Source organism: Bemisia tabaci, chromosome 6, assembly GCF_918797505.1.
Source record: "Bemisia tabaci chromosome 6, PGI_BMITA_v3".
In the NCBI taxonomy this organism is placed as follows: Eukaryota; Metazoa; Arthropoda; class Insecta; order Hemiptera; family Aleyrodidae; genus Bemisia; species Bemisia tabaci.
This window is the reverse complement of record NC_092798.1, coordinates 8,306,007-8,579,792: the sequence shown is the minus strand read 5'-3', so window position 1 is coordinate 8,579,792 and position 273,786 is coordinate 8,306,007. Positions and strand designations below refer to the sequence as shown.

Here is a 273,786-nt window from a genome sequence, read left to right as displayed (position 1 = left end):
AATGAAACGCCGGTATGAAGACATTACGTCCCGCCGGAGAGAGACGTTAAGTTGGAGACGTTAAGTTCCATCTGGGAGCGACGCTAAGTTCCACTCGGGGTTTTTTACGGTCGCCCCGGTAATCGAATAGACTTTACGGCGCGGCGGTGGCGCGCTAAACGCCCGCTAAATTATTGCCCGCGTCTAATCTCTAATCGCGCGACCGGATTTAAAGCGCTCTAATCATGACGCGTTTTATTAAGTTTCGTGGCGATTGAGTGGAATGATGATTGACTTTGGGTCCAGTGGCAAGGCGTGAATGATCGATTTTTCCCCATTTGAAGCTATGGTAAATAATCGATTATTGAGATGTTCACTGAGAACACCCTGTTTATCGATCCTTTTCCATAAGTTCAAATGGTAGATCAATCGATATATCGCAAAGCACGCCACGCCACTGTTTGCGTCGGGTTGAATGAGTCGCGTCTTCCGCACGGAGGGACGTTGGAGGCTAATTCAACGCGAGACGGACTACTGGACAAAATTACAGGGTGTCCATAGTTCAATAGCGTTTTCCGTATGCAGAATTTGTCGTTACTCTCACGAAGAAGCGTAACCGCATTTCAATGTTGCCTAATTTCTTCTCCCAAATTGTATTTTTACCAGGAGAATCTCGGGTACACACCACTGACACTCACAGTCAGTGAACATTTCACTGACTTTTTCTTTGGTCTCATTCTGGAATCAGGAAAATTTTTGACGAAAATTGCACAGGTGTAGTCTCTCGAAAATTTTTTTTAATACATTTTGCAACTTTAGAATGGAGTTACATTTCTTCGTCGGGGAAAAGACGAATTTTTCAGGGCCCTACGGCACTGAAGCGCAAGAGAATTTTTTTGTGTCAAAGAAGGCATTTTTCCTCTATAGGTTTTTTTTTCTTTTTTCCCTTTTTTTTTTTTTCTTATTTCTTCAAAAAGAGCCTCCAGTTACTGAGCTGAGTTATCGACATTGCTGAAAGAAACATCGTTTATTTCTGAATTTTGACGTCGATTCCGGACTAAAGCTCATGGAAAACTTGTTTTCCGTAACGAATAACGCTTAATTTACCAATGGCCGTAAAAGTATTGAGATCTTACAGAGTATCTGAAAGAAAAGATGGCTCTTAAAATGCTATCCAGCACAGTACGAGAGGCGAAGATCCAAAATATCCTACACCGTGTGCGCTCAGCAGAGGCCTTCGAACGGCAACCGACATCGGGTGTCATTACCCGGAGAAATAATATCGTTGTAGCGTTGTAAGAGCGGGCGCTACAACCGTACAACTCGAAGCGGGCTAATAATGTTGTCCGGGGATGTACGGATCGATCCCCCGACGATAACGTAATTTCGTCGCTCCTCTGGCGTAAGAGCGTATCTCCATCCCCCCATGAGCCCCAGAAAGCATGTATTTTTATGTAAAACAGGGCTCACGTGGTATTGAGATACGCCCTTACGGCGAGGGGCCACGGTTTGTGTGCGTCGCTCGGCCCGAGTTCAGGGGCTGCTTATTGTTTACATTTTAATTACAGGTTTAACCGCTAGGAGCGTTTTCGAACGAGACGCGTTCCCGTTAATAACGAGAGCCCCTCCGGTCAGGACGCGGGGGGCGGCGGGGGATATTGGTCCAGCTCAGCGTTGGTCCTGGTGAGAGGCAGAGGATCCTGGACCACTCGGGAGGGGGTTGGTTGGTCCGTTGCCAGATATCGGTATAAAAATGGACCACTAGACCGCCATGCTGTGGAAAAACATCGTCAATTTCTAAGGAAATAAGGTCAATCACTGCCGTACACAGGAAAAATGCCGCAGCTCCAATCAGGAATTTATACTGTTTTACCTCAAATACAGTTTTATTACGAGGAAACCTGATCACTATGATACTTCATTTTGTAAATTTTAATTTTCAATGGTACGCCACAGTTACTTTAGAACTATAAAGGATAAACGGTCATCGGTTTCTCGGTGGTAAAAAAGTTTGTCAGAAAACAGCTGAAAAAATCCAGAATGGAGTTACGGCGTTTTTACCGAAGACGTCAGATTAGAGCTCATTTTTCAGGTGGAGAATTAATCTAAAGAGCCTCGAAAACCGCAATTTGCTAGCTTGTTAGCTGGCCCATAAGATATGGCAATGCGTACAATTTTTGGCACGCTGTATAGTAATGATATCAATGAATTATTGTCATGAGAGTGAATAATGTGTAACGCTTTTTGATCTGCTACTCTGTCTGGTGAGAAACCTCCCGCTCAATATGCCGGCATAGTAATAATCTGATACAAAATGTAATAAAAGTACTTCCTCAGAAGAAGAGATTTAGTCTAAATTGGGTTGAAAGATGTCCAGTTCAGGCAAAGCCAATAGAATGTGATTAATCGGTAAAACTTTATCAGTTGATGATAAGAAAATGTGTCTACTCATGGTGTGATTATTATGATTTATAAGTATAAAGTTTTATTGTGAAAGGGTCGCAGGAAAGGTTAATCGCGTGCTCAACTGATAACACGACTAAGTACCGGGAAAAACGCACAGATAAGTAATATGGGTCGATTTTTATGTGTGTGTATAGCCCGAGCAAAGTTATATAATTTTAAACCTGACAAAAGTCGACAAGTATCAATAGACGCTCTCATGGTCTTACGCCACACAGATATTAAATGCATTTGAAAAATTTAAGAAAATTTTGAGGGTAGATTGATTATCTTTTGGTTCATCTACGCTCTACACCCATGCCAAAAATTCCCTCTTTTCACAGGTTCGCTCCTTTCCTTTCCCCTAATTTCCGGGAGAGAGAATTTTTACACACTGGCAAACTCGATACTCTGTTGCAGCTCAACCTTAGACAGATTTTCCTTTTACATCAATGAACATTATGTAAGCAACAATTTCGACTCCTTTTACGTTTTGTTCTCCATCTTTTCACCCTTTTTTATGCGAGAAATGACATGATATTCCTGCAGATTCGACTGGCAAGGCTTGTGCTCTACCAAACTACGAAAAAACACCGTATAAACATCCCGACGTTGCCAAGTTTCTTCTGATGAAGTAAATACTTTCTGGAAGACTCATGAATTTCATTGTGTTTTTTTTTCTCATTGAATTATTTGGGGGATTTTATTCAAATTTTCTTTCTATTACACCTTTTATCAGTCTGATGAGACCTGAATTTTAAAACTAATTTTCGTAAAACTTGAAACTTGTTAGCTTGGAACTTCAGGACTTAAATTTCTATAAATTTTGGAGAATTTAGGGTCAAATTTCGCTAAAATATGCAGATTTTCTTTCTCCGTGAATTCCAAAAAAAGTTTAGGAAAATACTCCTCCGGAAGATACGGTCCCTTTCCACAGATCTGGTCTCGTTTTGTCTAAAAAAATTTGGCAATCTTCGAATGCTCATACGCGGTTTTAGAATTTGACGGGAATGCTCAGGTGGCCGCTAACGTTTGGATCGGGAGCCGGCTCGCTCGCGCGGAATGGGACTGGGAGCTATCGGTATTTAAATCGGCTCGGAATTCATTTTCGTGCGTATTAAACGGGCGAGTTATGGGCGGCGACATCCCGGCCCGGGATATTTGACGACAGCCGCGACAGGTGTCACATAATTCGGGCATAGTCCGCATTTGCCCGGCTCCGTATCTCCTGGTAGCCGGGCTCATTAGTTCGCGTTTCTACCCACCGGACCGCTCGTGTGTGGCATACGCCTCGCTCTGGTCGACGGAACGGCTGCCGTAGCCATTTTTAAGCATTTGAAATGAGACATACAGATTCATTTTGTCATTTCCCTCAGGAAATAACCTAACTACATTTCAATGTAGCCAAATAGTATAAACTAGGGGGCTACGCCCCCTGGCCGCTACGCAGCCCAACCCCCTGAAGGCGCTCCGCGCCATCAATGGGCCGCTTCGCGGCCCTATTCTTACCCTCCTATCAGTGTTAGTTTTATTTTTCCCCTAAACAATTACGATATGAGGTATACTTTAATTTTAAACTTTACTTAAAATTACTTTAAAATTAAAAGGACGCGTTTTGGAATGACTGCTTGATGAAATATTGCAGTAAAACAATGAACAATGATAGTCAGGTAATAATTAAGATATCATGAGTCGGGGATCGAACCTACACCGAGTTTAAAGTGGACGCATTCGACGTCTTAGACGACTCGGTCACCGCTCGACGTAAGGGTTTTGGTGCGAATCTTGTGTATATAAGTGTAGAGCTGATGCGCAGGCTACACAGCTACTGCGCAACCTCCTCGACCACTGCGCATCCTCCCGCGCATAGCGGTAGCAGTACCGGAGCATTCTATAAACTCACTCACTTTTATAATGTGATTTTAAAAAAACCTGGGTCCTTTTTCCAAAATCTGAATACAGCGGGCTCATCTAGGGCCTATTACCTGTCGATTTACGCAAAAATCCTGGAAATCGGCCCGGTAGAACGCTCAAACGAACTATGACAAAAAGTATAAATTTACATTGTTTAAATGGGAGAATTCGCAACTTTACCACGTAATATAAAAATACCGGGGCCATATTTTGAAATTCTGAAAAGAGTTGGCTTATCTAGAGACAATTGCCCGTCGATAACCGCAAAAATTATGAAAGTCGGCCCGGTAGAACGCTGGAACTAAGCGTCACCAGTTTCGCAAAATTAGGAGGTCTTGGAGCTTATAGTATAGATATCAAGAGAATCTTGGAGTCTCTAAAACTACACTAAAACTACTCTAAAACTATACGCTAAAACAGGGCCGGATTCACCTACTTGCCGCCCATGGGCCGTCTGTATTTTGCCGCCCCCTTCTCATTCCTTTTGAAACATCAATAAAAACCATCAAGTGAACGTGCCAGCGGGGAGGGGTGCATAAGACGCGTTTACTCGTGTTGGACACATTTTTTGCGAAGCCGTGTTAACATTACCAGCAAAAGTTCACGAAACTTTGCGCGAAAGTTAAGTTCCGTGAACCTCTCTCTGTGTGAACAAGGCCTTCCATTTCTAAGGAGAGAACGAAAAAATTATGCAAGAACATACTGACCACACTGTGTTTGACGCAGTGTTTGGCGCAGTGCGTTTCACATCGACCGCTTCTGCACGCACTGTGTTTGACGCAATGCTTGAAGTATTCATGCAGTCTTGTAGGCGCTATGCGCTTCACGCCGCGCCGACCGCTGCTGAGTTTGACGCAATGCGTGAAGTATTCATGCAGTCTTGTAGGCGCTATGCGTTTCATGCCGACCGCCGCGCCGCTCCGTTCCAGGTTAAATTGCGTGTTTGGTTTCTCTCTTAACTCGACTATTTAAAGGTGGTGTCTCTTGTATCGCCGTAAGACTACAAAATAGAAATTACTGTACTTTTTACCTTCAGGAAACGAGAAATGTTGTCGCCTTTTCTCGTTTGTAATTTATTTTCTGAATCCGATTTTTTTTTCTATCTTTTTTTGATACCTACATTAAAAAAATTGCAAAATTTGCCGCCCCCTAAATTTGCCGCTATGGGCCGCGACCCATGTGGCCATCCCCTTAATCCGACACTGCGCTAAAAACTACACTGAACTACACTTTCTTCTGATCTCGAATGATTAAAACAAATCTGAATACACAGAATATGAAATCGGAGGATCCTGATGGTCTGAAAGGAAACCCCCTTTGATTTTGAAAATTTTCGAACAATGAACCGAAATTGGACAAAAATAACTCACTTAATGGTCACCATTGAGAATGTTATAATACGCCTACTTCCGCATGAACTGGTTTTTGAAAAATTTTCCTTCGCATGGTAAAAACAAAAAAGCAAAAATCAAAATGAGATGTTGAATAGTGAAAACTTAGAACGAAAACAGCACAAACCCATAATTTTTTCGAGGAAATCCACAACTCACGAAGAGCAATGTTGACTTGGCTCGGAGGCTGTAGCGCTTTGAAGCACTGGCTTTTTTCGTCGGCAAGGCAGTTTGCTCACTATGGGTGATGACTTTGATAATCCGAAGAATATCCGCATATTTCTTTCTTGTCAAACTCGATTTATATAAGCCTGAATTCGTTTCGATAGAGCTAAAATTGATGAGATTTTCCCGTTCCAGCTGATGTGCAAACCAGATCGATATCCGGCCGATCGCAATGGGCGCCAGCTCTGGAGGTTCGCATCAGTGAATTATCGATTATCTGTATCTTCCCATTTGAAGCTGTGGCAAAGAATCGACTGTTAAGGTGTTTGTTGCGAACATTCTGTTTATCGATCCTTTTCCTTGCGTTTAAATGGCAGATCAATCGATCTATCGCAAAAGGCACACCCCGCCACTGATCGAGGGAACGGTTCTCGCTGATGGACATCATAAAAATATAGAAAGAACGGGCGTATCGAACCGAGCTGACTCCTCTCCTCGACCGCTACAGGTGCAAGGAAAGCGTTTCCGAAAATAAAACGCTACCGTCTCCGAATTAAGAATTTATTTGTTCCTCGGCTCTGGTGCATGTTTACGAGACCCGCGATCCATATCTGATGGTGCGAAACGATCATTCCAAGAACGGCGATCGTAAACTTGTCGCTCCTGTGATGAGAGGGCGTAACTGGTTTTTGAGATGGGACTCTTCGTCGGTTTAACGCCATTATTTTTGAGACTCACGTGGGGAAACAGGTGTGCTCTTAAGTCGGAGCAGCGACAAAATGCGCGAATTATCGTATGATCTTTTCTGCCGTGCCGTGGGGGAACGACGTATGATTATTCGAATACTGTCCACTCTCCTCCCGATAACATGTTTATTTTTGCGGAAATTTATGAATATTTTTCCTTAAGCTTTCCAGGCACTTGACCTACTTACATGGCTAGAAATTTTTAATTTGGATTTTTGAAATTTTGGAGCGTATACCACTTCAGGTCCAATTTTGCCCCCTCCTCCCTCCCCCTCCCCCAAAAGAAAAGTATAGTGATATGAAGGAATGGAACCGACTTCACCGAATGAGTTGCTTTCGCTCTCACTCTGAAACAAGAGCAGATTGCACTCTATTAGTGTCACAAGCAGTCAGCGATTATTAAAAATTTGCGTGGGTGCTAACTCGTCAACTTCAATAATTTGCACCAACGGAGTAAGGGTTTCATCAGTAAAGAACCTCTAAAGCTCGACCTCGGCTTGGAGCGCCTTCAAATCCCGTGACACGCTCCGCTTTACCGAGGAGTTAGTTTAGTTGCTCAACCAAAGCAAACCTAACTTGGGTTATGGGTTACGGTCATTTCGCACACGCACCATCGAGCGCCTTCAAATCCCGTGATACGCTCCGCTTTACCGAGGAGTTAGTTTAGTTGCTTAACCAAAGCAAACCCAACTTGGGTTATGGGTTACGGTCATTTCGCACACTCACCATCGAGCGCCTTCAAATCCCGTGATACGCTCCGCTTTGCCGGGGAGTTAGTTTAGTTGCTTAACCAAAGCAAACCCAACTTGGGTTATGGGTTACGGTCATTTCGCACACGCGCCATCAAGCGCCTTCAAATCCCGTGATACGCTCCGCTTTGCCGGGGAGTTATTTTAGTTGCTTAACCAAACCAACTCAAGTTGGGTAATGGGTTACGGTTTTCATTTCGCACTCTCACCATGGTGATACCTGATACCATGCGCACTCAAAAAGAAACGTACTTCTGTCTTGTTTCTTTACATTTCTTGTTTATTTTTTAAAAGAAATAAATTCTAATTTGCCGTCAATTGCCCATAAAGTTCTTGAGATATTTATATTATTCGGGTTTTCCTGTGTTCGGATAGTCTCCGGAGTGAAATTAACTTATAGATGACTCCAGTATATGTTGTGCATGAGTCGTCAAATTGACCCATCGGAAAGCTCTGTTATGAAATTCCCCAAGACGAGCTCTAATTTTTCCTAGTTTTTCTGTAGTAAGCAATCGTCGTTCAGTCAAACATGTCGGTAACTGAATTTTGTTCGCTGCTGCGTAAGTCATCTAGTCTCAATCTTGCACGTACATTTTTACACAGTCTCATTTTTACAGATCTCACTGAAAAGGAGAGTCCGCAGGAGAGATCTAGACAAGAAACTAACGAATCTGTCAGGAATTTTGACATTTTGAATGGTAAAACAGAGGAATGTATCAAAAATTCCTCTAAATTATGCCGCAGATCCATAAAATCGAAAATGATTTTGATCTGCGGGAACACCTTTTAGCTGATTCTGATAATTCTGAATAAGTCTGAAAAAATATGTGTGAAAATTTAGTGAGAGGGCGGGTTTTGTTGTATTCAATAGAATTATTTGAATCACCTTATTTGCACGTCTCCTCATCAAATTTCCGTGCTATGAACAATGCGCTGGACAATAGCTGCAGTCTAAACATTCAATTGATGCGTTCTCGACATTGCAATGTAGAGCAGATGAACGTGTCTGTCTCAAGTTGCAATGATGTCAATGCGAACACTGCCGTGCTAAGGAAGAACGCCGTACGAGCCATCAAATGTCGCCAAATTGTCATTGATAAAATTCGAATGTTCGCAGGGAAATCCGTAAAATTTTCCTCTAATCCTCTAATTTTTTGGCGAATTTTATTCGCTATTATATCTAAATTATCTGGAAATTTTAAGAGAAAATATTCAGTGCTCTCTTCAAAAATGAACATTTCACCGGAGAAAATTTTGCATTTCTCGAATGTTCTCGAAGCAATCATCCAAAGTATCGAAATTACCTCCCCCCCCCCCCGCTCCCCACTCAAAAAAAATATCCGGCCGTGAAAGCCGTACTTACGGGCTGTATGGACAATACGGACATACCGTCCACGTTCGGGGCTCTAGAGGCCGAAAGTTCCGAGCGCACCACCCGCAACAGTCGAAGTTACGGCTCCAGCACCCGGAACTTTCGGCCTCTGAGCCCGGAAACGGACAGTATGTCTACATAGCCCGTAACTATTTTTCAGTGCTTGAATTTTCACCGACAATCCAACAGTGGAACTCCCAAGTTTCAAGACGAAATCATGCAAATTTTGGATAAATCCCCGTGTTATTGCGCATACCCGCCGATCACGCGATGCAAGCTCGCCGGCCCCGAACTGCCCATCAAAAACGGCCCGTCTCGACGAAACATCAAAGCGAAAGGTCAGAGGTCATGCCCCAGCGCCCCGCCCACTCGTCTCCGCCTATCAGAACCGTCCCTGTGGCTAATAGCTTAATAATCGGTATCGCGGGTATCACGCTGCAGAGCATGTCAAAGGCGTCAAGCGCCTACTCAATTAACTCCTCGCTCCTCCCGCGTAAGGGCGTATCTCGATCCCCACATGAGCCCTGGAGAGCATTGATTTATATGTAAAGCAGGGCTCACGTGAAAATTGAGGTACGCGCTTTCGTCCGAGGGGCGACGAACTCGGCTGCCGGACGAAAACAACTTCATCATTGTTTCACCGCCGATCCCGCGCAAGTGGGATTGCGTTCGTGCGCCACGTTGCCATTTTTGCAGGGGAAAGCTTTGAAAAATAATCGAAAGTAAGGGGATTTAGTGGGGAAATGGCAACGTTGCGCCCCTCAAATTTAAAACAGTGACAGGCGTTTCCGCAAAGTCACCGGTGTCGCGGTTGCGCCGCGCGGAAAAAGTAACTGCTTTTCGGGTGACGTCACACTGCATTTTGAAATGCTCACCGCGCCTCGACGAAACAATAACCGGCGCATTCATGATGCGGTTTGTGTCGTTTTATAGTGGAACCAATGCACGGGATCATCTATATGTTTCTCAACAACATTGTGAGGGTTAAAATATTATTACGCTGCTATATATTCAGGGGGTCTATAAGTCCGGAAACGGTCACTGGTAAAAAAAACCTCTTGGTTCAAGAGTGCAGTTTCTTGTCGCCGGATTTAAGAGTCTGGACTCTTGTTTCAATGCAAAATCCGCTTGAATCAATGCAAAATCAGCTTGAAACAAGAGTTCAAGACTCTTAAATCCGGCGACAAGAAACTGCACTCTTAAGTCAATGCAATGCGGCATTGGTCCAAGAGGTTTTTTTTACCAGTGACTGATTCTCTAAGGGTGGTCCAGAAATACTGAAAAAGTGCGGAAATTTCGCATGAAGATCCGAATTTTTCCCTCTAACCTCGCGTGTTTTTTAATGAAGCCTGGTAATTATGTAATATCCTCCGCACAATGAAAAAAACGGATTGCGATTTTTACCAGAAGTACGGTAAATTATGATATTAGTCTTCTTGATTTTTGACACAGAGTATGCTGTAGGGTAAAGTTCGTCAGACATCTGGTAGCATTTACCACACTTTTGGAGAGTACGATTAGAGTTACGGTCTTGGTGACGATAGAGTCTATTGGTGGTTATCAATTCATATCACCGTCGCTCAAACCGTACTTTTGTATTCTCAGTGCATTGATTATTTGAGTACATAGTATTTACCTGCAAGATCGCGATTCTGCGCAGTCAATCAATCTTCAATTCACAAATAAAAGTGTATGTCTACAGTCTACGTCATTTCTGTCGCAATTTGATCAAGAATTACGAATTTTCGAAATTTTTCGAATTTTGTCCAATGGAGGTGCTGAAAAATACTGAATTTTTCTGTTGAGGAGATACTGAATTTTTAGGGAATGAACTGAAAAGTATTGTAAAAGTACTGATTTTTGGCCAGCCTGTTTTAGTAGACGCCCTGATATTTTTCGACTGAGAACTTCCGTTGGAAAAAACATCACAATGCGCAAGTGGACCACATTATGCAATAATTTTATTTTGAATTTCTAGGTGTTGAATCAAATGCAATGCGGAATTAATTTTTTAAAACTGTCGCGTACTACCTTACTTTTGCCCACCGTAAGACCAAACTTGCTTGACAAACTTTACTTAATTTGAAACAACTGTGTTATATAACAAAATACGTTCCGTGCATCTAAAAATACTGACCTAAAAATTCTTTACGCCTACCGGTAAAATACCTGTTCCCATCTTTCAAGAGCGAGAATTCCAGAAATGCTAAGAATTATTATTATTGCTACTTCAAAAACAAGCATTTTTATGGCCTTTTTATGATGAGATTCTGTAGGATTCCTCCATACATCACGGGGCCTCAATATGGTCGATTCGGCGAGTTTTCCTCGTGCCCTTTAGCGCCCGAAAAGAAACAAAAGTCCGTCGAATGTACCGACGCCATGTTGCGAAGGAGCATCCGATAAATAAATCCGCTACACCAAAACTTGATTCTAATCAATAATAAATTATCGTGCCCCCCTCTCATAACTTACGTTTGAGTCGGCTCTTTATCCAAGTTTAAAACTGTTGGATGAGATAAAGGAACGGATCGAGAGCCTTTCATATTGTCGTCGAAATTATCGTCGGAGGAATTATCGTTGAACATGCGTCACTCTCGTCGAATACTCTCATCACTCTCCTGCGAAATTGTGCGAAATTGCGGGACGGAAAATGAGGACATGAAGTTAAAAAGTTGTCAGTCGTTCACTCGGAAAGAGGCCTCCTCCACGAAATATTCACTGGCAGCGCAGTGAGCGTGAAATTCCGTACAGCGATTAAATCAGCACTCAAAAAAATGGGAAGAAAAAAATACACGCTCCCGCTCGAAAGAACTGAATCGCGGTAATTAAATCCTGCAGTTTTGTCTGTCGAACCGTTAACATTCAGAATTGCATGAAAGCCGTGGAGAAAAGGAAATTGAAATTTTATGTACTGGTCATTGACATTATAGTGATTTTGATGATCGTGGTTTTTTGTGGGTTTGGGTTTTTTTTGTAATTAATGGTGAATGAACCATTTTTAGTGCGTAAGTTATTGTTGCAAAACGAATCGCAAAATGAAAATGAGTAGCATTCATCTGCCTCGCAAAGTGGGGTTCCAGTTAATCTGCCGGATCAGCTATAAACTACCTAATGCATTGATAGTGAACTTTAAATGACACAGTGAAGTCAAGAGACTGCGGTGAAAATTTAACAATAAAAGAACGATAGCTCGGATCGGAATTCTTTTCAAATGACCTCACTCGACGTATCCTGTCTCGGACTGTTATTAATTTGTCGATTAAAGCCGTTTAGAAGCTATCGATCTAATTTCTATAATCGTTCTGGAGGTGAAGAAGGCACACTGAGATAACTATTCGTGCTTTGCGGTGATGTTTAGGCCTATCCTCTGATCTGAAGGGGCGCTGGGGCAGTTTTCCAAAAACGATATACTCTTTTATCGACTGACCTATCCTACATTATTCCATTAGTGTAAAGTCCTTTTGGCTGACCTAATCGGAAAAAATGCAATTTAAAGTCACCCAAAATAACCACGAGCACGGAAATTGTAACTGTGTGCGTCTAAGAGGCAACGCTCTGTCACTTCTTATCGATTGGAATAAACATCGAACATCGACATCCCTTAGCATACGTCGATTTGAAAATCGTATCACATTCGATCGCAAAAATTCTGCTTATGTCTATGTGGGGGCAAACTTCGATCAATGGCGTGTCGTGCTTTGCGATAAATCGATTGATCTGCCATTTAAACCTATCGGGAGGGTCGATAAACAGGGTGTTCGCAACGAGCACCTTTATGATCGATTCTTCACCATAGCTTCAAATGCGGAAATATCGATAATCGGACCACACCGAGTCTCGGGCCACACGGGCCGCGTCTCCCGGCGTCAGTCGCGTCCAGCTCCACCGTGCCGAAGAAAAACACCATATGACCCTCCAAACGTTGCCAAATTTAGCTTGACAAAAAGCGACTTTTCACGGAAAGTTGCACTGAAAAAAATTCTCGGCGTTTTTACCACGGTCCGTTGGTACCTTTACCATCTCACATTTTTTACCAATTATTGGTAATTTTACCAAGACAGACTGGTAAGCTTACCTAAAAACCGGTATTTTTACTGTTTTTTTCAGGTAAGAATACCACTTGTATTGGTAATCAATTCCCGGTAACTTTGCCATTTTATCTCGGTAATTCTACCACAGTCGATAAAAAATATCGGCGTTTTTACCGGGGTCCGGTAAAATTACCGAAAAAGTTCAATAATTTTACCGAGATTTCTCGGTAAAATTACCAATTCCATAAATGGTAATTTTACCAAGAAAAAACTGGGATCAAATAGAACCCTGAATTCTTGGTAATTTTACCCTTTTCTTAGTAAATACACCGATATTTTTTTTTCAGTGTTGTGACTATTTTTCTTCAAAATTTTCAGACGATTCTGTTCTCAACGTAATCTAAAAAATCTGAAAATTTTGATGAAAAATATGCATAACGTTATTCAGAAATAAAAATTTTATCGAGAAAGAGTTGGCAACGTCTGAAGGCTCTTACGTCGTTTTTACTTAGGACGGCAGAGCTCCGGACCGGGTCCCTCGCGTCGAGCGGGCGTCATGTCAGCTCCGTGGGAGAGCTCCAATCTCCGGCAAAAATCTCGCGTCCAGCGGACCCCGGTCATTCTCGCCAGGTGGGAGGGGGGAGGAAAAAGGCGGGGGGAGGGGGGGCTGCGAAAAAATTCTGCGCCACGCGATGCTCGTGGCGAGATAAACGCGTGATCGAAAGCTGGCAAAGTGGCAACAGGTCGACGATCCTCGCTTCGCCCTCACCCGGAAATCGCGAGGGGTTGTGATGTTGACGGAATTTCAGGTGTCGTCAGGTTGGTTTCTACCAGCGAGTCGATTATTGGAAATGATCGACGAAGCGATAGATAGAGAAGGCGTGGAGAAAATTGAGTGGTTCCTTTGATGGAAGCGGATGGTTAAAATGGACAAATGAGGTATAACTATAACTAACAAACGGAATCATCTCTCAAAGGACTCTACATTTAGTTCATCGTTTTCCCCCTTAGTCAAAAACAACCACCGTCACCGTTTAAACAAATGAGATTGCTCCACTTTCTATATGTTTTCTTTATCTGTTAATTTCAATAATCGGATCGCAGAGGCTTTTCTGACTCTTTTGAGGCAGATGTTCATGAGGATCTTTTTTGATCCAACAATCAACATGGTACCAGACTTGTCCAATTGCCCAACAGTAATCAACAAATGGCACCCAAATGGAACAATGTTGAGGCCAAGTTGTGTTGTGACCAAACTGCAGATACCATTTTGGCATCGACACGATACCTTGTCACACTCATGAACATGATGCCAACATGGAACACTGTTGAGACCAAGTTGATATCATGTCAGCGCCATATTAATACCGTTTTGATACAAAGGTGGAGTCAACATAGTACCATGTTCCACCAGGGACGATTTATATAGGACCTTGGACTCTCGTGAGAGCCAATGTGAAAATCCGTGAGCAGTTACTAGTGCTGCAACCTCGCGAAGGATCCTCGCAACTAACTGCTATTATCAGATGTCAGACTTCACAAAAGCTCTGCAGAATCACGTATAGTATCTGCCATACACAAGTTTTTTCACCTTATCTTACTAGGCGCCGGATCTTTCCTAGTCGGAGAGGGTCGAAAAACGTCAAAAATGTATACTTATTTTTCAATGGAGATTTTGCATGTGTGAGAAATTTGCGATTTGGCCATTGATTCATTAGTAAAAGTTCGCGAGATTCACGGTGGTCCCACTGGTTTTCTCTGAAATCAACTCCCAAGCTCAAAAAAAGCTCTCAAGTTGAGGCCAAAATGGAGGGGATATCCCACGCTATCCTGAGAGTCCACCTCTACATCAAGACAAACTCTCCATGCAAAGATAGGGAGCAAATACATCAGCAGGGTTGCCGTGTTTTCAGTTTTGGAGTCCCCAAATAAAGTGGCAGCCCTGTCAATGTATTTGCTCCCTGTCTTTGCATGTAGAGTTTGTCTTGATGTAGACGTGGACTCTCGGAATAGCGTGGGATATCTCCTCCATTTTGCCTCAACTTGAGAGCTTTTTTGAGCTTGGGAGTTGATTTCAGAGAAAACCAGTGGCACCATCGTGTTTCTCGCGAACTTTTACATAAGAATCAATTGTCAAATCGCAAATTCCTCACACATGCAACATCTCCATTATCGGCCTAACCTCACCTTTAGAGCGGGCAACGGATGGGTTAAGGTTCGCGGTAAAGATCCTTTGAGTTTACGAGGATCCTACCCAAGGTCGCGCTGCGATCGCCTGCTCACAGCAGCACGGCGTCTTATAGAACTCATCCCTGGTTCCACTCATCAGTCATCAACATTAGAGTACCTATATTGAGAGAGTATGGCCACTGGGGTTACCACCTCTGATTGGCTCAGCCATCTTAGGCTGAATGGAGCCCTTAGGACCAGAGACAAGAGACCCTCCACTAGTATCTTGGTCATGGTGGAAGCTTTTACTTTCGGGACTTCAGCATTTTACTGTTGACTTACCTACATGGTTAATGTTTAACAACGTGTTGGCAGTTTCGTTTCGCAAACAAGCCGAAAATGGCCGAAGTTTAGGAAACTTGTTTGGCTCATGACGTCACCCGAAGCTCATCATCGACCATGTAGGTAAGTCAACAGCCGAAAATAGGGTGATGACTGTTGCTCCCTAATAATTGTCCATAAGGAATTGTTGAAACCCCGAAAGTAAAAGCTTCCACCTGTCGCTAGGAGGCCAGTGGAGGGTCTCTTGTCTCTGCTTAGGACCCAAAAATGGCGGACGCCATAAATTAATGTATTGCAAAATGACTCAAAATGTAGTTTTCTTTGCTTATCGTAACGAGAAATTTACCCAAATGCACTATTGCGACTTCTTTACATATTTTTAAGGCTAATCGTGTGCAATTTTTGAGAAAAATTATCTTGGATGCAGTAAGGTTGGCAGCAAGTGCGGTTGGTGAAAACCGTCAAAAGTTGGCAATGATCCCCCTCCCTTCCACAAAAACCAAAACAACGCACCGCCATTTTTGGGTCCTAAGCCTCTCCATCGGGCCCAGTGGCCATACTCTCTCAATATAGGTACTCTAATCAACATGGCACCAACATGATCGTTTATAGAAGGTATAGACGAAGACCCGGCAACAGGTGCTCGGCGAGCGGTGAAGGATCGGGCGTGCGCAATCGATGATCAGTGGCTCGGGGAATCGGAGGAAGACGCCGTGTCTGGGAAGGAATGGAGCTGTTAATGGAAGTAGGTGTAGTGACACACGGATTTAAAAAGCCGCTGCGCGAGACAAATTGAAAGCTGAGTATCGCGCCTTGTTATCTTAATTAGATTAGGCCTCGTCGGGGACTAAGATGAAGCATGCGCCTCCCAGTGCCAGAGAGATGCTCCGCTTTGTTTGCGCACGGCGCGGCGCGATCCTGTCCGCGATTGCGTCTTGCGTCTGCGTCTGCGTCTGTGATTGCGTTCGCGTCTGTGATTGCGTTTGAGTTGGAGCTCGAGCTTGCGTGCTCTTGGCTCGATATCGGAATCGTCGCACCAGGCTGCGGTGGGAGTGATTTGGACACTGTGCCCGCAGTGGTTCCTAAATCTTTGGTCTTATGGCATAAAGTACATATAGTCGTAATGTAAGTGGGTGAGCTGGCGCCACTTTTAAGCATTTTCCAGGTCCCGAATTCCGAGACTCCTGTGTGACGCCGGGTCTCTTTTTCGATACATAATCGATTGTTTGCGATACACGGGTACGCGGCCATCTATTGTAAACGAAGAAGATAGGAATCACCACGTATTCCATACCGCCATTTTGGATCGAACATGTATCGAAAAAGTGACCCGAACTCGGCGCACACCGGGCTCGGAACTCGTCGAGTCGAGCAGAACATGGCGCCAGCTCTCCCATTTACATTACGACTCTATGTACTCTATGTCTTATGGACTCCCAGCGATCTGATGACCGAAATTGATGGACAAAGCTCCAACAAGAAGGGCGAATGGAAAATGGAGCATTCTTCCCGGTGTAAAGGTCTCTATACACGATCAAAGTCGAAACCAATGCCGATCAATGTAGACCATTTAATGACTGTTGGTTACCATGCAGGCTGTATGCATTTTCCGCACAAAATATTGGATTTTGACATTTTCGCACATAGATCGTGATTGACGTTTCCACGTCAAAGAATTCCCATACAAGTTACATCTGACAACGTCGCCTGTAAAAAGTATCCTGGCCTGAGCTGTATCGTGTTTGTGCCCACTCTGGATGCCCAGATTGGAGCAGGACGGGTAATATTTACCCTTAAAGTGTAAGAAATAGTGGGGGTTTCCTTCTTTCTTCTTTGTCTATAGCTTTGTCTATCAATCTCAAGAATCAGTCCGCAGTTACCTGAACCAAAATTAGGTTCCTAGATCTTAGCACTAAAAACTTCGGTTGCATACCTAGACGGAAATCGCATGTTGTTAGTGTTCCATACGAACAGGAGACTATAGTCCTTGTAACCAAAGTTCTTTCTCCGTGTAAAAAAAGTATGAATGGTAGTAGGATTTTAGAAAGAAAAAAGCGTGCTCTCATGCTCATGATGGATGAAAATGTGCTTTAATATTATGTTTTCTTCCTCAGCTCCATAACCATTAAAACTAATTCATTATTATTTTTCTGTTTCAGGTGAGCGATCTGTTGTATTTATTCCTGAATTTTTGCAATTAAGCCAAATGTAAGTAAATCTATCTAGCCGCTCACATGTCACAACGGAAAGAGAGACATTTCCCAATACTTTTGGATCTCTTACCACCCGCAAACGTTATCAGGTGTCGTGATGTTTTTTTTCTCTTTCTACCGTGCTAAACTTGAAAAGTTGGTCAAGAAAAGTCTTTTGCCATGGCAATCAAGAAAAGCTGAGCGAAAAGGAAGTTGTCACGTCATGGCATGGTTTACTTTTCTACCTTGCGCTTGAGTCTCCTAAGCTCTCCTGTGTGTTCCTAGACTCTTTAAAGTTGTTGGACAGGAAAGTCTTTAACCATGGCCAGTTGGACTGGACAAATAGGAATTCGTCTCATTGTGAAATGGTTTACTTTTCTACATCTGCGTTTAAGTCTCTGAACCTTCCCATCTTTTTCACGACTCATTGAATAGGGATCGAAGTTTGAATGAACTTCATTAAGTAGTATGGACGCAGTTAATTGACGTACAGACACATCTTATTATTTTTGTTACTTTATAATCGGCGACTATCAAATAAAACTTTTCTTAAATCGACTTTGAAAAGACCCATCTATCGATCACAGTAGTTTCCTGGTAATTCATTGTACGAGATTCCGGTGATTTTACCATCTTGTAATAATTGTATTTTGCTCTTAGGAACCACGTCAGTTTTTTCACGGTTTTCTAGTGGTTCGGTCTCACGGTAATTTTCTCAAATAATTTGACCCTCTCATAATAATTTCACCTCGTATACGAAGAAAATGACAGCTCCGCGGGAACTGTACAGCTTTTCTTTGTAGTTTACCAGTAATTTTACCGTCTGGGTAGGAGCAGGGCTCAGCTCTCAAGTTGGTGCAGACTTTTTTTTACCGTCTCCATGTAAGTTTACCATCTTAGCAATTCGGGAAAAATACCGGAAACACGGTAAACTTGCCGTAAAAAATTCTCGAAAACTCTTGGTGATCCATATCTCGCCGTGAAAACTGTTACTTTCATTAGTTTTTTCCTTAACAGTGCGATCAAATTTCTGTATTTTCCCACCGATATGACAACACCGGGTCGAGCTTGTGGTCATCAGCGTCAACTTGAAGCGAGTTAACACCCCCCCCCCCCCAGCCGCCACCCCTCCCCAAAACCCGAAAATGGCCGCGAGCCACGGTCACCTGCGCTTGAGCTTTGTGCAGTCTCATCTGCTCATTACCGTCGACGATTTATTCCTCTGATCGCGTCAAATTTGTTGATCCGCCGGCCGCTCCCTGCTCGCACCGACGTGTCGATTAATCCGAAACAGGCGCATTTAATCCGAAACCTCGTAAGTCGAACGTAGATCGCGTGCGGATACGCGGTTTTGTATTTGGTGGCGCGAATGGGAGAGCTGTCAGAGAGCAGTTAGGAGCCAACGAACGACATCGACAAGCGATGCCCCTAATTTAGGGACATCGCCGGCTACATCTCATTCGAGTGCAGTTTACAGCTTACTCGTCCAGATCTGTGTTGACGTTGTTGTTGGTTTTTTTCTTTCCTCGGCTCCTGATGCATTAGTTCGATTGAGATTATGTTCGGAGGATGTCGTTTCCTTGCTCCCAATTTTTCACTGAATTTTACGATATCAGCGGAGGGAATTGACGAGTTTGAATTCCCGGCGAACTCTGATTCCTATCAAGGGCCACAGTGGCGAAGCGCGAGTAATCGATTATCGATATTTCCCGTTTCGAAGCTAAGGCAAGGAATCGATTATTAAAGTGTTCGTCGTGAACGCCCTGTCTATCGATCCTTCTCCATATGTTTAAATGGCAGATCAATAGAGAATTTTCCTTGTCAATGATTTCAAGAGTCTGGACTCTAGATCCAATGTGTTTTTTTTTTCCCCCAGTGTGGTGGGTCTCTTGTCTCTGGTCCGTACTCGCTGTATACACTTAGTTAGTCTATGATCGACTATGAGCCACGTTGTGCACAGGTGATATAATAGGGGTTATTCATGAATAGGACCTGTCGCTTGTCGGCGTTTCGACTTAGCGGGGATTTTTTCCCCCTGGACGGCATGGAGAGCGCGGTTGGAGTCTCAATTAGCATAATTTCGCAAGGGCTGCGAGTTGGGTGCACCCGCGAAAACAAGGATTCCGGGGCGAGTTGCGCGAGGGAAATATGCAAAGGAGGGCTGGAGCAAACAAGAGCCGCTCTTGTTCTACACGACTCCCCGAGCGGAGCGGGGCTCCGCGCTCCACGGCGCTCGGCCGTGTGGTCTACTTTCGCCCTCGTGGATGCTCCGGTCAAATGTTGCAAAATCGGATTCAGGAGAAGTTGTCTACCGGGAAAAAATAGAGCCGATCAAGAGAGAGAGAGAAAATTGTGCACTGAAAAAAATGTTTCCTAAATACAAGGCGAAGCCGTCTTAGACCAAGTAAACTGGATACTTAAAAAGTATCGACAAGAAACGGAGGTTTGAACTAAGACAACGGAGTTACCTTGGATCAAGAAATAGCGTTTTCTCAATCCAACGCTCCACGTCCCCTTAAAAGAAGAAAGCGTTTACTTAAAAAAAGGAAACATTCCATGCCGTGAAAATATTTCCTAAATTTAAGAAATTATCGTTGGTTTGAAGTGAGTATCCGTCGTATTGATCTAGGTAAACTGTTTACTTAGAAATAGGAAACAGTTGCGTAACTCCCACGTGCATTTACTGGCTTCAAGTTAATGGTTTGTTTAAAATTAGTAAACGGCGTGTTGGACGGGAATGCGCGTTTATTGTATTGAAACCAACTGTTGTCTTAGAATTAGTAAACGGGGACGCCCGGCATGAATGGATGTTGCCTAACTCCCAGGCGTGTTTACTTATTTCTAGCCAATTGTTGTTTTAAATTTAGTAAATAGTCACTGCAGGTATGCACACTGCACCCATATCATATGTATTATTATTGATCAATAATAGCAAAAAATGGTTTAATTTATCGAATTTTTGATGAAAAAAATTTTCAATTGTATATCTGCAAGTATCGAAGACTCGACATGGCAAGTACCGACTTGCAAATTTTGGCCTACCTATCGGGATTTGAACTTGAGACCTACAGTTTACGAACCTAACACCCTACCTACTTAGCCATCGGGGCTTATGTCTACGTCGGCCGAATTTACACTATATAAGTCATTGACTTAGGCTCTCACCATTATTGTGATAGTGAATATGCGTGAGACCTGATGGGTTAAGATTTTTTGAACCCGAAAAGATGAATTTGGAGCAAAAAAGAAATACGCGTGTTACTGTTGTCACTTTTTTTACGTTTATTTTTGTTTCTTTCCCATCTTATATTAATTTTTAATCTCTTTAAAAAGAATTTTAAGCAATGCGCCTTTTTTAAAATTTTCTCTCTTCATTTTTTCTTGAAGAATCGCTGACTTTAAAAAAATAAGAATAAAGAATGAAACTCTTCGAAAATGTTTGTAACACAATAACTTTTTATTTTTGATGACTGAGATTGTTACATTTTTTAAATATTACTAGTTCTATTCAATTCGATTATAATATCCAAGACTATTCTGGACCATTTATTAGACTTTTCTATTTCAATTAGAATATTAATAGTTCTATTCAATCGTTCTAATTAATTCACATCGGGCGGAAAAGGAAGAAGGTGAGCACTATAAAAGAAACATTAATAGTTCTAATTCCTTACTTTAAAAAATAATATTTGAAAAATAAGCTTTGAGATTTTCTGGATTAAGGCATCTTTTTCCGTGGACAGTCACAATTTATTCATAAAAAAGTTCAATCTTCGATTACTCTTATATTTTACTCAGTTTACATAATCACACGCGTGACGTTCTAATATTTTATTGTATAGCTGCACTTCATTTTCGTTACACTCTCTAAAGTTGATAGGAAGGTGGTAAAGAAGTGCTGGATCCACCCTATTTTGCAGGGAAACAAGGTAAAAAGGGTCAAATGCTTCAATTACGGTAACAAATGTTGAGCTCTTATGAGTATCCGTACAAGACTGTGGAGGGAGGGGGGGCGGAAAGATCGGTCCCGACAGGCCCTTCGACCCAAAATTTCCCCGGACACAAATGAATCAAAGTTTTAAATATCAACAATTTTGCACTCGCAAATTCCTTTCAAAAATACAGAAAAAACTGTATTTTGTTTTCGATCCACTCCATCGTTGCGTTCATAAATCAAAGGGACCCGGAAAATCGATATTGAACAGTGTAAACACTACGTAGCAGCAGAGTTATTCGATTATCTTCATCTGTCAACTTGGTGGGTGACATGCTGAAAAGTATGATTCTCTCCACATTTTTTAATTTCTTCCTCGGCCCTTAGCATAAGCATGCATTTTATTTGACCCTTTTTAATTCTATCTGCGAGGGATCTTTCATTCATCAGGACAGGAAAAGTAAGGAAGAAAATAAGTAAAAAAAATTGCGATTTTTTAGTGTGAGGAAATACATTGTCCGATGAAACTGAACTGAGGCAATGCAAAAAACTCCCGGCTTCAATCTACTTAAGTATTTAAGTCCTCTTTATGAGGCCCCCTTCATTTAAAAATAAAAATTAAAACTTCAAATGCACAGTGCCGATCTATTTAAAACAACGCAAATATTTCCTCTTCCTCTCCTTCTTTACTTCTTTATTTATTTAATTTTTTGTCGACGCCGAGCATATGAGTGATTTCTCAAAGGACACATTAAATGAATTTCTCCCTAAAGAACAATTATTTTGTAGACAAATATAATGGGCATCTTGATTTTTTAACTTCCGTCTCCTTTTATTCCGTCATAAATGGTGTTGGTTTAAGCAGATGCTAACGGCATCTGGTAGCAATTGCATGTATCATTCTCATAGGAGGCGTCACCATCCGGTTTACTAATTTTAAGGAAACTGGTTTCTTCTTCGAAGCAAAATGTTATATTGAAAGTAGGCAACCGCACATGTCCCATGCCGCATCCGTTCCCCGCGGAAGGGACTCACTCCGTTTACTACTTTTAAGGTAACTGGTTTCTTCTTCTGACGTACCTTGTTTTCTTTCATCAAACAAGCTGTTGGGTTATTAAAAGGCAACAGCGTCCGGCTTATTGCATCTTCCCCCGCTGAGGGCGTTCGCCCCGTTTACTAATTCTAAGGAAACCGTTTTCTTCTTTCGACACAACGTGTTTTCTTCTACCAAGCAAGCTGTTGGGTTAAAAGAAGGCAACAGCGTCTGGCTTATTGCATCCTCCCCCGCTGAGGGCGTTCGCCCCGTTTACTAATTCTGAGGAAACCGTTTTCTTCTTTCGACACAACGTGTTTTCTTCTACCAAGCAAGCTGTTGGGTTAAAAGAAGGCAACAGCGTCTGGCTTATTGCATCCTCCCCCGCTGAGGGCGTTCGCCCCGTTTACTAATTTTGAGGAAACCGGTTTCTTCTTTAAACGCAACGTGTTTCACTGTACCAAGCAAACTGTTGAATTGTAAAAAATCAACGGGCGTATTGCTAATTGCATCCGGTCGCCTCGAAAGGAGTTAGCCCCGTTTACTAATTTTGAGGAAACCGGTTTCTTCTTTCGACACAACGTATTTTCTTCTACCAAGCATGCTGTTGACTTAAAAAGAGGCAACGGCCGGACTCAGAAGGCGTTCACCCCGTTTACTAATTTTAAAGAAACTGGTTTCTTCATTCAAGCAAAAGTTGGCTTATTTTAAAACAACGTTTATTTTACTTAAGAAAACACGATTCGCTTGTTTCAAGCGAATCATGTTGTCTTACATTAAGAAAACCGTTAGTTTCTTCCAAGTCAAACCCGTTTTGAAATAAGTAAAAAATCCAAGTAGACGCGTTTACTTAAATTCAGGAAATCTTTTTTTTCCGTGTGACTAATAATGAGTAAAATTCAAAATTAAACTTAGTCCGACCGACCTGCACTGGGAAAATAAACATATTGGATCTAGAGTCCAGACTCTTGAAAACATTGATAAGAAAAAATACTCTTCATTCAATCAGATTTTTGCTTAAATGGACGTATTTCTGTCAAACGGAACTATGTGCATTTAGACATGAGTCCTGAGACCCATAAGAATACATGTATAACAGGGCTCACGTCATAATGCACATAGTTCCGTTTGATAGAAATACGTCCAAATCAAAAGGAAATCCGCTCAAATTAAGAGGCTCAAATAAAAGTACCCGTATCCGAATAGGGAACATTTTGTTGACTTTATATCAAATTTTCTTTTATACCCATGCGTTAAAGTCTCCAAAACTATCAATGAGACTACATAGTATATGTTGCATTGGGCATTGGGCATTTCCTGAAACTATAATTTCTGGCTCATTCATAAAAGTACCTCCCTGAATAGGGAATATTTTATTGCCTTTATTACGTTTTCTTTTATACCCATGCATTAAAGTCTCCAAGCCATCAATGGGATCTTCGAATAATAACTTCAAACTTCCCGCTACGACCCACTAGAAAAAAAACAAATTGGATCTAGAGTCCAGACTCTTGAAAACATTGACAAGAAAATATACTCTTTATTCAATCGGATTTTTGCTTGAATCAAAAGGAAATCCGCTTAAATTAAGAGGCTTGGTTCTTGATTTAAGCTAGATTCTGATTGAATCAAGAGTACTTTTTCTTGTCGATGTTTTTAAGAGTCTGGACTCTAGATCCGATGTGTTTTTTTTCCAGTGTAAAGGCTGCTGCATTGAATGAAATCACTGAGCGAAAAAGTTCGTATATCGATGGCCAAAGTGTGGAACGTATCTCCGATTTCAACATTGTAGACTTTCTGTCGTACTTTATTTTTCCTTTGGAAAACTCGGTAACGTAATTACTTGAAAACTTCCTTGATTTTTTTTTTTATTCCACTCTGAAACAAGTCTCCTGGATCCAGAGTCCAGACTCTTAAGTACATTGAAAGTGAAAAATACTCTTGATTCAATCGAATTTTTGCTTGAGTCAAAACGAATCCGCTGAAATTAAAAGGCTTGGTTCTTGATTGGCTCTTAGTTCGTGATTGTTTTGTTCTGTGATTCTGATTGAATCAAGAGTACTTTTTGGTCCAAAGAACCTTTTTTTTTCCAGTGAGCAGAATATTCTGTATAAATTTAAAACTATAGAGTCAGCGTGTCTCGCCGTAAAAAGATAAAATAGGATTGGAATTTTTGAAACACCGCAATGGAGGTAAATGGTTTTGCAATTTCAGTGCGTCAGGTTTTGTTATACCATGTCACAGTTCCGCTGGATGAAGATACTGATCAAAAAGGCAAGGAGAAAATTGATCAAAACTTGACATCGATGTTCGTCGAAAGAAAAGAGAGGGTTCTTTCGCGGTTCATAGAACTATTGGTATGTTCGAATAAAATGCTCATTCACCTGGTGAAAAAAATTGCTTCACTGCACTTTTTGCAATGGTGTTGCCGGCATGATTTCACGATTGCGTGAAAAATGCCAGCGTTTTTCAACGATTGAATGGAAAAAGCGGCGATAAATTACCACCGATAGGCACCAATGTTCAGGGCACTGTTTGTTAATGAATGCGTGTCGATCGCATATGCAAAAACCCTTACACCTGTGTTGACCAACCGAGCTTTTCCTTCCATTCTCTACAGGTTAATTTTATTCGCAATTAAGTGTTTTAGCACAGTTTTGCAACAGCCCCGCGCTCATAACCATACATTGCTTAAGCCGTGTTTGTTCCAATTCCATGATCCTCCCTATTTACAAAGACCTTTTCATGCGTGTTTTTCTTTAGCTCGCACTCACGACAAAAACGCATTTTGAAACTGGCTTTTGGTTTATGGCTGATGTATTTACCGTGGTCTTGTATGAACTGTTCGTGGAGCCTACTGTTGTCAGTGGCGATTCTATTACTCAAAAACTGATCCAATCACATCGATAATTCACTTAGAAACCAAAAACCAAAATTAAAAATCATATCCTTCTGTTATATCTCTCTACCTACCTTCCCTCTCGAAAATATGTAGCTACATATGAATTTGCTGAATTTTCCCTAGCAAAAATTTTTACTGTTTGAATCTTGGGAGATCGTAACTGAAATACGTTGATTTTACCTTTGATATTATGCGAATATCAGAAAATTTTCAAAGGAAGTTGCGGAGGCACATTCTTGTAAGAAATTTAACTGCTTGAGTATATTTCTCAACCTTGAAGTATACGTTCCCTCGTACGGGGAACGACGTATTTAAGCTTTGCATTCTCTAAAAATAATAGCAATATTATAAATTACAATGGACCACTAGACAAGGCACGGATTTAAGCATTCTGATACATGTTTCCTAACCAGAATTTCACGTAGAGCACGATTTGCGCAACGAAAACTAATGAAACAAACTCCGAACGAAAATATTAACGTTTTTATTTCACATTGGTTACGAGGAAGTTGAACTGCCCGCTGACGAGAAACTCAAAGCTCCACGTGAATCAAATCGGGCACCACAACTGTTTCAACAAGCTTCTCAATCGAGTAATGCTCATTTCCCACCATGTGTTGTTCACACCATAAACAATTTGCTACAGCTGAGCCAAAGCGTCAAGATTGAGGTTGCCAGATGTTTATATCGCAGAGACTGTCATGATAACGTTTAGCGCACGATGTGAATCACGCAGAGTATTGAGTTTTCATGAGCGGGTGTTTCGAATATCACGCATCAAGAATCATCAAATATCTTTGGAAGGAGTTGATTTAGGTAATTTTCGTTGTGCGCGTCGTATTCTACGTGAAATTTTAGTTAAGTAACATGTAACAGAATGCTGAAATTCGTACCTTGTCTAGTGATCCATCGCACACATTATTCATCAATATATAATAATGGCCGCACACACTACTTTTTTAAATTCATCGCATGTTCGACTTCTTAAACAACCTTGTCTCGACGACCGTCCATTCACCCTAAAAGCTCTCATACACAACGCATTTTCATTGACATGGAAGGGTCTTTAGGTGCAGAATCGAGTCATGCTATGAATCAACTGCAGACTCTGAACCTAGGTTAGGCGGGCGGTAGTTTTGCTCTGCGTGGGAGCCGCGCTTTACGTTAGGATTTTAACGAGAATTTTTCTATCATAATTTGGCTGGAAGGATCTACGAGCCCAGTGCTTAATCGGCTTTGTACGTCTGGGAGGCAGACGAGCCAATGCTGGAGTCCGGTAATCATTACATTATTCATTCTACGTTTGACTGTCGTTGCAGCATTGCGAAATTTGCCGATTATTCCCGAATGCATGAGAATCCGTGCAGCTAACCTCTGCAAACGTCATGAGCAACAATTTGTTGTGTCCTAGGCGAAAGAACGTAACTGCATTCCAAGGTTACAAAATTAAATCTAACAATCCAATTTTTTGCCGACACCCGAGCAATTTTCCCCCCAAAATTCTTATGAGTTTTGATTGCGATCGGAAAAAAAGCAGTATAATTGGACGTATTTCTACCAAACAGACCTATGTGAAAGTGAGAAATATGGGGTGTGCTCGTTCGTTCTCTCGCCGTAAGAGTGGATGAGAATAATAAAGCGCCAGTGACGTCAACGGAGGAGGACGCCGGCGTCACGTTCCTCGTGGTTGCGGTAGTCGTGGTCATTAACTCATGAGCCCTGTCCACAACGCTCTCGTGCCATGCCCGCGGCTCATGAGTTCCGCATTCAGTTGGCACATAGGTCTATTTGATAGAATGTAAAATCCCGCTTTCTTAATTCTTCAAAAGGAATCACGCCCACTTTAACATTGCTTCTTATTGCAGCTTCGACAAGCACACCCCATATTTCTCACCTCCACGTAGGTCTGTTTGGTAGAAATACGTCCAATTTTCAGTTGAAAATTGGTAGAAATGCAATTTGCGAGGGAAAACTTAGTATCATAAAAACTTAGTTACGTTTTTCGTGAGACGGGGGAACGACAAATTTAGGGGCTTGGAGGACAAGGCGCATAAGTGCAGTTTTTTAAAAAATTAAGATATTAATGATTTAAGTAAAAACTTGTCATAATGAATACTATGTGGAAAACTTGCTCCTAAGTTCCAATTTTTAAGCATCAAAAAGTCAGTTTGAACTTCCTTCCTGTCGTAAGGATCCATGTAATTTCGAAACTCCATACACGCATTCTATAGAAATAGCAAAAACTGCACTTATGCGCCCCGTCCTTCAAGCCTTTCAATCGATAATTTTGGTTTTTTTTTCCTCGGACACAAAAACTCAGTTGAATCACCTGGTTTCAGGAAAAATACTGTTACCTTAAATTCACTCGTGTTTTCGAAATGGGCAGTATGTTTATTATGTCATTTTTGACACTTCGACGAGAAAACATGTTTTCAGAATTTCCGACTCTGACCCTACTTTGTCATTGGTGAAGAGGACTTTGATTTCCTCTCGATACAAGACATTTTTTGTATCTTGAAACTGATGGCAACGTTCAATAAGAATGCGGTAGGCTGCAGTTGTTCTCAGCTTTATCAATAAGTAATTTAATCAGCAGTGGATCCACCAAAAGAATAACAATGATACCGCTTCGTCGTCATAGATCAAACAATGAGATGTATTCCTCTGAATTGGATTCATCGAGCACTTGTTTTGATCAAGAAGGAAAAGCCCCCGAGGCCTTGCCAAGAAAAGAGACATAACGATTTTTAAAAAAAAATTACTTCCTCAAACTTCCAAAATTGAATCATTTACCTTGCACTTTCCTTTTTTCTTATTTTTGGGGGAAAATCCAATTTGTAAAGATTTTATAAAAGTCATTCAATTCATCACTTATCCAATTTTGTTCGATTATTTTCTCTATATTCCTCATTGAGAAGACGATGGAAGAATGATTGGACGTATTTCTGCCGAACGGAACTATGTGCATTATGACGTGAGCCCTGTTATGCAACAATTCTTATGGGTCCCAGGTCTCATGTCTTAATGCACATAGTTCCGTCTGGTAGAAATACGTCCAATTATACTAGACACTTCACTGGAAAAAAAAACACATTGGATCTAGAGTCCAGACTCTTGGAAAACATTTACAAGAAAAAAGACTCTTGATTCGAATCAGATTCTTGCTTAAATCAAAAGGAAATCCGCTCAAATTAAGAGGCATGGTTCTTGATTTAAGCTTAAATCTGATTGAATCAAGAGTATTTGTTCTTGTCGATGTTTTTAAGAGTCTGGACTCTAGATCCAATGTGTTTTTTTTCCAGTGTTCAGAGATTCTAGCTCATAATAAAATAAGATACACGCAGCACGGAATCACTTAATTCATATTGTTTTCCATCTCTGTAGGTTGCTATAATAAATCCTTCCTATGAATGCTGTTAATTCGGCAACTTGGTTCTTCGCAGGGTTTGAGAATCCCAATCACTTACTACGCTGCCGTGTCAGGGAAGAACGCCCTAGGAGCCCCTGAACAGTGCCTAATTTTCATGGATAAAACACGAATTTTCAGAAAAAATTGTGGCTATTTTTCTTCCGATTTTGTAGAGAATTTAAATCGGATTTTGATCTAAAGTATCTGCAAATGTCTAAAAAAATTTCATAACTTTCTTCGAAAATAAAAGTTTTATCAGAGCTAATTTGGCAACATTCGAATTTTCTTAAGTCGTTCTCCCTCAGCACAGCCGTGCGGTATAACGAGTCACAGCGAGATGAAAGCAATAAATCCCCGAAGAATATCCTCGCACAGTGCGACGCGGGATTTACCGATGCCCACCATGGTTTGAGGTTGAGGGTGTTGATATATTACTCACGTATTAATAATTTCCCCTCTTCAGAAAATGAACTGCAGTCGTCTCCTCCTGGCGGATATTATTTATTCAATTTGTTCGATTTTACAGGTTTTTGATTGTATACTTATACTTTTAGAAAGAGAAAGGAAGAAGATGAAGAAAAAACTCAAAAGCTGCTTCCGTTCTTACAAACTTCAGTGACTCGAACGCATGAGTAAGAAAGTGAAGATGCCTCTTGTTAGTGTTTGTCTATCGATCCATAAATTATCTGTTTCTCTGATAATTAGTGCCGACCCTCTTGAAGTCTTTAACGCCAGATAGGAAAGTGTAGCTATGCACGTTTCATGTCCAATGCCTTTTTCCGACCTAATTCGTTTACTATTAAGCCTAGTATGCGAATCGTACTTGTATTTCATTTTCGCACTAAAACACGATGTGGCCCATCATTGCGGTATTTTTCATTTTTTTTTTTTTTTTAAGTTTACACTGTCACAGCTAGCGACCCAAAGAAGGAAAAATTAAGGTTAAATAACGCCATGATCAATTTCAAATTCCAAATTCTGCGGTATATTCGGCGTTCAATGGCCATGAGCTGCCCTCAATGTTCTCTCGTCACGTATTATTAGTCACAAATCTATGGAACCGATATTTCTGCAGTAGCAAGTAACTGTAGTCCTCATTAATTCAGGGCGTTATCCTATGGCATATTTATTTCATAACCCATGTTTTATGATCAAACCTAAGATTCTCTCATTCCACCGCTCCTCCAATAAGCAGCTTGGTGACTTTAATCGGGCACCCTATCAAAAGTGTGCCCATAGCTGATTTGTTACCAACGTATAATTACTGACGATCAAGATATCAGTGGAGCCATAATTGCCGCGACTTTATGTTAAGACCCGACAATAATCAAGGAATATCAAAACTCTATTTTCCCGAGTAATTTCGCCTCGGTGAGGTGTGAAGGCGGTGCACTACGGCGGCATTTAAGCAGCCTTTAAAGCGTCGTTGCCATGTGTGACGGTAAAATCACAATCAAACATGTATGTCCCGAAACTTTAGACCGTATGACAACGAAAGTTTCTTCATTATACAGCGAAAATTTGCTGGTCTTCACGACTAACTTGTTAGTCATATCAATTTCTTGAAGTATAACAAGGTTATTTCTCAACACAGCGGAAAATTGTCTATGAAACCATTTTTTTCTACCGCCAAGGCTCCAATTTTTCTCGGTCAATTTTGGAAGAAGCTTTCATACAAAACTACGAAGCACCACTAAAACCACTATAAAATAGGGAGGATTGCATTCGCGATCCTTCAATCACTTACACTGGAAAAATTTGAATTGATTTCAGCAGATATATATTTAATTTTCTGTCAAGAGGATTCCATCTTGAATTTACGATTAAAATCGTCGATATCGAATCAATTGAGGGTCTTGGAGGACAAGGCGCATAACTTCAGTTTTTGACAAAATTGAGGTATTAATTATTTCAAGTTACAAAACTAGTCTTAATGCATATTCTGTGAAAATTCACTCCCAAATTCCGATTTTTCAAGCATCAGGAAGTCAGTTTGCACTTTCTTACCGCCATTAGGATCCATATAATTTCGAAAGTTCAGACACGTATTTCTTGAAATAGCAAAAACTGCACTTGTGCGCCTCGTCCTCCAAGCCCCTCAATACATCTTTTTCGCTCAGCGTACCGTTCCTGGATCATTTTTATAGGCATGATTTGGACTACATTCTGCAATTGAGAAAAGCACTGTATCTTGCTCATCCATAAAAGCACTTATCCGCATCGGAAAAACAAAAGCACGTATGTCGTTTCTTAAAGAATCAAATATATTATCTCCCTACAGCAGAATATTGTTCATTTTGACTAAAAAACGGCAACTGCTATACGACGATCGGGCCGTACCAGCGCAGTTAGGGGACAGGCCGGCGCAATATCGTATTACTCTCGTTACCGGGGAATGATGTCTTAATCGGCCGCTAGGTTGTAATTACCTCCCGCGCGGGAGGGGGAGGGGCGTTGCGGTTACGCAAAGCCTACTACTCGGTGAACATTTAATTTTTGCGGGTTTACCGGAGAACACAGCACCGCGTCGGGGACCCTTCGAATAATCAGGGGAGACGTCAGTTCCCTAGTTACGAAACGAGTCGCGGCGACCCGATAGGAGCTTGTTGGCCGAGTTATCCTGACGTTTTTTGCAGAAGCCGCGTATCAAAACAGCGCCTCAGATGTTAGTAAGCTGTTTTTACCCAGGAGGGCAGTATTGTCAGACCGGTCCCGTTTCCATCGTCGAGTACCATTCATCTTACAAGTCAGATTTCATTCACTGACTCATCGCAGCGACTTGGAGTTAGTCGTTACGCAATGAAAAAAAAAAGAAAAAACAAACCAGAAACCTTGCTCTCACGTGTTACTGAAGACAGCAGTGAGTTCAAAAACACTGGAAAAAAATGTGCTTGCTGAAAAATGATGACTCTTGAATTTGCCGCCAATAATTTTTTTTATCTTGATTCGAGCTGAATTTGTCTTGATATAAGAAAAAAAAGTATTGAGTCAAGCAAAAATGTATTTTATATTAAGCAGCAAATTCTTGATTCAAGAAAACTTACTTCTTGGCGGCAAATTTAAGAACCTTTTTTTGATGGAATAGGGTCTCGAGAAAAGGGCCCAGTATCCTTTGAGCACAAAATTTTATGGGGCGAAGTCCTTCCTTTTCGTTTTTCTTGAAAGCATAAGTAATTGCGTAACGCAAAACGCCTGAGGCGTGAAGCACTTTGAGGGATTGGACTGCGAAGCAGTCAGGGGCCGTAATCGCACGGAGAACAAAACTTCGTTTGTGGGACCCGAAGTTGAGGTCATATGGATCTCTGAAGTTTTCGGATCACGTGTCTAAAAACTTGAGGTCCAGCTGCCGAAGTTCGGGTCAGACATCTGAAGTACTGCGAAGGGTTCGGGTCACACATCTGAAGTAATCCGGTACATACCCAAGTGTCTCGATGTCTGATCCGAACTTCGGCAGCTGGACCTCAAGTCTTTAGATACGTGATCCAAAAACTTCAGAGATCCATATGACCTCAACTTCGGGTCCCACGCACGAAGTTTTTTTTTCTCCGTGTTATCCACACCGTATTTAGCCAAAGGACTCTTAATGATGCACATGTGGTGTAGAGTATATATGGACTTCCAGTTTAAGCTGAGAAGGGGTCGAATAATAATTTATTATGAAAGGCTTGGAGGGCAAATTGCTAACACGTAACATCAAAACAGTAAAGTTTCAAACTTGCACAATCGTGATTGTTTCTGATTTGCTATACGTATTTTGGTGGAAGTTCCAAAATACGTATCAAGGTTGCGGTGTTTCAAACTGCATATTGTTATTACCCTCTTAAATTTTTAATGCAGAGTTTCAAGGAGAAATATACCTTCTCTTGGAAAATGTGTTGGGAAAGGATGTGTTGCCATCAATATCCTAATTTTTTTATTTTTATCTATAACCACCCGCTTCAGTTAGCCTCGCGAGTGCACGGAAAACTTTCATGAGGAGATATTGAAAGTATTAGATTTTTGGTATCACCTGGACATCAACAGCTTTCGTTTGCAACAAAAATCAACTAAATCGGCCCAGCGGCTTCTCAGAAATGAGGCCCACTAGGTTTTGACCGTTACAGTTTTATTTATATAGATTAAATCCTGAAATATTGCAACGCGGATCGGAGATTCGCTTTGCATGAGTAAGCCGTCTCAGTGCCGTTGGAACTTGTAAAGCTCTTGGCTCCAGCAAAGATTTTTGCAATTGAGGCAAAATAAGCCTGTTACACCGCAACTTTTTCCCATCTTTGGGCCCGCGGTGTCGGTGTCAAGTATCCATCCTGACACTTTCATCTGTCCGACATCGTATTACTCGGTTTTATACCGATTACTTAAGCGACCGTGACATGCAAAACCATTTACCAACATTCAGCGGACCTGTTCGGTACTGTATAACAAGCGCGCGGGAATATTAATATAACTCAAACGTAAGTTGTCGGTAAATGACGCAATCAGCGTCAAAACAATTTTTTATGATATTGGCCGACCGTTCGCTTTATGCAAACTTTCTTGCGGCTTGAAGATGGAAATGCTGGAAGAAGAGCTTTACGCTAAGCTTTCCAACTTTGCAAATTTTCATTAATTGTCATTTTTCTGCCCAGCAAATGACCGAGTCAAATACCATATGCTTCGGTCACCGATCTTCAAATTTTTGAGGTATGACTGTGGTCCTAAAATTGAGTCATTTTCTGTAGAAACGACTTATGAGCTTTGCAGTGCTGCTTAGATTGTGCCACGGTTTTCAAAATTTGTAGCAAACCATTCAAACATGCACTTAGCTCTTATTTTTAGAGAAAAATTAGTATACAAATAAGGAAGATTTTTGGGGTAAAATGCTATTCTGCGGTTTCTAAATTGGTTATCCACAAAATGATGCACTCAGTTGCACAATTTTAAAAGCATTGCGAAGCTTATTCGTTGTTTCTATATAGAATAGCTTGGTTGCCATAAAACTGTTTTTTGAAAGCGCTTTTTCGCTTTGATTGAGATTTCACTTACCTACAGAGGCCGAGTATAGTTTCTTTTATGAAACACCAATATTTTCAGTATGGTTATAACCGAAGCTTCCATGTTTAAGGAACCGAACTTTGGCTCCGATGAAAGCTTTTTCTGATATTAAATCTAAGTCGGTGCAATAATTGGAGAGTAAACTTTTTTGGTTTGGGTGACCGAATATTTTGGTTCAAAATTTAAACCGAACTCTGGCTCAAATTACTTAATTGTATATTCATGTAAGTCGTATAATCATATGTGTATGTTCGTACAATCGTATATCTGCATAATTCTTATCGTATTCGAGGTTAATCTTTTTTTTCTCCCTTTTTTTCAGATGATGATCAAGTATCTTGTCGGTCAAGATGTGAACAGACTGACTTTGAACATCGGAAAGAATGTAAGTGATCTTTTACTGTCATTCCTATTAGGGTCTTCGCATTTTGTATTTTACAGGCTAATACAATGGATATTGCCCCCATACCCCCATATCAAAGGACTAACAAGCAAGAGAGGAAGATTTGCAGAATGGCCTGATTCCTCAAATCAAGGACCAATGGTGTCTTTCAGATCGAGATAAACAGGTCCTCGGCGGAGAATACGATTTTAGCTCGGGTAACGGAAACTTTGTTTGTTTAAAACAGTTCCTGCACTAAAGAAAATATTTGTGTCACTGCGTTACTTTCGATTAATATAGGAAGTGAAACACAAACCATCCCAAATTTTGTGTTGATTTGGGTGCGGTTTACGTTGAATTCAGCCTTAAAATCAATCGCAAAAACCGGGAAACTCCAGAAGTAACAGAAAACTTAGATTAATAATACTGAATTTTGCAATGAGGAACTTTTAATTCCTGGCTCACACCTAAAAGTAGCTATCTGGATAGGGAAACGAATGACACATTTGTCGTTTTCCAAAATAAGCCAGAAATTGTAGTTTCTAATTGGACCGAAGCGAAAACCACTAATGTCCATTTTTCCAGTCCTAAGTTTTTTTGAGTTCATCATACTTTTAAAGAGTTGATACAACCATGAAAGTGAAGAAAGGACTCGTTTTTGGAATACGGAAACCCGAAAACAAGATTTAACGCCTCTTTTGTGGTTGCAGCCAACTCCGAAAAGTATTGTGAACTCCAAAAAAACCTAAGACTGGAAAAATGGACACTTCGCACGTCCCGATTTAATTGCAAAATCTAATCGAATTCAGGTTCCACCTCCCACAATAACCGAACTTTTGTTTGATTTCTTCTCTCGGTGTGCGTCCAAAACTGGTCACCCGAACGATAAACTTTGGTGTTCCGCACGAATCAAAGCTCTTCCTCTTCGTGCAACACCCGGAGATAATTCCTTTCCCAGCCGTTGACAGGGGATTTAAAAACCCGGGCTAATTGGGGGGCCCGGCTCGGCCTGATCCGCGGGGAGCGTCAGTTTACGAGCCAAGAATTTTCAGCCGACCAATTAAGTCATCGGGGCGTTCGTCGGATTAGACACCGCGAGTGCGATCGACCCACCGTTGCCATCTCTCCGTCAAATCCCCCTTATTCCCATCGCTTTTTCGCAAAATTATCCAGAAAATGGCAACGCTGGATGAGCACGATGCTCCGGGGCCCGCGGCGTGATGGAAGGGAGGGGCGAGGGGGATGGGGCAGTAACTTATGTATTTTACTGCAGTTTTGCCCACCTGTTCCACCTGTCAAGGTCGCTGAAAAAACGGCTCCCCAAGCCCTCCCTGGCTATCGTCGCCCCTCCGACGTAAGGGCGTATCTCTATTTACACGTGAGCCCTGATTTACGTATAAATGCATGCTTTTGGGGGCTCAAGTGGAGCTAGTGATGCGCCCTTATGTCAGAGGACCGACGGTATCTCGGATCTGCCTCCGGCCCCCATCGCGATCGGCCGGACGGAACAAGAGGGCATCGTCGCCATGTTGATGACGTTGCTGCGTTGGACACGTCGCCTTCGGACCGCGTCAGAAGACCGTTGATTGGTGCTCTTCGGGGTTGACGCCTCGATGGGCGGAACTGCACACGTTGAAAGCATTGGACTACATTTTGCAGTGAGGAGATACAATTTCTGGCTTATTTCAGAAAAAACATATGTGCCGTTTTATTCTTATGCAGAAAAGTGTGTTTTTATATAAGCCATGAATTTTAATTCCTTCCTGCAAAATGCAGTCCCACTGGATGGATTCAACCAGAATCAGCCTAACTACATTTGGACTGCATTTTGCAATTTGGAAATCAGCTCAGTTTAAAAACAACGTATATACCATCAGTTTCCTTGTGCACATTCGTGTTTTTACAGATGAACCAGAGATTATAGTTCCAAATTGCAAAGTGAAGTCCATTTGGAGTTTATTTCGCAATTCGGAACTACAAGTTTTGACTCCTTCTGTGTGAACATGTATGTGCGTTGGGAAACGAATGGTACATAAGCCGTTTCTGAACTGAGCCAGATATTGTAGTTCCAAATTGCAAAATTCAGTCCGTGTTAAGTTGCCCGAGTTCCTCGCACTTTTTAATTTATTCACAGAGATCCAAACAGGATAACGCCCTGAAGCATTACTTAAATTTTTGCTGGATTCCTAAGATATCAGTCCAAGACTACAAATTAGAGTGTTGCAAACACGCGTTGCAAACGTGTGTGTGTTTAGTGTTATACAAAATGAAAAAAATAGGGCAACGCCTGCTGTAGCCAGTCTGATTTGTCTAAAGGACCACGAGACAAGGTTCGAATTTAAGTATGCTGATGGATGTTTCCTCCTCAAAATTGCACGTGAAATACGATTCACGCAACGAAAATTACTGAAAGTAACTCCCAACCAAGATATCAATGTTTTCATTTAGCGCTGATCACGACAATTTTGAAATTCCCACCCACATGAAAAACAAGAATCATCTACTTCGATCATATCGCGCACTAAACAGCTCTTAGTAGGCAGTACTCCTTCCCCATCTTGTGTTGTTCAAGTTGTACCTAAACAACGTGTCAATCGTTGAGCTGAGGCGTCCATAGTTAGGTTGTCATATTAATTTCATACTGTGAAGACTCTCGCGGTAACATTTTAACTTCAAGTTGATTACAGTTTTTTTCTTTCTGAGCGAGAATTTCGAAATAATTCACAAAAAACTTTAATTTCTCGGTTAGAAATTATTTTCAATCATTTTTGTCGGGTATTAGTTGTGTTTTATGTTCATTTTTGATAAAAAAAAATGTATCCTTATCCTTAAATCCGTGCCTTTTCCGGTGGTCCATTATATGCACTAATTAAACCGCATCAAAAAATAGGAATTAAAACCAGCCGTCGAATTATATCATCTCAATTTCCTCGCCCATAAACTCAGCTCCGTGAACCGCCAATACGGACACAAGTGCACCACCACTAGGGCACAAACATGAAAATGTCGTTATGCGACAATGAAATGAACTGCGCCGCGAGGACATAAAGAACCAGTAATTGAACGGTGACATCCGAATACAAGACAATCATTCTGAGTGCTGGTCAGACGGAATTGATCTTCCTCTTCACACCTCAAAATGACCACTCCTGTGGGCATAAAAATGACCCCAACCTCGCGAGCGCGTGCTATACGACCGCGACAGCGTTGCCAAAACACCCGAACATATACCTTTTTTCGTAAGAGCACGGCCAAAATTATGCACGAAATGGTAACGCCATCCGCGAATGCTTTTAATCGCCCCGTGTATTTATCGACACCGTTTGTTTAATGACGCCGATAAAAACTTTACGGCCGGAAAAATTGACGGTGCTAGTCCTTATCTGTGAGAGGTTAAATACTTTTAATTTAAGCACCGCCCATGTCACCGAAAACATCCGTGTTTACGACCGCGGTTTACTCTGCCGTGCTAAGGAAAAACGCCGTATGAGCCTTTAGGTGTTGCCAAATTTCCCCTGACAAATCACTAATTTTCAGGAAAATTCTTGATTATTTGTCTACTCATTTCCCAGATAATGTTTTTTTGTAATTTGATCTAAAACTTCTGAAAATTTCAATGAAAAATATTCATAATTTTCCTCAAAAATAAACATTTTATCGAGGGAAATTTGGCAACTCTCGAATGTTCATACGGCGTTCTTCCTTAGCACGGCAGTACTGTCGGGCCATTTAATTTGCGAGTAACCAGAGTTCCAGAGTGCAGAGATAGATTCATCGAGCTCTCATTCATTTCGCGATTTAGTGCGCGATATGCCGGAAGAAATAAAAAGAGCATTTGATTGCCTTGTTATAAATATGGGTCGGTGTTGGGAGGAAAGTAATGCAAATTAGTCCATCTTTGATGCAATTTTTTTTCTATACATGTCTCTCTCATCTCTTTTCTCACTTAAACAGAGGCAATTTATTTCAGAGACGCGGCATTAACAGTCAAAGCAATTTAATCGAGTCGAGTCGAGTCGAGTGAGGGAAAAGTCATGTTTGGAGGTCAACGCCATCTTTCGTCTAGTTATGCTTGACGAGCAATTATTTGTTGGACAGAAAATTTGTCGAAGAGGGCACTTTCCCAAGCAAGTTTTTACGAATTATGTTGATTTGCCAAACAAATTTCACAACACCTCCGGTGATTCTGAGCATCGATTAGTAGTATGATCTATGCGCGCGGGACCTTAACATTTACTCTAGCAGTGCTGCTTCTTAGGATCAGACTATAGAGCCGTCTGTAATAAAATAAATTTAACAAATTAAGAGTCACAAAGTTATAATATACCTCCAAAAAGAGCGAGTTTTGATGCTTACAATACAGTAGAAGTGGTAGTGGGTTTTGAAGGAAGTATGTTTACTTTTCTACCCTTGCGTTAAAGTCTCTGAGCCATTAAAGAAAGTTTCCTGCATTTTGCAGTAAAGAACTATACTATTTCTGGCTCGTTTTAGAAACAGCGTGTGCACTATGTACCATTGCTGGTGCCATTGTTACCATTGCTTTACAACCTAATTCTTAATCTAAATAATCCAGCGAATGTCAACTTATAGAAGAATAACCTATCATTTCCTGTATCACTTAATTATATCGGCGTATCAAAACTGTTGCTGCAAATGCTGTGATAACACTTAGATACAATATAATTCTGTGTTGATTTTAGTACACACAAAGCTTAGGTTGGTTTGTGTTCCACTTTCTATATTAACCAAAAGTAACACAGAACACATATTTTTCGTGCACTGAAAAAAAAACCCTTGGATCTCGAGTCCAGACTCCTGAAAACAATGACAAGAAAAAATACTCTTGATTCAATCAGATTTTAGCTTAAATCAAGAACCAATCAACTTCCAAGTGTTGATGTTTTTTTTGTCTTTTTTCCACTGCAGTGTGTGAAATACAATGATAATTTAATTAAAATTTAAGTATTTCCTAGACAATTCATAATGTTTCTAAAGGCAAAGGCTCATAATCTTTCCGAAAAAGTCACTGTGAGCTCTGATAATTTGAAGGTGAGGCTTCTGGGTGAGTGCTGAGTTGCTCACTGCTCCCGGGTTGGTTGCAATTAGGGGGTTAATCGGAACAAACGGTTCGATTGAATTTACATTGGAGATCCCGAGGACCTCGCACGTCCGAAGCCGGTATTTCATCCTCAAGTTATTCCCATCCGGAATGAGTATAGATTTCCCGGGGCCAGAGGTAAATGAGCTTGATGCGAGGCCGCATTTAAAACACTCATAAATACACGAGGGGAGGACACTCCGCTCATAAACCCACGTTGCCGCTTCCACCGAAAATAACGGCCGAACAACCTTTAACTGAGTTTTACCAAGAAAAAAAAATACTAGCAAACACTGGAAAAAACACATTGTTTCTAGAGTCCAGACTCTTAAAAACATCGACAAGAAAAAAGACTCTTGATTCAATCGGATTTTTGCTTAAATCAAGAACCAAGCCTCTTAATTTGAGCGGATTTCCTTTTTGATTTAAGCTTAAATCTGATTGAATCAAGAGTATTTTTACTTGTCAATGTTTTCAAGAGTCTGGACTCTAGATCGAAAGTGTTTTTTTTTCCCCAGTGAAGTGGCCCGAACTGACGAACTCTATGTAACAAGGTGCGGAAACAGTGTTGGAACCATACTATTTTGTGGAAAGCAAGCGAAAGCAGGCAAAAATTCCAAAAGTTTCATTTAGAGTCAAATTATGGCTCAATATTACAGCCAGTCAGCTTGATATTCCAATGCGTCTACCTGAGCTAAACTTTCTTCCCTTAGTTTTGTACTGATGCTCATTAAAGCTCAATTTTTTTACGCTGATAGAAATTTTTGGAATCTTTGGCATTGTTTTCCCCGCAAAATAGTGTGGATCCAGCACTGCATTACTACCCTCTTACTTTAATCTACTTACCCTCTAACACCTTAACTTTTTGCCATGTTACCGAAGGCCGAGATGAAATTTAGAGACAATGAACCAACCGGAAAATTTTATCGAATGAATCCTTGGCACATCATAAAACCTTTTTTAACCCAAAAAATTGTTTAGACGATCAAAAGTCGACAAATTTTTCGCCCTTTATAAGCGGATCGTGGTTATTTTAAGCGCGGCAAGATTACACTTTGTTTGAGTCTTGGACGTAAACGGTGAAAAATACTATAAATTGGCCATGTTTTAAAATGAAGCAAAAAAGTTTATGACCTGAAATTTTTCGTGTGAGCGACCAAAGAATACCCGGAGAAAGTTCCAAAAAAAATGTAGCGTCACTCCTTCCTTTTTTGTTGTAATGACACATTGACAATAATTCATCGTGATAAAGAGTATTTCTTTGTTGCGGTTAAAATCAAGAAGCATCTTCTTCAGGGCGACAAAAAACTTCTGAAACACTTTTCCCGTCATTATGAACTTGATTTCCTGTAACACAGTCGCGCGAGAATAAAAAAATAAAATGCAATCACGAATTGGCTGCCTTCCAAAAAGTTCGAATTTCCCGCCGAGGCGGCAACGACGTCATAAACCAGATAACGAATCAGAGCCCGGGAAACCGTTTCCAGCGCTTAAGAGCAAGGCAGGAGGAAATGAAGACATCCGACGCAGCGAAGTATCGCCGAGGTTGCCAGATCGGTCGGAATCGCCGATACAAATCGCATTAATTCAGAGAAGTATGGCAACGCTGGCCGCGGATCGGGCATTGGGGGAGTGAATAAGAAGCACACGAATATGACATTACAGTAATACCGAGCTCTCCACACATAATACCACGGTGCGGTGTAAGTGTCGTTGAATTATTGTTAATGGAATCAATATCTAACGATTCGAATCGAGGCGTGATCGGATCTCTGTTGCCGTTCGCTCGGCGGTGTCGCCGTTACCCGCGCAGGGAAACGGTGTGTAAACGTGAGGAGGAGAATTTTATCCCTTTGGATCCATGTTCTCGGTATTAATTGAGCACAACTTCCTTTGCTTGGTCCGGAGAAGAGCTCGATGGATTGTTCTTCCTCTTTTTTTCATTCTCCATTACTTTAGTCTACACTCATTTTCCTTTTCTCTCTTCCTCTCTATGTTTTTTTTTCTTCTTTTTTTTGCATTCTCCATTTCTTTGGTCCACACTTAATTTCCTTCTCTCTCTACCTCCCTATGTTTTTTTCTTCCTCCTTTTTTGCATTCTCCATTTCTTTGGTCTACACTCATTTTCCTTCTCTCTCTTCCTCTCCATGTTTTTTTTCTTCATCTTTTTTCACTCTCCATTTCTTTGGTCTACACTCATTTTCCTTCTTTCTCTTCCTCTCTATCCTTTCTTATTCTTCCTCATTTTCTTTTTCCTGTTCTTCTACTGTCTATATGCTGTTTCCATCATTATTTTCTTTTTCTCCTTTTTCCCCTTTTTGCTTAGAACGAACTGTTCTATCTATGAAGTGGCAAAACTGACTCTTATAAGTTCTTGAAAAGTTTGAAAAATGTTTAGCAAACTTAGGAAGTTCGACTCAACTGCGAAATTTTAGGGATTAATTTGTAAATTGTGCCTGTAACCATTAAAACCCTCTTTAGTGGTTGTATTTTCCCAACACCATTCACGCACTGACTTTGTATTTGCCAAAGTTTTAATTGGAGAAACTTTCGGACCGAACTTCTTAAAGGAGAAAATCTCATTTAGATCGATGAAAAGCCTCTGTAACCCGGTGGTTTAACCATAGGAAACCCTGTATAGAGAGTCTGCAGCTGATTCTGGACATTGACAACAAAGCGATGGACAAAGAAGAAGACGGGAAATGGAGCGGTTCTATTGGTTGATGCGGGTGGTTGTCATAGACTTAGGGGAAAAATAATAGACTAAGAAGAAGGTTCCTCATGGGTTGCCGTGAGTTAGTCTATGACCTATCTCCTTTGTCCATTACAACCAAACGCTTCCACCAATAGAATCGCTCCATTCTTCATTGTGCCCTCTTTGTCTGACGTTTCGTCTATCACTTTCAATAATCAGCCCGCCGTTACTCATGATTTTTTTTTCTGCAAGACTGCTCAACTACGTGAAAAGTGCGGTGATCAGATAAAGTGTGCGAATCCCGCTCATCCCGGAAGGGTGTTCCCGTTGGTTCCCGGAAAGGTCCGTGGAAAAAACGGCAACATGGTGGTTACCGCTCGGTACACATGATTGGCCTTAAGGTGCGGAGGTAATGATAATAATAAGACTAGTTTGATTCGTATTTCCAGATAAAACCTATCATCATTTCGTGTTGCCTTTTGTTGTACTTTTCCTCTTCGTTCCCCTCCCGCCCCCAACCATCCATGCGCTTATCTCGCTCTTTCTCTCAATAAAGACATTAAAGGTAGATCGTGATATTTACAAGTATTACCGGCGACTTAGGAAGCTCGCTCGGGCGCGCACAGGGAAAACACCGTTCGAACAGCCGAATGTTGCCAAATTTAACCCGATGAAATATTTAATTTCGAGGGATGCTTTGAACATTATTTCTCGAAACTTTCAGAGGATTTAAATCAAATTTCACGTTAAATTCTGTGAATAATTCAAAGAAAAAATTTCGCAATTTTCTCAATAAATGTGTGATTATCGGGAGGGATTTGGCAACGTTGGAGTGCTCATACGGCGTTCTTCCGTAGCTGGGCTGAGCACGCCTTTACGAGTTAAGAAGATAGCGCGCTTGAGAGTCTGCAAGATGGTATTATTACGAAAATAAAGAGATTAGAACTGCAGAAAGGTTCGCGGGGAAATCTTGACCGCTCCACCAAAAGGGCGTATCTACACTCCGGGATGAACTCCGTTGTCCGGTTTATTCCAAGTTCCCTGGGGTTGCCCCGAAATTGAGATACGTCCTTACCAGCGTGGCTACAAAATACGTATTTTGTCTGCCAGGAGCCGTTGTTCACAGCGCACTTTTCTCCTTGTTCTTGTTCTCCCATATCTTCCCTCTCTCACTCAATTTTACCTTTCTTTCTCGTTATTCCGTCGTTCCATGCAGAGGTATGAGCATAAAACTTCTGGACCTGATTTCATACTTCGATTGTCTTTGCTCAATCGATGGATCTTGTGTTGTGTTTTTTCATCAAGAAGTTCATCTGGCTTTAATTTTGTGTCCAATTTTCAAAGGAATCACATCTTGGAAGTCCAGTATTTGGAGAATATTGCGAATCCAACCGATGTTTTCATAGCCTCGGAGGATGCACTTCGTGGGAAGATATTCAAATCAGTTTCGAGGCATGAATGATAGATATTTTCTCATTTAAAACCGCAGTAAAGAATCGATTCTCAAGGTGTTCGTTGCGAACACCCTGTTTATCGATCCTTTTCAATAGGTTCATGATATACACAATCCAAAGATACACGATATGTGATTCTGTTGGTAGGTATCATCGACTTGAATTTTTCCTTCAATGTCAGTGCTTAAGCAACGAACATACCGAGGAGGGCATATAGCTATCACAACACAGCAAGCAAAATAAATTCAATTTTAGGAATATGGGAGTGAACATTATTTTAAAATTGATCCAATGCGGCCACTGAAATGTAAGAATGTAAGATGAGTCACGGCTGCGGTACAAGATAACTTCTACATTTTTTTCTTAAATTTTTGATTTTAGGTAATTTTAGTAAACAAAGGGACGGAAAGCACTGATTTTACTTGAAACCTTTCCTTCTGCAGGTGCTATAATCCATCTCGCACCAGTTAAACAATGAATTGATCTGTCACTGAGAAAGGTAATAACTTTCCCAGTGCAGATTAAAAACAGCATAAGTGAAATTGATTCCACTCTAAAACTGGATGCCTTCATAGATAATCCAGATAAATTAGCGGTTATTTTCGTGATGCAGTCTTCTTGAGAAACAGCAAGGCCGCAGTTCAGCGATTGGAGTGGTTGTTTTTCTTATCTCAGCGTTTAAGTCTCCTTGACTTTTTATATGCTGCACCGCGGTTGGGTTTATTTCAATAGCCCATGCAACTTATTCATAGCAACTAGTCGTTGAGGCTTGCCGAGTTATTGGAGGGATTTTTGTAACATTCATGTAACCTTTTTCAATTATCTAAATCAATATTTCTGCACAGAGAAATAAACTTCAGTTCAAAGGGCACGCCAACGTTTTCGGACTTTTTGATCTAAGTTTTCGGTGATGAAAATTAAAATCCGCTTTCGTTAGCTAAAGTATTATTACGAGTAAATTACGAGTAAAAAAATTTTACGAAGAAGTTACAAGAATAACACCATCATGTATAACCGTAGCCGTAGAAATTATAGAAAGGTAACTTTCTTTGGGACTCACCAATACTTTATACAGTCCTGATTTTTTCTTAAGACATTACAATGGGCCATTTTTGCTTCTAATTATTCTCTCAGTACTTGACAATTGGAACGATTCTCAAAATGGTCACTGTAAAGTTTTAGAAGGAAAATTCCGACTGAATCAAGTGTTGGCGAGTCGCAAAGAAAGTATTCTTTTAAACCACTGAAGTCGCAAGCTGTTTTGTCTCTGTGAGAGATGATTACGACCATCTTGAGACTGCATCGACACCACGCTTTAACCATTGTATGAAATGCACCAACTGTTGCCAATATGTTTACTTAACCATTATCTTTCCGAGATAAAATATGCGGAAACGATCGATGCCGTCTCTGAACGACTGGAACGGGGAATCATCGCTTCGAATGCGAGTGCCGCTTGAACTCTTGACTCTTGTTTTGGGAGAGAAATTGTCGACAGTTATGTTGAAAGCAAAATCCATCGTCGGGATCATGACTGCCAGTCGCCGCCGTGTTCAAACATGAGCTACAACCAACCAGAGTTTAAACTGATGAGGTACTTGTATCTTCCTCTATGATGCCACATACACCGAGAAATATAGATTTTCGCAGAGTTTGTTCCGGAGAGTTTAGATGAGACTCTTAGAGCTGTACTCATATAGTCGTTCCTTAAAAAGCTCCTTTCCTTTGAAGGATTTATATGGTCAACTTTGTGCTGCAGTGCAAAGGAAGAGCGCCGTATGAACATTCGAGAATTGCCAAATTTCCTTTGATGAAACATGTATAAATCTGCATTCATGCATATTTTTCCTTGGTATGTTCAGATATTTTAAATTAAACTGCGGCTACCACTCTTCAGATTCCAATACCAAATCAAGGTTGCTCATGAATAGTAGCTCCTCCGGTGCAAGGACGTATCTTGCTTTCCGCACGAGATGGGTTTCTAAGTAAAAAAGGGCTCATGTAAAAATCGATATACGCCCTCCCGTCAGAGGGGTGACGAAGTGAGCGTTCATCTGCAAAAATCAGTGGATGTGTGCCAAAACTACGTGCTTAACAGAGGAATTTTCTTTAAGTAAACAACTCAAATTTGCCTATTAGTTAGAGGATTAAGGTTCTCCCGTTGAGAATTTTGGCCGTATCGTAAAGAATCCAAAAGAAGGAAATATTCATTGGACGTTCCGATTGCTCAAAACAGGGATTCTTCGTGTGCAATTGTGGAGGTTTGAAGACTTGAGCAACTATTCCTACCTGCTATTTACGTGGTTCACGAGGGTTTCACGTTGGTTTCACGTGGGATTCACGTGGGTTTCAAGTGGGTTTCACGTGGGTTTCACGCGGGTATCACGTGGGTTTCGCGGGAGTTTCGCAGGGGTTTCGCAGGGTTTTCGCGGGGGTTACGCGGGGGTTTCACGTGGGATTCACGTGGGTTTCACGTGGGTTTCACGGGGGTTTCACGGGGTTTCACGGGGTTTCACGGGGTTTCACGAGGGTTTCGCGAGGGTTTCGCGGGGGATTCACGTTGGTTTCACGTGGGTTTCACGTGGGTTTCACGTGGGTTTCACGTGGGGTTTCACGTGGGTTTCACGTGGGTTTTACGTGGGTTTCACGTGGGTTTCACGTGGGAAACCCCGCGAAACCCCGCGAACCAACGCGAACCCTGTGAACCACGCGAAACCCCGCGAAACCCCGCGAACCCCGCGAAACCCCCGCGAAACCCCGCGAACCCCGCGAAACCCCGCGAAACCCCGCGAAACCCCGCGAAACCCCGCGAAACCCCTGTGAAACCCACGTGAAACGAACGTGCCCCCGTGAAACCCCCGCGAAACCCCTGCAAAATTCCCGCGAAACGTCGGAACGTCCAAAGGATATTTCCTTCTGTTGGATTCTCCACGATACGGCCAAAATTCTCAACGGGAGAACCTTAATCCTCTAACTAACAGGAAAATTTGAGTTGTTTACTGAAAGAAAATTCCTCTGTAAAGCACGTAGTTTTGGCACACATCTACTGATTTTTGCAGATGAACGCTCACTTCGTCACCCCTCTGACGGAAGGGCGTATATCGATTTTCACATGAGCCCTGTTTTACTTAGAAACCCATACTTTCTGAGGCTCGTGCGGAAAGCAAGATATGCCCTTGCGCCAGAAAAAGCTACTATTCATGAGCAACCTTGGTTTGGTATTGGAATCTGAAGAGTTGTAGCCGCAGTTTACCATTAGAAGGTTGGCTGCCTATTTGAGCCTTAAAAGCTCCATATTCCGATGTGTCCATACTCTCCCCATCTAGGTTCTCACTAAGCGAATTGTATTTAAAGTTCCGAGCCTTTTTGGGTAGTTCCGTCCCGGTTTGTCTCATCAATCACCAACACCAGTGGACACCGTTGTTACCAGATTCGACCAATCAGATCCGTAGGTTTTCGATAAGTCAAACCTTTCTCAGAACCACCTCGCGAGGTGGCACCAAAATCATGCACCAACCTTGCGATTCGTTAGTCACCGAATCGGAAGTTCCGAACTCAAATATAGAATGACAGCTCGGAGGTTCGGGCGCAATAGTAATCTAAATAAAATTCGCTTAGTCTAACGACGATATGAGCACTCCAGTTTATTCCGCTCATTCCGGCACCGGAGCTCGGCGTTCCGATCTATTACGGCGGGGTCCGGCGTTGAGGGAAGATCGCCGTTGCCAACCTCGGCGAAAACCCACCGGGCGGTTTCGGCGAGAAATCCGCAAAGTTGGCAGTGGCGGAGTGACCCGACGATACCGACGGCGTGTGGCCCCGTGCTCCCGGGCTAATATAAATCTACCTTGGCGTCGGTTGTAATTATTAAGCACAACCACTTCTCCCCTCCGTCTCAAAACGCTCCGTGCGCATTTCCACTCCGTTTACGACCCTCGGAGTCCGTAAGAGCTCTGAAATAACAAGTCTCACGAGATAAACAAACGCGCGGGCTTTTCTTTTCTCTCTTGCGTCTCCTCTTCATCCTTCCACTCTTCGCCGGCCGTTTCCTTTTTTCCTACCTCCTCGTTTTTTTTCTGCCCCCTCGGTCTCTCTCCCTGAGTTATCATTATCGTTATTTACGTGCGCCCGACCCGTACTTTACGTTCGTTCCCTCGGAACGCTTTAACGTCTCCCTTTTGATAACTTTCGCGGACGCGGACTTCTCTAAAAGCCGATCCGTCTCCTCTACCCCTCGCGGACTCACCCCCGCACACGCGAGTCCTGACACGCGTGTGGACGTGAAACAAACAGCTCGCGCACATACACACCCTCACCCACTCCTTGCATCGACCCTCCCTCGTTGCCAAGCCCCCAAAATGGGTCTTTTTCAAAAACTCAACTGAAAATAATGAAAACTTAACTGCGAGTTAATTGTTGAAATTGATAGATAAATCGATAGACAAAGAAGACATAAGGAGTATGGGGCGATCCTATCGGTTGAATTCGTGGTTCTAATAGGCTAAGCGGGTAAATGATGGACTAACTATAGGGTCTCTCGTGGTTTGCCGTTAGGTAGTCTATTACCTACTTTCTTTGTCCATTGCAACCATCCGCTTTTAGCAATAGGATCCCTCCATACCATTTTTGTCTTCTTTTTCAAAAATTCTTGTCTTCTATTTCAAAAATTGAACTGAAAATAATGAAGACTTAACTGCGGGTTGATTATTGAAATTTATAGACAAAGCGACAGAGTAAGAAGACATAAGGAGTATGGAGCGATCCTATTGGTTGAAATTCGTAGTTCTCACAGAGTAAGGGGGTAAATGATGGACCAACTACTTATAGGGTCTCTCGTAGGTTGCCGTTAGTTCTCTTACCTACTTCCTTTGTCCATTGCAATCACCCGCTTCCACCAATAGGATCCCTCTATACCACTTTTGTCTTCTTTGTCTATAGCTATGTCTATCAATTTCAACAATCAGCTCGTTGGAGTAGCTATACGGGGAGAGACGGACGGGCATCGCCTAATATGGAACTCTTATGGGTCCAAATGGGCCCAAAGGGCAGAAATCTCCTAACACGAAAGACACTAAAAAAATGTCGCTGCCATTCTCCATACCTTAATATCAAACTAAGATGGCCCAGACTGCTAAAAAATGAGCGTCCTCTCGCCAAACTGACTAAATTTATGCAGGAACTAAGTCAAATATACGAGCTATATAAACGAGGGTTTGTAACAATCGTAATAAATCATTTGAGACAGATTAAGTTCATAGTTCGGCTTCCCTTTTTGGGGAAATCCCAGTCATTTGTTCAATTTCATTAAAAATTGGCAAGGACCCCTCTATGGACCCCTTATGCACGTCAAGTGATTTTTGTTTTTCTCTTAGAGGGTTTTGAAGTAACTTAAATAATGACTCATCTTTGAAAGGCTAGAAGAAGTTCTTTATTCCTTACTGCCTAAATCAATCATTAGCAATGCATTTTTGGAGTTGATCTGGCAACCGCTACGAACGGTCCCTCAAGAGCTACGACTGTGCACCGCTCAAAAAAACCGCGTCCAGGCCATATGAATAGAATAGCCTGCAAATAGGACACACCACTCCTCATATGGCACCCGGTCAAGAGGGCTCCGCGGTGCAAGTTTTTGCGCTGAAAGAAAAGAGGAAAAAGTGTTGAAACCGTTAGTTATTAATAAGCTCCGTCGGGCTCGGGCGAACTGGCCAAACTAGCAGTTCTTCCCGCCTTTGCTGGCGTGCCAATGCTCTCGTCCTATAAGGGAAAAACGTCGTATCTGCCTTCAAACTTTGCCAAATTTCCTTTGACAAATCATGAATTGTCGGGAAAATTTTCGAATGTTTTCATTTCGATTTTTCAAAGAATTTTGCTCGTAATTTTATCTCAAGTATCCGAAAATCTCAAGGGAAAATATTCTTAAGTCTCTTAAAAAAATAAATATATCCTGAGGGGAAATTTGGCAACATTCGAATTCTCATACGGTGTTTTTCCTCACCACGGCAGAATGCACGCGAGGACACCAAACGCCGAGCTGGGAGGTTCCAGTCGCCCGCTGCGAAAATTAATTGTTCGTCGTTATTCGCAGTTAATTTGTCTAATTGACGGAAATCATCAATTTTTTCGCGCGCTTTCTTCAGCCTCGCCCGTCTTGTAGTTCCTGGGTCGAGTTTTAGCTTGTAAATCTGTCGTGCAGCATAGGCGGATCCAGACACTTGGAACAAGAGGGGGGCAGAGGGGAGGTCCGGGGGGCTTCCTCCAGAAAATTTTCGAAATTTAAAGCGTTTAACATTTAGTTTGAGTCAATTTCGTCATGAATAATTACTATATATGAGCATCCTTCCTACTTCTTTCATCCGTTACTTCCCTCTCTCTTTCTTCCCTTTTTCTTCCTCCTTTTCCGTGCGACCCCTACGCCCCCTAATCTAGATCCGCTCATGTAGCGTGGAGCCAATTTTCTCCTATCCTCTTGCGAATCGATCCTAGAAGTATTCTAGAATTTTTGAGGAAACTTTGTGCAGGGCCGGATTAAGGGGGTGGCCACATGGGCCGCGGCCCATGGCGGCAAAATTAGGGGGTGGCAAATTTTGCGATTTTTTAAATGCAGGTACACAAAAATTGGATTCAGGAAAAAATTACAAACAAGGAAAGGTGACAAAATCTCTCATTTCCTGAGAGTTCATTAATTTCTAATTTTGTCGTATTTCGGTGATATAAAAGACTGCGCACCTTTAATTAGTTGAGTTTAAGAGAGAAACCAAACACGTAATTTGGCCTGGAACGGCGCGGCGCAAAGAGAAACGATGACGAGGACTTGAGATGAAAAGGAGAAGCCCTCGACGCGGCGGTCGGCATGTAACGCATATTAGCGCCTACGAAACTGCATGAATACTTCACGCATTGCGTCAAACACAGTACGGTCAGCGCAGCACGGCAGCGGAAGTCAAGATTATTAAACCACATTTATGTTTGTTCTTTCTTAATTTTTTAGTTCATTTCTTACAAATGAAAGGCCTTGTCCCCACAGAGATGGGTTTACGGAATTGAACTTTCGCTCGAAGTTCCGTGAACTTTTGCTCGTAGTGTTGATAGGGCTTACGCAAAAAATGTGTCCAACACGAGTGAACGCGCCTTATGCACCCTTCCCCCAGTGGCACGTTCACTTGATGGTTTTTATTGATGTTTCAAAATGAATGAGAAGAGGGCGGCAAAATACAGGCGGCCCATGGGCAGCAAGTAGGTAAATCCGGCCATGACTTTGTGAAAATTTTTCCTCCGATTTCATAGAGGATTTAGCCTGTTCTTTGATCTAAAATATTTGAAAATTTCAAGAAAAAAATGTACAACTTTCTTGAGGTGAATAATTCATCGGAAGGAAATGGACAACGTCGAAATGCTCTTACGGCGCGCGGCGTTCTGCCTTAGCACGGTAGAGTTGGGAAAAATGGAAAAAGCGGCACAAGTTAAGCACCAGTGACGATCCATAAAACTTGGAAATACTGCGATGAGCTTTGTCTTTAAATGTATATAAAAATATCGTTTTGTTTTTTATTTTTTTTTCAATTTTTTTTTAAAAAAAAAAAACACTACAGAGGAGTAGGCAACATCTGATGCAGCTCGGCTACTTTTAGTGAAAAAATCCGATTCATAGAAGTGTCATGATTTCAGATTCAACTTATCTGCCGCTTCTTTCCCTATTCACATCGGATGTTTCCATTCCCGCGGATTCCTCCTACTAAACTCGGTCGATTTTATTTTCGCCAGCAATAAAGAACCTCCAAAACAGGGAGAACAGAACCCGCGAGGCGAGCCCCCCCCCCTCCCCCCTGGTCCCCCTGTCCCCTGGGGTCAGCGCAAATTGCTTTATTAAGGACTGGCCGAAAAATCAAGAGCCGAGTCGGCGGAAACTGGTAGTTGCGCAGCGTTATTATCGTGCAATTAAAATTCCGAATCTCGGGAGGAAATCCACTGTCTTCACCGCGGACGCCGCGCCGCGCCTCGCCGAGTGGAGGGCGTTAGTGGACTCGGATAATCCGCCTCCCTCGCCTCGTTCTCCCCCTCCAGTGTTGCCGTTTTTCACGTGAAATTTGCGTGATATCTATCAATTCTTATGTGAGTATCGAGAAATTGAAGCAGTCACTCTCAAAAAGACTATAAGCCCCGAAATTTAAAGTACCAAAAAAACGCACAAAAAACGTTTAAGTCGACCCGCTTTTAATCTCAGATGTTCAAAAGTTTCAATCATTCAGTTGATTCATCACATGATTACCTAATCTAAAATTTTAGTACGGTTTCGATGTTTTATTTTGCACTTTCATTTTCGGCGCTTGATTTTTTTTCCCCTTTGAGAGTGATCGATTCTATTATTCAAAGTTTCTGACCTGTCAGATTCGCCAATTTTAAATCGTTTCTTTAATATATATGTGTCGACTCTTTACCCAGAGATCGTAAGTTAGCTAAAAACACGTCATTCACAAATTGTGTTTTCACTTGCCTACTTTAAGAGCTCCTTTCGGGTATTTCCTATATGATTACTCGCAAAAATTAGTAAAATGTTGAATAGATATATCTGCACAATCATGTTCTTGCAAAAAATTAAAATTGTTTGAGGTGAGTTTGCAACTTTGGAATGACGTTACGCTCTTGCGTTAGGAGAACATGCCAGTTTGACGTGAGTTCTCATGAAAAAATCGGAAAATTGACATTTTTCAAGTGGTAAAATTTGCCTACTTCTATTTCTTTATTCCCTCTATTGCTGAATCATGCCACGTGAGTTTGCCTGATAGGCGCACCCTTTATTCAGGAAAAAATGCAAGGATTTTTCGCAAAAATGGCAGCATTGCTTCTTTCTCTCCTCGCGCGTCCGCCTTTCGTCTATCTATTTCGCCAACAGGGATTTTTGTCCATCATGTTTCTGCCATGTATGTTCCGACATCCACACTCCTCATGGGATCAGCGGAATAGTTGCAACATCAGTCTGGAATCTAGTTCTTGAAAATAAGAGTTTACGGTCAGGAGTGAGGCTTCGATAGTGAGGTCATTAATCGCAAATCATCTACAAAGAAGTCAATGCATCTACTGTCAATGAATCTATAATCATCGTCGTACTAATATCTAACATGCGAAATCGATTCCCGCCAATTCGCACTAACTACTACTATACAGTGCTAAGGAGAAACGCCGTATGAGCCATCAGGTGTTGCCAAATTTACCTCGATAAAAATCGAATATACTTGAAAAATTTTGAATATTTTTTTTCAACTTTTTCGGACAATTTTGTACGCGACATGGTTTAAAACATCTGAAAATTTCAAGAAGAAACATGAATAACTTTCCTCAAAAATACACGTTTTATGGCGGAAAGTTGGCAATTCTAGAATGTTTATACGGCGTTTTTGCTAAGCACGGCAGTACGTGATTCCACCTATGCCGATCTCTTTCGCAAAATTGCAAACACATGACAACCCTGGTGAGCGGTCAGCCAGCATTTCTGCGGGGCGATTAGCTTTAGACGTTTTTAACAGCTTAATCAAAGAACAAAATTACCGCTGGAAGTGCCAGATTTCGGTGGGAATACGCCGTGTTTTCCCGGTTTTTTAAAATGAGTAAACCCGATTTTATGCAACATTTTATCGGACTCGTTGACCGGTCGAGTGGTTAACCCGTTCGTTCGGAGAGAGACGATTCCGCGAAAAGGAAGGGATTTGTAATTAAGTTTCCTTTTTTAGCGGCCGAGTCGGGTAATCTCACCGATCGAAAGGCCGATTGATTGGGACGATGCGGTCATGGGTTCTGCTGGTGCGATGGACTAAAAGGTGTTATTTTTCCTTCTTATCGACGAAATTGATTTTTGAATCGTCAGATCTTTTCCGCTGTGAGGGTGAAAGGAATAACTGCATATTTTGGACTACAGTGGTGTGGTGTGGTTGGATTTATGTCGATTAATATATCGTTTAAACGTATGAAAAAGGATCGATAAACAGGGTGTTTGCAACGAAAATCTTTAAAATCGATTCTTTACCATAGCCTTAATTGGGGAAATATCGATAATCGATCATTCACGCCTCGCTACTATTGGAGAGGAACTTGCAGCCATTTCGTGTCCGCTGCAGAACTGCAGACTTTTTATTGAGTAAATTCCGTTTATTCGGGGAAAATCATGAAGATTTCAGGAAAATTACGGGTGAAAATCATGAAAATGTGAGTACTGTAGGTTATAGGTACGTTTAAGAAATGAAAAGGGAAAAATTCAAATTTTTGACTGTTTCAACGTTTTCAGTGCTGAATTCTGCCTTTTTCAGCACTCTTGCTAACCCAGGAAGAATTCAGAAAAAAAAAGGGGGGGGGGAATTTGGAACTCTGATAGTAACGTAAAACCTGTAAGTCCCGCAGGAACTTGCCTTCAGAGTATTTTCTTATGGTTTTAAATGTAATGTTTACATCCACACGAAATGCTAACGGACACAAGATATATAAGCTAAAATTTTTTGAATCATTTTATAGATGACTCGCAACGCGGTCACTAAAATTACAGTTCAACGCTGCCAGGTAATGGTGCACCAAATGATCGAGTTGTGCATCCGAATCAAAATATTACGTTGTTTGCTTGCTGTGCACAGCCGTACGCATCTCCCTTTCTTCCCTCCGGCCAAAATATATATCTGCATGACAGATCGAAAGATATGGAGCATTCAGCTAACGGTTTTTTTCACGTTTCATTTCCGAAACAATAAAATTTACATTTTATGATGTTTCGCTGACGGCACAGCTGCCGCGAGTATACCCGTCTCTATTTAAAGAAAGCATTCCCATATTTTTACGCATCAGTTCATCGGACTACTCCTCTCCTGCATTAAAATGCGAAAAAATTCCGAATGACCGTGACCAATAGTCTGAGCACTTCATCGGGTGATTTGCAAACATGCCCAATAGGTGCCGCCCACCTTCCTTTTCGTGCGTCGAAGTCGCCGCATAAAAAGTCAGTTCCCGCGTAGTTTGACGAACTTAAAGTCCGCAATTCTAACCATAAAAGTTTGCTCTGGCAAAAGTTTGCAACATGCCAGCGGGCTGATCATTGAAACTGATAGACAAAGTGATAGATAAAGAAGACGTAGGGAGTGTGGAGCGAACCTATTGGTTGAAATGGGGTGGTTTCTACAGACTAAGGGAGAAAATGATGGACTACTATCAGGTCTCTCGGGGGTTGCCGTTAGTTAGTCTATTATCTTCCTCTTTCGTCCATTGCAACCACCCGCTTTCACCAATAAGATCTCTCCATATCTCTTTTGTCTTCTTTGTCTATAGCTTTGTCCACCAATGTCAATAATCGGCCCGCAGGGGTGGCCAGGGGACATGGGGAGGGGAACGGAGGAAAGGGGGGTTATGGACCAGTGGATAAAGTACAAATTTAAGCATTCTAATATATGTTTCAAAATCAGAATTTCACGTAGATCACGATTCGCTCAATAAAAAACACTATAATCAATACCTATCTAAGATATCACCATTTTTAGTTTACGTTAGTCGCACATGAAATTTAAAGTCCCCGCTCACAAGAAACATAATAGTGCACTTAAATAAATTCAAGTACTACAACGATTTGCACTGCGGCCCCTTTTTCCATGGAAATCATATTCGGAGCTAATATCCCTGTCTGCGGGCTGATTATGGAAAATCGACAAAGCGATAGATAAAGAAGACATAGGGGGTATTGAGCTATCATTTTGGTCGAAACGGGTGATCCCTATAGACTAAGGGAGGAAATGATGAACGCACTGAAAGGTCCCCTGTCGGTTGCCGTTAGTTAGTCCATTGCTTACCTCCTTTGTCCATAGCAACCACCCACCTCAACCAATAGGCTCCCTCTATATCCATTTTGTCTTCTTTGTCTGTAGCTTAGTCTATGAATTTCCATAATCGCTCCGTAGTGGCCCATTCAAAATAATCCGAGGGCACTTTAAGTGCGCGATCCTGATTATTTTGGATCCGTAATAAGATCTCTAGTAGAATCTCACTATCCCTTTTGCCTTCTTTATCTATTGCTTTGTCAATCAATTTCAGTCATCGACCCGCAGATAGGCAATTAAAATCCGTTTTTCACTCCAAATAGCTCTTTTCAACCGAGGCCCATTCCACCCAGTAAACAATCGTTTAACAAATCAACAAGCCACTCGGTACAACTTAATTCGAACACAATCGCCCCGATCCGAGTGCAGGAAGCTAGTTCCCCCTCGTCAGGAAAAATAATAACAGAACCTAACCTAGCGTCACAACTGCCGCGCCGTGCAACTATCGCACAATGTTCGAGGTGCCCGCCCATCGGCCATCAAACCGCCCTTTGCGGTGGCCCCCGCACCCCTCCCCCCGGGTCCCTACGCGGCCCCACCCGGTAAATTAAGCCATAAAACCCAACGAACGGTGAATCGTTTCGAATCTAATCTCACACACTCCGATGCCCGCACGCGCTTCCACGCTGACCGCACAGACACTGCGATGAGACATCGGCGGCTATCAGGTTTATTAGAGCATGCATACGAACACGCGGGGGTAAAATAACGTATGCGTGATGCAATTAAAATTTGGTGTGTGTCGTTTTTCACGCGCTGACGTTGCGAGCGGGAAGGTGAGATATTTTTACTGCAACGGAAGGCTTGGTCCCAAGCAGTAATGGATTTAATTTTTATTTCATTTCTTCCGTACAATAAAGCTTGGGAATGATGCGTGTCAGCTAGATAATCAGTGTTGCCGTTTCGCCGGGGTTTCCTCGGGAAAGCCGTGCGAACTAGGAGGATTTTACACTGAAAATGGCAACCCTGTGAATGAGACCGAAATTATACGTGTTTCAAACAGTTGTGGCTCCCTTAGTTAGAGCATATGTGTGAAAGTCCAGAGAGAAGCGAGGCGTGAATTAGTCTAATTTCATATTAACCAAGTCAGAGCGCACTCAACACATAACTCTTGTCCTAGATAAAATGAAGTATAATGGAAATTCCTGCATGAGAATATTCTTTCCATGTTTTCCCCCCTCTCTTCCTTAATTCCAAGCATAATGTTCGTGCGGAAATCCGTACACTCTGTAATTTTTTTGTCTGTCTTTCGTGTGCGGTAAACACTTCGAGACAAAACCCAATCTGAAAATTATTTGATTTCTATCTTTTACGATTTTTCTAACGTAATGGTTGTCGGGTTGAACTGTAACTTCCATACGTTCCGTAACTTCAACGTCACCAAATTTTTATCTCTTGCGGTTTTCCCTAACCTACTGGTGGTTTGTTAAGTCTCGCAAACCGTAACTTCCTTAAGTTCTGTTCCTTTATACGTCACTAGAAGGAGTTGCACTGTTAAAAATCCGTGTGCCAGAGTCTTTATAGCCCCCAAAAACCCCGAGTGATAATAAAGCCGAGTGAATTTACCACCATAAACGCGCACACGTGACATTCCGCAAAAAGAGTGGATTTCACTCTGTAATGGTGTAAGTCATTCCGTAAGGAGAAGAGATTCCGCTCCGCATTCGTATCACTCGGGGTTTTTCGGCGCTGTATAGACTCTGGTACGGATTTTCATTCAAAAAATTTTAACAGTGTGAGATAATTTTCGTGTAAGCAACGGCTGGCAATAAAATCACATAAATTGAAGCGGAAAGAGCCTTCTCTATGATTTTATCAGATTTGATGTTTCGCTGAACCGGCATTATGTGAATGAAAAAGAGACTATCCCAAGAGTCGAAGTATGGTTGCGCATTTCTTGACCATGCTGGAAATTCAAATGTTAATTTAAGGGCTTTAATATCTCTGCACAACATAACTTAAGTACTGCACAGTGATTCGCCTTCAATTCAGCGGGTAGGCAAGAAAGCATCCCAAGAGTTAAAATAGTTGCATGCTCCTTGACTGTGCTAACAATGTTCATTTTAAAGACTTGCAATCCCTTCACGTTAAATTTGAAGCAGCGCACGGAGACTCGCCTTCAATTCAGCGGGTAGGCAAGAAAGTATCCTAAGAGTTAAAATAGTTGCATGCTCCTTGACTGTGCTAACAATGTTCATTTTAAAGACTTGCAATCCCTTCACGTTAAATTTGAAGCAGCGCACAGAGACTCGCCTTCAATTCAGCGGGTAGGCAAGAAAGCATCCTAAGAGTTAAAATAGTTGCATGTTCCTTGACTATGCTAACAACGTTCATTTTAAAGACTTGAGTATCCCGTCACGTTAAAATTGATGAAGCGCACAGAGACTCGCCTTCAATGCAGCGGGTAGGCAAGAAAGCATCTCAAGAGTTAAAATAGTTGCATGCTCTTTGACTGTACTAATAATTTTGATTTTAAGGACTAGAAGTTCCCTAACCATTAGGTTAGGTTTTACCTAACCTAATGGTGGATTTATATACATATGTCACCTATATAAGCTTAATATAACATTAAGCCTCGCAAACTCTAACTCCAAGTTCCGTGACCTACACGTTACTACAAGTAGTTGCGGACGGATACTACCGATAAACAGGTTGCAAGAGTGAGAGCCGAAGCAACGACGTCGGCTGAAATCGGCGATGCACTTTTCTGCCATGTCACGAACGAGAGCAGTAAGTGCATTTCTGTGAGAACCATGTTTGGCATATACTTTTATACGTCTCGAGACTCATCCCCGCCCGTACTTACGGCTCTTTTCCGTAACACGGCAGTTTTTCGCCGTAATCTGGAAAAGAGCAGTAACTCCATGATCCTCGGTTAGCACGTGCTCTCACGTGTCTCGCGGCTCATCCCGGCCTGCACTTACGGCTCTTTTCCGTAGCACGGCAGCTTTTTGCCGTAATCTGGAAGAAAGCAGTAACTCCATTTCCGCATGATCCTCGGTTAGCACGTGCTCTTATGTGTCTCACGGCTCATCCTGAACTGGACTTACGGCTCTTTTCCGTAGGACGGGAGTGTGGATGCGGCAGGGCGCGGACCGGGAGCATGCTCAAGCTCCGTATCACGTCCACGGTTATTGTGCTCCGCCGATGACTCCTCGACTCCGCCCGCGTGCTCCGTTCTTTAGCCGAGCAGAAACTCTTAAAAATAAGAATTAAGAGTTAATTCCGGGCAGCGCAAGCTCGCGTTGCCGCCTCGTGCCCTCAAGACAAAGTTGTGAGGGTAAAATGGGTCCCTTATATAATTTTTTGAATACGATAGAATGAGCTTGTTGCGCTTGAGCTCGCTTTTCCGGCGTAAAAGTGCAAATCGAGTTCCTCAAAAGCCCCACACAGTGAAAAAAAATAACCGACATTTAGTGTTAATATGGGAAGTAAAACTTTAAGTAACAATAGCGCGCGGTTTAAATTTTTGGGTTCTTACATCAGCCAAATTTTTGGGTTGACAATTTGCAACTTCCTTTAAAATCGGGCACAAGCTGCCAAATCGAACATGGATCGCGTTCCGCGGATGTCTTAGAGTGACCTTCATTTTTTGTCGATTAAACGAAAATTGTCACCAAGTCCTTTATGTTGATCTCACCGAAAAAACCTCGGAATCACTGCTGACCTAGTAGAAAACAAGAGAACTTGTAATTATTTTACAAAAAGAAGACAGATGTACAAGTACAAAAGTTGGACAGAAAGTAGTGAAAATAGTTAAAATCTCCCCATAGGGAGGTGCTTTGATCAATCTTGTACCAGTTAAAAAAATTCATAAGTTTGTCACTGAGAAAGACTGATGTATCCGGTGCGAATTAAAAACAGCGTTAATGCCATTAATTCCACCATAAAGATAGGTCATATCTTCATATAAGCCAGATAAATTGACAGCTTGTTGTTTGATGCAGTTCATTTGTGAAAGGAGCAGAGCCAGCTAAGCGATCAGAGTGTTTATTTTTTCTTATCTCAGCGTTTAAGTCTCCTTGATTTTTCATTTGCTGCATCGGCTAGCTTAAATTTCAATGATATCTTCAGATTACGCTATTCAATCCCTATCCACTGAGTAAGTACAGGAATGACAGGATGTCGAAAGTGAGTAAACAAATTTTAAACATTTTAATTACTTCACCTTTGATTTCATGTAAAAATCAGAAAAGTTATGGACGTAAATTGCATCCAAACATTTTTGCAAAAAATTGAATAGTTTGTGTCAATTTTGCAACCTTGGAATGGAGTTACGTTCCTTCGTCCTAGAGTCCCTTTATACTGAGAGTCAAGACAATTTGAATCCATTTCTGATTGGTTCCCGTATTTTAGGCCTCCACAGTGTCACAAACGGGAATAAAGATTACATTTTCACCAATTGCAAAGATTATAATCTGGAATGGACCAGGGAATTACGGGTTCGGCAAGGAACAAACGGAATGAGAGGAGGAACGGAGAAAGGCATTTGAGAATGGGCCGATCAAAGATTACGAAAAACGTTCAATTTCTGTAATCTTTATTCCCGTTTGTGACATCGATGAGCCGAATTGTCTTGACTCTCAGTATAAAGGGACTCTACTTCGTCCGGGAAACGACTTATTGAGATAGCAATGCATTTCATTTCGAAAGGCGCTCTAAGAAACTCGCTCATTCCCGGTAAAGAAACTGGGTTTATGCAAAATTTCGCAACTGTAGCTTAAACGGGCGTCCAGGGGTCACTCAATTATCAATATTAACTCCAACTTGTCCAACACTCTTCGCGTTTATCCGGGCGTAATCTTTGAACCGCGCTGAAAGCTCGCCGCTCCAACGCCGCGGCCAGTGTGCGGCCGGCCGGGGCAGCTTTGACGGAAATCGAACGCGTTTAAATTAAAAAAGAACCATCTCCACCGTAACATTGACCCTGAATCCCATAAGAATCCATGCATAACAGGGCCCACGTTACGAAAACATAGTTCAATCCGTTCAATTGGTCCGGATTCCCGATCCGATCCCGATCTCCCGATCCCGGACTAACGGGAGCGAAGCTTCCCGCAGCGCTGCCAAATCTCACTCCGAAATCACCGTCCTCCACGTTTCGGGGTTGGGGTTTTACGCGGCTTGGCAACGGTGGGTTCGTGTCGGGGGCGCCGGGGCGCGACTGTGCTGCCCTCTGCCGCCGACATGCCGCAACAATGATCGAGGGCTTAATAACAGCTTAATAGGTTTCCTCTCCGCGGCTCCGCCCCCGGGCCGCTTCGATAGCGGGTGAAATTGGGTCTTAAAGCGGGTAGCCTCGAGACGCCTCTGATGCGGTGCGGCAATTGCAGCGTCTGTAGAATCGATATCGATCGATCGATTGATTACAGTGCTAAGGTAGAGATCTATCGATTGAGATACTTCGATACAATCCATCCGTAGATAGGTTTAGCGAGAGGATAGCTGGATCGTGTCCGGGGGAAAGATATCGAAATTTTGAAAAATTGAGGATCAAGTAAATTCACAATGGGTCTGTTTCAAACTTTGGATGGAGCGAAAAAAAGGTTTTTCCCGGAGAGAACTTGAGGGGCTTGGAAAGCATGTGGCGCATAATTGAAGTTTTCACTATTTCATTAAATGTGCATGTTGAAAGTTTCAAAGTTACGTGGAGTCTTATGGCGGAAAGAAACTTCAAACTCACATTTTAATGCTTAAAAATCGGACTTTAACAGCGAATTTTCTACAGAATATATACTTTACGGGTGTTCCAGACCGTCCGTTCACCATATTTTTCTCAGAAACGGCCGAACATTGAGCTTCAGGATAAAAACTTTTATGATAGGTAAATCAACCACACGGAATTCGACAAAAATATTTTCAGCCCCCCCTAAACCCCAGTTTGGTTATCGGTATTTTAGTTACCCCATCTTTGAGTTACATTGACCAAATTTTTAGGTTACATTGACCAAACCGTCGGGTTGAAAATTTACAACCTCGTTCAAAATTATGCGTGGGTTGCATCGGTGATAGAATAATGCGCTAGAGACACGCAAGTCGCAACAGCGAGAGAAAATAAATTACATTACTTCGCACGACCCTTCTGGCCAAAAATTTGATCAATCCATCGAATCCTTTCAGTTGATCTGACCGTAAAAAGAGAACTAAAATAAAGCCGAAAGTTACCATAAACATAGACCTTCTTAACCACTAAGGGTGATGGATCTGTTTTTTTTTTTTTTTTTTTTTTTTTTTTTTTTTTTTTTTTTTTTAACCAAAAATTCAAAATAAAATCAATAATATTTGTTCAATATCTAAATTATGTTTCTCAGTACAACCTAGATTCACCTTCAATTCCGTTCAAAGTTCCACATAGGCCGTGATCGATTAATTATTTATGAGTGGGTAGTTAACGGGACCGCCGCAGCCCCCACGCAGCGCCACCGTCGCGATGTCTTTGCCGTGGCTGTCATCCGCGTTCTGCGTCTTGCGGTCGGGGTTGGATGAAGGATGTCCCGCGAAATTGATGTCTTCTGCGGAATGCTAGCTGCACTCCGGCCGGCTAGGCGTGAAGCCCAGCACCCGAGCCAGCAGCAGGGTGTGGACTTGCTTTTGCCCGGCCTCTCTCCAAAGCTCAGAGGTGCCAACTTTCGTGAAATTTGTTGAATCTCTATTGATTGACTCAAACCCTCCATGGCATGAATTTTGGATCTCACATTCTAAGGGACACTAATCTATTTTGTAGCTTGCATGAAAAAAATAGAGTACCAAATTATTTTCAAAATTTTAAAGTTAAGGGAATCAATTTTTCAAAAAAACTAACGAAATTTTGGAAAATCATGGCACAGGGGAAAGATTCAATTTTTAAAAACCCCGAAAATACATTGTTACGAATCCGTAACGCTATGTCATAGAGGAGGGTTTAGAGCCCCCATGAAATACTTTCAAATGCCTACCCTGGTAAAATTGAAGTGTCCTCGGGTGACGATTTCGTCCTCGGCGGAGCATAATTGGACTACTTTTTGCGGTTTGGAACTAAAATTTCTGGCACATCCGTAAAAACACTCATGAGCACTCGGAAACCAAAGGTACATACGCGTTGTCTCTAAACTGAGCCAGAAATTGTAGTGCCTTATGGGCCTCTAGAAAATGTATGAATTAAAGCGCAACGCTAAATGTTTCTCTTCAAAATTCGACCAGGAAAACGAATCACACAATGGGAAGTCTAGAAATCAGCTCCTGAAGAATATGAGTGTTTTCTATTGACATCGGATTATTGGTAAAAATACTAATGATTTCATTTGTATAATCGAACTTCCATTTGATCTGCGTATGACTTGTTAGTATCTCGTTCAGGAGTTGAATTCAAAGCTTCCCTTTGTGTGAAATGGTTTTCTGCGGAAGAGTTTAATGCGCTGTATCATAAATGATCACCCTTTCCGCAAAAAAATAAAAACAAACAAAGTGCATCACAACGACACGGATGCGGAACTCACTTTCATACTCTCTTCCTCAAGGAGAGACGTATATAATCCGCATTGTTGCTTGACACATCCATCGCCGACAATGAAATGGAATTAGACACCTCACCTCAACTTCGAGAGATTCCGGGATCTCGAGAAAAGTATGCAGATGCAATGAGTGACAAAATTTTGACTTATGGGACATTTTACATTCGCCCCGGTAGTTCATGAATCATAGGGCCTTGCAGAGACTCCGCTCCAGCAAAGGACAAATTCCTATGCGCGAGGAGACCCGCATGAGTGTAAATGTGAGAAACTTTTGAACTTTTCGTGGAGAAGGGGGAAACAGCATATTGCATCGGCTCTCTCGGTGAAAGTCACCACTTCATCTTGTTTCGTGGACTTAAATACTGGAAATGAGGTCGCTTCTTTGGCGCAAGGGTGGATCTCCATTTGCTGCACAAATCTTGCGCTAAAGAAAGATTGAACTTTAGACGCACAATAATTAAGAAAGTTCATGTTTATGGTTACTTCGAGTCACTTTTTCCAGACCAACTTGACGCAAGGACGCAAGGTCAGATCAGCCCAAAGGCGACTTTTTTGACCAAAGTGGTTAAATCGATCAAAATCATAGGTTACTCTGAGACATTTGGGAATGAGAGAAATGTCCTGTTGAACCAAATATGTAATCTTGTAAATCTAGATTTTGCTCAGAAATTGCGACTTGAGAGTGACTTTCACCATCGCGGTCCAAATTCGATCCTGGCGGCTTGCGTCTGACTTTCAACGAGGGTGCACATTTTCGACACAAAGATTCGGTCAATGTAACCCAAAGCAGAAGCAACCAAATAATATCTATCGCACGTTTACAATGACGTATGTAGTGATGTTAGTTACCTCTCATATTAACATTACATGTTGGTTACTTTTCTCATTGAGCCTTTTTGATGTACTCAACGTGGTTTTTGCACAATTTCACCGGTGAAAAACTTTTCACGATCACTTGACTGCATTTCTCGACTGTACAGTATATCGACTGTACCTCCTGATATGTTTGCTCCGTCACCATATGTATTGTATATGGATTGCATTTTGGAAAAAGGAACCAGGAGCATTGCAATGTTGCTGAAATCGTGCGTCTTCTTTTGTTTTGGAAGAAAAACCTGATTATCCATTAACAATTCCTATTTTACCCGCTAAAAACTATAAATTTAAGAAAAAATTATCATGTAAATTTAATGTTTTTTCATGGTTTCAGTATAATTTTATGCAAGGATACAGTTGCACAATCTCAGCACCATTGCAATGCTTCTGGTTCCTTTTTGCTAAATGCAATCCACATTATACTCACTGCCCTCCTCCGTTTCAGGGCAAACAATTCGCGCATTCTCATATGAACCATATGTCGCCAAAGAGAACATCCCCATTTCTAGATGAGCCCGCGAACATTAGCACTAACATGCAGCCTAAAGCCAACACGAACGAGTTGCTTCTAAAAAAGGATCTGTCCTTTTTTAGAAACATTTCGTTCGTGAGAGATCCGTCAACCCCGAGTCTGGCCGCGTCCCGCGGTTTCATTTTCGCCGGGGTCAGAGCACCGGGCCGCGGGGTCGCGGAGGGCCCCGAGCCGCCAGCGAACAACGAAAGTGATGAGAAGCGGGCGAAAAGGTAAATAAAATATGTGAAAGGTCAAACGAAGAGATAACGTGTGCGTAGGATGTCAAGTGCGATTTAATAAATCTGAGCCTTTATTACTAGCGCACTCCCCCCCCCCTGCCCCCCACTCGGCACCCCATTCATAGCCTCCCTCACCCCCGCCCACCGCGCGCTGACCAAACACTAAAATTATTATTCATAACCTAGACGGGCTCCACGTTGTGTTGTCTTGTCGTGCTGCGTTATCTGCTATTTCCTTATCGATCATTCACTCCTAGCATTCCTAGAGACCCCTGACCGCTATGCAAACGCACCCCTGGCCGTTGTGTGGATGCACCCTTGAGTAGCGTTTCGCGCCTTAAGACAAGGAAAATAGTGTTAGGGGTAAAACATAGGGGCAAAAACCCCTTAAATTTTGGCACTATCCCATTTTGTTGGCTGATATGAGCATTTCCGATACATTATGGTAGTACCGCAACTTAAGTTGGGGTAGTACCACAACAATTGGCTTTTTAAACTAATTTATCGGGGCACTACCACAATTAATCGGAAATGCCCAAGTCGGGTCTTAACCCTACCTCTTTTTTTCGTGGAGGGCTGATTCGTACCGATGTGATCTGGGTCATAATTCGAAAATTCGAAGATAACAGTTCTTTTGAAATAATCACCGTGTATCCCCTTTAAAGTATGTAAAAGGAGGGAGACGTAACTACATATCGAGAAGAATGAGGTTAAAAAATGCTTGATGTCATATACGGACGGTCTCATAACTTTGCTTTCTCTATTCCATCACTTGTATTCGGCAGTATATAACACTCAATATTCTGCAGTTGGTTCGCTGGCGGAAGACCCATGCTACTCTAACCGAGCCCTATGTCGAAATTACAGAGCTTTCGGAGATGAGGCTCATTAAAGGTGGTTTAGTAGTATGTTTATGTCCTCAAACGCGCTGTAGATTTTCCAGTCCAGTCACCGATCGCTCGGATGAACAAGCACACCATAAGCGAATTATCGAGTTTGATCGGACGTTGGTCGTTGGTAAAACCTCTCGGAACCAATGCCACGCTGTTGATTGGTCCATTCAGATTCGCTCTGGTCCATCACACCGATGGGAACAATTGTATCAGATTCAGAAGATCTATCCAATAGAAATCACAGAAATTCGCCTCCTCTAAGTACACAACGGTTACACCACGGGATTCCGTCTTGGTATCATCGCGACACTGGAAAAAAAAACACATTGGATAACGAGTCCGGACTCTTAAAAACATTGACAAGAAAAAATACTCTTGATTCAATCGGATTTTAGCCTAAATCAAGAACCAAGCCTCTTATTTGAGCGGATTTCCTTTTGATTTAAGCAAAAATCTGATTGAATCAAGAGTATTTTTTCTTGTCAATGTTTTCAAGAGTCTGGACTCATTATCCAATGTGGTTTTTTTCCCGTGTAGTCTGTGAGGAACTCCCCACGGTCGGAGGGGAGACGCGAGTAACCATGGCAACGCGGGTGGAAATAGCTGTTAGGTTGTGACTTGTGAATTGTGAGAGAAGCTGGGCCGTGGCGCGTTTTATTTATTTATTATTTTATTATTTCATCCTCACCCATGAGTAGACATACTTGAGTCTGGCGCATAATGCAGCTCAGCGCCTAGCCTAGAGCCGGGCGAACCTTCTCTAACGACCTGTTGAATGTGCTCCTTGTTCCACGGCCCCGTCTCGCCTCGCCACCATTAATGATTCAGTGGCGTGGCGTGAATTGCGATGTATCGATTGTTATGCCATTTAAACCTATGGTAAAGAATCGATTATTAAGGTGTTCGCTGCGAACACCCTGTTTATCGATCCTTTTCCATTGGTTTAAATGGCATCACGATCGATATATCGCAATTCACGCCACGCCACTGTAATGATTTCAACCAACGAGACCTGTTGTAAAAATTCAAAATTCACTTCATTTTCTCGACCCCTCCCCCTCTTTCCTCTCTTAACCCCCCCTCCCCCCGGCTCTTTGGAGGTTGATTCATTCTCCGGTTGGGGTTTGGTTTTTCATCTTCCGAGGCAATAATTAGTAGGTTGAGAGCGAAAAATAAACCCGAGAGAAAATATAAAAAGAAGTGCGAGTTTTGTCAAGTCGGGTCGAGAAATTAGAATTTAAGGCTCCGGTGTAAAACAGGCTCCATCACATGGATGAAAAATAAAAGTGGTGGCTGAGATTGTGTACTTCATGTCGTCGCTCTGTTGCCGTGAGGGCGAGGGCGTATTTTAATTTTCACATGAGCCGTGGAAAGCATGTAGTTAAATGCACAATATGGATCATTCCAAAAGGGAGTTATGCCCTTACGTCAAAAAAGCGACGGCTCGTACGATTAAACTCGGAAAATGTGTGTATTGATCGCAATCTTGCTGGCATCCACCCGTGTCTTATCATTTAGAATAAAAGCATAAGTAATTTTTCCATACATTTTTTATGTATTTTCTTTACTGAGCTATTTATTGCCATACATGTAATATTATAAGTACATAATGACTAGAGAAGTAAGAACCTGGATTTTTCTTCCCCACTATGCACATTTACCAGACCAGACCATGAAGATAAGTACCGTCGGAAATGTAGTGCTGGGTCCTCGATTCTCGATTCTGGGAATCATGTGTTATCATGCGGGCTGATTCTTTTGAATTTTGAATTTCATAGACAAGGCGGTAGACAAAAGAAAATGGAACAATCGTATTGGTGGAAGCGGTTGGTTGTAATGGACAATCAAGATAAATAATGAACTAACTAAAGGCGCCTCACGAAGAACCGCTTAGTTACGTATTCAATAATTTTTTATTTTAATCTATCAGAACCACCCATTTCAACCAAAAGGATCGCTCTATTTTCCCTTTGTCTTCTTTGTCTATCGTTTTGTGCATCAATTTCAATTAACAGTCTGCTGAATCGTAAAAGTTTGGTGTTCATAATGAACCGAAGTTGTCATTCCCTGCAACCAAACTTTTTAGAGGTATTCCTTAAATTACTTAACGCACTTTTTGACCCCCTCCCCCTTTAGACCTTCTCCCCCCTTTTAACGCTGTTGTGACGTAGGTCCTTATCCTTTAACACATAACAAAGAAATTCCGTAACACTCTCCTCGTCCCCCCTAGAACGTTACGTAATTAAGGGGCGGCCCCTTATCTCAATGTGGCCTCCAACAATTCTACCCGTGCGTTAAAGTCTCTTAGTTATTATTGAAACTTTAGTAAACTCACAGAAAATTTTCAGCATATTAACTCACGCCTTGGCCTTGACTCCTTCGTCTATCACTCTGTCCCTCAATTTCAACGATCAGCCTCCAGAAGCAAGACCTTATCCGGTGAATGAAAACACACCCCGGTCGGCGGAGCAGTGGCTCAGGTGTAAACAAACCGATACCGGCTCTTTTAATGAGAGTGACGGGGTACATTCCGCCCGCGGGCTCGGTAGTAAAGCTGTAAAGAAGTAATTGCCCCGTCAGCGTACACTGTAACGACTATTTTGATTCTCGTCCGTCATTTCGCCTCCGACTCCAATCAACTTGCCCCAATATTTATTGCCCGCTATTTTATTGTTAATCATTTTAACGCGTCTAATTTTCGTTTTTTTTCTCTCTCTCTTCTCTCTCTTCCTCCACACACCGTTTATTATCCTCGTTTCTCCGATAAATTAGGGTGACTGGTGTGTGTGCCTTACACTCAAAACGCCGTATGTGCATACAGATGTTGCCAAATTTCTGCAGATAAAAACGGGTTTTCTCATTTTAAAAATGCATATTTAGCCGTGAATTTTTCATGGGATTTAATTCGCAATTCAAATCAAAAAGTCTGAAAATTTCATAGAAAATATTCATGATTTTTTTTCGAAAATTAATATCACATCGAAGGAAATTTGGCAACAATGGGATGCTCTTACGGCGTTTTTCCTCAACGGGGTCGAATACATCGTCTGGCCGGAAATGGCTCGTATTTTTTTCTCTACGGTTTATTTACGCCGTTTTGACAGGTGAAATTATAGAGGAAAGAAATTTTAATTGAGGAGTGAGGTGCAAGAAAGGCCTCAGGCGCATGTATGAGAGTCTTTTTGCAGAAAACTACTTTTCTGATTCATTGACTGCTAAAAAGGATATGTTCAATATTTTATAGCTTCTTGTAAGAAATTCAGCAACGTATTTGGATGCAGAGGAGGCAACTGAGCCAGTTTTAGAATCTTACGACTGATTTTACTTTTTTTTATAAGAGTCCCGACTTTTTTTTCTTAAACCTGCACTTTTCATGATGCATTTTAAGTAGACAAGTGTTAATTAGTCTTCCAATTGATACTGCATCATGATAAAACATGTTTCGAAAGTTGAATGCGGGATTTTATCTTCCTGGAAGTCTTAAAATCAGCACTATCAAAATAAGTTTCATGCAGTTAGTGCAAATAGACGTTTATTACATTTTCCTTCTTTCGAAGTAGGGATACCGATAAGGGCCGTTTTTGGGCCCACCCTAAATTTCTTAAACCTTGTGATTTTTTGCTCATTGCTCAAAATTTGATCATTTTCTGTCACTTTTTGAGTCTAATGCTGCCGGTTGATTGTTGAATAGTTATCGAATGAGTTGAATAGATAACTCACTCCTTATCTTCACTATGCTACGTATCGATCAAAGTCATTCGATAACGATTCAACAATCAACATGAGCCTGAAGGCCGACTTAAGGCTGAATACACGATTTGCGGATTCGTGGTTGAATGCCAAAAAATCCGCATTTTTCGCCAAAATTGGCCTCCAAACCTAAAATTAGACCAGTTTCGGAACTGAAAAGAGACCGAAAATTGTCTAATCATGATGCATTCGGTAAAAATAAAAGCCCTCCGATGAGCAAGAAATATAGAATAACTCTCATTTTTATACATATCCTCATTTTTAGAAAATCCTCTTGCAGAAACATCTACTTAATGCTTGAATTTTAATCGTGGTCAATACGAATGGCAAATTTTCGACAAAATTTTCTCAAAAGGAAACCTTCAAAAATGAGTTTCTTGCGTGTACCTTTTACTACAATTTTCTCGAAGAAATTTCCCCGAGTATCCTCATGAATTTCTTGTTAACATCTCTTCTCCGAGGGCAGTTGGAATTTCTGATGCTCCGAAAGGGCTACAGCCACGACATCGTTTTGTCATCCCATCGGGAAAACGGGAATGTTGGTTGTCTTGAAAAGAAATCCAACGAGGAAAATATTAACAGGTCGCTAAGGAGCGCTGCTCATGAATCACAGGGAGCGGGTGTCAGTTGTGTTTATCGTTGAAACATTGGAATGCTCTTAGTTCCTCTCTGCAAAATGCAGCAGCCTCTTTACAAGTAGGATACTTAACTGCTCGAACATTCTGAAGCTGCTAGTTTTAATAATAAAACACGATATGTGCGTTCCTAAATTCAGGATCGTGGAGGATTTTCAATGCAGAACTTCCCGTTGCGGCAACTTTGCGTGTGTCCGGAAATCGGAAATTAATTAAAACACGCCGTCGAATGGCGCGAATGAAGCGATAAAAGAAACAGTAAAGGAACGTACAGTTGACGCTTCTAAAGTGAAACGTCGCGTCCCCCAGGGCCCCGATGGCATGAAATCGCTAGTGCACAGCCAGGATGGGGCACGGATTATCTGGTCAGTATTCATATTCAGGTGCAGCAGGAGTGCCAAGTCTTTGAATATTACTCATACTGAATGTTTCCCTTCGAATTACACCGGGTGTCTTCTGTACGGAAAGAGTATGGATACATACCGAAAAAGCACGGATTTCGGAAGTTTGGTGCGGAAGTAAGGAAAAGGTACGGAAATCCGAGATTTTCGTGATAAACTCTAAAGAGTAGGCTTGGGGATGTGCGATTGGTAAACTACAGGAGGAATCTCTGGGAAATGAGTAATTTAAAGAGCTATTTACGGCTGTCACAATGTCGACTTGTCAGTGATTATCCGGTGCATTTGTATTAAAAAATGTTGCAAAGCTTGTTTGTAAAGGTGGAGAAATGGTGCTGGGTCCACACCATTTCGCGGGGAAAATTTAATTTTTACCCTAAGTTCAATTTTTGGTATTTCTTGGTTTTGTTTCCCCGCGAAATGGTGTGGACCCAGCACCATTTCTCCACCTTGTTACATACAGTTCGGGCCACTTCTTAGTGTTTAATTTTTTTACTTGTTTGTAAAGCTGCACAATATGAAGTATATTTTACGCATTTTCTTACATTCCGTCTTTTCTTTCTGTTTTAGGTAAGTTGAAGGATCCGTTTGCTACCTCCAGTCACTGAATGGTAAAGTAGAATCCAAAAACCCGATAAATGGAAATTAATTAAGTATTAAAAGAATATCGAAAGCAAAAATATATGGATATAAATTAGGTGTGTGAGATAAGACGCTGCTTAATATCTGAGTTTAGCAGGAGCGAGGCGACTCGCTTACGCTTGCTCACACGGACAGAGATGGAAAGTAAATTTCAAAAAGCTCGAATAAATCTCACAAAATTTGAAATTTATTAATTTTTTTTCGCTATAATTAACTGCACCTTTGGAGATCCAGAAGCGTTTCGAATGGTCCTCTTTCCGATGGGGAATTTTGCTAACTTACTGAGGCACTACACACGAAAGGGGGGCACAAAGGGGAGTTTAGAGAGAAAAGCCCCAACCTAACCTCTATACCAGACGAAAACATTAGCAACGTATGAATGGTTTAGGCTTGGGGTGAAAATTCTGATACCTAGAATCACTCTTTCGGGCGTTTTTTTGGTCTCCTGAATGCATCCTCAAAAATTTCAAAAAATCTCGTAAAATTTTACGCGAGTAAATTTCATGAAATTTTCGTCAGTTACAAAAGGGCTCAACCACCAAAAATGAGAATTTGAGGAAAATGGCAATAACCATTTTAATTGACCGTTTTAAATCTCAGAGCTCTAAAATTAAATGCGATGAGTTAATTATTCACATTTTGAGGGAATCTGCAATTTAAACAGGGGTGATTCATACAGTTTCTACTGGTTTTTTTCGTATTTTTATATCTGGTGCTTGAGCCCTTTTGTAACTGACCGACTCAATTGGACATGAACCATTCAAAGTCAAAAGCTCCCCGGAAATCATAAATTCCGGGAACATTTCGCAACGTCGACTAACGCTGCGTTGGGTCCAGGCTGAAGCTTGAAATGAGGTAAATGCCATAATGGCCGCGGTTCGGTCCTGCCGCGGCAGCGTAACGTTGCTGTAATGTTGCAAATAGCAGATCCAGCCGACGTCGAGGTGTTAATATTGCATTCCGCGGCTCTGAAAATGACCACAAGGTGCCCAACCCGCCTTTGACCGGTTCGATTTCGTTCAGCGTTGCCATTTTCAGGCGGAAACATTATATTTTCCCATGTAAAGCCACACAAAATAAACCTGAAAAGTGACAGAATTGCAATCGTGCCTATACATCGACTTGCGTGTAGAGGGAACGGGTATATTTCTGAAAAGGAGCCGGTTCATTTCCTGGATGAGTTTCAAGCTACACAAGAATACTAGCGTTGTATGGCTCATCTGAAGAATGGACCTGTTCCCCGCTAGAAAGAAGCCCCGCGAGTAATCTGTAAACATCGAGGAGGATTTTAAAGTTCTAGAAGTTATATCAACCACAGGTATTGAGCACTGGACGCGGGCGTCCAGAGGTAAACTCGAATTCCTTTGCAAATTCGGTAATTACAATTCCGGAGATCATGTCGCTATGTTTGCATACATATTTGGACGTATTTACGCTGAAAGGAACTATGTTCGCACGCAAACGTCATGCATATAGTTCTTTTTAGCATGAATGTGTCCATTTCAAAGTGAGAGGAGAGGAGAGTGAGTTAACCAGCATTTTTGACTTCAGTATATTAGCCCCTTTTTTACCGTATGGGGGACTATACTGTCACAGGTTTAGCAATCCTGCGGACCCCAGCTGGTAGCCCCTGCCTCAAAGGGGGTGGGTAGACAGGGCTCTTAGCTGTGGTGGAAGCAACCTGTCTAGGAGAGGAAACTCCGAAATCAAACCCTGGTCCTCCAGGTTGGGGGTTGGGGCATCGGGCTGACTCCCCGATCCTTGGAAAAAATGTACAATGTCAAAAAACCCAATAACATATGCCTCGGTAATCATGGAAACAAACGGACTCTTCGACTTAGATTACGGAAAACGACACTCGCTTTTGGTACTTGGAATGTGCAAGGCATTTCCAAGAAACTGACGGAAGTGGTATCGGAGATAAAGAACAACGGGATCGACGTGGCGGTAATAACGGAAACAAAGAAAAAAGGCCACGGATCAGAGAGCCTTGGGGACTACGATTTATTCTACAGTGGAGTGCCGAAACATCAGCGTGCACAACAGGGTGTCGCAATTCTCATCCGCAAAAAATTTCGAAAAAATATTAAGAACTGGGAGGCCATCAACGCTCGCATGATTAAGATGAACCTAACATTGCACGGTCACAGAGTCACTGTTTTGGGAGTATACGGGGTCAATGATGATGCTACCATTGCACTTAAGGATCAGTTTTTTGAAGAACTAGACGAGGAGGTAGTGAAGGTAGGACCTGGGAGGGAAGTCCTTGTGTTGGGAGATCTAAACGGTAGAACGGGATCCCGGGTGAACAGTAAAGTCGTCGGCCCGTTCGGTGAAGTTACGGTGAACGACAACGGAAGCCGCATTATCGACGTTTGCGAGCAGAGGGAACTAAAAGTGTTGAACGGGTTCTACCAACACAAGGATATTCACAAATATACTTGGGTCCAACCTACTCGCGGCTTAAGATCCATCATTGACTACGTGCTCGTTAAACAGGTAACAAACCTTAAGATCCAGCAGGTGAGAGTATGTAGAGGACTCTCCTGCGGTAGTGACCACTATTTCCTCAGAGCGGATGTAGCCTTTCCCGCTCGTGTGTCGCAGAACGATCAAGGCGACAATCAACAACCGGAGCGACAACGCGTACATCAAGTTCAGTATAACATCGATAGCCTAAAGCACCCGAGTGTCAAGGCTCTGTACGCAAAGCGCCTGGATGAAAAGTTAGGAGATGCGTGCGATGGCAGTACGGAAGAGCGGTATGAGTTTATCAAGAATTGCGTTCACTCGGCAGCAGCGGAGGCCCTGGGGGTTTCTGATCCAAAAAATGATAATCAAAAACCGTACTGGTGGGATGCGGAGGTAGAGGAGGAAATAAATGTGAAAAGGAATAGGTATCATCAGTTTCTCTCTTCTCAAAAGTTGGATGATAAAATCATGTACAAACAGGCTCAAGCAAGGGTCCGTCGGGTCATCACTCGGAAGAAGAATGAGGCTTGGGAAGAAAGCTGTATGAAGATAAATACCTACCTTGGAGGCCGGAAAAGTACGGAAGGCTGGAAAGTGATCAAAGGGTTGCGACGAAATAAAATGCGCGACATTATATCTCCGATACCAATTGACAAGATGGAGGACTATTTTAAAGATTTATTAACGGAGAGGCGACCCGAGTTTCAAGGCGGAGTCATAAGCACTAAAGAAGATTCCAACGTGGAGATCCAGCTCCAAGATGTAGTGAAGGCTGTGAGGGAGCTGAAAACTCGCAGAGCTCCTGGACCTGGGGGTATACCGGCGGAGTTGATAAAATGTGGCACTGGTAAACTATTTGAACATCTGAGGAAACTCATGCAAGACTGTTTGCATGGTTCCGAAATACCAAAGGATTGGAAGGAATCTTGGATTACTCCCAGTCATAAGAAAGGTAGTAAACAAGATTGCGATAATTACAGAGGTATATCGGTCACAGGAACCTTGAGCAAGGTCTATGGTAAAATTCTCAAGGCAAAGGTCGAAGAGTTTTGGAGCGGCCAGGAAGCCGAAGAACAGGCTGGTTTTAGAGCCGGTAGGTCTACCGTCGACCATCTGTTCACCATTACCCAGGTCATCGAGAAGAAAAGGGCGGTCAGCCAGGAGCTGCACTTGGTGTTTGTGGATCTTCAGAAAGCTTATGACAGCGTGCCGTTAGTGAAGCTTTGGGAAGCCTTGGAAAAAAGGGGTTTTAGCAAAGGACTTGTGGGGGCAATTAAATCATTTTATAACGGGACGATAGCAAGAATTAAATGTCGTGGAGAGTTGTCCGGAGGTTTTTTCGTCACAAAAGGGCTAAAACAAGGCTGCTGTTTGTCACCAACACTATTTAAGGTATACCTAGAGCACGTTTTAAAGGAATGGAAAAATAAGGTTGCGGGAATGGGCGTTCCACTCGTTGATGGGCAGACCCTTTATACTCTATGCTTTGCCGATGACCAGATCGTTGTAGCTCAAGATGAGGAAGATGCAGATTACATGACGCGGAAGTTGGTCGAAGAATATCGGAAATGGGGCATGGACGTTAGTGTGTCCAAGACAGAGAAGCTGGTCATGGGAGCAGCGCATCAACGGCAAAGCATAGAGCTTGAGGATGGACGGCGCATCGAAGAGTGTGACGAGTATAAGTATCTCGGTGTTTGGCTCGATCAGGATGGAAGGATGGATAGAGCAATTAAGGACAGGATCATCCAGGGCAGGAGAGCCATCGCGATGCTGAACGGGGTGCTCTGGGATCAAAGCATCTCAAAGGCAAACAAGCACCGGATATATGATGCCATCGTTAAAAGTATCTTGCTCTATGGTAGTGAAGTGTGGCCTTTGACGAAAAGAACGCAAGAAATGTTGAGGGCAACTGAAATGGATTTTTGGCGGCGATCTGCCGGCATTTCGAGACGGGACCGTGTCCGTAATGAGAGAATTCGCCAGGTGATGAAGGTTGAGAAAGATATCGTGCACGACGTCATGTCCAGGCAGTTATGCTGGTATGGACATGTGCAAAGAATGTCGGAGGAGAGGTTGCCCAAACAAGTTTTGGATTGGGTACCACCTGGGAAGAGGCGACGGGGACGTCCCGTAAAGGGTTGGCGGCAGGGCGTTGACGAAGAGATGTTGCGGTGTCAGTTGCCCGATAACCTCTGGGAAGACAGGCATATGTGGCGTTTGGGTGTCGTAGAACGCCAGAGTGCGTTATAAAGCGACTCTATATATATATATATATTAGCCCTTTCACTATTTCTCTCAGAATGTGAGTCGTAGGCAGGGTTTATATACGAATGAAATACGAGTCAAGTCTACTCACCTGAGAGAAATAAATGCATCTCTTTTACAAGATTGCAAAACCTTGGCACTGCCGGGAAAAGGTCATTCGAGACAATAGCGTGACGACCGTAAGAAGTGGTCGATTTTCTGCCTATTTTCGATTTTGGGTTTTTTTCGGGGGGGGGGGGGGTCCCATGATTTGTAAGAGGGCAAATTTTGATCATCTCCTAGGGTCCGCCATAGGTGAGAAATCCGGTAAGAAAAAAAAAGCTCCGCCCTTAAAACCGTATTAAAACACCAAAAGACTCGACTAAATGTCTGTCACGGTTCGCATCTTTCGGAAAATCAAAATGCGACAGAAAATGTGCAATGTCTCAAATGAGTTACGTGGTTTTGCGGTTTTGCCGTAGTTATGATCGGACATCGAGGGTAGTTGTTTCGTTTTAATAGGAAAAAGCCATCCGTAAGCGCAGCACAAAGTCGGAGTCAAGATCAAGTGTCTCATTTCACCTTCAATTTTGATGATACTTCCAGCACATCCATAAAGACACGAATAGTGGTATCAAAGATTCGGATGAGTTCGGAGAGCCTTAATCTGCTGTCATCTCTTAATTTTATTTCACATCTCAACGGTATATTTTTATCGCAAGTTTCCCAGTTTGATGATGTCGTGAAATTGAGAAGAACCGAGTTGAAGTTTCCCCAAATGCCAGGGTTAGTCTCTCGTTTATGATTGAAAGAAATCGCTTCCTTCACGAAGTCGAAGTCTAGATCAAGTGTCTTATTTCGCCTTCAATTTTGATGATACTTCAAGCATATTCATAAAGCACGAATAGTGGTATCAAAGATCTGGGTGAGTTCGAGAGCCTTATTCTGTTGTCATTGCTTGATTTTTCAAATCTCAACGGTATTTCTAAGTGCCTTGGTTGAATAATGTCGTAAAATTGAATAACTGAAAATAACTGAAATAAAATTTGCTCAGTTATCGGGGATGAATATTGTGCTTGGGTACAGAAATGCCCCCAAGCGTGGCACAAAATTGGAGTCAAAGCCAGATTTTTCATTTTGCCTTCAATTTTGATGATACTTCGAGCACATCCATAAGGCACGAATAGTGGTATCAAACATCCGTGTGAGTTCAGAAGCCTGTTCTGTTGTCATCTCTTGATTTTTCAAACTGCAAAGCTATCTTTACCGTAAGTGTACGTTCAATGCTTTCGTAAAAAACACATATCTAACCTTTCTTTTTCTTCTCTTTTTTTAAAAAATACTGTATGCTTAACTATTCAGTTCGTACGATTCTCTGTTGCCACATCGAGTACGTCATGAATATTGACCTCACATTTTACACCGACCAAGTTAATGTTGTAAACTTCTCGGTTTCTACACTAAAAAAAAATATTGTTAAAATTTACCATTCCTTCACGCTGCATTTCACACAGCGTGAATTCAAAGTCGATTCTGCCAGAGGGATGGTTTACCTTTACCAGTCTTCCTGTACCTTTCTTCTGGCAGAATTGACTCTGAATTGCCGCTACATGAAATACAGCGTGAAGAAATGGTAAATTCGTCGTTTCCCGCATGAAGGAACGTAACCGCATTTCAATGTTGCCAAATTTCCTTGCGCAGATCGCATTTTTACCAGGAGAATTTTGGGTATTTTCTGACTGAAAAATTCACTGATTTTTTCTTCTGATTTCATGCGAAAATCATACCAATTTTCGACAAAAATAGCACAGGTCTATTCTTGTTAAATATTGAATTGTCTGAGTCAATTTAGCAACCTTGGAATGGAGTTACGTTCTTTCGTCCGAGAGACGACGAATTCTACCAATCTTTTTTTCAGTGCACAGCTGAGAAGTTTTTTCTTACGTTGTTTATCGAAGTGTTTGGATTAGTTTTTGAGTAATAGACTCGTCTGGGGCAAGAATAGCGCCTCTCCGAGCGAACGCGCATGCGCATCCCGGCGGACCCGGCGCGGACGGGAGAAGAAGGAAACATAAATTCACATTACCCCTAATCATAGTCTTATTTTTGAGCGCGCCGTAAGTTATCACACGCGAGGTGCATAGGTGCCCGATACGGACATAACTCTGCCGCCCGGTGCCGTACCCTCACTTTTCTCGTTAATTATATCGGGATCGCCGCTCGTGTTATTGTTCGCGCCGGACGGACGGCATCGGCACTGTATCGCTGGGATAATATTGTGATCTGTCCGACGCCGTCCACTGTTGCGACTTTCCGGTGGAAATGGTGAACTGCATCGAAACTGAGAGGATATGTTGCAAGGGAACCATGAACACGACACAATGAGTCAATGGGCTAAAAATTGACTCAAACTATCACCTAAAAAAGTTAGATCTTACGATCTTAACGATGGGTATTCCAGCTTATCCCAACGATTCGGTTTGTCAAACCGAACTCCCGGTTCTTGTACACAGAAAAAAATAGATGGTGCTGACGACAGAACCTTCTCCCTTCTGTTCACAGGGCTCCTGCAGTTTTTTTGTTGCACTTACAGAATGTTTCTGTTGTGAGAACAGAACTTCGGTCGTGGGAACAGAGTACTCTGTCCTCATAAAAGGAAGCTTCTGTGACTGTTACGAAAGAATGTAGGAGCCCTGTGAACAGAACCATTTTTTTCGGTGTAACGGGCCTCTAGACAAAGTATGAATTAAAGCATAATGTTACACAAGCAAATCCTCCTAATGTCAGAAGCAAAACGAATCACACAACAGGAAGCCCGACAGTCAACTCCTTAACAAGATGGAAGTGTTTATAATTAACATTGGTTAAATGGCAAAGATACATATGACGTCATTGTATAATTGAACTTCCTTTTGATCTGTGTTAAAAACTTATTAATATCTCGTTCAAGAGTTGATTTTCGAACTTCCGTGAATACACGAATTGAAAGTTTGGCTTGACAAACCGAATAGTATGGAACATCGAAAGTTCAGTTCATTTAACCGAACTTTTTTTTCAGCAACCTGCAAGTATTTTACAGAACATTTTTCATGAAAAACAGTCCGGTAAAACCAAACTATTCCGGTGATATGGAGCCTACTTTTCGTTCAGTCACCCAACGCATTGTATCGTTTCCTCATCCAAACCATGTGGGAGAGATGACTGAATTCCTAAAATTCTGTTTAGAGGACTGAACAGACTATTTACGCAGACTGATTAGATCGGTTTAGCAGATTGAAAAGGTCGTCTCTTCAGTAAACGAAATAATTCGGTTGTGTGTACCAAATTTAATCAGGTCCAATATTACCAAAACAGTTTTGTTTTAATGGACCGGGTTCCATTTTGCAATACCTTTTTATAGACCAGTGAAAGGTTAATCTATCTCTGGGTATTAATATCATGAAGGTAGAGCGATGAATCATGCAAAAATACATTTTATGATTAGAATTGAAATTCAGGGTTCCTCCTATTTATCTCAGACAGAGTCATGTTGAATGACTTAATTAACATGATAATTCGTCTGAAACATTGTCACGGTTGATTTATCGCACAAATAAACAAAGAATGCTAACCAAATCCAATTGTGTAAACTTTAAGCGTCACTCTTCAGCTTTCAGGCATATCTAGGTGAGGTATATTTTCACAGAACCTTCCACGCGTCCTCCAATATACGCGTTTTAATATAATTTCTTTGGCAGATAGTCATTCACAATCTGACTTTGGATAGTTTTTGAAAGAAGAATAAAAATGTAAAACTAAGCGAAGGCAGTCGCCAGATGACACAAGACGCTCAATATGACATCTTAGCTCTCTTAGGCCCTGATTTTTAAGTGGCAAACAGTTTCTTTGTCTTGTGGTCCTTGTTTTGCGACCTACCATCAGGACCGACTTCGGCAGAAAGAAACCGACTGACATTATTTACTGTAAAAACAACATATCTCTCCTGTTTTCCGTACCCAAGTAAGAGTTTTTACAAACGAGCACATGCATTTGCTCTCTTTTCTGCGTTTATCGGCCCAATTCCACTCGTGGCGCGTTCTTTGTTTGCGCAGCAAACACGAGACCGACGCAGCTTCGGCGGTGAACAGAATCAACACAGCTGATTTAACGCGCTTAATAGGAAAACACACGGATTTGTGTTTGTGTTTTATAGACTGTCATCACACGATAAGTCGAGTGTTAAATAAGCTTCGGGGCCGGTCTATTGCCGTGCTAGGGAAGAACGCCGTATGAACATTCGAGAGTTGCCGAATTGCGTTCGATATAAATGTTTATTTTTAAGGAAAGTTATGAATATTTTCCCGATGCATTTTCAAGATCTTTAGAGAAAATTGCAAAAAAAATCATCTGAAATATGGGAAGAGAATTATTTATAGATTTTCCGAAAATTCGCGATTTAACAAAGGAAATTTGGCAACGCCTAAAGGTTCATAAGGCGTTCTTCCTCAGCACGGCAGTCTAACGCTGGAGCACAAAAGCCGCGGAGCAGACGGGTCAAAGGATTTCCCAGTGTTTGCTCAACGAGGAGAGTTCAAATATCCCCGCCGTGAACCACCCCCTCATTTCGACTCGACTCCACGAATCGGGGCACCGCGTATGTCCCTCGGGAGCTGCCCTGCAACATGCGCGGTTTTCGCTTAGCACGACCCCCGTCCCCTGAGGAGTCAGGTGTGTAAATCAAGGTCGGCGCGCATCCTGGCCGGAGTTGCCAAGTTGTGACGTCGGTTGGGTGCGATTCGTGGGGGAGCGCGGAGGGAGGGGCCGATGTGGCAACGGCGCTCGTGGATGCTGTCCGAAACCAAAATGAGATATCAAGCATAAACCTGTGAAGCCCGATAATTTTTAAACCCTGCCCCTGCTCGTCGCGCAGTGAGCTCAAAGGAATTTTTTTCAGCGATGATGGGAGAGAGCGTGTAAAGAAAGGGGTGATCGATTTAATCGGATTCTTAGCTAATTTCAAGTATACTGAAAAATATGGTGGATTTACTGCATTCCTTACAAGAACACAAAAATAAACCAAAAGGCTTGCAACTTAGTACTCTTTTTAGTATATTAGAGAAACTTACAAACGTAAACAGTAATCTTCCGCGACAAGAACCGATCACTAGGTCACTTGCTTTCGTAGACTAAGATCATGAACATGTCCACAAGGTTTTTGCAAGAAAATTTAATGAGAGAACATACCTCATATTGGAGTATACCCCCTCAACACCAATGTAATCCCACTAACATTCTAGAAGACTTATATTACAAGCCTAAATATGCTACGCAAAAATCAATGAAATCTCGAAAAAAATTCTTCAAAATGGGCCAGTTGCGGTGGTAACAATATTGTGATCTGATGCTTGATTCTTGTAGATTAGCTAAAAATAAGAAGATCTGTCCAAACAACAACTTTTTACGTTGAATATTAACCGAGATATCGTCCTTTGAAAAGTCGAGTTTTTGACGTCATCCATACCGCGGTAGTGCAGCTGGTATGTACTACCGCGATGGATGACATCATAAATCGAGTTTTTCAAGGCGCGATATCTCGGATAATATTCAACGTAAAGAGTTGTTTGGACTGATCTCATTACTTTTTAGTTGATCTGCAAGAATCAAGTATCAAAACACGATTCTTTGGCCAGCGCAACTAACCCATCATCGGAAAATCAGACTGGCACACTTGCCACTCGACAGCATCGACCGTTTAAAACCATGCACTTGTAAAAAACCTCTTGGACCAATTGCCGCGGTGCACTGACTTAAGAATGCAGTTTCTTGTCCCGGATTTAGAGTCTTGAACTCTTGTTTCAAGCGGATTTTGCATTGATTCATTCAAACGTGAATTGAATCAATGCAAAATCCGCTTGAAACAGAGTTTCAAGACTCTTAAATCCGGCGACAAGAAACTGCACTCTTGAACCAAGAGGTTTTTTTTACCAGTGTTTTTTTTGGACGATGAGAACGAGCGGATAGAATATTTCCGGCTGCACGAGTACTCACGTTTGTTATAGATTAATCTACTTAAATATAGAGTATGACCTCTGTGCGGCGCATCGAGCCTCTCCCCGCTGACCTCATCTGTTCTCCCGTAGGGTCCACATTAGTTCAACAACTTTGTACCGCGCCGCTCCCAATGGACGCTGCCCTGCGAGGTTAACACCCCTTACAGCTTCATCTCCCGAGATTGTATTCGTTCTTGTTTGTCAGAAAATTACCTCAGTGCAAGGTGTTTCTTATTCAACCGCGGAACCCATTGAATGTATCAACTAACTTCTGGTCTTTCTATACCCTCGGCCTACCCATCCTAATTATACCGTGAGGTTCTTTCCTTGTGTCGGAGCCGCAACTAGGTGTGAGCGTATCTGGCCGTTTGATTACCGAGGGTAGAAAACACTTCAACTTTCCTGAAAACAAATTAGTCTTGTTTCCGTCGAAGATATATTTCTACCGGACGCAAGAACCTTGCTTCACGTATTGTGCACTTTTTTATTTATCGCAGTAGGTGCAACTAAAAATATAGGGGTTTTCCCTTTTTAGATAAATTGACGTGATCTCAACGGTAAATTCACTTTTATATACTTCTTTTTTTCTTTAATTCTTTTCTTAATTTTTATCTTTTCATTCTTTAAGTCATCAAACTGAGTATTTCTTCCCGTATGGTCTATAGGGTCAAAATTATTAGAAATGTTCGAAAGACAATGAAAAGGTATTCTTATTCTAAGCTACTCACCCGAGCATAAATTGTGAGATGAGATCAAAGTCTCGTGAATGTTAGAGAAAATTGAAAATTTAGTGGGCAACTATCACCATGTAATTCCCGTAAGTCAGTTTCCTGTCTTATCCATGCGTTTAAGTCTCCAACGCTATCAATGGGAGTACATGGAATGAGACTTACTTGAATAAGAAAAGTAATGAAACATGTGTTGTTTCTGTGAGGAATGAGAATTAGTCTTAGTTTCCTCTCACATGACGTAGTCCAATTAATAGCTGAGAGACTTAAACGCCAGGGTAGAAAAGGCAACTGACCTTTACATCGAAAGCACACAATCTCTTTTACCTTATTCTGATCGGCAGAACTCTTTTTCTGAAAAATTTAACATACATTTGTCTCCTAGTTCAATAAATCGTATTTTACCAGAGATTCCACCCCTTGGCCGCCCCACGGTCTGGCTCCAGAAAGCAGCATTACCACGGTCAGAGTAAAAGAATCCACACTATCATCTTTCAACTTTTGCGCCCTTCTTGATCTGATTGCTAAGATACTCGGTACAGGGTCTCCAAAGTAGATTGTCTCTGGGCACTCCGCACCAGTTATATTTTTTATATTTCTTTATTTTATTTATTTTTATTTTATTCGAATGAGCCAATTTAACATTAAAGAAGAATACGAATGTTAATAATCTCGAAGAAAATGCTCTGTTATCTCGATTTTCAGCATATTTCATCTAAACGAAGGAACCCGCAGATGAGGCAAAAAAGGAAAAATAAAACAGTGAACAGACGATTCTATGACGTGCACTAAAGTAACCCATTCTCTCGCCATTCACTTAAGCTGTTCGCAAGTGTCCTCTGCATTGTCCCAAGATCTTCCACTTTTCTCCTCGCTCATTAAACTTCAAGCGCAAATGGTAAAAACCAGTGGCGTGGCGTGCTTTGCGATATATCGATCGATCTGCCATTTGAACCTACATAAAAGGGTCGATAAACAGGGCACGCGCAACGAACACCTTAACAATCGATTCTTTCTCATAGCTTCAAATGCGGGAAAATATCGATAATCGTGACCATTCACACCTGTACAACCGCAGCTCGTTTAAGCGCGGGGGGCGAGTAAGAAGACAGTTTCTCCCGCGAGATAAAGGAGGTTTTATTATAATCGCGTAATTTAACTTAATGAAAGTTGAGAGCATAAATAAAGGGAATCTTTACGGCCGTGATCGCGGTGATAATACTGTCGTTCCGGGGGAAAACCTCGTATGGAAAATTGGACGTTGCCAAATTTCTGTGGATAAAACGGTAAAATCCTGGAATGCTTTCGGATTTTTTTGAGTTAAGTTCTAAAATTGCTATCGTAGTTATTTGAAGTTGTACCGAAGACAAATCATCGTTCTGTAAGCGAGCCCATCGCACTTTTCGCGCAGAAATGAGGTTATGAATAAACATTAACGAAGTTGTCGAAATGGGACGCTGAAAATTACCACCTGATACAATTTTTTCTCAAATTCGTAAGACACTCTCGGATCAACCCTTATAATCTTTAAAATTGTTACTGGAAGTAAAATCTTGCGTCAGATCTGAATTTCAAGTGTCATAGTGGATTCAAATTTTGAATTTTTGTCTTCTTCTCCTTCTTTTTTTTTTGATCCTGAATACGAGGTATGACCATTTTCAAGCTTAGGATCGCTCTGCAATCCCACAAAAACTGAATCTATGTAAATTTTGAACTAAAGTTTTGATTCAGCACTGAGAATAACTTCCGACCGATGAAACTCAGAACGCTCAACACAAAATTGTCCCAAGAAGGTAGAAAAATCAGAAATTTCCTTTAATTCGAAGGGGACGTACCCTGATGGATTATACTTCAGGGCCCATGACGGTATCACTGAAAAAAAATTCTCGGCGTTTTTACCAAGGTCCGTTGGTATTTTTACCATCTCACTTTTTTTTACCAATTATTGGTAATTTTACCAAGACAGACTGATAAGCTTACCTAAAAACCGGTATTTTTACGGTTTTTTTCAGGTAAGAATACCACTTTTATTGGTAATCAATTTCCGGTAACTTTGCCATTTTATCTCGGTAATTCTACCGCAGTCGATAAAAAATATCGGCGTTTTTACCGGGGTCCAGTAAAATTACCGAGAAAGTCAATGATTTTACCGAGATTTCTCGGTAAAATTACCAATTTCATAAATGGTAATTTTACCAAGAAAAAACTGGGATCAAATAGAACCCTGAATTCTTGGTAATTTTACCCTTTTCTTAGTAAATACGCCGAGATTTTTTTTTCAGTGCGTAAAATCCGGCAGCACTCAATGACGCATACGCCGTTCTCGCCGAAGCAATCCCGGACGGCGATGGTGGAAACAAAACTTGGCGATTCCATCTCGTAAAGAGGAGATTAAATAATGCTCCGGTACGGGCTCCGGGCTCCGGGCTCCGGGCCGGCTGAAATGAAGACATAAAATTAAAGCGACGACGCGGAGACGCGAGCCTCGCTCCCGCTCGGGGCGCGGGCTCTCCGCGGGCCGCGGGTCCAGGAATTTGATTTTAAGCCAAATGAAAATACACGGAGCCTAATCCGCCATAAATTACCGGGAAATATGCCCAGTCTCCGCGATGTCTCAATTAGCCCGGGAGACAACCTCTCCGAGGCGTCGTTGCCGAGTCGTGCACCGGGAGATCGGGGTCGCGTTCCCTGTGTGTTGGGAAAGCTTCAAGTTGGCGGGGATGGGACACTACAATCGTATTGTCATCGTAGAGATTGTTTCTTACATTGTAGCCGTCGCATATAATTAAGCAAATCAAGGATTTGGTCGAATGCCGAGGCAAATGGTCAATTGGACTACATTTTGTAATGGACCACTAGACAAACTACGAATTGGACGGAGTTAAACAAAAAGGAACCAAGCCACATCGGGATCGAACCGAGAAAAAGAGGTTTAAAGTTTGGCTCCTGCATAAGACTCAATGTAAACGATAAACTTCAAGTTCAATTTCTGCAAAATTGCTCCAACAAAAACTTTGAATTTTTGGCGATAGATAGTAGAGCAGTGGTTAAGTTCAAAACCACTCATAATTCAATTTTTTCCAAAATGTGGGTTGGTTCCTTTCTGCTTAACTCAGTCCAATTTAAGCTTCCTCTACATGTTTCTCAACCAGATTTTACGCAAACGATTTTTGCATCGAAAATTACCGAAATCAACTCCTAATTAAGATACTTAACGTTTTTATTTTACATTGGTGACAGGAAATTTGAATTCTCCGATCCAAAGAAGCACAGTACACTAAGTGAGTCTAATCGCGCCTTACATCAGTCTTGGCAGGCTTCTCAATGGATCATCATTGTTCCTTTCCCACCTTTTATCGCTCAAAGTGTGAACAACTTTCTACAACTACACCGAAAAAAAGTGAAGTTAATTTAACATTTTGGATATAAAACAAGTGTGCGAGAACTTATAAAATGCTGAAGTGACATCAGCCACTACAGTTAGTTTTACATCTTGACATTGCTAAAGCAACTGCTGTGTAATTCAGCATTTCATACGTCTCGCGCACTTTTTTACATCCAGAATGTTGAATCAACTTCCTTTTTTTTTCGGTGCAAACCAAAGTGTCAAGATTGTGGTTGCCGGTATTTCCGTATCGCAGAGACTGCCACAGTAACGTTCCGTGTGCGATTTGACTAACGCAGATCATTTGCGTTTTCATGAGCGGGAAGTTTGAATCCACGCGTCAAGAAACACGGACATCATCCTGGACATGGAAACATCCATCTTTAGGAGTCAATTTCAATAATTCCCGTTGCGCGAATGGTGTTCAACGTGAAATTTCAGTTCAGAAACATGTATCAAAATGCTGAATTTCGTGCCTTGTCTAGTGGTCCATGCTCGACATCGAACTTTTGACAGGAGAAAATTCACGACTAGTCGGATTCAAAAATACTCCAAACTCAATCTGTTCCATAATGCGATTTGATGCGTTTTTATTCAACTCGATGCGTCTGTTGTTTGCGATTCCCAACATTTTTTTTCCTATGGCGTGCGACAGGATGCGGGATGCCTCAAGTTTGGGGATGACAGGACTACTCGTGGGCTGGTGCAGTCATAACTTCATCTTAGAATTGTTTATTAGCCGCTCCAGACTACGCGGCATTCGCCGAGTGCCGAGCCGAGTAACGAATATTCGGGGTTCGGAAAGCGACGGGCAGATTCGAGTGTTTCCACGAGTGTACAGCGCCACACTACTCGTGAAAGTCGTACTTGGCTCGTCATTTGGCAAATAACGAATGTTCGCCAAGTGAAGAAAAAATACTGGAAAACGCTGCACCCCTTCGCCCCCTTCCTACAAAACTATAGCGAACATTCGGCGAGTGAGGACGAGTAGTCTGGATGACACCCCGATGTCGCGATGGACGCTCGGCTTCGCGCTCGCGATCCCTTTGACTCGTGTCACAAAAACCGACTTTTAGCGGGTTGGGGCGAATACCGAGCCGAGTGACTCGCCTCGTGTCAACACGAGCCAAGTCGACGCGAATGTTCCATCCAGACTACGCGGGACTTGCCAAATATTCGGTATTCGGCGAGTAATATTCGGCGAATGCCGCGTAGTCTGGAGCCGGCTTTACAGTAGGCCTGTCGTGAGCGATCCCCGGTAGATCAGAGATCCTGTCAAATGCCAAGTCAATGATTCACTTTTCATAATTATGTTGGTTGAAATTCTCAATACTTCGTTGTCTCCCGCGCACGTCTGAAAGCTTCAAGTTTGTGATGGGGCGCGTGGGCTGGTACAATCATACTGTCATCGCAGATATTGTTTATTACATTGTGCCTGTCGCGAGCAATCCGAGGTAGATCAAGGATTTGGTCAAATGCCGAGATAAATAGTAAATGATTCATTTTTCATAAGCGAGCAATGTTGGTTGGAATTCCCAATTCTTCGTCATCTTCCACGCGCGTCGGGAAAGCTGCAAGTTGGTTGGTGATGAGACTAATGCAATCAAAACTTCATATTATTTTTAGAGATTTTGTATGACATTTTGTCAGTCGTGGCTTATCCCAAGTAGATCAGGGATTTGGTAAAATGTCGAGGCGAAAGTCAGTTTTTCACTTTTCACAACCCAGGACATCTTCGATAAAAGGGCCTTTGAGGCCTACAACTTGGCTAAAGTCGTTCAATTTTACGTACAATTTGCAAAAAAATGAATTATTTTTCGGCCGTAGTATTTTAACAGGCGAATGAGCAAGAATTCAGAGCTTATTTTAGAAAAATGCATTTCAGAGTTTATGGATAGACCACAAGTATATAAAGCGTCATTATATTGATGATTTCTGATGCTGGAATGAACATTGACCAAAAGTTTTCCATACTCTCAAGAAATTGTATGTAAAGTATTCACTTTTTTGACGATCGAATTAGAGAGAAACATATTTCTCAGTGAAATTTTAGGAGATCTTGTAGGTCAGACAATGCTTGCATGCAAAATAATGAAAAATCTGAAATTCTTTGTGAAGAACTATTTATCGTCTGTACGTAGTACCAGAAAATCTGCAAAATTCGGCCACTTTTCCAGGCGTCTGATAAAATACCCATTTGTTTATTACTTTACTGACGCTGTCTTTGGTGAGCTGCAAGGTCAACCGTATTTCTGAATTTAACAAAGATATTTGAATTCAAAAATTCGCAAGGTATCCAACCGTATCTTGTGGTCCATGTTTAAAAATTCCAGTTTTTGTCTTAATGCTCCAACGGAGTTTCACCTTCGTGCACGGACCAGAAAGACGGCTAAAAGATCCAAAAACATTAAAATAAATCAAATCATAATTTCTCTCGGGTGTGCACTGGTAAAAAAAAACCTCTTGGTTCAAGAGTGCAGCTTCTTGTCGCCGGATTTAAGAGTCTGGACTCTTGTTTCAATGCAAAATCCGCTTGAAAAAAAGAGTTCAAGACTCTTAAATCCGGCGACAAGAAACTGCACTCTTAAGTCAATGCAATGCGGCATTGGTCCAAGAGGTTTTTTTTACCAGTGTGTATCTGACATTTCAAAATACATCTACACCTAGAGCATACTTTTGGCAACTCCGGGGACAGGTAGGAACTAAATTCCCGGTTTAATTCTGATCAGCCCGGCCTCTCACCGTGCTGTCTTTTTACAAGCAGCCGGAATACTCACGGCGGCTCCCAGTAATTGGTAATTACACAACTGCGAATTTTATTCACCGACGGGACAAATTGAAGTCTCATCTCGGCCAGGAGCCCCCCACGAGTGCCCCGGTGCCAATTTGCCAAATCGCCCAACACTTAAAAAACACCAGACCTGAAAAAGCTGAAAAAAAATTGAATTCGAGGGTCATCCTGACAACTCTTTCTGACTATCTCGGTGACATTTTCTCGGGGGGTTTTTAATACCTCTCACTTGCCCACCAGCATCGCCGCGTTAACAATTTACTGGTTTTTACGCCCTTGTTGTGAAATAATCGACCAGTAACGTAGCCAGGAGTCCATTTGCGTCTTCCTGTCTGCGTTCAAACCCCGGTTCTGGAAACGGCACTAAAGTCTTACCCATCTTGTTCTCACCCGTGCGTTGACGTGAGTCGTGGACAGTGGCTTGGTTTGCATTGCGATATATCGATTCATCTGCCGTTTAAATCTATTGGAAAGGATCGATGAACAGGGTGCTTGCAACGAACGACTGAATAATCGATATAATCCCGTAGTTTCAAATGGGGAACTATCGATAGATCGATCGCGGCGCGACGTGATGCACCGGAAGCCTCTAGAGTTCCATTTTAAGTTGCCTGTAACTCCAATAAAGTCATCTGCGTGTACGTGGTTGGGTTGGCAGTTGACAGAGATTCGAAGGAAACGTTCCTGTAGTTCAACTAGACTGCGGCTCCCTGAAACGAGAATGCTAATTAGCTTAAGGACCTGGCTTTCAGCTAGAGTGAAACATGCAACATGTCCCCTTCTTTTTTTCTTTTTTTCCCATTTACTTTGGAATAATTTGAAATACTGGTAACTTTAAAAGCACATCCCGGGTGAGTATATCCAATCATTTAATGACTCGATTTGTGAAGTTTACGTAGGCCTGAAAATGTTGAACTGTTTTTTACTCAAATGAGTGCATTGTTCAAAAACGACATTTAAGTTCGTAAGGATTAAAAAACATCGGATTTAAATTCGAAGGAAAATAGCTTTTAGGGTCCGATGGAACACCTAATAAAAAATAATTAAGATAAGAAAAGGTTATGATGATATGGGGCCGTCCTTAAATTACGTAACCCTCTAGGGGGAATTGGTTCGAGGAGAGCGTTACGCCATTTCGTGTTTACGTGTTAAAGGACAGGGATGTACGTTACAAAAGTGTTACAAGGGAGGAGGGGGGTCAAAACTGCCGAACAAGTGCGTCACGTATTTTCGGGACGGTCCCTAAGTATTGTGTTTAAAATCGTCAGTTTTCATCAATCACAAGTTGCGGAAAGTTGTGGTTGCTTGTTTCTGGACACGGTGACCGGAAACTGCCTAATAGAAAGAGTGAAATTTGAAAAATGTGTTTCAAATTGCGTAAATTGTACCTTTACAAGTAGATTACAGACTTTGATTTGATTTACTTACTTACTTATTTATTTTTTTATTCATCTCTATTTTAATAAATTTTATTTTATCTATCAATTTTAATAAATTTTATTTGATTTATCTATTTTAAAACATTTTATTTTATTTATTCAATTTAATGAGATTTATTTTACATAAAACATCGCGGAAGGTCTGCTGGTTCCCGATGGATCAATCGCTCAGGAAGGAGACAAATTATATAAAACAAATTTTATTTTTTTTATTTATTTCAATAAATTTTATTTTACACTGAAAAAAAATCCTCGGCGTTTTTACCAAGGTCCGTTGGTACCTTTACCATCTCACTTTTTCTACCAGTTATTGGTAATTTTACTAAGACAGACTAGTAAGCTTACCTAAAAACCGGTATTTTTACTGTTTTTTTTAGGTAAGAATACCACTTTTATCGGTATTCAATTCCCGGTAACTTTGCCATTTTATCTCGGTAATTCTACCACAGTCGATAAAAAATATTGGCGTTTTTTACCGGGGTCCAGTAAAATTACCGAGAAATTTCAATAATTTTACTTAAACTTCTGGGTAAAATTACCAATTCTATAAACGGTAATTTTACCAAGAAAAAACTGGGATCAAATAGAACCCTGAATTCTTGGTAATTTTACCCTTTTCTTAGTAAATACACCGATATTTTTTTTCAGTGTATTTATTTATATACCTACTTATTCATTTATTTATTTAGTTAGGTAAGAAACGCTATTTTAAACGCTAATTTATTTTTTATTTTTGTAATGTTATCATCGTGATTTTTGTGCCATTTTACCGCTGAGAAGTCCAATCTCACGGCTTTATCTCTCGCGTGCACCAGACCCATTATATTTCGCCCTTCGCCTTTCTCTAGTTATGCCGAAGTATAATCAAACAGTCCTCCCATCCGAGGGAAAAAATAAATAAATTAAAAAGTCGATAACAAGCTGCCGCCGCTGACAGCTGTTTTACGCGAGAGAGGTGCCACGGAGAATAAAGGGAGATAAAACCTGGATCACTGGGTAAGTATGATATCAGGTGGAGCATCTCCCGGCTCAGGTAAAGAGCAACCTGTGCCTGATGCACCATGATTAATTGCGAGAAAAATAGACGCTCCGTTGCCGCGAACCCTCGAAAACCCCTCGTTTTTTTATACGTTTCAACCACGAGCCGGGTGGGTCGGCGCACGGAGCCAGCAACAGGGGTTGAGAGTAATTAAGCTGTGAGGGTGAGCGTGAAGGTGTGATGACGCCACTAGACTCATCAAGGTGGCCCATAGTTGCCGGCTAGTGTGAGTATTCGGAATTTTTTAGGGCTAAAAGAGTCACCCAAAAAAGTACCTCTTTTTGCCTCTGTTTGGGAAACCTACACTGAAAAAAAAGTAGCTTGGATCAAACATGATAATTCTTTTGAATTTGCCGCCAAGAATTTTCTTTATCTTGCTTTAAGCTGACTTTTTCTTGATTCGAGAAAAATAATGCTTGGGTAAAGCAAAAAAGTAGCTTATATTAACCAGCAAAATTCTTATTTAAGAAGAAATACCTCTTGGCGGCAAATTTAAGATTTTTTTTTTCCAGTGTAGAGACTTTATTAAAATCTAGTTTATTTTTCTACCCTCGTATTAAAGTCTCCGAAGCTTTCATTGGGACTAAAGTTTTTCAGTATGGAACTATAATTTATAGCTCCCATCTCCAAATACTTATCTAAATTAGGGGTATTCTGCTGAACTTATCGAGTTTTCTTTTCTATCCTTGCGTTGAAGTCTCCAAAGCTATCAATGAGAGTGCATATTGCAGTATGGATCTATAATTTTTGGCTCATTCATAAAATATACCCACCTAAACAGGGGATATTTTGTTGACTTTATCAAGTTTTCTTTCATACCCTTGCGTTTAAGTCTCCAAAAATATCCATGAGACTACATATATGTTGCATTGGGCATTGAGCATTTCTTGGAACTATAATTTTTGGCGCGGATATATGGGCGTTTAAAGTTTCCGAATTTTGTCCGACCTCTCCTATTCACTTCATCCACTATGTGCGCCGCAACTAAAAAATGCCCTTTCTGCACTTAGCGTTCACTTTTGTCTATTATATTAGTATTTTTATCCCTCACTGGAAAAAAAACACACTGGATCTAAAGTCCAGACTCTTGAAAACATCGACATGAAAAAATACTCTTGATTCAATCGGATTTTTGCTTGAATCAAAACGAAATCCGCTTAAATAAGAGGCTTTGTTCTTGATTTAAGCTAGATTCTGATTGAATCAAGAGTACTTTTTCATATCGATATTTTTAAGAGTCTGGACTCTAGATCCAATGTTTTTTTTGTGTGTGCCTGCTCAGAACATTTCCCAGCGTTTATGGGGCTTCTGCGAGGCGTTGGCTGTCCAAACTTCTAACGAGACGATTAAGGGAGGGTTGTTGAACAATGAGTGGCGCTCATCGGAAGCTTTCAAGAGTTAATGAATACCTACACTGGAAAGAGAAAACACATTGGATCTAGAGTCCAGACTCTTGAAAACATTGAAAAGAAAAAGGACTCTTGATTCAATTAAATTTAAGCTTAGATCAAAAGGAAATCCGCTCAAATTAAGAGGCTTGATTCTTGATTTTATAGCTGAAATCTGATTGAATCAAGTGTACTTTTTCTTGTCAATGTTTTCAGGAGTCTGGACTCTAGATCCAATGTATTTTTTTTCCAGTGTAGTATTTTTATCCTTCCTTAAATTTCTTCATCATTACTTCTGGACACCCTATACATACCACCAATGGATCTCTGGTTTAAAATGGCGTCATTTCAGTGCCGCGCGCCGGCGGGCTCACAAGGGCGAAGGTTGCCGATCAGAATCGAACTTCTCGGAGGCCGCCACGACGGATAAAAGTGGCGTTGGTTTAACAGAGAGCGAACGTGTCGTTTTCTCACCTCTCCGTCTTTGTTTCGGCACTGCTTCTCTTGTTTTTTTATCCGCCTCCCCCGCCCCGCGTCCCGCGCGGTTGTTTCGGAGATGGGTATTCGATTACAGGGGATATTCACGCATAATGAAGTATAGCCGGCTCCGAGTTAATGTCTTATTTCCTTTGACGCCGATCACTCCGAGGTGCACCCATGCAGACGGGATCCTGGCCCTCGTTGCCACGCTTTAATCGCTAATCATGCTGTGGGTCGGAAAAGAAGTTATTTTTGGAATCAAAGGAACTTCCGTTGAATAATCCCCGCGGAAGAATCTCGGTCGTTTCTGTCGTGACAGCGAAGAGAGCAGTAAGTGCAAAAATCAAGTTTTGAGAAAACTATACACTGTTAAAAATCAATGATTGACTCTGCTTTAGAAAAATACACATTGGATCTAGAGTCCAGACTCTTAAAAACATCGACAAGAAAAAATACTCTTGATTCAATCAGATTTAAGCTTGAATCAAGAACCAAGCCTCTTAATTTGAGCGGATTTCCTTTCGATTTAAGCTTAAATCTGATTGAATCAAGAGTCCTTTTTCTTGTCAATGTTTTCAAGAGTCTGGACTCTAGATCCAATGTGTTTTTTTTCCAGTGTGAGTGAATAGACGGCGTGAAAAACAAATCCAGCGCGAATTCTCCGCCCCACTCTGAGTGAATATAGATCAGAGCGTGAATATCACCAACGACGGACGAATTAGTCGAGCTCCCTCAAGTAGCGTAAATTCACAGTGTCCTGATATGACCGTCGAATGGCAAAAAGGTCGTCGCGCAAACGCACTCGTCTATCACCACTGCGACCCGAGTTCAAGTCCGTGCTGCGGCAGTTCCGTTTTACTTTTGCCTGTCAGATCCTCACTCCGGCCAGAACGCGAAATTCACGCCGAACTTATTTCCAGGGCCGGACTGGCTAAGGCAGCTAGGCAGCGATCGCTGCCTAAGAATTGTTGGCTCAGGGGCCCCGAAGGGGCCCCTGAGCCGACAATTCCTGAATTTATTCTTCAATAAATGAAATGAATCCATGAAAAAGTGAAAAATCCTTGAAATTTATTCTTCAATAAATGAAATGAATCCTTGAAAAACCCTCGTTTTTTCCAGTCCTTGAGGGTTTAACTCATAAAACCTTCTCTGAGGCCCCTACGGCCGGAAAAAGGTAACCTCAGGGGCCCCTGAAAGGGCCCCTCAGCGATCGAAAAATATGAGCTTCAAGGGCCCTGGAGCGGCCCTCGAAGCTATATTTTCCCGGCCTCTAAGGGTTTTTTACTTTAAACAGCATGACTCTTTCTCTGAGACCCCTATAGCCCGAAGAAGGTCACTTCTGGGGCCCTTGAAAAGATGTCAGCAGGGGCCCCTGACCCTGGGCTCGAAAAAAAGAGTTTCACTTTCAGGGGCCCTTCCGGGTCTCGAAAGCTCTTTTTTCCGGTCTTTGAAGGTTACCCACTTTAAGATGACTTCTTTTTTGAGGCGCCCCTACTGGCCCTGCAGCCGGGAGAAGGTAACTTCAGGGGCGGGGCCTCTGAAAAGATACCAGCAGAGGCCCCTGCGTAAAGTTTGAGGAGGTTATGTGCTTCTTTATCAACAAGAGAAATCGCCGAATTTTTCAAAAAATATCTAAAAAATAGGTGACATTTTCGGAGGCGCTATTTATCAAATTTCAATGCGAAAAGAGCCTAAAACTTCTATTTTCAGGGGTTAAATTTTCAAAATTTTCCGGGGGAGGACCCCCGGACCCCCCTCCATCCCTGGGGGGCGACCCCCCAGACCCCCCATAGGGGCCCAGTTTTTACGTCAGGGGCCCCAAAATCCTAGTAGCTGCCTAACTTTTTTTACGCCAGTCCGACTCTGCTTATTTCGCGCCGGATCCGTGCACTCAGAGTAACAGGTGGTCAAAGTAGCAACTGAGTTAGAGTAAATTTCGCGCCGGGACCTTTAACAGTGTAGCTTCGAAGCTTCTGACCGGAAAATTTTATTGAAAGAAGCCTCCGTTCTTTGTCAAACTGCCACTAATCGCACGAAAGACTCCTAAGAAATTAGCAGAGGAGGGCGGTACTTTACTTGAAAGCACCGTTTTCATCGGCTCTCTGGAGGAATACTATCACTTACTGCTGTCTCGCCTGAAACTACGTCAATTTTTGCACACCTACGGATTCCTCTCATGTTTCGTTCTTATACAATTAAGATGGATGAATCGTCAAAAACCGTAAAGACGGATACAATAATGAGTCGAATTGGCAACAACGATAATTGGTCACCCCGATGAAGGTGTTGGGGGTCGACTCTGAGTTGAAACCGACCAGCAAAAACGACGTACAGTGGACAAATTCTTTTATTGAGCGCACTTAAGTCGACTAAATGAAAGAATACTCAGACATTCTTTAATAAGAAATGTGTGAGCTTTAGCTCTCGTGCGGATTATTGTTTTTTTCTTAGAGCGGGAATTTTGAGTTAATGCGTCGGGCAACTTTATTATCTTGGCCAGGAGTTACTCTCATAGTAATTTTCGAATGAACTACATTTAGGAATGAGGAATTAAAATTTCGCGCTCCTATATAAAAGCACTTATCTGCATAGGGATTTAATTGCTTAAATATAAGGTCCCCAGCCAAGATTCGCGATATTACAGTAGCGCCTTATCAAAATATCTGACACTTTGTAAGCATAAGAAAAAGTGAAAACTATAGGTCGAACATATCAGAATGCTCAAATTCGTACACTGTCCTGTGTTTTCGTGCTATGGAAAAACGCCGTATGAACCTTCAGGCGTTGCCAAATTTCCTTTGATAAAACACGAATTTCCTGGTAAACTTATGAATAGTTTTCTTCCAATTTTTCAGATGATGTTTCTCGCAATTTTATCTAAAGTACCCGAAAATGTTAAGGAAAAATATTCATATCTTTCCTAAGAAATAAACATTTTATTGAAGGAAATTTGGCAACTTTTGAATGTTCATACTGCGTTTTTCCTCAGCACGGCAGAGCGGCCCATTCGAAATAATCCGAGGGCATTTTAAGGTCGCTATCCTGATTACTTTAAGCCACTGTCCAACGGTTGACTCGAAGTGGCCATCATCGAATCCCAGTGGACTCCAACCGCATCCGAGACCGCGGCTGCGGCAACCCCACTCAACCTCAACCCATCAACCTTATCGGTCTGGAGCTCACCGCAGCCGCCTCACTGCAAACCACTCAGGAATCCACCTCAGGATTCTTGAATGCTCACGCTTCCGTATCGAAGCAGGGCTCGCGGCAAAGGGGTTGATCGTGTAAAATTACGAAGAGATGAAAAGGGGTTCATCCCGCCTTAAATTTATCCGTATGGATTACGTACACGGAGTAAAAACTCGCGCGTGGGACCCGAAGTTTAGGTCATATGGATCTCTGAAGTTTTCAGATTGAGCATCTGAACACTTTAGGTCTAGCTGTCGAGGTTCGGGTCACACATCTGAAACTTCAGTTCTTACATCTGAAGTACTTCGGTTCTCACATCCGAAAAACTTCAGTTCTCACATCTGAAGTACTTGGCTCCTGCACTTTCTTTGTTACAGCAACAGAAGTCTCCGTTATGAGAACAGAGCACTCTGTGCTCACGACTGATTTCTGTTCTCACAACAGAAAAGTTCTGCAAGTATAACAAAGTAAGTGCAATAGCCCTGTGAACAGCTGGTTCTGCCATCGGCATCGACTATTTTCTTGCATGTACTTACGGTTCATAAAACCTTACTCTTTTTCTCAGTAAAGGTTCGTACCACCCTTAAATTTTGTCCAAATCTAGAATTTTATGTTTTACGTTTTGTTTTATACATTCTTTACAATCGCGTTAAAATCATAGGTGCAGTTACGGCACTTTTTGCGCATGAGCTACGTGGTTTTGGATTTTAGCCATCGACTCACTCACAACGAACTCGCACCGCTTCGAGCAACGCGCCGGCCGCGTCCGATCTAGAATTCCGCCGTGCTAGCGAAGAGATCAGTATGTGCATTTTTAAGTGAGCCATGGTTAGCACATGCCTTTATGCGTCTCGAGGTTCATCCCAGCGTGCACTTACTGCTCTCTTCGCTATCACGGCAGAATCACCGATCAGACCGCGGCTTTCTCATCAAACTGATCAAGAGGAGCCTCACCAACCTGCCAACCCCCTCCCTCACCCCCTCCCCTCGCCGCCCGCCACCCCCTCAATTCTACGTCCAGTCGGACGCCACTCGCGCACCCAAGCCGTCTCTCCTCTTTAATGTCTTACTTCGCCCCTCACCTCGCTTCACTTCTCACTTTCTTACTCAATTATTTCCGCTTCTTATGATCCAATCACGCCTCCTCCTCCATCTACTCTCCTTTTTTTCGTCTTATTTATTTACCGCCTTCTCCTGTGAATCAACTTCGTGCGCCCCCCGCCCTCTGGGGCCGCATCCCCTTCATCTCTACCGTGCTACGGAAGAGGACAGTAACTCCATCCTGAAGTGAATCTCAGAGCTCATGAGAATGCTTGTTAACTGTGGATCAAGCCTGGATGCAGATACTGTTCTCTCCCGTAGGACGGCGGATCTCGCACCTCGGGTCGGCCCTGGACGCTCCTAATGCATCGCGGTTAATCATCCAATCAACGCGTATGTCTTCTTCCATTCTTCATCTCTACTCCGTGCTTCTTCTCTTCCCCTTCCTTCCATCAATTTTTTCGCCCTCCTCCACTCACCTCCACTCCCTCTCCTTCAGGGTTGCAAAATTACGATGAATGGCAAAAGGCTACATTCAGAAAATAAAACGAGTTTTATTGGGAACAGTGGTGTTTTATGACTAACTAGGGACTTTTCGCTGACTATTGCTGGAGTGGAAGGAAAAAATGACTCCTATGAAAAATTGCCTATAAACTGGCACATCGAGAAAATCTGTAACTCACCCAGAACTTCACAATCTGCGTAATGTGTAAATGCGCGTAAATTGCGTAGTAAATGCGCGTAAATTGCGTAGTAAATGCGCGTAAATTGCGTAATAAATGCGCGTAAATTGCGTAGTAAATGCGCGTAAATTGCGTAGTAAATGCGCAATTTTCAAGCTTTCTTCTTCATAAAGTATACCGCACCAAAGACATACTTTGGACTAAATTTTGCAATCGGGAACTAAAATTTCTGGCTCATTTTCATCGTCATCCGATGATTCACATGCTTGCCTGTATTTCTATTCCAGTTGTCCCTGTTTGAACGATATTTTTTGTCGGAAAATATAGCGATTCGCGTAAATATTTATCTTGGGAAGCGGTGCTGGGTGCATCTTCAGCTTACTTGAACAAAATGTCTTTATTTGAGAGTCGATGCATTTGAAATAATTCGAAATATGAGCATATCCCTGCCTGGACCACTGACCCAGTTCTCACTTCTGTCGATATTGCATCCATAAATATTCTGCCACACTAAGGAAGAACGCCGTTTGAGCCTTCAGACGTTGCCAAATTTCCTCTGAAAAATCACGAATTTTCGGGGAAATTTGCAACGATTTGTCCTCCGATTTTTGAGAGAATTGTGTTAATGATTTGACTCTGAAGTGCCTGAAAATTTAAAGGCAAAGTTTTCATAGATTTCTTCGAAAACAAATATTTTCTGAAGGAAATTTGGCAACATTCAAATACTCATACGGTGTTCTTCCTTTGTGCGGCAGTATTGATTAAGCCATCTTTTGAAAAGCCTTCTATCAGTACGCACCTTCCTGACCGCTAAGCACCAATCAACGTGGTCCATATTAATTCGTGATCCTGATAATGTATTTTGATGAATAGAATTTAGGACCCTTGGTTCGATGTGAGCCGAGCCCCTTCTTATCCTGCTTCCAGTGATGTGGCGCGCTTTGCGATTTATCGATTGGTCTGTCCTTTAACCTATGGAAAAGAATCGATAGACAGGGTGTTCGCCAAGAACACCTTGATAATCGATTCTTTACCACAGCTTCAAATGGGGAGATATCGATAAATCGATCATTCAAGCCTCGCCACTGTTCCAAACGCGCGCCCATTTAACCTTTAGCTCCAACGAGACGTCTGGAACCTGGTTCAATAGCTATTTTAATTAGTTGGTAATCTTCCAAGACCGCCCCATCTTTGCGGTATGCATTAATCCTTTGATTACTCTTTTAATTATAAAGATGCAGACTTTCGAATGAAACAAAGCACTATTTTGAGCACAGGAACAATGAAGGTGGGTCAGATTTTCCATCAGTGATGTTTGACCCATTTCGTTGATTTTAAGGTCAAGGACAGAGATTTGACTCGTATACTGCTCGCCATTAAAGATTGATTTAAGGTTTCCTCAATAAATTTTGCCAATTCTTAATATGTTTGTATTTACTCTTTAGTTGATAATTATATGAGAAATTTGTAAACGAGAATCATATTTTTTCGGAGATTTTAATTACCATACTAATCTCCAAAACAGTGGCACGATGCGTGAATGATCGATTATCGATTCTACCCCCTTTGAAGCTATGGTAAAGAATCGATTGTTAAGGTTTTCGTTGCCAATGCCCCGTTTATCAATCCTTACCATAAGTTTAAGTGAAATATCAATCGGTACATCACAAAGCCCGCCGTGCCACTGCTCAAAAGATTATCACTACTATTGGAGGTTACAGAAGTTCTTTGAATTACAAAAAAGGGTTAGGAAGCAATCCCGGTATATAAAAACAACTAAGAACTGAATGTTTCAAAGGAAAACAATTGGAACACCAAATCCGTGCGTGTGGGCTCAATTTGTTTAAAATAGTTTAGTAGTTTAGTTAAGTAGTTTAGTCATGTAGTTATAGTAGTTTATAGTTGGCAGTATAATAACTCTTAAAATGGAGGGTGACAATTCAAAATCTGGCAAGCACCATCCTGTTTAGTTAGGATTTTGTAACTGAGTCTATTTCTCGTTCATAAAATAAGCCAAAGGCCCAGGAATAACAACTCTTTTTATGAGGATAAGACAAACATTTAGAGAGCATTTCCAGAGAAAAATCCATGCAGGCAAGGCGTTAGATTCTATATGACAGCAACGGACGACCATGCAACTCCTTAGCAGCACTCGATGTTGTTTTCCCAGATGAATTTCAAATCTTCAAACGTGATGATACACTTTTCTGAGGTGGCATAAGAGAGCTGAAGAAAAGAGAAGGAAAAAACGCTACAAAAACTCGCCATAATTATACAAGCACCCGTTATTCCTTCATCGGTGTGACTTTGTTTTCGAGCATTTAACGTCATTTCAAAGTGCATTGTTAGGCCGCGGCATGTAATTACGCCGTGTTAAACATATGCAGCTACCTGCATTCGCTAATGTGACTGAAACGCGATTTTTCCAGCTGTTCACCTGTAATTTACTTAATACGATTATAATTATTTACCCCAGTGTGCAGCTATTAGCCGTCAGATTGGTATAATTTTTTTCGTAATTGCACCGGTCACCTCCTGTCCGCTTTCCTCGGTGCATCAGTTGAACACTGATTTTTAAGCTATTTATGCGCTGAGAAACATCTTAAGCTATCAAAGGACCAATCCCAGCGTTGCCCTTTCTATACATGATTTGCCTAATTTTTATTGTCCCGGTTGCAAAAGTTTCATAAAACTGCTAACACTGCAAAAAAAGCCACCAGGCGATGTTTTAATTCGCCCTTGTTTTGTCTGGAGTAGCACCATGTTTTCGTTGTGTTAATGACAACGATTGCCGGGTAAAATAAATAATTTGCTTATTAGTTTCAAATCGTTCGACTTAAAACGCCGCTAAAACTACCCTTTAAATTCCTGAAAGCATTTTTATTGTCGATGATTGGACTCTGGAAACACGTTTCTCAATGAGCGATGTCGCAAATGTTTCATCATATAGCTTAACTTTTTCATAGAAAACGGACCGATGTTGTTTGAGATACGACTGTCATATGTAAACTTCAGGCAATACTGTTGCTTGATTTTTGCCTGTACAAAAAAAAATAATAGAAATCTGTTTTCAAAATTTTAAATCAAAGGTTTTTCAACTTTTACTTATGCGATTACTTAACCTGCCGCCTACTTATACATGAAACAATTCGAAATGCTAGCTAAAATTGAAGAGTGTAAGACCAAGGCTGAATATTTAAAATCGCCTTCAATTTTTCCGAGTATGCAATTCGCGCACCGTAGTTCGTATAGCTGCTTTAACCAGTCCCCGCATGCCTGTATTTCAGTTGATTATTTGGTGAAGTTCAGTCACCTGGTAACTTTGATTTTGCATTTGAATCAAATTCTACTTTTTTATATCCTTTTCGCCCCTTTATCTCCCAGTCGAACAATAATGAAGAGTCTTAAAAAGTCCGTGTCTTTATGTAGACAGTCTGAGGAGATTGAATAATGATTGGATCCAAATATTTGCTCTTGAAATTTTCAGATGATTTAGATTTCATCGCGAATAAAATTCTCTGGAAAATCGGAGGAAAAATATTCACTAATTTCCCCGGAAATTCGTATTTTAACAGAGAAAATTTGGTCAATGTCTGGTTGCTCATACGACGTTCTTCCTTAACACTGCAGTGTAAGTCGAACAATATCTCGCACAGGAACACGCGATCACAAATTTCTCCACCTCCAAATCGAACTTTGGAAAGTGGAGATCAGAGTACAGTGACCTCTCAGAGCCCCCGAATTCTGGCCGATGAGATTCAGAATTCAGATCAAGGCGTCCGATTCTCGCCTCGCGCGTTGCCGTTCTAAGGAGGAACCCCGTATCTTTAATTGAACTCCATGCTCAGATATGTGGTTGTTACTCAACGTGAGACTGCACCGGTGACGTCACCCCGGAAAACGATCAATCATCAATTGACGGAGGCTGCATGAACGGAGATGTGCAGTGTCATCGAACCTGCTTCACGGCGCAACAGCTTGATTGAGCTTTGATTTTTCTGGATCTATCATCGAGGCGTCGCGTCGCACAGTGCGGCATCCTTATGGACGATGCGGACAAAAATCATTAAACACTGGAAAACAAACACATTGGATCTAGAGTCCAGACTCTTAAAAACATCGACAAGAAAAAGTACTCTTGATTCAATAAGAATCTAGCTTAAATCAAGAACCAAGCCTCTTAATTTAAGCGGATTTCGTTTTGATTCAAGCAAAAATCCGATTGAATCAAGAGTATTTTTTCTTGTCAATGTTTTCAAGGGTCTGGACTCTAGATCCAATGTTTTTTTTTTTTTTCCAGTGAAAGATAAGTAACTTCAAATAATGAAGATAGTAGCACCGACATAAGAAAACCCTTTCGACGGTGTAAGTCGGCAATCACATAACTCGGTTTGCGACGTCGCGTCGCAGACTTCCTGTCATACTTTATTTTTTAAACGGAAAACTACTCAACGGCAATTCTTTAAAACCGCCGTGATTTTTATTCTCTGTGCGAAGAAAATTCGGTAAAAACTTCAATGGATGATACCAACTTGTTCTCCTTTAAAAAAATAACATAGAGGCGGAAATTTTCAGACACCGCAAACGAGATGTGTGATTGCGGACTTACGCCGTCGCTTTCGCAATATTAAAGTAGTAAATACTCGAGGAATAAGAAAATGTCATACAGTGGAAATTGGATACAACGACCTTCTATAGGGACCGGCTAAATTTGGTCGTTTTATCCGATTGTCGCTATAACCGATACTCAAGTACATTGACTAAATGAGATTTCAGCCATGGGACTGACCAGATCTCAGTTCGTTATAACCAGTATTTCGTTATAACCAGTATTTCGTTGTAAGCGATGTCGTAATATCCGATTTCCACTGTATTTCAGGATTTTTGCGTGATTAGCCCTTTTTTACAATATAAAAGCAACGTGAAACACCCGAACTTTGACTTCAAATATCTCAGATAGTCGCAAAAAATCGCGAGATCTTTTTCGTAGAGTTGAAGTTGGATACCTGAGGTTTGAGAAAATATCAACCACCCAGAGCATTTGGCGTTTCAAACGAGAAATATTTATTTGAAGTTGACGTCTTTCTCCCGTGTATTTCTTATGGACCAGTGATTCTTGACCCATTTTCCGCCCACTTTCCATCCTAATTTGAACTAATTTTTGACGAAAAATTTGAAAATGAACCATCATTTTGATTCAAAAATATCTTCAAGATGGCAAACTCAAAAAAAAAATTCAGCTGTCGAGTCGTGAATTTTTTATTTTCGTCTACAGAGGGCCGCACTGTGCGTCGTGCATTCGTGCTGCGTGAGGTTGCAACATCGTGTCTTCAAAATATTATCCCTGTGGCAAGATACAAGGACTGAGTGCGTCATGATTAACTTATTGTTTCTTTTACGATGTTGCGGGTTGATTGTTGATATTTTCCGACGTTGACGGATCCAGTGGGGGAGGGACGCCCCCTCCCCTTCCCCGTCCGCCCGAAAAAAGAAAGAAGAAAAAGAGAGGAAGAAGGAAGGAAGGCATGAAGGAAAGAATAAGGAAAAAAGCTTACATTCGGTAATTATTCACGATGAAATTGACTCAAACTGCATATTAGATACTTAAAAAATTCAAAAATTTCCTGAACTCCCCCCTTGCGCCCTCCCCTGTTCGAGGTGTCTGGATCCGCCTTTGTTTTCCGAAGATTTTTCTTAAAAATGCCACATAAAAGTATCAGCGACATTTCCAAGAAGTAGGGCTTAATTTATCAAATCATCAAGACCGTATAATAAAATTAGACTCAATTTTGGATGGTCCTGTTAGATTGCTTAGAATTATGAGAAAGATGTAGAGTAACTTTAATTCTACTTTGTTTGTTTAATTTTTGCTGTACTCTCTTGCACACTCTCTGTGGTCGGGATTCAATATCGAAAGATTCACTACCATCGAGCTCATTTTGAAACACTCGTGCGGGGTTTAGACACAACCAAAAAGAAAAAAAATATTATCTGATTCAAAGTTTTCACTCGAATAGCCCTAGGTCTATTTTCTGAAAACTTATGTTTTCTACTCACGCTCTTTTCGGTTACTTTAGAGTACCTGTATACGGGAGAGTTGCAGCTCTCTAATTGGCTCATCAGTTATAGGTTATCATGGAGCTCCAAAGTTGGACCAATGTAAACAAACCAGACCCAGACGAATACTCAGTATCGGCTGAGAAATGAATGATAATCACACGCAAAGGTTAATTTTCGGCAAAAATATCTATTAAAGGTCGATCCGAACTCAATTCAGAAGTTGATCACAAAAAAATGTCTATCACATCCAAAATCTCGTCTAGAACTTGGTAGAACTTTGTCGCCATCTTGTTTGTTTACATTGGGCCAAACTAGGAGCGGAGGGGCTGAGGTTTGTTTACATTGGTCCAACTTTGGGGCTCCACGATAGACGACCAATCAGAGAGCGGCACACTTTTTCTGTAGTAAAATGATTGAGATGGCAATACTCTCCCGTACACAGGTACTCCAAGTTTTTTTTTCCTGCTGGTTTAACGGCTTCGTGCCTAGCATCCTCAGCCAACTTTAGACTATGTTTATTGTCCGAAGACATCGTGGGATCTACATGCTCCAGGCTTTCCAATTTTCAGGGATTAGGCCAAAGAGAAATTGTTTCAGCAGATCTAATTGTCAATTCCGTGACACTTAGACGCCACCATCAATATTCGAACCCGGGACCTATTGACCTAGAGTCAGACGCGCTGACCACTAGGCCAACCTGGTCGGCTACTCTAAGTTACTTGACCTTAGAATTTTTTCGCTTGTTTTAAATGATTTCCGCTCTGAACCGGCAACGATTCCAGCGTTCATCCTCGATTTGCAACTGAAAGGTCTCTCCTTAATTGAGAGCAGTGGCACGTCCCCTCGCGCGATGGCTCAAGGGCCGTTCACACCGGCGCGTCGCAGACGACGCGACGCGACGCGGCGCATCTGGGTGTCACCGCACCAATCGTAGCTGTCATCTTAATTGTGTCACCGGTCCCCCTAGCTCATCTCGGGATCAGTCTCACAGCCCCAGCCCGCGTTGCCATATCAACACACTGCCTCACTAATTTAATGTATGAATGGACCACTAGACAAGGTTCGAATTTAAGCAGTCTGATACAAGTTTCTTAACCAGAATTTCACGTAAAACACGATTCGCACAACGAAAATTATTGAAACCAACTCCTAACGAAGATATTAACGTTTTTATTTCACATTTGTTACGAGGAATTTGAACTGCCCGCTCACAAGAAACTCAAAGCTCTACGTGAGTCAAATATCGCGCACTACGACGGTTTCAGCAAGCTTCTCAATCGAGCACTGTTCATCTCCCATCGTGTCGTTCAAACTATAAGCAAGTTGCTAAAGCTGAGCCAAAGCGTCAAGACTGAGGTTGCCAGATTTTTATATCGCAGAGACTATCATGATAATGTTTAGCGCGCCATGTGAATCACGTAGAGCATTGAGTTTCAATGAGCGGGTGGTTTGAATTCACGCATCAGGAATCATTAAATATCTTTGAAAGGAGTTGATTTCGGTAATTTTTGTTGTGCGCATCGTGTTTTATGTAAAATTTTGATCAAGAAACACGTATTAGAATGCTGAAATTCGCACCTTTTCTAGGGGTCCATTGTGACTTTTTTACGGTTGCTTGGCATCGTAGATCCGACAGCCTCACGCCACGTGCCAAGCGACCGTGTTGTGATAGCCGAACAATGCCGTCCATTATTCAAATATGTGTGACCGTCTCAACCGTCTGTCACCGCTGGATCACGCTGAGACGCCTACTTTGTTGGATGTGAAAGGCAGACCAATAAAATGGATTGCATTTTGCGAGAGGGAAGGGAGAGGGGGGTACTTTCGTTCGAGTAGGTTGGAAGAATTTTAACCATTGGATTGTTTCTTTTGCTTTGGTTTATCTTAGCATCAGTGATTATTTCTCATCTACTTCGTGAGCATCAGTAGTATTGAGATAGTATATTTGAAAGAAACCAGCGTATGCACTAATTTGATGAATTACGTCATCACTTTTTCGCGTTAGAGGAGGAGAGGAATTAATTTAACCCTCTTTAGTACGGTGCCACTTATTCGCAACGCATCGCTTGGTTTTCGCAGGAGGGTCCTACCCCCAAAAACTGAGGTTTTAAAACTGTGTTTTTGAGATGACCGTTCTTAAAACTACGCTATTCTGCGACTACTAATTTCATGTGATTAAAGGACACATACAGTTAGTATGGTGCCCACATCAAACTCTCTGCTGAGAGTTTAATCAACATTAAACGCACATTAGATACCTCTAACTAACATTCTTATAGAACGAAAATTTAGGATGAAAATGTGCCCAGATGCGTAAAAATTTGGCTCCGAACAGATCCTAATATTTTCTTTATTAATTTTTGCAATCGGACCACGCAAAAAAATAGAAACTCTTGATGTGCGAAAGTGACGAGTTTAGAGTTGTCCGCAGGCCCACTCAGCACAGGAGAAAAAACGAAGTAACAACTGAAAACGTGATCTAATAAATATTAAAGTAAAGCATAATAATCGTAATAATTTATGGAAAACGTTTAATGTAACACTGCCTGTCCATGCTGCACCAGTACGCTGGCAGAAAAATATGCACCTGGAAAGGTCACGATTCAACTCTGACCCCAACTTTCCAGTGCGGTTGAACTTTCGCGCCCCTGCGGGTCGAAGCTCATAGTTGAGAATTTTCAACAAGCTCACTTCCACTTTCAGAGCTTTTGTCTGACCGCGTGGACTGGAAAAAATGCCTGAGCGCATGCACACAGGTATCCGCAAATTGAACATTCCACGCAGAAACCACGTATGAACTTTAAGGCACTGCTAAAATAGTGAACTTTGCACATACACCCTGGCAAACCAAGCAAGCACACATTAATGGCTAAAGCCGAGAAATCTTCATCTCCAACAGCCGACATTGCAAATCTTCACCCATGTTTTGTTTCGTTGAATGGAAACAAACATGCATTGGAAAAAAAACACATCGGATCTAGAGTCCAGACTCTTAAAAACATCGACAAGAAAAAATACTCTTGATTCAATCAGATTTAAGCTTAAATCAAGAACCAAGCCTCTTAATTGGAGCGGATTTCCTTTTGATCATGTAAGCTTAAATCTGCTTGAATCAAGAGTCTAACTAAGGGAAAGAGTGTTTAACTCAGGTAGATGCATTGGAATATCAAGCTGACTGGCTGTAATATAGAGCCATAATTTGACTCTGAATGAAACTTTTTGGAATTTTTCGCCTTGCTTTCCCACAAAATAGTATTGTTCCAACACAGTTTCCGTACCTTGTTACATAGAGTTCGTCAGTTCGGGCCACTTCACTGGAAAAAAAAAAACACAATGGATCTAGAGTCCAGACTCTTAAAAACATCGACAAGAAAAAATACTCTTGATTCAATCAGATTTAAGCTTAAATCAAGAACCAAGCCTCTTAATTGGAGCGGATTTCCTTTTGATCTAAGCTTAAATCTGCTTGAATCAAGAGTCCTTTTTCTTGTCAATGTTTTCAAGAGTCTGGACTCGAGATCCAATGTGTTTTTTTTTTCCAGTTTGTGGTCATCGATGTACACACATCGCAACATTTCAGAGTATCAAGAGACATTTTTATCGAGTACCCTGCTTGTGATTTATGATGATCCTTTAGAGGCATCTCTTAATTTTGATCGACAACACTTAACAATCACACCGATGACCCATTTTGATTGGCTCATTTTGATGGTGAAAACCGAGCTTATAAGGAAGATAAGAGTCCTGGGTCTCTAAAATATATCGACTCTGTGCGCCTCGTTTGGTTGCAAATTAAGCACGACGTTGCACAAGCAAAGCTTTTAAGTCGTTTCTACAAAGAATGTCTCAAATTTTATGAATTGCCGAAGAGAATGGTACGAGCGGCTCGAATGTGCATTGTTAGTTGCGTAATATGTTCGCGCGGACCCATTCGAACAAGTCGCCTCTAAAAGCGCACAGGTCCCATTTTCAGATGAGCCCTGTGCCGTATAAGACTACTAGCGTCGTAGGGCTCATCTGACAAATGTACGCGTTTCCTTGTTGATTTCGCTGCATCGTCAAACGGAAATGGAACAATAAATAACGAATCTCGGTACTTTGTTATCCGAGATGCGAGAGATTCTGCGGTTGTACCCGGACAAATGTTGACACTGCTGATAAGGACAGCGCGGTGCAATGATGCACTCGGCATGGTGCAAGCGAGGTGTGAATGGTCGATTATCGATATTTCCCCATTTAAACCTATGGTAAAGAATCGATTATTAAGGTGTTCGTTGCGAACACCTGGTCACTCGATCCTTTGCCATGGGTTTAAATGGCAGATCGGTCGATGTATCGTATCGCACGCCACGCCACTGCAAGCGAGACGCGAGGGCGCGTTGAGCGAAATTTGCGCGCACATATGAGGATAATTCTCCAGGCGGGTTTCTCTTACGTTTGTTTAGAGGTATAATAAGATAAAGCGGGAATGTTCGTGGCGCCATTGCCATTTTATGTGGAATTGTGAAACTTAGAGGGGAAGAAACGTGTTTGCGTCATTCACCACGTCAAATTGCCGCCTTTACTCACTGGCTTCCTGGCTCTTGCCTGTAAAAAGCAATTATCTTTCGAGATTATTATCTAAAACAATATATTGGATTGAGGATCTTAGTAGTGTAATCGAGTGAAGCAAGAGTCATCCGGAGATTCGCCTGATAAAATCGTTTTAAATTAAAGAGAAGAGAGAGGGTGTCTTAACAACGCGCTCATCATAAAAATACCGAACGGGTGGCGACGTTGATGAAAGTTCTTGAATGCAGATTCGTGTTTGAAGGATGTCTGTGTTGCATGTACGATAAATTGAAGGCGCTTTTGCTGCGCTCTCTTTACAAAAATGCTCTTAATCAGAGACGATTTTTTTTTTTTTTTTTTTTTTTTTTTTTTTTTTTTTATGGGAGACATTGATGATATGCTGATTTGCGATTCTGGTGTCTCCCCTCCCTCAAAACTCAATCCTTTTTATCTTGTTACTGTCGTCTAGCTATAAGAAATTACCCCATGTAAATATTCTTCTCAATTGCTAATTCTTTCAATAAAGGAACTTTAAATAATAAAAAAGGCGATATTTTTGAGGACCCCACATTATCAATTTAAACCATGTAATCGAGTGAGCCCAAAGTTGAATTCGGGGGTCACCGTTTTTTGCCTTAATATGGTTGATAAGCAACTTTATTGTGAGTAAAAAATCAAAGAAAATTCACCTAATGATGACTGATGAATGTCGGGCGAACACTTTGCCCGGCAAACTTCTGCAAATTCGGATTCGATTAGTGTGCTACACCGATTGCTTACAACTCCTCGGTCACTAGTCATCATTAGGCGAATTTTAGCTTTGACTTAGTCGATCCCTTATTGGAAGTGGGCTATCCGTTGCGGACAGCTAGGTATTCGCAGCGGATAGGTAGTACAGTATCAAAGTAACTTTTACGCTACGAAGAAAATAGGTATGCGGGGTCTGTAAATATATTTTCCCGGGCAATGCTGCTTTCTAGGGTCAGATTGTTGGGCAGCCAGGGGAGCGGAGCCCCCTGTAAAATAAAATTTGACTAGCTAGAAGACAGAGTTTTGTCAGGTAAATATGGCAAAGAACGATTTTTGCTGATCAGAATACAGTAAATGGGGTAGTAGGGTTTTGGTGTAAGTCAGTTGCCTTTTCTACCCTGGCGTTTAAGTCTCTGAGCTATTTTGTACGAAAAAGTGAATTTACACTGAGCCGAGCGTAGCAGAAAGGATCCGTGCAACCATACCACATCAAGATAGCGTTAAATACTTACTCGCCGTTTTTGGTTAAATCTTGATGACTAAACATGTATTAATTAAGTACTTAAAAATTTGTACTGTTTAGCACCTTTCATCTTACCTGGATGCAATTTCTTTTATTCTCCCGGGCCACTCATCATAACTCCTATGGTCAAGCATCTTAGAAAGGTCCTTGTCCTTATAGGAAATTCTCGTGGAATCTCAAGACATTGATTATATAATTTAAGACCACTTGTCGCCCGAACCATGTCGAGTCTTTCAATTCGCGGAAAGCTCATTAAAACATGCAGTTAGCAAATTTCTGAGAATTTCATCTTCTCGTAATTCTCATCGACAAAAACTTGAAACCGCTCAGATTAAAATAATTGACAAGAGGTCAACATTTCGTGCAAGCAGTAATTAGAGTTTTTAAGTTTATTTTTAAACTTAAAAAATCCTCAACGCGTTCCTTTCAGTGTGATAATATGCAAGGACGTCATAGGGAAATGTCAAATATAGTTCCGATGAAAGAGTTATCTCTCGTGTTTCCGCATTGTTTTAGATTTAAAGAATTTCACCTAGCTCACTAAAAACATAAAAATGCTCATCAGGAAAATGAATAAATATATCAAATTTTTACCCTCACCATGAGCAGCGTACGAGGAAGTTGCTTTTCGGCGAGTCTAAATCATGAGATCAACGAAGTAATTATTACATCTAAGATATGAAGAGGTAGAACCAAAGAGGCTTAAGTGCATTGCTAAGTATCAAGAATTCACCCGACGAATTGCTTCTTCCCTCACGAATAAAAGATGCAGGTTTTCATCGAAAATTTCGGAGAATATTAATTAAATTACACAGAGGTTTTCAGCAAAACATTTGCAGCCGTTGTCAACAAATGTCTTCCTTCGATTGAGGGAAACATTCCCACTACATCACTTCCAAATAATGCTTTGTTTTCTCCTAAAAAAAGAGGTTTAGAACCCTAAGATACTCATTTCCTTCACAAATATGGCTCGCTATTTAGGATATATCCCCTATTTCAAATTTAGCAATAAAAAAATTAAGAATCACAATTACTTGAGTTTCTCGGCAGCAATGTACGTTCCGAGGTGAAAGACAATCTTGACTTGACGACGAGACTTTTAACAGCATAGAAATGCTCATAACCTTTGTTAACTTCATCGTAATGGAATGTCAGGCAGACCGTTACCCAATACCGCCGTGTTAAGTAAAAACGCCGCGAGGGCCTTAAGGCGTCGCAAAATTTAATTTAATTTACTCGTAAGATACGAATATTCAGGAAAATCTTTGAATACTCCCAGTTCTTCAGAGTTACTAACAATTTATCTAAAGTACCTGAAAATTTCATTGGTAAATATTCATAATTTTTTTCTAAAATAAGCATTTTGTCAGAAAATAAATGGTAATATGTATGGATTGTTCATACGGCGTTCTTTCTTGATACGGTGGGCATATATCGCGCTAAAAAAATACATCACACACAGATTTCTTACCAATTTTTTCCGACGAAATATTGATTTTCATAACGTTTATCATTATTTCCCCTTGAATTTGTTTAGATATTAGGTAAAATTTTGGCGGATATTCTCAGAAATATTCAAAAGGAAAAGTCGCGATTTTTCAAGGAAATTTTTATTTCAAAGCAGAAAAAAGGTAACCTCTAAAATAATGATCAGTAAAAATTCAATATCTGGCACACTCCATCAGCGGTTTGACTATTGAAATGAATAGAGAAAGGGCAAGGTCAAGCAGACGATAGAAAAATGGAGCGATCATTATTTGTGGCTGGAATGCACAAAGGAAATACATGTAGACAAACTAACGAAAACCCACAAAAAACTATCGTTAGTTTGACATTTTCCCTCTCGCTCCATTACAACCAATCGTTTGAGCCAACAGGATCGCCTCATGTACCCTTTGTTTTCTTTATCTAACACTTTGTCTATCAATTACAACAATAAGCTAGCTGATGTTGTTACGATTGTGCAACTATTTCTCACCTTTATCGCGAATCCAGAGACCCGAGAATTACAATTGTTATCGTAAAAATATGACCGTTTACAAGAAATTTCCTGTTCGAATTTCAGCGTTTTTCCTCCTATTTGTGTGTTTTTTTCCTGTCGTTTTTCCTGTTTTGAAGCGAAGGCACTTAGGCACTTTTACAGTTAACACCATACACAAACTCAGCAACGCCTTAATTGTGCTTACAAGGTTTTATATTCACTCTGTTTAAATTTTCGTGCGGCATTTTCCGCCGTGCTAAGGAAAAACGCCGTATGAACATTCGAGAGTTGCCAAATTTCCTTCAATTAAATGTTTATTTTTTAGGAAAGTTATGAATATTTTTCCTTGAAAATTTTCGGAACTTTAGGCGAAGTTGCGAGCAAAATCATCTGAAAAATTGGAAAGAAAATATTCATAAGTTTACCAGGAAATCCGTGTTTTATTAAAGGAAATTTGGCAATGCCTGAGGGTTCATACGGCGTTTTCCCTTAGCACGCGGCAGTTTTTGTTTAGCACGGCACAAATGGCAGCACCGCTAAAGGAGCCCTGGCCCGGGTCCCATGTCCCGGTGCAAGCGTCGCGTCGCCCCGTCGGTTGCCCTACTAAACAAAAACAACGCAACAGCCTCGTAAATCCCGCTCAAATACGCGGTTTCCACCTCTTCAAATGTCGCATCGTCGGTCGTTGCATCTCCCGCGACGGACGACGCCGCGCCGCGCCGGCCGCGAGACACCAGACATGCTGTAAAAGTGTCTAACACGTCATTAAATTGCAATTATTCATGGTCCAACATAAATACGCGGCGACTCGGAGCGCTCTACCTGCTGCCACCCCCACCTGGTCCCCCCACCGACCCCCCGCGACCGTCTGTGCCCTCGCACTAATGATAATGTTCCGTCGTTGTCGGTAATCTATACGGATACCGAAACAATGGGCCGGGCTCCAGTGTAAACTTTATGTCGGCGTTGCTGTCTATCTCGGGGTTGTCGCCTACATCGCCGGCCTCAAATTCTTTATCATTTATGGATTGCACTTTTCAAAAAGGAACAAGAGCATTTCAATGTTGCTAAGATTGTGTAACTAACGTCCTTTCAATATAATTACTGGAATCACGCAAAAAATTAAATTTTCAAAGGTAATTTTCGTCTTGCAGTTGCAGTTTATTGAGAGTTAAGATAAACTTCTTCTAGATAATCTGTTTATATTCGCAAGGCAAAAAAAGTTGCACAATCTTAGCGACGTTGGATTGCTCTTGATTCCTTTTTGCAACATGCGATCCGCATTTACAATGTGATAACTTGGCTGCTGTGATAAGGAAAAACGCCGTATGAGCCTCCAGGAGTTGCCGAATTTCCTTTGATAAAACAAGAATTTCCTGATAAACTTATAAATGCTTTCCTTCCAATTTTTCAGATAATTTTGTTCGCGATCTCACCTAGAGTCCTTGAAAATGTCAAGGGAAAATATTCATAACTCCTCGAAAATAAATATTTAATTCAAGGGAATTCGGCAACTCTTGAATGTTCATACGGCGTTCCTGTTTAGCTTGCCGAAATAAAACCCAAGAAAATGTTAAACCAAGGCTAAAAACAAACAAAATGCCCGGGACAGGGCCGGATTAAGGGGGTGGCCACATGGGCCGCGGCCCTTGGCGGCAAAAGGGGGCGGAAAATTTTGCAATTTTTTTAAATGTAGCTATTAAGAAAAATCGGATTCAGAAAAAAAAATTACGAACGAGAAAAGGTGACAAAATCTCTCATTTCCTGAGTTTATATCTCTAATTTTGTCGTCCTTCTGTGATACAAGATACAGCACCTCTCATTAGTTGAGTTAAGACTAAGAGAGAAACCGAACACGGAATTTGGCCTGGAACAGCGCGGCGCAGAGAGCAATGATGACGAGAACGTGAGATGAAAAGGAGAAACCCTCGGCGCGGCGGCCTGCATGTAACACATATTAACGCCTACAAAACTGCAGGATTACTTCACGCATTGCGCCGAAGACAGTGCGGTCGCAGCGGTCAGCAGCGGGCAGCGTGAAACACATAGCGCCTACAAGACTGCATGAATACTTCACGCATTGCGTCAAACACAGTGCGTGCAGCAGCGGTCGGTCCGAAACGCATAGCGCATGTGAGACTGTAGGAATACTTCGCACGCATTGCGTCAAACACAGTGCGGTTAGCGCGGCGCGGCGGCGGATGTTAAAATTATTAAACCACATTTATGTTTGTTCTTTTATAATTGTTTGGTCCATCTCTTATATATGGAGGGCCTTGTCCATACAGAGATAGGTTTACGGAACTTAACTTTCGCGCCAAGTTCCGTGAACTTTTGCTAGTAGTGTTGACAGGGCTTTCGGAGTGGTGCACAATTTTTGCGCGTATGATTCACCAACCAGATTTGAAAAGGAAAAAATGAAATATAAAAAAACTCATTTCACCAAAAAACCCTCATAATGTTTTGGATTTGCTATAGAAAGGTGGAATTAAATGTTACACTATTTAGAATTGCTAGATATATTGCTACATGCTACAACCTATTTTTAGAATATTCCAGGAGGGCTGGCAGCGCTGTTATGAACGATTCCTAACGCGAACATTACACTGCCGGGCTAAAGAAAAACATCGTATGAACATTCAAGAGTTGCCACATTTCCTTCACTAAAATGTTTATTTCTGAGAAATCGTATGAATATTTTTTCCTGAGATTTTCAGGAACTTTGGGTGAAATTGCGAACAAAATTATCCCAAAAATTCGAGGAAAATTATTCATAAGTCTACCGAGAAAGCCGTGTTTTACACATGGACATTTGGCAACGCCTGAAGGCTCATACGGCGATTTTCCTTAGCGCGGCAGTACACCCATAAGGTTGAAGGAGACGCAACGAGAATGTTGTCGCGGCAATTTGGCATGGCCAATATTTTGAATTCCAACAATCAAAATTTATCGTTGAAATTATCGCGAAGGGGAGGACCACCTGGTAGTTCACGGCGGAGGAACGCGCCGTGCCTCGCGCTTTCCTCGAAGCCGCAGCAACGAGCAGCCATTACCTGAAGGAGTAACGCTTTTCACGGTTCCCGCAGCACATTTCTCGAATTTCGAAATGCGCTCTTTGAAATTTCGCCGATCGACTGCAGCCGCACCGTCTGTCGTCTGCACTCCGACGCAACGCACGGCTTTTTAGAAAGTCAACCTATCAACCTCAATTTATGTATTGATAGGTTTCTCATATATCCCTTAAATCGAGATGACATACCCTCATTGTTAGCGGATATTCCTCTTTCTCAAATTACAAAGACTTATGACCGCATGAAGTAAAAATGATCTTAGTCTATGAAACCAAAGTTCTCAATGGAGCGATTAGTGCCCATTTAGGCCAAAACTCGGATTTTCAGTTTGAGGAGCTTTATTGGTTCATATGGAGGATATTCCATATTCATTGAAGTTTTTCGGCTCGTTGGATTTCAAATCGCTGAATCTTTGGTTTACCAAGACGTCTGGGAACCGAAGTGGTCGGTTCGTGCAACCGAGGAGGTCGGTTCGTGCAACCGAAGGTTCTTGGGTTCAGTCGTCTGAACCGAGAAGTGCCTATGCTGAACGTTTCGTTCCTCGACCTTAGTCTGATCGACTTGGATCTTCTAGACCCGAGGCTTACAGTTTTTACACTTTATTCTTTATACTGCCGAAGCGCACTGTTTCTCTTGATGCTCTAAACTATTAACCTATGACAATTTTTATTTCTGCAGGTTTCGTGGCTTGTATACCCCTTCTTAGGGGTTTACAGCCAACTATAGAAAGTATATTTTATAGTTAGACATCAGGGGACTTTTTGGCACATCTATGCTCCGACTCTCAAATTTTCAGGGATTAAGGTCGAGTAGAATCTGTTTCTGCAGATCCACTCGTCAGCTCCGTGAAAATTGGCGCCACCACCGGGATTCGAACCCGGGACCTATTCTGCCGTGCTAAGGAAAAACGCCGTATGAAAATTCGAGAGTTGCCAAATTTCCCTTGATAAAACGCGTATTTTTGACCACATTCATGCATATTTTTCTTTGAAATTTTCGGATGTTTTAAATTGAATTGCGTACAAAATTGTCTGAAAATTTTGGAAAATGATATTCGCAATTTACCCAGTAAATTCGGTTTTCATCAAAGGAAATTTGGCAACGCCTGAAGGTGTATACGGCGTTCTTCCTTAGTACGGCAGTATTGGTCTAGAGTCAGACGCTCTGACCGCCCGGTCAGCCTGGCCGGACACCGATAATAAAGTTTTCCAGCCAAAGTTTTACAGCATCAGGTGGACTCATTTACAATGTTGCCTAAATTCAACATATTCTAGAATCAGCGTTTCTTGAGTAAATGACGTGGTTTTTGTTTCTTCTGTGTTGCAGGAGTGTTGGTGGTTGGCGCGAGGCTGATGGGCGACTCTGGGGGCGGCGGAGGCGGCCTGTCGGATGGGAAGGATTGGTCGACGCCGAGCGGAGCAGGAGCAGGAGCCGGAGCAGGAGCCGGAGCCGGAGTCGGGAGCTCGGATCTGGAGCTGGACTTAGAGCTGGATGACTCGATCGCGTCGATGAGCCTCGAGGAGCTCTGGTCGGCCGAGTTCCTGCCGCCGCCGCCCCGGCCCACCTTCTTCCAGCCGCACGTCCCCCCCGACGGACTCACCACCTGCGACATCTGCAACTGGGCCCTCCAGGACCTGCCCGGCTACAATTCTAGTCAAGGTCAGTCCGCAACACCCAAAAGAGATCCAGCTTTGCACCATTGCTATCATGGTATTGGCGGAAGCTTTTACTTTCGGGATTCCAACATACAACTCTTGAGCCAAGAGTTGAAAAGAATAATCCGAAGATTGCATTGAAATCGAAGCATACCTATGCCAGCATATGAAAAATCAGGGAGACTTAAACGCTGAGATAAGAAAAACAGCCACTCTGATCCTGCTAATTTGCCTTATCTAACCTAACCTAACCTAAGTTTATAGTTGAATTAATGGCCCTTTTGCTGCTTTTTTATCTTCGCCGAAAAGTTAATTCATTTCTCGCTGACAAAATTTATGAATTTTTTTAACTGGTGTGAGATTCATCGAAACACCTTAGTAAGAGGAGATTTTGATGATTTCAGCAGTCTTTCTTCTTTTGTCTACTAAAACTAATGAAAATGAAAAATTCAAGGGGAAAAAATCAATTATCATTCAACGAACTGTAAATTCAGCGTTGAATCCACATGATTCGTAAATAATCACTAGCAATACAACCAAAACGTTAGGAAAGGCGAAGAGTGCATTTACAGTGGAACATTCCTGAATGTACGAGAGAAGTGGCTGGCGGAGTTATTGAATACCTCGGGGGCAATCACACCTGTTCCACCTAAAATTTATTTCGTTTTTAACGGTGTGTTTATCTCCCCCGGCGTTCGAAATCACCCAATCAGGTACGAAATAACTCTGTAAATGGTGCCCGGAACCGAGGCGAAATAAAATTGTGCATAAAGCTCGTGATTACGCGTAAAATATTTGACCCGCTTACTCGGTCGAGTTTTGCCAGATTTAATGGAGCTATCTGGGAAGAGAAGATACTGGATCTGCGAGCTAAATCAACGTGTAGAACACAAGTTGATCCAACCTCCTGTCTCACAGTGATCCAGTTTTTGTGGATTCCGAACAACGAGAATTTAAGGGTCACTCAGAAATGTTTTCTTCCTTTAAAATGTATAAGTAAGATAGTTTTAAAAAATGTTATGGCGGCAAAAATGCATGAGAGTGATTAAAATTTTTGCACAAATTAATTACCCCGGAATTACACCTGAAATAAGTTGCAAAACTCGTTGAAGCAAGTACTTAGAACCGCAACTTTTCGACAATTTGAACTTATTTATGTTTGTCTACGGGAAAAAGTAACGCTCAAAACTGTCCAAAAAATCAAATTTACCATATTTTAAAGTTTACATAAGTCAAAAATATGCAGTTGCGAGAAAATTAAACTCAAATTCTAATCTGCCATGGTACAACATCATACCCTCTGTTATCACAACAAATAACTGAGCCACTTGCGACTATTTTTTCAGAATGAACTAAAAACTCGACAAAAATCGATCCACTGAAAATTGCTTGTGAAAAAATTGCCTGAAAATCATGTGCATAAAATGTATGTGCTTGACAATTTCTTTTAATTTATTTCATTCGTGCATTATGTACAGTTCTATCCAGTATAAAAACGCCCAATTCACACCTTGTTTCCGCTAACCTAAACCGTGATTTTTTGCCCTACAAAAACGTTCGTGTCCGTGACGCTCAGAGGAGATCCCACGGTGCGCCCAGCGAGACTACACTGTAGCAGGGCGGTTTGGAGAATTTATCGGGGCTCCAACAGCCTGTTTTGACACCTAATTTCTTTCTCTCGCCAGCTCGTGGCCTCGTAAAAAAGACGTGCCGGCTCTGGTAGTTCTCTCGAAGAAAGGGCGTAACTACATTTTGCAATGAGCCCCGTCATCCATGCCACTCAGCGCTTTTTCGAGCTTTCCTCAATGGGTGGTTCCGCGTTCTTGTAGGTAGAGCGACGAAATGCAGCTCCAGTTCCCGCCGGGGATTATATCGCGAATCGCGGCTGAAAAATCCGGCCGAAGAGTAGTGGCGTGGCGTGCTTTGCGATCTATCGATTGATCTACCATTTAAACCTATGGAAAAGGATCGATAAATAGGGCGTTCGCGACGAACACCTTAATAATCGATTCTTTACCATAGCTTTAAAGGGGAAAAATCGATAATCGATCACTCACGCCTCGCCACTGCGGAAGAGTTCTTTTAACTTCGCTTTGCCGGACGAAACGGTTCTGCCGTTCAGGAATCGTGTTTCGATAGTCGAATCTACTGGGTGTTAAAGGTTTGAACAACACGAGGTATACATTTTTTAAGTCTAAGTTAGGTTTTTTTCCAAATGGGCACTGATCCTAAAGTTCTACCTCCCAAAGTTACGGCCCCTATAATTTTACACATGCGAGGACAGTTTTGTGTCAATGGTCACGAAAATTTGGAATGCGTTAAGCAGAAAGGAACCAAGCCACATCAATTATTGTCAAATTTAATCGGGCAGTTTAATTTTTTACATGAAAACGGTTTAGCGGATGTTTGTGCAAATTTCAGTGAATTTTCTGCATAGTACGGGACGAATTTCTTAAAATTCTCAAAGGAAGCCTTTAATTGTAAACAAAATTAAATTGATCAGTTAAATTTGGTAATAGCTTATGTGTCTTGGTTCTTTTCTGCTGAACGTGGTCCACTTGCAGGTAGACTCAGTTTTTTATGCCAAATTGAGTTATCAGGTCAAAAATTATATTTTTCCAGTTTAAAAGGGTGTTGCGAGGTTCTTAACTTAAAACTGGAAAATATACATTCGTGTCGAGAACCCCTTAAAAACTTATAATTTTCCAACTGAAAGTTGGATTTCGCCCAAAAAATCCAAAGGTACAACCTGTTCGTGCTTGAAGGAAGTCCATGTTGCATCTGCAAAATTGAAAGCGTGATGGCACGAGGCGTGAAGTTAAGAAAAAAATTTTAAAAATGCGGCTTGATTACATGCCTCCAATTTTCGGCTGTGTTGCTGGCGTAGCCCTTAAAGCGAAACTACCAATAATATAAACGAACTTAACACGGTGTGGAAATGAAGCAAGGAAAAGGAAGCGCTTTGATGACGGCGCAGAGATACAACTATTCGTGCTTGATGAATGTGCATGCTGCATCTGCACAATTGAAGGCGCGATGGCTCGAGACGTGAACTCCTGAACTCGCAACGCTTTGCTTCATGTTGCTACTGAGGCGCCGTTCAGATTCGGGAGACAAATTGAAAACGAAGCCAGATTATGTATCTGCACAGTTTGTTCCAAAAAATAAACAAAAAAGTTTGGATTTTTTTTTTTTTTTTTTGAGCTTTAGGGACTGTGTCTTCGAAGTGTCTAACTTTAAGGCCCATACTCACAAGAGAGAAAAAGTCATATTTCGAGAAGCAGACGCCTGATTGAGTTAGCAGGTATCGGTTCAAGATGCAAATCTTCTAGTCGACAAATTCAACTGAATTTCCTTCCAGTGTTGCTCAGTTTCTCGTCGTTGCAGCTATCAAGTTAGAAGCCACATTTAATCGACCGCGTTAAGCAGAAAGGAACCAAGCCGCATCAGCTATTGCAAATTTTAATCGGGCGCTTTAATTTCTCACATGAAAATGATTGTGCGGATTTTTGTGGAAATTTCAGTAAATTTTCGGTAGTTCGTGAATCAAATTGCTCAACATTTACGAAGGAATCCGCACAAACGTTCTCTTCTAAAAAATTAAACTGCCCAGTTTTTGGCATTAGCTGATGTGGCATGATTCCTTTCTGCTTAACTCCTTTCTGTGTCCTTCTCATGCAAGGGAAATGTTCGTGATCGTGCACAGTATGACAGCAGCTGAATAGCCGGACGATGAACAACGCCAATATCCGGGAGGAGCTTTTTAGCGATTCTCCACTCTTGAGACCCTCCCCCCTCCTAACCCCCCTCCCCCCGGAGGCTGATGAGTCCGGGTCCATGCTGCAGACAAGAGGTTTAAGTTGGCTACCTCAAGTACACGATGCGATGTGGCCAAAAGAGCCTTTAGCTTTTTCTTCGCGGAAGTTATCTCTCTAGAGTGGTGAGACGGCAGCCTGAGGAGCTTTTGCAGATTGAGGTGTCTTTCAAGCTGACGGAATGAAATGTCCGCAATATACAGAGCAATTCCCTGTGTAACCTACCCTCTCTCTAGTACGAAGCCACTAATAATTCTATATTACACTGCCGGGCTGGGGCTAAGGAAAACACCGTATGAACATTCGAGAGTTGCCAAATTTCTACCCATAAAACGTTCATTTTTTAGGGAGAGTTACGATTATATATTCTCTTGAAATCGAGACATTTTTCGGCAAAGGGGCCCGCGAGAGACCCTATAGTTAGTCCATCATTTACCCCCTTACTCCATAAGAACTAACAATTTAAACCAATGGGATCCCTCCATACTCCCTATTCCTTCTTTGTCTATCAGTTTCAACAATCAGCCCACTGCAGGTCGATTATTGAAGTTTATAGACACAGCCATTGACAAAGAAGACATAAGGAGTATATAGCGATACTATTGGTTGAAATGAGTGGTTCTTATGGACTAATGGGGAGAATGATGGACTAACTATCGGGTCTCTTGTGGGTTGCCGTTAGTTAGTCTATCACCTTCATTCTTTGTCCATTGCAACCACCCGCTTTCACCAATAATTCCATCCATACCTTTTTTGTCTTCTTTGCCTATTACTTTGTCTATCAGTTTCAACAGTCAGCAGGCAGGACGTTAAAATCTCCTGAAGAGAAACGCCTCTATTTGTCTCTGCACGCGAGAGCTTTACTGTTGGTCGGCGTTTCGCTTGTGGATTTCCCGCGACCGGAAGTTGGTGACCGCCATCGTCCATCACCTTCGTCACCCTCGACGTCCGTCTCACCGATGGAACCGCTGAGCACCGCCCATCGACTCAAAACCCACCGGAAATGCACAATCTATCTTTTAATAACCGATCATCCTCCCTGGCCCCCACCCCTTTTCGTTTCGTGTTCGGGTTCCAAGCGCCGCCAAGATCCGCTGCTTTTCTGCGGTCGCGCTATTTTTTCGTCTAAGGTTTTGATTTACGGCGGGAAATCCATACAGCAGTGTTGCCAAACTTCTTCATATATGTACTACGAGCGAATGGGGTACAGCCCAGCCTTGTTTTCCAATTAGCACAGATTGCAATAAGTAGCAATTGTATAGTAAAATATTGCAATTCCACTGAGTGTTGTGTATGTTGCCTAGCTCCTATCAGAAGGGGCCCCATTTCTTGAAACTTATTGCAGTAAAATTGAAATAAGTTACAATTTTTATTGCTTATTGCCCATCTTCTGGCACATGAAGCTCATTTTGTTGATTGTTTAAAATCGGCATAAATCGACTGAAATGATGTAAAAGTATTGAAATTTAATAGTAAAATAATTACAATTGTATTAAAATCAAATTGCAATTTAATTTCAATACCTTTGTTGCACTGTGCTACTTGGGTGTCGGGCCATCGAGTGCCGAGCAAATGAAAGCACAGATATTTCATTACAAATAATCGGAATGCATATAAAGGACTCCTCAAATCGATTAAAATAGCAATAAAATATGTCAAACGGCGTTGTTGCCAAACAGTGGTCATGAAAAATGGTAAATTTTGGTTTTTATCATTCAGTTGGATCCTCAGCAGAGGTTATATATTTTAGAGGTCCCGGGCTCTAAGCCGTGTAATCGAAAGTGAGGGTTGATTTAAATTCGGAGATTGACGATATTTTTTGCCTTATGATGGTTAATGAGCAATTCGTAACTAAAAAATACAAATTTTTAATTCCGGTTTTTTTTTTTTTTTTTTTTTTTTTTTTTTATCTCCTCACTATTATTTGTTTTACGGAAAGCAAAGCGTTATTCCCTGAACCAAGCCGGATATAGTTCCAAATTCCAAAATGCAGCCCAACGATTCTCTACCAATCTACAATATTCGACCATCAAAACACGATTGCACGGCTCGTTGTTTCCCATCACTTGCGAGCAAACAAGTGACTCATTAAAGGACGAGCCCTCATGGATCCATCTCTGATCTTGAAGCTTGTCGGTGAAGGATAGAGGTGATTCTCGCTTGTCTGGCAACCGAGGTGGGATCGAGGACAGGAACAAATGAAATTCGCGCTGACAGCGACAGGGAACAAACTGCACGGAAAGGAGCGATAATTGAGTGGTCCTCGGCCGGACCCGTGGTCGTGGCGATTGTCATTTCCGCGGTTTGCTTTGACAAATCGCGACCGCGCCACTACACCACCTCCGATTAATTATTCCCACAAGCGTCCCCTATCTATGCTGCCATGCTAAGGAACAACGCCGTATGAACCCTCAGACGTTGCCGTATTTCCTCAAAGAAAAGCCGAATTGACTGGGAAAATTGTGAATATTTCCCTTCGAATTTTTCGGACGAGTTTGTTTACAATTGAATCGAAAAAATCTGAAAATTTCAAGGACAAATGCGCATAACTTTCCTCAAAAATACGTGTTTCATCTAGGGAAATTAGGCAACCTGAATGTTCATACGGCGTTCTTCCTTAGCACGGCAGTATGTTTCTACAAACGCTCTCTAACCCCTCCCACTTTCTTACCCCCTTTCCTCCCCGTTTCCATTCTCTCATCGTCCTATTTTCAGCATATTTCGTCGTCCCTCTGACGCAAGGGCGTATCTTTATTTCCACTTGAGCCCTGTTCTTCATATAACTCCATGCTTTTAGGGGCTCATGCGGAAATGGCCGAAGTTTTTTTCTCCCACCTAATGCGATAGGAAGCTAATTCAAGTTCGCTCATTGAAGTGGGGTTATTCCAAAATGTATCGAAGATTTTCGATTTCATGATCATTCCTGCACAAAGAAAAATACAGAGCTCAGGTATTCAAGAATAGTTCCTTTGACTCCCTCAAATTTTTCAAATTTCCAAGAACTTCTAATGAAACGTTTCAAAGTTGTGTTCGAAACGTTTCCCATCCATTCAGTTGATCTCCTTTCGCAGCAAATCTTATATGAATCTGTACCTGGGCGGTTAAAAAATGTTTAGACAATTCAAAATTTTTTTCCGATTGGTGTCATTAAAATTTCATTGATTTTCATATAAATTGTGGCAGAAATGTTCCGTAAATATGTTTCATTCATAGGCGTAGCTGTGACGATGGTTTGGAAATGTTTTTTAAACCTTCCTGATATAGTTTATTGAACGGACTGCAATGTAGGTATACAACATATATTTGACACATATTTTATTACACACATTTTTCTTGTTTTTTTATACCTTATTGAAATGAGTTCAAAACGTTTCCGACACATTTTAAGACAAATTTGAGCCATTTTAAGAAAGATTGAATGGTCTCCATCAGAACCATTTTCAATATGTTTTCAATATGTTTCAAAGACATGGTCAACTTGCACATTCCAAGTGTTCGTTTTGAAAATGTGTTGGAAGCATGTCAACGACTGATCCGAGATTGACGACATTTGCAACATTTTAAAAACATCCGATTGAGTAACCGTGTTCTCAGGTTAGATGTGCCTTAGCACCATCGGCAGTTAGAAATAATACAAAAGGAAAACATGTTTAAAATGTTGAAAAATCGGAGTTTCATCAATTCCAAAACACTGAAAACGGAAGATTAAGAAATGAATATTAGTGCCAGTACACTACATTCTATCGAGCTTTGAAGCAACTACATCCTGTAAGCACCAGTGATTTAAAAAATAGCGAACTAAATCAACAATGACTTAAAAATACTTAATTTAATCCTTCCGAATACTTCTTCCAAAACTCGATTTAAAGCTCCACTCTCACTGCAACACTATACAAGCATCGATAAATGCCAACTCGTTTATGTTATGCGAAGATAGTTAAAAGCCGAGTCGTAAGAAACGAAAGGGGGAAGTGGAAACGCATACGTGCTCAGTGAGAAAGAGGAGAAAGGCCGATAAGGCAAACGGTTATCAGAAATCATGTATCATTCATTTGGGTATCATTTATTTTGACCCGCGTTATTTCGTTATTTCATACCTAATTTATCAAAGCTAAGCGCCTCATTATCATTGCCTTTCCTCCACCGTGGATAACTATGCGATGTAGTACAACATGGACGGAATCGAGTTACAAGAAATAAACGTGTCATTATCGGTTCAATGTACCAAAATAATCAGAAGGTTAAGCAAAGCAGAGACAAGCTCTGACCTTACTACTGATTAGATTCGGTGGCGAGGCGTGAATGCTGAATGATCGATTTTCGATATTTCTTCATTTAAAGCTATGGCAAAGAATCGATTATTAAGGTGCGAACACACCGTTTATCGATTATTTTTCATAGGTTTAAATGGCGAACACTTTCATCGTCGATGCTTTACCATAGCTTTAAGTGGAGAAATATCAAAAATCGATCATTCACGCCTCGTCAATGGTTGTGGCTGTCAGTTTCTATCCAGAACACAATTTAAATAGGTATTTGCTTTCTACTTGGATATTGAAGTGAGGTGTTTCTCTAAACAAGAAATTTTTTACTCATTGCGTTTGTTAAAATTGTACTTTGCGAATGAATATAGCAAAAAAACTGTGTTTTCTGCGTTCTCATTAACGGATCTTTTCAATCAGATCTTTCAGTACTCGTTTTTCGTTGGGGTTGTTTTCCTTATCTAGTAGGGGCTTTCATACTTTTAAGCATCACAACTCGTTCAGTTACTTCAGTGTTTCTTCTTACATTGTCATTACCTTAATGAAAATTATGTAACAAGGTGGTAAAATAGTGCTGGGTTCAGACTATATTTTGCGGGGGAAACAAGGGGGGGGGGATTTTTTAACAAAATGTTAAAAAATCTCAATGAGAGTCAAAAATTTTAAGCCAAACCCAGCACTATTTTACCTTCTTGTTTCATAGAGTGTGGGCCACGTTTCTTAATATTTTTTATTGCTTAAAATTATGCTCGACACCATTCCATTAACTAATTTTTCGTGGTAAATTTTTTTCTTGACGAGTTCCAATGTGCTTCCCTCCATTAAAATGGAAAGTTACCGGAAGTTTTCAACATGGCAGTCCTATGCTGCCATGCTAAGGTAAAACGCCGTTTAAACATTCGAGAGTAATTGCCTTCCCTTGATAAATCATGTATTTCTAACGAAATTCATGGCCGGATTAAGGGGTTGGCCACATGGGCCGCGGCCCATGGCAGCAAATCTATAGGGGGCGGCAAATTTTGCAATCTTTTTAAATGTAGGTATAAAAAAAATCGGATTTAGAAAAAAAAATTACCAACGAGAAAAGGCGACAAAATCTCTCATTTTCTGAGAGTATAGTAATTTCTAATTTTGTCGTCTTCCAGTGATACAAGAGACAGCACCTTCAATTAGTCGAGTTAAGAGAGAAACCGAACACGCAATTTTGCCTGGAACGGCGCGACTTAGAGAGAAATTATGACGAGGACTTAAGATGAAAAGGATAAACCCTCGGCGTGGCGATCGGCATCTATATTATCTATATTATACAGCTACAAGCAAAATCTTGGAAGCACTATTTCTGACGAACTGCCGGACCGATAAGGATGATCTTTACATGTATGTCATCTGTAGTGGATGTAGATGTGCAAAAAAATATGAAACCCCGAACTTTTAATGTGGTAGAGCTTTTAAAGCTCATGTCACTTAAGTCCAATGTTAATAGCGTGAGAGATATGTCGTTTCCGCTAGAAACGTCAAGGTGTGGGATTCTACCTGAGTGACTCGAATAAACAATAAAACACTGGAAAAGCTCGTCAAGGGCTCCTCATTCGAAGAGTTGAGGAACGGTGCATCGCTCAGGATTCAAGGTTCAAGGTCCAAGGTATAAGGATTAACTCAATTTTTCCTGCATGCTTCCGCTTCCGGCTTCGATTTGTGGCATTGGTCAATTTACTTGATTGCTGATTTTCTATTGATATTTACAGCAGATAAACAGCAGATACAAAGTGAGAAGGCAGGCGCTGCGTCGCTTCGGGACGGACCAAATATTATTAACTCTTAACGGTCGAAATCCGATTTTTTTTTTAAATTAAGTATTTAAAAATAACATACTAAATGGAAATTTCTCCAGTAAGTGGACTGTGAAATTATGTACATGCAGCTATTCCTCATCATTTACAAATCTGAGTGTTACGTCAAAAATTTTGAAATCGATGCAGCTTGAACACAAAATGGTGTATTGAAATGGAAGAACATTTTTGCCTATACATATGCGTATAGGGCCTGCGAAGCGGTCCTGAGGGCGCGAGGCGCCCTCCCGGGGGTTGGGCCGCGTAGCGGTCAGGGGGCAGGGCCCCCTAGTTTAACATATATTAGCGGCTACAAGAATGCACGAATACTTCACGAATTGCATCAAACACAGTGCGGCCATTGCAGTCAGCGTGAAACGGATAGCGCCTACAAGAATGCATGCATACTTCACGCATTGCAGCAAACACGGTGCGATCAGCGTGAGACGCATAGCGCCTACAAGACTGCGTGAATACTTCACGCATTGCGCCAAACACGGTGCGGTCTGCGCGGCGCGGTGGCGGAAATTAAAATCATTAATCCAAATTTATGTTTGTTCTTTCATAATTTTTTCGTTCAATACTTATAAATAGAAGGCGTTGGCCACACAGGAATAGGTTTACGGAATCTGACTTTCGCGCAAAGTTCCGTGAACTTTTGCTAGTAGTGTTGCCAGGGCTTTCACAAAAAATGTGTTCAACACGAGTAAACGCGTCTTATGCACCCTTCCCCCGCTGGCACGTTCATTAGATGGTTTTTACTAATGTTTCAAAACGAATGAGAAGGGGCGGCAAAATACAGGCGGCCCACGGGCAGCAAGAAGGTAAATCCGGCCCTGACGAAATTTATGAATACTTTTCTTTGAAATTTTCAGATATTTTAGACCAAATTACGTGAAAAATGTGTTAAAATTTTAGACAAAAATATTCCCAATTTTTCCAGTGAATTCGATTTCTATCGAAGGAAATGTGGCAACGTCTGAAGGCTCATACGCCGTTCCTCCTTAACACGGCAGTAGGCATAACGTGTTTTCCTGAGACCAAGTCTCACCATTGATACGAGCATTTTCTCAAGATCTTATCTCGAGTCGATTCGACCCTTTACAAACGCACCAATTGATGGGAATTATTTTATTATTTTTATCTGCGCAGAAAATGACACGAGCGAGTAGGTGATGTGGGGGGGGGGGGGGCGGCGCTACGAGTCCTGGGACCCACGTCGAAAGAATTATTATTATTTGCGTATGGAAAACAGATGGCTCTTGGCGGGGGATTTATCGTCGTAAGGGCTATTACAGCGTTACACCGCCGTTTGGAGCAAGAACAACGTTCCTCGATGGGAGTTGAGGATTTTTGCGCGTGCAGCGTTACGGCCGGTCAAATGTCACGCAGCCAGTCGGTTTCGAGTTACATCGGCTCCTCCCCTTGGTGCAGTGTTGCCGTCTTTCCTCCAGATAAAGTTCGCTTCATTTGCAATCCGTCTAAACGGATTTGTTTACGAAGCTGGAGAGCAAGGAAAGTTGGAGAAAGTAAGAGCTAGAATTTATACAAAGTATACAAATGAAGACAGGGAAATGTTAGAGAAATTCCAGGATAAATGCGGATATGAGAGGAAAAACGAGGAAATGTCCGACACTTTCATGAAATAGATTGAACTCATGTATTGTATTTGATTTTTCTCAATCAACCGAGTGTGGTCTGGTCAGGGGGGCACTTCACCGGAAATTGTGAAGGAAAAATACGGAAATATGTCCCTGAATATAAGGAAATGTCTCGGAGTATTGACACCAGAAGTTTTTCTCCTCCGCAATTTTCAAACAGACAAGTCTGTCAAGAAGAGGAAGATAGAAAATTTTTAGATATTTTTAGAATATAAAAAATAATTAGAAAATTAATGTTTTTCTCTTCGTTGTCTTTTTTATCTTTTTCTCCTTATCCTCTCTTTACATATTTTCTTCCTCCTCTTCCCCCCTTTCCTCTTCTTTCTCCTCTTCTTCTTCTGTCTCTTCTTATTTTTCCTCTTCTACCTCTTCCTTTTCTTCCTCTTCCTCCTTTTCCTCCTCATCATCTTCCTTTTTTTCTCCTTCTTCTTCTTTTTCCTCTTCTTTCTTTTCTTCTCGTTCTTCTTCCTCTTCTACCTCTTCTACCTTTTCTACCTCTTCTACCTCTTCTTCCTCTCCTTCCTCTTTTTCCTCTTCCTCTTCTTCCTCTCCTTCGTCTTCTTCCTCTTCCTCTTCTTCTTCTTCCTCTTCTTTTTGTCAGTCCTCGTCTCCGTCCTCCGATTCCGAGTTAAATCGACACTTCCAAAACATCCAAGTCTGTCGGACTAGGGCACGGCATACCATGCCCTACTCCATTCACCGACTCGTGGGTTCCGACCACCAAAATCCGATTTTGCGACTCCCGCCGATGACCCGGACGGCAACACTGCCGATGGATGAACCCCCGCCCCCCGTGCACAGGGCTAGACGCGGCATGTGCCCGTTGACGTGATAAGGAGCGTGAAGATTTATTGGAGAGCCGATCCCTTTATTGATAACCACGACGACTGCGAACGCGCGTTTAGGAGTAGGTTTTTCTGTAGTTGACGAGGATTTAAAAGCTCTCGAGCGGGCCCGCAGATTAATCATAGCCGGGTCCTGTTCCTTGTTCCCCGTTGAATTCGCGAGATTTGTGGGTCTGGCAAGTACAGAGCTGAGTTCTGCCGTGCTGGGGAAAAACGCCGTATGAGCCTTCAGGCGTTGCCAAATTTCCGTGTATAAAACACGACTTTCCCGGTAAACTTATGATAATTTTCCTTCAAATTTTTCGGATAATTTTGTTCGCAATTCCACCCGGAGTTCCTGAAAATCTCAGGATAAAATATTCATACATTTCCTCGTGGAATAAACATTTTAGTGAAGTAAATATGGCAACTCTTAATTGTTCATACGGCGTTCTTCCTTAGCTTGGCAGAGTTGGTCAGTGGACCGCGGGCGGGCGATGTTGGGGACAACCCTGCCAGACACTGACAGCCCAACGAATCCCCCCTCTTCCCTCCCAACTATGTTCCCCGTACGGGGAAAAGCGTAAGGTTCCTTCATTCATGGATTACACGCACGAAACTTAACCGTGGAGAAAGCCTAGAGTTTATTGGCGATGTTAAACACTTTTACTCTTGAAGATCATACGTTCGGAGCAGTGGCGTGGCGTGCTTTCGCGATGTATCGATTTCCCCCTTGAGTTCTAAACTTATGCAGGTGGAATGCTCCGTTGGTATATATTTGTCTTCGCCTCGTGTATCAGAAATGCAAATCCACTTACATGTGATGAACCCAATGTTACTACCAAAATTCTGAAACTCTTCACTTCTCTTAATTTAAAAATCTAAATTTTCGTATTTACTCTCATTTTCAAAATTTTCTGTAAAAACTTTAATAGCCTGACGCTGAATGTCTTAAAATATACTAACTAACCAATATCTATAGTATATATCTAACCAAATACTTTGTATTTTTCTGATTTCAGGAAGTGAACGTATCAGTTGGGCCCTCACTCTAACGATAGTCTCGCTGGTTTCCGCAATATTAGGAGCCTTCGTGATGTTAGTTTTGCTCCATTGTAGAAGGTAAGCGACCATCTAATTTAGAAAATCAGTGAATCATTTTAACTGGTGGTGAAACTTCAGGCAACCCTTTTCAAATAGGGAGTCTTCAATTCAATTTTTTACAGGATAACGATTTTACAGATTTTTTTTTTTTAAATTATTGAGGAATTTGCGTCGTACTATGCAGAATATTTACTGAAATTTGAAAAGAAAATCCGCACAACCATCTCCAAGTAAAAAATTAAGTTGCCCGATTAAAGACAATAGCCGGTGTGGCTTGGTTCCTTTCTGTTTAACGCGGTCCATTTGTGACTATTCGCCCTCCAATTTTTCAAACAATTTCGTACGTAATTAATTTGATCCAAAATGTCTGAAAGTTCCAAGGCAAAATATCTGTAAATCTCTGTAAAATAATTATTCTCTGAGAGGAAATGTGGCGACATTTGAATGCTCTTACGACGTTCTTCTGTGCGAGGGCGGTTGGCGCACAGTGGATCGAGTCAATCAGAGAGTTCGGACATGAATTTTTCGACTAAAACTGCAAATGTTGTTGTTTATTTCGTCTAATTTTAAATTTCAAGGGGTGGTTTTGGAAGGAAATTTCATGAGGAAACCAACAAAACCACTTTTAGAACCTCAAACTTTTGTATTAACGGAGTTAAAAGCGTTTAAAGTTTCCAAATTTTGTCCGACCTCTCCCATTGACTCGATCCACTGTGAATATGGGCCTTAAAGTTAGCCACATCGGAGGTGCGGTCCCTAAAGCTCGAAAAAAATCCAGACTTTTAGTTTGTCCTTTGGATCAAACTGTGCAGATACTTAATCCGGCCTCGTTTTTTAATTTGTCTCCCGAATTTGAACGGCACACAGTGGATCGAGTCAATTAGAGAGGTCGGACATGACATTTTTGAATAAAACTGCAAATTTTGATGTTTACTTCGTCGCATTTTAAATTTCACGGGGTGGTTTGAGAAGGAAATTTCATGAGGGAGCCTATGGAACTACTTTCAGAACCTCAAACTTTAGTATAAACGGAGTTATAAGCGTTTAAAGTTTCCAAATTTTGTCCGACCTCTCCTATTGACTCGATCCACTGTGCGGCATTTTTCCCGTGAGGGCGGTTGGCGGCGGTGGTGGCGCGCTCAACAAGTATTTTAGATGACGAATGGGCCGCGTGTGTCACCGGGACGCGTCGCGCATGTTCTGTCAAGTGCCCGATAAATTCAAACTGTCACCGGCCGCGCGCCACGCCAAGCCGACGCTCGACGTGACGTCACGAACAGGGACGAGCGTTCGTCTCCCCCAGCGTGCAGCGGCTCCCTGGCGAGCTCGAGAAATTTAATTAAAAGTCTCGCGTGTTTCTGTCACGAGGCTAGGAGAACGCGGCGTTCATTCGAGATGGTTCAAAGGTTTAGAAAATCTGTTGCGGTCTGCGAAAAGGTAGAATCCCTTTATACCCAAGGTTACGACATCTCACTTTTGGTTGGGCTAAAAATGGCCTTAAAAAAATCCAATTCTGATTGGTTCTCGCTATTGGAGTCACGACGGGCTGAAAATGATCGAGGATAATCTTAAGATTAAAAATCGGATCCAACCCAATGCACCATCTTTCTATTCTAAAAAAATTGAAATTTTTTTGTTGAGCTCATTTCGAGTAGAACGCTTCAATTGAAACCAGCCCAGGTTCCAAGGCATCCTCACGTAGCGCTCACGTGATACTCACGTCTGATTTCAGGCACAATTTTAATTCTTGGACCAAGAAATGATGTGGTGCCTGTTATTCTGTTTCCTGTAACAATGCTGCATCATATCGGAGCCATGAAAATTTTTACCGCAGAAGTTACGTGGAAATTTGACTCTATTTTGCAAGTGGGATCTACAATTTATGAGTCACCCGCAAAAGCACCTATCTGCATAGAGGAACTAATGGCTCGTACGTTGTTTCTGAAATGAGGCAGAATTATTAGTTCCTTATTGCAAAACGTAGTCCAGTTCACAATCAAACTAAAACTCCAGGCTAAAGGCCTGACGATTCCTCTTTCTCCATTCTCCGAAAAAATGATTCCTGCTTAAAGCTCCTTCATTTTCACATGAGACTCTACGCTTTACCCCTAAGTTGGTTTAGTTGCCCAGCCGGACCAAACCCAACCTAGAATCAACTAGACGGTGCTAGCCGCTTGACGCAGTAGTCGATTAAATATTTTTACCGAAATTGTATTTTAACTGCATTAAACAGAAAGAAATCAGGTCAAAGTTTGAAGGGAAAGATGTTTTTGGGCTTATAGCTACCCGCACATTCGCATGTCAAAAATTCAAAGTCTGGATGAAGAACAATTAGAATGTAAAATAAGCGTAAATAAGCTTCATCTCAAACTTCGAGTCATATGAAGGAATATAACTTCAAACCCCTCATTCTCGATCTGTTTATACTCGGTTCATTTCACCATTTCTTTGAAGGAGGAAACGTGGTTATGCATAATTTTTCTTGCTGGTCATTGGAGTGTGGAGTTTTTTGCTGGCTTTCAATTTGTAACATTCTTCTTTTATGATTATGATTATGTTTTTGATCCATGATAGTTGTTCTTTATTTTTTTTTGGTTTTCTTGTCTGTTTCAGAAATGTTAATGACTGCGATAGCTCACACAGTAAGTTTTATTTTAGAACTTTCCTCTTTTTATTTTAACAGCATTCAGATACTGCGACTGAAAATACTGAAAACGTTTCAACGTTCCTTTTTCTATTACTTCTCTAGCAAAACCCATGTAAAATATATTTTCACCGGGTTACGTCTTACCCTCATGAGTCATGAGCCGAATAATTGTCTCTCGTAAGGTAGGTATACAAAACCGTCATGACCTCGACGAAAACAGATCAAAGTGTGGTATCCATAGGCAAATTTTTGATCTCTGACAAAAAAAATATTTCAACATTCAATCCATTATTTGGGGATCTGTCAATCTGTCAGACTGGGGTCAGTGGTTCTAAAGGTGTGAGATTCTGAATAAAAAGAAGGAGGTAAAAGTAACCATGCTTAACTTTTAAAGCCATATTCGAGTTTTCTGTATTTAGTGTTTCTCATATTTCAAGATGAAATCCATTAGTTAGGGGGCTCTGTTAGACTGGGGTCACTGGTTGTATATAGTAGTGTGAGGCACTGAATAAATAGAAGGAAGTAGATAATCAGACGATAATTGTGTTGACTTTCAGATCTGTATTTGAAGATTTCTCTTGAAACGACATTGCATTGGGTTGTACTCAGTGGCGAATCTGGAAGTTGCCAGCACTGTTTTGTCTCCATTTAAACCCATCGAAAAGATCGATTTCGGGCGAGGCAAGCTGCCTGGACAAGAATCGATTGTTCTGCATACAATTAAATGGAGGAAACTATCGAGAATCGCCACTGGTTACGTTGCGAGCGAACTGGCGTGCGCTGAGTCGGTAGCCGTGGAGTTATCGCCGGGAGTGGGGCGATCACAGGTAGATGCTCGGGGTGAAGAGGTTGCGGGGTCTGCAGCCGAAATTGTCGCGGAGGATGACTCCGTAGGGGTTGATGTTGTTCTTCTGAAGCTCGGACAAGACGAAGGCCTTCTGGTCCGCGTTGAGTCTGGCGACCTGGGACAGGACGATGACAGTCGGGTAGTTGTCCACTGCAACAGAAAGTCACCATTATTCACCGATTTGCTGGCCAGCGACGCACAGTGGATCGAGGCAACAGGAGAGCTCGGACGAAATTTGGAAACTTTAGAAGCTCAAAACTCCGTTTATACAGAACTAGGAGGGGGCACTGCGGTCTGCCCCCTGGCCGCTACGCGGCCCAACCCTCTTGGCGCTGAGCGCCCCCAATAATCTTAAGGTGATTCGATGGACGCCATATTTTGTGTCAGAACGGCATGCGATATATCGCATCAATTGGTTCCATTTTTTCAGCTACTCGTCATTTTTCTCCAATTTTGAGATCGCAATTCTGTTGTCAGGAGACTAAAGCGCTCACTTACCAATTTTAACAAAGAAATTCAACGTAATAAAGGCGTGGTTTTTTTAGAGAGAAAATATAGCATTCGATACTGATATCGAAACTGCACTCGAATGCGATATTTTCTCTCTAAAAAAACCACGCCTTTACTACGTTGAATTTCTTTGTTAAAATTGGTAAGTGAGTGCTTTAGTCTCCTGACAACAGAATTGCGATCTAAAAATTGGAGAAAAATGACGCGTAGCTGAAAAAATGGAATTGATGCGATATACCGCATGCCGTTCTGATACAAAATATGGCGTCCATCGAATCACCTTACTGACTTTCTCCTCACTCTGGATTTTGATTCCTTTTTTTGGAGTCGACCTTGACAGGGCCACATATTGCTGTTCATGACTAAACAAAGGCCTTTGAAAGTAAGGATCCACTCTATAAAAACTCTGACCTTTGAACTCCCCATCCTCACTTCTGCCCATCGACCGTCTTACTCCCCTCCCTCACCCCGTCCATCGAGCGTCTTAAAAATGATTTTATTATAGTAGAGAGGATTTTGAGGTTCTAAAAGTTGTTCATTGGTTCCCTCGTGAAATTTCTTCTATAAGCACCGGCACCCCTTTAAATTTAAAATGTGGCGAAGTATAATTTTTAATTTGCAGTCTTAGTGAAAAAAAGGCACGCTCAACCTCTCTAATTGACTAGATCCTCTGTGCTACGTTGACAACGCTTGAGTGCAACTGGACCGCGTTAAACAGAAAGGAACCAAGCCACATCAGCTGTTGCCAAATTTAACAGGGAAATTTCATTTTTTACGAAAGAACGTCTGCGCAGATTCCTTTGAAAATTTTAAGGAATTTGCCTTGTATTATGGAGAAAATTCACCAAAATTTGCACAAAAATCCGCACAACCGTTTTCGTGTACAAAATTAAAATGCCCGATTAAATTTGGCAATAGCTAATGTGGCTTGGTTCCTTTCTGTTTAACGGGGTCCAACTATTCGTCGCATATACGATGAATGGGTCAGTTGCGCTGGTCACAGAATCGTGTTTTCATGCTGGTATCATGCAGATCAGCTAAAAATAATAAGATCTCTTCAAAGAGCAACTCTCTACGTTCAATATTGACTCGCTCTTTGAAAAGTCGGGTTTCTGACGTCGTCCACCGCGGTAATGACACCCTTGGTTTCTTCCACCTTCCTTTCATCAGTCGGTGTGACGCACATTAGCACTAGTTACTCAACGTGAAACTCGGATTAAATCAAGGTGGAAGAAACCGCGGGTGTCACTGCCGCGGTGGATGACGTCATAAACCGAATTTTTCAAAGCTTGATATCTCGCTTAATATTGAACGTAGAGAGTTGCTGTTTGGATAGACCTTTTTCTTTTACTTAATCTACAAGAATCAATAATCGAAACACGATTCTATGACCAGCGCTACTGACCCACTGAATGCGCTCTTGAAAGCTTAATTGCAACTTTTCGTGCTTGGGAATCATCATCAGTCATCCGATACTCTCGGAGATCGTTCGGGCGAATTTAAATCGTCGTTCACTGAAAAAAAATTCTCGGCGTTTTTACCAAGGTCCGTTGGTACCTTTACCATCTCACTTTTTTTTACCGATTATTGGTAATTTTACCAAGACAGACTGGTAAGCTTACCTAAAAACCGGTATTTTTACTGTTTTTTTTTTTTCAGGTAAGAATACCACTTTTATTGGTAATCGATTCCCGGTAACTTTGCCATTTTATCTCGGTAATTCTACCACAGTCGATAAAAATATTGGCGTTTTTACCGGGGTCCAGTAAAATTACCGAGAAAGTTCAATAATTTTACCGAGATTTCTCGGTAAAATTACCATTTCCATAAATGGTGATTTTACCAAGAAAAAACTGGGATCAAATAGAACCCTGAATTCTTGGTAATTTTACCCTTTTCTTAGTAAATACACCGAGCTTTTTTTTTTCAGTGTTCCTTTGACGTAAGTGCGTACCTCAATCTCGGTACGAGCCCCGGAAAGCATGGAGTTATATGGGCATCAGGTGTCATCTGTAAAATCAGTTACGCTCTTACGACAGAGGAGCCTCCAAATCATTAAAAAATAGAAGCACTGATCTTCTAAATTTCAATAATCATATTTTCTTGATGAAAAAATAGACTGTTGTCTATACCTCTGTGCCTACAGCATCTCTAATCGTGAAATGGCATTAATGTGACTAATTTTAAACAGTTACTAGAATTGGAGAAGGATTATTTCTCTCGCCATTGATAACGAGATACGGCGTGGTTTAAAAAAAAAAAAAACTACACAGAAAGATTTAGAGACATAAGTATTTTACCGTAGTTCAGGTACTGGAAGTTGTTGCAGACAATCAAGATAAGGATGTTTCTCCTCGGGCAGAAAGACAGAACACCAACAGAGTAGGAAAGATCTGTGGATAAAAAAAGTAAGTTTGAAATGGCAAAGTTGTACACGTATCGTCATATCAGGTGCATTGTTCTTAAACAGAGCCTCTAAGTAGAAGATCCCCAAGAAATCAAAAGACTAACATTCCGAGAATGGCAATGAAGCGTAAAAGCTGTAGAACAGCATTAAATATAAAGTAGGACTCTGATTACCGCAAACATAAGTGACCTTTGTTTTTAGAAATCAACTCCCCAAAATTAAGAGTAGAGAATTAGAGTCTATATGACCCATTTATTTTTCCCTTGCGAGAAATTGTTCCTGGTCAATTGTGCAAAAGCTACATTTGGCTCGATTTCGTCTTGCAGAATCAATCTTGGGCAAATGAGTAACCCAACACAAGGCATAGCCTCGACCGTGGACTGAAAGTGTAGATTTATATATTTAACTAGCCCTTCTGCAAGACGCGCTTTGCGCGTCCGTCACGGGCAGCCAAGGGGCTGTGTGCCCCCTGGATCCCCGATCACTCGCTACGCGAGTGAAGGAATACGGAATAGGTTTGTATCTGTATAATCATCTAGATACCTGATCAAGGGAACTGATTGCACTCATGCTGTTTCTAAAATGGGTCTTAATTAGTACAAGTAACAGTGAGTACTTACCGTCTACGTAGGAATCGTATTTGAAGAAGTTCGGGTCCATAACTTCCCTGTATGAGAAGAAGGTCCTGTCTGTAATAAAAAGCGTGTCGGGTTATTATCCACCATTCTAGCATGTAAATAATGCTAGTTTACTATCGATGATGTCCTTATAGGAGCAAGCAGTTTAAAATTATAGCTCTACAAACTTACTCACCAAATTGCTGAACGCAATGCAATATTCATTATACTCACCAACTTACCAAATCAACCCGGATAAAGGTAGTGGCAAATTTAGGTCTGAACTTTAGCTATGTGGAGTCCCTGAGCGATGCTTCCATTAGTTTTGATGTGGAAATGGATAAAATTCTTATTTTAGTAATATCAGGACAAATACTTTACTCATGACATGGTTAAGAATAAAAAATTTAAAAATCAAAATTTTCGTGAGAATGTTTTGTTTGACCAAAAAGAACGCTTCTTCCAGGTTTTCAATGTATTCTAAGATGCCTGTGTTTGTGATCTTTCATGCAAAAAGGGATCTCACAATCAGTCTAGAAAAATCATGATCGATTTATCGATACAAGATAGTAGAGAATCTGCTCTAAAATCAAGTTGGCACCCGGAACGTCCTAAAAACGTCAAATCGAACCGGAATTAGAACGGTTTAAATTTTTAAAAATGTGATTTCGAAAAAATGTTTTTTGAAATTCTACTATGCCCATTTTCAGACAACTATTCCATCTTAAGTCTTCTACCGGCATTAAATGAACGGCATTGCATGCGTCAATTTGTTTTGCATAATTTTTCCGGTAAAATTCACGTACCGAGAGTTTCCTTGGAGAAGCATCTGTAGACTGGGAAGTCAACACCATTGTATGCTCTGCTGAACAAGCTCTCAACGTAGTCATAGCGCTCGAAGCTGTAACAAAACAGATTTTAAGAAAAATGTCTTTAATTATTAATGATAATAATCTCCTGTCATTACAGTCTCACTTGCAACGGTATCTAGTCGTATATGTATTTACTACTAATGGTCCACGCAGTCCCATTTTCAAAATCCTCTGTAAAGACGTTAATAGCCTGTGTCGCTGAATGTGTCAAAATTTACTAACTAACGAACTAACTTCTTGTCATCACTAATGCCCTCAATAATTTATGAAGTGTGGCACAAATGTGTGTAATTTTGAAGGGAAGAGAGAAAATGGAGCGATCGTATTGGTTGCAATGACATGAGATAACGGTAAGGAACCACTATTTCTGGCCCATTTTAGAAGCAACATACTTGCCATTGGTTTCCCTATGTAGATATGAGCTTTTATCTGAGAGCCAGAGATAGTGGTTCCTTATTGCAAAATGTAATCCAGTTAGTCCATCATTTCCCGCCTCTGTCTATAACAACCGTCTGTGCCAACCAAGAGTATGGCTACATTTTCCTCTTCGTCTTTTTTGTCTATCACTTTGTCTATCAATTCAATAATCAGTCCGCAGGAGAGACACGATTAGAGGTGTCGTGAGCTAAGTTGACGAGTGTTTACTTTCGGTTTGCAAGCGCCAACGACGAATGTGGGCCTCTGCACAAAGCGGCGTTCGCTACTACCCACCTTGAAAACATCCGCCTCATGATCGTATCGTAAAAAAACGACTTATCAGTCACGATTTGCGACTTTTATGTTGTTGTGATTTCTGTGTGGCTAAGAATTAAAGTGTTACAAGGTTTGAAAGTATTAATAAACTTATCTAAGCTTGTGTTCCTGCTTCTGCGCGAGTGTGATGTTTTCATGTGGATAGTAATGACGCGAAAACGCTTGCAAACCGAAAGTAAACAACTGTCAACTTAGCTGACGACACCTCTAAGAATCTAATACCTTCGGACTTACCGAGTATTTTTCCTGAAGTATAAATATTGCGTTTACGAAATTCCGAGGCGTTTTTTGGTTGAAATTCATTTTGCAATTAGGAGCTACTATTTCTTGCTAATCGGTAAAAGCCTCTATCTATACAGGGACGTAACGGCACGTATGTTCTTTTCGAAATAAATCAGAAACGGTAGCTCCTCATTGCAAGAATGTATTCCAGTGGTCGTATAAAAACTGGAAGATGGTAGGAAATTAAGCGACGACGTTTGGTGGAGTTGAGCTGATTCTGGTCGATGCCTCTGATGTCGCTCCACAAACGTAAGGACGTATCTCAATTTCCACGTGAGCTCTGTGCTATATATGGACTGCATTTTGCAATTTGGAACTATAAATTCTGGCTCTTCTGGAAAAACACTTATGTGCATACGGAAACTGATGGCACTTACGTTGTTTTTAAACCGGGCTAGATTTTATAATTCCAAATTGCAAAATGTAGTCCATATGTTTCTATGCTTCTCGATGCTCATGTAGAAATAGAGATTCGCCCCTGCGTCTGAGGAGCGACGATGATTCTGCCATGCTAAGGAAAAACGCCGTATGAGCATTCGACGGTTGCCAAATTTCCTCTCAGAAAGTAGCTATGTCAGAGGCAATAAATGAATATTTTTCTTTGAAATTTTTGCACTATTAATATCAATTTACGAGAGAAATTTCTTTGAAAAATCGGATGAAAAATACTTATACATATTCCGAAAAAAGCGTGATTTGTCGAAGGAAATTTGGCAACGCCTAAAGGCTCATGCGGCGTTTTTTCTTAGCACAGCAGAATTGCGATCGGCATGATTTCCAAAATTTAAGGCAATCGATGGGCAAATGGAGGAAAAAACTTTCTGAACAGTGGAATAGTTCGATAGAAATTAGGATTTTCTTACCGAGAATTCCATGAGGATTGCACTAAGATCCAGCCGTCGATTCCCCCTGTGGTCCACCTGTTGCTTGGGAGGAAACTAACGAACGAGCATGATCCACAATGGGGGACACCGCAAGCTGTAGGAAAAGAAGTGTCCAATCGTAATGAGAATGATAACTATAATACCATCTTCCAAATCAAAAAGAACGCAACGTAAAACACCTAAAAATGTACCTGTGGAATTTTTGTTCAGTTTTTTTTTTTATTTTGCATGAAATCAGATGAAAAATCAGTGAAATTTTCAGTTAAATATGCCCAAAATTCCACACTTAAAATGGTAATATGCAATGGGAAATTCAGCATTTGTCTCTTATTGGTACACCTAAGAATTGTGACATTTTAGGTGTACCAATGAGAGACAGATGCTGAATTTCCCATTGCAAATTGTCATTTTAACTGTGGAATTTTGGGCATATCTAACTAAAAATTTCACTGATTTTCATCTGATGTCATGCAAGTATAAAAAAAAAATTGAACAAAAATTCCTCAGGTACATTTTTGCAAAAAATCCAATTGTTTAAACCAATTTTGCAAACTTGGATTTGAGTTACGATCCTTAGTCCAGGAAACGACGAAATATTTCCATCAGCGGGTCCAGCAATTTGGCAACATTGTTTTTCCCTATTTAAACCTATGGAAATGTATCGATTCTTGTAGAGCCTGGTGGTCCGATGAGAATCGATTATATAACATATAGGTTTAGATGGAGGAAATTCGGTGTTGCCAAATTTCTGGCTCCGCCTCTGAATATTTCCCGTTCCACTCGTATGATAAGGAAATGCTGTTTCATTTTGGCCATTTCTTTGAACCAAAAGAATTCCCCTTGGCATCTCCATGGTTTGAAGAAAATTTACGGCTTCAACAACTTAAACAGAAAAGAAATCACAGGGTCCAATTTATGATGTAAGATCGCACAACTTGGTAAGTGTGATTTATCCCTGTTAAAAAGGGGCGCATTTTCGTTGTTGATCGGTCGAACACAAGCGTCGCGGTCGAGGATAATCGGGCTGAGAACGCTTTAAGGTTAGACTTTCGGAATCGGTCTTGTGGTTGGATGCCAATATCCACTTCAGGCTATTTCCAAATCCTACTTTTTTCAGGATTTACTTTAGGCTCCAACGTTCCCAAGAATAGGTCACTAAACCATTAACGAATTTTGACTTGCGAATACCGTTTTCTGGACGCATAAGCACTGGATTCCCTCCATTTAAACTCAACGAAATGTGTCAATTCTTGGAGGGGCCAGGTGCACCGACAAGAATCGATTATTTAGCACAGGTTTAAACGGTGTAAATTCGGTGTTGCCTAATTTCTGGATGCGCCTCTGCCGCCTGTTTGTCCGGTGGGTCCCGATGTAGTCCCAAAAAATGCGATCGCGTCAAATAAGAATACAAAATCTTATGAGAAATTCATGAAAATTAAGAAAATTTATGATGCAAAAAATTTTAAAGTGAAATTAAAAGAATATCTTATTAAAGGCGAGTACTATGAAATTAATGAGTACACTCAGGATCGAATCTTACTTTGACCTACTACTACGTGATTTCATTATTTCCCCTACTCGATAAATATATTAAAATATGAATGTAAAACTTGACATACTTGTATCAGCCTTTCTGTGCAGAAACAAACAAACAAATAAACGAAAAAATAAAACACTAAGAAGTGGCCCGAACTGTATGTAACAAGGTGGAGAAATGGTGCTGGGTCCACACCATTTCGCGGGGAAAACAAAGTCAAGAAATTCCAAAAATGAAAATTAGAGTCAAAATTAAATTTTTTGAACTCTAGTGCGTACCAATACAAAACTGAGGGGCATTGCGCATTAGAGTTCAAAAAATTTAATTTTGACTCTAATTTTCATTTTTGGAATTTCTTGGCTTTGTTTTCCCCGCGAAATTGTGGGGACCCAGCACCGTTTCTCCGCCTTGTCACAAACAAACAAACAAACAAACAAACAAACAAGCAAATAAATGTTAAAGAAAAAAATCCACCCATTTTTGCTCGACCGATCAACGACAAAAAAATACGCTTAAAACCGGTTTTTAAAAAATGGAATGAAGGTAAACGTACTGAACCAAGCATCGCACATTTCGTATTCGGTTTGCCATCCGAAGACGGATCCACTGAAGGTTGAGGCGGCAACGATCCATTCTCTACCCATCTAGACGAACAAAAAATCACATCTCAGCATGCAAACGAACTGCACAAGCTGCAGAAAATGAGTCCCTTGAAATCGGTCTCTGGTGTCTCCTCTTTCTCTCTCAAGTTCAGTGCTCCTTCAATTTCTAGTACAGGCAACACGAGCTCCCACGTGGTCGAATAGTTGTATCATCGTGGAATGGCATACTACTCGGAACATCCACAAATGGACCGAGTTTATCAGAAAGGAACCAACCCACATTTTCGAAAAAATCGAGTTAAGAATGACTAGTTGTATATTTTCTCCCGCCAAAAACTCGAAAGTCGAAAAAAAATTGTTTTGTGAAAGGAGAGGCTAAAGTCTATTTCTTACGTTGAGTTTTATGGAGGGCCAAACCTTCAAACCTCTTTTTTTTTAGTTTTAACTTAAAGTGGATTGGTTCCTTCCTGTCCAACTATCGATCCAAATAAGAGCTCTTGCCAAACGGGTAGAGTTTACCTTAACGTCATGTCCGGTTTACCAGTATTCGTATACCGCACGTATAGATTTACAACACCTACCATTTTCCAAAAAGGAACAAGTTGGTTTTTGCAATCGCTAGCGATAGCAATATTCGTCATGGGAACTTTAGCTTCTGGGATATGAAAATTTTAAGGTACAGTTCGTTTGCAGTATCTTCAGAATTGAAGGGGCTATGTAATTTTGTGTCAACATCTCTCTTTTAACATTTTTAATTTTTTTTTTCTTTGCATACAAGAAAGCTGTTATTTACCAATTATTTATTTTCGTTGGATTATACATGGTTATCGGAAGTTAACGCTTTTAACTTTCAGTTTCGCTTTTTCGGCGTAAAGTATGATATTTTTACTCTACACATATGCCCGAATACGCATCATAAGTGACCTATGTGCCTCCTAAGTTGCCGTTTTTTCATTCAAATACATGTAACTAAAATGTTCGATGTGCACTATACTACTTTCATGTCATTGCTTTATTTCTTTTTGAAAAAAGAAAATACCATCATTAATTTGGGCGAACAGAGAAAGTATACATCAATATTTGGGTCAACATCCCCCTGATTATATAACGGATGAATATATTAGTATTTCTGTAACAAAAAACTTAGCTTTTGTCTTCAGAGATACACTGATTCTAGTCCAAGTCAATTTGTTTTATTGAAAAGACAAAAAAACAAAAAATAAAAAAAAAAAAAACAACTGAAATGTTAGACATACTATTTTCATGTCTTTCTATTTGTATCAATAGGTACATCTTCCTTAACTTACGAACGTTGAATGCAAATAACCTTTATTGAAAAAAAGAAAATAACGTCATTAATTTGGGGAAACATGTGGCTGATTATATGAAGGAGGTATATTCCAGTATTTTTGTTTAACATATTAACTCACGAGAAAATGTTCGTACATTTATCATCTAGTATTAATTATTTTTTGATGATTGGTCTAAAACATTCAATACAACCATTAAAAATTAACTCCCATCGCCGGGTATCGAACTCCCGATCACCTATTGCCCGCACCTTAACAAAAAAATGGGGCGCCTCAGTCATCTAGGCTACCACAGATCCACAGCTGCCCGAGAAAAAATAGCATTTAAAAGACTCGGACGATGGCCGATGGGCGGGACTTATCACAAGAGTTGTCCTTGAGCGATTCGCGTCTTCGATATGAGAGAAACGAGCTTAGCGCCTTTCTCTGTGAGACATTGTTTGCCTATGCTATCATGTGTCTCGAGGTTCATCCCACCATGCATTCCGATCGCGGCAGTTGAGCTAAGGCAATATTTGCGTATCCATGAATAAAATCAATCAATCGAGGTCTGATTTTGACTTATTTGTCCGTACCGAGTCCTCCAGAGCAATTTTCCACCTTGTACGATGGTTATTATTTCTTTACTTCTATTTTTCAAATTTGAGGTGGGATAATGGCGGCTTCTCAAGAGCACCGAGATAGGCGATCTTTTGCACCAACGAACAGAAAACTGATGGCGAAAAGTAGCCAATCGGAACCTCCCAAAAAAAAGAATTTGCCTAAAAACGGAACTTCGTGGTTCTGCGCAGATTTACCAGTCAGACACGACATCTCGAGGTGGAAAAAAACTCGCTGAAAGCGAATTTTAGCAATCAACACAACTTGACGTAGAGACATGATTGGGTAAAAAATACAACGGTTTTTGATACATCGGAAAATCAACCAAAAATCGGAGACTGGGCGAAACGCTCAAGGTCGCAGAGGTATAGGGAATCCCATAGCGAAAGCAACGGAACGATTCTAATATCATGGGGAACTCCGTTCCCATGACAATAAGCAGGGTCTCAGATGAAGAAAAGCGAAAAGAGAAAGAATAGAACCGAGTGAATAAAATCTTTCTTGTAAGTCGTATTTTCTCCGTACATTTTTCAGTTCGTGTTCTTTCCACTCCTCTTCTTTTTCGTTCTCTTTTCCTTCTCCTTCTCATTTTTTCCTCTTCTTTATTTTTCTTGAATATAACACCTGTCCTTGAGAATGCACTGTCAAACGTTTAGAAGTGAAATTCAATGCCGGAATCTATGTAGCGCCCATTAACCGTGAGTGATATGAATGCGGCAGTGGCGTGGCGTGGCGTGAATTGCGATATATCGATTGTTATATCATTTAAGCATATGGAAAAGGATCGATAAACAGGGTGTTCGCAGCGAACACCTTAATAATCGATTCTTAGCCATAAGTTTAAATGGCATAACAATCGATATATCGCAATTCACGCCACGCTACTGGAATGCGGAGCGGAAACTATTCTCCCTACGGAGTGACTCACACCATTACGGAGCGGATTCCACTCTTTGGCGGAGTGACATGCGCGTGCTGATTTCACATCACTCGAGGTTTTCGGCGCTTTAAACTCCGGCACCGTATTTCACTGCTCGATCTCTAACACTGCAATCGAAAATGAGAAAGACTTAATCCGCCTCCAATTGATTCTACTTACCAGAATGGATGGGTCCCAGGTGGGGAAAAGGTTGTAGTTGGAGCAGCGGCGGGGGATCGAGGGCGGGTGGGCTAAAGCCACGCCGGCCAGGACAAGGAGAGCCAATAATTTGTGCATGGTGGATCGTTGAACCTGGAGAAACAAACGAGGGTTATTGAAACTTGATAACTAAGTATCCATAGTTTTGGTGAGCAAGTCAAAACCGAAGTTCGAGCGCAGAAGCAAAAAGTAAATTCACACATCGTCACCTTCCGGCCAAAGTATCACAAGCGCCATGCGGCGTTCCACAAAGGTGTCCGAAAATTTCACTGAATTTTCTCTGTGCTGCCGATGAAATTCAGTGCGATTTCCGGACACATTCAACCAACAATTTCTCTATATCCTCGGAATGGAGTTGCATTATTTCACCTAGGGAACAATGGCATTTATAATCTAGTAATTTGGGAGATAATCTTAAATAAACTAGTAGCATCACTGTGCCAATTTCATCATTAGGGTGGTTGGTAAAATTGGAGATCCTTCTTATTCTCTGGGATTTCCACTTATATTTGGAAATTGTTTACGGTACACAGCCAAAACGTCGATTTTTCCAGTGGCTCTAATGTGCTTTTACAAAAGTACGCTCAGAAATGCTTGCTTGAATTATTAATCCCTCAATTTACAGTTTATGATACATATTATGATGACACATGTGACCAAGGACCTTGCTAACGAAAAACTCCAAATTAAGAAATTGGTTTTTCATGTACCTGTATATCGAAGTGTTAGTAAATGAATATTTTAAAACCGTAAAATGACTAAAAATTACAAACCGAATTTGAACTGCGACAATCAGAAATTTTATCAATTGAATGGACTTAATCATGAGAGAAAGTTAGTGAAAGTTATTCGCAGGGCTCAATATTTCTATTTAATTTATTTTATCGTCTCCTAGTGATACAAGAGACAGTACCTTCAATTAGTCGAGTTAAGAGAGAAACCAAACACGCAATTGGGCCTGGAACTTATAGTTCAGGTTCTTATGTACTCCCGTGGAACGGTAAGTGAAGCAAGTGTGGAAAATATCTTAATCTCTTCATTTCGATGCGTAAAAAAAGAATTTCGATGTTGTCAAGCTCAATTTTGCGTCCAACCCCCCAAAATCAAGATGGCGGCCAAAATGGGGGCTCGGGGGGTGAAAATTATGGAATTTGATTTTGATGTCATGATTGGGGTCAATTCTTATGTAATTTTGGTCGTAGAATCCGAATTTGAGGTCCAAAATACTCTCCGACCCAAAGGGATGCCCCAAATCCAAGATGGCCGCCAAAATCTCCAAGATAGGGTCAAAACTGCGATACGTATGTAAAAGTGCCAAGTAGGGTGTCCTTGGTAGGGTTCTTTGGGTCGGAGATTTCACCTATGATGTCAAAAACTTACCACGGATCCATTGAAGCCCAAAAAAATCAAAATGGCGGCCAAAAGGGCTGCCGTTGCGGGGTGAAATATTTTGTTGAGGCAAACATCGTCGAATGAGGTGTCACTGTATAGGTTTTTTGGGTCGTAGATTCCAAAAATGAGGTCCAAATAACAAAATAAGCTGATAGAAGTTCTCCAAAAGCCAAAATGGCGGCCATAATGGCTGCCGCCCAGGCATTGAACGCGTTTGAACAGTAGGGTGTCCCATTTTGGACGTTAAAAAAAAAAAAAAAATGCGAAATCCAACAGAGATACCTGCCAAAAAGTTGTCTCATAGTTAGAAAAAAAAGCAAAAAAAATCTCAGGGTCGTAGCTAAAGTTTGAGTGGTCCCGCAAGGTACTTAAGATGTTTCACCGATTTCTCATCTTGGCAATCTTGGCGATCTTGCAGATTTTTTTTCGGTAAATGCAATCGAGGTAAAAAGTCGCAAATGCGGATAATGAGACTTCTGATACTATATTTTAAGAGAAAAATAACGGTTTGGACCCACGAGGATCAGAATCCCTCGTTCTTAGCTCTCAAAATGCAAAAATCAGCGATTTTAGCATTTTGTAGTCAAACCGCTGCTCGACCGTCGCTCGACTTAAATGTCGCGGCATTTGACGCGCTGTTTCACAATGATCCCATTGTAGGAGTGAAAAGTCCTTCAAGTATGTTCATTAGAGGTGTAAGAGAGTCACTTTGACCAATTTTTGTTGCTTTTAAACATTGAGCTCATCGTTTAAAATGTTTTTTATTTTTTGTTTTTTTTTTTGTTTTGTTAATATAATTTTCCTGTTTTTCATCATTTTTTAAAATGGTTTAAAAAGGGCGACTCATCTTACACCAAAATTGAACTCCTTTGGCGAACAATATACGTAGATGGTCAAATACTTCCTCTAAAACAGTTTTTGGATTCAAAGCCTCCCAAAAAAGCCGATGTTGCCATATTTTATCCCCGGAAAACACAAAAAACCGAGTACCTATTTTAGTATTTGGAGGCTGTTCCTCACCGAGCTCATTGAGCAAATTTCAGCAAACCTTGAATTTTCATACGTTATGACCAGATTACTAGTGATTATGTACATGTGTTTATCGATACAGCTTGGCTGAAAATTACCAAAAGTATACCTCATTTCGTAATTTTTTAGGGGAAAAATAAAACTAACACCGATAGGAGGGTAAAAATAGGGCCGCGAAGCGGCCCATTGATGGCGCGGCCTTCAGGGGGTTGGGCCGCGTAGCGGCCAGGGGGCGTAGCCCCCTAGTATGATATAAAGACCCCGTACACCAATTTTCAGCCAAGCTGTATCGATAAACACATGTACATAATCACTAGTAATCTGGTCATAACGTATGAAAATTCAAGCTTTGCTGAAATTTGCTCAATGAGCTCGGTGAGGAACAGCCTCCAAATACTAAAATAGGTACTCGGTTTTTTGTGTTTTCCGGGGATAAAATATGGCAACATCGGCTTTTTTGGGAGGCTTTGAATCCAAAAACTGTTTTAGAGGAAGTATTTGACCATCTACGTATATTGTTCGCCAAAGGAGTTCAATTTTGGTGTAAGATGAGTCGCCCTTTTTAAACCATTTTAAAAAATGATGAAAAACAGGAAAATTATATTAACAAAACAAAAAATAAAAAAACATTTTAAACGATGAGCTCAATGTTTAAAAGCAACAAAAATTGGTCAAAGTGACTCTCTTACACCTCTAATGAACATACTTGAAGGACTTTTCACTCCTACAATGGGATCATTGTGAAACAGCGCGTCAAATGCCGCGACATTTAAGTCGAGCGACGGTCGAGCAGCGGTTTGACTACAAAATGCTAAAATCGCTGATTTTTGCATTTTGAGAGCTAAGAACGAGGGATTCTGATCCTCGTGGGTCCAAACCGTTATTTTTCTCTTAAAATATAGTATCAGAAGTCTCATTATCCGCATTTGCGACTTTTTACCTCGATTGCATTTACCGAAAAAAAATCTGCAAGATCGCCAAGATTGCCAAGATGAGAAATCGGTGAAACATCTTAAGTACCTTGCGGGACCACTCAAACTTTAGCTACGACCCTGAGATTTTTTTTGCTTTTTTTTCTAACTATGAGACAACTTTTTGGCAGGTATCTCTGTTGGATTTCGCATTTTTTTTTTTTTTTTAACGTCCAAAATGGGACACCCTACTGTTCAAACGCGTTCAATGCCTGGGCGGCAGCCATTATGGCCGCCATTTTGGCTTTTGGAGAACTTCTATCAGCTTATTTTGTTATTTGGACCTCATTTTTGGAATCTACGACCCAAAAAACCTATACAGTGACACCTCATTCGACGATGTTTGCCTCAACAAAATATTTCACCCCGCAACGGCAGCCCTTTTGGCCGCCATTTTGATTTTTTTGGGCTTCAATGGATCCGTGGTAAGTTTTTGACATCATAGGTGAAATCTCCGACCCAAAGAACCCTACCAAGGACACCCTACTTGGCACTTTTACATACGTATCGCAGTTTTGACCCTATCTTGGAGATTTTGGCGGCCATCTTGGATTTGGGGCATCCCTTTGGGTCGGAGAGTATTTTGGACCTCAAATTCGGATTCTACGACCAAAATTACATAAGAATTGACCCCAATCATGACATCAAAATCAAATTCCATAATTTTCACCCCCCGAGCCCCCATTTTGGCCGCCATCTTGATTTTGGGGGGTTGGACGCAAAATTGAGCTTGACAACATCGAAATTCTTTTTTTACGCATCGAAATGAAGAGATTAAGATATTTTCCACACTTGCTTCACTTACCGTTCCACGGGGAGCTTTTTTTGAACATAAGAACCTGGACTATTAGAGACATAGAGCGAAATGATGACGAGTACTTGATATGAAAAGGAGGAGCCCTCGGCGCGACGATCGGCATGTAACACATATTGCACGAATACTTCTCACATTGCATCAAACACAGTGCGGTCATTGCGGTCAGCGTGAAACGGATAGCGCCTACAAGAATGCATTAATACCTCACGCATTGCGCCAAACACAGTGCGGTCAGCGTGAAACGGATAGCGCCTACAAGAATGCATTAATACCTCACGCATTGCGCCAAACACAGTGCGGTCAGCGTGAAACGCATAGCGCCTACAAGACTGCGTGAATACTTCACGCATTGCGTCCAACACAGTGCGTTCAGCAGCGGTCGGCGTGAAACGCATAGCGCCTACAAGACTGTCTGAATACTTCACGCTTTGCGCCAAACATGGAAGGCCTTGTCCACACAGAGAGAGGTTTACGAGACTTGACTTTCGCGCAAAGTTCCGTGAACTTTTGCTGGTAGTGTTGACAGGGCTTTCCCAAAAAATGTGTTCAACACGAGTAAATGCGTCTTATGCACCCCTCCCCGCTGGCACGTTCACTTGATGGTTTTTATCGAGTTTCAAAACGAATGAGAAGGGGGCGGCAAAATACAGGCGGCCCATGGGCGGCAAGTAGGTTAATCCGGCCCTGGTTTTATTGGGTCAAATAAGAAAATTACTCGGGTGCAAAGAGGAAAATCTGAGGGGAGATTGTGCTTACCTTTCACCTGCTGTGCTGGAACCACGACAAGGGAACTGATGCTTTTTTTCCGAATTTCTAGAACTTTTATACGAGAATTTCGATCATAATTCAGGGGCGTGTTTTGACGTCGGCAAATTGATGGCCTATCTTGTGCGTTTCCGCGAGTTGAAAACATTTTATTTATCGCCAAATCTGTTTGTTGATGGGTCACTTGACGCAGGTTTCTGTGTTTGATCAAGTTCGACCGGTGGCTGGACCCGTCAATCAGTCGTCAATCTAACTCGGATGTCCGACTCTGCGTTCAAGAACAAACAATCTGTTTAGCGAACCACGTGAAATCGTTGGTAACAAAACAAAAAAAAAATGAAAAATAAAAAAAGAGGTCTGTTTTGCGAAAAAAATACGCTGTTGGCGAAGTAATGAGGGACCGTGGATTTTTTCCAGTTTTTACATGGTATCTTAGAAAATGCAACGATGGGGGACCATTGATAACTAGATATTTAAAACATGATTTTATATAAAATCTAAAAATTCATTTATTTTAACTCTTAAACGTTAATAATATAAAATCCTCATATGTTAATGAATTTCGAGATCGTAAATTGTTTTTTTATTTTTAACTAACCAAGGTAGAAGACTATAATCTTTACTTTTGTTAAATTTATATTTTTTTCCAGCTGGTATTGAATTAATTTCTTAAATAATTTAATTTTAATCAATTTTTAATTTTTACCTGACGTACTGCCTGCATGAAATCTGGTGTTGAACATTGGAAAAACGCGACTTTTGGTGCATTTTGGCTTTCGAACCGGGCCTCCGTTTCGAAGCCAGATGTAAGTATCGTCGAAACACTGACATTTCTGTAAAAAAAGGCGTCATCAACGGCAAAATAACAGAACATTTCGGGAGTGAGCATATTTTGGCCCTTATCAATACTCTTCCTATGTCGTTATTCAGAGGTATCCTCCGTCGGTATCTTGGCAATGGTGGAAGCCCATACTTTTGGGACTTAAACATTCAACTGTTGAGCTACCTATACCATTCGTCGTTTTGCAAACAAACCAAAGTTTGGTAAACTTATTGGGTTTATAACTTCACCCAAAGGGTGGATTTCTGTAGATTTTCATTTTGCTGTCGCCGGATGATTTCGAGGCGGTAATCTACGGAATATGTCTAACTTATTTTTTTTTACACTTCGGTAGGTCTTGGCAATCTTAAAAAATTGTTAAATCTACTTTAAATGCCGAAGCATACTTTCGGGAATTTTTTTAATAGTGCAAATGTCAACTCCGGCTAATGTCGCCAGGCTAAATTCGAACACAAGAACTGTTCTGCTGACTTTTTGGCGGAGTCCTGCACAATTTTGATGCTTTATTTAAATTGTTGAATAGATGGGGTCTACTGAAAAATTGTTAGAAAACTATTTAAAAGTCAGGGGAACGTGCACCATACATAGAAAGTTGTGTCGCTAGCTTTGGTGTCAACTCCGGCGGAGCTATTTTCGCGCATTCCGGAGCAAATAGCTGATAGTGCGCGCGCAGGGTAGCCATCGTGATGGTGTTTTTTCAAGAGTTGGAGGTCCCGGGCTATCGGAAACACTGCTTTGATAAACATAAGTAAACCTTTTCTGCATCAAATATTTGGATTTCTAAAAATGGTAATTTGAAACTGTCAACTCCATTTATGTTAAAATTTCATACTGGGGAAGTGGCGCCAGTGATATAATTCAGTATATGATGTACCTGCACGATCGAACCTCAAAACAATCGGTTTTGTTTGTATTCTGCATCGTGGACACTTTCTTTCCCGCGAAAAACACTCAAATGTCAACTCCGGCCGCGTCAACTCCGACCTTGTCAACTCCGGCCCAATGACGTTTAACGTTATTAAGCTGAACTTTATTCGACATTCGTGTAATATTTTTGTTCAATTGTTTGTTCCAGTTCATTAGATTTCAGTCTTTAGTTAAATATTCGTTATTTTTTCAAAAAACTTTGTCTTATAATTTCACCTATGTCAACTCCGGCCCAATGACGTTTAACATTGTAAAACATAGCTCTTATTTGACATTCGTGTAATATTTTTGTTCAATTGTTTGTCCCAGTTCATTAGAGTTCAGTCTTTAGTAAAATATTTGTTATTTTTTCAAATAACTTTCTTTTGTAATTTCATTTCTGTCAACTCCGACCTTATCGATTCCGGCCCAATGGCGTTTAACGTTGTAAAACTGAGCTTTATTTGACATTCGTGTAATATTTTTGCTCAATTGTTTGTTCCAGTTCATTAGATTTCAGTCTTTAGTTAAACATTCGTTATTTTTTCAAATAACTTTGTTTTGTAATTTCGTCTATGTCAACTCCGACCTTGTCGACTCCGGCCCAATGACGTTTAACGTTGTAAAACTGAGCTTTATTTGACATTCGTGTAATATTTTTGTTCAATTGTTTGTTCCAGTTCATTAGATTTTAGTCTTTAGTTAAATATTCGTTATTTTTTCAAATAACTTCGTTTTGTAATTTCATCTATGTCAACTCCGTACTACCTGTCAACTCCGGCCATCGGTGAAAAAACGGCTGTAAAGACTATTTTTTTAAGAATCAAATCGGTTTTATGAGAAGATTAGTTTAATTAAGGGTATCATTGAGAGTTTTAATGCATTTTCAGTATCTTCGATTGGTTTTTTTTCTTAGGAGGATTAAAATCAAAGTGTGTTTTTCAGAATATTAAGCCTTTTCCGTACTGAAATTCCAAAAATGACCATTTGTAAGTCATTTTAAAGTATTATCCTCATCATTTTTTTATTCACTTGACTTCTCTTACTTGAAAAAGCAATAAAAAACCTTAAGTTGAAGGAAAGAAGCCTTGCAAGTACTAAATACAGGATGTGAAATGAGACTGGCTGGAGTTGACAAAGTAGACTTTTTTCGTTCACTTACAAGCAAAAAAAAAAAAATTGGCCCTACAGAAGTTGACCCCTCCACTTAAATATGATTCTACATAGTATACTACTTCTAAAAAATGCTTTGTGGATTACCTACTGTAAAATTTTTTTTGAAGGAAAAAAAATTCCCAAAATGAAAATCTACAGAAATCCACCCAAAGCTCATTATTTACGTAAGACGACCCTGCCATGATAGCATTGATAGCGAAGAGAGCCGTAAAAAATGAAAAACTGAAGCTTGAAAAAATGCAAAAATGAAGTTTTGAAAAAACGGGCTCATTGGCGTCTGAGAGGAAAATTTTATTGATGGAAGCCTCTTTTATAATTAAGCACTGTTTTCATTGGCTTTCTGGAGGAAAAATGTCACTTACGGCTGTTTTGTCTGAAACAACGTCAATATTTGGACACTTACGGCTTCCTCTTATGTTTCGGTTTCACGCAATTAAGGTGAATTTTGCTGTTTTAGCTCTTTCGGTAATTTCATCTAAAAGAGATGAGACGAATTTTGAAAATTTGAAAGACACAGCTCCTCTTCGTTATGGCGGCAGAACGGCCTGCAGACCCTCTAAAATTGATCACTGGACTTTTTTTCGAAGTTCGAAGGAAACTCAGTTTCAAAAATTTGACACTTACTGCTCTCTTCGCTATCACGGCAGTGTTGCTCCCCCATAATTATCCGTCAGTAAGGAAGTACTGAACCCGAAAGTTATAGTTTCCACCCGTCGCCAAGAGGCTACTGAAGGGTCAAAAATTTGAAAGACACAGCTCCTCTTCGTTATGGCGGCAGAACGGCCTGCAGACCCTCTAAAATTGATCACTGGACTTTTTTTCGAAGTTCGAAGGAAACTCAGTTTCAAAAATTTGACACTTACTGCTCTCTTCGCTATCACGGCAATGTTGCTCCCCCATAATTATCCGTCAGTAAGGAAGTACTGAACCCGAAAGTTATAGTTTCCACCCGTCGCCAAGAGGCTACTGAAGGGTCTTCCCTTGTCCTTGTTATTACTGCTCTATTTGATAACTCGACAGCACACTCATAACTCTGCAATCCAACCGTTTTTCATCGTCATGTTTACAATGCAACTGTTCTAAGGAAAAACGCCGTATGACCCTTTAGACATTGCCGGATTTCCTATAACAAGAACCGAATTTACCGGAAAATTTTTGAATATTTTTCTCCGAAATTTTCGGACGATTTCATTCACAATTTGATCTAAAACATCTGAAAATTTCAAAGGGAAACATGAACGACTTTCCTCAAAAACGCGTGTTTTATCCGGGAAAATTCGGCAACTCTCGAATGTTCATACGGCGTTTTTTCTCAGCGCGGCAGAATGCATCTCTTTTTTTCGCCCATACTCGCTGCAGCCCGCACCTGTTTTTCATCGTCATGTTTACACTGCCGTGCTAAGGAAGAACGCACACTGCATGAACATTAGAGAGTTGTAAAATTTCATCCGATAGAATGCACACTTTTTAGGAAAGCTATGAATATTTTTCATCCAAATTTTCAGACACTTCAGATCGGATCACGATCGCATTCTCTGAAAAACGCAAAGAAAAATATCCGCAGATTTCCCTGAAAATTCCAGTGCTGCCCCAGTCGGGGAAAACCGGGAAATGCCAGGGAAAATGACGAAAATGTCACACTGGAAAAAAAACACATTGGATCTAGAGTCCAGACTTTTGAAAACATTGACGAGAAAAAATACACTTGATTCAATCAGATTTTTGCTTAAATCAAAAGGAAATCCGTTCAAATTAAGAGGCTTGGTTCTTGTTTTCAGCAAAAATCCGATTGAATCAAGAGTATTTTTTCTTGTCAATGTTTTTAAGAGGCTGGACTCAAGATCCAATGTGTTTTTTTTTCCAGTGCAGGGAAAATTTGTTAAATCACCTTCATTTCCTTTCTAGAATGGGTGTGAGGTTTCGAACGACAAATTTTGCCCGAAATTGTTTTTTAATCATGCCCTCTTGACCATCCGTCACATCTTCAATTGTCAGGGAATTTCACCAAAATGTGCCAGAGAAATCAGGGAAATGTCAGGGAATTTCATTTTCTAAATTCTGTGGCAACCCTGAAATTCGTACTTTATCCAAGACAACACTGGTAAAAAAAAACCCTCTTGGTTCAAGAGTGCAGTTTCTTGTCGCCGGATTTAAGAGTCTAGACTCGTGTTTCAATGCAAAATCCGCTTGAATCAATGCAAAATCCGCTTGAAACAAGAGTTCAAGACTCTTAAACCCGGCGAAAAGAAACTGCACTCTTAAGTCAATGCACCGCGGCATTGGTCCAAGAGGTTTTTTTTACCAGTGAATTTGGCAACTTCTGTTGGCTCATACGGCGTTCTTCCTCATAGCACGGAAGTGCAATGTATCCCTATTTTTTTTAATTGCATGTGCAATCCATCTGTTTCCGATCGTCATGTTTACAATGCGTCCCTCTTTTTCTGTTTCAGACGGGACTGTGATAAACGTCTCTCGCGGGGTCCGGAAGCGGGAGATGGTGAACCTGACGTCGACGGGCGTCGGCGGGGAGCTGCGGCGAGTGGGGGTGGGGGTGGGGGTGGGGGTGGGCCCCCTGGAGCTGAACAAGGACAACGCGCGGCAGTCCTCGTCGTCGTCGTCCTCGGCGTCGTCGGCGGGCGTCGCGGCGCGCTCGCCGCCGGCCAAGAAGCGCGGGCGCTCCCGCCGGAGGACCCTCATAGCGTGGCTCACCCAGGGGCGGCGCAAGGAGGTCCCCGCCCAGCTCGGCACCCCCATGTGCTCCATCCCCGCCGCCACCAACCACTACACCTGCACCAACCTCGACGAGCCCTACAACCCCGTTAGCGAGGTGAGGAAACCTGGATGGTATATTTGGATTGCATTTTGCAAAGAGGAACCAAAATCATCGCGATGATGCTAAGATTGTCCATTTTCAGCCTTGGCGATACAATTACTGATTCATAAAAAAATATGAAATTCGCATGGTAATATATGGTATATTTGAATTGCATTTTGCAAAAAGGAACCAAAATCATAGCAATGATGCTAAAATTGTGCATTTTCAGCCTTTGCAACACAATTACTGAAATCATGAAAAAATATGAAATTTGCATGGTAATATTTGGTATTGGTAATATATGGTATATTTGGATTGCATTTTGCAAAAAGGAACCAAAATCATAGCAATGATGCTAAAATTGTGCATTTTCAGCCTTTGCAATACAATTACTGAAATCATGAAAAAATATGAAATTTGCATGGTAATATTTGGTATTGGTAATATATGGTATATTTGGATTGCATTTTGCAAAAAGGAACCAAAATCATCGAAGATTGTGCATTTTCAGCCTTTGCAATACAATTACTGAAATCATGAAAAAATATGAAATTCGCATGGTAATTTTTGTCTTTTTACAGTTTTTAGCGAGTGAGATAGAATCTGGCAATGGATAATCAAGGTTTTCTCCCAAAACAAAAGAAGTTACACAATCTTCTCAACATTGCAATGCTCCTGGTTCCCTTTTGCAAAATGCAATCCGTTTAGGGTCGTTTCTTGGTGGGTCTACAAGCCCAGAATTTCCGGAAAGTTCGGAAATGGTACTGATGTTTGTAGGGCGGTCCGGAAGTACTGAGAAAGTGCGGATATCCATCAGGAGGTCCAGAATTTTTCATTTTTGTCGCAATTTGAGAGAGAAATTCAAATTTTTGAAATTTTCGAATTTCGTCGAATAGAGGTACTGAAAAAGTACTGAATTCTCCCGTTGAGGAGGTACTGAATTTATCGGGAATGTACTGAAAAAGTACTGTAAAAGTGCTGATTTTTGGCCAGCCTGCAGCCCGATTGTTGAAAATGTTGGCACGACAAGAATCGAAAATCGATGTAGTACACGGCGCAGATAGGGCTATTTGGATTACATTTTTCAATAAGGAACCACTATTCCTGGCCCATTTTAGGAACAACATACATGCCATTGGTTTCCCTATGCAGATATGTGCTTTTATGAAAGAGCCAGTGATAGTGGTTCCTTATTGCAAAATGAAATACATTTCTTGTCTTATCGTGCGACATAGCCAGTTAAAGTTTCAACAATCCGGCTGCTGTTTTAGTATAGACACCCTGGACGTATTAGGGGTTGCCACAGTCAGGCATACCGGGAAAACCAGGAAATGTCAGGGAATTTTGAAAAGTCAGGGAAAACCTGGAAATCGTCACCTTCCGCCAAAGTCTGCGCCATGCATGCGACGTTTAAAAATTTTCGCCGCCATTTTATTTTTTTTTTCTCAGACATTGCTTAACGGAGCTCGACTATATCGCAAAGCACGCCACGCCACTGGAATTTATTAGAAATGTTCACATCATCCAATAAATAGGAGTAGTAGCGCAATTTTCCGGGATAACCCCTATCACTTTTTTCCCGTCGAACTCCGTCTTAAATCATTGCAAACTTTCATCTAGGTATTCATTAACCTTTGAAAGCTTCCGATGAGCGTCACTCATTGTTCAACAACCCTCCCTCAATCGTCTCGTTAGAAGTTTGGACAGCCAACGCCTCGCAGAAGCCGCATAAACGCTGGGAAATGTTCTGAGCAGGCAAAGCCTGGAGGATATGATGGATCTTCGGATTCTCGGGTGCCAATAATTATGCGCATAAAATCTTTGAATATTTGCTCGGCGGTATACCTAGTGTCTACAGCAGCACCCTCACCTTCCCCTACTGTCAACGGTCAGCCATGGTTGTCACGCCATGGGCGAAACTATCGACCTTCGAAAAAATTATTGAATTGTCCAGTTTGAAAAAGACCCTACACTGGAAAAAAAACACATTGGATCTAGAGTCCAGACTCTTGAAAACATTGACAAGAAAAAATACTCTTGATTCGATCGGAATTTTGCTTGAATCAAAACGAAATCCGCTTAAATTAAGAGGCTTGGTTCTTGATTTAAGCTAGATTCTGATTGAATCAAGAGTACTTTTTCTTGTCGATGTTTTTAAGAGTCTGGACTCTAGATCCAATGTTTTTTTTTCCAGTGTACCTCTGAGGGGAAGAAAGTGAGAAGAACGAAAAAACTGATTGGAATTTGGAACTAAAATTGTTTGATTGTATGGAAATATTTTTGGGGCAGTTGTCAAGCTATTAAACAGAGACTAAAATGTAGTGGCACCAAAGTTTCCGATTTTTCAGTCCAGGAAATATAGACTATTTATGCTAAAGAACAACCAACGAATGAATTATATCATGAAGAAAGTTGGGCTTGCGCGCTTTTTGCATTTCTGGCCTTGCAAATATGGGTGATTAAAAACTCCAGAGATAGATCGTTTCAAAACCATACGAAATCCATCAAAGTTATTGTCAGCTGCTGAATACAACTATTCATACTTGAGAGTTATCCTCGTTGCATATCCCAAATATTGAAGGCATTTTGGATCTGGACTCCATCGCCGAGCCAATATGTTTCAAGCTAACGAAAAGTTGGAAGTTGAGGAATGATACTTCGCTGTTAACTTAACTGGTCAGTTGCATTTTGCAAAAAGGAACCAAGAACATTCCAATGTCGGTAAGATTGTGCAATTTTTTTTATATACTGATCATCTAAACAAGTTTCATCTTTACTTTCAATGAACTGTAAATTCAAGATGAAAATTACCTTTGTAAATTTAATTTTATGCATGATATCAGTAATTCTATTGCAAATAATATAATTTGCACAATCCTAGTAACATTGGGATGATCTTGGTTCCTTTTTGCAAAATGCAATCCAATTCATAATAGGTGAAACAAAGATAATTAACCCTACTTAATGAACTCTCGCCGGCAAAAAAAAAATTATGGCCAGCACTACTGTGAAAGCAAGTTATCAGCCGAGATTTATTCCTCAACATCCAACTTTCTGTTAACTTGTAGCGGAGCTGTCAACTTGAGGCGGTGGGGTTCAAATCCAGAATGCCTTCAATTTGCGATGTATGCAACGAGGGTAACTTTCAAGCTTGAATAGTTGTATTCAGGCGCTGACACTAAACGCGGCACGCCTGATAGAGAACCATATTGACTGAAATCGTCCAGCTCTAAATCAGTCTTTTTCACGAGACGTAGAATTTTTTTTTTTTATTGCTTCTCGATAGCAATACGAGGTCGTGGCAGCGTTTAAAACCATGCATATTATTTCTTTCTAGAGTAAGATGAACGGGGGTTTTCAATAATTTTTTTTTATTTGCAAAAAAAGAAATATTAAATTTGTCATCGATGACGAAGTTGCAAAACTAAGTATTGTTAAGACCTATAAAAACGCATAACGCATCGAATTGTTTTTCTTTTATTTTAAGTAAAGAACAAAATCTAGCTTTAAATCCGAATAAATTTTTGCGCGATGAAATTCCGTCTACAACCTTTGGTTAGATTCAACTCTTCCATTGGAGCAGATTCAATTTTTGGGCAACATAGTGGGTCACTAAACCATAAACATCTTAATACATCTTTCTGGAGGAAAATGACGCGTAGAGCACGATGCGCACATGAAACGCGAAAAAATAACTCAGGCATAACGCAATTCAAAAGGCGCAACTTTTTCGTAAATTTAAAACGTCCTGGTTTGCGCCGATCCGAATGGTGTCATCCGGCACCAATCAGAAGCGAGCTCGGGTTTTTACAACTTCCGTCCAGGGTTTTTCTACTTCTCGATAATGGAAACAGTAAGAAAAACAGAACTCAATCTTTAGAATCAAAGAACTGAATTTTATTCATGATGTCCGTACTTAATGAGCAACAATTTCGCATTGGAATGAGTTTTATTTCAACCATCATTAATGGAGGAGTTAGCGATTTGACTACCGAAGTACACCACTTCCATTATTTTCCCGTCATTTCGGCACGTTTGAAGTTCCCTCGAGTTTTGGAACTTTTTAAAAGCGGGCTTGTCCTAAATCTTAGCTCCAAACATACCCAATTAATCACCACGCAATTTTCTCACCCGGTACTTTCAGAACATTAAATAAAAAAACACGAAGTTTAGTGACCCTTGGACTTATAAGACCGGACGAAATGTGGACGGATTCCATCTACAAAATCAACCATGGGGCAATTTCAATAATGGACCAACCAGAGCGATCGAATCGTCCTGTAACTTCGACAACCCTGCAACGATGCACATATCAGCGGACCATGGTGCAGCAGTAATATGCTAATAAGACGGTAATAAGTCTTGACCGACTAGAATCCGCCGTCAATACTCCTCTTCGACGGGGATCGCAGCCAGGGAACAAAGTGAGCAAAGTTATTCAAAAAAGTTACGATGAAACCGCAGCGACTGAGGTGCTGCCCCGAACCCCCGAACCCCCCCCCCCCCCCCTCACATCGGGGTTCGAATTACTCAATCTGCAGTTTCACAGATTCACACGCGCGTCGCCTCATCAAGCGGATCCGATTCACGTCATAGGTGTCCGGCCAGACACCCTCGAGAAAAATTATCCGATATGATGCGGAAAGGGGGAACCCTCTTGTCTGCCGCGCCTAGGAAAAATGCCGTATGAACCCTCAGACGTTGCTAAATTTCCTTTGATAAAATACGAATTCATTAGGAAAGCTGTGCTTATTTTTATTCAAATTTTTCCGACGATTTTATTCGTACTACAATCTAAACTATCTGCAGATTCCGAAGGAAAATATGAACAATATATCGATGGTGGAACTGCAGAAATGCGTATATCGGTTTGCGGCGTTGCAGACTTCCTGTCATACTTTATTTTTCATATGGAAAACCACTTAACGTTATTTATTGAGCACTTCGGATATTTTTCTTCTCTACGTGAAGAATATTCTGTGAAAAGTTCAAGCCACGATGTTGGTTCGGTTTCTTTTTAAAGAATAAAATAAGAGCGGAGATTTTCAAACACCGCAACCGATATACGCATTTTTGCAGTTTCACCATCGATATGGGAAATATGAAATTCTTCTAAAATTAATGAAATCAGAGGAAATTTGGCAACATTCGAATGTTGTTACAGCGTTTTTCCTCAGCAAGGCTGTTGTGCCGTCTTCCCTCGTCCTTAGGTATGCTAATATCAAGGCTGCTTTTTCATTATCATCTAAGAGGCGTCAGGTTTTGAGAAAATTGGAAATTTTCGGTTTCGTGTTTATACGAATTGTATTCCCCTTAACATATTTTCAGGATTAAGGGTCGTATCCATAGTTGTTCGTTAAACAATTTCTTCCCTTGTGGGTCCCATTTGTGTTACATTGTGTTATAGTAGGCCTATAACAAAATTTTCAACAAATCATCATAAAAGGGGCTGCTTTAACGAGTGTTGAGTCAAATGCAACAGTGAAACGTTGAAAATAGATCATTGCGAAGATTTACCATGATTTGCCGCCGAAATCGGTTACAATCTTTAAAAGAAAATTCAACGAGTTTTTCTACCATTTTTGAGTGAGATATCCCCAGAAAAAGTGAGTCAGCCTAACGTCAGGCAATGTTTCATAAACTACCCTGAGTCAGACTCGGCGGGTTGATAGACATAGCTATAGACATAGAAGACAGACGGAGTATGGAGCGATCCTATTGGTTGAAATGGGTGGCTCCTATAGACTAGGGGAGAAAATGATGGACTACTATAGGGTCTCTCTTGGATTGCCGTTAGTAAGTCCATTACCAAACTCCTTTGTCCATTGCAACCACGCGCTTCTACCAATAAGATCTCTCCATATCTCTTTTGTCTTCTTTGCCACGTTTGTCTATCGATTTCAATAATCGGCCCGCAGGGTAGTTTATGAAACATGGCCTGACATCAGACTGACTCACTTTGACCAGGATGATGGATATTTTCACTCTTTCAGGTGTGCGCAAAAACAAAATCCCGAATTTCAACCGATAAGCTAAAAGTATCCTAAACATCTGCCCAACCGATATCACGTCTGTCACCATTCATCAATGTTTCTCTCTGCGTTTGTAACATTGGCGGATCGAGCAAATCGGCAACACAGGATTCCCTCCATTCAAACCTATGGAAATACATCGATTCTTGGAGGGGCCAGGTGCTCCGACAAGAATCGATATATTTCCACAGGTTTAAATGGAGGAAATCCGGTGTTGCCAATTTTCTCAATCCGCCTCTGGTTTGTAAACCCGTTTTTTAATCGTTTTTTGGTTTCTTAACCATCTTTCGAGTGAGATGATGGATTCTTTCGCTCTTCGAGGTGTGCGCAAAAACCAATCCCGAATTTCAACCAGATAAGCTAAAAATATCCTAAACATCTGTCCTGCCGATATCACTTGTCACATTCATCAATGTTTTTCTCGTTTGTTCAGGTGAGCGAGGCCGTCTACGCGGAGCTGGACCGGGTGCCGACGCCAGCCTACCAAAACACGAGCTACTTGGACTCGTGCGACGCCGCCGCCGACCCGGGCGTCCCGACGACTGCGACGCTCCCCAACAACCACAACCACAACTTCTACACCGACATCATCCCCGTCCACTACGAGCAAGTCAACAACTACAACGGCGCTGTCTACAGCCGCGGGAACCACGCTGTGCCATCCGATTACATTTGAAATCCGCCGCCCTCGATGGGGAATTCAAACAGATAAAGCACAAGTGGACCGTACCAAGTCACATCAACTGTTGCCAAATTTAATCGGCCAATTTAGTTTTTTACATGAAAACGGTTGGGCAGATTTTTAGGCAAATTTCAGTGATACTTCTGCGTAGTACAAAGCAAATTTCTTCAAATTTTCAAAGAAATCCTTACAAACGTTCTCTTGTAAGGAATTATAGTGCCTGGTTAAATTTCCTCGAAGGAGGAAAAACCTCAGTAATACAGGGTGAACTATAAGTTCTGGACCATCCCTATTGCTCATAAGGAACCACGCCACGCTGTGCCATCCGATTACATTTGAAATCCGCCGTCCTCAATGGGGAATCCAAACAGATAAAGCACATGTGGACCGTATCAAGCAGAGAGGAACCAAGTCACATTAGCTGTTGTCAAATTTAATCGCGCGTTTTGATTTTTTACACGAAAACAGTTGTGCGGATTTTTAGGCGAATTTCAGTGAATATTCTGCATAGTCCAAAGCGACTTTCTTCAAATTTTCAAAAGAGTCCGCGTAAACGTTCTGTTGTAAACACTTAAATTGCCTAGCTAAATTTGGCAGTAGCTGATGTGACATGGTTTCTTTCTGCTAAACGCGGTCCAAGTAGAGGGAGGAAAAACCTCAGTAATACAGGGTGAACTAGAAGTTCCGGACCATCTCCATAACCCATAGGGAACCGCGTTTTGCCATCCTGTTACATTTGGAATCCGCTGTCCTAAATGTGAGACTTTAAATAGATAAAGCTCACAGAGAGAAGAGGAAAACCTCAGTTTATAGGGTGATTCAAAAGTACTTCAGTTTTTCATACTGAAAATTTTAATTTTACGATTATAAAAACTTAAATTCACATTAAACATATGTACTATATCAACCAAGAATTTTTAGTTCAGTGAGCTGACACTTTCTGTTACTTGAACAAACTCTCTCTCCACTGAGCCAGTGGCAATTTAACAAGTTGGCAAGAATGTTTTTCCTTTATTTAAATCCATCAAAAATATCGATTTTAGGTGAGACAAATCGATTGTTTAACATATATTGAAATGGAGATAAAACAGCGTTGTCAACTTACATGAATCGCCACCCGCACTGAACTGAAGTACAGCCCTGTTGACTGAAGCGGTCGGTCCTCTGAACTGGAAAAGCTTACTGTACTCTTCAGTTCGTGTAACAGAGGTTTTTCCTTCGCGAAGTTTTAAAGGTGCAATGACGCAATGAGGTTGTTTCGTTACAAAAATATAGGACTTCTCAATGTTATCCTATTGGTATTAGAGACAAAATATATAAGAATGTGGAGTGCGTAATTTTCGGTTTAATTTTTGTGCCATAGGCTCTAGCATTTTCTCAAAAAATTGATCGCGCACTTCCTCACTTCTACTATTAATCTCCTCAAGTGCCATACAATCATAGCCATGAGCTCAAGGAAACCAATACACACAGGAAGGAGACATATTAACAAGTATATAGGTAGGGATCAGTTCACTTTATGGTCCCATAAATTGAGGGGCTTGGAGAACAAGGCGCATAATTGCAGTTTCTGAAAACATTGAGATATTATATTAATGATTTCAAGTAAAACTAGTCTTAGTGCATATTTAATAAAAAATGTGCTCCAAAATTCCAATTTTTAAGCATCGAAGAATCAGTTGGAACCTTCTTTCCGCCATAAGAAGCCTTGTAATTTCGAAACTTCAAACACGTATTTCTCGAAATAGTAGAAACTGCACTTATGCGCCTTGTCCTCCAGGCCCCTAAATTAGGAGAAGTTGAATTTGCAGCCTGGATCATGCGGAGGAGAGGAAGGTTCCAAGGATTTCTGAGCCTCCCTCCCCCTCCACCGACAAAAAATTTTCTCAGACTTTTCTGGCGATTTCAGACTTTATAAAACTCTGACCCCTCATTCTGTTGAAAAATGATTGCCTTCGTACAACCCCTTCAGGGGCAACTCCTGCGGACTGATTATTGAAATTGATGTACAAAGCTATAGACAAAGAAGACATAGGGAGTATGGAGCGATCCTATCGGTTGAAATGGGTGGTTCCTATAGACAAAGGGAGAAAATGATAGACTGACTGTCGGGTCTCTCGTGGGTTGCCGTAAGTTAGTCTATTACCTACCTCCTTTGTCCATTGCAACCACTTGCTTCCACCAATCGGATCTCTCCATATCTCTTTTTTCTCCTTCGTCTATAGCTTTGTCTATCAATTTCAATAATCGGCCGCTGGAAGTTAGCAACTTTGTTTTTCCTTCCGTTTAAATGTGTAAGACAATCGATTCTTGGTCACACTGCTTGCTTTACCTAAAATCGATTTTTTTAATGGATTTAAATGGAAGAAAAACAGTGTTGCCACCTTGCAAAATCGCCACTGAACCCCTTTAAATGGAAAATGTCATACCCTTCCACTTATTATCTACGTACAACGAGCTGCCAAAACTATCGTAATGGCCGGAACTTCCTTGGAATGTAATATACGTCTGTTCTGTCGAGGTGAAGATTCGTGGATTTCTGAAAGTACAAATCTGTCGGCTTTTTTGCACATGCGAAAAGGACTCCGAATTTTAAGCACGAATTTTTTCCCTATAAATTTATCTCTACTCAGAGGCATCAACCTGTGATGGTTTGCACGAGAGTTTGCAAAACTCCAAAGTAAAAACTGCATACATTGAATTTCGTTGTATTTATTCCATATGTAAATTCAGCAAAAATCCGTCCATGTATAATTATAATTACAAAAAAATATTATGCTATACTTGTTTCGCATTGTTTGTAAAATTCGTGTACCTAATTAATAATAGTCAAGACTGTAATATATTTGTAAGAAATGAATCCTGTGTAAATAAGTATTAAAATAAAACTTCCAATGAAAGTAATTTGAATGTTTTATCTTTCAAGTCCAATTTAATAGCCATCTCGCAAAATCATATTCTTGAAATTTCATTCAAGTTTGGAAAGAATCTTTTTTCCTTATAATATCATGTTAGGGATCCCTTCAAACCTACCTCAGTTATAATGAAAACCATAAGTGACCTATGTACAAATAAGGAGCTGCTTCAGGAAACGGCTTTAGATGAGGGCCATAGACTTGCAGTAATCTTCCCTAAACAAGTGTTTCCTATACTCTTGTTAGTCTGAAGCCAAATCCTAGGAACATTAATAATTGGATTGCATTTTACAGAAAGGAACCAAGAGTATTCCAATGTTGCTAGGATTGTACAACTTACATTCTTTGCAAGAAATTACAGAAATCACGCAAAAAATTAAAATGAAAGTAATTTTCGGCTTGAAGTTATAATAGTTTATTGGGAGTAAAGATAGAACTTGTTCAATTGCTGGATTTATATTTGCAAGGTAAAAAAGTTGCACAATATTGGTGACATTGGAATGCTTTTGGATCTTTTTTGCAAAATGCAATCCAATTAAAGTGTCGAATGCCAAAAATAACATTAAGCATGTTGTTATAGGACATTCCTTCCACGATTTTGTCCGCGCACCTGTTTTTTCTAGTAGTTTACGTTTACACGTTTTTTCGGCAGGAGAGTTTTGGTCCACCTACCAAGAATTGAGACCCGAAGTTAATTGATCCACATGAAATACAAATTACAATTGCTCACGACGTTTTTGGATGAAAATGTGAAATGCCTCGAAAGAATTAGGGTTTGCTTGTTCTTTTGTTTTTTTTTTTTTTTTTTTGTTTTTTTTTGTTTTTTTTTTTTTTTTTTGTTTAGCCCAACGGAAAAAAATATATAATTGAGATTATTGGTAAAAATGTAGGAGAGTCAACTCCATGAAGGAAACTTCGCTAAAACTCTCTAGGTACACCCCTTTGGTGCAACAGGACTTAATTATTTTTGAGGAAAATTTCTTCTTGTTATACCTGAGCCGGATAAACCTTCTGATTTGCCTCAGCTAAATGCTCCTAGATTTGCCCTGTGCACGACATCTTCGCGACGGCGCCGGCGTGCCCCAGCGCTTCGAGCTACTATTTCGTCACGGAGGTGTTGCACAGTATCATACGAGATTGAAGGCACCCCAATTTATTATGATTGATGGCATCTCTCAAAAGCACGAAGTTCCGTCGCAAATTAAATCGAGTGACGACGACAAAAAGAGAGCTGTAGGAAAAAAAACTTACGAAGTCGTTTAGCATGATTTTTGAACTTCAATAGAGGAAAAACAGGGTGTCTACAAGTCCACAATTTCCGGAAAGTCCAGAAATAGTACTGATTTTTTAAGGGCGGTCGGGAAGTACTGGATAGAGCGGAAATTCCGCAAAAAGGTCCGGCATTTTTTTAGTTTTTTGTCATTTTGTCGCAATTTTCAAATTTGTGAAATTTTTCGAATTTCTTCAAATGGAGGTGCTGAAAAAGTACGGAAATTTTCTGTTGGAGGAGGTACTGAATTTCTCGAGAATGCACTGAAAAAGTACTGTAAAAGTACTTATTTTTGACCGGCCTGTTTTAGTAAACACCCTGGAAAAATTAACTTGATTCAAACAGAAATATGCTCAAATTTACCCTCGCGAAGATTTCCTTATGAATCAATAAAAAAAATAATGCATGTTCAAAGAAGAAAAGTTGCTTATATAAAAAGAAACGTCACCTACATAAAGCGGAACCACGCTTTCATTCAGCTATTTCATTCAAAATAAAATCTTCTCGCCGGCATACTCAAGAATGTTTCTGCCTAAATCGAGTCACTTTTTTCTCTAATGAAATAATTTAAAAACTTTGCTAAACTTTATTAAATACGGCCTACGTTAGTGCGCCTTCAATTTCGTCTGATACTGTGCAATACTTCCGAGGTGGAATAGTTCCGACCATTCAAGCGTATCGCCTCGACTTGATGGCAGAAGATCGCGACTGCCGCCGACATTACACTCCAGAACGTGTGGATTTCCACATTTTCTCATCACCGACAACTGTGAGATGAAAAACATTCATACCTCAAATTGCGACTTTGCAACTTTTTCACTGCCTATTTTGAACGAGTAAACGAATATGAGCAGTGCGATTGTTCAATTTGAGTGTTTCATTTACGTCTATTGTCTAAAGTCTATGCTTTAATTAAACAGGAGAAAAAGAAGTCGGGGTATAGGAACCCTCGAACAAACAGAAGCAGACCCGAAATTGTATAACCCTGGACGTAAATGAGCCCGAAGAGGTAATAAGACACCGAAACGTACTAAATGACAATCACTGTTATTATCAGCTCGCTAGCAGCACATTCAAATGATGTATTTTGTCTTATCTCGGAAAAAACACGGCAGATTTTCAAGTGTTCATATTCGTTTACTCATTCAAAAGAGGCAGTGAAAAAGTTGCAACGTCGCAAATTGAGGTATGGACGTTTTTTATCTCACTTTTGGTGATGAGAAAATGTGTAACTGCGCACGCGTCAGAGTGTAATATCAGCGGCAATCGTGATCTTCCGCCATCAAGTCGAGGCGATACTCTTGAAGGCGCTCTGAGCAACTATACCACCTCGGAAGTATTGCACAGTATCAGACGGAATTGAAGGCGCACTAACGTATGTAAATTGACTGGCATCCGTAGAGTCCTATAGATCGTGCGATATGCGACTCCTGTCTGAAATGGAATAAAAAAATAAATGCATGAATAATTTTTAAAAAAAAAAACAAACGAACAAAACGAACAGATTCATTTCATAACGGTTGAAGAGCGAGCCGATATCGAGGTTTAAGTTAGCCGAGAGTACATCGATTTGAAACTGAACTTAAAAAGGTTAGATACCTCGATTGCAAAGTCGGATAATTTCGAAGGCACCAAGATAGTGTTCTCGGCCACTACCGCCATCTCCGACTTTTGAATTTTAAAATTTTGAATGAAAATTTGACCTCGTGTGAAAAACATCCATTGCCACCAAGTCTGACAAAAAGGAATCAAACAGGTGCCGAGATAGCATCTTAGACCACATCCACTATCTTGAATTTTTGAATAATGAAAATTTGAGTTGAAATTTAGGTTTTCCGTCAAAAAATGCCACCTGGCACCGAGTTTTAAAAAAATCGAGCGAACAGGAGTCGCAGATCGTACGATAAACGCTACCAGTCAATTTGCCTACGTTAGTGCGCCTTCAATTTCGTCTGATACTGTGCAATACTTCCGAGGTGGAATAGTTGCTCGGAGCGCCTTCAAGTGTATCGCCTCGACTTGATGGCAGAAGATCACGATTGCCGCCGTCAATACACTCCTGGACGTTTCTTGAAACTCGGTACAAGGTGGCATTTTTTGACGGAAACCTTGAATTCCAACTCAAATTTTCATAATTTAAAAATCCATTATACTGGATGCGGCCTAAAATCCTATCTCGGAGCCTCCTTGATTCATTTTTGTGAGACTTGCTGGCAGTCGATGTCTTTCACGTAGAGGTCGAATTTTCAGTCAAAGTTTTGAATTTCAAAGCTCCAAGATGGCGGAAGTGGCTTAAAGTGCTATCTTGGCACCTTCAAAATTATCCAAAATTGGTAGGTAGCTGTCTTAAAAAGGAATCGTCATCAAAAATCTCGGAAAACAATTGATCTTTTGAATGACTGTCAAAAAGTAAAAATATTTCATTCTCTATGAAATATTTTAATGAAACGTCACTATGAGCCATAAATTCTTATTAATTTCCAAAAATCGCCACACATTTTTTGGCTTAAAATCATCAATTTTAGTCTGAAGTAACCATTGCAATTTTGAAATTGTCGCTTACTTTCTTACTCCCGGCGTTTAAGTCTCCAGAGTTGTACATAATGACACTACTTCTGCTACATGCATAGGTGGACATGCTTGAACCTATGCGAGTAACAAAGCTACCTGGACAAGTTGCACTGGTAATATAGATGAGTAACTTCGCAGGTCAGAGGGCTGATTATTGAAATCGATAGACAAAGCGATAGACAAAGAAGACATAGGGAAAATTCAGCGATCCTATTGGTTGAAATGGGTGATTGTTGTAGACGAAGGGAGAAAATGCCAGGACTTAGTGAATTTTTGGACTACCCCTCTCTTTTGTGCCGTAGTTTCTTGATTTATTTTGCGAGGAAACCTCCGTACTCTTACAGGATGCCTGCCATTCTGAATATGTCGGAGCGTCTTCAATTTCGTATGATACTGTGCAACCTCTCTGTTGTGAAATAGTTGCTTGAGGCGCCGCGCCGTAGACGCTGCTGCGCAGCAGGCGGGCGGGCCGCCGGACAGTGTAAAACGTGCCTCGGCACCTACAAACCTAAGGGGATACTTCAAGCATTGCGCATTACGTGAAGTATCCCCTTAGGTTTGTAGGCGCCAGTGTGCGTTCCGCGGTGGCAGCACGCTGCTCCGCTCTATGTTAGGCTTTAATATTTAAACTCGCAGAGTCAGCGTTTCTCAACTCATGATTTTGAAAGTCTTGCACACTCGCTGCATGGATTATTCTCATTTAAATTGATGAAAAAAATACATATTAAAGGAAAATATAATGTGTATATTTTGTAACGATGGTGGTTCCGTGTCAAAAATGATTTCCACAGCACTTTAATTTTTTCTTTTATAATTTATGATTTTACTGTGCTGCAGCATGGTGTACGCGCAACTAAACGCTTAAAATTGGACTCTAAAATAAAAAGGTTTCCGTCAAAAAATGCCACCTTGTACCGAGTTTCAAGAAACGTCCAGGAGTGTATTGACGGCGGCAATCGTGATCTTCTGCCATCAAGTCGAGGCGATGCACTTGAAGGCGCTCCGAGCAACTATTCCACCTCGGAAGTATTGCACAGTATCAGACGAAATTGAAGGCGCACTAACGTAGGCAAATTGACTGGTAGCGTTTATCGTACGATCTGCGACTCCTGTTCGCTCGATTTTTTTAAAACTCGGTGCCAGGTGGCATTTTTTGACGGAAAACCTAAATTTCAACTCAAATTTTCATTATTCAAAAATTCAAGATAGTGGATGTGGTCTAAGATGCTATCTCGGCACCTGTTTGATTCCTTTTTGTCAGACTTGGTGGCAATGGATGTTTTTCACATGAGGTCGAATTTTCATTCAAAATTTTAAAATTCAAAAGTCGGAGATGGCGGTAGTGGCCGAGAACACTATCTTGGTGCCCTCGAAATTATCCGACTTTGCAATCGAGGTATCTAACCTTTTTAAGTTCAGTTTCAAATCGATGTACTCTCGGCTAACATAAACCTCGATATCGGCTCGCTCTTCAACCGTTATGAAATGAATCTGTTCGTTTTGTTCGTTTGTTTTTTTTTTTTAAATTATTCATGCATTTATTTTTTTATTCCATTTCAGACAGGAGTCGCATATCGCACGATCTATAGGACTCTACGGATGCCAGTCAATTTACATACGTTAGTGCGCCTTCAATTCCGTCTGATACTGTGCAATACTTCCGAGGTGGTATAGTTGCTCAGAGCGCCTTCAAGAGTATCGCCTCGACTTGATGGCGGAAGATCACGATTGCCGCTGATATTACACTCTGACGCGTGCGCAGTTACACATTTTCTCATCACCAAAAGTGAGATAAAAAACGTCCATACCTCAATTTGCGACGTTGCAACTTTTTCACTGCCTATTTTGAATGAGTAAACGAATATGAACACTTGAAAATCTGCCGTGTTTTTTCCGAGATAAGACAAAATACATCATTTGAATGAGCTGCTAGCGAGCTGATAATAACAGTGATTGTCATTTAGTACGTTTCGGTGTCTTATTACCTCTTCGGGCTCATTTACGTCCAGGGTTATACAATTTCGGGTCTGTTTCTGTTTGTTCGAGGGTTCTTATACCCCGACTTCTTTTTCTCCTGTTTAATTAAAGCATAGACTTTAGACAATAGACGTAAATGAAACATTCAAATTGAACAATCGCACTGCTCATATTCGTTTAAAAAGGTTCTGTAATCATTTTGGGACGAAAAAGTCCAAAAATATTTAATCCTTAGATGCTCAAACCGGGGTCAAATTGACCCTAGGCTTGCTAAAAATACGTGCCCTGCGGGTTGTATGCACGGCGACCTTGAACCCCCCCCCCCCCCCCCAGAAAAAAAATGCGACAAAAATGTACTCAAAAACGGGTTAAAGGGGGTGAATTTACGGCACGTATAGACTTAAAATCGCGAAAAATCAAAATCTTGGCTGATCCTATTCTTGGAATAGAGCAATTTGAAATTTTCATTGCAAATGCAAGTTTTCTACCGATTTTGATCTGGCTTTTTCATTTCTCTGTCCATTGAATCTGTGTCGATCGGTTCAAGTAGATCGGTTCAGGTTTTTATTTATCGTTCGATTCATGTAGATCGAATACATACCCTCTCGTTGCATGCAGACTTCCTATCATATCATTTTTTTTAACTGAGCAATTCGCCTTCTACTGCGTCTGCAGCAATTGTTGTTACGAAAATGTTGTGCGTGCTGATATCAGCTCATTACCATACTTGACTATCTGAAGGCGTTTTGTGTGCGTAAGCAATTCGCCTTCATCTGCAACTGCAGCAATTGTTGTTGCGAATACGTTGTGCGTGCTGATTTTAGATCATTACATATTCGACTCTAAATCTAAATATAATCATCGTAACCCATAGACTAACCTAACCAATGCACAATTTCCTACAAGTACACTTTTTTCGTCTTTACTTCACTGAAATTACCTTGATAAATTTTTGGACTCTATGCTTGTCTAATTACAGGATATATCTACACCCCGTGATTTTGGACGCTATGCTCACTTTGATTTTTTTTAAAAAAAGTAATTCTCTTTAAAGTATGCTTAGAGTCCAAGATCATGTGCATGATTCATGATGAGCAGTTCAGCACTACAAGGGTGCATGAGCATGTAGTCAAATATCTTATGCACGCAATACCGGAGGCAGCCCGGTAAAGCCTTAACACCCTTAATGCTACTGGAAAATCGGAGGTCCACGAAAGCTGATTAGAAAAAGAATCACATGCAGGTCCTTTCTGGCTTCAGAAGCTTTCGAATACATATTAGAACGAACTAGTGGAGAAGCTGGTAAAATTTTTAAAAGAATAAAACACAGTTAAAATGGCCCCACGCCGAAAAAACACATGACAGAGACTCTTTTTCTAAAAAAAAAAAAAAAAAAAATGTTGGGGACTTGGAGCAGTTGGAAGAAGTTTTTAGCCAGAAGCTAAACTTGAGAGTGATGGAGAAAAATACGGCAATCTCATTCAGATATAGCGGCTCAAAATACACATATACCAATCAAAGACTGCCAGAAATTTCAGTTTAGTTAAATTTGGAACGAAAATGGATGATGCTCGCCTCTTGTAGCCGGGAAAATCGGATTTTCCGGAAAATTAAAAGATGATAAGAAAAAATGGTCAGGTCTATATTCGGTTCTAGCAGCTCCAGATACACAAAAAATGGTACACTGAGGAGACCAATAAATTTGTCCAAGCATGCTGAACAGGAAAATTTCCGGCTTCACTGCAGAATTTCCAGCTGAATTTTTTTCATTTTTGTCATTTTTGTCGCAATTTGAGAGAGAAATTGAAATTTTTCGAATTTCGCCAATTGGAGGTACTGGAAAAGTACTGAAGTTTCTTGTTGAGGAGGTCCTGAATTTCTTGGGAATGCACTGAAAGAGTACTCAAGAAGTACCTACTGATTTCTGGTCAGTCTGTTTTCGTAGACACCTTGGTTGCTGGTTGCTCTTTTCAGCAAAATTAATTTCCATGTGGAATTCCATTTTGCATTTCCTGGCTGGAGAAACGGAAATGAACCAAGCAGGGCTGCTCAAGTGAAATATACAGTATGAAAGATTGGAAATCTCCGTGAAATATTCCATGGAACATGAAGCTATGAAAAATATAGAACATATTTTCAGGGCTGGGTGAGTAGGTTTACAACACGCACTTATAACACGAAAAATCAAAAACCATGATATGCCTTTCATTAAATGATGCATTGAATTTCGAAAAATATTTTTCAGTACCTTGCATTATTTTCTGAAATTTTCAGATTTTATTGTTTATTCTTCATAAAAAACTGCAACCCTGGTACTCAGTCCATTTTTCAAAACGAATTTTCGGTACAATTGGCAACAATGCCGTGCAAATGGCGGGAATCATCAACCAATCAGAGATCAGAGGTACTTGGCTTGTCAATGACCTTGATTGCTTGTAAACTTTTAAAACTTTTCCAATTCTCATATTCTCTTCGTTTGTTCTTGGCCTAACGAGATGCAATCTCCAATCTCCATTAATTACTATCACTACACACATCCGCTGAACCAAAAAACCAAAGAGAATACACAACTCACATCAAAATAACAGAACCACTTGCCAGCAAGTGAGTACTTCTAACCTCGAATGTAAACAAGTGAGAAAGCATGTGTGCAATGTGGACGTCACGTGTCTTGTTATCTCTCAGTAATTTGTTATCAGTTTGTGTGTGATTTTTATGTGATTATCATCTGAGTCCTGTTTCAGTCGACTTCTATCTTCGTTAATTTTTGACGTTTTGTGTATGTTAACAATTGCTTGTCAAACTTTGGGCGCACTAATTCATTACATACTTCATAAACTTACTTACTTTCAACTGAAAGCATACTTACTTAGGTGCCCACCTGTTGCATTCAATTACTTCAGCATATCAGAAAGATCAGAATGGACGTGGCTGCAACATCTAAACTACCAAACCCACTTTGCCTCAGTGGTAATATTTACCAAAATTGGCTGAAATTTAAAGGAGAGTTTGATGACTACTTAATTTCCATTGAGTTTGATGAGAAATCAGACAAGGTCAAAACAGCTAAGCTACGAAATTTAATCGGAGATGAAGGTAGGCAAGTTATCGCAGATCTGGCTTTAAACAAATCTTTTGAGTATGATGACCTGATAGCAAAATTGGACGTTTGGGCGGAGTCTCACAGGAACATAGCCAAATGCAGGTCTCAATTTTTTTGCTATGAACAGGATGAAAATGAAAATTTTGAACATTTCTTGAGTAATGCAAGAACATTGATCCAAAGATGTAATTTTGGCGATCTTGCAGAGGAGCTACTACGTGACAAAATCACGACTGGGATTTTCAATCCTCAACTGAAGGAATTATTTGATAGTACCCCTGATATTTCTCTCGAATCAGCAATTCAAATGTGTCGTGTGACAGACTTATCTGAAGATCAACTGTCAAAATTACTTGTCCTTAAACAAAGAGGCAAATTAAGTGATGATGGCCTGGAAAGCAGAGATCATGTTAATGAGTCAGTCACAAGTGATGTAAACGGTGATTCACTAAATGGAGTAGCTGCGGACAAAGATTCTGCCACTCCTTCCAATGAGTCAACTGCAAAGGACCATAAACCAGTCTCTCAAGTCGAAGAAACTAGAAGCTGTCTACCAAGTGATGATATCTCTGGAAGCATACCATTTGTTCCGAAGGAACTCAATTTGAACGGGAATGATGCAAACTTTGCTCGAAGAATCAACGATAGTAAGTCTAGTTCTGTAGTAGTTCAGCTTTAATGAATTGTTGCTTACATGAAAGAAGGGACCATATTAGGACGTATTTCTATCAAACGGAACTATGTGCATTAAGACATGAGCCCTGATACGCATAAGAATATACGCATTACAGGGCTCACGTCACATTGCACATAGTTCTGTTTGATAGGAATACGTCCAATAATAAGTACCTACTAGTTGTGTCATGGCACTAGTGTACCTATAACCTCTGACAACCAGCAATTACCTACCATTCAGTCATCGCCCGCATTAACGACTTCTTTGTTTTATTGTTGCATGCCCAGTTGGGCCTTGATAGATGATGAAAGTTGGCATCCAAATGAGAAATTAAAGGAATAGTGTCCAAAGTTGTTTGTCTTAAAATAATTATTATTAAACAATTATTGTTACTTGGCATTATTTTCTAATGAAAACTTGGCAGAAATCTGCACGATCTTTACTTTCATCCTATTTTTTTTTGACAATCAAGGGGCCTTTCGCATGCATAATCCTAAAACAAAATTACCAAAAAATGTATCCTTCAGTCTTTCTTGGTTCTCAAAATCCAAGTTAAAAAAACCAATGATGCCAAATTTCCTCTGGGATAATACCAACGTCCTAGAAGCAATGACCTTTGAAAACATTTTTCGAAAACTCTTCAAAAAATTGTTAAAAATGTTCGTATTTGGAAACCCTTTTTGGCTACTTTCAAGTTAAATTTACAAGAAGTAAAATTTAAGGAAAAAAGTGCCAAAAAAAACTCCTAAAATATCACAGTAGTTTTCCAACATTTTTTCAAACATTTTAGTTTTGAAAAACTTCAGATGATATTTTCCGAGTTTTTTTAAACACTTGAGTTGTCTTTCTGAAATTTAAGAGTTTTTTAAATGTTAGGATTAGAGATTTTATTTCGGGATATTTTAAGGCTAAATTTCTTCCCTTCAAAAAGTTACCATGAGAGGATTATATGTACCAATGGAATACCACCCCATCAAGAATTTTGGCATCGGCTAAACTTTGATATCAGGTAGTATTACAAATAGATATGAAGTTTCTTGTGGTCCTCAGAGCACTATGATATTTTACAATCAAACTTTTATGTGCCAATCTTGAGAAAAAGAATAGTGAGGCTGATAAGTAAATTTTTTGGCATTTTTATATGAAATATTTACCTAGTAGAATTGTCGCAGCATCCTATTAGTGATTCAGGAAAGCTTTTGTTTCCTTGCAGCTCTCGACAAAAAGAATCAAATTCCTCCGAATGATAGTAGCTTGCACCTCAGTGTTCATGCAAACACAGTCACAATCCCATATCTTCACTAGAAATTGCATACAAGAAGGCCAAAAAATCTACTTTTCAGCCCTGTTTATCTATATTCCATGGTGGAGAAGTTATGAGATCGTTTCCAACATATTTTGAGAAGAGAGCAAGGATCTGCAAATATTCTTATAGCCAAGTATTCCCGTACTCTTCCCAGGATTTAATTTCATTATTTTCTGAAAGTTCAATTTTTGCTCCATGCTTCTGATTCTCACTAGGAAAATTTCCTCTACTAAAAATGGCTTTGTAATTTACAACATTGTGTAAGTTTAACGAATGCCAAGTGAGCAATGAGTGAAGATTATTTACAAAAAAAAAAAAAAAAAAAAAAAAAAATAGATAGAATGCATTAAGTGAATTTTGAATTAATTTTATTTACAGATGAAGCAACAATCAGGATGACACTTGAAAAATTCAGTAAACATGGTGGAGTAAGGCTCTCTCCTCCCTTTTATTTTCGCAATTTATTTTGGAGACTCGATGTCAAGTGGAACCAAACCACAGATACTGAGGACTCTCAACTTTCCTGTTTTCTCACGGTAATTTGTTCCTTGTTCCAAAGGAAACTCAACTCTCTCTAGTTATCAATATGACTCAACATAGAATGGCTGTGAATTTAGAAAATATATTTCATTATTGATCCAAATTAAGAAATATTTCTTCTATCCACAGCCATCATTATTGAATATGACAAAGACAAGCAAAATGTGCCCCAAAGTGGGGGTTAGATAGGGTGATTCTGAAACATTCAATTCAAGAAAGTCGTCGTTCAAGTTGGTAATAGTGCTTTTGCCAGCTAGGAACGATTCTCTTCAAATGTTAATAGAAATTTTAAGGTGATTCCTAAGTGATCTAGGGATGAGATCCTCCACTACGTTGTGCTGATAGACAGTCTCAATATCTTGAACTGACCTTTCATATGTTCTGTCCTATATAGGGAATGGCCATAAATTACGCAACGCTCAAGAGGGGGAGTGAAAACCGAGTAGAGTGTTATGTCATTTTGTTTTTACGTGTTTATAAATAAGGACCTACGTCAGAAAAGCGTTACAAGGGGGGAGGGAGGTCAAAAATGCTGAAAAAGTGCGTTACATAATTTATGAATGCTCCCGTTGCTGTGGATCTTGTTTACTCTTTTACTTGAATTAAGGGAATCAAGACTTATTTAATGGACTTAAAATCATTATAAATGTTTATTATTTCTGTCATTCCAAACATCTTTACTGATAAATACTTGTTTTTCATTTTATTTTCAGTGCGATGGTGGGCCAAGTAATCAATCATGGAAATGCACTGCAAAATCGACACATAAAGTCTTGTCACAGAGAGAGGGAATAAAGCACTTATCAAGAACTGGTAAGCATCTCAAACAAGCATCCTAAAATTGTCTATCGGTATTATTAAAAAGGACGCTTTCAATGGATAATGCCCCTGCTATGATCATGGCATTGCCTCTTATACGACCAAGTGCTTTTGGTTTTCAACAGATGACCTATCACTATTTTGCTCTCATCTGATGCGCTATTATATGTGGTGCTACCTTCTACTTTTACATCAATGACAAATCAAAATCATGTCACTGAGATCCTTACACAGCCCTCCTTTTCCTTGCCAAGATAGCCAGGAAGAGAAGTTCTGGGTGATGAAATTTGGATACCTTCAGGTTGATTCCAAATTAAAGTTTCTATCCTCAATCTAAAATACCCAATTTTTAGGAAACCTTATTTCTAGGCATATTATATCAATCCTTTGGGATTGACTTTTGCCAGTTTTTTTTTCCTGGAAATATTACTGTTATCAGTCAACAATTAGCTAAAAAATATTTTAACTGGTTTTATTTCTGTATTCACCTCAATTTTTTTGCAATGGAGAATTTGCATGCAAAATTGTTATCGCTTCAACTGAAAGTGCTTGAAGAGCTGATTTCACAGTATTTTTTATAATTTTTTTCTGATATGGGAAATAGTATAAAAATAGATTTAAAAGTGAGTAAATGCACCGCCTAGTGACGTCATCTGGCGGAATTTCCCTTTTAAACATTTGTATTTTAGCAGATTAGATCATTCTGTCATATCTTCTCCAATAATTGTTCAATTCATGAACCAAGGGTATCCTCGTGTTTCGTTCCCTCAGTAGTTTCCACTTAAACACGAAATTTGTCACATTTCAGACACCTGCAAATTCTCTATTGTATCTATTGAATTGTGAAATTTTTTGTTTCAGGCTCAGAACCTAGACTTTTTTGTCCTAAGTCTTCATCATGGGGCTATAGAGAATTCATAAAGAAGAATACCTTGTTAAATCCTGACAACGGTTTTATCAAAGATGACAAAATTATTTTAGAGGTAGGTTTTATTCATCTTGTAATGTTTATACATACATATATTCTCCTCAGTGGTTTTCCATTAAGTCATGATTAAAACAGCACTGGATAAACTCTTTCCTAAAAGCATTCTTCCAACATAGTTCATAAAACCTGGTGAACTTATAGAGCAACTGAGAAAAAAACACCAAAAAGTGGCCCGAATACTGTATGTAATAAGGTGGAGAAATGGTGCTGGGTCCACACCATTTCGCAGGGAAATCAAAGCCAAGAAGTTCCAAAAATTATAATTAGAGTAAAAAATCAATTTTTTAACTCTAATGAATACCAGTACAAAACTGAAGGGAGGGAGGGGAGAGTGTTCAGCTCCATCAGGCTGTTTGCATTGGAATATTAAGTTGATAATACATAAATTACATGCAGTATTCGTGCCACTTTTTAGTGTTTTTTTCTTATTTGTACGCACAGTTTGGGGATATGAGTTTTCCCATTTGGGAGCAGGCGGTTAAGTTTAGATGCGTTCGCATCTCCAACCAGCCTGATAATAATTTTTTCGGGTTTTCCTTGTTTTGTTATGAGAGTTGTTCAGCAGCGACGGTAGATGGCGTGAGGATCACACTTTGGTGTCATGCCTCGGGTCATATCCATGACAGCGTTTTAATGCCGTCTTGGATTTTGCAGCATGTTAAGTTGGATTCACTGACGAGTATGGTCTGCTGATGAGGTCTAAAAAGACCAAACCGGTATAGATCTCTCGCCGTGACTCCAACTTAATATTCCAATGCAAACTGCCTGAACTGAGCACTCTCCCCTCCCTCCTCAGTTTTGTACTGGTACTCATGTATGTATGTATAAAGCTGCTTTTATAGCGCTCTTTGGCGCTCTGCGACCCCTAGCCGCCAAAGTCCCCTATCCTCCCAAAGCCCTTCAGGGAGTTGACAAACCCTCATTTCTTCTAAAACCCCCTGTCGCCACCCTTTCACTGGGCGTCCCCTTCGTCTCTTCCCAGGAGGAACCCAATCAAGCAACTTCTTTGGCAGCCTTTCGTCCGTCATTCTATTGACATGACCATACCAGACAAGCTGTCTGGTCATGATGTCATTTTCGACTCCCATGATCTGAAGCACTCTTTCATTGCGTACCCCATCTCTCCTAGAAATTCCTGCAGACCTCCTCCAGAAATCCATCTCCGTTGCTCTTAGCATCCCCTGTGTCTGCTCCTTCAGCTGCCAAACTTCACATCCATATGTAAGAATACTCTTGACTACAACGTTGTAAATTCTCCTCTTGTTCTCCTTGGAAATCCGAGGATCCCAGAGGATTCCATTTAACATCGCTGTAGCCTTCCTTGCCAGGCTGTTTCTTTCCTTAATCGCTTGATCAGTTCTTCCATCCTGGTCAACCGCACCCCCAAGTACTTATAGTGCTCGCAGCCTTTGATCTGCTGCCCATCCTCCAACTCAATGCTTTGCTGATCACCTCCCAAAGTCAGTTTCTCGGATCCAGAAATACTGACTTCCAAACCCCACTTCCGATACTCCTCTACCAACTTGCGCATCATGTAATCGGCGTCATCTTGATCTTGTGCTATCACCACTTGGTCATCAGCAAAGCACAGAGTGAACAGAGTTTCAACCTCACTCAAGGGGACACCCATCCCTCCACATTTTTTCTTCTATTCTTTCAACACATACTCAAGATATATTTTAAATAATGTTGGCGACAAACAACATCCCTGTTTCAAACCCTTTGTTACATAAAATCCCCCGACAATTCTCCATGACACTTAATTTTCGTAAAACTTTTTACTGGTACTCATTAGAGTTAAAAAATTTATTTTTTACTCTAATAATAATTTTTGGAATTTCTTGGCTTTGATTTCCCCGCTAAATGGTGTGGACTTAGCACCATTTCTCCACCTTGTTACTTATAGAGCAACTAAAACATGTAAGGAAGTAATTTTTCCAGTCTATTTCATGAATCACCAGCAAAAACCCCCTAACAAACTTCTCACCACCCTGAAGGTATCAATCTCCAGCCATTGAGTAGAGGACACTATGTGCTCAAGGGACAGGTTTTGGTCCTGAGGTTCCGAACGTAAGACCAGAAATGGGAAGAAAGGAAGGTGGACATGGCAGACTGTCTGCTGGAAGTAACTTCAGTTTTCTGTCAAGTAGAGTTGATATTTACCGCTCAACAACAAACTGAACCATCAAAACTCTTTCTCTTGTTTAATGAAAGAAACCTCTTTGTTACTTGCCCCTCAGGTTGCTTTTACTGTCCCGCTTTTTCTGCCTTTAGAAAAACCTGTATTTTCTAGGTTTGCAAGTTTCCTTAGATTTTTAACTCCAAAGATTTAGGGAGTGCAAAGTGAAACAGAAAACTACTTTTTATGCGAAGCTAAGCATGGATATTTTTGGTCCCATGATGACTGTAAATCCAAGTGTGTGTAAGGGGTCATCAGTGCCTTTTTTCTTTCACCTATTTTTTGTCTTCATCTCAATTTTTTCCCAGGGATGCCACGATTTTCAATTACCAGGAACATAATAGTTGTTAATAATGGGTTGTTTAAAATGGCAGTGAGCACCCCAACAAAGTCGAAAATACTTATCTCACCTGGAACTTTTCTGGTGGAATTTTTGTGTCTCTTGCTGTACAAGTATTCAATGACATAGATATAATTTGATACAGGCCGTCATTGCAGTTTTATACCTCTATGTGGAACCCAATAAATTCACCATTAAGTACACAGAAGAATTTGTCAAATAAAATTAAGTAACAAAAGTAGGTATTCACTTTTAGCAAACTTAAATGTAAAAATTAGTAAATCAAGATTTCAATATAAAAGAATAAATTAATCAATAAAATAAAAATAAGAATCTTTGTTCTTCAGTAGTTAATTTTTTACCAGGAATTGTGTCCTATGATGTAGGCCATCTTAAGTTCCGCTCTTGTTTCTGGGTGATTTATTTGTTTAGTTGTAGTATCTAAATAAAACCTAATTTGTCGTGCACATTACTGCACATGTGATTTAATCTGAATTTCTAACTGTTTTTTAAATTTTACAGGTTACTTTTGCCGTCATCGACTGAGTTTAGCTGCATCAACGAGGCCTAATGCATCAGACTGCCTTATCATCTCAGGTATAACCTGTGATTTTCCCCTTCATTTATTTGAGCTCTGTTGCTCTAAATGTTCGTAATTTAAGGCTGTCTTTGCCACATCTTTTGTTTTCCATATAAAGGTATGTATAAACTTTTATCCTTTATTGTCGTAAATCAATTTCTTTCACTAAGTAATGTCATAATGAATTTCTGCATCGTATCATCCATTTTCTCCCTAGGTATGCACCCTCGGTGAATTTTAAAGTATATTTTTTTGGGGGGGGGGGGAAGGGAGATACAGTAAGACCTCGAATTATCGAATTGCGCTTTAACGGATTCCGCGATTTAGTGGATCGATCCTCCGGTCCCTTTAGCAGGACCGACTATTGCGATTTAGCAGATTCCGCGATTTAACGGATTCGGCCTCCGGTCTTGTGAAATCTGATAAATCGAGGTCTTACTGTAGTAATATGTAGGATCTCATTGTCAGTGATTAAATTTCTTAGGTATGTGAATGTGATGTGGAAAACTCAGAACTATTTTATTTAAAAGTTGACCTATTTCCTATTTTAGCTAGCAATGTTTCTAAGTGCTCATACAATTTTGTATTAAATTGGAAGCTCAAGAGTGTCCATGAACTTCACTTCTACCAATATATAATACATTATTCTTCTAATGCTCTGATACTTTTCATGAGCTCAGCTAATTTGATGAAAAACTGAATCCGCCATTGTTTTTCTATTCACTTATGATTTTTTATTCCTCCCATATCAGCAGTGATCGTTTATGTATGGGAAATTTAAACCTATAAAATATAAATTGTATTTTTGTTCAAATTTTCAAAACTTAAGATGAAAATTCAACAATTACTCTTTGACCTTTACAGCAAAATCGGGTTACAAAGTTGAGGAGTAAACGTACTCTTAAAATTTGAGATTTGAAATTTGAATTCATGACATATTTTGCAAGTAGTAAAAATAGTTCACTACTCAAACTCGTAACCGATGTTTGACCTGTAAAAAGTGCTTGTCAAGACATTTAACAAACAAAGCACAATCTTAAATTTTCATTTTTTTTGAGTGGTGGACCACAAGTGCAATTTTTCCTTCATATTTTTGCATTTTCCATGCAGTAATAAGTATCTTCACCCTAAGTAGAGATAGAAGTGCTTTGTAAAAGAATTGTAAAACGATTGTGACTTTCAAGGAAAAGAAAAAATTACAGTTAAAACCTGTTAAAATTTACAAATTATGAAACTCTTTTCTCATAAATTTTTCAATAGAAAATGTTTTCAATTTTACATTTAAATTGTTAACATCTTGTATCCTTGTTAAGTTATCACAAATATTTCATGAGACTATTGCAAATCTTTTCTCAAACTGAAATGATACTTTTTACTTAAGATTGCCTGAATTTCAAAACAAATTTTAAGTAGACACTTCCCAGGAAAAATAGAAAATAAATTTGAGAGAATTGAAGAAGTTTCTGAAATCCAATTCTTTGTCCTTTCCAAAAAAAACGCAAGATGATTGTTTTCCAACTTGTGGATATTATTTTTTTATGTAAAATTTCATGTTGTCACTTGTTTGAAAAGTCCTTGCTAATAGCCTACTTTGTTGTATAGATGGTGTAACTGTAGAAATATACATCTTGGCTTGCGGCATTGCAAACTTCCTGTCATACCTTACTTTTGACAAAAAAAAACCACGAAACATCATTTCTTGAAAACATTGGTGATTTCTCTTCTCTGTGTGAAGAATATTCTCTGAAAATGTCAAGTCATGCTCATGATTTGGTTTGGTCTCCTTTTGAAAAGTAAATTAGGAGGGAAGATTTTGAAATCGAAGCCGCATCCAAGATACACATTTATGTAGTTTTATTTACTTTATTTTGTAGGTTTATTTATGCTATGATAACTATTGGCATTTTAGGTTTTATTGTTTGAGGCCATCATATATTTACTGTTGGTATAGACGTTGATACTCGGGCTCACTGCTGATATGTTTTTTTGCCATTTTTTTTAAGTTTAGTGTACTCTGTTCTAGCAAATAATATCCTATTTTGAATTGTGTTCCTCGCTCTCTGTGCTTCCCTGCTTTCATCATTATTTCCTTGTAAGTAGGTACTACTTTAACTCTTTCTGCTGTTTATGCAATAGTAATATAATGTATTTCAATAAACTATTTAACTATTTAAAAACATGTTCGCATTACCAGGAGTTGTATTTAATATACAATCGTACCCATTTTTAACTAGTGGTCTGCTGTTCTTTGACAATTCCAGGTAAGAATTTATAGAGCTGGAAATGGTATGATTTTTTACTTATGAAAGTGGTGGCATTTTTTCATCGTACGCCGTAAGCCTTTGATCATTTATTATTTTCTGAACCTGCTCAAAAATTCACAATTACTGTGATATATGCAGACTTTTTAAAGAATTTGCCGAATTTGCATGTGTAAACAACACACAACAACAGACGGTTGTTTCACAAACTGTTAACTATATTAGAGAATCTTCCAAGACATCACCTAAATTTGTTTCTTTTTTGCCAAAATAATCTTAACTTCTGGCTGCATTACTAGTAATAATTTTTCTGTGAAATAATCATGAAGTACAAAATTTCATTTTCTATCAATATTTGTAATATTGTGTACTTATCATTAGTCAGCTCCTTTTGTGCCTTTGTTTAGTACGTGGTAATTCAATTGTCGAACATTCTTCAGCAAGTTTTACCGTATACAGTAAGAGTTTTTCAATTTAAAGTTTATTCTGAATAAATTAAATACAAATGAATTTTTGTCATTTCAGTCTTCTTTCTTTCTCTTTACAAATAATCTACTCCCTTCTCCAAATACATTTCATGAAAAATGAAAGAATATCGATAGTGAGTAAAGAAAGGGGTAACTAGCACCTTAGGCCCTTAAGTTTAAGGCCCGTTTATAGGTCGTTTTTTCACCCATCGATCCAGAGGCCTGACTTAACTCAGAAAAAGAAGGTTTTTCGACCTCGAGCCGTTACCTATCTATATTCTATCGCTACCACAGCATAGTCCAGGGTACGTAGAATCCGAAAAGCAGATGGGCGTAATAACGACCTAAACGCCTATAGGCTGTTCTTGGAGCGGTGTCCTCAATTAGTCACTACCCTATCGGCAAAATGACCTTGGAGACATTGGCTCAAGCTTGGATCAAGCTTTGACGAAATTGGAATGAGCATGGAATTACAAGCCTGGCTGTACAACCTTGCATCGACATTAGAGCGAGGTTGGTTTTTTAATCTTGGTATTTCAACCATGGGCCAACCTCGGATTTTCAAGGACAGGAGGAGCTCCTTTTTCCAATCTTGTGCCAAGATTGACGAAAGCTTGTCCCACCAATCATGACGTACAAACAATGCGCCAAACACGGATTATAACAACAAATGCTGCGGACGCAGCAGAAGGCGCATTGTTCAGTTAAAAAAAATAGTATGATATCCATGCCATGAAACGAGCATGCAACAAGAGGGTATGTATTCGATCGACGTGAATTGAACGATGAATAAAAACCTGAATCGATAGACGTGAACCGATCAACACCGATTCAATGGACTATGAAATAAAATGAAAAGCAGATCAAAATCAATGAAAAACTTGCATTTACTATAAAAATTTCAAATTGCGATATTGCCAGAAAAGGATCAGCCAAGATTTTGATTTTTTGCAATGTTATTAGTAACACGTACCATTGATTCACCTCCTGCAACCCGTTTTTGGGTACATTTTTGTCGCCTTATTTTTTTTGGGAGGGGGGGGGGGGGCTTCGAGACCACCATAAGTGGGACCGGTTCTTACGAGGTTTATGTAGAGGTCCACAATTACATCGTAAAAATAAAAAATCAGACGTCGAAATGCAAAAAGAAAAGAAAAATCGTAACCGAAGATAGGCGGAACTCAATCGGGACTAGTTCCTTATCTTTCCTCCCGAATCCAAGCAACACCTCATCAAGTTGCTGCATAAAGCTGGCAGCATAAAGTGAAGCATTGCGGATTGACGCCTCGCGCCATCGCGCCTTCAATTTTGCAGATGCAACACGACATCCATCGAGCACGAATGGTTGTATCTCTGCGCCGTCATCAACGCCCGTCCTCTGGAGGATTTTAGAATCCCGGGTAGCGCGTTCTGTCAAATGACACTGAGCGCCTTGGAAAATAATTGTGAGCATCGGACGGAATGAGCTCGTCGTTAAGCTCCACCTGCCAATTTAAGCCGCATCCCCCTTCCTCCCTCTATGCAGCTTAGTTCTGTTCAGCAGAAATACGGCCAAATGTAAGCCGTGAGAGATCCAGTTATTTTTTGAGCCAACATAGGGGATGAAGATTGAAGAGTTTCACCAGGATCGGGCATTATTGTATGCCGTAGAGGCGGCAGATTAAAATTTTTAGAATATTTTTCCCTTCAAACTATGCTTCTTAAGCTGCGAACTTCAAACTGCCATAACTCCGTTTTGGTTGACCTATATATCACGACTTTGTTTTACAATTTACATTGACTAAATTTTTAGCGTCAAAATCGAAAGTTCTCCGATCGAGCCGAAACCATGCCAGTCCGCTTGGTATTGACCCACTAAGTTCGATTTCTTGGTCAAAAAAGCTCCATGAAGCGCGCTATTGGCAAAAAACGCGAGTAATCGCTTTCCCAGGAAAACACTCGTTCTTGACGCTTTCTCGGCTCAGGAAAACTAGCCGAGCGTCGGGACCATGCGCAATCGCTTCTACGCCTCGAATTACGTAGGCTGCGACTGAAATCTCGACATTTTTTTCCGCGTCCAAAATTGAGAAGAATCGACAGGAATACATGGACTCAGATGGAGCCGAGAAACCGTCAAAAACGAGTGTTTTCCTGGAACAGCGATTACTCGCGTTTCTAGCGAATAGCGCGCTCCAGCATACTTGTGGAGCTTTTGCAACCGGAAAATCAGACTCAGCGGATCAATTCCAAGCGAGCTTGCTTGCTGTCGGCCCGATCGGCGATCTTCCGATTTTGACCCTAAAAATTTAGTCCATGTAACCCCTGTCGATTTTTCTCGATTTTGGACTGAGAAAAAAATTTCGAGATTTCAGTCGCATCCTACGTAGTTGAAGCATAGAATTGATTGCGCACGGTCCCGACTCGCGGCAAGGCTTCCGAGTGGGAAAACTCGGAGCGGTGACGCGGTGACTCCAAGCGGTGACGCTACTTCAATATTAAGCTTCCATCGCCTTGCTAAGGCGCAGGAATACAACTATTTGAACTCCCCGGAACGCGTGAGGTATCACGCCTCAAATGAAGGCGTTTTCGAATCTTCTGCGTTACATGACAAGATTTTCCAAATTGTTTTGCGTTATATTGTTGATTTGAGTTGCTCCATATACTTAAATTTCTCCTGCATCTTAATTTTTAAGTATTCTGCAATAATTATTCCCTTCCGTAATACAATCCTGACTTAAGCGCCCCTAAACTACGGCCTTAACGGTCAAAAGTGCAGTAGCGGCACAGGAAAACCGAGAAACCAATTGGTGACGCTGCTTCAATATTAAGCTTCCAACGCCTTGCTAAGGCGCAGGAATACAACTATTTGAACTCCCCGGAACGCGTGAGGTATCACGCCTCAAATGAAGGCGTTTTCGAATCTTCTGCGTTACATGACAAGATTTTCCAAATTGTTTTGCGTTATATTGTTGATTTGAGTTGCTCTATATACTTAAATTTCTCCTGCATCTTAATTTTTAAGTATTCTGCAATAATTATTCCTTTGCGTAATACAATCCTGGCTTTAGCGCCCTTAAACTACGTCCTTAACGGTCAAAACTGCGGAAGTGGCACAGGAAAACGGAGAAATCAAGCGGTGACGCTACTTCAATATTGCGCTTCCATCGCCTTGCTAAGGCGTAGGGATACAACTATTCGAACTATCCATATCGCGTCAGGTATCACGCCACAATTGAAGGCGTTTTCGAAGCATCTGCGTTACATGACAACAAAGCTCCACGAGTCCCTAGCTTCGAGCTATCCGCTGAAAACGCTCCAGAGAAAGAGTCAAAAAGTGGTCAGAAACACTCGTTTTTGACCAGTTTTTGACTGTTTCTCGGCTCAGGAAGCCTCGCCGAGAGTCGGGACCGTGCGGAATCGATTCTACGCCTCCAACTACGTAGGATGCGACTGAGATTTTGAAATTTTGTTCTATCCGTCCAAAATTGAGAAAAATCGACAGGGTTATAATATATATATTAATCATTAGCAATAGAGAAGGAGAGGTAGAATAATATATATATTAATCATTAGCAATAGAGAAGGAGAGGTAGAATAATATATATATTAATCATTAGCAATAGAGAAGGAGAGGTAGAATAATATATACATAAAGTAATATAGTTACTAATATTTAAGTGCTGACATAAAACAGCACTTAAATATATTAAATCTATAATCATCTATATCATGGACTAATTTTTTAGGGTCGAAATCGAAAGTTCGCCAATCGGGCCGAAACCAAGCAAGCTCGCTTGGAATTGACCCGCTGAGTGCGATTTTCCGGTCGGAAAAGCTCCACGAGTCCCTAGCTTCGAGCTATCCGCTGAAAACGCTCCAGAGAAAGAGTCAAAAAGTGGTCAGAAACACTCGTTTTTGACCAGTTTTTGACTGTTTCTCGGCTCAGGAAGCCTCGCCGAGAGTCGGGACCGTGCGGAATCGATTCTACGCCTCCAACTACGTAGGATGCGACTGAGATTTTGAAATTTTTTTCTCCGTCCAAAATTGAGAAAAATCGACAGGGGTTACATGGACTAATTTTTTAGGGTCGAAATCGAAAGTTCGCCGATCGGGCCGAAACCAAGCAAGCTCGCTTGGAATTGACCCGCTGAGTGCGATTTTCCGGTCGGAAAAGCTCCACGAGTCCCTAGCTTCGAGCTATCCGCTGAAAACGCTCCAGAGAAAGAGTCAAAAAGTGGTCAGGAACACTCGTTTTTGACCAGTTTTTGACTGTTTCTCGGCTCAGGAAGCCTCGCCGAGAGTCGGGACCGTGCGGAATCGATTCTACGCCTCCAACTACGTAGGATGCGACTGAGATTTTGAAATTTTGTTCTCCGTCCAAAATTGAGAAAAATCGACAGGGGTTACATGGACTAATTTTTTAGGGTCAAAATCGAAAGTTCGCCAATCGGGCCGAAACCAAGCAAGCTCGCTTGGAATTGACCCGCTGAGTGCGATTTTCCGGTCGGAAAAGCTCCACGAGTCCCTAGCTTCGAGCTATCCGCTGAAAACGCTCCAGAGAAAGAGTCAAAAAGTGGTCAGAAACACTCGTTTTATGACTGTTTCTCGGCTCAGGAAGCCTCGCCGTGAGTCCAGCCCCCCCCCCCCCCCCCCCCCCCCGGCCGGATTGCCCCTGTCAATTTTTCTCAATTTTGGACAGGGAAAAAAATATCGAGATTTCAGTAGCATCGTGCGTAATTGGAGGCGTAGAATCGATTCCGCACAATCCCGACACTCGGCGAGGCTTCCTGAGCCGAGAAATAGTCAAAAACTAGTCAAAAACGAGTGTTTCTGACCACTTTTTGACTCTTTCTCTGGAGCTTTTGCAGCGGATAGCTCGAAGCTAGGGACTCGTGGAGCTTTTCCGACCGGAAAATCGCACTCAGCGGGTCAATTCCAAGCGAGCTTGCTTGGTTTCGGCCCGAGTGGCGAACTTTCGATTTTGACCCTAAAAAATTAGTCAATTTCGCCCCTGTCGATTTTTCTCAATTTTGGACGGAGAAAAAAATTTCGAGACCCCAGTCGTATCCTACACAGTTGGAGGCGTAGATTCGATTGGAGATGGTCCCGATGGTCGGCGAGTATTTTGGACGGAGACTTGGGGGGATTATTTTGGACTTGCGCCAAATTGATGCACCGAGTCTCGGGAAAAATTTTCAGCTTGAGGTAAAAGGCGGTTCTGGAGATACGGGAGGTCGTAGTGAGGGAGTTGAGCAGCTGGCGTGCGCTCTTTCCGCAAATGTTCCTCGGCAAATCTTCATTATGATGTTACTCATTACATGTTTTTTTCACAATTTTTTTGCGTTCTTCCTATTACTGACCCTTAAAATTTTTTACAACTACTCTTCAAGTGGCTACGGGGTGAAAATGGGGGTCGAACGGCTGGCGGCGCGCTCTCTCCGCGGTTGTTCCTCGCCGAATCATCGTTTTGGTGTCTTCCAGTTCATGTTTACTTATGAAATTTTCTGCGTTCTTTCCATTTCTGACATAAAATATTACCTAAAACCACTTTTCAATGGGTTATGGGTTTTTTCCCCGCAGTTCTTTTGAGTTCTTGTGGTTTATTTCTGATTTCCTTCAGGTCTACTCGTGCCGCATATTTTCAAGTTTTTTTAATGTACCTCACGTGAGGTTACATTTTATCGTAAGATGCGTACTTGTCTTGCGAAAAAATATATACCTATGATTTCATCCAAATATAAATGTTTACATGTATCAGATTAATATACTGCTCGAGGCATATTTCAGATTTGTTCCCTTATTTGACATGTCATTTTGGCGTGTGAACATTTATATTCGGATGAAATCATGGGTATGAATTTTTTTGGTAAGACGTGTGAGGTACATTAAAAAAACTTGAAAAAATACGGCACGAATAGATTTTCAGGAAATACGAAATAAACTACTAGAACTCAAAAAACTGCGGAAAAAAACCCATAGCCCCTTGAAAAGTGGTTTTAAGCAATTTTTAAGGTCAGAAATGGAAAATACGCAAAAGATTTCAGCAGAAATAATGTAATGGATGACATCAAAATGATGATTTGGCGAGGAATATTCGTGGGAGGAGCGCAGGCCAACAGCTCAACTGCCCCACTTAACCCCCGCGTACCTCCGGAACCGCTTTTTAACTCAAGGTGAAATTTTTTCCTGAGACTTGGGGCATCATGTACAACAATTTGGCGCAAATCCAGTTTGCCAAATTGAGAGTCTAAAAAGGGGCGAAGTTCGACCCATTTTTAACAAGGCTCTTTGATCGTTGACCTTCAAAAAGTGTAAATTGATCGCAAAATTCACGAACTACCTACGCTTACTCTTTTTAAAGTGTTTTTATCATTGCGACAGTGATTAATAAGCTACAAATCTCCTGAGAAAACAAGTTTTCACATCGATTTTTGAGAAAGGAAAAAAAAACATTGTTTAACACAGTTTAATGTACATGTATTTGAAATAAGAAGCTTTCACAATATTTTTTCCTTCATTAATTCATTCAATTGTTTTTAATGGTTTTCCATTTTAAAATAAATAGAAACTTAATTCATGTACTACACTAAAAACATAATAAAAAAGAGGAGGAAAGGGATGGGTATTAAAAAACTAAATTCTAGGCAAAAACATCGAAATACAACTCTCCAGCGATTTTGGAGAGTAAAATATCGCAACATCTGAAAACTAATAAAGATGCTCTTTGTAAAATACCATATACAACATTAAATTATTGTTGAAACGTTGAGGAGTGGCAACAAATTTAGATAAAAAACGAACGGAATATAACACAAAATTGGATAGATTTTAGGCTTAATTTTAAATAACCTATGCCATCATGACTGATGAGGCATAATTTCCTGAGATCATTGATGCAAATGATAGTGCAAAATCACAATTTTGAACGAAAACAAGACTCGACAAATGATAACCTCTCACACTGTATTGCAGAGTAACACGTTGAAAAAACATAATTAGAAAAATTGACTTAGACACACTCAAGAATCCTTCACGAGAATTAGCAAGCTACAATCCACCCGTGATTGCCCTGCGAAATTAAATGTCTTTCAAGAGTTTTAAAACAGCCATAGTTAACTTGACAGGGTATACGCTATGACTAACTTGAGCAGTTCTTACTGCCTTGTGCTGTGGCCAAAAAAAAACAACTTTACTGAAAATATTCATGGAGAACCACGCAAGATTAAGTTCAAAACCATGTAGATAAGTTCTCACTTGGGCATAAATTGTTAACGTTGCGAGTGCGTTTTGCTGGTTCTACTCTGTGGCATCCTCAGCGCAACACTGAATAGTGCACACCTTACTCGTGACACAAGAGTTGCACAATGGATGCTGGAATGAGGAGCCCGCAAAATGGCAACAATATTGAAAATGTAGGTATGCATGAAAGAGTACTTATTGACTTGGTTTTGAACTTTACTAAGTTTGGGTCTGTAAACTTTCATATTTCAGTTTTTCTAGAACTTGAAAATCAAACTAGCTTCCGAATAAAATGGGGTAATCTGCACACAAAAATGAACTTTTAGTCACAACTTTAAGCAGTATACAATTAGGAGAGGAAAAAGTAAAGGGAAAAAAAAAAGGAATTTGAAAACTGATTGACCTTCAATTTCTTGTACTTTCCATGAGCTTAAACTTCAGAGTCAGGATGTGTGTTTATAATTTTTGGCCACAGAAAATATTGTGCCATAATAAACTTCTTTGAGTTATCATCATCCATCAACTCTGATAAACAGCCTCACTTCCCACTAAACTTAACTGGATATTTGTGGAAAATAAGCAATAATGATTTTTACTCATCAAACAATGAAGCTCCGTAACTTCACAGTGGGACACAGTTGCCATTAACGACTAGATGTGGCAAAGACTCTTTGAGAACATAATTCAAATTGTAAATCTAAATGCCTAATGCTTGATAATACATTTTTTGATCCAGGTCATGTGATTACAATCGATTGAGAGTCAAAGCACTAAAAAGCAATAGGTAATTACTTTCAATTATATTTCCATCGCAGTAGCAGCATAATTTTGTGATAATTGTATTCACTTTTATATTGCTATTGCATCACTGCCACACTGGGAGAGAACATCATGAGAATCAAAGGCATTGAAGTCTAAAGTTTAAAAGGCGTACTCTGTCAATGCTAGACGTTCTGACATCCGCTTTTAATCTTGAAAATAATTAAATTACAGTACAACTGTCTTAATTTCACGGCTGAGCAAAGCATGCAACAACATGCAAGTGTTAAAAGAAGTTACATGGTATGAAAAAAAAAAAAGGTTCAACTTTTCTGCCTCTCAGAAGAAATTCAAGACACTTTCAGGAAGCTTACTATCAGAAAGCATAAAACAAGATGCCTTAGTTTTTTATAATTTAATGTACTTTGAGAGAGATACTGTAAAACTGCAGTTAAGTTTGCTAATTTGAACTACAAGTGTATCTTTGGCCAGTTTGCTCATATTATAGGGAGAATTCTGCACTTTAATTCATGCATCTCTGCAATAAAAATGGAACGAAAAACCTGACTGCAGTGACTTAGCAGCTCATACAAATAATATTAGATATAAAATGCAAAAAGTCATAGCTTCGTAAATTCGTAAAAAAGTTTCTTCCGTCAGCGGTCATTCTTGAAACTTAAATTTCGAACACTTTCAGTTTTTCTAAATGTGTCTGAATGTTCTATTTCTTTTATATGACGAATTAAAACTTCCTTTCACTCAGAGGAGAGGGTGAAAAGACGGCAAAGTTCCTCGAAAATCTAATCAAATCAACTTTCACTGAACGACTCATTATCAGAAAGACATTGCTAGTGTTCGAACCTTTCAAAAAGTCACATTCCACTCTTGTCTTTGTTCTGTCCTGTGATAACAAAAGACGCACTTTCAAATTTCGGCTTGAAGAGGATATTATTCAACACTCTCTATGTTCAATGATCAGAAAAAATAGAGTGACAAAATTAGGATTATTAAGAGCTAGAAATTTTGATTTGGACATGGGGGCCTTGATATCACAATTTTTTGTCTCAAGGAGACAAAGAGGATGATTAATTACATTAGATACATGTTCTGGGAAGAAATGCCTAATGACAAGAAACGTATTAATCAATTCTTAGAAGATTTAACCAAGCTACGAGAGGCTACAAATAATTTCACATTAAAAAAGAAAAGAAAAGAGGAACATGATAGCATAAATTCTTGTGAGCTCTTCGCTCCAGTTCAGATGGAAAACCAATGAAAAATATTGGGTTGAAGCAATTCATGAAATATAAAAATAAAATACAGATTCGATAAGTAAAATAAAACTTATTTGTTGTTAATAGGGTCTAGCATCATCATCGACCCAGGTTTTTATCCCAAAAATCTAAGAAAGCTGCATTTTCATAGTACATACTTGCAAAGAATGCTCAACAGATTTAAAATAAACTTTAAAAACTTATGTACAGATTGCTTTCGCAGCTATTTACAAGTCTGATTGATTCCTAGCGTTTTGTTTGTTTATCAGTGGATCATTGGCTGTGATGTGGTCTGGTTTGTGGCCTGCGATATGCCTGTCCCACATCACTCGGTAGAGCTTCTCCATGCCGAGAACATACTGTCGACAATCAAAGAGAGGACTTTCGGTTCGGGCTCTCCATACTTCAGCACGCATTGCTCTCAAACTGAAAAGAGAAGAAGAAAATTTAAAATACTTATGGTTAAACTTTTCCATGAATTAAAATTTAAATGATAGGTTCTTTCATTGATTCATGTTCTGAGATTACTAACTAAGCTAAGTCCATTCTTTCATGCATCTCGGTTTAATTACTTGAAACCAGGCTGGCCGAAAATCAGTATTTTGTCAGTACATTCTTAGGAAATTCAGTCCCTCAACCTCCTCAGGAGAAACATTCAGTTCTTTTTCAGTACCTCCATCTGACGCAATTTGAAAAATGTCAAAAATTTGAATTTCTTGCTCAAACTTCAATAAAAATGACAAAATAATGAAAAAATTTTCGGATCCTCTCGGGGAATTTCTGCTTTTTTCAGTACTTCCAGACCGCCCTTAAAAATCAGTACTATTCCTGGACTTGTAGACACTCTTTTAAAATGTACAGAGCTTAATAATCAGATATCTGGTTTTATTCATTTCTTTTTTTCTCCATTATCCCCATCCCCATTTCTTTTTTGTCTTAATTGATCAGAACAGTAAGATTTACATTATACTAGTAGGTATTTTCCTCCAAACCGAAACGACTGAAATTCCTAGACTTCTTTGGTCACCAATCAACCAAAATGTATAAAATGAAGGACTCGTCAATAGGAAATACAGCTTTTCATGTCATGGCACGAACACAATCTCTAGGTACTTACATCATGAAATTTTCAGGGCCAAAAAAAGAGGGAAAATTTTATGAACTTTTAAACTGCATTTGGAATTGGTATATACTATTATATGTAGTAGAAAAAAATGGACCAAACAAACAAATTTGCAAAACTCTTCCTACTCAGTCCAAGAGCGAGTTTAATATTAAGCTAAGCAACACTTTGATGTGATGTTAATACGTGACCTGGTGTAAAGAGAAAGATATTAACACTTACTATTCTTTGTCTGTTCCAAGTCGGATGGCGATATCCTGGTATTCTTGTCGAGATCGGGCAACAAGTTCCGGACAGCCGAGAGTTGCCAATTGAGAAGCAGCTACTCGGGAAGCAAGCGTTTCACCTAAGCAGGGAAACAAACATGAATTGAAGAGATGATTGATACAGAAGGAAATTCTAACAAAATTTAAGAAAGAGTAAAATATGTTGGCATCTGCAGGGCAGAATCTGGAGGGCATCTAAAAAGATGCAATTTCAATGCACATAATGATTTAATTTTTTCTCACTGCTCAGAGAGAGCAACACGAGAGCAAATCAACAATTCGCTACCCGTTGATGAATTTCAAACGGATTTGTTTAACTTCGAGTTTCAAGAGAGCAGTGGCATGGTGTGGCGTGCTTTGCGATAAATCAATTGATCCGCCATTTAAACCCCTGAAAAAGGATCAATAAACAGGGTGTTCGCAATTAACACCTTCATAATCGATTTTTTACTATACCTTCAAATGGGGAAATATCGATAGTTGATGATTCATGCCCCACCACTGCAGGAGAGCACTTTTCAACTCCACAAAAATAAATCTCCATGCCGTTAATTAACTTGCCAACCAACTGGCCTTGACCACCAAACTTCTTACTTAATTCCCTCAAGATTTATTTTGGCCAAAAATTAAAAGCTTTGTATACTCTTGTAAGCTTTTAAAAATACTCCTTAAACTCATCCAATGATACTAAAATTTGAAACAGTTAGCATTCATTATAAATTTGTTACAAAAAGACATGAGAGGCACTTAAAGAGTTTGTATCGTGACTATTCACAAACCTCAAAACTAAGGTAATCATTAAATGCACCAAAATCATTCAGGTTGGATAAAGTATTTGAGTACAATGAAACCAAATAACTTTGTTTGAAGGATCACTTTGGGATAAAAATTTCCAGATAGATTAAGAGTGAGTTTTGTTCAGTAACGCCTTTTGTCAAGAAATGGCCACTCTCATTAATTTAAAGGGGTACTTTCAAGCCTTAAAAACTGAGAAAAACGGATTCACTGGAAACAAAATTTAGTTCTTACATTAACTTATACTACATTTATTGCAAAATATATAATCGCTGTATGTTTTTTAGTGTTTTTTTCTTGCACATAATACTTTATATAATACTTCATTACTAACCAGGAAGTGTGACAACTGGAGTGCCAGTCCATAGAATGTCCATTGATGTGGTGTGGCCGTTGCACAGAGGAGTGTCTAAGCAAACATCTGCCAGCTGACCTCTTCGGACATGCTCTTCTTTCGCGGCTACATTACTGAACAGTATTCTACCTGGGGCCAAGCCGAGTGCTTGAGCTGAGGCCTGCAGGTGGGTTTCACCGACAGCTGGAAAGCGCAAAAGCCACAGAACGCTGTTTGGCACGGCTTGAAGAATCTGCAAGAGTTCAAAGATAATTAAAAAATACGCTCAATTTAGAAGGTGAAACATTCTGAGCCGGCAACACAACAGTTCAGAGCACACTTCAGAGGGCTTCATTGGTTTTCCTTAATAATTGTGGGACAGAAAAAGTGTATCACAAATTCAGAAACAGAACCTTCCCATATTAAGTACTCAACTAGGACAGTGAAATTAACCTTAATTTCACATACTTTTTTAGGAATTTGTCATTTAAGTCACAAGGCAAAGTGGCTGTCAATTGACTCAGTTCAACTTTTTGGTTGCAGCTATGGCGTGAATTGATTTTGGCTTTTCAATTCTGGGGGGCACAAATGAATGGCGATGTTTTCGTAAAAACATAAAGTTCGAAATTTTTTTTCTCCAAATTTCCTTATTCATCTTCCCAACAGAGAGAACGTTGATGAAAATACCCAACAAAATGTCCCAGTCATAATGGAGATACAATGTTTCCAAGTTCAGTCATCAATGTTTAATACATCTGTGAGAAAACTGAGTGTTGAATTTTACGAAAGAAAAACAATTAATCAGAGAGCCATCAAGTTGAGAGGTACTTACTTTAACCCACATCTGAAGGGTAAGGGGGTCAATTTTGTACAGCTGGTTGAAATTGCAGTAAACAACTGCATCTTCAGGGAGGCCGTACTGCTGCCGAGTGGTGATGACGATACTCTGGGGTACCTCTTCCCCGGTGGCTGCCTTGTTGTTGGTTTGGTTTGTGGCAAGACCATTCTGCACCACAACACCGTTCAAGCTTGTTTGAACTTGACCGGAGGCAATCATTGTCTGAAATATGAAAGGAATAGGTATATTCATAACATTCGATTAGATTCCAAGCAAAAATGAGAAGCACAAAATTGAAGCTCTGCAAAGGAAAATTGTGTTATAGGTAAAATTTGTTCTCCTACTTTAAAATCTTTAGTTTATCCGTTGAACAATACTTCCTCTCACTGTTCCACTAGAAAAACTGTGAAAATGGGCCTTAATGGGCCTGTTGCATGCAAGAGATACAGCCGTGCGAATAGACTTTATAGAGGTTAAATGACACAAAAATTACGATGGTCACATTAAAAAAGTCTGAAATACACTCCTTACTGCGCAATTTGCGTTGTTAGGAACGCGCTTTTTCAAATTTTCCGCGTCTGGGGGCAGTTTTTTAACGGAAACAATTAACGGCAACTCGCGGCTATTTCCGGTCAACTAAAACTGACAACATAACCTAAAAATCGGAGCTCGTGATATCGTGAAATGAAATGTAGAAGGATTGCGTTGGATATTTAAAAGTTGATAGATTTGATTACCGCATAAAGCGTATATGGACCTAAATAAGAAATCACGTTGGGTTTGTAAACAAACTGAAGGAAAAAATAACAACAACAACAACGATTCGGCATCTTCCGGAAATCACCGAGCCCGCCGTTTGCTCGTTTCCGGTGATTAGAAAACTGCCCCCAGACGCGGGAAATTTGAAAAAGCGCGTTCCTATCAACGCAAATTGCGCAGTAAGGAGTGTATTTCAGACTTTTTTAATGTGACCATCGTAATTTTTGTGTCAGTCAACCTCTAAAAAGTCTATTCCCGCGGCTGTATCTCTTGCATGCAACAGGCCCATTGGATCGGTCATTCTCAAAAAGACTTAAGCGCCACAGATGAACATGCAGTGAAACAGTAGAAACTGTATTAATTGGCGTGTTTTAAATCTTGGATTAAGTAATAATGTGATATATCAATTACACGCTTTAATATTTTGGAGCTATGAGATTTGGAAAAGGTTGATTTAAACGTTTTTGGTTTTTTTCGTACTTTAAATTTTGGCACTTGGTCTTTTGTAGAATGATTGATTCCATTGGGCAAACTTTCATGTATGAACCACACCATCAGGGTGTCTGCAGACTCAACAGAAAAAAAAAGAGTTCCCTGAATTTTCACCTTGATAGTTTGTATAGATAGAACTGAAAATAAGAAAATATCAGCAATAATTTCACTGCGAAAGAAAAGGATATGTGAACTTCAAGTACTACTCATGCCATTAACTAAAAGTGTAGTTTGTTTTTCTAGAAAGTTTCTGCATTATAGAGAAAATAAAGGCCCTCTCCAGATTCAGCAGTAAAAGTATCTGCAAGTCTACCATGTACGTATTACGTATATAATCGAGAGGAAATGTTGGCTTAATGGCGAAGAAAGTTCGAGTAATTTTGGTTCGCAGCTGTCACATTTATTCCTTTCTTTCTTCACGTGTTTCACAGCTTTTTTAGGAACATACATGCAAAGACCAGTTGATAGGCAATGTGTAAACTCAGCAAAAAACCAGTGGCAGCAGATGGTTACCTCAATCGGTGTTGTTGTTGGCAACTCAGCAACACGCAGACTGAATTCCACTGGACGGTTTTGCTTGGTTTCTGGGTCGCTGGGAACAACGACTTCTCTAATTTCCTTCACCTGTGTATGTTCGATCATGGGTGACAAGTCCGTTGCATTTATAACCGCAACATTATCAGCAACTTCCTTTCCAGCGATGGTTGTCTGTGGGTAAAAAGAAAAGTAAAATGAGACCAACATGAAAGAATGTCATGCAGAATAGATATAACAGAAGGGAAAAACCTGACAAATGGTGATTTACCTAAATAAATTTAGTTAAGAGCATCGATAGGTTTGAGCTTGAAAGGATCAGGAGATGATGCGGGAGTACGAATGAGTTATTATATCTTACAGTTTATGAACAGCATTTACAATAAGGATAATTTGCTTTATTCAGACTGATTTAAAGACAATAATTGCCTACAAGACAATATTGGAACTTTTTCTGTTTCAAGCAACTAAAATTTTCAAGATATAACAATCTGACAACAGGTACCTTAGTGAGTACCTTCATACCTTCCTTTAATTCTGTCCATAAATGTGATTTAATTCACTTCTAGGAAACAGCACTAGATTAAATCATAGAAAGGTAATAAAGTTACCCAAGTAACTAGGTGGTCTTTTTTCAAGATTGCTCAAGATGGAAATTCAACTTGTAGAAAAAAACAAAGAGCAAACTGATCACACTATCTTTGCCGACTGACTAAATGGCAGATCTTGATGAGACACTTTGTTTTCTTTTGTTTAATATAACCAAAATGAAAATATTTTCTAAAAAGAAGTCTTGACAATTTTTGAGAAATGTCAAATGATGGACAATGCCGGGCACAAACCTTTTCAGCAAGAATGAGTCGTTCCTTGAGATGAGGGAACATCTGCCTGTGGTCTCCGACGAAGAAAGTATGTGGCATGTAGGCTAGTTTTTCACTGTATTGCGAGGCTAGTTCCAGAGGTGAGGTTACTCTATCTGTGATAAGATAATCCATGAATGGAGAACCACTGGTGCCGGGGTAACCTAACCACATGACCTGTGAAAAAAAATGTTCAAAATTGTTAAAATCAAAATTTGAACTTAGATCCTATCAAGAAAGGTTTGAAGCTCTTTTGTGATTACTTTTTTTCGTTTTGTCAGAAAATAACTGGAAGATTTCCAGGGAGAAGACTTTGCAAAAGGACCTTACTTCTCTCAGAATAATTTTCCACCGGGGGAAAAAAAAAATTGCCGCAGTCCAAATCAGATATTCGATAGAATTTTCACCAATGATCTTATAATTTCATTTTCCATAGAAAGGTAGCTGTATTTTAATTGGAACACTTTGAACTTGGAATGCAGTTAACAAGAACTTTTATACTAGTTTTACAAATTTACTTTGTATTAGTGTTGGGTCGAATCCTGAAACCCGAATCCGAATCCCAAATTTTGAGTTTCAAATCCTTGAATCCGAATCCATCTCGAATCCTTCACTTTTCAGAAACTCAGTACTTTCATTTATTTTTATGCAGGTAAACAAATACTGGTTGCGATATTTCGACGTGGTGAGTATTTATACCAATATTTTCTTATTCGGGATTCAGTTTCATGGCGCGAATTTTGAAATTTCGGCAGATTCGGAATCAGGTTCAAGCATTTCGACGCTGAATTCCAAATCCGAAGCCTGGAGAGGGTTCGGTCGAATTCTCGTCCCAACACTACTTTGTATTACATGTATCAGTCATCGCTGACTAAAAGCTGCTCACGTCGCTCATTAATCATAATTACATAAAACATAGTGTTGATATCAGAATTTAATTTTAGAAACACCCCATTACATTGGTTAGACTAGAAGTTTGGAATCCCTGAAATAGATTGTCTGTGTTGAATAACTTCAGAAATGCTTTTATATTGTAAAGGAACTTACTTGAACTGGAGCCGGTCTGAGGGCAAAGATTTCGTTTCGTGCACCTTTTGTGTATCCATTCATGTTGACCAGAATATGTATGCCATCACTGTTGATCTTGTCGGCAGCTTTGCCATTGCATGGAACCTAAAAATAAAGAGGAATACGTGAGAATCTTAAACATGCTGTAGCACGGGTATCAGAGCACAACTCCTTTCAAAATGTACAACATGAATGCATCTGAAGAAAATTATTATTTTCTGATGGGTAAAGCTCTTGCGGACAGTGAAATAGCCATTTGATATCAAATCACTAAGCGGGGGTTCCATAACCTTTTCACTTTCCAGTTCTACAACTTTTACTTCACTTTTACTGCTTTTCTTTGAATCCAAAATGTCTGAGATCCTTGTTTTTCCCTGGTTTTAAAGAAAACTTATCATTAAACTTTTGAAATAAGTTCGACTTCTACATAAATAAATTATAAAAAAAGCACTTGTAGGTTGCTCCCACTCTCTCCAATGAAAATTGCAAAAAGTTACTGAGCTGATGTGCTACTCGCAAGATTCCCTGACGTTTCAGGTTTTCCAGACTGTCCAAAACTCTGACTTAATCAAAATTTTTACCACATTTGAAAGGCTTGGTTGCTACTACATTTCAATAAACTTTGTTTGGTTTCTCCGGAAATTTTCCAAAAAATTCCTCAGACTCAGACTGATTTGAGTGAGACATTTTTTTTCTTTTTTCTTCATTTAGAAGGGCTTAATTTGATTGAGTAAAGTTTACAATATAATTCCATAAAGATACAAAAAGAAGAAAATATTGATTGTTTCTGTATTTACAGGAGTACGATTTGAAATTGCTGATACAGATGGAAAAAAATTATTTTTCTGAGGATGAAGTAAAAGGACAAACCTGCGACAAATCGGTGAAATGCTCTGCCTCTCGAGCGATTTTGGCGCGGAAAGTGGTTCCGTCATCTGGGGATAAAGCATAGCAGAAAATCTCAACACGAGACCTGGTGTGAAGACCTGGAATTGACTGCATCAAATGGGACGTTGGATGATTCCCGAAGTCTGACGATACATAGCCGATACGGAGCCTGCCATTTGGAGCAAGTTCTTTGATGAATTTGTACTCTGGCTTGTGCAGAACGTGAATCTAAAACAAAGAAAATAATTATAATCATCTTAGTATTGAATTTGATACATCTTTCTAACTTGGATTTTAAAGATATCTAGAGTATGCTAGAAGCAATAGGGACGGATTTCTGGAGGAGGTTGGTAGGAATTTCTAGAAGAGATCAAGTCCATGATGCATTAGATCGTAAAAGCCTCAAGAGCAATGCTTGGCGCCACAGAGATAGCTTGATGAGTCGACTTGAATTCATGAGTCGGATGAGGCAAAAGAAAGCATAACTGAAATAGGTAGAGCTTAAAAAAGTATACTTCAGAGTATGTGAGTAAGTATTATAAACGGATCAAAAACAGAAATGCACCAAGTAGCATTGTGAGAAAAAAAAGAGTTAGCGGTAGTTTTGAATTCAACTAATGTCAACAAATTAACTAACAATTATGTTCTAACAAATTATCTCCTGTCAAAAATTAAAAGCCGGAGAAAAATATTTTGAACATGGATATAGCCCATAAAATTTCCCCTAGGCATTGAGTCTGATGGAGAGGAATGAAACTTCGACATAGTTTTCTCCGTTGAAACTTGATTCCACCTTGAAAATTCCTGTTCAACTTGGTCCAAATTATGAGTGAAAAATAAAAGTAATACCTTTTCCAAGCATAGGTTGGCGTGCCTGGCCGCAATCGCTTTGCGGAACTCATGCGACAGGGGATACAACATCGAATGATGAGGGTGCACGGATGGAAGACGGTTCTTTTCTAGCTGTTCAGCAACAATGGAAACAAGCTTTTTCATTCGGGCTTCGTAATCTGTCCAGTCGCAGACTATTTGCAAGCAGTGAGCTAGATTGCAGTAAGCATCTGGGAAATCGGGTTTCAACTTCAGAGCAGTTCTGTAGGACTGGATGGCTTCTGGAATATTTCCTGAATCCTGCAAAAACACAAAAAAAAGATTGAGATGTCTTACAATGATTGAGACCTAACGACCTTTGATGATAACAATACATCAATGTAACATCTGAGAACGCAGAGTTAAACGTGAGAGAAGAAGCCAATTGTCCTAAAATGCGTCGGTCATTAATTCATTATAAGCAATTGTAAAATTTACGATGTTGGAATTCCAATGTCAACGGTCATTATGAACTCGTTTAGAAAACTTGTTTCACTCATATAATAATATACCCAACGCATGAAATTATTTTGACACTTCTTTCACTTTTTTCAGATACAGTACTCTCGCTATAATGAATCCGCAAGGGACCGGGCGATTCCTTCGCAAAAGAGAGATTTTCGTTATAATGAGTGCCGTTATAGCGAGAAAATCGTTCAAGGGACTGGGCGATTCTTTCACAAAAGAGAATTTTCCTTGGAATGAGTGTTGTTATAGCGAGAGAAGACTGTATTTTTGTTGCGGAGCTAAAAGTTAAGTTTTTAGGGTCAAAATTATTTGTACAACACATTTTTGGTGAGGCTCATTTTGAAACGGGTTTTCTTTAGAATAAGTATCACCAATTCTTTTTAAACCTTTTCACTCACCACTAGAAGCTATAAATGCTCCCGATGGTACGAAGGATACTCCCTGGACTTACATTTTGGTTGCCTCTCTTCAAAAGTGAAGAAGGATTCGTACTTGCTAGATAGGTATACTTTAGATTTAACCATTTTATGGATTGCTTTGAAGAAATCAAAGATTCAGTCCTCACATAGATTATTTTGGAATGTTAGCCTCAAAATAAATTTGTTCGAAAGTAAGTACTGGTTCTAATTTTCATCTAATTCCGGCTTCAAAAGATGATTTCCTGAAAAAAGCTAGCTTTTCAACAACGAACATTGAAAATTAAGTCATGATTATCAAAGTCTGAACTTGTAATGACTATAATCTTCGATACATCAAAGTGGTGGCAATACTCTGAACAAAAACCTAAGGACTCACTTTAAAGTTGATTGAATTAAAAGCTAAGAAATTAAGAGTACCTTGTGGATGGAAGCTAAATTGCTGTGAGCATCTGCAAAGGCTGGATTTATTTGAATTGCGCGAGTGTAGCATTGGAGGGCTCCCTGAATGTCCTGCATTTCTTTCAGAGTATTTCCCATGTTGCTGTAGGCATCGGCAAAAGTGGGTTGGATGCGGATTGCTTCTTTGTAATGCATCAGGGCTTCGTTCAGTTTCCCTTGTTGCTGAAGAACAGATGCCAGGTTTGAATGCGCGGCAGCAAATTCTGGGAACACCTCCAAAGCTTTCAGGTACAGCCTCGTGGCTTCTTCGATGTAGCCTTGCTCGCGTTTGATGTTCGCGAGATTGTTCAAGGAGTCCGCATGGGTGGGACATAGACGTAAAGCTGTGTTGTAACATTCTTCCGCTTCAAGAACCTGTTAACAAAAATAAAAAATGGATGAAATTTAAAAATAAAATCAATATTACTGTATAATGATAAATAAACAAAACAGAGTTGAAAATGAGACTAAGACACTCATATGTACACAGCTTAAGGAACAAGAGTAAATGAAGTAGAAACTAGAACAAGAAGGTTAAAATTTTTGAAACCCTTAACAGTCTAGATGATAGGAGCTACTTTAGGCTCGTTTTTAGCTTATAAATGCGAATATTAATCAAACTAGAAGTGGAAACTTGATCCTACCAGTGGCGAGGCGTTAATGATCGTTTAGTGATATTTCCCCATTTGAAGCTACAGTAAAAGATCAATTGAGAAGTTCGTTGCGAACACCCTGTTTATCAATCCTTTTCCACTTTAAATGGCAGACCAATTGATAAATCACAAAGCACACCACGCCACTGGACCCTGTGCCAGTTTGATTGGTTTCGTGATAAAAACTGGGGTCTGGACACTAGTTTTAATTTTAAAGTACAAAACCTTATTTGCTCATCTTTTTCAGTTTATTGCCTTTCCTAGAAAAATAAAAATAGCATAATTTACAGGAAACTTGTTAACTCATTTTCAGATTACTAGGAGGTGTATAATGGCTATGTGCCATCAATATTGGTGCAAACTCACCTGTCCTTTTTCCTTTAAAGCGTTGGCAAGATTACAGTAGGCGTCAGGGAAATTTGGTTGCAATTCTATTGCTCTGCGATAGGTGTCAATAGCAAGATCGATCAACCTGAAATCGAAAACATAAAATATTCACTATTAAGATTTGACATGGCATCACATCAAGGAATGACAGAGACATATTTTGTTCTTCAGTGCCAACCCACATGATTCGACTCAAACTCAACTTTCAATTAAGCAGCGAGTTAAGCCCTGAATCTAAAAAAAAAAAAAAAAAAAAAAAAAAAAAAAAAAAAAAAAAAAAAAATCTGTCTACAGTAATTTAATTTTGCATTCAGAAAATCACAGAGCAGTTCTTGCTTGTTCTTAAATCATAAAAAAACTGTCAGCTAATAGCAGTATGATTCAAATGTTGTAAAATAAATACTTAAGCGTACAGCAAGGTACACATCGACAGTGGAACTTCCAAACCACGTATCATGGTTTACGAAGTTCCAGACTTCCAGCCATACATTACTCTTACAATGAAGAATTACCTAACGTCAATTCTTAAAAACTTCCGTGATTTTTCTTCTCTGTGCGAAGCAAGTTCTAAAGAAACTTCAAGGATCGATATTAATCCTGTCAATTGAAAAAATAAAATAGTAGCGGAGATTTGTCAACACCGCAAACGAGATATGTAAGTGGTTTGGAAGTTCCATCGTCAACATACATTTGAGGGCTTGGAGGACAAGACACATAAGTGCAGTTTTTTAAGAAATTGAGATATTAATGATTTCAAGTAAAACTAGTCTTAAAGCATATTCTGTGAAAAATTCACTCCCAAATTTCAATTTTTAAGCATCAAAAAGTCACTTTGAAATCTCTTTCCGCCATAAGGATCTATGTAATTTTAAAACTTCAAACACGTATTTCTCGAAATAGCAAAATGCACTTATGCACCTTGTCCTCCGAGCCCTCATTTGACAGCTTATTAAAGCTAGCGATAAAGATATATTTCTTTCGAGTTATAACAATGAAGGTGTCTTGATATCTGTCCTTGTGGCGTTGCATGATTTCATTTCTCATAACAAGAAACATGAACATCTTCGAAAAAATAGAAATGAATGAAAGAAAAACAAATTTCCTCTTGACAAAATCGAAATCGAAAATTGCGCTTTGGCTGGAGATAAATGTGAATAACAATATAGATATAAAATGGACGTATTTATGCTAAAAGGAACTATGTGCGTAGGTTCTGCATGCGAAATACAGTAAAAGCTCGTTAAGACGAAAATTGAAGGGACCGAAAAAAATTTCGTCACAAGCGGCTTTTCGTCTTAACCGTTCTCCGCTTAAGACGAAATTTTTCGGCATAAGATTTAAGATTTAGTTGAAAGTCATCTTAAAAGTGTGAACAGTGAAAGTGAGGATGAAAACAGTGCCAGTGAAGAAAATGATGTCCAACCAATGTGTGTCGCGGAGGCTCAAAAATCACTGGACAAACTTAGGACATTCTTCACTTCTTCAGTCAAAATGACGTGGACGATACAGTTTTCAACAGTCTCCAAAATTTGGAAGCAGTTTTAATATCCGGGCAGCTTTTAAAATCCACACAAACTAAAATTAAACACTATTTAAAGTGAATGACTTTTTGAAAGATTATTATCTATCAGTTTTAAATTTTTAAATTTTATACAATACGAAATCCAAATTTTGAATTTTTTTAAAATACGCAAATCGGTTTATCGTCAGCTGTCGATTGCATCTCAGTCATCCAGCAAAACAGAGGATACCCACGATCTACTCTCAACCTACTCTTTTTATGTCAAGGTACGTAAAACTAAGTCTATTTTCCCTAAGAATTGGCTCTTTTTTGTCGTTTTTACCCAATTTCAGGGGAAAAAATCGGAAATTTTTCTTCGTTTTAACCGGCTTTGGTTACGGGTCAAAATTTCGAAATTTCGTCTTATCCGTATTTTTTTTACATTGAATCTTATGGAAGTGTCAAGGGACCGAAAAAAAATTTCGTCTTAAGCGGATTTTCGTCTTAACCGTATTTCGTCTTAACGAGCTTTTACTGTAGTTCCTTTTAGCATAAATACGTCAATATAAAATAAGTTTTTTCTTCCACTTACCCTTGCTCGTAATACACACACGCAAGATTTCCATGGACGACCGCATTGTTGGGACTCAGATTCAGCGCACGCAAATAGGCTGCAACCGCTCTGTAACACACAAAAAATTAAATTACACATCACGTGAGTCGAACAGCCATTGGTGGATATGGTGAGTAATGAAAATGAGGAACTGGGGAAAAAATCATCAGCTCTACATTAATTCGAATTATGAATAATTGCAGAGTCGGTACCAACAATAAGCAAACAGCTCGCAGAGATGTATACAGTCGTGCTAAGAAAGAACGCCGTATGAGCTTTCAGAAGTTGCCGAATTTTCTTTAATAAAATACGAATTTTCAAGGAAATCTGAGAATGCTTTTCCTCCAATTTGTCAGAGAATTTTATTCACGACAAGATCTAAATTATCTAAAGATTTCAAGAGAAAATATTCATTACTCTCCTCGAGACAAAATATATTATCGGAAGACATTTGGCAACTCTAGAGTGTTCATACGGCGTTTTTCCTTAGCACGCAGCACAATCAATTGGTACCCATTCGCTACTCAAAGGAACGAGTACTGAGAGTGGAATTCAAGTGTCAAGTCTGAGTAAACGACAGAAAATCCAATCATTAAACTTAATTTCACTAAATTAATTTGTTGCAAGCGAAAAAGTGTTGGTCGGAACTGGAGGGGGGTGGAGGGGGAGGGGTTACAGCTTACCTCCACCATTTAACGGCCATTTAATTTAATCAGGAGCCCCTGTCAAAAACCGTTCGAAACGCTCTCTCCCCCGATTACAAAAAAACTCCGAGCAGAACCGAACCCCGAACCCCCTCTGGACCTAACCCTCCTTCCCCCTCGTGAATTTGACACAAAACGAAATAAATTTCCAAAAAGAGGGGGGGGGGGGGACAAAGAGACAAGACCATTTAATCGTACGCCTGAACTTGAACACGCAGCCGGGGAGCGGGGGGAGGGGGGGCAGGGTCAAGGGAGTTTTCAACTTTTGCGCGGCGCTATTTTTAGCCCCCGGAGTTGACGCTTCTTTTGAGAGCAAGCCTAGCGGGCCGGGAGTTTCACGGGCCGGGGCTTTCTGAGTTTTCAGGGGGGGGAGGGGGGAGCGGGATTACGAAACGCGAAAGGGAACGGATAAAGGTGGGGCGGAGGCGCGGAGGGAGGGGCGCAAGGGTTCCGGGAAAAAGCCGGCCGCGTGACGAGAATTTCGACGAACGCTGCGCGTCGCACTTCGTCAACGTTTTGACGTTAATTTTATTCATCTTTTTGTCCCGGTGAAGCGGGCAGAGCTTCTGGAAGCTTCCGAGAGCTCCAGCGATATTAAGCCGTGATATTTCACGGTCCGTCGGAAAGCGATTAAACGCGGCAGAAAACGGGCCGGAGGGATATGCGAGTGCGGGACGAAAATGCGAAACGTTGCGGGTGCTCTGTTTCGAATTATTTCGAGAGTGAAGCGAGTTGTTCAATTTATCTCGAGTGAGTGGGCTGGGTGCATAACGACGGTGAAACTACCAAACCACGTATCTCGTTTGCGGTGTTTAAAAAATCTACGCTCACATTTTATTTTTTTGAAGTAGACCAAATCAATATCATTCCTTGAAATTTCACGGAATTTTCTCCGCACAAAGAGGAAAAATCACAGAAATTTTCAAGACTGGATGTTAGGTAGTTTTTCATTTAAAAAATATAGTATGACAGAAGTCTGCGACGTCGCAAACCGAGATACGTGGTTTGGTAGTTTCACCGTCGAAATGCAAAACGTTACGGGTGCTCTGTTTCGAATTATTTCGAGAGTCAAGCGAGTTGTTCAATTTATCTCGAGTGAGTGGGCTGGGTGCATAATCTGATCGTTATGCAGAGACAATATATCGTCACCTTCCTGTCAATGTATCACACTGGAAAAAAATTCTCGGCTTTTTTACCAAGGTCCATTGGTACCTTCACCATCTCACTCTTTTTACCAATTATTGGTAATTTTACCAAGACAGGCTGGTAAGCTTACCTAAAAACCGGTATTTTTACGGTTTTTTCCAGGTAAGAATACCACTTTTATTGGTAATCAATTCCCGGTAACTTTGCCGTTTCATCTCGGTAATTCTACCACAATTGATAAACAATATTGGCGTTTTTACCAAGGTCCAGTAAAATTACCGAGAAAGTTCAATAATTTTACCGAGATTTCTCGGTGAAATTACCAATTCCATAAATGGTAATTTTACCAAGAAAAAACTGGGATCAAATAGAACCCTGAATTCTTGGTAATTTTACCCTTTTCTTAAGAAATACGCCGAGATTTTTTTTCAGTGCACAAGCGCCGTGCGACGTTTCTAAATTTCCGCCGACATTTCTTTTTTTTACAGAGAAATCGTTCGACGAAGCTGTCCGAAAACTTCACCGAATTTTCTATGTGCTGCCGATAAAATTAAACGTACTTTCGAACAGATTTAACCAAGAATTTCTCTGCAAAAAAAATAAAAAGGCGATAGGAATTTTGAAACGTCACATGGCGCATGGACGGCCAGCGACCCTGGAGTGCCGGATTTTTTCACGATAAGAGGCGATAAAATCAAAACTTCATTTCGATGAAACGCACGATTCGTCGCCTCTCTGGCATAAAAGCGTGGCTATTTCCACAAGAGCCCTGGAAAGCACTGACTTATACAGAGAACACAGCTCACGTGGAACACTGGAAAAAAAACACATTGTATCTAGAGTCCAGACTCTTGAAAACATTGACAAGAAGAAATACTCTTGATTCAATCAGATTTTAGCTTGAATCAAAAGGGAATCCGCTCAAATTAAGCGGCTTGGTTCTTGATTTAAGCAAAAATCCGATTGAATCAAGAGTAATTTTTTCTTGTCGATGTTTTTAAGAGTCTGGACTCTAGATCCAGTGTGTGTTTTCTTTTTCCTGTGAAATCGAGATCCGCCCTTACGTCAGAGGTTCGACGAATTTTCACGTGGAAACAAAGCTATTATTTTACGAACGCTCCGATTTCCTGGTCGTTGGGAACCTTCAGGAATCGTTTAGAGGGCCGCGGAAAATCGACGGGAAAATGCACTAGATCCTTTCCTGGAAAATTGGCCGAAAAGTGCGTTACGATAGACTGCCGAGCTCGCTGCGGAATCCCTTCGTGTTCGTCGCGGAACCCGACGGCGCACAATGGACCGAGATTATAGGAGAGCTTGGACAAAATTTGGGCACTTCAAACGCTTGCAACTCCGTTTATACAATACTTTGAGGTTCTAAAAGTGGCTCCATTGGTTTCCTTGTAAGATTTTCTTCTAAAACCACCCCTTGAAATTTAAAATGTGACGAATTAAACATCAAGATTTGCAGTTATAGTCTAAAATTCCATGTCCGTCCTCTTCGATTGACTCGATCCACTGTGCGACGAGTGCCGAGCGATTCAATTTAGAAACATCGATACACAAAAAAGGATTCGGTAAGTGATTCGCCGAACGGAAAGCGCTTGGCTTGCATTTCCCTTTTCCTGCTCGGCACTGGCGAGGCGTGAATGCTCGATTTTCGATATTTCTCCATTTGAAGCTGTGGTAAAGAATCGATTATTAAGGTGTTCATTGCAAACGCCCTCTTAATCGATCCTTTTCCGTGGGTTTAAATGGCAGATCAATCGATATATCGCAAATCACGCCTCAGCAGCTTTTCCTTGGCGTGTTCGCTTGAAGCGGGAACGGGACACCAAGGGAATTAAACGGCTTACTCGAAGGAAGGCGTGAGTGCTGTGAGATTCCTGTGGCTTTTCCGCCTTTTTTCAAATGGATAGCTCATACTGCCTTGCTAAGGAAGGACACTACTACAAGTTTTCCTGAAAGTTTTCTCCTTGTCGTTTTTTGTTCATTGCAGTTAGTCCTACAAGTGAGATGTGTTTTTTTTCCTTGGGAAATTTACCCTACTTCTAATTTTTTTTTTTTTTAAATAAAGCGATCCCTACTGGCACGCTTAATACACCTCACAAGCTCAATATTTTGGTGAAAATAATGGGGTTGTCTTCTCGAAACCAATATCAGCTGCGAGATTTGGTCGGAAAATATTCTCTCACGCTTCAAGTTTCAATGATAATTAGGACAATTGAGGGGCTTGGAGGACAAGGCGCATAGTGGAGGACATTTGCCAGTGGCGTGGCGTGAATTGCGATGTATCGATTGTTACGCTATTTAAACCAATGGAGAAGGATCGATGAACAGGGTGTTCGCAGCGAACACCTTAATACTCGATTTTTTACCATATGTTTAAATGGCATAACAATCGATATATCGCAATTCACGCCACGCCACTGATATTTGCAGTTTTGAGAAAATTGAGATATTAATGATTTAAGTAAAACTACTCTTAATGCATATTCTGTGAGGATTTCACTTCGAATTTCGAGCATCAGAAAGTCAGTTTGAACTTTCTTCCCGTTATAAGGATCCATGAAATTTCAAAACTTCAAACATGTATTTCTCGAAATAGCAAAAACTGCACTTATGCGCCTTGTCCGTCAAGCCCCTCAATTCAAAGAACAACCTCAAGGGGCAGAAATACGCGTATTAAATCTAAAAACTGGCGATTCCGAGACAGCGAAGCTCAAAAACCCGGAAACTCGGGTGGCTGCAACCGCGGACGACACAACAGCGGATGACTGCACGAGTAATCTCGAGAACGAGCCAAAATTTTCGCGACGGTCGAGCTTTGAGCTTGGAGCTTTCGGTGAGGGATTGGCATTGGCGAGCGTGTTGCCGCCGGCGCGTCTCCGAGACGAGCCAGCGCTACAGCATTTCTCTCGCTCTTGGCGGAACCGCACAAAATTCTCCAAGTTTCAACGCGAGCGGAAGGGACCACCGTAAGCTTTCGCGCGAAAATACCGGAGCGGTTTTCCGCCACGCCTCGGTTGCTCCTGATTTTTCGAGCTACGCGACTTCATTTTGGAAATTCTTCCGTCATTTTAGTAGTTGCATAGTTGGCCACAGAGATTTAGAGCTTGAATACGTGAACTTTTCAAGGATTTCCTTGGCCAGTATTGAGAAAAGCTACAGAATTGTGTAGCAACACGGGACGATAAATACTTATACACATCAAGAAAAAGCAGCCTACATTTTGCATTATGATTAAGGTATGCATTAAGGTAAAATATGAAGGATTGAAATTTTCGTGGAATATTTCATGAAATTTCACCAAGGTGTGAACAACATGGAACCTATTTTCAGGGTCTGGGGATGCAACACGCACTAAAAACAGGAAAAAGCAAAGACCATTTACCTTTCCTTTAATTTTGCATTTAAATTTCAAAAAAAAAAATTCGACATCTTTCATAATTTTTTGAAATTCATGAAATATTTCGCATGAAATTTAAGGATTTTATTTTTCATGAAAAATTGCAATCCTAGAGGTAGAGCAAAATGTGACCTCAACGCTGGGTTAATATTTTTCGGTTAGTTTTTCTCTGGGTTACGTTGACAAAATCTCCAGGTTGAAAATTTGCAGCCTCTTTAAAATTCATTCGCTAGCCGCTAGGATCAAACCTAGATCGCATTCGTGAATAGTAAAAGTCGAATTCGCAAGCCACCAGTGAGTTGAAAGAAAGACATCGAGTGAGCCAAGAGTACATTAGTTCAACAGGACACTTTTTTCATCCTTAGATGTCTGAGTAACCTATACGGTTTCGATTGATTTGACCAAAAATCTGGTCGATTAAACAGGCACTTTAAGGTGATCTAACCGAAATAAAGTAACTAAAAGTAACCATATAACATGGGAATTTTTAACTGTGTGACACGACCTACAAATGTTCCCATTCTTTACTTTGCCGTTCCTTCTTCCATTGACGGTCACAGTTGGACTACATTTTGCAATAAGGAACTTCAATTTTTGGCTCAATTTAGAAACAACGCGCATATGTTAGTTCTCTATGCAGATAGGCGATTTTACGGTTAGATTGGAAATTGCAATTCTTTATTGCAAAATGACGTCCAGTAAGTCAATGCATTCTTCAGTTTCTTCGTTTGCGCAAAGCGGTTCACTTGATTTTCCGATCGCCAGGACGCGACGCGTGGCTTTCTGTAAACACCGCGGAGTTTGTGACAAGCGCCATGATAACAGGATTTACAGCCCCGCCCTCCGTGCGAGTTGCGAGGGCGGGGGGTGGTATGCTACCGCTAATAACCTCCCTCAATTATGTAATCTCTTTTTCACCCCCGCCCCGCGGAGCAGCGTCGTAAAAACGATGGGTAATTTGATGTCAACGTGTTGATCTTCCTTCCGGGTCGAGTTCTTTACACAGGGTGGTGCATTTGGTGCGATGAGCTTTCGAGACGATTGTATTCTGATTTGCGAAGCCGAAGAATCGTAGTTTCCTGACGTAAATCCCAGTGGCTCTCAGTGGCAGTGAAACTCTAGATTTTAATCCTTCAAAGGGATGACAAAAATGTGTCATTGTAAAAAGTGCAAATTCCGAGAGAAAAAATCCTTCATGACAAAATGTAAGTCAGATGTGAATCCATCTTAAAATTTACAAAACTCTTAATGGACTTCCTTCTGCATTTTGTACATATACTTTCAGCGATGGCAAACCATTGTAATATACCTCTTAAGGTTTCATTTACCGTGTTAAAGGATTGAATTTTACCCAAGGTTTTCGAAAATTGTCTTTATAATGATACTATGTTAAGGATCTCCTCAAACCTCCCTTAATGGCAATGTAAACCATATGGGGCCTATCCACCTTAAAATCTAAAAAACTCTCAATGAACTTCCTTCTGTATTTTGTACTTTCTGCGAGAGGCAAATCATTGAAATACCTCTCAAGAATCGATTTCCTGAGTTAGACGACTTAATTTTACCCAGAGTTTTGATGAAAAACTCTCAATGAACTTCCTTCTGCATTTTGTACTTTCAGCGATGGCAAACCATTGTAACATACCTCTTAAGGTTCCGCATTTACCGAGTTAAACGATTGAATTTTACCCGCAAGGTTTTCGAAAATTGTCTTTATAATGATCTCCTCAAACCTCCCTTAGTTACAATGTAAACCATATGGGGCCTATTCACCTTAAAATCTACAAAACTCTCAATGAACTTCCTTCTGTATTTCGTACTTTCGGCGATGGCAAATCATCGTAATACCTCTCAAGAATTGATTTCCTGAGTTAAACGACTGACTTTTACCCAAGGTTTTCGAAAATTATCCTTGTAACGATACTATGTTAAGGATCTCCTCAAGCCTCTCTTAATAACAATGTAAACCATATGAGGCCCCCTGTGAAAAGGAGCTTAATACGCCCCTATAAATACAACTTTATGACGACCCTATATAAGGTGCGTGAACCCGACGCGGCGACAACGCCCTTTCCGGGATCGATTATTAATTCAAGGTGCCCGGCAGTCGTTCTCACAGCCAATTACCGTCGACGTCCCTTCAGAGCCGGAACCGTCAAAACGCTGAAACGCCGAAACGGAGCTCCTGGAATAACCACCCTCCGTCGCTCCTCCGAAATAAGGACGCACATCTACTCCCGCATGAGCCCCGAAACGCATGGACTTATACGAAGCAACAGGGCTCAAGTAAGAAATCGAGATAGGGCTCTTCGTCAGAGGATGCTTCTTGGACGCGGGTCCCGCGGTTCAAAGGCCGAATTTCGGCCGGAAGTCCCGGCCCTTCGATTCCTCACTGTCAGCAACCGCTTCCCGCTTCAATGCTGCTTTTTCGTCTTCTTCTTCTTCTCCTTTTGACTTTTTAACAAGGGCCAAAGCCCTGTTTATAAAGCTCTTCCTCGAAAGATTCAATGGTTTTCCGAGGATGAAAGGCGGCTCTGCGCCCATCTCTCGAGCGGTCGTCCGAATCGGTGCGCCCGGCTCAATTGGACGTATTTCTATCAAACAGAACTATGTGCTTTAAGAGATGAGCTCTGAGACCCATAAGAATACATGCATTACAGGGCTCACGTCATAATACACATAGTTCCGTTTGACAGAAATACCATCCAATTAGGACCCACCCCCACCCCGGCGAGCTTTGCTTTCCATCGCGGAGGTTTTCAATTTTCCCGGGGAAGTTTGCCGTGAAAAGTTGCCGAAACTCTCCGCTCGGTGCCTATGGAGTATTTTTCGAGAGAGGGCACTTGCCTAAGTTTCGTGTTGAAAAAGTTAATATTTGCCCTATTCATGATATTTCGAAGTAAATTAACCCTCCGTACTGCCGGACTGGGATATTTTCGACACGAGTCTCCGTTCTCTGACTCGGTGGGCAAAGTCGGAGAAGGAAGAAGGGAAGAAGAAGAAGAAGAGGAAGAAGGGAAGAAGAAGAAGAGGAAGAAGAAGAAGAGGAAGAAGAAAACGACGACGAAAAAGAGGAGGAAGAGAAAACGAATAAGATGAGAAGAACGCCAGGAAGGAGAGAAAGGGGAAGAAGAGAAACAAAACGACGACGAAAAAGAGAAGGAAGAAGAACATGTAAGATGAGAGGAAGGCCAGGAAGGAGAGAAAGAGGAAGAAGGAAGAGAGGATGAAGAAGAATAACAGCGACAAAAAAAGAAGATGAAGAGAAACAGACATGAGAAAAATGAGAGAAAAAGGATGAAAAAGAAAGTTTTATCGCCCTTCCCATATCCTTCCTCTTTTTCTTTAATTTCTTCTAATTGTCATTCTTGCTTTCCTTCCTTCTCTTCTTTATCCTCTTCTCATCTTCCTCCTCCTTCCTCTTTTGGACGAGACCTAGGGCTGCCAACTTGCGAGAATCCCCAATGCAATGCAGCGGGCACAACGGAACGACTATGCTGATATTGCTGATGTTACTACGAACGCCGTGATACAACTATACGTGCTCCATGGATGTCCGTGTTGCATACCGCAAAATTGAAGGCGTTTTGACTTGCGTTGCGCGTTCAGAGAGAGAGTGCAGAAGACAACCGTCAAAAAAGTACCGCTTTAATCCCACACTGTTTCCATTGACATTTTTCAGATTTGAGGGTGGTCAAGTAGCTGCAATTCTAAGGAAAAACGTCGTACCTATGAACGTTCGGACGTTGCCGCATTTCCCTCAATATTAAAATATTTAACCGTGCTTTTTTAGGGAATCCGTACTTTTTCCGTAAGGTGGCCGCCCTACAGCAAATATAATTTTTTTGTTTGCTCTATTTGTGATACTGAGTCACAAGATGGTGACAATTCGTTGTTTTCTCTTCGAAAAAACATAATTAAATTTAAATGTTGCCAAATTTTCTCTCGAAAATTTCGTTTCAACCCGAATTCCGGATATTTCTCACTAAAAATTTAACTGATTTTTCTTCTAATCTCATTAATCTTCTGATCAAATTGGGGAGCGGGGGGTGAATTTCACACTTGTTTCATTCGTTCATTATGATTTCTTTCATGAGGAATGAACAAACTACTTAATAATTTTATTTCATTTAATCGTAATTTGATTTATTACGATTTTAGCAGAAACAAATCGTACACCTTTTGATTTCTCCGAAGGATGATCAGAATTAATTTCAGAGTTAAATATTGACTATAGAAGAACTAGTTTTATCAGATTTTATTTATCAGAATATTCTAGACTTATATCAATAAGTTTATGAACAATTTGTACGTTAATAATTGTACGTTAGGCACTACTAACATTTAGACTACAACAGACCCATTTAACAGAATTTTTCTTGCGCATAAAAATGACCCTGTGTTGCCAATTCCACGTTCAGACTTGGAACACCTTACAACTTTTACATCGACAAAATAAGGGAGTCAACCTTTTGACAATAATCTGAACAGTCTTGCGCTGAACGCGCAAAGCGAGCCAAAACGCCTTCAAGTTTGCGGGTATGCAACGCGGACATCCATGAAGCACGTATAGTTGTATCAGGGCGTTTTACCTTGCCAGAATTCGTTAGAATGTAGATTTCAGATTAAGTGCCGTCTGTGCTTCCGGATATGAATATTTTCCGTCACTCGTGATTTGAACAATGAACACGTACGTTCATGAGCGTAAGCGAATCGAGGCGAATAGCCGCGGTGTCCGGTGCCAACGTTCAAACAACAAAGTAGACTCGAGAAATATTTTCTATCATACATCCCAGACGGGAAACTTCAGCGGGGGATATATTTTGTGAGGTTGCCAAAAAACCGACCACTATGACGTCACCCCACCTCGGTGGACCGTGTATTTCGAGCCATCATTTATCTCTGTAATCACGACGCGCGGTAAAGCAACGGGAACATCTGTTCCCGTGGTCTGATTCTGTCGGCGAAAATATTGTGCTGCTTTTTTCTGGATCAGATTGATCTCAAATTCGGTCGCAGACGGGGTGACGGTTTTTTTTAATTTTTTTGTTTTTTAATTGTAGTGTGTCAAATCTGCGTCTACTTTCAGCCCCACGATACTCAAGATTGATCTATCAAAGTCCGATGCTCAAAATAACTGCCACGAATCTGGTTGAGCGTGTTGTTCTATGGCCATCATCAAACTCTCCCGAAAAAACGAAAATTTCGAGGGAAATCCTCCACAAGATTGGATGACTTAATGTACCGATTTTTCTCAATGTTCGATTCTTAAAAAGCCCTGGTAATGGAGCCAGAATGGGCCTTTTTTTTGACCCTGAAATCTGAAAGCATTAAAAAAGCTTTTACACGCTAATTTATAATTTTTGTCATCATTACTGTGAGACAGTGGTTCAGATTTGAAATCATGCTTCATTTAAAAAGGAGTATATGGTGTCATGGGATGCATTTTCCCCCATTTTCGACTCGTTTCGCTGAGAAAAAGCTAACATTTCGATTCATTTGGTGGAACTTAATTATGAACGAGAGTAGTAGCGAAGTTGCCAGTTGATAATTTTGACAATAATATTTTTCCAAATAATTTGCTCCGAGACATATCGATGCCTAGGACGAAAGATACGTATCTCACTTGGTATATTTTTCAAAATCTCCAAGTTTATATTTTTTTCAAAAAAAGAAAAGTAGTCATAACAGCTTTTTAACATTTTCAGTGAATATTTTTGAATGAGGAAGAAAAGTTACAAACACAGAATCGAAGAAAAACTGGCACTCAATTTATGTTTAAAAAATGAAAAATGAACTAAGATTTGAAAAGTTGCATCAGAGATGCGCATTATTAAAGCTTAACCATCCATTATTAAAGGAAAAAATAAGCATTTATGCCTTTAAAGGCAAATGAAGACTTCGCAGGTGTCTGAAATTTTGTAAATTCCATGTTTAAAATGAACCTGCTGAGAATACCGAGCACGAGGATATCCTTGGTTTCTAAATTGAACAATTATCGGAGGAAATAAGACAGATTAACCTAACCTGCTAAGATACCTGTGTTTCAATAGAAAACGCCACCAGATGACCTCACAAGGCGGCACATTTTCTAACTTTTAAATCTATTTTCCTCCGTTTTCCCATTTCAGACCAATATCGAGAAAAATACTTCGAACTTAGCTCACTAAGCACTCTCAAATGAAGCAATAGACCGTATTCGATAACGGTTCGATGTATCGTTTGGTTCAAAACAATAGAACATAACCTCAAACCAAACTGTAAGGATTTAAGTTGGAAAAGCTGAAAATGACAAATTTCCTGACATTTGAACTTGGACTTGAACTTTGAATTGGCATTTGGTACTCAAAAGAATAAAAAATCTGTTACAAAAGACCCGTTCTCTCGGATTTCTGCATTTACTTTTGAGGCTATGTTTATGTTTTGAACCAATCGATATCGGTACAATCTCAGCCGTTCGATGTATCGAATACGATCTATACATTTTTGTGCGCAAATTCTCCATGAACGGAAATGCGTGGAAAAATTGGGTATTTTCACCTATATTCTTTTGAAAAATGACAAGAATCCTTGAGCAAAGCGGAGATGATTGGGATCCGACCACCGGAATGGACACTAAATGACACAACGAATCCTTTTCTCCCGGAGGACGCTTTAAATTGCGTTGCGTCTTGTCAGCGAGATGATTTTGGAGCGGAGGAACATCCCTCGATTAGAAACGCCAGATCGAGCACGAAACCCGAGACACAGCCACAAAACATCCGCTTTTTCTCGACCGATTCGGCAACGATGGAGCCACTTAAACGAACGCCGGGAACTTTTCGAGTCGCCGACTATCCGGGCTTTCCTACTCTCGAAACTTTGCGTTTTCGAATGATCCGCCGATTGGAGCTTATTTGAACTTAATGAGCTGAGAGCTCCCGCTTCCCCCGCCCCTCCCTAAAGGTATCTGTCGAGAAAGCTTGAGATTTTCGTCGAAAGCTCCCCGAGGAGCATTTTTCGTTCCGTCCGTCTCGAATTTCATTTATTTTTTTATTTATTTTGAGGAATATTCGAATGAAGAATTACAGTCGATTTCCTTGCGATTTATGTCTATTTCAACCCCTTCCTCCGAACGAAAACATCATCCGACAGTCGTAAAATGGCCTGAACATCAATCAATGAGATTTACGAACGAGGAAAACGCTACGCTGAGGATATACATACAATTCTTTGACATTATCATAGCGATGGATCTGTGATACTAAAGAGATACGTACAGCAACCAGAAACGATAAATTTTAAAAACCCCGCGCTAAAATTCTAAACCGGCGGGGCAAAAGTTAAAACCAGGAGCCCGCAATTGTTTCGGCTCTTTCACGCCGAGGTCCTACATGCATCGATGGTTGTAAGGTTTGTTTTTTTTTTTTTTTTTTTTTTTTTTTTTTTTTTTTTTTTTTTTTTTAAGTTATTTATTCCGTGTTATCTACTTGGAAAGCAATACAAACAACTTCAGTAGTAGGTCCTTTCTTGATAGGTTCTAAGAAAAAATCAGAAAGTTGTTGTTTAAACCCGGAAAAGCGTCAAAAATTCCGAGTGGCGCGTAGATCCCCCTGGAGTACCCTGTAATGATATTTTTATATTATGTGTACAGAGTAGTTTGAAGAGACCTCATCAGGAAATAAGTTATTCACGACGATGAAAAACAAGGACAATTTCTACAGAGGCAAAAAGCTGAAAGGCGGAAAATCGAGGTCGGAAATTTGGGAACAGACTCGGCTCAGATGAACACTAATATTGCTTCTGGAGCTGAAAAATGCGCACTTAACAAAAGCTATCATTCTTCGATCGCAGCTGCCGGTGGCAGGGCTGTATCCTTTCGCCTTCTAAACCCACTTTTCCACAGACATCGCGCGACCGGGTGCAATGATATTTGCCACAGACTTCGGCGACGCAAATTGCCTTTTCAGCGGCAAAAGGCAGGTTTAAAACTTTAAGACCCGGTTGCGCGGCCAACTCCAAGTAGCGCGCTGCCTGTGAACCACAGCTTATCGAAGATTCCCCGCGGAGAGCTTTTAGCTTTTTTCCTTCGTCATCAAAACTTAGAACTTTTCCGCTTCTGGTAAGCTAAAATTGTGGAATAACAGAAGCAGTTTTGACAGTGGCACTTCGGAACTCATTTTAGAAAGTTTGGCAAAACTCAACTAGCAGTCGCCAGTCAGATAACGGTGATCGTAGATGGAATTACACTGATAAAAATATGGACTGCATTTTGCAATTTGGAACTATAAATTCTGGCTCATCTGAAAAAACACTTATGTGCATAGGGAAACTAACGGCACATACGTTGTTTTTAAACCGGGCCAGAATTTATAGTTCCAAATTGCAAAATGCAGTCCATTTCTGAGTATGAAATCCGAAGCCTATTTTGATCTAAAGCACCCGGAAATATTTGAGAGCGAAGCAGGATTCTCTCTTTTTATGGAGAAAACTTTCCTCTCACAGAATGGATTCAACTATTTTAGCGGAGTTCACTCCTACTCCGCTGTGACGGAGCGAATTTCATCCCTCATTCATATTTTTAGGAGTTTTGGGGGGCGAAATAGACCGCGTTAAGCAAGAAACCACATTAGCTATTGCCAAATTTACTCGGACAATTTAGTTTTTTACATGAAAACGGTTGTGTGGATTTTTGTCAAATTTCAGAGAATTTTCTGCACAGTACGAAGCAAATTCCTTAAAATTTTCAAAGGAATCCCCACAAATGTTCTCTTGAACACATTTAAATTGCCCAGTCAAATTTGGCAATAGCTGATGTGACTTGGTTCCTATTTGCTAAACGCGGTCCAAATAGGCTTTAGAGGGGAAAGGACCTCCGCTCTCTTTTACCGCGAGTTTTTTTTTTTTTACAGAGAAGCCATATTTGTTACTCAGAAATACGACGTGATTTTATCCTTCAATTTAAAATTTAAAATCACGCTTGACACTTTTGATTTTGAGCGTATTTCAAAATTGGTTTTTCAGTTTTTGAAAGATCTCCGGTTGAAAAATGTATAGATCGCGCGCTATTCCTGCAGCTTTTGATTCCTTGAACTTTCTCATGCCCCGTAACCCACGCCATCGGATATCGCCATCAGCGGAATTTGATTTCGCGGTTGTGTCATACGGTAACTGTCGTGATTGCCATGATTTCGTTTCCGTCTTTCCTCATCTAATTTTAACCAGCTTAGTTGCCAAATCGTCCTATGTATTCGGTAATTTGTACGTTAATGTACATGGTCGCTCATGCTCTGAATCTTGCATTTTGAGTTTCATTCTCCGCAGCACGAGAAAATTCTGAGGTAAAAGAGGAAGTGGGTCTATTGTAAACTTCTGTTGGGTTAAAGAAGATGCGTGCTTCTAGCTAAAAGTAAGGAGGCCCAATAGTCACGATACGCACACCAGAAAACTCTGAAATTCATTTCTACTGAAAAATATGTGCATATTTTTAAAAGTTTCTCTGCAGATAATAGTGCATACCACAGCGAGGAAAAAATTTGACACGGACGAGTCACCCTCGGTTTTACAGTTTGGCGCTAAGCTATAAATGCTAAGCTAGTCACGTGACCCAGTCCTTTAATTAAAAACAAACAACATAAAAAACGTCATTTATTCGTCATCTCCTCGTTCCTGCTTTTCAAATTAAGTTTAGTTAGAGTGTTTAGATGTCCTTTTGTTGTTCGCTTTTATTGAGAAGTGTGTCACAAATAACACATGCCGGCGGCCGTTTTTAGTTTCGCTTGTAGGTTTGAAACCGGGGTGACTAATTTATATTTACTTATGCCTCTGATGTAGTAAATTCTTTACAACAGGAGTCTCAAAAAATACGCAATTTTTCTGCGCACACTTCTCCGTGAAGAGAGGAGTGAATTTCAGATTTTTCTGATGCACTTGTCATGATTTTTCAGCTTTTTTTTCTCAAGAAATAATTCGTCCTTATTGTTTCTGCTAGAGGTTGCAACTGAGAGAGGATAGGGGAGAGATCCAGGATATCTAAGACAAAATGGAGAGCTGAAGGTCTCCGCTTTGAGATAAATTGAACGTCATCTAGTTATTTACAGATCGAGTTTCTGAAAACACGTCTTGTCTGTCAAAAAAGTCGATACACATTCTTCTCGTCGGCTATCGCATGCCACGAGAAAATGAGTGTTCACTTCCGAAAATACCACCGTGCCATTGAAAGTCAATACAGGGCCGGGATCATTGAGATATTTGCATGGTATGATTTAGAGGCAAGCAATCAATCATCTACGTTGAGAAATTTTGAATGAGAGCGCACCTGCTAAAACATTTAGACGTGAATGAAGCGAAGATGGAAGGGAAAACAAGAGAAAGCTCAATTCGTCGCTTGGCTGACATAAGGGGTAACTACTCATTGAGATGAGCCCGGAAAATCATTGAATTGTATGGAGGACAGGGTTCATTGCAGCGTGTAGTTACGCCCTTATGTCAGGTGGACGACGAATTTGGAAGACAATAAGCAGCGCGGGCACGGGAACTCCTGCTTTTAGTAATACGGAAGAAGTCGTCCTGGTAATCAATTTCAGTAGCCAACCAGAAAGATTCTGAATTTTTGGTTTAAGTGGGATTTAATCCGACCAACTGATCATTCAAACTTTAAAGCAGCCCGATAAGACATCGAAATGAGATTTATTCCACGGTAAAGATAGGGCTATGTCGTGTCTTAGCGTGCTGACATAGTTTCAATGATCAGCCCGCAGGGTTATGTGGGTTTTTCTCCTTGGTCTTTGATCGATGACGAAAGTACGAAACCACGTATCTCCATTGTAGTGTTTCAAAATGTCCACTCTTATTTCATTCTTTCGAAAGAAGACAAACAAGCCAACTTTAAAGCTTGAAATTTGGACAGCCTAAATTCTACTGACAAAAAGGAAAAATAAAAAATGTTTAGGAAAAATTACGTTCATTAGTATACTAAAGACAAAATAAATCACAATAGGTCTTCAACGTCGCTAACGGAGTTCTGTGGTTTTGCACTTTGGCCATCGAGATATTTAGCGCACAAAATCCCCTGTAAAAAGCATCTCCATACCCCATTTTGTAAAGCCAAGGACAATTCAAGAAAATTTACTTTTAAAAAGCTTGAAAAGTTGAAGAAATTAGGGAGAATCATAAAATCCAAAAAAGTGTTTAACCCTGTTTTAGCCGTGAAAGAAAAACGATGAAAAAATATAAAGTTAACACTCTCAGAAAACTCCCCAGGTGTTTTACTTTCACTTATGTACGAGTGAAGTCTATTTCGTCTGCGCTGAAACAGATCCCAGAGAGGAAGTTTTTAACCCTGTTTTTGCCGTGAAAGAAAAACGATGAAAAAATATAAAGTTAACACCCTCAGGAAACTCCCCAGGTGTTTTACTTTCACTTATGTACGAGTGAAGTCTATTTCGTCTGCGCTGAAACAGATCCCAGAGAGGAAGTGCGGCAAGGCGGTGGAGACGTGGAAGTGATTGACAGCTGCATGAGAGCGCATCGTCCCGTCGTATTGGCAGGGTTTCCCTCAGGGATCGGAAACGAAACTTGCAGTTTTTCAATGTCCCGCCGAGGTTAATGTCAGCGCCCGGACTTGGGCACACCGTCGGCCGCGATCCAAGCTTCATTGTTGAATGAATCGCCAACACTCGGCGTGAGGTCGATAGTCTTCGTTCGATCTACGATCGTATTAAATGGATTGCATTTTGCAAAAAGGAACCACTAGCATTGCAATGATGCTAAGATTGTGCAACTTCATCCTTTGCAATAAAATTGCGGAAATTGTGAAAAACTATGAAATTTAGATGGTAATTCGTGTCTTAAATTTACAGTTTTTAGCGAGTAAAATAGAAACAATTAAGGGATAATCGGGTTTTTCCTCCAAGACAAAAGAAGTTGCACAATCTTAGCAACAGTGCAATGCTAGTGGTTCCTTTTGGCAAAATGCAATCCAAATAGGATTTCATCATTATCGTACGATTTTAATGACGAAAAGCTACTCGGTTTGATGTGGATACAATATTTTTCACAGAGCCCGCAGATGTCTTCCCTATAGTTTAAAAGTTACACAGAAAAAAAAAAAGATTGGTAGACTTTACTATTCCTTCACGCCGTATTCCGAATAGCGTCGATTCGGAGTCAATTCTGCCAGAAAAAAGGTAAACGTTACTATATACTGCACAGGTAACCATTCCTCTGGTAGAATCAACTTTGAATTCACGCTGTGTGAAATACAGCGTGGAGGAGTGGTAAATTCTACCAATCTTTTTTTTTTTTCAGTGTTTCAGGAGTGAAAGCTTAAATTTAAACAGGGATGGCGGTTGAAGTCAAGTAATCCGAAAATTTTGGAGTCAGGGAAATTTAAGGAATCGAAAAATAAAGAAGTTATGAAAACCCTGGATTTGATACCATAAAACCCTGGTTAAAAACACTTACAGCAAGATTTGGTGTCGGTAATCCTCTGCGGAAATCAGAGTATTGGAGATCAAAGCACGGAAGTTCATTCCATGTCTTTCCCCGAGGGCACGAAACCGAACAGCAGCGTAGGGACATTAATGATATAACCCTTGGATACAACTATTCGTGCTCCATGGATGTCCGTGTTGCATACCCGAAAAATTGAAGGCGTTTTGGCTTGCCGTGCGCTCTTATAAAGGTACTACCAGAGCCGTATCGAGGTTAAATTATCATTCACGCATACAGCACATTGGGCCTCCCTCCTCCCGACCATTAAACGAAGAAAAGAGGGAAAGGAGTGAGAGGGAAAATAAATAGAAGAGAGAACAGATGAAACTGGACGAAAAATCTACGTTTTTCTTGATCCATTTCGTCTTCTACTTATGTTTCTATCTCTTCTTTTAACTCCTCTTGATCTTCTGTTCATCTGCAACTCTCCTTTGTTTTTTTCTACTTTCTTTTTCCTCCCTCTTCTCCTTCTTTTGAGGGATTTTCCGTGCATTTCCAATTTTTTTCCCGTGTGAAAACATCGTTATTTTTAAAATGTATTCCCCTCCATTCCCAGGACAGGTTTACAGAATACCTTCGTAGTTTTTTCCGATAGAATATCCCGAAACGGTGCCCGTTACCTCAAAACCGACCCTGCTTCCCTCGACAGGGTGACGGCGAGACGGGATTGACGGCGCCGTGACGTCACCAGCGGGGACTTGGCCGACGCGACGGACGACCCAACACAAACAAACGGTCGTTGATGGAGGTAAGTGAATGATAAACACACGTTCTCGATCGCGGGGCTCGGCTCGGGATCCGGGGCACCGTATCGGAGGGGACCGGGACACCAGGGGAGGAAAGGGGGGGGGAGTGCATGTGGTCTTGAATCCGAGTTGCATCTACTGACACAGTGACACTCATGTGCCGGCATGTTCGTGTTCCCAACCCCGCTGCAAGTCAAGCTTGCCGGGTTGTGCGATCAAATGTATAAATCCATCGCAGACAAATAGTCGAATCAGACATTTGGATCGCACACTGAAAAAAATTCTCGGCGTTTTTACCAAGGTCCGTTGGTACCTTTACCATCTCACTTTTTCTACCAATTAGTGGTAATTTTACCAAGACAGACTGGTAAGCTAACCTAAAAACCGGTATTTTTACTGTTTTTTTCAGGTAAGAATACCACTTTTATTGGTAATCAATTCCCGGTAACTTTGCCATTTTATCTCGGTAATTCTACCACAGTCGATAAAAAATATTGGCGTTTTTACCAAGGTCCAGTAAAATTACCGAGAAAGTTCAATAATTTTACCGTGATTCTCGGTTAAATTACCAATTGCATAAATGGTAATTTTACCAAGAACAAACTGGGATCAAATAGAACCCTGAATTCTTGGTAATTTTACCCTTTTCTTAGTAAATACACCGAGATTTTCTTTTCAGTGCATTTAGCAAAAGGGAACCAGCGCGATTGCAGTGCACTGGAAAAAAAAAAAAACACACATTGGATCTAGAGTCCAGACTCTTGAAAACTAGATGATAAAAGACAAATTGAAGTGCTTTGGAAACAATTAAATTTGACACGGAACCACCTTTATTTTTCGAAACACATCATATTCTCCTTTAACACGTATTTTTTTAAAATCAATTTGAATAAGAATAATCCGTACAGTATATGCAAACATTTGAAAATCATTAGTTGTGAACCGCTGACTCCGTGAGTTTAGATATTAGAGCCTGACACAGAGCGGAACGGCGGCTTGCATGCCGGCGCAAAACGCGCACTGGCGCCTACAAACCTAACAAAGATACTTCACGCATTGCGCAATGCGTGAAGTATCCACTTAGGTTTGTAGGCGCCAGTGCGCGTTTTGCGCTGCGCTGGTCGGCTGCCCGCCGCGCCGCAGCGTGCCATGGCCCACACTGGGAGAAAAAAAAACACATTGGATCCAGAGTCCAGACTCTTAAACGAAATCCGCTTAATTTAAGAGGCTTGGTTCTTGATTTAAGCTAGATTCTGATTATATCAAGAGTACTTTTTCTTGTCGATGTTTTTAAGAGTCTAGAGTCTAGATCCAATGTGTTCTTTTTCCCAGAGTGTTTTCAAAATCGTGCAATTTTTTCTTCTCCATTAAAAATACTAAATATATGTACAATTTTAAAATTTACACACTTATTTTCCTTTAAAATTAACAATTTTCCGGTTGACCGATTATTTGATAATAATTTGACGATTTTTTTTGACGATCTTCGGAACTAAACCCGGGCGTATCTCGGAACTTCTCTCTAAGCTTTTGGAATTCGTTCTCAATTCCGGGAAACACGGACTTCTAAGCAAAACAAAATGGACCGCGTTTAACAGCAGAAAAGAACCAAGCCACATCAGCTACTGCCAAATTTAACTGAAAGCAATTTTATTCTTTACCAGTGAACGTTTGTGCGGATTCCTTTAAAATTGTTGATGAATTTGCTTCGTACTAAGCAGTAAATTCACTGAAATTTGCACGAAAATCCGCAAAACCGTTTTCACGTGAAAAATTAAATTGCCCAATTAAGTGTCTAACTTAATTTAAACTGCGTCCGTGCGAAACTGATAAAAATACAATTTGCGAGGGGAAATTCAGCAACATTTAAATGCAGTTAACGTTCTTTCGTGAGAGAAACTTTCCCTTTCTTTCGTGAGCAGGGTGTCTATTATTTGTTAATTTTGAAAAATTCTGATATTTTCCTGATTTTTCCTGATATTTTATAAGAAATTCCTGATTTTTTCATTTTGAAAATTCCTGATATTTTCCCAATTTGTCTCGACTCCTGGCATGGTAGGCAAAGATCAGTAAGACTTTCTCCGTTGAGGAGATTTATACGTAAGAAAAATTCCTGATAAAACGTCCGATTTTTCCGATTTTCCTGATTTTTTTCTGATCGGCCAAAATTCCTGATATTTTCCGGTTTTTCCTGATGCTAGACACCCTGAATTTGCGAGGGGAAATTCAGCAACATTTAAATGCAGTTAACGTTCTTTCATGAGGGAAACTTTCCCTTTCTCTCGTGAGGGAATCACAAATCATAAAAATCGTGGTAAAAAGAGACGCAGCGAAAAAAAGTACGACACAGGGATGAGTCGAGATAAACCATAGCTCCTACGGGCGTACATCCACCTTTGCGAATCGCTTTGCCATCCGTCCCATCGCCAAGCGAACAACGAACGAAGCTGATCGAAGCCAGACAACATTTTCATCGGATCGGATCGGGGCGCTAACGGGATCGGGGAAGGGGGGGACGGGGGACGGTGGAAATTAATAAGGGGGGCGAAAAGTGCGAGTCGACGCTCAACAGGGGCATCGGGTCGCAGTCCTCGTCGTCGCGTGACAAATGGGGATCACACGGCGACGGCCGTAGCCGCCGTGTAGCACCATCAATAATAATCCACCAAGATGTCTCGTCCACCCCCCCCCCTTCGTCCCCGCGCCCGGAAAAACTTTATATTCCCCTTTCGCGCCCGCGTTTTTTATCCCCCCCGCGGACGCCTCAAGTCGAATCCCCGGGAGTTTCGAATGATTCGGACGCCGCTTTCACTTTCGCTTTCGTGTTTTCCGCGGGGATTACGCAGAGCCTCGGAATTCCGTCGATTGAGCTCACGGCCCACCCACGGTGGATCGAGTCGAGAAAGGTCGGATTCGGAGATGCAATTTTTGACTGGAACTGTGGTGTTTATTTCGTCAAAATTTAAATTTTGAAGGACAGTTCTTGAAGAAAATTTTACGAGGGGCCATTTTTAAGACGTAAAAATTTTGTAAAAACGGAGTTGTGAGCTTTTAAAGTTCCCACATTTTGTCCGACCTCTCCCATTGACACTTTAGTACTCCTTCATTTTGATTTTTAAACTGACACGAGTAACCACTCATGCCAATACGCGCATCCTACTGTTATTCCCACAAACCAAACGGCAACGTGCGGGGACATTGATGATATAACATTTGGATGCAACTATTCGTGCTCTATGGATGTCCGTAATGCATACCCGAAAAATTGAAGGCGTCTTGGCTTTCCGTGCGCTCTCTACGGAGGACTGCTCGGACTACCAGCATAGCGTACAAGTACTGAGGCTGTAGTGAAGATAACTCATCATTCACGCAAATATCACTTTGGGTACCCCTCTCCTCTCGACCAATAAGTAGGAGGAAAGAAGGAGAGAAAGAAGGAAGGAGAAGATGAAGAGGAATAAGAAGAGGAAAAGAAGACAGAGGGAAAATACTAAAAAAACACAGTCTTCTTGTTCTTTTGTTTGTCTTCGCCTACTTCTCGTTTTTCTTTCTTTTTACTCCTCTTTTTCTTCTCTTCGTCTGTTTCCCACGAGGAGTTGTATTCTTAAAATTTGAGTCCGTTAGACGAGGATTACACGGTGTTTGAGCCCTCCGCGCTGATTAAGTCGGGAGAAACTTTTAAAAATCACGGAGTCTGTCAGATACTCCGAAACCTCGACGAGTCGTAAGGCACCTTCCTGCTAACTTTCAAATTGCACATTGGCTAGAGGGCTTGCGAGAGCCTGCGTTATTTGCACAGTGACTGCGAGCCTCTTTGCTTTAGTTCTTAGTTCTTCAGTCTTCTACGCGATACTTTTATCTGGCTGGAGCTCCACGGGTTTAATCCCCTTTTTCCCTGGAGTTCCTGCGGTTTGAGATAAAAACAAAAGTTTTACGATCGAACTTTAATCCTCGCGATTAATTGAAATGTGTGCACTTGCGGAAAGTCTCTCGCCCATCTGGAACGGATCTAACAGAAACCCTAGTTTTAAAGACTGTTCAAAAAAAACTTTCGAAAACTCTTGCATTTTCTGAAGGCAACTCTTGAGAAACTTTGAGAGTTTATTCTTTAGGAAGCCTTTTTAGGGTATTTTAATTAAAATTCCAACGAGATAAAAATTTTTTAAAAAAAAAAAATGTGATACAGCACTCAAAAATCCACCATAGCCTTAGTCAGTAACGTTCGGAAACAATGTTGAGACCACCTTGAAGAATACTAGTTTTTTTCTTGCTTAAATCACTAGATGTAATTTTTACTTTAAAAATATCAAAAGAGGGTTTCCTAAAACATGATTTTTAACAGTTTAACTACGATTTTTGGAAAAAAAAGCTTTCAGGCGGTCCTAGTGACAAAGGGGATTACTTTCGCTTGTGCACAGCATCTGGAAAATTCGCACGCAAACGTTTTGTTGCTATACTTTGAAAAGCTTAAAGAGCTTATTCCGCCTTGTTCATTTTTTGAATTTCTTTCTGATGCGCGAAAAAAGTATGAAAATAGATTTAAAAGTGAAAAAATTCGCCACCCAGTGACGGCTTCAGACGGCGTTTCCCATATAAACATACGCTTTTCTTAGGAGCAGATTAGATCATTTTGTCATATCTTTAAAAATTGTTCAATCTATGAACCAAGGGTATCCTTGTGTTCTCTTCACTCAGTAATTTTCACGGAGCATTCACCGGAAATTGACGGCTGGTAAGACGCGGTCAAAAAGTACGTACCTCGTACCCATCGATAGACGGTAGTCATGCGCTCGCCCTCCTTCATCAATCTCCGAACCCCCGACTTTTTTAAACGGCGCCAACCCCCCCCCCCCCCCCTCCCGCTACCCGAAGTGCATCAATCCTTGCAGCGGCGCCGTTAAAACTGCACGGTTCGGTTTTTTGCGACCGGACCGATAACCCCCCCCCCCGCCCCCGCCGCACGGCTGAGTGATGCTATTGAGTGATGAATATTTTAACAGGGTCCGCGATGCGGGTTGCGGTGTGGCGCGGCGCGGATTATCGGACCGAATTGGAGAGGACGCCCCCGGGGCGAAAACCGCGTCATCGGATTAATACAACCCCCCCCCCCTACCCCTCGGCCCCCCGGATTTTTGGCACCGGCGGCGATGTGAGTCCGCGCCCGCGGGTCAATAAGTTACCGTCCGATCAATCAGATTATCGTGCGCCGCCCGACGACCGTCCACCAGTGTTGCCGGAACCGCGGAAAATTCCGCGTTTTTAGCAGCACTGGATTTAAAAAAAAACACATTGGATCTAGAGTCCAGCCTCTTAAAAACATCGACATGAAAAAGTACTCTTGATTCAATCAGAATCTGGCTTAAATCAAGGACCAAGCCTCTCAATTTAAGCGGATTTCGTTTTGATTCAAGAAAAAATCCGATTGAATCAAGAATCTTTTTTCTTGTCAATGTTTTCAAGAGTCTGGACTCTAGATCCAATGTGTTTTTTTTTCCAGTGTACGAGCAAAATTCAAAATGCGAACTGGGTGACGAGTGCTTGTAACCAGAGATGGAGAGTGAAATTTCAAAAGGCTCGAATAAATTTCTCAAAATTTGAAATTGGTTCATTTTTTTCGGAATTATTAATTCAACCTCAGGAGATCCGGAAGCGTTTCAAATGATCTTCCTGTATATACGGCAGTATTAAGCTACCCTACTGAGAGGCTACACGCGAAGGGAGGGGGGGCTCAAAAGGGATTTAAGAGAAAAAACTCCAACCTAACTTAACTAAACGAAAACATTTGCAATGTGTGGATGTTTCGGACTTGCAGTGAAAACATTTTAAAACCTAGAATCACCGTTCCTCGGCGTTTCTCGACCTCCTGAATGCATCCCCCTAAGTTTCCAAAATTTTCATGTGATTTCAGCTTGACTCAAACAATTCAACTTGTTTAACCATATGACTTTGTAATTTCCGTTTGAACTTGTTCTGATTTCAGCGCGCAATCAGAGGGACCAGGGACGGACTGGCCGGGGTGGCGATGGGGCGATCGCCCCACTTTCATCGGCCAAAAGGGGCCCCGGAGGGGCCCCTTTTGGCCGATTTGAAGGGCCGTATTTCGCCGTTTCGAAGAAGCGCCCGAGGGCTTTTTCGGTTCGTCCTCGAGAAAGGGCCCCGAGACTCCTGAGAGGACAGGACACTTTATTGCCGATTCGGAGAGCGCCCTGAAGGAGCTTTTTTATGCCATGCCGTATCTAAGGGCGTTGCATTTTGAGAGCCCTTTTTTCTGATTCGAATAAGTCCAAAGGGGTCCTTTTTTGTCATTTGGGAAGAGCCCGGAAGGACTCATTTATTGCCGATTCGAAGAAGACTCGATGGAGCCTTTTTTTGCCGCTTCTAAGGACCTTAAAAGAGCCCCTTTATCTGATTCGAAGGAGTCCTTTTTTGCCGTTTCCAAGGGACCATTTATTGCCGATTTGAAGAGGCCTTGATGCGGTTTTATACCGCCTCTAAGGACCTTCAAGACACCGGGCTCTTTATCGCCGATTCGACAAAAGGGTCCTTTTTGCCGGGGGCCCTTTGGTACTGATTCAGAGAGGCCTCGAGGGCGCATTTCTATGCAATTTTGAACTTTGGAGGCCCCTAGTAGGGAACCTTTCCTACCTTCCTCAAGGGATTTCGTAGGGGCCTTCGGCGATTTTTCCCCCCTTTAGCGAAATCCATAATGGGGGCTGTCCATATAATACGTAACGCAGTTTTTCCGATTTTTTTACTCCCATCCCCCCTCCGTAACGCATCGTAACGCAAGCTCGAACCATCCCCCCCCCCTCAAAAAAAATAAATAAATACGTAACACAAGCCTCGCCCCTCCCCCCTATTTTGGTCAGTTTTTTAAATTAACAAGGAAAAAAAAGGTCTTATGGCAAAAAAGAGTTACGTAACGTTGGGCTTGACCCCCCTCCTCCCCCCTTAATACGTTACGTATTGTATGGGCAGCCCCAATGACTTTTTTCTAATTCAAAAATTCCCGCGACATAAGGCCTCTTTTGACATGATGCGGATTCCGAGTTACGTGTTTTCAGAATTTAACCATCGATTTATTCATTCATTACGCGTCATTTCACTAGTAAACGGCACTGATTTTTCTATGAGCAGAGCGAAGAAAGGATCCAATAAAACGTTCAAAAGAAATTAAGACAGTTGTCAATTTTGGCGGCTAAAAAGTACATTTAAAAAAAACAAACGAACAAAAAAATCCGAACTGTGTTTTTCAGAATGTGTTCTTTTTAGACTGTCACTATTACTATTCTACTTGATTCTATGTATCTTCTGTATACTAATTTAGCTTTGGCACAATTTTTCGTTGGAAGAGGAAAATAAAAGTTGAATTCCAAGTATACAACTGATTCTCATTTTTTTCATCCAGTTTAAGAAAATATACTAAGTTTTGCATTTCTGGTCTCTTTTTGGATAATGTTTCAAAAATAATATTAAAGAATAGGGTCTAAAATAGCGTAAAATTCATTCTAAAAGGGCCTAATTTTCAAAATTTTCCGGGGGAGGGCCCCCGGACCCCCCTTCTACTGGGGGCCCCCCAGACCCCCCTAGGGGCCCGCCCCATACTTAATTTAGGGCCAGTCCGCCCCTGAGAGGGACCATCGGTTACATTTTCGGTTAGAAATGCCCAAAATTTCCCGAGCAAAAGTACTCTCTGCGAGTGGAGATTTTACACCGTTGTTATACAGGGGGGGGGGGGGGGGGGGGTCAAAAAGTCCCGCACTAAGTGTCACTCCTGTAACTCATGAAGAACTTGAGACAGAGACTTTACATTTTGGGAGTGCTCCAAGGTCAGAAGAAACGAATTTTGGGAACCCTCAAAACTTTAAGGAAATCCCCCTGAAAAGGGGCAAGAGCCCCGGGGGTTGCACGGGACTTTTGGATCACTCTGTAGAGTTACGTCCTTTCGTCCGAAAGACGACGATTTCACCAAAAGGGTGAGGCTTTCCTTGTCGTCGATTCGAACATCAACGAGACAACCCAAAGGAATCCGAGTTAGAAAGCTCACAACAACCCTGCATCGATATCCGCGATTCGGTGGTCGATGCAACGTTGTCGAACCGCCAAAAATTCACAGCACCCATCTTTCCGAACCCTCGTTAAAGCGTGAAAATCGGCAAAGGGGGAGCGAGGGTCCACGGTGTGAACCTGACGCTTGCCAAGCAAGCAACCCCTTCGCCGCACGGTGGATCGAGTCAATCAGAGAGGTCGCACTTGAAATTTTTGACTGAGACTGCAAATTTTGATGTTGATTTCGTCACATTTTAAATTTCAAGGGGTGCTAATGGAAGAAAATTTCACGAGGAAACCAATGGTACCACCTTTAAAACCTCAAAGTTATGTATAAACGGAGTTATAAGCGTTTAAAGTTTTCAAATTTTGTCCGAAATCTCGTATTGACTGATCCATTGTGCGGCAAGCCGTCGGCGGCGGCAGTCCCGGGCCTTTCGAATTCAATTTCCCCGATTAAATCCCACCGAGGCGCGCGGTGCCCCCGATTCCGGGTTTCAATCAACCCCCTTCTACCCCCCCCCCCATCACTCCGCTGGGGACGTGAGAGCCCCGCAGGACTCTGCGGCTCTGTATCGCGTCTTCCATGTACCTGCAAGTTTTCCCTCATCGAATCCCGTCGTTTTCCTCCCTTTTTTGTCCGACGACTTGTGTTGGTTGTTTTCTCGGCGATCCAGGAGAGGGGAATTTTCTTTTGACTCTTCGGTCGACATCCGCAATTAACGATCGATTTTTTTTGGTACTAGATTGCCTATCGCCTACCATCGCCAGGGATTTCAGCCGATTTGGGGGAAAGAAGAGGCAAAAAAAAAATTACGCGACTTTCTAAGGTTCCAAAACCAAACTTAAAATTTTCCCGCGCCTTTTTCCGGGGACAGTCTCGTTGACTTAATCCTGTGATGGGACTTTTGTAAACTTCAGCGAGAGTAAAAAGAAAAGATATTTCTTGCAGAGAGTAGCTCAAAAACCACGATGAGCGCATCAGGAAAGTCTAAGTTACACTCCGAACTTCACAATCTGCGTGAACAATATGCATTTTATTAGGTTTCCCGCTTCAAGAACGATACTACGGCATGGGAGAACAATTGGACCACATTTCACAATAAGGAACCACTATTTATGGCTCATTTTAAGAAAAACATACATGCCATAGGCTTCCCTATGCAGCAAGACGCTTTTATGGAAGAGCCATGGAGACATCGGTTCCTTATTGCAAATAATGTAATCCATTTTATAAGAGGAGTAGTTCATTCGAACCCTCATGCGCAAGATGTTACAACTACTGACCTTCTTTTATCATTTCAACCATCCGCTTCCACCAATAGAATCGCTCCATTTTCTTCTTCCCTCTTTGTCCATAGCTTTATCAATAAATTTCGATAATTAGCCTGCTGATAAAGCTATTAAATAATTAGCAGACAAAGCTTCCGAACGAATGGGATTTCAAAAGCTGTGGCGAAGAAAAGCCGAGAACGATTCTCAAGGGTCTTCTTCCTCCCTACGCCGGAGAAAAAGCCGTTTTCTTTCACGTTGCCCATAACGAACGTTTAATTAAGCAATTAGCATCAGAGGAGGAATAAGCACTTATCGTTTATTTCCATTACCGCACACCCCCCCCCTTCCCCTCGTCGTTAATTACGCCGCCAATAAACGTCGATCATCGCGCTCTTCTCTCGCCGACCGACCGACGCACAATGGTTCGAGTTGATGGGGGAGGTCGGAAAAAATTTGGAAACTTTAAACGCTTATAACTCCGTTTCTACGAAACTTTGAGTTTCGTAGGTGTTCCGTTCGTTTCCTCGAGATATTTTCTTTTAAGGGTGCCCTGTAAAATTCAAAATTTGGCCAATTAAAAATCAAAATTCGCGGTTTCAGTTAAAAATTCGATGTCCGACTCTCTCTGATGGACTCGATCCACTGTGCGACTGACGCATCTTCGCCGCGATAAAACTCCCTTCGCGCCGCTGCTGCGGGCGGGAAAGCTCGAGAGCGTGATTGCCGAATTATGCTGAAAAATATGCATTTTTTCTCATTGCTCGAGGAGGACTACAAAGATCGGAAATCAATCAGGAAAACCAAAAAAAAAAAAAAGAAAGAAAAAATAGCGGAAAATGTGGGAATTGCGATCGTGTTTGAGAAATATTGATCCGGAGTGCCTCCGTAAGAGGCCAATCCAATTGTTGTCTGAGTAAATTGCACTACATTTTGCATTTGAAAAATAATTTTTGCGTCAATCCAATCCAATCCAATCGATTCGTCTTGGATCCAATGAAATTGCTGACATCGTCACCTTCCGGCCAAAGTACATATGACAAGCGCCATGCGACGTTTAAAAATTTTCGCCGCCATTTTTATTTTTTTACAGAGAAATTGTCGGTTGAATCTGTTTGAAAAGTGCACTGAATTTTATCGGCAGCACAAAGAAAATTCAGTGAAATTTGCGGACAGCTTTATTGAACAATTTCTTGGTAAGAAATAAAATATAGGCGGAAATTTTGAAACGTCGCATGGCGGCTGTGATACTTTGGCGGGGAAGTGATGACATCGGTGCCATCAGTCGGGCGGCAGACCCGTCGAGACCACGAAGAGAATTGTCGTAAGTAAAGTGATCCTTGGGGCGACTTTTCAACCGCACGGTCCTAATGTAAAGAAGGTTCATTGAAGGGATTAAGGCAAACGAACCGCAATTTCAAAGAAAACGAAGAGAGCGCTCATTAAAGGATGGTAGAGAATTCATCCCCGACCGAGTCAATAGAGCAACTATTACAGCGCTTATTTTAAACTCAAAGAAAATTCTTACAAACCTCAACTAAAAGAGCATTTATACAAAAGACGTTATCAAAATGGAATCGGCTGGACGGAAACATTTACAAAAGCACGTTTCGATGCAATTGAGACATTGATATCAGATACGGCGTTTCTTCGATAGGACAAAACGGTTCACTGGAAAAAAAAACACATTGGATCTAGAGTCCAGACTCTTGAAAACATTGACAAGAAAAATACTCTTGATTCAATCGGATTTTGCTTGAATCAAAACGAAATCCGCTCAAATTAGACGCTTGGTTCTTGATGTTGAAGCCTACAATCTGATTGAATCAAGAGTATCTTTTTCTTGTCGATGCTTTTAAGAGTCTGGACTCTAGATCCAATGTGTTTTTTTCCCAGTGTTGGACCCTTCATACTAACACCAGAATTAATTTTGTCTTCACTCTAAAACTTAATTTTTGCGCTTTTAGTCAATCTATTTGCAGATAAAATAAGTCCAGGGGTGCAGAAAAAGCTCGATCCTCGCCTGGGTGTGTAACAATGTGAAAGGCTTATACAAATGTAGAATAAGAGAGAATCTTTAGGGTCAGGGTCAAAAATCGAACATCAAATGAAAGAAGAGGAGAAAGGTCCTCACTTTTGAAATTGGTGGGACATTGCGTGGAAAACCGACGAGGAAAACGTAGAAAGCCAGCCGAACGTGGAAGCTTGGAAGATTCTGAACCCCTAAAGAACTACGAGAGAGAGTATCGGAATTTTTGATGCTCCAAATTCATGTCCCATCTGACTACCTCGGAGGGGAATCAATCACTATAATCGTTGAAAGCCTAGGGTGATCATTATCATCATCATTTTTTTCTTCTTGTGTATCAGAAATATTTTCAATTACGACGGAGATAAGATCTTGAGAAAAATTGGTTTTTCAACCCTCAACAGACCTGCTAATCCCGATGTCGGTTTGAAACCGGCTGAAAAACAGCCCTGTGGGCTTAGCGCGAAAAAAGAAGACGAAAAAAGAAAGAGGAAAGAAGAAAAAAGAAAAAAAAGAGAGAAAAAAAGAAATAAGAAGGGAAAAAACAGAAAAAAGAAGAGTAATTCGCTCGGATGAATCTCACTGCCGAAACTTTTGCGTCGAAGTTCAAGCCCATGGTCTCTCGCGTTCCTCATTTTGTTCCGTCCTTTTTATTCGATTACGCAATTTATCACACGGTGAAAAGCGGTTCCCACGAGTAATATCTCATGGGAAAGGGGCCTTAACAGGTCTCAGTTTCCTTTCCTGAGACACGAAAAAACAGCTTTTTATTTCAAACTCTGCAAAAAATAGATCTGAGTGTCCACAGACTTTTCCCCGTTACTTGCCACCAATGAATTCAAAAGCTTTGACGTTATTTTGAGGAAAAAACATAAGATTTGACACTTTTGAAAGAACTCGACAGAAATAAGAGGAAAAAAGAAAACAAGAAACAAGAATCTTGGAAAAACGCCGACCCAGGAATAATATTCTGAGTTTAAAATAATTTTTGCAAAGTTGAGAAAGAAATACAAGAAAAAAGAATCTTGGAAAAACGCTGACCCAGGAATAATGTTCTGAGTTTAAAATAATGATTGCAAAGTTACTCACGTGCTGGTAACAGTATCACTAACACAGGATTATGGTTGAACTTACCTAAAACAAAAAGAAACAAAAAAATTAAGACAATTGAATTTGCACAGCATTGATAGAATTAAATCAATGAAAACACACAGAAAAAAGGTTTAGCAATGGCTACAAGACACTTCAGCCATAGTCTTACAGAAACTAAATTGCGAATACCATACTCTCGGCTTCGTACTTGGCAGTGTTCATCATGTGTCTAGATCTTGCAGCCGAGCTATTCTTTATTTTACTTTTGTATCTTGGAAATTCTGGTAGAAATTTTAGTATTGATTCCATTTTCCTGACATGCCCCCCCCCCCCCCCAAAAAAAAAACCGTGTTTTTCGATTTCCCTGACGTTTCCCTGGTACGAAAGTCGCTTTCAAAATAAAATTCCCTGACATGCCAAATTTTTGCGGTTTCCCTATCGTTTCCCCTGATTTCCTTGACACACAAAAAAAATCCCTGACATTTCCCTGTTTCCTAGGTCGCTAGACACACTGCATGCTAGCTGGTCCCTTCATTCACTCGGCTATTTTCATCATGAGATACTTCCTGCATAATAATTTCAATATTCCGGATCAGTCCTCCGGAGCCCGACACATCACGACCGATCTGCTTTCGAACCCAACGACACGATTCCTCTCCGAATCGGAAAAAAATTCACAGAAATAGAACAAAAAGAGGGGGGTCCAAAATGCGGGGGGCGGGGTGGAATAAATCAGGGGCCATTCGTGACTCGGAAGCGAACGTCCTTGCCGATGGTCCGTCGCCGGTCGGGATCGCTGAAATATTCACGAGCGCGCGATTGAAACGACGGGGAACGTGATCCGATCGCGCCTTCAATTATGAACGATACCGCCCGCATGACAGCTCCGGCCCGCGAGACAAGAACCGCCTACCGCCGTTGGAAATCCGATGCAGATACGCGGTTTTGATTCGGCGAGGGCGGGCGTAATTGAATAGGTCGATTTAGAGCATCACGTGGACGTTTTCCGTAATTCCGATGAGCTTTGAAATATAAGAATTATAATGGACTGCGAGGATCGTCAAAAAGTGGGCGAGCTGGGTTTTTGCATTCCGTAAATTACGGCTTACAGCATCGAAATCGTGCCAAAGGCAGAGAGAAAATCGCTGACAGATTCATGAGACTTACGAATGCCCAGACTCTTCCCGTGGATAAAAAACAGCGTAAGAACATTTACAAGATTGCCAAAGAATTTAGAAACTGAATTTCCTGACATTTCCCAGCTTTCCCCGACACATTTTGTAAAATTACTTGACAGTTTGAGGATATGCCAGATGGTTAAAAAGACATAATTATAAATACTTATCAGGTAAAATTTGTTGTTCGAAACTTTAGACACATTCTAGAGCGCAAATCAGGGTGGTTTAACTGTTTTTCCCCTGACAGGTTCGTCGATTTCCCTGACATTTCCCGGTTTTCCCCGTTTTCCTTGACTGTGGCAACTCTGCATTTAGAAAGTACCGAAATGACAAGCGAATACAAACGCGCATAAAACGCAAATAATTTGGAAGTCCTAGGAATATTTGTTTTAGATATTTTTCTCAGAGTGTTCAATTGCAATTCAATGCTTTCTGTCTGAAAATTTTGAGAGTGTACCATCGATACTTTTCGTGGAAATAAATATTTTCATGGAGGATACTGGGCAACGATCGAATGCTCGTAGGACGTTTTTCCTCCGTATGGAAAAGTGATTGCCGTAAAATGTGATGAGTTGCTGGTATCTTGTCGGCGGCTATTTTTTCTCTGGGTCAAGGTTGGCGTGACAACTTCTACCAAGGGGAAAAATAGGACTAACGAAAAGTCATATTCACGACTTACGTGATAGGCCAAGTTTAGGGTTGCCATAACATAAACTAATCATGTTCCATAAAATGCATCGTTCGTGCACAAACAAAAATCCAGTGATGAATGCTCAATACTCAGTTTTTGCAGGTTTTAGACAACATTAGCGGTGGCGAATAGCCAGGTTGCATCCTTCAGGAGGTCTGGACCTACCCTACTTCCGATGACACACATTTTTTAAAAAAAAAAAAAAAAATTCAAACAAAATAGCGTGGGAACAAAGCTATTCTTTTTTGTGACCCTAGTCATAAGAATCCTTCGGCAAGAGCGCGATGCAAGTTAAAACACCTTCATATTTTCGGGTATGCAACACGGACATCTATAAAGCACGAATAGTTGTATCCACGCCTTATATCATTTGCGTACCTTCGCTGCGCTGCAGTGCCAAGGAAAAATGCTGTACAACGTATGTAAGTTGCTAAATTTCTTGCAATTTTTCTCTCAAAACTTTTAAGTCTTATTTCATGATTTTAAGGATTTGTTTTTCCTCATACCTTGGAGCCCTTACGAGAGAAACTTTCAACCACAGACCACCCTTCTTGAAAAATGTCGGGCTATATACGCCACTGACTATTAATGACACTTTGATCGTCAACACCGTGCTCTGTAATCGTCTAGCCAATATTCTACGCCCTATTTTCCAGGTAGTATCAACTCAGCTTACAGAAGTACACTTCCCACCGTTTCTTTCGAGTCAAGGGGAAGAGGGTGACGCTGCGTTAAATGGGTGCTTGGGAGCGCGAGTTGGGGAAGTCGGTCGCCCCTCGTCAGGGGTTGAGGTCCGCGAAAGTTCCGGACAGCCCTCGTTACGGCCCCGACAACGACCTGAAACTGCCGAAAGTTGGCGGTGCGGAGTGCTTTTTAAGCGGAAGCCTCATTCTCAGCTCGTCGTTGTGCTCGGGTCAGGACTCGCCGCTGAAACCGTTTCGTTTCGATTCGTACCAAAGTTCCTTCTCTGAAAAATCACGCCGGATCCGAAATGAAGAGGAAATTGAGCCATTATTTCTTGAACGACATATAGAAATGGACCGCGTAGAGCAGAAAGGAACCAATCCACATCAGCTGTTGCCAATTTAAAGCTGTCGGCAATTTAATTTTTTACAAGAGAAGGTTCGTGCGGATTTCTTTGAAAATTTTAGGGAATTCCATTCGAACTATGGAGAAAATCCACTGTTTTCACAAAAATTCACACAACTGTTTTCATGTAAAATATTAGATTGCCTAATTAAATTTGGCAATAGCTGATGTGGCTTGATTCCTTTCTGCTTGACGCGGTCCAAATAAACTTTGCAAATGATACTTAGATCGTCCAACGTTATGCTGAATTAGCAACTATAAACTGTATGAAAGTTCTAAAGGAATTTGGGTCAGTTCAAATTCGATTCCACTTTCGGAGTTCGACTTTTCCCGTAATATAAGTCGGTAAAGCATATGTGTATTTCACTTTTTGGGACCTCAAAACCCTTCAAATTCGTAATTAATCAATGGCGTCGCTGTTTTCTACCATAAATTTTTCCCCATCAGAATACTGCCGTGCTAAGGAAAAACGCCGTATGAGCATTCGAGAGTTGTCAAATTTACTTCGATAAAATCTTTATTTTTGAGGCAAGCTATAAATGTTTTTCCTTGAAATTTTCAGAAACTTTAGGTGAAATTTCGAACAAAATAATCTGAAAAATTGGGAGAAATAAAATTTGTTAGAATATGAAAACAAATGTCGGGATGTAACGAAAGAGGCGCAAGATGTTTCCAAGAGTACCATCTTACTTCAAAGCGCATTATTTGGACCGCGTTGAGCAGAAAGGAACCAAGCCACATCAGCTATTGCCGAATGTAACTAGGCAATTAAATTTACATAAACTGTTGTGCGGATTTTTGCGCAAAAATCAATTAATTTTCTGCATAGTACGAACTAAATTCCTTGAAATTTCCAAAAAAAATGAGCACAAACGTTCTCTTGGAAAAAATTAAATTGCTCAGTTAAATTTGGCAATAGCTGATGTGGCTTGGTTCCTTTCTACTTTACGCGGTCCATTTATCGTCGCTCCTCTGACGTAAGGGCGTATCTCGATTTCCGCATGAGCCCTAGGATACATGGATTTATACGTGAAACAGGGCTCACGTGGAAATTAAGATACGCCCTTACGTCAGAGGAGCGACGTTATAACGCTAATCTATTCGCTCAAAAATATCGTTTGTGAGCAAGGGTCCGATTTGATTAAGCTTCGTAATAATTCATGCAATTCGAGGCATGCTTACATCATCCTATAATCTTAAAACGATCGCGGAATGAATTCCCGCGCAGGAAGAAGAAGAAAAAAAAGAAAAAAATTGATCGAAAAAGGCGGGCGGTGAAACGAGGAACAAGGGATGAATCGGCAGAGGCGGAAAATTTAAGCGGCGCTGGAAAGCCGTGCTTACACGCCGTTTTAAACTGCACCGGAGGTATAACGGGGGACGAGGGGGTGAGGGGGGAAGTGTTGTAGGGGGGTGAGGGGGAAAGTGTTGTAGGGGTGCGAGGGGAAAGTATTAAGTTAACGGGCGGAAAATTTCTTAGGCGGAGACTCGGAGGAGGTAACGGTAATTTCGCCCTCTTCTGCCGTTTCTGGCCGTGCGATGCCACTAGGCCAGGAAGTTGTTAAGGTAATGCAAATAATTCTTCCTGGATAGAGCTGGGAATAAAAAAATGTTCTCGGATCCAATTTCGACAGCGTGCGGGTCGAGCGTTGCCACATGGCGGATAGTTCGTCGTTTCTAGGACGAAAGAACGTGACTAAATCTGAATGTTCCGAAATTTCCATTCGGAAATTGTACTTTCATGAAGAAAATATAGTCATTCCTAACAGGAAATACTGCTCATTTTTCTTCAGATTACACGCAGAGTAAGGCAAGAGTTGCTCGAGTCAATTTTGAGATTGTTTAGTTATGAAGACTAGGTTTTTATACGTTTTTTCTAGAGCAAACCTGCAGACTGATTATAGAAATTGATGGACAAAGCTGTAGACAAACAAGACGAGGGGAAGATGGAGCGATCCGTTTGGAGGGAGGAGGTGGTTGCAATGGACAAAAGTGATAAGTAATGGACTCAATTACAGCCCATGAGAGATCCTGCAGTTAGTCCATCATTATTATGCCTGCCACCCGTTTTCACGAAAGAAATAGCTCCATTTTTCCTCTGTCTTTTGTGTTTATCATCGTTTTGCCCGTCAAATTATAGTTATCGGCCCACTGGTTGCCAACAGCGGAAGAAAGTAACGCAGACAAGGGAAATATGAAAATACATGATAGAAACTTCGCCACGTCAGTGTCTGGGGTGGATTTTAGACTCTTTCGAGGTGCCCGAGCGACTTTATCTCTAAAAATTCTACTCATTATTCCGTATCTTTGGTGCGCAACAGACTCAATGTTCCAATACAACTACTGATATGATATCGACCATCTAGGGTGTGACAAGAGACGTCTAGAGAATTGTCCCGAGTTCGCGAAGCTCCTATTCCAAGAAAGACTTAACGTTTGATGCGAAATAAACCGCCGGAAACAAGTCGGCGGCTTCAGGAGATAAAACCAAGACCGAAAAAGAGCGTAAAGTACGCGGCGACAGTAATCACGACCTCATTCGATTCGAATACTTACGAGAGACAACTGTCGTGACAAAAAAGTTTATCCCTCACATCTTCTCTCGATTGATCTCGCTGTCACTTTTTCTAGGAGCAGAGTGACAGCTTTTCTAGGATTTAAAATATTTCCTGACTTTTTCCTGAATTTTCGATGGTCTTCAATATGAGAAGATGTTTCACAGATTGTATGCCCTTTCATCTTGTTTCATTCACCCGCAGGAATTTGCACCCACATTGCCTTCACCCAGGCCCTTAGGCCCAATGGCCGGTTCTCCAAAAGCTCAATAACCTCATTTTGGTTTGCGACATATTGATATTAATAATGACATGTAAATGGGTGACTTTAGCTTTTAAGACTCAACTTAACGCAAAGTGTGTGGCGCCATTTGGAAAATCTAGTACTGGAGAAAGCATACAATGACGAAGCCGACCGGAATATTTTTGAAAGGATTTTTGAAAACGTTAGCTTAAGCGTTTGTCCCTATTGATGACGTACAACCCATCAAACTGCTGACAAAAATCTATGGGCTTTGCAAAACATGTGTGTGTGTTCACTGAGAGACCTTTAACAGCGTAGGCGTAGGGACTTTCATAACATAACTCCTGGATACAACTATTCGTACTGTACGGATGACCGTGTTGCATACCCGAAAATATGAAGGCGTTTTGGCCTACCTAGCGTTATTGACTAATGATTGTCCAGATAACCGTCGCAAAACTGCAGGTAGAATTTGTCGCCCTATCAAAAGAAGTGGTGCTGGGTCCACACCATTTCGCGGGGAAATCAAAGCCAAGAAGTTCCAAAAATTATAATTCGAGTCAACAATTTTTGGAACAAATTTGGGAACTTCTTGGCTTTGATTTCCCCGCGAAATGGTGTGGACCCAGCACCACTTCTTTTGATAGGGCAACAAATTCTACCTGCAGTTTTGCCATGTTACCTCATATTGCAGTTACCCCATTTCGCGGGGAAATCAAAGCCGAGAAGTTCCAAAAATTAAAATTAGAGTCAAAAATTTTTGGAAAAATATTTGGAACTTCTTGGCTTTGATTTCCCCGCGAAATGGTGTGGACCCAGCACCATTTCCCACCTCGTTACATAGTTTCGGGCCGTTCTTTTAGTGTTTTTCCCTATCAAAAGAAGTAACCAGGGTTCGAATTAAGCCATATCCCGGCGACCCGACATCCGAGCTCGTAGCACTTGCGTTTTCCAATCGGGACTTGGCCGCCCTCACCGTTTCGCTCCCCGGCGCCCAGCGCTCGGCGTGGCGTTTAGGAGTAGCGTCTTCCTTTCCAGCCGGTTTCCTTTAGTTTCCCGATAATGAGATTACTCGCTCGAGGAGTCGGAGCTTCCTCCCCGGCGAGAACAATGCAACCGCGCCGGGCGCGGGGAAAGGCGTCTCGCGTTCTCGCGGTTCGGAACGTGTCGCCTTTTAACAATGAACCTCTCCCGGGAACTTGGCGAACGAGCTACGAAAAGGACTCGGGACAGATTCCATTAGCCGTTACGCTCTTAGCAAGTGAAAACAGATGCTTTGCCTCGAATCCCTTTCGAAGGGACAGGTACATCTGCGAGCTAGACGCGCGTCTTGAGCGGCGAGTAGGCCTTCCCTTCGACTGGGTTCGCCAATCTTCGAAGCTTGCCTCGAATTCCTATTGAAGGGACAGGTACATCTGCGAGCTAGACGCGCGTCTTGAGCGGCGAGTAGGCCTTCCCTTCGACCGGGTTCGGCAATCTTCGAACCCAATCACGTTGCGATTCGCCGCCCGTAACTCGCTCAAAGTAGGATCGGATCCAACTTTTCGGGTTAAGACGCAAGTGAAGCGCGCAGATGTATCTGGCCCTTGAGTGAGAACGCCGTAAGAGTATTTGAATGTTGCCGAATTTCCGCTCAAAATATTTGTTTTTGAGAAAACTTGTGCATATATCTTCCATGAAATTCTCACATTGTCTATTGAAATTGATAGGCATAACGATAGACAAAAAAAAGATTGACACTCCTGACAGAGCCGGGTACATGCATTTTTTGAAGATCCGCGGGCTTGATCACTGAATCAAGGACTCTGTCAGTTCCGGTTGCGCGTTTTGGGATTCATTGACAATGATCCTCCTAACCTGTAGTAAACATTTTACTTGGTGGGTACTATAACTATCCGTCCACATTCAACGAGAGACAAACCTGAAGAGGAGGTGGTAGAACAAATTGGACCTTGGTAGCCTTTTGGTTTGGCTCGATGCTCGGCGTCACATTTCCGAATCATCGGTCAATTCCTGGACGGCGATGGCGCTATGATAAGCGTTCAAGGTCCCGATCCCATCCGATTCCGAACGAGCCCGTCCGCGAAGCTCATCAATCATCATTTGCAACGATCAGGTATATCGCCGACTCCGAGTCCCCTCTTACCCGTTTCGATCTTGTATTTCCGTAATCGCGACATCATCGTGATTGAAAATTAATGTTGTTGAATCATGCTAGTGCTTTCCTTGCTCATTTCCATTCCGAGGCGCACGATTATCACCGAGGAACACCGGAAAAAGAAGAATCTTAAATTTGCCGCCATGAAGTATTTTTTCTTAAATCAAGAATGTTGCTGCTTAATATACACTACTTTTTTGCTTAAACCAAGCCTTATTTTCCTTGTATCCAGAAAAATCCAGCTTAAATGAAGATGAAAAAAATTCTTGGCGGCAAATTCTAGAATCATCATTAAAGAATTTCAAGAATGCTTGAGCCAAGCTCATTTTTCACAGTGAACATCTAAAAATGTCCCAATTCATGCGCATTGGCCAGGGTGGCAAAATTTCATAAATAATAAAATGTTGTGATTTCACGTGAAATTTTTCATGAAATTTCGGAAATTTATGAAAGATATTGAAAAATACCGGTGCCTTTTCATGTTTCGCAAAATGTAAAAATTGTGACTTTCTTCTATTTTTGTGTGTTTGAGTGCGGGTTGCATACTCTAGCCCTTGAAAACTATGAAATATTTCACAGGCTCGTGAAATTTCATAAAATACTTCACTGAAATATCCAACCTTTCATTTCATTCTTACGTTTCATGCCACCCTGGCATTGGCAATGATCGATTACCGATATTTCCCCATTTGGAGCTTTGGCAAAGAATCGATTATCAAGGCGTTGGTTGCGAACGCCCGGTTTATCGATTCTTTTTCATAGATTTGAATGGCAGATCAATCGATGTATCGCAAAGTCGGCACGTCACTGTTCGCGCGGATAAACAAATTCACATGAAAGAACCTAGGTTCACAGCGCACACCAAAGCCTTCGTCCCAGGTAACCGCAGCTATAGGTAGATAGGTCGAAATCGAACTTCAGTTTCGCTTAACTTGTCTCAAGCAGGAGAAAATTTCACCAAACTTCATCTCGAAACGCGCAACGATGTAAATCGGCGCAATATTTGATTTGCTTATTTGAGTTTTTCTCCAACATGAATTCCTTTTTAAATTTTTTCAGTCCATCCCAGGACTCACTCGCGCTATTTTCGGCCTCTCGCGCCAAGCAAAACCCCCCGTTTTCCTCCCTGTGCCCCGCGCGAAGAACCCCTCCAAACAGCCCCGTCGAACCTCCCCATCGCGCGAAGTCAATAATTCCCATCGGGCGACGAGAGCCCGGTCCGTTAACGAGAGCAATGAAAATACGACGTTGATAAAACGCCGACCGCCCGGGGAGAGAGTCAGCAGAAGTCGACGGAAATACAAACACCGGGACGCTTGAATTATTTCAATATCGACCTGGGTCCGGAGGGAGGGGGCCGAGGGGAGGGGGAGGGAGGGAGAATTACGAGCTCATCAAATAAAGTTCATTCTCGCAGGCTGTCATCGGAGAGATATAAACTCGGAGTGGGGCCCGGGGGACGGAGGGGGGCCAGGGGGGGAGGCTTTCCGAGGAACTTTCGAGCTAAGTTCTCGACGGCAAAGCATGATTTGTAAGCGCCAGGTGTCGGGCTGATGGTCATGATATCCCGTCGCCGGCCCGAGGGACGCTTCCGAAAAGATTATGTTGAACCGAACCGAGGTCGCGAGTGCGGATGTCGACTCGCCTGATGTAGGAGTGGGGGGTCCACCCCTTTAGACCCGTTTTTAGACCCCTACTTGGGGGTTCTGAAGAAAATCTATCTGTGGCAGCATCTGTCAGGGTGTCTACCAAGTCCGGAATTAGTACTGATTTTTTAAGGGCGGTCCGGAAGTACTGAAAAGTTGCGGAAATTCCGTAAGAAGGTCCGGAATTTTTCTAATTTTCTTGTTATTTTTGTCTCGATTTGAGCGAAGTTCAAATTTTTGAAATTTTTTGAATTTCGTCAATAATTGGAGGTGCTGAAAAAGTACTGAATTTTTCTGTTGAGGAGGTACTGAATTTCTTGGGAATCTTCTGTAAAAGTACCGTAAAAGTACTGATTTTTGATCAGTCTGTATAAGTAGACACCCTGATCTGTGGAAGTGGTTCTTATTTTCCAAACATTCAAAGTTAAGTTCTCGGCGCCCCACCTTGTCCCTGCTTTTAGACCCTACTTGGGGGATTTTGACCAAAATCTACTCGTGGGAGTATGCGTGGAAAGGAATCTTATTCTCCAAACATTCAGAGTTGAGTTATTGGTCTCCCAGCAGGCTGATTGTTGAAATTTATAGACAAAGCTATTGACAACGAAAACATAGCGAGTATAGAGCGATCCTTTTGGTTGTAATGGGTGGTTCCTATAGACTAAGGGGGTTAATGATGTATGATGATGGGGTGTCACTGGTAAAAAAAAACCTCTTGGACCAATGCCGCATTGCATTGACTTAAGAGTGCAGTTTCTTGTCGCCGGATTTAAGAGTCTTGAACTCTAGTTTCAAGCGGATTTTGCATTGATTCAAGCGGATTTTGCATCGAAACAAGAATCCAGACTCTTAAATCCGGCGACAAGAAACTGCACTCTTGAACCGAGAGGTTTTTTTTACCAGTGCTAGGGGTAACTATAGGGTCTCTCTTTCGGTCGGCGTTAGTTGGTTCATTGCTTACTGCCTTTGTCCATTGCAATAACTCGCTTCCACCAGTAGGAACCCTGCATATCCCTTTTGTCTTTTTTTTCTATAGCTTTGTCTATCAATTTCAACAATCAGCCCGCTGCCTAAAAAAGAAAATCAAAACATTTTGACGCAAGTTTGACCATGAAAGCTTAGAAATTGAGGAAGGTATGACTTTCTGAAGCTTCAAGACGAAAATTTTTAAGTTTTCTAAAAAAAACTTCTTCAGAATGATTATACTGCCGTGCTGAAGAAAAACGTCGTATGAGCCTTCACTGTTGCCAAACTTCCTTCGAAAAACAATGAATATCCAGGAAAATGTGTGAAATATCTTTTCCGGTTTTCCGACAATTTTCAATGGCGACAATTTCTCACACGGCGTTTTTCCATGCCGGTCCAGATTTTTATGGAGGCATGTATTTCGTGCGCGCTACTCTCCCAGCCTTTGATCAAGCAGAAACCAGCTTGATTCAAGTGACGAACTCTCCGTCAATTACATTTCCGTTTGAATCAAATCACTTTTTTCCGTACGTAGCTTTTTCCAGAGGGTGGTAGAGCCGGACCTAAGAGCTAGGATATCCAAAAGGGAGCGAAACTAATCGATCGCCGTTGATAACTGAGCTGGGAGACTATTATTCCAAGCTAAAAATTCGAGCGAAAACCGATTGGGGCGAACCTGGTAAAATGAATGCTCAATGACGACGCTATGAGAATCGCTTCACTGCATTTATCAATGAATATTCATGAGGTAGAGTTTTGATTGGATCGAGTCGGACAGGAGCCCTGAATAGGAAAATTGAGCGATGCGACACGACGTCGAGCGAAATAGGATATCTAGATTTTGTCGCGAGTAGCATCTACGGTGTACTGCCGTGCTAAGGAAGAACGCCGTATGGACATTCGAGAGTTGTCAAATTTCCTACGAATTACGATAAAACGTTTACTTTTGAGGAAATTGTGAATATTTTTCCGTGAAATTTTCAGACACTTTAGATCAAATGGAGAATTTGCACGCAAATTTTTTATTGCTTCATCTGAAAGTGCTTAAAGAGCTGATTTCACAGTATTTTTTAGAATTTTTTTCTGATATGGGAAATAGTATAAAAATAGATTTAAAAAGTGAGAAAATGCACCGCCTAATGACGTCATCTGGCGGCATTTCCCATTTAAACACACGTATTTTAGCAGAATCGGTTATTTTGTCATATCTCCTCTAGTAACTGCTCAATTTATGAATGAAGGGTATCTTTGTGTTTAGCTCACTCAGTAGATTCCACTAAAACACGAATTCATCAAATTTCGGACTCATGCAAATTCTCCATTACAAACAAAATTATCTAAGAAATTGGCAGACAAATATTCATAAATTTCCCTGAAAAATAATGATTTGCCAGAGGAAATTCGGCAACTCCTGGAGGTTCATACGGCGTTTTTCCTTAGCACGACAGTGTAGTACGGTAATTTTGGCCTCGTACATTAGATTGGTCTTCAAAATGGGCTCCTGCACCGCAAGGGGCGGTTTTAGAACGGGATTTGCGGGACCGCACATGATGTGCTGCAGCGCAACTGGGACGAGGCTTATGCAAGGCATGATCCTGAAATAATGAGTATGCTGCACCAACTAGATACAGACAAATGAACTCACTTCAGTAACTGGAAATTCGTCGTTTACCAGTCAAAAAGCCATCACTGCATTTTCCCGTAGCAGAATTTACACCCACAAATTTCATGTTTGATGAATATTTTTTCCACTATATTTTTGCGGATTTTAGGGCTTGTGAAATATATTTCACGGTTCGCGTGACATTTTCGGTTCTGGTGGGACATTTTAGACCTACGAGTCTTAATCTCCGCTTCTACTTCGAAAAATACCCGGAGTGGTTGTTAAATTTTAAACAAAGGATACTTCGTAACAAAAGATAATAGAACTGGGCCTAAGGAAACCTGATTGCACACGATGAAGAAAAATTTCTGGCAGATGGAGGAGAGAAAACGGTGACAGGGCTCGATATTCCCAATAATGCGAGCCAAGCACGTAGGAAAATTGTGGTGGGCCCGCAAAAATTGTGGAGAGCCATCGGATTTTTTTGGGAGACATTCGACATAGGATCGGTAAAATAAGCGTCGATTAAGCCCTCCTTACTACCAATTTAAGCATTTCTTCCGACCGGCTGACCAAAGAACCTGTCGACTAAGGAAAAAAAAACAAATGTCATCACTTTTTGTGGAAGCACTTTTACAACTCTCGCAAAATTGAGGAAAGCACGGAACTTTATCGACCCCTGAACGGTGATAGACTACGCGAATTGTCTATTACATAGAGAATTTCAAACATTTTCCATCATAATTTTCGTGCCCACTTCATTCACCTATATCTTCCGTGCGCAACAGCCAAATTGCGCCGATCCTCGAGGCGGGGAAACTTTCCCTCCGGACTAGGACGCTCCATGAATATTTCAAGGGGCGCTCACGAGCTCTGAGCTATCCGCCCGCGCAAAAACCACGAGTCTTCATCATCCCCGCTAGATTTTCCGGAAAAGCGATGAAAATTCCCTTAATCCGATCCGTCGGAAGTCGACATCGGTCGGCGACGGAAGAGGAAATCATCTTATCTCCGAGGGGAGGACAATTAATAAATAATCAAGGGATCCCGCTTTAATTAATAACGCGACTTCTCCGTCCCGGCTCCCTGTTTGTCTTGGCAAAATCCGTTGCGTGGCGTAATAAATCAAGCCCGCGTTCCTCGGAAAATTAATCCCCCCCCTACGGCCCCCTCCGGAGCCCCCCGTCGTATTCTTTCCGCCCCGACGAGCGCGGAAAGTGAAATGCCTCGACCTAATCGCCCGAGTGAAAACCCTGTAACGTCGAGAAGTGTCGGTCATCCGGAAAATCATCCTGACGGGAAGAGCTTATGCGACCCGCGAAACAGCCTTGTGCTGCGGGATGCCTCGTTCGAGGCGCCTCCAGTATACGCATCCTCCGAAACGGCTGGATATCAAGAGATTCCTTGATCGCAATCGCCCGTGTAAAATCCCCGTAAGGTTGAGAAGTGTCGGTCATCCGGAAAGTCATCCTGACAGGAGGAGCTCATGCATCCCATGAAACAGCCCTGTACTGCAAGGTGCCTAATTCGAAGCGCTTGCAGTGACGGAATTTTGAAACGGCGAAATGTTCTGGGTCGCAACGAGTAAGCTAAATTTTAAAAAGTTTTTACTTAGTTTTCGACTCAGTTCGGTTTGTGAGAAATTAATATCTTTCTCTCCTAGATTATGACACCGAAACACTGGGAAGGAACCCCAGCGCGCGTCACCATGCGCGTGGATCTTGACATATGCCTGTGAAATCCTGAATTTCATCCCTACGTGTGTCACAGCCATCTGGAGCGAGTCACCTCGTCGAGTGGAACTTATGCAACCCGCAAAACGCTTAGATCGAATCGCCCGGAGCTTATGCAACCTGCGACACAGCTTACATGAAAGCCGTTTACATTCCGGTCCGATTGCCGGCATGAAATCCAACTGCGGCACGAAGGGGACGTGGACAAGGGTCCACCGTTCATCCGGAAAGGAACCCCCTTCCCCTCCGCCTTCCGAACAGAGCTTATACAACCCGCAAAACGGCCGCGTATCGTTTCTTGTCATCGGATGCTCGGGCGCCGGCGGCTAACGCTAATTAATTAGTTAACTCGCCCCGTGGAAAACGATAACACCCCGTTTAATTCGTCTAATGCGGCGGCGTGCATGCGGTTGCTCGAATGCTATTCATGCGCGACGGAGACAGATACTTTTGTGCCGTCTGGGGTTGCCAAGTTGTTGCGTAAAAATGATTAATTGATTCGGAAGAATAGACAAATTCTTCGCTGCTTTCGGTTGCAGTCGAGGTGGTTAAAATTTTCGTTTTCCTTCCGCTTTCTTTTGAATCATGCTGAGATGTTTCCCACGCTTTGAAGAGCAGTTTTTTAGTTAAAACTTGAAGTCACGTCACATGTTTTTTTCTGATTATCTGCTGAGGATGAATTAGATTTTCTTTCGAACGCCTCAAGAAGTGAAAAGTCAATTTTTTTTAAAATTTAGTTTGATCTTTTGAAGTTAAGACGCGCGGGCCACCGACTTAAACATGATGTGAGTTAAGAACGGCTACTGAAAAATTCCCCGTTCGTATCATTAAGTTCCTAGGTAATCTCTCGGATACTTTCCTTTCTCTGATTTTTTTAAAAAAATTCTCATGGTTTCGAAGTCCTTGAAAACGTGGTTTTAGGTGACAAACATGAAAAAAAAAACAAAAAAAAAACTAGTCAACTTATTCTATCAACAATCCTCTGATATACGACTTTAGAACAGTATTATTATTACGCATTTACGCTAATTCTATGGAGTTTTTGAAGAAAAATTGGAAAGGCTGACGGATATTTTAGAATAGAAACTACTACGTCACACTTCCACTACTACCAGAGGTTACCTTTAACTGGTGATGACATTGTGATCGACAAACTCTAGTTCTAATTTTTTGCAAGCCCCTTTGCAAACGTTAAAGTTTTTTAAATGCCGAAAAAAAATACTTTGAAGATGTAAATCAAACATGCATGAAAAAAAAAACGATGTCTGTCATCAATTTTAAATCCAGCTCTCTAGCCTATCCACAACAAAGTTTAAATTATCGGATACCTGCATTCCAATGATCGCGAGAACTCAAACGACGAGAAAATACAGCGAGAGAAAAAAAAAACCTGTCCGCCCCCCCCCCCCCCCCAAGACATGCCCGAAAATTTTAAGTGAATCTCCCTTGATAATCCCGGTATTTCAACCGTATTAAGCAAGACTTACTAGATTTGGCAACTACCGTTCGGTTTGTCGGTGGCTTTATTAGCCCATGAATAGCCGGTATGTATTGTCATTTCGCACATGGGTGGTAAACACGCCTCCACCTGCATTGTCACCTGTTCTCGCCTGTTAAACGGGAAAGCTCACCGGACTTGCCCGATTGCGCGGAGAATTCGCCTACTTTCCATTGCTCGAATAGTGAGAGCGTATTTTTTTCACGGAGTTTCGGCAACGATGGGGCTAAAGCTCCGGAGCGATTAATTAGACGTCTGATACGGGCACGGTTCCTTTGTCGGGAAGTTTTTCGGTAGAAACTCGCGTGTTTAGGAAAGCTGTAATGAACGCGCTTGTGGGTGCTGGATTAATTGCCTCTGCCGTGCAGGGCTGCGGGATGCATTGCGAAGGCGGGTGGCATGATGTTGTCCGAATTGCGAGCTCGAATTTATTACAGCCCGGGATCGCTTTGAGAATGGGTAAAAGCCACTGTTAAAACACTTTTCGCCCAGTGAAATGGAAGGAGATGTTTCTCGATCCGAATCTTGAACGAATTCATTGCATTCGAGCTCGGTGCACATAGCAAAAAAAAGAAAAAGAAAAAGAAAAAAGTCGGCGTTTCAAAATCGCGGAAACTCCTCAAAAGACAGTAAATTGCCTTTAAGGATTTAATTAAGTGCATTATTTAACTACAAAGTCTACTGTTAACAAGGAAGTTTTAAGGTGGGTACTTTGTAGCGCCTGGTTGACTATCAAAAAGTTGATAAGTAAATAAAAATGGCAACATCTGAAAAATTACTGTGAGTATAACATTGCGATGGGACATACAGCTCTCTAGGTGAAGTTCACTCCCAAAAAATCACTCAGCATAGCAGCGAACACATCATGTCATCCCGCGACAGTGATGGCATAATTGTGGATACAACTATACGTACTCGCGGGATGTCCGTGTTGCATACGTGAAAAATTGAAGGCGTTCTGGTTACGCACATTGCGGTTAAAACGATTTGACCTCAATAAATTGATATACCATGATTCATACTTCATAATTTGTGGTTTGACATTTCGTTTTCCTGCCGGAAAAGTAAGGCTTTTGTGCGTACCTCTCATGAAAACCAACGACTGATCTCCAAATATCCGCAACGCTTTGATAGAGCATGTTGTGAAATTCCTCATCGGCATGATATACCTTTCGCCCGAAGATTGATGAAATTGCTTGAGGATTCAATCAAACAGCCGTACCAAGCGAGTACCTTCAATGCCCGCAATTTTTTTTCATTTTTTGGCATTTCTTGACTGTTTCCTAATTTTCTACGATTTTCGACAAAAAGTCTACTGATTTTTCCTTTGAAAGTTGACACACTTTCGAAATGATTTTCACGAGACATGTTCAGAGCGAATGATAAGCCCCACCAAAAAAAAAAAAAAAAAAAAAAAAGAAAACTTGGGTGCAATTTAAGAAGAAAAAATAAAAAGAAACAAATCAAGGAAAATTCAATGGCAAAAATTTTAGGTTCAACAGCGAGATTTCTCGATTATTCACGGCTGAATAACTTCAGTAACATTCACCAATTTTACAATATTTTGCCTGATTTATCAAAGATTTGTCACCGCACGCAACACTGGAAAAAAACACATTGGATCTAGAGTCCAGACTCTTAAAAACATCGACAAGAAAAAATACTCTTGATTCAATCGGATTTAAGCTTAAATCAAGAACCAAGCCTCTTAATTTGAGCGGATTTCCTTTTGATTTAAGCTTAAATCTGATTGAATCAAAAGTATTGTTTCTTGTCAATGTTTTCAAGAGTCTGGACTCTAGATCCAATGTGTGTTTTTTTTTCTATTGAAGGTTGCGGTGACAACCACGAGTTAAAAGATCTGTTCCGAGCATGCTGAAGCCACTTCGATGAAACATATCCTCGATTAAACTTCCGAACTTAACACGCTTATCGGTTTTCCGCACACTTTACAACCACCTCATTCGCCGGAGCAGAATAATTTTGCATGAAGGCTTCAACCCGGGTGTGAAAAACTTAACTTCGATTTGAGGGGAAAGAAGACTGACATCCCCGCGAAAGGATTTCCTCTAAGTTTTAATAGCTCCGGCTGAAACCTGACGATTTCACAGACGCGCGACGCTTCGGTTTGCGTATGATAACGCGTTGCGGCGTCTGCCCCACCTCTTGACGCCAATTCATTCCTGATTCATCACTAATTCAAGCCTTGATCGATAGCGCTAAACGTCTCAGTTCAACCGACTCTTGGCCAAATAGCGCCCATTTCAATTAGGTAATTGCCGGCAAGCTGCTCTGAAACGGTTGGATTAGCTTCTCCCTCGAATTCCTTCGCTTAATGGATCACTATGTCACCCCTCTGACGTAAGCGCGTAACTCCATTTCCACAGGAGTCCTGTTTTACATGTGAATTTATGGTTTCTAGAGCTCATGGGGAAATCGAGATACGTTCTTACGCCAAAGGAACGACGACCAGATAGGGGCACGAAATTAAACGTTACCATATGTCTCCTTATCGAATTTTTGTGTGGAATACTGTAGACACATTAAAACTTTCCAAATTCAAGTAAAATGTGAGAAAGTAACGTTTCTTATGTACGTCAACTCAACATCTACACACTTACTACGCAACAAAAAAACTACTATAGTTGAATAGAGCACTGAACGATTTTCAGCATATTCTGAGATGGTAAAGTTTTCATTTGTGCTGACTTTCTTTTGAGAACGTAAAAAATGCCTTGTATCAAAATAGGGAGGAAATGTGTGTTATCAAGCTACAAGTTATTTGCTGAGAATATGGGTTGCTTTCATGGTCGACTATGTTTTATTTTTATTTATTTATTATTTTTTTTTTGGAGAGGGAGAAGAAGACGAATTGTGATGTTTTCTACAGTGTTGTGTGATTTTTTTCAGGATGAGTCAAGAAAATTTGCACGAAGTTGTGACAGGAAAAAAGTTGGTTAAATTACTTTTAAAAAAAAAGTATTCATTAATAAAAAATGAACAGAAACGTCACACTCTAAGATGCATTTACCAAAATTTGGTGACGTAAAAATTTTCATAAGGGGCTTTTTCCTCGGCAAAGCAACGCAACGTAGAGCCGCAAATGATCGAACGCCAGGATACAACTATTCGTGCTCCATGGATGTCCATGTTGCATAGCCAAAAATCTGAAGGCGTTTTAGCTTCCCCAAGTTAAGTTCTAATTTCAACAATTTTCACGTTGCTTAAATTGATTGAGAACATCGATTTTAGGTGCATCACCGAGAACAGATTGTTTTACACACATTTGAACGTGAGAAAAACAGTGTTGCCAACTTTCTTCAATCCCCGCCGGAGCGGGGCGACAACCGAGCGTGATCGATATTTCAATTAAGCCGGGCAGTAAATAAAGGAGCTGTCACCGCTCACCGCGCGCGCGGCGGGCGCCCGGGCCCTTTCAGCCCTTTGAGCCGGGAACAATAGACCGAAACGCGGCGGGATCCCCGCGGAATTCGGGAGCGTCTCGCGTCTCCGGCACGTTGCCTGAGCCGAGCAGGTGGACGGGACGCCTGACCCCCAAATGGACGTATTTCTATCAAACGGAACTATGTGCATCAAGACATGAGCCCTGAGACTCATGATAATATATGCGTAGCAGGGCTCATGTCATAATGCACATAGTTCCGTTTGACAGAAATGCGTCCAAATCTAACTTGGTCATCGGATTCGCCGCCTCGTTCCACACGGCTGCCACCGACCCCTCGCGGATCGATCATCGCCCACGGCTGGACCGCTTCACCTGTCACAGCGGGCTGTCAGCCGGCTCAACGAAAGAAGTATGTCTGCGTTTGTTAAAATAAAGAAAAACAGACATGCGGCCGGGGAGAGGACTTAGATAATCTTGATGAGTGACCGGAACGCCTTCAATTTTGTACTTATGCAACACGGACATCCCAGGGCAGGAATAGTCGCATCCGAACGTTTCACCGTCAAGAACTTGATGAAAGAAAGAAAAAAAGACGAGCTGCCGGGGAGAGGACTTGGATAATCTTGATGAGTGACTAGAACGCCTTCAATTTTGTACGTATGCAATACGGACATCCCAGGTGCAAGGAATAGTCGCATCCGAACGTTCCACCGTCGAAAACTTGATGAAAGAAAAAAAAGATGAGCGGCCGGGGAGAAGACTTAGATAATCTTGATGAGTGACCAGAACGCCTTCAACTTTGTACTTATGCAACGCGGACATCCCAGGTGCAGGAATAGTTGCATTCGAACTTACCACTGTCAAGAACTTAGCTGGCTGCTGCAATATCTTGCTGAGATGGGGATTTTTTGAATTGTCTTTAACGCACTTTTTGCTTCCTCAGAATGTTATTGACACATGCACCTTTTTAAAAATTGCAAATTTATATTGCTTCTTTATTTATTGTATATCGCGCTGTAAGCCCTTAAGTGGTGTTTATACCTACACTACAAAATATTTTAGTATCCTGTCAATACGGTAGCACTTTATTGTCTAACAATGGACTGAAAAGAATTTTCCGATCGTCTGATATCGAATTTAGAACTAAATTTAGCGAAGAGAAACCATGTTACATTCAGGTATAGTGCAGGAAGGCAGATGTCAAGTGTTCTTCTTCTGTGACACTTAATTTAAACACTTGGTGTAAAAACTTGGTTCTTATGTGACACATACTTAGTCAGTGTGGCACTTTTTAGTGCACACTAACTTCGAATGCATACTAGGAATACTACACACATAAGTATAAACTACACAACGTCCGTGCCGATGATTTTACAATGTAGATACGCGAATTTATGGATAAGCCACGGACAGTAGTTCTTCATTGTAAAATGTAGTCCATATTATTTGTAGGTTTCAAATTTTCGACAGGAAAGGACACTGTTGCTATGATTGAAATCGGTCCCGTCTCATTTTCCTTGAAAATGCCGACTGAATCCAATGAAAATAGAGATCACGCTTCAGTAATACTTTTCAAACGCTCCATCAGCAAACAATGATGTCTCCAGCACGAAAGTAAAAGCACAGAATTGACAGCAGACCTGAAACAACTTTCCCACGATTTCCCGAGGCCGAATACTTCGAGAAAAGCGGCACGCCAGGCAGCTCCCATCACACCGCAAAACGGAGGCGACTCGCCGCACGGAGTCACGACGAAGAGAAAATTATTGTCCTCGGCTTGAATAAGATTTCCATGAATACAAGATGCAAGCGCGAAAGAGGTCATCCAGATAATGCAGCCGAGATTGGAGAGGCGCTTTCATTTTTTATTGGAGCCCTTTTAAAGAAAATGTAAAGAAAGAGGGGAAGAACGAGGGGAAGATGATGGAGAGAAGACAGGGTAGACCTACTGGCACAGAATTTTTTAATGAACTGGGGGTCTCCTTTGATCCGGTGCATTTTGATGAGGTGTACTCAGCTCGGCGCGGCGGTTCGGGCGGGCCTGCAGACGACTTTAAAATTATACCCGACGAGACGAGCCGCCTGAAAGAGGATTTCCTCTCGAAGACACTTCCGTCGAGATGATATTGTCGACGGGAGAGGCATTCCGAGAACCGGAGGAGTGTTCTTGATGAGAGAGTCGAGGCGAAGGATGGATTGGCATAAATTGACTGCCTATCGTCGAACGCAACCAGGCTTTACAAAAATTAAAATTCCGTTTTATTGTGAGAGAACAGTTTTTAAGGTCACGCGCGTCATTTTTGTATTACTTTTTGGGAAAATTTTGAATCCTGAAAACTGAATCTCTACACTTTCACTTCTTCCCTCTGTAACAAACTCTTGACACAGATCTGCTTTCTCCTAAAAGGGAAACAAAACATGATGGTCTGCTTAATCGACCCTCCCTCTTAAACTTGCGTCTTGTGATTATTTTGGAAGAAAAATTGTCGCTTCACATCAATTTTTCATAATTAACTTTCAAAAAATTGGCGATATGCGCCAAATTCAGCATTGTCTGACGTGGGTTTTAAAGCTCCCGAGAGTTGGATCTAACAGGTTGGCAACACTGGCCTCTTCCATTTACGCCTGTGCTGAATAATCTATTCCTGTGGAGGCACCTGGCCCCCCTGAGAATCGATTCATTTCCATAGGTTTAAATAGAGAGAACACAATGTTGCCAACTTGCTGGATCCGCCTAAGCCCCTCCCTTCTGGAGCGTTACGTATTCCATGAATGGCCTCTATTGGGGCTAATCGGGAAAAAACGAGGCAACGTTGGAATGCTCATACGGCGTCAAAACACAACATAGGCATTTTAAGCTCTATCATCTATCCGATGCCACGATTATCCCAACGCGAGTTCGAATGTTCGCGCCAAACACAGTGCGGCCAGCGTTAAGCGTATATCAGCGCCTGCTAGACTGCATGAATACTTCTCGCATTGCGCCAAACGCAGTGCAGTCTGTAAGTTGGCAGGAGACGCACATCAGCACCTAACTGTGGGAATGCTGTAGGACTGCGTGTCATCATACTTGACTTTCTGCTCCAGTTTTTACCGTACTTAAAGCTCTGTGACATCTAAGTTCCCTATCCTCCCTAAGCCCTTCAGGGACTTAGCACTACCTCATTTCCTCTAAAACCACCTGTCACCACCCTTTCACTCCCGAAAAATCTCAAAATACTCCCGCAAAAATTCCGAACGCAACCGGCTTTACAGTCTGAACGCGATGCCCCTGCGACACCTTGGACGCAAAAAGCAACAACCGCTACCGTGCGTACTTGCGGCTACGCTAACTGCGGTTGACGCTCCCGCGGGGCCCGTTACTCACGATAACGCTCGCCACGATAACGCGCGTCCCGCCGGGCCGCATGCAAACGAGCAGCGTGAACCAGAGGGCGGGGGGAGGAGGCAAATCGCCCACGCTCAACTTACGAGCTTTGGCGAGTCGCGATGTTGGATGTTGCGAAGGTGGGGAAGTGACGCTGGCGACTCTATTATAGTCGCGAGTTCGGAGCGAGCGCGACTTCATGTTATTACAAGCCGCGTGTCGCCGCGTTCGGAACTTTCGGGAAGTCACTTACGAATGATCGGAATTGCGGGGGCTGGGTGTGCATGCAGAGCAGCTCATACAACTGCAAAGCCTGCAATGGAGAATTTGCACGCAAATTTTGTATTATTTCATCAAGTGCTTAAAGAGCTGATTTCACAGTATTAATTAGAATTTTTTTTTATACGGGAAACAGTATAAAAATAGATTTAAAAGTGAGAAAATTCACCGCCTAGTGACATCATCTGGCGGCGTTTCCCCTTTAAACACATGTATTTTAGGAGATAAGATGATTGTGTCATATCTTCTCCAATAATTGTTCAATTCATGAACGAAGGGTATCCTCGTGTTCAGTTCACTCAGTAGTTTCCACCTAAACACGAAATTCATCAAATTTCAGACACTTGCAAATTCTCAATTTAATAGAGAATGTAACCAGTGGCGAGGCGTGAATGATCGATCATCGATATTTCGCCATTCGAAGCTACAGTGAAGAATCGATTATTAAGGTGCCTGTTGCGAACACCCTGTGTATCGATCATTTTCCATAAATTCAATTGGCAGATCAATCAATGAATCGCAAAACACGCCACGCCACTGAATGTAACCGTCCAAAAGGAGAAAAGTCTACGTTACGATTTTGGCGCCAATGTCTAGACATATTCTTGGGAATTTTTGGCACGAAACCACCTACAAATGTTACATTAAAGCAGACTTCAGTTGAAGTTGGCACTTTTAAGAACTACGATTTGAATAAATCCATCATCGTGGATCTAATATGCCCCATGCGAGGCTTCAATTTGTCGGATTAAAATGCAATTCAACATCGTTTACAAATGTACATCTCTCCTGGGAACCCAATCTAGGACCTTATAGAAACTTGCCTGCTATGACCTATGCTATGACCCTGAACATGATCATACGAAATAATCCTTGCTAGGGACGTCTTTTCAAACGCCGTGGCAACCTTCACACGTTGACAAATTTCCTTGGGCTAGTTACGAATTTTGGGGGGAATTAATAATTATTTCACCTCCGATTTTTCAGAGAATTTTTTTCGTAATTTATCGGAAGTGTCTGAAATTTTCAAGGTAAAAATTCATAACTTTTTCCAAAATATTTTCAGGGAGGAAATTTGGTAACATTCGAATCCTGGTACGGTGTTTTTCCTGAGCAGGTAGATAAGTTGTTTCGTCATGGCATGCGCGATGGTCTGTTTGGCATCCATGATCTCCCGGCGCGGTACCGTCTCATTTCTGACGCGATCTTAAGTAGAGATACCAGCGGATCTTATGTCAGATTATGTCTATCTACGTCAGAATTTCACCTCTTTTGCCTATATAAACTCCCGGATCCACTATTTGGACCGCGTTAAGCGGAAAGAACCAAGCCACATTAGCTATTGCTGACTTTCATTAGGCGATTTAATTTTCTACATAAAAACGATTGTGCGGATTTCGGTGCAAATTTCAGTGAATTTCCAGCACAGTACGAAGCAAATCCTTAAAATTTTCAAGGTAACCCGCACAAACGTTCTCTTGTGAAAGATTTAATTAAATTAGCGGGTCAAATTCGGCAATAGCTGATGTGGCTTGGTTCTCTTCTGATATAAGCAGTCCACTTCATCGGCCACATTTCACATCCGTAGGTTCCGACAGGATTGACACAACAGGATGTCTACTAAAACAGGCTGGTCAAAAATAAGTACTTGTACAGTGCTTTTTCAGTACATTCTCGAGACATTCAGTATCTCCTCCAACAGCAAAATTCCGTACTTTTTCAGTACTTCCATTTAACGAAATTAGAAAAAAATTCAAAAATTTGAAATTACGACAAAAATGCAATAAAATTTAAACAAATTCCGGACCTTTTTGCGGAATTTCCACACTTTTTCAGCACTTCCGGACCGTCCTTAAAAAATCAGTTCTATTTCCGGACTTTCCGGATTTGTAGACACCCTGGTCACTAATCTACTCGAGAATATCCGTGCGGCGACGGTGCTTACCTCTTGATCCAGCGGACGAGCCAGGCGAAGCAGCCGTTCCTGCGGGCGGCCTCGGGGAGCTCGCTGGCCGGCAGCGTCTTGTGCGGCGGCAGGATCGTGATGATGGTGTACACGATGATGCACTGGTAATCCATCCCGGCTGGGCCCCCGCTCTAACTCCTCGGCTAGGCCCCCGCTCTAACTCCTTGGCGAAACGACGGCGCGACCGGTGGCACCGGGGCATGGGCAGCGCCCCGCCCCCGCCCCCTCCGCCGACGTCACCGCCGCCCCCGCGCCCCGCACACGAGCGGCGCAACCCGCATCACACCTGAGCGTCACATTCGTCGCCGACCGGGCGCCAGGCGTAGCTTCCCCGCGGCGGGTAGCCCACGGTTCTCCGGTATGATCACTGTTGTAAGGTTCTGGATTTAAAGTTCGAGTTCTTGTCTTACTAGTTCACAGTGCGCACACAGTTCTGGTTGCTGATTAAAAGTAACTGCCAGGCGAATATCAGGGTAAGTTCAAAGGCTACACACGGATGAAAAAGAATGTTAGTGGTTAGTAAAATCCTGCCGGCTAATAGTTGAAATTGATAGACAAAGCGATAGACTAAGAGGACGAAGGGAAAATAAAGCGATACTTTGAATGGAGGTGAGTGTTTGCGATGGACGAAGGAGGTAAGTGATAGACGGACTAAGGACCAAACACAAATCCATCATTATAGTTAGTCCTGTGTTTTCTCCCTCATTTCATAAAAACCGCTCGTCTCAATCAATAAAATCGTTCCATTTTTCGTGTATCTCCTTCGTATATTGCTTTGTCCACTGGTTTCAAAAATCAGCTCACTGACTGTATATGATCCTCAGAAAATCTATTAATCAGTACAAGACTTCCGTTTCTGATCATGAATCTGGAAACCACGAACATTCTTTCAGAATTAAGAGAGAGAAAAAAAACTTCAGTTCATGCGCGGTACGCCGATGTTCTCGGTGAGGGTAACGGAAATTTGTTGTCATATTGTTTGGCAAACGAGTTGATTTTCGGTGAGATTATTGGACAAATTTTCCAATACCTAGAGAGGAGATGAAGTATGTTGCTATCCTTTCAAAGATATTGAATCCTCAAAGGAAGTTGTTTCCACCAATTCTATACTACAGACACAAACACTATACTTTTCAAATCAATTCAGAGGTGAAATCCACGAAATTTTCCGCGATTCTCAAACATTTTAGTGTAAAAACCTCTATCCTATTTGACAAACTGTTGGTCGATTGACATTCGACAGAAGCAAATTATGTCTGCATAAGAAAATATAGGGCCTTCGTTCAAGGAAAGTTTAAGGCAAAACTTTCAGCCCGCCCCCAATGAATATCTAGGCGCGACAAGTAACCAACTCGGGTTTGTATTTTCAATTACATTTGTAAGGGCGGAGCCTTTTTTAAAGTTCTGCAACACATTTTCATTTTCGTTCCCTAAAAGTTTTCCAATTTCCGTGTTGGGCTCTTATCGAAACGGAACATTCAGACAGACGCCTGAAAGAGAGAATCCATCTGCATATAAACTCTTAGATGCGCAAAAAGAAGTGAGCGTCTACAATTGGAAGCAAATCAACAAAGGAACAAGCGTTACGGATCGAGGGATGAACTTGGAACTCTTTCATTAAGCCACGGCTCCACAAGCAGTCTGCGGCGTCAACCATACAATGCGATGCTTTGAAACCCGCTTGTTGCAACACTGATAAGACGATTCTTGTCGCAACATGCGTCTAGACCAACGGACGGACGGACGGACGGACGGTTCTCTGACACATTTTGGTGAAATTTCCTGACAATTGAACAAACACCAGATTGTTAAAAAGGCATAGTTAGAAATAGTTTTCAGGCAAAAGTTGTTGTTCGAAATGTCAAACCCACTCGAGAAAACAAATGAAAGTGATTTGACGATTTTTCCATGAAATTTTCGTCACTTTCCTCGGCATTTCCAGGCTTTTCCCTGACTATTTAAATTCCCTGAAATTTCTCGATATTCCTTGACTGTGGCAACCTTGGTTATTTTGTGTTTTACTCGTATGAACCAAACTTTTGTGTCGAAAAGTCTCTCAGCGTACTCCTCTCTGTCGTAACACGACAACATAGAGTTTGGTGGCGCGGTTAATTTTGCGTCGCGGGCTGTCTGTGGAGCCGTGGCTTCAACTTCCGCACGTCGAAGTGCTTTTCGCCGCGAGCTAGTCGGAGTGTTACGGGAGACTTGCTGCTCTTGTGTTTGCGATCGAACGGCTTCGAAATGATCACAACTCGGAATAAACTCCGTAACTAATTCAGTTCAACAGTTCAGAAACCTAATTCCAGCGTTTTCGGCGCATCCAACACTACACGGGCAATTTAGCCGCCTGCTCCCGGAACTTGAGGGTGAGTGGAACTTTTAATTTATTTTCCGGGCAGCTCAGTCGGATTGCTGGCGATTCCTCGACTTTTGGACGCGAGGACCTGCGAGTGAAACAGTACACGCGAAAACGAACCAATTCGTGGCCCTCCTGACATAAGGGCGTAACTGCACTCCGCAAAGAACCCTGTCGTCCATACAATTTAATGATTTTCTGGGCTCATCTCAATGTGTAGTTACGCCCTTTTGTCAGCCAAGCGACGAATTGTAACGTTTGCGACGTGTGTTTCCGTTTGGCCGTTGAAGTTAATCAACGTGGACTTGTTTGCTATCAGTAAATTAAAGTCCGCTTTTTCGACATCTGATTGTGAATACTGCCGTAAGGAAGAACGCCGTATGGAGGTCTCCAGTCGTTGCCAAATTTCCTTTGATAAAACACGAATTTCCAGGTAAACTTGAGGTTATTCTCTTTCAATTTTTTTAGATAATTTTGATCGAAATTTCACCGAAAAGTCCTAAGAATTTTAGGAGGAAATATTCAAATTTCATGGAAGAAAATTTGGCAAACTTTCGCGAGTTCATACGACGTTTTTCCTTAGCACCGACACTGTTTTGGGATTTAACTTGAGTATTTTGCCGGCAGGCGAGTGTTTGGGAACCACCCCAGGGAACAATAAAGAAAGAGGGCAAACCAACAATGTTTGAACAAACAACCCCATTTTCCCTCGCAAAAATCCAATCGAGAAATTCAGGAAAAATATTCAAACCTAACTGGACCGAAAAGAAAAGTCTAAAACCACCCTTAACACCGGAATCATCCTACACTGAGAAAAAACTATGGTTTTATAAACCTATTAGAGGTAAATATGGAACACCTATAATAGTCGTAAATAAACTAATGATTCTCGGTCTGTGAACCATACTAAGGTCTCTGTACCTAATTAAGGTACAGAGACCATAACTAAGGTATATGTGCTATTATTATATGTAGAGGTACTACTATTAGTGGTGTTCCATATTTACCACTAATAGGTTTATAAGCCATAGTTTTTTCTCAGTGTATTCTAAGAATAAACTTTTGAAGCTATTCTTCAAAAGCATGCTTTTTTGGAGATCTGTTAAGTGAAATTTTTCAGAACACCATGGATTTCGTAACTTTTACGTTTTTTTTACGCTCATAAAGTAATTGCAAGAATCTTTTGAAACGCACAAGCGCAAAAACTCGATTTTTAGATGCAACAAGTTCTATTACGCCATCCATTTTTCGGGAGCTATCAACTTTGTCTCAGAAAAGGATTCCCCATTTTGAGGCAGGATCATCGATAACACGGCAAAATTCCAGGATTTACCTCGCGGTTTTAAGGAAACAAGATAAAAGCAAGAGGAAAAGGGGGCATCAATTTTGTTAATTGCGGGCTCTACCCTGAAAAATTCGGCAACATAGATTTTCCTCGGCCTGGGTCACGAGGGTACGGTTCAATTACTTAATAGCCGATAGGAGGGGACAGCCAACAGCGAAAGCGGGTTCGTCTACATTCGGCGTGATGGACTGGACACCAGCATGAAGAAACGGCGCTACGTGCTCGCGGGAAATTGGGACCGAAGGGTTCTCGGGTTCCTGGGTTCCAGGTTCCTCCCTGGAGTTCGGGAGCGTCCGATTTATGGCCGCGCCGGGTCATACTTCGGTGCGATAACACGACGTCGCCACTGTGACGAAAGGGCGTATCTCAACTTCCACAAGAGCCCCGAAAAGCACGGAGTTATACGGCGATCAGGGCTCACGTGGAAACCGAAATACGAGCTTTTGTGAAAGGGTCGATGAGACCCGGGCAATAACACATAAATTAATGGCCCGACCTCCCCCGCCGACCACCCTGGATATCGCTTCGGGAGTGGTCCCGCCGAACCGCGATCTGCTTCGTTTTTCTTTTAAACTAAATAAAACTATTTCCCACTCGGAGAGATAAGAGTTTTATTTATCAAATCATTCACTCAAAAGAAAATTCTCGGGATGAAAGATGGGTTTTATCAGCGTGAATCTACACTCGAAGTAAATAAACATCGAAATAGTGTAGTTTCTGATCATACAATGCTTGATGCAGCCGTATGATATCAAACTAGAGCTTCCCATGAGAAATTTTAAGCATGAAACTTTATTCGGTCTTTAAATGATCAAAATCCGTAGGTTTAAAACACTGATTGCAAAATTGCGTATCTCGTGATTAAGCGTGAATGCTTAGTGCCGAAAATGCGAATACTTTAACCGTAAAATTGCGCAATAATCGAGCATATCCCTTCGAAACGACAAACCGTAGTATTGTTAGGGAAAAACGCTCTATAAACATTCCAACATTTCTTCTGATAAAATATTTATTTATGAGAACCGTTAAGAATACTTTTCCTTGGAATGCTCAAATACTTTTGATCGAACTGCAAATAAGATTCTCTTAAAAAAGCAGGAAAATTATTTGAACACTTTGTAGAAAATTCTAATTTTATCGGTAGGAATTCTTAACGACTGGACGTTCATATTATGAACCTCATTCTGAAAATGGAACTACAGTTTCCAGCTCATTTCAGAAACGACATGTTCGCTATTAGTTTTGCCTCGGAGATACGAGGTTTTTTGAGGATAAGCCATGCAGAAATGGCAATTCCATACTGCAAAAGGTAGTCGATCCCACGTTTCCCTTTACAACGGCAGAGCAGGCGGCGGGTAAAACACATTCTCTCGGAGTTCTGAGAATGCCTGCGGGCCGACCCTTTTGCGAGATACGTTAATGAAAGTTTCAGTTGAACGGTGCTCGCTATTCCGTTCATTCGAGGGAACTCTCGGTAAAAGGCAGCCGGACTCAGTGCGCGAAAAACTCTAGTTAGTTATAACCCTCCGACTCCTCACTCCACTTTAATTTCAAGAGACGGCTGACACTCGTGGAAAACTCACTCGTACAGCGCGGAGCGGGGGAAAAACGCAACCCGCAGTGCACCGTGAGCCTCTATTTGCACGCAGATAGAATAAAACGGAGGCTCATTCTGAAACAAAAGTAATGAAATACGTTTCGCCTATAGCTACAGCTCTTCCGTGCTGGGGAAAACCGTCGTATGAGAATTTTGACGTTGCCAAATTTCCCTCGACAAAATATTCATTTTTGAAGGGAATTATGAATATTTCCCACTGAAATTTTTGGATAATTTAGATCAAATTGCGAACAAAATTCGCAAACAATTTTGAAGAAAAATTACCGCAAATTTCTCACAAAATTCGTAATTTACCTGAGAAAATCTGGCAACGCCGAAAGGCTCATACGTCGGTTATACTTAGCGAGGCTGAGCCGGAGAACCCTGGGCAAATATTTACGCGGGAAATGAACACGGGGCGCTTTCGCGGTGGCGGGGTGATTACGCGCGGCCCAAATATTTGAATATCCTCGGCCGCTTTCTGGTTCGGAGTGTGGACCTGTCAGCGCTATAACATCCCGCCAAATATTTACCCGCCCCGAACTGCGACCTCGTGCCCTCCGAAAGGGGTTCCTCGGCACCCTCCCGAGGGTCAATTCCGGGTTTTCGGGCGCGATTTGGCGCTGGCGCCGCCCCGCGACGAGTATCCCGCCGAATTATGAGGTTGCGTGAGGAGGCTTGTTTGTTGCTGTTCCGCTGGTTAGCGGCATGTTAGTTCCGGTGGCCGGCGCTACCTACCGCGCTAATGAAAAACGCCGTATCGACCTACGGGTGTTGCCAAATTCACCTCCATAAAATATTTATCTTCCGGAAAATACGCGTGTATTTTCTTATGAAATTTTCAGATGTTCTATATGAAATTGCGATTGAAATTCCCTAAAAATTTAGAAGGAAAACATTTACAGATTCCCCTACAAATACGTATTTTTCTAAAGGAAATTTGGCAACGTCTGAAGGCTAATACGGCGTTCTTCCTCAGCACGGCAGGACAACAGACCTAAAAAGTATTAATTTTTCATGCACCTGTTCAGCGCAGCGATGATAATACGCATTAAAAGCGTGCCGAGTATTTGGATTGGATTTAATTTGATTCGCTCTTGTGATATCATCACCATCAATTGGACGTATTTATGCTAGAAGGAACTATGCTACACGCAATCTCTATGCACATAGTTCCTTTTGGCATAAATATGTTCAAATATGAAAATCAATCCGGAGTTTGTAGTCCGTCCAAAACGGAACCATGCACGCGTCCAGTATAGATGGCACATACTGCTGTTTAGCCTGTGGATTCTATGGCCTTTTCCAAACAGTCAAAAGTAGAGATCGTTGATTTTTAATCATCCGAACAACTTCCATGAGTTCTATGGATGATTATCAACAGTTTTACGACGTGGGATTCGGTACTTTTTCGTTGCTAAAATGCGGGAAAAACAATTTTTTCCCTAAACTTAGAGCCCCCTTATAAAGCACTTTTGGAAAAAATTCCGATAAGAACATTTTTTCATTTTGACTCATGTAACACGCTTATGCAGCCTGGCAGATTAAACCTGAGATCAACCAGTATATATTGTCGCTCCTCTGATGTTAGGGCGTATCTTGATTTCCGCATGAACCCTAGAAAGCATGGATTTATATGTGAATTAGGGCTGACGTTGAAATTGAGATACACCCTTCCGTCAGAGGAGCGACGACATTGGTACTAGAATGGATGCTCTCTTTCGAAACACTGCAGCAGCTCCGTACTGAAGTATCTCTGTTTGCACAGCAAATGAGAGAAAAGTCGGAAAAGCCCGATGAAACGCGGAGGCTCAGGTTGAGAGCCAAGTTGAGAACTCGACGCGGTGCGAACGGGCCCTCGCGGTTTTCAATCGGGAGGGATTATCCGCGAGTAAACAGACGGCAGTTTATGGACTGATCGAGCTTCGGCACCCCCCCCCCCCCCCCCACGATTCCCGATCGAGAAAAATCGGTCGGAGATAAGGCGTTAGGCGGGGATTACGAGGACTGTCAGCTTATAAAACTGAAGAAGTTATCTGCAGGCAGCGCTTCAATCATAAAGGCGGGCGCCATGTTGCCGTCACTTCGGAAAATTCATCGATAATTGGGCTACATTTTGCAATTAGGAGCCACGATTTCTGGCTCATCCGTAAAAAACACTTATGTGCATAGGGAAGCTAATGATAGGTAGGATCTTTCTAAATTGAGGCCGAGATTGCAGTTCCTAATTGCAAAATGAGGTCCGATTCGTCGTTTTTCGGGCGAAGGAATGTAATTCCGATCCATTTTTCCAGGAGCTACGATTTCTGGCTTATTCGTAAAAACACTTACGTGCATAGGGTGCATAGAGGTTCAGTTTGATCGTGTTGTCAGTGCTGATGTTTTTTCATATTTCAAACTTCAAGATTTTGCTACTTTCCAGCCTTAATCATACAGTTCCTTGACTTTCCCCAAAAGTCTCTAGCCTAATACACCCTAGCCTAGTAGCCTATAAACACCCTTCATAGGAAAATTCTCAATGGAACGAAAATTCCTGGACTTTTCCGAATTATCCCCTGAACCTTACAATACTAAACATCCTCAATTGATACACGAATTTTATTTGAAAACCGGCAACAATGGCCAGAAAGAACTTACTTTCGACGGAGCTCCGAGCCGTTGACGACGGAAAATGATTGCACGAAATGTGCCCTACAACGGCTTCCGATTTTTCAGCGAGATTCGGCAGTATTTGAGACTCGGCTACCAGATTGTGCTGATATTTTGTCTTTTCTCAAAAAGCAACAAAACATGATGATGCTCGTTTCATCACACGATACGACAAATTTGGCTTCAGAATCCCGAATTGTGGCACAAGGCTGAAATTCTACAGGATCCGCAAGCGGAACCAAGCTGGATCCGGGATCCGTTCCGCTGAAACGAAGCGTTGCCGAAACAAATCGTTTTCAATGGCGTGGCGTGCTTTGCGATACATCGATTGATTGTCATTTGAACCTATAGAAAAGGATCGATAAACAGGGTGTTCGCAGCGAACACCTTAATAATCGATTCTTTACCATAGGTTTAAATGGTATAACAATCGATACATCGAAATTCACGCCACGCCACTGATCATTTTCAATGCATCACGTCAAGGCGTGCAATGATTCATTATTTCCGCGAGGGAACTTTGCAAATACATTGCCCTTGTTGACGCAGCCGAGCGCATAATGCACAAAAAAAAAGTTTGATCGTACGGATCGAAAATTTGCGTTCCACGTTGATCGAACTATCCATTTTTTCGAGCGAAACTTTCGATTTGTACGACCCAGCGTTCGATTTCATTGTACAGCCTACTGCCATGCTAAGGAAAAACGCCTTATGAGCATTCAGGCGTTGCCATATTCGTGCGGATAGAATTTCAGTTTTAGAGGAAATTTATGAACATTTTTCTTGGAAAATGTCAGGAACTTCGTATTTAACTGCGGATAAAATGCTCTGAAAAAAAATGGAAGAAATAAATTCAAGAGTCTTTCGGAAAGGTCGTGCTTCATCAAATGAAATTTGGCAACATCTGAGCGCTCATACTGTGTTATTCCTTGGCACGGTAGTACGATCGAGCATTCCATTTGTATAACCTAACCTCTTTTTGCAGTTTGGTTTAATCAAAAAAATTGTCAAAAATAAACGAACAAAGTTCCTACCGTTTATGAAAATTGACAACTTGAAACGAGAATTCCTTAAAATTCCACGACACCAACCCCTCTTGATATCCAAGAAAAACTTGACTATTCTCCTAAACGCGTTCTACATCAGTCTGCTGTGCTAAGGAAGAGCACCATATGAGCCATCTAGCATTGCGACGATTGCTCCGACAAATCAAGAATTTTCTTGAAAATTTGCGACTATTTCTCTTCCGATTTTTCAGAGGAATTCATTCGTAATTTGACTTATAAACACAGACAATTTCAAGGAAAAATATTCATGACTTTTTTAAAGAATGAATATTTCCTGAAAGGAAATTTGGCAACATTAGAATGCTGATACGGCGTTTTAACTTAGCACGACGGATGTCTACACCTCTGCCTGGCCCGAAACTCGAAGCATCTGAAATTCAGGGATTCTCGGCAACACGGATGACGGCTACCCCGATGAGGCTCGTTCGGGGGCTGGGAGGTGGGGGAGATTTCGACGTATTCCCAAGTACTGAGCTTTTGCGGGGAAAGCTTACTTTAATCCCTGTCTCATTCGTAAGAAATTTATCACGGTTCCTTCATTTCATATGCTCGGCAACCCGCAACGCCGCGGCCGTAAGCTCCACGTTCCGTCAGATTCGGGCCATAAAGCTCAGCCATCCGGATTGTCTCGCTGACGACAACTGATAACACAGGATTCACGCTCGGGAAAATCGCGTGACCTCCTCCGGTGACGATTGGAGGAAAAGCCTTAAAATGGGGTATATAGATCATGGGAATAGGTCATAGCATTTCCAGAAGAGGTGGCTTCCGAGATGAGACGGTACACGGTTCATGGATGCCAAACAGACCATCGTTCACCGGGGAAAAAAACACATTAGATCTTGAGTCCAGACTCTTGAAAACATCGGCAAGAAAAAGTACTCTTGATCCAATCAGAATCTAGCTTAAATCAAGAACCAAGCCTCTTAATTTAAGCGGATTTTGTTTTGATTCAAGCAAAAATCCGATTGAATCAAGAGTTTTTTTTCTTGTCAATGTTTTCAAGAGTCTGGACTCTAGATCCAATGTGATTTTTTTCCCGTAAGCGCCATGGCACGCTGCGACGCGGCGGGCGGCCGACCAGCGCAGCGCAAAACGCGCACTGGCGCCTACAAACCTAACAGGGATACTTCACGCATTGCGCAATGCGTGAAGTATCCCTGTTAGGTTTGTAGGCGCCAGTGCGCGTTGTGCGCAATGCGTGAAGTATCCCTGTTAGGTTTGTAGGCGCCAGTGCGCGTTTTGCGCAATGCGTGAAGTATTCCTGTTAGGTTTGTAGGCGCCAGTGCGCGTTTTGCGCAATACGATCCAATGTGTTTTTTTTCCAGTGCTCATCACACAAAGACAAAAAAAATTATGAGGCATGGTCATATATACCGATGGCCAAAGTGCGAAACCACGAAACTCCGTTTGCAACGTTGCAGACTTCCTGTTATATTTTATTTTTTAAATTAAATGGAAAACTATATGTAGTTTAACATAGTTTCTTGACAACTTCCTTGATTTTTTTTCCCCATTAGCAGACTATTTTGTAAAAAGTTCAAGCTATAAAGATGGCTCGTTTCTCCTTGAAAAAATAAAATTAAAGCGGACATTTTGAAACATCGTAATGAAGATACGTATTTTCGTACTTAGGTCAGTGATATCACGAAAATGGCAAATAACAGGTGACCGAAAATGGTCCTTGATTGGGTTCATCCTGGGAGACGCAAAATGGATCAAGTCAATCAGAGAGGCCGGACATAAAATTTTTTACTGAAACTGCAAATTTTGATGTTAGGTTTGTCACATTTTGAATTTATATGGGTGCCTCTTGTTAGAAATTTCATGATAAACCGATGAAACCACTTTGAGAGCCCCAAATTTTTGTATAAATAGAGTTATAAGCTTTTAAAGTTTCGAAATTTTGTCAGACCTCTCCCATCGACTCGAGCTATTCTGCGACGGCGCACAGTAGAAAGAGTTAATGCGAGAGGCCGAACAAAATGTGGAAACTTTGAAAACTTATACCTTAGATAGAACGATGGGTAAATGTTTAAAAGTGGTTCCATTACCTTCCTCGTACAATTTCCTCTGAGAAGCACCCTTTAAAAGTAACATTCAGAAGAAATACACATCAAATGGAGATGTTGCATGTGTGAGGAATTTGCGATGTGACTATTTACTGTTGTGTAAAAGTTCGCGAGAAACACGATGGTGCCACTGGTTTTTTCTGAAATCAACTCTAAAGCTCAAAAAAAGCTCTCAAGTTCACGCCAAAATGGAGGGGATATCCCACGCTATCCTGAGAGCACCATCGTGTTCCTCACGAACTTTTACACAAGAATCAATGGCCAAATCGCAAATCCCTCACACATGCAACACGTCCATTTTGAAATTTCAGTCAAAAATTTAATGTCCGTCATTTCCAAACGACTCGCACCACTGTGCGCCGAGCGAGCGTTTTTCAGGGGGCCGGGAGTTCAAGCGACGGATGATCCAAATGCGAGGCTGCATGTAACACGAATTCAAATTCACTCGGGAGGATTTTCATCTGGTGCCAGCCGCGGGCCCCGGAGCGGCGCAGCGAGGACGGGGCGGGGGGAGCGGGTGCCCATTAGCCCGTGTACGAGTTCCCGGGGAGCGGGAAACAAAAGTTGCGAGCTTTCGAAACAATACGAGGCTCGAACAAAGAATCGTCTTCCCGTCCCGATCGGGGCAGCGAAAAGCTCCGGCCTCTCCGCCGCGCCTCGAGCCCGCCGGGGTTGACAAGCTTTCGTCTTCCCGGAAACGGACTTTTTCCAAGGA

At 41.1% G+C, this 273,786-nt stretch overlaps 4 protein-coding genes across 15 annotated transcripts in view; 2 read left to right on the top strand and 2 right to left on the bottom strand.

Annotated features, from left to right (window-relative positions):
- The first annotated feature begins 34,124 nt into the window (after window positions 1-34,124).
- Window positions 34,125-165,046, top strand: LOC109034571 (uncharacterized). The gene is made up of 6 exons (XM_019047795.2): window positions 34,125-34,189; window positions 115,887-116,219; window positions 129,629-129,728; window positions 132,324-132,352; window positions 155,064-155,440; window positions 161,894-165,046. The coding sequence occupies exons 2-6, from the start codon at window positions 115,913-115,915 to the stop codon at window positions 162,134-162,136; spliced, it is 1,056 nt and encodes a 351-aa protein (XP_018903340.2). The 5' UTR covers window positions 34,125-34,189; window positions 115,887-115,912; the 3' UTR covers window positions 162,137-165,046.
- On the bottom strand, window positions 132,899-153,495 carry LOC109034554 (uncharacterized). 10 transcript variants are annotated; one of them, XM_072301195.1, is made up of 10 exons: window positions 153,477-153,495; window positions 150,397-150,523; window positions 149,682-149,958; window positions 144,678-144,809; window positions 141,620-141,710; window positions 139,509-139,623; window positions 137,545-137,639; window positions 136,742-136,810; window positions 136,015-136,107; window positions 132,899-133,354 (listed from the first exon to the last, which is right to left on the bottom strand). In XM_072301195.1, the coding sequence occupies exons 4-10, from the start codon at window positions 144,792-144,794 to the stop codon at window positions 133,179-133,181; spliced, it is 756 nt and encodes a 251-aa protein (XP_072157296.1). In that variant the 5' UTR covers window positions 144,795-144,809; window positions 149,682-149,958; window positions 150,397-150,523; window positions 153,477-153,495; the 3' UTR covers window positions 132,899-133,178. The 10 variants fall into 10 exon arrangements, with proteins under 10 accessions (XP_072157296.1, XP_072157295.1, XP_072157294.1 ...); XM_072301194.1 differs by lacking the exon at window positions 153,477-153,495 and adding an exon at window positions 153,238-153,362; XM_072301193.1 differs by lacking the exon at window positions 153,477-153,495 and adding an exon at window positions 153,017-153,349.
- Window positions 165,047-173,341: 8,295 nt separating the features above from the next.
- On the top strand, window positions 173,342-184,184 carry LOC109035028 (uncharacterized). The gene is made up of 5 exons (XM_019048492.2): window positions 173,342-174,625; window positions 176,339-176,496; window positions 177,214-177,313; window positions 178,181-178,302; window positions 181,349-184,184. Exons 1-5 carry the CDS (start codon window positions 173,797-173,799, stop codon window positions 181,370-181,372), a joined length of 1,233 nt encoding a protein of 410 aa, XP_018904037.2. The 5' UTR covers window positions 173,342-173,796; the 3' UTR covers window positions 181,373-184,184.
- Window positions 184,185-190,565: 6,381 nt separating this feature from the next.
- Window positions 190,566-273,786, bottom strand: part of sxc (O-linked N-acetylglucosamine (GlcNAc) transferase sxc) — a 164,797-nt gene continuing 81,576 nt past the window's right edge. For 2 of the 3 annotated variants that reach the window (XM_019047375.2, XM_072301641.1), the window contains exons 6-17: window positions 206,671-206,760; window positions 204,557-204,662; window positions 203,517-203,912; window positions 202,192-202,473; window positions 201,325-201,570; window positions 200,434-200,559; window positions 199,369-199,563; window positions 198,506-198,700; window positions 196,736-196,963; window positions 195,904-196,156; window positions 194,731-194,854; window positions 190,566-193,811 (exon numbers count right to left, since the gene is read on the bottom strand). In XM_019047375.2, the coding sequence (XP_018902920.2) occupies window positions 193,613-193,811; window positions 194,731-194,854; window positions 195,904-196,156; window positions 196,736-196,963; window positions 198,506-198,700; window positions 199,369-199,563; window positions 200,434-200,559; window positions 201,325-201,570; window positions 202,192-202,473; window positions 203,517-203,912; window positions 204,557-204,662; window positions 206,671-206,760 (2,440 nt within the window). In that variant the 3' untranslated portion in view covers window positions 190,566-193,612. Of the gene's footprint in view, window positions 193,812-194,730; window positions 194,855-195,903; window positions 196,157-196,735; window positions 196,964-198,505; window positions 198,701-199,368; window positions 199,564-200,433; window positions 200,560-201,324; window positions 201,571-202,191; window positions 202,474-203,516; window positions 203,913-204,556; window positions 204,663-206,670; window positions 206,761-261,964; window positions 262,216-273,786 lie in introns of those variants that run through there. The other variant, XM_019047385.2, reaches the window with a different exon arrangement.

Bases quoted from the DNA above. Each gene is read 5' to 3' on its own strand.
- LOC109034554 (XM_072301192.1), bottom strand. From the start codon at position 153,274: ATGGGGGAGCAACACTGCCGTGATAGCGAAGAGAGCA. The intron at 139,624-141,619 runs GTACGTTTACCT...CTTTTCCTACAG, and splicing joins AATGTGCGATGCTTGGTTCA to CTTGCGGTGTCCCCCATTGT. The intron at 136,108-136,741 runs GTAAGTACTCAC...TTTTATCCACAG, and splicing joins ATACGATTCCTACGTAGACG to ATCTTTCCTACTCTGTTGGT.
- LOC109035028 (XM_019048492.2), top strand. From the start codon at position 173,797: ATGGACGTGGCTGCAACATCTAAACTACCAAACCCACTTTGCCTCAGT. The intron at 174,626-176,338 runs GTAAGTCTAGTT...TTTTATTTACAG, and splicing joins TGCTCGAAGAATCAACGATA to ATGAAGCAACAATCAGGATG. The intron at 176,497-177,213 runs GTAATTTGTTCC...TTTTATTTTCAG, and splicing joins AACTTTCCTGTTTTCTCACG to TGCGATGGTGGGCCAAGTAA.
- LOC109034571 (XM_019047795.2), top strand. From the start codon at position 115,913: ATGGGCGACTCTGGGGGCGGCGGAGGCGGCCTGTCGGATGGGAAGGAT. The intron at 116,220-129,628 runs GTCAGTCCGCAA...TTCTGATTTCAG, and splicing joins CGGCTACAATTCTAGTCAAG to GAAGTGAACGTATCAGTTGG. The intron at 129,729-132,323 runs GTAAGCGACCAT...TGTCTGTTTCAG, and splicing joins GTTTTGCTCCATTGTAGAAG to AAATGTTAATGACTGCGATA.